The sequence below is a fragment of the Pan paniscus genome, chromosome 8 (assembly GCF_029289425.2).
Source record: "Pan paniscus chromosome 8, NHGRI_mPanPan1-v2.0_pri, whole genome shotgun sequence".
Lineage (NCBI taxonomy): Eukaryota > Metazoa > Chordata > Mammalia > Primates > Hominidae > Pan > Pan paniscus.
The window spans coordinates 127,924,084-128,199,869 of NC_073257.2; the positions used below are offsets into that span (position 1 = coordinate 127,924,084).

General features: G+C 43.3%; 1 protein-coding gene across 10 annotated transcripts; it reads right to left on the reverse strand.

The window, feature by feature from the left end:
- Window positions 1-8,542: 8,542 nt before the first annotated feature.
- Window positions 8,543-226,017, reverse strand: GFRA1 (GDNF family receptor alpha 1). 10 transcript variants are annotated; one of them, XR_010113209.1, is made up of 12 exons: window positions 224,984-225,487; window positions 223,810-224,095; window positions 222,643-222,936; window positions 221,324-221,407; window positions 163,407-163,421; window positions 76,921-77,257; window positions 48,126-48,235; window positions 45,169-45,303; window positions 41,231-41,412; window positions 20,421-20,470; window positions 17,136-17,189; window positions 16,075-16,110 (listed from the first exon to the last, which is right to left on the reverse strand). XR_010113209.1 is itself a non-coding variant. In XM_003825617.5 (11 exons), the coding sequence occupies exons 2-11, from the start codon at window positions 223,847-223,849 to the stop codon at window positions 15,958-15,960; spliced, it is 1,404 nt and encodes a 467-aa protein (XP_003825665.3). In that variant the 5' UTR covers window positions 223,850-224,095; window positions 224,984-225,483; the 3' UTR covers window positions 8,543-15,957. The 10 variants fall into 10 exon arrangements, 9 of the variants coding, with proteins under 9 accessions (XP_003825665.3, XP_008949198.3, XP_034787459.2 ...); XM_003825617.5 differs by lacking the exon at window positions 20,421-20,470 and having other exon boundaries at window positions 8,543-16,110; window positions 224,984-225,483; XM_008950950.5 differs by lacking the exons at window positions 20,421-20,470; window positions 224,984-225,487 and adding an exon at window positions 224,688-224,835 and having other exon boundaries at window positions 8,543-16,110.
- Window positions 226,018-275,786: the final 49,769 nt, after the last annotated feature.

Here is a 275,786-nt window from a genome sequence, read left to right on the forward strand (position 1 = left end):
GATAGGCCTCCAGTGAACTTTCTAATAGAGGAAGGAATGAGCCTGAGGGAAACCCAGTTCATCTATTCTTTCAAGAATAAGTCAGTGGCCAGGCGCAGTAGCTCAGCACTGTAGCTCCTGTAAACCCAGCACTTTGGGAGGTTGAGGCGGGTGGATCGCTTGAGCCCAGGAGTTCAAGACCAGCCTGGCCAACATGGCGAAACCCTGTCTCTACAAAATATACAAAAATTAACTGTGTATGTGGCATGCACTTCTAGTCTCAGCTCAGGAGGCTGAGGCAGGAGGATCGCTTGAGCCTGGGAGGTGGGGATTGCAGTGAGCAGAGATAGTGCCACTGCACTCCAGCCTGGAAGACAGAGTCTCAAAAATGAAAAAGTGCACATTCAGACTCCTACTAAATGCCCTAAATGCCCTCCTGGGTCCCAGCATCACCTTCAGTTTTACTGTTAGCGTCACCATCAGTTTTTGTTGTCATCTTCTTTACAACAGCAGCTGTTACCAACACACTAACTTCACAGCAACTCCCTGAGGCAGGTTCTATTATTTACTCCATTGGACAAAACGGGGGAAACTGAGGCTCAGAGAAGTCAAGCCACTTCATCTCCAGAGTCTGTATATTCAGAGTCTGTGTATTGGGGACACACAGAGAAGTCTGTCTTCTCTTTCCGGGGGTGTCTCTGAGGCAGGGGAATAGGGTCTGGAGGGCAGGGAACCTAAGGCCTATTCATACTGACTTCCTAGAACTAAATTAAAAGGAAAACTCCAACTTTCCACACCCAAGTAACAAAAGGACCAGAGGCTACTCCCTTTGCAACCCCCCTCTTTTTCTGCGGGGCAGATGAAAAATTGAAAGTACCTCTGATTGGTTCCCTCCTGCAACCAGTGAGGTTGGTTGCAGGCCGTCTTCATTTGCATAGGAGTGTAACTTTGTAACTTCACTTTAGCCTCTGATTGGTCGCTTTTCCCAACCAACCAGACTGATTGCATGCCACGACTTCACTTACATAGAGTTCACACCAAGAAACCAATAGGAAACCACCAGAGAGTATTTAAACCCTGGGAAATTCTGTAACTGGGTGCTGGAGCTGCTTGCTCAGGCCTGTTCTCACCCTGTGGAGTGTGTTTTCATTTTCAATAAATCTCTGCTTTTGTTGCTTCATTCTTTCTTTGCTTCGTTTGTGTGTTTTGTCCAATTCTTTGTTCAAAGTGCTGAAAACCTGGACACCCTCCACTAGTAACATTTCCAGCCTTGCTGGGGAGGGGAGGCTCATGTTCACAGAACCACCAGGTCACATGGAGCATAGGAGTGAGCCCATGAGAGTTGGGCTCCCCAAAGATGGAAAACTCGTTGTCAACTGGAGTGACTTGGAAGGCTTCCCAGAGAGGAGCTGAGGGATGGGTTGGTGAGCAGGGGAGACGGATGGATGGGGGCGGCGGAGAAAGTGGTGAGGAGATCTGCTTATTTGGGTGCAAGGAGAAAGTGGGAGTGAAAGTAGAGAGGTAGCTTGGAGTCAGAACCTGGGAAGCCTTGAGAGCCTGGTGACAGTGGACTTTGAGAAAATCAGTGTGGAGAGGAAAGGCCAGATGCGGTCGCAGGGGAGAGCCCACAGGTGGAGGTGCAGGGACAGAAGGGAGGGCGGAGGCTTGCTGGCCAATGGGATACAGGCAGGGAGGCAGAGGAACAAGTCAACCTGAATGATGGAACCTGAAGCTGGTGACTGGGGAGGTCATAGGCATCCTGAACTTAACAAGGCCACCGTGGGATCCTCTCCTCTTGGGATCTGCTGCTCCCTCGGTGTAGCCTTCCCCTGCAAAGGAGCACTTGACTGCTGGAGTCCTGCCTGGGAGTGACTGTTGTTCACTTTTCACCTTCTGGCAGTGGAGCTGAATATGAGACTTACAGGCTGAGTCTGGAGTCAGACTTTTAAAACGTTGTCCATGAAATGACTACTTAAGGAAGTCCTGTTTCACTCTCGGTAAATCCCAAATTAAGAAAAAATCCAAGCACATGCATTGGTTATTCACCATCCTAAAGGATGACCAACGTAACACCTCATGTTTCCTTAAAGATCTTTTCCTTTCGTGGCTTTGAAAATGATGCGATTTGCAGGAAACCTCTTCAGGCTGTCGCAGGATGACACAGAGGTTACAAAGCAGACCCTTGAATCAGGCTGCCTGGATTCAGACCCCATGGTCCTCTCTGATTCGTGGGACTTTGCCAAGTTACTTAACCTCTATTTCCTATTGGCAAAAGAGAGACTGCAGCTCCTGCCTCGTAGGCTCCCCTGAAGACCCATGTAATCATCATGCTTAGAAGAGGAACCACCGATGAAAGGAGGGGGCCCTTTGGAAACAAGTCTTTCACTCCAGATGTGAAGAGAGAGAGACCAAGCAGAGACCCAAACAGAAAAGGACTGTATGGTGGGGAGGCGCGCTGGAGGAGGGCAGGAGCCTGTGAACAGATCTGGAGGTGCCAGTGTCTGAGAAACCTGGGCTTTGCTGGCTTGGTGCTAGTTCTCGGGGTGAAGTGCAACTGGATGCAGGGGCTCCCTGCTCGCACAGGTCATCGGCTCCACTGGGGCCGGTACTGGCAGCCCACCTCATTGCCCTGGCCCTCACACCTGGGTTTGCAACCTTGAGTCATTTAAGTGTCCGGTGAGGAAGACACCACCCCGCCCCTCTGCTCTCTTTGGTGATCCACCAGGGCTGAGGCCCCTGAGCAAGTGAACACCACGCAGTGAGATCTCTGGCAACCCCAGGCTAGGCACATGAAGTTGGCTATTTTCTGAATGATGGCAGGGGTTATTCAAAGAACTCTTAATACCACATAAAAACTGCCTTGAAACGTGAACCCGGGAGGCGGAGCTTGCAGCGAGCCGAGATCGCGTCACTGCACTCCAGCCTGGGCAACAGAGCAAGACTCCGTCTCAAACAAACAAACAAACAAACAAACAAACAAACAAACAAAAAACTGCCTTGAAAAACTCAGTAGAAGAGAAAAATACAGTAGACTGTACAAGCGTGCTCTGCAGAAGCAGATAGTGGTTTAAAATATTTTGCAATTCTGGCATGAGTGGGAAGACGTCAGAAAAGAAGAGAGGGAGCTGGAGGGGAGGCCATGCCACAGGGGAAGGGGGCTGGGAGAAGGACTCCTGGACTGCAGGGTCCCCTCTGCCACTGGTCAGACAGACACATCCTGGAATGGGGATGATCAACCAGCTCCCCACCCACCAGCGGGGGTGTCCAGGGAGAACATGCCTGCCTGTGAAGGAGCTCTGTGGACTCTAAAATGCTCCCAAGTTTGGTGACATCATCTGAGCACCTGAAGCATCCTTCAGTGACAGAAATGTTTGGAAGAAGGAAAACAAACCAGGTTTGTATCAGAGTGTGGCTGCTCTCCTATTCTGATATTGGACCTTCCCAGCTGATGGGGCTGGGGATTCACTTTCCATTATCTGGAAGGGAAGCAAACTTAGACCAGAACAGCACATCCCAAGAGCCACGTTTTTCTTATTGCCTGGTTTAAAATTTCCTCTCAGTTTGGGTCCTATTTTTTGAGGCTCCATTCCGAAAGCTGAATTTCTTGATCTGCTCCCTTCAAAGGGAGATGACCTTGTCCTGAGGTGCTAAGGCAAAGGAAGCTGCTTCTGCCATTCTGTGGTGGACCTCAAGGTTAGGACCGTCAAGCCCAGTGCTTTCTCCCCTGCGGGTTGTCTAGGCGTGGGCAGGAGTGGGAGAGGTCAAGATCTAGAACCAGACAGGGACTAGGGACCAAAAGATTTTCCTGAGCCAGCCACCGTTTCAGGGGTCAGAAACTTAAGCCCTGCCCCCACCACCTCCCCTTGTCTGCTGTCCCCAGACTGAAGACAGAAGAGGCACAGAGGGTGACAGCTGGAGGTGGATTCTGAGGAGGGCAGCTGAGCACCCCCAGCAGTCAGAGCTGGGTCACGCACTTCCTAAGTTGTAGGATACCAGGCCAGCTAGGTTTCTCCAGGCACAGCCTGTGGGTAAATGAGATTTTTTTTTTTTTAATTATACTTTAAGTTGGGTACATGTGCACGACGTGCAGGTTTGTTACATATGTATACATGTGCCATGTTGGTGTGCTGCACCCATTAACTCGTCATTTAACATTAGGTATATCTCCTAATGCTATCCCTCCCCTCTCCCCCTACCCCACAACAGGCCCCATTGTGTGATGTTCCCCTTCCTGTGTCCATGTGTTCTCATTGTTCAATTCCCACCTATGAGTGAGAACATGCAGTGTTTGGTTTTTTGTCCTTGCTACAGTTTGCTGAGAATGATGGTTTCCAGCTTCATCCATGTCCCTACAAAGGACATGAACTCATCATTTTTTATGGCTGCATAGTATTCCATGGTGTATATGTGCCACATTTTCTTAATCCAGTCTATCATTGTTGGACATTTGGGTTGGTTCCAAATCTTTGCTATTGTGAATAGTGCCGCAATAAACATACGTGTGCATGTGTCTTTATAGCAGCATGATTTATAATCCTTTGGGTATATACCCAGTAAAGGGATGTCTGGGTCAAATGGTATTTCTAGTTCTAGATCCCTGAGGAATCGCCACACTGACTTCCACAATGGTTGAACTAGTTTACAGTCCCACCACCAGTGTAAAAGTGTTCCTATTTCTCCACATCCTCTCCAGCACCTGTTGTTTCCTGATTTTTTAATGATTGCCATTCCAACTGGTGTGAGATGGTATCTCATTGTGGTTTTGATTTGCATTTCTCTGATGGCCAGTGATGATGAGCATTTTTTCATGTGTCCTTTGACTGCATAAATGTCTTCTTTTGAGAAGTGTCTGTTCATATCCTTCAGCCACTTGCTGATGGGGTTGTTTTTTCTTGTAAATTTGTTTGAGTTCATTGTAGATTCTGGATATTAGCCCTTTGTCAGATGAGTAGATTGCAAAAATTTTCTCCCATTCTGTAGGTTGCCTGTTCACTCTGATGGTAGTTTCTTTTGCTGTGCAGAAGCTCTTTGGTTTATGAGATTCTTTAAAACACTTAGGCAGGCTTTTGTCACTTGGTGTTAACTGTATACGTTGCCACTACTTTAATTGGTTTCATGTCTGGAATGAGGGACTGAAATGGAAGTGAGTCTCAGGGGAGCAGTCCTGGCACTCAGATGGCTTGTCATATTTCTTTTTTAATCTGCTGTTCTTTTCCTTAAGGCAAGGGAGGTAATCTAATTATCTTTTGAAGACAAACTCATGCGGCATTATGTTGACTTGCGCAGCTCTCACAACATAGCCCCAAGTGTGGATGGAGGGCAATGTGGTGGGGCCGTGGGATGTGGGTGTACCTGCGAGCTTTCCCGCTCAGAATCCAGGAGACTTTCTCCCCATAGGCCTGAGAGCAAAGGAGGATGTCTAAATGGGCCCTGACATCAGAAAACAGAATTCGAGTCCCACCCTGGCTGTGTGACTTTGCATCAGTCATTTGCTCTCTCTGAGCCTGTCTCCTCAGTTGCAAAATGAAATTAACTTTATCTGAGTTGCTGTGAGGACTGAATGAGATCATGTGCACAGAGCCCATCCATCCCCAGGCTTGGTGCATGGTGAGCTCCCACTAACTGACAGCTGTTACTATCATGAGCTTTCTGAGACTACCATCTGCAGGGCGGGGTTCATTCTTGGAAGAGCAGACCCAACCTCCCCTTGGGCTGGGAAGGCCCTGCATGGATATGACTCACCCTTATGTTGTGAACCACAGGGAGAGGAGTTATTTTAAAACCCTCCCATACAACACAATGCACAGCAGGTGCCCCTAAGGTGCCTCTTCTCTAAATCGTGGCAATTAATCTTGCAGGAGGTGCTGGTGGGGGCAGCCACTCACTGCTTCTTGGGCTGTGCAGGGCTTGGCTGGCTGCAGTAGGGAACTCTGCAGAGCCCCGGGAGCGCTCTGAGCCAGGGCTACCTCAACCTCTTTCCTCCAAAGAGCAAGGCTCAGAATCTGAGCTGGGTTCCAGAAGTTGCACAGCTTGTCCTTCCTTTACTTTTTATTCTCTAAAAACAACGGGTACAAATAATATATGGATAGAGTAAAAACTACGTAAAAACTATATCCAGGGAATATTCATGTCTATCTATTATCTTTCTAGCTATCATCTATCTATTTATGATCAATTACCTATCTATAGAAATTTATCATCTATCATCTATTAATATCTCTATCTCTACCTATTTATGTCTGCATCAATTATCTATCCATCATCTATTATTTATCTATAGCTATTTATACCTATCTACCTCTCTATTGTCTACCTGTATCATCTATATATCTATTGATCTATCTACATCTAGCTGTCATCTATTTACCATCTATCAATCTATCTATACCTGTCTACCTATAGCTATACCTGTCTACCTATATGTAGACTGTATCATCCCTCTCTCTGTTAATCGTCTATCTATGATCTTTCTCTATCACCAATATTTGTCTACCATCTATCTTTCTAAACTCTATACAAGTAGGACAATATTTTTGACCATCCTGTACCTTGCCATTTCACTTAATACACTATAGACCCCTTTTGGTTTAGTGGATGTACATCTACTTTTTAAAAATAGTTGCTTAATATTCCCTCATCTAGCTGTGCTATGAATTCTTTAACCAGGTCACTATTGATGGGCATTCAGGTTGTTTCAAGTACTTTGTTATTGCAAATTATCCTGTCGTAAAAATACTACTGCATGCATCTTGACACCCTGTATAAGAATGAAGGGCAAATTCCTTGCAGTGGAATTGTTGGTTCAAAGGAGATGTGGATTTTAAATTCTGATACACATTGTCAAACAGTGTTTGCTTTTTTTCTTAAAGACTGTCCTGATTTATAGAACCACCCAAAGTATTCTCAGGCCAAATGCTCACCTTATCTTTTAAACGTGGTGAATTCTCTGTCTACCAGCCTGGATGGCAGACATCTCCGTGAGGCTAAACCCCATCAGGGCAGCCAGCACTGCCAGTTTATGGGACTTTTATGGACACCCCTGCTCATATTTTCGCATCACTGTGTTCTCGTTTATGTTTTATGTCACCAAACACAAGCAGTCTTGTATCTTGTTTCTGTCACAGATTTTATTCACTTTCTTGGCATTTCTCTCAGGGTTTTATTAGTCATTTCTTGTTCCAGCTCCTAAATTTTCTATCACCTGCATCCCAGGGATTTGGCTGCATTCCGAAGATGATTAGAATATGAACGGACGGTGGTAGGAGGACCCTGCAGGTCCCCAGGGCGCTCGCTGCAGCTCTGTCTCCCACTTCCGCTTGATGATTCTGGGAATGTTCTAGTCCTGCCCCTCCCCACGGGCCCCGCACCATCTGTGCTGACAGCTGGGGTTCATTTCTCCGGGAATGAACTTGGGGATTTCTGCAAAGGCTGTCCTGAGAAGCCCAGAGCCAGGTGAGCTGCTGAAATCTAGGCTTTTGTTATACCTTTAAAACACCAGGCCAAGGTCCAAATGTTCACACAAACTTTTCATCCAAACCAACTTGGGGATTCTGTGGAATCATTCTAAACTTGGTCATTTGAAAGCAGAGCCAGGAAGCAAGACAATAGGAAAGCCCAGCTAAAAGAAAAATCACAAGAGAACAAAAGCGTGTCCTGCAGAATCGCAAGTGAAATACAGGCTTCTGTCTTAGAGCAAGCCAGTTTCTCTTGCTGTTTCAGGGACTGTTAGTTGCATACTGAAGCAAACAACAGTGGCAATATTAATTACTATGTTTTATGTCTTAACATTTTCCCTTAAAAGTTCCTGGCGGTGACAAGGATGCCAGAGATGGTAACTTCCTCAGGGAAATGGGGGAGTCATATTTTGAGCAGCCACCTTCACCATTCTAATTCATGGCCTCATGTGATGTTAAGTGATTCTTCTTGGCCAGGCACTGAGCTAGATGCTGGAAACAAGAACAACCACCTCATTCTAAGTCTTTGTCTTTTATCAAAATACTATTTATAAGTCTATAGAAATCATTCAATACAAATATGATGGTAACTAGGAGTCCACCAACCCTATCCTCTAATTATAACATTGCATTTTGAGAACATAATATAAATGTCAGGTGTGGGGTGAAGCCCAGTGCTGTCTCCTCCGCAGGCTCCTACACTACACCCTGCTGCCTTTTGCTGCTCATAAGTGAGCAAAAGGTTGAGTCTGAAATACTGGCTCTCAAGCAAGGGTGATTTTGCCTAGGCTCGGAGGACCCTTGGCAATGTCTAGAGATAGCTTTGACCACAAAGTGTAGATGGGGGGCTACCAAAGGATGCTACTAAACATCAACAACGTATAAGATCTGACAAGCCCATCCATCCAAAATATAATTATCTGGCCCCGAGTGTCAATAGTACCGAGGTTCGGAAGCCATGGTCTGAAAGTGTTTGTGGCAGCCACACTTAGTCCTTATGATCTGCTGTCAAGAAAACCCAATGTTTTGACACTGGGGATTTCTACGTGTTTGCAGATTTTAGGAGGGTTTTCCGGTGAATGGGATAAAAGAAAAAGACACCACAATGATTTTTTTTAAAAAAGAAAACAATGTTTATTAGGATATTCTGGGGTGAGAGGATGGCCAAAGGGACTATGTACATTCTGTAGTGCTTGAGCAATAGGCTAACAGAAAATTCGAACATCACAAAACCACTTCCAAAGTCCATATTGCAAAACTTGTACTTCTACAGGAGATGTTCTTCCAAGGGTGTTGGCAATAAAGGCTGTTGCAAAACAGCTATGTGAGGAAGCCATGTGGGAGTGACCCCAGGAGAATGCTCCGGTGTCCTCTGGAAAGCAGATACACAGGACGATGAGACAAATGTGTCATCTTCTACCAGTGGGAAGCTCAGTAAACACACAATATAACTTGGAGACCCGCCCGAAGCCTAACTGGAGGCTTCTCAATAAAGCTCAGTCGACCCCTCACCCCTGTTCCGAGGAGACTGGGTGTCTGAACCCCTCACTCAGGAATGAATTCTAAAAATACCCTAAAAATCAGAAGCCTTCTTCTACTCTACCGTGCTATAAACCTGCATGAAACAGAATGAACATAAGCTGAAACATACCCTCGGGTTAAGAGTGAAAAATGCAACACCATCCAAAAGAGTACAAGAAAAAAAACCCCACAACCTAAATCTCACACAGCTTCTCAGCAGGAGTTGGATTAAACTGAGAAAATAATTTCAATATCAAGGGATAATGCACGCAAGATGGGAAAACTTTAAAGCAAACTCTGCAGTGAAAAGTGTTTCCCCCACTCCCTTGGGCGAGGGAAGGGAGAAGAAGATAGATAATGAGGAGAACTATAAGGCCCTGGATTCAGGTTTCTGAAACTGTTTTTTTTTTCAACCCTCGGAGGACAATCAGCTCTTCCTGAATCCAGAAAAGCACATCAGAAATGCCCAATGACAGACCACAGCCAAATATGGCAGGGCAAACTGATTTGGTTCTGCGATTTCCATTCTCCTCTCCACATCCGAGAAATGCCTTCAGCTACAGCTAAAAAATAATAATAATTAAAAAAAATTCCCGGTCAAGCATGCTTGGCACACTAGGAAGCTAATGCTGGATCATATAGCCCTCCAATCATTGTGTGTGTGTGTGTGTGTGTGTGTGTGTGTGTGTGTGTGTGTGTGTGACAGAGAGAGAGAGAGAACCACGCTTTATTGGCGGAGCCTTATGTGCCAGCGAACTGAGAAGGCCCAGGGCACCTTCACCTGCACTGCCACAGTCACCCGGTCTGGCCCCAGGTAATCAACCTTTACTGATTTTCAACGGCCTTGGTTCCCTATACTCAGGACATCCACTGGATTTTCTAATTCTTCTTCCTACTTCACTCTAGTCTTAGGATCTGTGTTATGCTTGCAGGCGTCAGGGGTCAATGTGCACATTCAAAGTTTTGCCCCTTTGAGCACTGCTGACTGTTGGCTTTCCTCAGCTAAAGCAGCTCTGGCATCTCCTATTCCCACTTACATCATGGCCGGTACCTGACAGCTGTGACTTCCCCACCCCTGTGCCTACCTGGCCAAACTCATGGCCCTCTGAGGCCCAGAGGAGTGGCTTCCCAAGTGCTCAGAGGTGGCCTTTTAGGCTCAGGATGAAGGTGGGTGTGTTTGCCTTCTCTATCATGGAAGAGCTGGATTTGCCATTGTTTGCACGTGGCCCAGGACTTACCCCTGGGAGACTGAGTCTAAGTTTCATGAATGATTTGTAAGGAGAATACAGCGTCTCCGAAGGACATGAAATGGAAGGATTCTGCCAATCTGGAAGGGATGGGTGTTTCCCTAAGCTGCTGTCAGAGGGCCCTGTGTTCTCAAGTTCAACTCCAAATGCTGGTTCATTCCGTCAGAGTACTCACTCAGTAAACATGCTGACTTGATAAGCATTTGATGTTGCTTCTCAGGGTACTGATGGAGAAGTTGTCACCCCTGGGATTTGTCTGGGATCGGGGGAGTGGTCTACCTTTCTTGTCAGCATCCTGTGCTTGAGGCAGATTAAAATCTCAGCGGACTAACTGGCGAATTTCCCACAAAGTCTACCCCTGTTTTGGGCTCTGTCCTTTCTGGCGGATGTGAGCCTGTTGGGAGAGATGCTAGTTTCTCGCCTCTCAGCAGGAAATGCCATGGGCAGATTTAAAGTCACTTGGATCCCAATGCTTTTTCAGACCCTTTCTCCCAGGTCACCCTCAAAAACCTCAGGAGGACACATTCAGGGTCAATATAGCCCAATGCCAAGAATACGATGCCAATAGGCCAGTTCTTGCTACCGTATGACAGAATAAAGCCCTTAAATGTCAAGGTTTTTCATTCAACCAGTTTCTGAGTACCTACTATGGGTCATGCTTTGCTGAAGAAGCCTGGGTATGAGCAGCAAGAGATGTTCAAACTAAGTAAGAGTCTAAAGATCTCTGGCCAGTCTCCTGGCGCCCTACAAAAGAAAATTGGGGATTGGTAAGAAAGCCTAGCCTGAGAGGAAGAGAAGAAAATCAGAGAAAACCTTCTATTGATGCCGGTGCTGGGCTTGGCAGCTGCCCTGGAGCAAAAATTAACTCCCCATGGCAGTGGGACAAGATGCTGATATTGGCACCTGCCAGAGGCAGACAGCCGAAGTCGCAGCTGCACTGGTCAAATGAGCCTGGAGACCTTAGGGGGCTGAGACCTCAACGACTATTAGCAGGCTGTGGTTCTCTGCAGGCAGTTTATTGGAATAGGGTTTGTGCGCCTTCTCCACCCCTCTGGGCTGGGTCTCAGCACAATCAGAAGTGCAGGTGGCACATTCTGCTGAAAACCACCCCTGCATTGTCTCTGGGAGGGAGGAGAAGCTCATCAGAGACACTGGGAGCAACAAAGGGATTCCTGGCAAGGATGAGACCATCCCCAATCCCAAAGCTAAGAAGAGGGAGCTCAGAGGAGAGTTAGCTGGAGGAACTTCGTATTTGGGGATTAGCATCATCTTCAGATCATCTGGCTCCTGAGAGAGGCTTCTCTGTCTTAAAATATATCTGTTGGAACAAAAATTAATTTGGGTCAAACTAAATTTAGAGCGATTACGATGAAGAATTGGGGAGGGCAATACTTAGGCAATAAAGAACAAGGTGGTGGAGGGAGGCCTGAATAACAACAATGAAAGAGAGCTGAATCAGCCAATATCCTGATATAAATGAAATGTCCTACCGAATACATCCCAGGATGGAGGGAGTGGAAAAAGCCACAGATTTAAAGCCTCTGCAGTGAGAATCTTTTTCAGAGGTCCAGCCCCCACAAAGAATTCTAGACAACAGACTTAAAACAAATGGTCACTTGAGAAGCAGAGCCGTGTCAAAGCCAAGAGGTGTCAGATATACACTTGAGATATCTATCTTAGGGAGGAGAGAAAAATGTAGCTTCTAAGGGTATCCAACCAAATCCCCACTTGTTTTATTTTAGAATTTCTAATAAGAAATTCCTTCCTCTGTCCTTTGGATATTATCAATAGCTCTGGCTTCCTGTCTCTAAAGAACTTCTGCCTGATTCAAGGAACTCTGGCTATTTTGTTAGAAGGTCCCTGTTCTGATCAGTAAGGAACATCAGCGGACTCTCAGATCCATTCACCCTTGGAACATGGCCCACTGTTGCACCTTGATTTTGCCTTATCTCGCCAACTCTCCAAGCTCAGGTGGGCCTTCTGCTGTCACTGTGCCCAGGCCAGTGGTAATTCACTCCTGCCTGTTGTCATCGCTTTTAGGTCGTTCTTGAAAAGATGGGTGTCACATAGTCTGATGTGCTTTATCAAAGAACAGAGGCAAGAGCAACACAGATCATGGGGGTATGAATCCAGGAGGTCATCAACAGCCTCGAAAGAGAATTAGAACATGTGAATTCATTTAAGCAGCCCTTTTCTGGTCCACAGTTTATTGATTCAAATACATCGTGCATGTCTAACTGCATGAATGAAAACTTATTTTCCAAAAGACAGCTCCTCTGAGGCCACAATTTTGTAAATAATAACAACAGAAATACATTTCTGCTGAATTCTGAGAAAAGAATTCACTAATTATATAAACTCCCACTGCTCTTACGTCTCTTTTCCCAGGCACTTTACATGGACTCCAAAATGCTTTGGCTCTCCCACTCTCCTAGTATAGCAGATGGAGTGCTTGGGAGTGTCTGATTTAGAGACAAGAAGGCAAGAGGGAGACGGGCGGCAGCTAGAAGCGGCCCATCCTCAGAGTGTATGCAAGATAGGAAGTGTCTGAATATGGACCAAATCAAAGGCTGAGGCAGCTCTGGGGGAGCCCTGTCCGGTGTGTGTTTGAGGAACTCGAAGACACAACTTCTAAGACGTTCTTACTACAGCACAAAAGTGAGTTAAAAAAAAAAAAAAAGAAATGGAAACCACACTCCTATCACATTCTAGATCGTTTGCTATACTTCATGAAAAATAACCTACGTTAATCTCAACTTATACTTTTTTTATTACAGACTTGAAAAAAATCAGGTATGGAAAAATAAATATGTAATTGGCATTCTCAATTCCTTCTCTATATTGTGCGCTTCTTCCTTCATGTGCTCTATTAAAAAGATACTCAAGCATGTATCGGTCAAAAATATTCAACATCAAAGTGGAATGAATGTGCTTCTAATCAGTGTGGCAATACTGCCTTTATTCCCCCTCTCTTTCTCTCTGAAATAAGTAGGGCATGGCTAGATGTAATCAGGGAGTCACGGTCTGCATGGACCCTAGTTACTGTTTGGTTTCATCAAAATCAACTGCAATGAGATACTTCCTGCAAGACACCCAAACCTCAGCAGATAACCCCTGTCTTCAGTGGCACCCCAAATGCCTGGACTGAAGGACAGGAAGTAGCGAATCATTTTTGCTTTTAAGCATGCCAAGAAGTGAGACAGGTAAATGATTTAACTTATTGTGCTCCAGTTCTGGGGCAAATGATGGTGTTTTAGGGTCACCGTGTCAAACTAAGATCACACTGAATGGCGGAAACCTTGCTTTGATAAGAATCTCTCTAACGTGTTGTCCCTGAACAAGATGCTTCCCCTATTAATCAGCAACTGATTTTCAAATTGAGGATCTGGTAACTTGAATATGCTTTTATCACTGAAGAAAAATGAGATATTTGTTGGTGACCGATGAGGCTTTTCAAAATTTAATTTATATATTGCCTACCCATGCATTCTTCAATGAAGGCTGCCCTTGTTAGCACTGAAACTCCCATTTCCTCTTTGGTCATCTGAAGCTAATTAGAGCTGCTGTTACTGCAGAAGTAATCAATAGCTTTCTACAGTGGATCACATAGAATCAGATCCCTATGCAATTAGTCCAGTGTAGATACACAGAGAGACCTTAATGAAAACAAAATACACTCTGTAAGAAAGAGATATGCGCTCATAGATAACTGGCATTCCAAATATTTTGACACACTTAATGTGTTTATTCAAAGTAAGAGTCTTTATAGATCTTTTCACTAATTAAATACAGTTGGGTGTCTGCTGAATTTCCCTTGAAAACATTTTGAAGTGAAAAAAGTCAGTACTGTACATTTGTGTTGATTAACATTTGGACACAAATATACTTTGAACACCAATAGAGCTGAAAGACTATGCCTTTATCTGGGATTTCATAGATTTCCCCTTCCCCCCAGTGACTTATCTTACAAGGCAAACAGCAGCAGGCAAAGGGGATCTGTAGAAATGTGCACCCTGGTTTCCTCCTCCATCTCTTCTACCAATGTGGGAGGAAAGCCAATGCTTCCCAGCACTTTCTCAAGGTGGAATCTCCTCCTCTTAATGTTGGAGAAAAGTGGCCACCAGTACTCGATCATTGTAGATTCGGAATCTCCCCATCTAAACCAGACTTCGAAAGTGCACTTTCGGGTCTACTTAGTTAAGAAAGAGAATAATGGAAGATGATATGTGGTTAGCAAAGCCAGATGCCTTATCACCAGGGTCCTGTTCTGCTGATCTGTGCCAACCAACTCATCTCACCAAACCTAATGTCAACCCTCTTGATCCACAAACCTTCCTTCTCTTCTAACATGGTCTGCAGTCTGTCACGGAGGACATGAAACAAGATGCAAGCAGATCCTTAATGACCTTCAGACCAAACTGCTCCAAACAGTGGCCAAGACATTGCAGTCAGGAGTAAACACAATCCTTAGGAAAAGAACTGTGCATCCCAGCATGGATGTGCTTCCAAAGAAAGGACAATCTGCCCATACCTCCACGTCCCAATCAAAGCTGCCTTTGTCAGATAACCTGAAAACCAAGGTACTGGATTGTGTCATGACAAGAGTGTCAAGAGATGCCGCAGAACATTTACAAGCAGCCACCAGTTCCCTCCACAGGTATGCACGCTTGCACTTCGAGCAATGACAAAAGACAATGCTTGTCTGTTCTGTTTCCTCCTGCCTGTCCACAGTCACATGATGCAGAACTTTCTGCTACAGCACGAGGCTTCTCAGAGTCTGCTTTTGACGAGCTGTATTTGTGAAGTTCATATCAGAGCAAACACTACTTATGAGGGGAAACAAGCTCTGTGTATTTTGTATTAAACCATCAGTAAAAAAATGAGACAATATCATTACTTTCAAAATATAGAAAGCCAATAGTTGAAATCATTTAGTAAGTAAAATTTTTTTCTACATATAACCTCATATGTGTAAAGAGTATTAGAGCGACATTTCAGCTATATTGGACTTTTGTTAGGTAAAGGGCTTCTCACTCAGGTAAGGCTTAGGATTAGGAGAGTGTCGTTCAGGGATTGAGGTATTGAATCGGCACACTCATTCCCCACTCTCTATTTTGACTAAAAGATACTATATTTGGATGTGACAGGTGTTTTTTCTTTTGTAAAGAGTGCAGAACTGTTTACAGTACATAAACATCAGCGTGGAAAATGCTAGTACATATATAAAGGTGAACATCAGTACCAGTTGTTTCCACAAAGCCCACTCTTGGTAAGAATCTTCTTTGTGGCAAAAAAGCTTGGCATCAATGTAGGCTGAAATTTATATCATTAGAAATCAATGTTATTAAAGGAGATATGGGAGTTACCTTAGAAATATTAACTCCTTCTCTAGCTAGGAAAGGCCAGAAGTAAAACTGTTAAAATCATCATGATCATGATCATCATCATCGTCATCATCATCATCGAAAACACAGCCCCAGTTTGCTTTACAGCCCAAGTTACAAACTGTCCCTTTAAAATACAGCATATCCCAAAGCCTTCTGAGTTTGGAATGGAGCACTGCATCAGGTTTTTCACAGAAGCCCCGAAGGATCACAAGAAGCTTTCTTAAAAGGAAAAAAAAAAAATGTTCCAGTTGAATGGAACTGTTTCTCAACTGAGCTCCTAAACTGGAATTTCAGCTATACAAGAGAACAGGAAACAGATAACTTGGTTTTTGTCTTTTTACATGTCCATATTGTATTTTTTTAATGCAGCTATGATGTTTCTGTTAAAGATAAAGATAATAGGGTGGACAGAGCGGTTACCACCAGGACCAGCAGTGGGCTCAGACCACAGCTTGGAGGAGCAGCCATTGATTTTGTGGTTATGTGGCTGGAAGCACCGAGCCCTTCTTTTTCATAATTACCCTGTAAGGAAGAATGGTTTCATTATCATCCACTGCATGTCTTCATTCTACCACAGTATACTTTACACACTCTCTCCCCCCGACTCCCCACTGGCTGACCCACTCACCAAAGCTGACCAAGATTTTACCACTGAGACTTACATTCACAGACTTGTAGTTTTATGGGAAGAAACCATGAACCTGGGTTAGAACCAGATACTTTTGATAAAGCGTCTGGCCAATGCTTACTGCTTGCTCTTCCATTAGGAATTATTAAATTCATTTTGGGGGAAGATATCTGAGTTCAGGTACCCCTGTCATTCTTTACCCTTCTCTCCAGGGTTCCATGTTGCACAGGTAACTGACAGCATTGGAGACAGGCAGAGCAGCCTCTCCCTGCATGAGCCAGTTCAATCCCAGATTTTATAGATGAGGAGTTGGAGAGAGCAAGAGCTTGCCTTGCTCGTTGCTGGGAGAACTAAACCAGAACTCTGGCTTCTGGATTCCCAGCCAGCACAGCTGTCCTTCCCCAGGGTAGAGTCCTCCATCCCTGTCACCAGCACCTGCTTAATCCCATAATGCCACCCTCCTACACAAGAAACCAGGGCCCACACACAGCAGAATTATTGGTCTCCTCACCTGTAAACTGGAGAAAGGAATGTATCTGCTCTAATCTACCCATGGGGGCCTGTGGAGGTCAGAGGCACCACAGATAGAGAACATCTGGTAAGCAGTGAGATTTGCTATGTATCGTCTCTGTGCTGGATGATTTTACATGACTGTGATCACAGAGAGGCTCGGGGCCCTGGAACACTTGTATTAATCCTTGGACAAAGATTCCAGGTCCCATGCTTACTTCCAACTTTGTGAACTGGAATTCAAAGTCTTCACCTTGCTCAAAGGGCAGACGGTCATGGAGGGTGGCTTAGATTTCTTGTGGACTGGATACCTTCTTGTCTTTGAATGCTTTATATGATACCCTGCCCCCAGGGGCCCAAAGGCTATGTTTCTATAAATGCACGAAGCCTCCAAAAGAAACATACTTACATTGGAAATACAGAGGTGTGTACTGCCCGACACATTGGATTTCAGCTTCTGTGCCTGGAGAGGGACAAGAAAAAAAATGCTCAAACATAATACAGAAGAGTAATTACTGATGATCCATCAATCAGCTGTCTAGGGCAATGCTCTCTGATAAATATGTGAGACACAGCTGTGAGCTCCATATATAATTGAACATTTTCTAGTAGCCATGTAATAAAGAGATATCAGGTGAAGTTAATTTTAATAATATATATTATTTAACCCAATATATTACCATTTCAAAACGTACTCAATATTAATAAGATACTTTACATTCTTTTTATCCATACTAAGTGTTCAAAATCTGGTGTGTTTGGCATGGCACATCTCAATTCAGACTTACCCCATTTCAAAGCCAAGTGGCTCCTGAAGGAGCAGCCCAGGACTAGGTTACTAAAGAAAACGTTTTGAAGTAACCCCTCATTTCTTAAAGTTAATTTTTGGGAAGTACCTCCTTCTAGGTAAAAACGTTGCAATAAACATCTGCATTTATTAGTGATACAGACAGAGACCTTCCTGGGCTTGTTTGTTTGTTCATTCATTGCTTCAGTCAACAAACCCTTACTGAGCACCTACTGTTTACCAATGCTGGGTATATAGTGATGAACAAAAAAGGACCTGGTCCCTGGGTTCTTGGGGCTCCTCTCTAGTGAGGAAACCACTCACTAGTCACTGTTTAGGATCACATAGAATCCGGGGCTAAGGCACAGGACAGGGACCCTTTCAGATGGGCATCCTCAAAGAATCACACAGAGCAGTACAGATACTCAATCCAGCCATTTGAAAATGGCTTCCCGAGCAGTTGCAAGGGGACTGAGCTGTGAAAGCATTGAACTCCCTGTTTCTCCTCAACTGGAACAACCCTCCACTGGGCTTCTACCTGACAATTTCATTATAGGAAAGGTCCCATTGCTCAAATAATTACAGTGAAAATGCGTGTGAAAACTGACCTGGTACAACCCTCCCATTTTACAAAGGAAAACAGAGCCCAGAGAAGTTAAGTGACTAATTCAAGGTCACACAACAATTTACTTACAGAGTCAGGATGCAGACCCAGTCTCTTCAATTCCTAAATGAAAATGTGCTACCTCCTGCATCACAGTGGTTCTCCCCAAAATCCATACAAAGAACTCCCACAATGCTCCTTCCTCATCCCCAGCAACAGGAGCCGTTTGGCACTGACAGACAGACAGCTTATTTGTCAACGGGCTGAGCCCTGGTTAAGCGTTACACTTGAATCAAGGAGGACCTGGGCAACCAGCTCTGTGTGGATGGCACTGGCAGGCTGCCTGTTGTGACTTCTGCAACTCCTGGAAGACACGCTAAGCTAAAATGACAGCATGTTCACCCAAGGAGTAATTTATTGACCATAATGCTACTTGGGAGGCATCATAATCTTTACCTATATTTGCATATGCCAGCTGTGAATATGAAATAGAAACCTTTAAACAAGCATCAAGAATAAGACACTGTGAAGAATCCCTGGGCTGTTCAAAGGTCACTAAATGTTATGTATAAGAAGATCAGAGGGGAAATTGGAAGAGGAATTGAACCTGATTCAAAAGCCTACTTTTAATCTATATTAATAGCAAATCTGGTCCACTGCATTGTCACCTACAGAGAGTAATGTGTAGTGCTCTACATGTTTTATTTCTGTTCAAGTTTGGAATTGTGCCCAGATACCAAAATGGCCCTAAAACATCACATTCTGCCTTTTCTAGGCCATAATCTACAAAAGACATAAGCCCTTGCTAAGGGCCTTTGCATAACTAACAAATTTACTGAATTGCACAGGGAAGGCAGCGTGATTTCTAGACTGGGATGCATTATGTCCTCAAGTTCTTCCTATGCTCGTGGTCACAGCCAAGTTGCACCTGAGTGTCCTAGACCACAGTAGCTTCTAAGAGTTCCAAGGGCTGGGAAGGCCTCCTTTCTACTTTGTTCAGTATGGTTAGCACTAGCAGACAGTGTTTTATTCATTGTATACTCAATCTGTGACACTCATTAGCTATACTGCAGGAGTATAATCCTACCATTATTAAATGATTAGAAAGGGGTTTTCATCAATGGACTTGAAAAGGCCTCTATCTTAACAGGTTTTCTTAAGTGGACTCTGCCTGCATAGGTAGATTTCTGACCCTCATTAGTCACGGAGGGTTTCACACTACATTCAGAATTTATAAGCTTTCAACCAGGGAGACACGCACAGGTGTAAACTCCAAGGATCTTGTCTTCTACCTGGAAATGGCAGGCATAACTTCAATTTCACAGGAAAATGCATTTAGATCAGCTCCAAGTCTGTGCAGTCGCCAAGTTCTTGTTCCCCCAAAGCGGGTATCCCATTGGCCTCTGTATAAAGGAAAAGCTCAGTTTCTGGCCTTGTCTCCGTGTAGTCCCATTGGCTAAAGCTGGAAGCAGCACCTCTCAAGCTCATCTTGCCTAGGGGACCATTCCGATTGGCATAACTGGAAGAACTGCTGAGTCCAAGTAAGAATACGCAGCCAGATCCCTACAGGGGATGCTCTGAGAAAATGCCTTCTCTCCCTTTAAACATCTTCCCAACCCACAGAGGCACTCAGCACTCCAGAGGCTTAGCAGTCCACACACAGGCCTCTAAAGACACTGCTTACATTGTGTGTTAACAAGCTTCCTACAGAGCGGTCTGGGTGCTCGGGAAAGCCCTACAGCAGCAGAGGTTGAGCAGAGAGGCTCTGGAGTTCCACCTAAACCTGGCACAGGCCACTGTCAGCTCTGTGAGTCTGATTAGCAGAATCAAAGGATTGCATATAGGTTTGAGATCTCTTTAAATCTCACACCAAATGAGATGAGGGCCAGAGTGTGTCAGCTGTTTAGACTGGATGGGGTCAACAACAGACATCATCAGGCTGGGAGTCCAGGACCTCTCACAGCGGGCATGCTGCAGAGAGGGTCAGAGCCTGGGATGTAGACCTGTGAACTTCTGGCTAGTTGCATGCTTATGAGTCCTGTATGCAGTGTGAACTTCCTGTGACTACTGAGGGTCAGAAATCTACCTCTGCAGATCCAGAGTCTACGTAAGAAAATCTGCGTCTTAAAACCCACTTTGGAAGCCTGAGAAACCTGTTATTTCCACATTTTAAAGGCTTTTATCCCAAGCATTTCTGAAAACATCATCAAGCTATCACTGTCTTGCTAGTCAGGTATGATAAATGCAAACAGATAAAATTGCAGGGCGTCTCCCGCTTTCAGCTATCACAAAAAAGTACTTACACACTTTAAATGCTGTCTCAGTTGCTGCAAATTGGGACGTCCCAGGAAAACTAGAAGGAAAAAATAAACCCCAAACTCCTGAGACTTTGTAAGGTATAAGGTAAATTAGAAACTGGAAAAGCACCTTTTATTCCTGAGTTACCAACTGGTAAAACCAAGGGTGCAATAATAGAAGGGCTGGCACAGTGTTCAGGGGCCCTTCAGTGAGCCTCACAGCCCTGATGATTATGAGAAATGCAGAGAGCCGACAAAGAGCTCAGCCAGCCGGTACCTATGCAGACACCATGCCTTACAGTTTGTGGTTTTAAACATGATATGTCTTTTAACAAGAGATGAAGAAGAGAAGATGCGTTTTATTTTTCGAAAAATCAATTCAAACTATTCTTACAGTATGTTGAAAAATGAATTATTTAATCCTTTTTAAGAAAGGGTGTTTCTTAACTCTAATTTATAGCTATAAGGTTTAGGGGAAGCTGCCTGACTCTAAGTTGGGGGAACACCACCACTGAAATATAGTACCTTGAGGTTTTCATCTTGAGAACGGGAAGATGAAAATTATACTAGAGAAGCCTGTCCCCAAACCAAACGCCTTCCCTACATTCTGGAAAACCAGGGAAACCTGTTTTTTAGGCACGTAAAGCTTTGTCTCTCCAGCAGCTGTTGCTCTCATATTATAAAAGTGTCACTGGCGGTAATCCCCAAGTCCAGGCACGTCGCATAAATGAATTTTCAGGGCACTGTAATTGTGGGGGGACAGACCTCGCCAGTCCCTGGCACCAGAGGGTTAATAAATGCATTAGAGGCTGTTAACCTCTGTTACCTGGAGTCAGAGCAGTGCCTCTCCTGCTTTTTACCCCAGTAATTAGCATTTGGAAAGCCTGCCGTGGTGCCAGCAGCTTTCCTGTGCAGAACGTAGAGATGCACACATCATTTATAGCTCTCGGCCCAGTCCCTACGCGGGTTCTGCCCACAGCAGGCTCTCCCCAAGCTCTGGGGACAGGTCAGGCTTGCGAGCAGCATGCTCACTCTGATTATGGAATTGGAGACTTAAAAGTGCACTCGCCCAGAGCCTGGCCTTGCTGCCCCAGGACTCCATTTCTGTAGAGAAGCCAGTATTTAAGCTCCAGATTTTAGGCAGCTGTCAGCCAGCAGGGCATGGAACATTTCTCTCTCCTCCTCCACGCATAAGAAAAGCCAGTTTCTGCTCTACCTCCAGAAAATAAAACCAGGGGAAGTTGCCCAATCCAATAGCAACAGACTGTCCAGTCTGCAGCCAAATAGTCATAATTAATGATGCTCTGGTTCTTTTCTTCCTTGCTTTACTGATTAGAGAGATTTGCTATATTAGGAACCTGTTTGCTTAATGACAGAATACAAGCAATAAACAGAGAAATACACAGACTGTAAAATGCAATCAACTTTGCTCTCCAGCACTCACTAAGTACCTAGCTGCATCTATCACACTTGTCAATACCCGTTTATTAGCATACGAGTCTCTTCTGCAGCACAAACTGGACCTTTGCTAGGGAAAACCACTGTATGAGTTCGTCCCAAAACAGTCCAGAAGCAGAAGTCCAGAACTCAAAACCATTTCTCAGTTTAAATCTACATCTTTTATGTTCCTTTGTAAGACAAGCCATGGGAAGAAGAGTATGTACCTAATTGAGGTTAACTGAGCAGAGGAACCTGCTTCCAAGTAAGCATCATTCACACTGTATTTTAATAGATAGACTCACCTGCTTACAGACTTCAATAGGTAATACTTACTATATAACAATTCTATTGTGTACGTGATACCAATTTGCCCAAATTAATTTCTGTATATAAAAAGAAGACAGAAAAAAGAAGCTCCTTGTTAGTGAATCCAAGCTAAGTAACGGTGGCCCACCTAGAAGTCTGGAGCCTTTTTTTTTTTGGCTTTGGATTTTGCCTATTGACATCTGGGATTGCTGGGAGAAGTTTTATTGCTGGTCTGGTCCCAAGCAGTTGGCCAGCCTTTCGAAAACATCTGCCACTCTCTATTTTGAAACTCACCTTCCTGGAGGTTTGCTTTTCCTACAGACTTGGTAACAATCACTTGCAACCACTGGTCTGAATAATGTCCAGTAAAGTCAGCTGCGTAAAACAAGTGGACACATAAATAAAACCTGCTCTGAGCCTGTGGGCTGGGGTGTTTTTCTTCCAGAGCCTGAGCTCAGCAACGAAGGGATCCATTTCCTCCAAGCTTAATTCTGCCAAGCCCCAGGGACCCTGGCCCAGGCCAGGAAGAAAACCAGGGGCTGTGAGGGCAGCCAGGGTGAGGCTGGGCGAGCGTGCTTCTGAGAAGGGGCTGGAGTAGCCCTGGGTGACTCTTCTACCACTGAGCCTGGGACTGTCTGGTCTCCTCTACCTGCTCCCCCTGAAGACGCTTTGTCTCTGTGTTGCCTGAACCTCAGCCAGAGGCTTTCATTACATTAAACTCTTAGAAGGCCTTGTAAAGGTATTTCACTCAGCACAGGTTTCAGAAAGGCCCAGGGGTGCCAAATTTCATTAGTCTGGGCAGGTCGAGTCACAGGATGAGGGACCTGCAGTCATACTTTCTTATTCGGAGGAGGCATAGCTCAGACAGGTTGGGCTACATTTAGGTGAAGCCTCCAATAATGGGTGCATAGTGAGTTGAAATAAAGCCAGATTCCAGATGTCTGTGTTTGGGTGTGGGGATCCCAGCCTTGAAGCTGACAGACAGGCTCCAGCAGTGAAGGTCTTAGATTCCTGGCACCAATGGGACAGTCAGAGTTGAACTGTGCAATTTAGTTTGAGCTTAGTGCCAAGCCTAGATCGGAAACCCTCTTGTTTGACCTGACTGGGGACTGGGCCCATAGGTGGTCAATTGGGAAATTAAAGAGCAAAATCACTTAGAAATGGTATGTCTATATGAAACTTTACCATCTAAATATCACTCCTTTACTGATTTTTGGATTATGTGACCAGGACCATCTTTATTCTATTTTTTTTTTAAAGAGTCTATTGATTGGAGTTCCCTGGCTTATGTTTTGCATAAGCCACGCCTATAATTCCTGGTCTACAGTTCCTGGTTTCAGTTTCCTAAAAACAGGAGTGACGTTTGACACCCGCAGAAGAATCTCAGTACACAATATTCCTGTGTTTTTATAATTGCACTCGGTCCTTTATAGTCATCTCACCCACACCTAATCCAAAGGCTTTTTTTTTGTTTTCAGGAATTTGCCTTTTCAGATATATTCAACTTAGTTTGCATTGAAGCAATTGTCCTTTTTCTGTGCTCCTATTTCAGTGATTTATGTAATACTTAGCAAATGATGTAAGCAAAAATACCAACTACAACCAGCACAAAATATATTTGATGCCTGTTAAGCCTGCATCCCAACTGGAGAGAGTGAGGGGCACTTGTGGGTAGAAGAAGCGAAGTCCACTAGTGTGGCCCGTGGAGTGGGTCTTGTGCAGTAGCCAGTATGTTTGCAGGGAAAGGGACAGGTTGGCTTCTATGGCGAGCTGGCTAAATGAGTGTCAGTTAAGAGAACTTCTGCTACAATTTAGAACTTGCTCCTGGTACTGGCTTGACTGATATGCTATGGTAAAAACAGCACAGGTTGGCCAGGCACGGTGGCTCACTACTGTAATCCCAGCACTTTGGAAGGCCGAGGCGGGTGGATCATGAGGTCAGGAGTTCGAGACCAGCCTAGCCAGCATGGTGAAAACCCATCTCTCCTAAAAATACAAAAAATTAGCCGGGCATATTGGCGCGCACCTGTAATCCCAGCTACTCAGGAGGCTGAGGCAGGAGAATTGCTTGAACCCGGGAGGGGGAGGTTGCAGTGAGTTGAGATCACACCACTGCACTCCAGCCTGGGTGACAGAGACAGACTCCATCTCAAAACAAAACAAAACAAAAAAATAAAAGAGCACAGGTTACAAGGTTCCTACTCCTAGCTTTCCAACCATCATCCATGATTCCAGTCATTCCTGCCCTACTGTCCAAATCACAGGGTTGTGAAAATCTAATGTGATACTCTAGATGGAAGTCCTTTCAAAATTCAAGTTGCTGTGGACAATCTCTTAGCCTCTCTGTGGTTGATGGTCATTCTTTGATCGACGCATAAGTGGGAAATGCAAAACCTCACGCTAATCGGGCCTGCGAACTTTGTGTTGAAGAGAACTGGCTTGTGATCATCTGTGATTCCTCAGATTTAAAAATGAATGCAATGAAAGAGACACAGTCCAGTAAGATATATCAACAGTCCTCCATTAGCTAAGCATTCCCTCGGGCTTCCTTGTCAGTCTCCAGCGCACCATAAAAGGATGCCTGCAGCTTTGTACTTGTAATTTAACACTAATGGCAAGATGGCAAGGAGTGCTGCGTGCAGACTCTGTCTACAGCATAGAGCTTCACAGGGTGCCCTGGCTGGGCTTACTTCTTTTCATACCTTCACAGGATCACCTTACATCTTTTTTGCTTTTCCCCACGCTGAGGCAGACACAGGTTGCAGAAATACATTAGAGAACTGTTTGTTTTCATTCATGGTTAACTTGCTTGATTAGTAAAATATTCAGACAAGAAGCAATTATGAGCTGTATTTTAGAAAATTATGCGCAATTAACAATAAGATAATGACAAAAATGTGTGAAAGACATTTTGAAGACGTTTTGGTTTGGGGTGAGGGCGGCTGTTTTGTATAGCGAACATTCAGCATTAATGGTATAAAGGCAGCTAGGAGGGACGGCCCTAAAATGAAACATTTGTTTTCTCAGAATGTGCAGTTGGGAATGCAAATGTGCAAGAGCAACAGAAAAGATTCATTGTTGTCCCTGATGAGAAGTGCATGAAGCCTATCTCATCAGACACGCATCCTCATCACCATCAGATAATATTTATTAAGCCTCTCATTCTCCTGTGCATTTATGTGCAGCTGAGTGCAGCCCCGTAATGGCTCTGTGACTTATGGTGGTAACTAAGGTTTGATATAAAACACCACGGTTTGGAGACATAACGGACCAGGGGCTTTTGTTCATCCTCTGGTTCAGAAGACAGAACATGGTTGGTGTTGCAAAAAAACAAGGTAAAAGCAAAAAACCTTTAAAATTTTTTTAGAATACGTGCTTTTAGAGAAAAATATTCTAGAAAGTATAGGAAAACCAAGTAGATGAATAGTGATGATGACTGTGATCATTACTGTCACAAATAGCCTTCACCGATGATGATCCCATCTGCCTTTTACCAAATACACCCATTGCTGAAACTACTTTCTGAGGGGCGTGCTCCCCATTCGTATGGGTCAGGAACAGGGGTTCCGAGAGGTGATGACTTGCTCAGGTTTCCACAGCTTGAAGAGGCTGCGCTGAGATTTGAACCCAGTCACTCTAACTCTAAAAATCAATGCATATTGACTCCATGCTAGACAGGCTGTCCATTATCTCCCATATCTTACATCAACCCTCAGAAACAGCTCATTATCCTGGTGACAGCTAAAGAAGGTTCTGAGAGGTGCAGTCATAAGCCCAGGCTCACACAGCCAGCATGGACAGAGACAGCTCAGGCAGCACAGACTCAACAGTCTGAAAAGGAATACAGAGCCCAAGGGTGTCCTCCCAAGCTTCACCCCAGAAACCAGGAGCAACTTCTACAAATGCAGCTTCTGTAGGAAGTCAGAGGTCAAGCCAGGCCAGGAGGTTTCTGCTCCTCCAAGATGCCAGTGGTGAGTGCCTCTCTGAGGTCCCTGCAGCAGAGGGGCAGGCAGGGGACAGCCACTCTGGGGAAAACTCCCAAAATGTTGACTCAGTGCCCACTGTCTTGAGTTTCCTCTCCAGAGAGTCTCATTTTCTTGGGTTTGAAATATAAGGGGCAGAGAGGAGGGATGCTCTTGGTTGAATTTTACCCAATAAGAGAACCAGGGCTGTTTGCTTCCACATAAGGGAGTTCCATGGTTCAAGAACATGCAGAACCTATTATTCAGGGGAACATGGCTGGCTAGAAGTCCTAAGGATAAAAGGTCAGTAGGGGATATAAGAAATTGGATTTATTTATAGTATGTGATCTAAGTGTGCTCAGAGGTATTCTCACAGGTTACCCAGAACAAGAGAGCATATTTATAGCCAAGATAGTGCAGACGTCCTATTCCTTTTTATTAAGCATGTTTATTACCCAGCAATTGGGTTAAGCAATTGTCCAAGGGCTGAATTACTGTCCTTCTGATGGGCTGGCCTTACTGCCCTCTGGACCACAGGTGCAGGTGGCCTAATGGCTTTTCCCATAATGCACTGAGGAGGACCTTATCTTCCCATCCTCTCTCTAAGTCTTTCTCGTTTTTTGAGAATAGTGGTTTAAAAAAAAAAGTGCTTAGGAGAAGACATCATAAACGGGTGATCAAACAATTGGTCTATTTTTGCAAGGTAGCACACCTATATGATGCTCAAGTTCATTTCTCAGATGAATTTTGGGGTAAAAGTCACCGGATGCCGCCTCGGCACAGGCTCCTCCTATGTCATCATCAGCAAAGACCACCCAGGAGAATAAAATAATGGTATAAATGTTACTGTCCTGGAGGCTGAGTTACTGTGATGAAGGATTTAATTTGTTTAATAATTATAACACTCCTGGGCAGTAGCATTTATCATTCTCATATTTTAGATGATAAATCCAAGGACCAAAGAGATTAAGCTACTCTCCATCTTAGCCTGCAGAGGGTTTGAATTTTATTGTATCAAGAGGCCTGGCCCTTCAGCATCTTCTCCTAAGTATGATAGTCTCCTTTTCTTAAAAAATCAACACTGGAAACTAACCACCCTGCACTTGTTTGCATGATCACTTGTCAGGCATCAGTACAATTGATGCTGTGTTTTGCTTGAGCTCTATTATCTTTTTTTTTTTTTTTTTTTTTTTGAGACGGAGTCTTGCTCTTTCACCCAGGCCAGACTGCAGTGGTGCTATCTCGGCTCACTGCAAGCTCCGCCTCCCGGGTTCACGCCATTCTCCTGCCTCAGCCTCCCAAGTAGCTGGGACTACAGGTGCCCACCACTGCGCCCAGCTAATTTTTTGTATTTTTAGTAGAGACGGGGTTTCACCATGTTAGCCAAGATGGTCTAGATCTCCTGAACTCCTGACCCACCCACCTTGGCCTCCCAAAGTGCTGGGATTACAGGCGTGACCACCGCGCCCTGCCAAGCTCTATTATCTTAAAGTGAGCGTCGGACTGGAGCAAAACAAAGGATGGTATTGCCTCCATTCTCCATGGGACCACAGAATCACTAAGTGCTGTCCACTACATAGTACTAACATAGTACTGGAGTACTATAACATAGTACTGGGGTGTTCTGGGATGAGGAATAAGAGGAGACAACAGCTGAAGCCCAGAGCTAATGCCTGTCTGAAGGCAGCAAGAATGTCTTCCAGCTGTGGCATCTTTGCTGAGATGACTGAAACCTGCCAAAAGATATCCAAATGGCAGGCACGGACAGGCTTACATTGTTCCCAAGGAACACCAAATTTCCACAGAAACACCCTGGAGCCAAGCTGACAAAGATGGGTCAGACGACTAGAGAACTGAATGAGAAACAAAAAAAAGGAAGCCTGTGTCATTTCGGGGTGATAGAAGAAAGGGGTTCTAGGCGCTGCAGGTGACCTCTTCCCAAAGTATTTACCGGGTGGAGAGTTCAAAATCAGCCTGCCCTTTGTTCACATAAAGGTACCACACTGCTTATAGCACAGAGTGGTAATGGGCCGTGAACCCCAGGTCACCAGACTGCACCTCAGAAACAGCCCAGCCACATGGGACTTCCTTTGACCTTTTCTATTTCTGTGTAGCAGAAACATGGCTCTGAGCCAGAGCTGGTTCGCTCAATAATCACACTTGTTTTCAAGGGTCCTGGGACCTAATTCCCCATGGTGTGCTCCCTAAGCTATGTGATAACTGCATTTGTATCCCTGGGCCACCGCTTTTACTGGCTTTTGTTGCCTCAAAACATACCCATGGCAAATTCCAGAAATATAAGTAACATGAGCTATAATTCCAATGACAACGAGATCATGCCTTCTTCCAGATGCTATAATATATGATAACACTTGTATTACTCGTAATAAGAATATATAATTAAATTATCAGGTAGGGCTCCCTTTCTGCCATTCACTTTATAGAATAGTAAACTATGAGTTATTTGGATGTATTCATAAGAGACTTTCTAAGAGTTAGGAGCTGGGGTTCAGGCAGTGTGATCAAGAGGCCATCTGTAAAATGAAAATCTTCTCTGGAGAGAACCAATTTATCGCCTGTTTAAGCTGGAGTTCTCCTGGCCTCACTGGTGTTCACCTAGTGCTTGGAAAATAGGCTTATTCTAGCTATAGGAGATTAGGGATAAAAGAGTTTTTAAAAAGAGAAAAATTATAATTTAGAGATACCGCACTGTATGTGCTTAATTGAGAGGGCATCTGGCTACATTGTTGCTGGGAAAAATAGATCCCATGACCTGCCTTTGTTGAAAAGGTGACATCTGGGTTCATTAAAGGTGTGCAATAGATTTTGATAAAAGCTATTTTTCTAAGTCATTAAATTGGTTTTTAGGAACTTTACACTCTCCTTCATTTGAACAATTATTAAACTATAAAATAGAATTGCACAATTGCTAAAACCGTAATCTGAAATTTTACAGCCAGCTATAAAATGCTGTATTATTAAACTATACTGAAGATGCTCAAGCCCATTACAACTTTTAAAATGAATTGTAAAACCCTTTACTGCTGATAAAATAATCTTAAATTACAGTATTATGTATTCTAACAATATGTTGAACCAAAGTTTGCTACAATGCAAACATGCCAATCACAAAGAAATCATTTTTTGAATTAAGTTTGCAGAAGCTGGCAATATGATAACAGCTGCTTCAGCAAGGCAGCCCAGCACCTGATGTCGGCAGGCTGGGGGGGACAGCTTGTCCTCCACGGCAGCTGCCTTTTGCCAAGTTCCTGCAACCACAGAACTAAGAGTCAGCTTCCTATGTTAAAGTCTGCACAAGCGACACTTAGTAGGGCCCCGGAGATTAAGAAAAGGCTTGCAGGAACAGCACTGTTTTCCCTTAACGTCTCCCCATGAGTGAGATTTTGTAAATGCAAAATGCTTAGTTACGGAATAGCTGCCACTTACATGTATGATACCTAGGATGGAGGGTGCCACACATATGTACCTATCATAAGGCCTGGCCCCCAAGATTAAATTCCTATTTTTTGTACCAGTTATACCCTGCATGTGTCCATTTCCAATCGAGTTGAATACACAATTGAAAATGTAGTTGAGCATGCTGGCTTGTATGGCAGCCTTAACAGGGTAATACCCAATTTTGAGCTCTGAATTCAAGCACTTTCTTGGCTGAAGGGCTTTGAAAATGCTCTATAAGCGGTTATTATAAAAGGTGTTTTTACAACAGCCTCTTTTCTCCCAAGGCTGATGTGGGTGGATTCTGGGATGCAGCTTCCCTCTAAGCTCCTCTGCTGGCACTTGGAGCCAAGAAGATGAAGTCCAAGGAGGTCACTGGTAGCCTGTCCATGCTGGGAGAAGCAGGTTCACCACACAGGGCCTGGAACCACTTGGCAGCCTGGTCCAGAGCTCTGTGATAAAGCTTCCAGGAGGGCCCAGAAGGATGTAGTCTAGGTGAGGGGCCCTGCAGCTTAACAATTCTGCTAAGGGAAGATCCCCCTCCAACAGCTCATTCCTCCTAGAGTGGGGAAATAAACTCAGCCAGAGCAGGAGACCATTACGCAGAGAAAACGCTGGGTATAGCCAAGGTTAGATATAGCCAAGGTTTGGATTTTTTCTATGTGACAAAAATAACAGCGGGTGCTAGAAAACAGTCCGTATCACACAGAGACGATGAAAACGTCACAAAGACCATAAACCAAACACCACAAATAACACGCAGCCCCAAGACCATTCTCTTAGATAAAAGGCCCAGGCAATGGTATCCACGTTGCTACAGTCATTTAGATTCTATGCCTGTGCTATGGGCTCAGCGTTGACATGTCTGGTGCTAGTTTTCTAATCCCATTCAATCCCACCCCTCCTAAAGCTCCTCCGTCCTCAAAGCCATGTGTGAGAAGCCTGACCATGGTTTGGCACAACACTTCCATCCACTATGGTCGTTGGGCAAAAGTCTCCTTTGAGATGTTCTCTGCAGGGTAATCATCCAGCGTGCTGGATGCGTAAAAACACCAGAAGGTGATGGTGTGAGGATGAGACACCAGAGGTCTCTCTCTCCTCCCTATGAGGATACAGTAGGAAGGCGGCCATCTGCCACCTGGAAGAGAGCGCTCACTGGGAACCCAATCTGCCCACACCTTGACCTTGAACTTTCCAGCCTCCAGAGCTATGAGAAATAAATTTCTGTTGCTTAAGCCACCCAGTCTACAGTATTTTGTTATGATAGCCCAAATGGACTAAGACAAGTAGTAACCACAGCTTCCTTTCCTTGTCCCTGCCTGCGCTACCTAGGAAAGATTTGGTCCAATGCACCAGTTTACACTTATATCTCCCTATGCTCCTTGCTACAGAAGGAGGAAGAAACATGAGGATTCTCAAAAGCCCCCATTTTCCTTGTTAGTGTAAAGGAAAAGGGGGTCTCTGAGGCACCCTTCGCTTCGGGCAGTGATTGTCAAGCAGGTGCGCTTCTGCCCCCTGGAGACATTTGGCAATGCTGAAAGGACATTTTTGGCTGTCATAGTTGAGGAAAGGTGCTACTGGTATCCGGACGGTAGAGGCCAGGGATGCTGCTAAACACCCTACAAGGCACAGGACAGCCCCCTGTAACAATGTTGCAGACCAAAATGTCAATAGTGCCAATGTCGAGGAAGCCTGGCCTGGAAGAACCATTCAACTCACAGCCAAGAGGTTACTGGACAATCCTCACTGAAATCGACAGGGTTGGCACAGGGGGGTGTGCAGCCCACCCTCAGCAGAGAATACCAGGGGAAGCAAGTGACTTCTCATGAAGAAGCACCTATCTCCAAACTCCATTTCAAAACCCCCACTCTAACAAGACCTCATCCTTTGTCTTATCCATAACAAGTTCCACTCCACACACTGGAGCTCCACAGGCCACAAAGACCAGAAAGCCTGCTGGAAAAAAAGGCCCCATAAAGCAATGCCTCCTGAGTCCCATAACCCAGCCTGATCCTTCAGGGCACTTCTCTGACACTGAAGGTGGGACGAAGGGGGACAGTGATATCCAATTGCTGGGCCGAAAGCCCCTTGAAACTTACAACTAATAAAAACTTACATAGTACCATTTTTGAGCTGGGCACCATTCTGAGCATGCTTTACACTCACAAGCACATTTAATCCGCAAACATCCCAGGAAGCTCTTCTACTGTCATCTGCATGTTAAAGATGAGGAAATTGAGGCAGAAAAGATAAGTAATTTGCCCAAAGTTTAATGGCTACTAAGTGGTGGAGTGCACAGTTTCAACTCCGGCTTCCTTATGAGAAGTTTCACAGTGCTACAAATTGGGTGCAGTGTATACTGCCTGGGTGATGGGTGCACCAAAAATCTCACAAATCACCATTAAAGTACTTGTGTAACCAAATATGACCTGTTCCCTAGTAACCTATGGAAATAAAACATTTAAAAAATAAAAGAAGTTTCACGGTGCATCTCTAGAATTAAAATTATATTTTAAAACAACCAACTCTGATGAGGCGTTGTTGTATAATTAAGAATTTGACTGGCCTTTGTCCTTGGTTCCTGAGAGATAACCTCTAAATCCTTGGAATTTCTTGAGTGCCTGTTATTCCTGAGTTCTTTGGATCACACCTGAGTGTCCGAGTAATGGGATGACTCAGGATTAGGTCAGGTTACCACAAAGACCAACCATGGGTCACAGGGTTGGGACTTGAGCCACAGTAGGTCAGCCTGACTTCCTGATCCTCATGGTGTGGGGAGGAGGGCTGAAGACAGCCAGTCACGTGGTCAATGATTCAATCGATAGTGCCTACTTAATAAAACTCTAACAAAACTTTGGAGACTGAGCTCCGGGAGCTTCCTGGGCAGCAAATACATTAATGCAGCAAGGGGGCGACATGCCCTAATTCCATGGGGAGAAGGCAGAGAAGCTCTCCATTGGAAACCCCCCCAGACCTTGCCCTAGGCATCTCTTTCTCTAGCTGGTTCTGATCTGTACCCTGATAATAAAGTTGTAATCTTAGGTCTTGCAGCACTTTCCTGATTTCTGTGAATCATTCCAGTGAAATGAACTTGAGGGGGTCATAGGAACCCCTGGATTTGTAACTAGTTGGTCAGAAGTGCAGGTGGCCTGGGAACCCCAAAGTGTGGCTGGCATCTGAAGCAAGGGCCGTCTTGTTGGGGACCACGCCCATAACCTGTGGAGTCTGACACCCTGAGTGTTTAGCTCGGAATTGAGTTGTACTGCGGTCTACCAGTTGGTGTCAGAATAGGCATCATTACTTTTCTTTATGCTCATTTATGAACCAATCTGACACTTCAGTCTGCCAGATGTTCAACAAGAATTTAGGGACTGATTTAATCTATAGCGATGAAAAATGTTACCCAGAAACACAATGTTTAAAGTGCTCTGGTTTTGGTAATACAGTGTAGCCATTTATAATGGGGGCAGGGAGGAACACTGCTTTGCCCTTGCTCCTCTCCTGATCAAGTATCTCTGTGCCTCGGGTCTCTTGTCTGAAAAATGGGAATGATAACAGTACTGACCTTCTGAGGTTACTGTGAGGATTACTCAGGGGAGGCACTGCGTATGCATTTGTTTTATTAATGCCTGGCCATAAAAAGCTAGGGTGACCTAAGTTATCAAAGCAAATTGTTCTGGGATCTGTCATAGAATGAGATGGTTTATAATGTTTTCCAAAGTGGGGCTTGGGGACTACTGGTGGTATACGACATCATTTTAGGTAGCATGCAAACTTTATTATGGTTTTAATTTTAATATTTATATATTGATTTTAATATAGAGAAAGCACATTGAACTCATGCTTTCACATATGTTAGTAACAGCTTCAGATGAGTCTCAAAGGCAGTAGTGTGCATATAAATAAGTATAGCTCATAATTGAATTTAAAGACAAAGATGAAGCAAATAATAGGATCAGTGGAGTGCAGATATGGCAAAGACTGCAAAGTCCTGGGATTTGAGGCTAAGAGGCAGGACTAGTTCTCAAATACCGTCTTTTCTGCAACCAAGAATGTTTCATGTTAACAACTGCATCACCTCTTCCTAATGTCAGCATTGGTTAAAGAGATGTGGCAGGGACCGTGGCAGCTAGTTCCACTCTGGTCACCAGGCTGGACCAAGATCTGACCAGAGTGGCAGCTCCAAGTCACAGCTCCAAGAGGCAGGTAAGTCAGATGAAGCTCCCAGGAGATGTGCGGAGAGATGGAATTTGGATCAGTTCTAATCCCTCAAGACCTAGTCCTTTTATTGCCTTTGGTTTCCCTTCCTTCTTGGCCTGGTGTCCAAAGAACATTCTCCCCCTTCCCCTCCTCCCTGGGACTTTCCACCAAGACCACATCTTAGAACTGGCAGGATATCATTCAGCTCAAACCGCCCCTTGCTTTTGTTTTTTGTTTTTGTTTTTTTTTTTTGAGACGGACTTTTGCTCTTGCTGCCCAGGCTAGAGTGCAAGAGCGTAATGGTGCGATCTTGGCTCACCACAACCTCTGCCTCCCGGATTCAAGTGATTCTCCTGCTTCAGCCTCCTGAGTAGCTGGGATTACAGGCATGTGCCACCATGCTGGCTAATTTTGTATTTTTAGTAGAGATGGGGTTTCTCCATGTTGGTCAGGCAGGTCTCAAACTCCTGACCTCAGGTGATCTGCCGCCTTGGCTTCCCAAAGTGCTGGGATTACAGGTGTGAGCCACCACACCCAGCCTCAAACCCTTCTTATTAATTAAGAAGACACAATACAATCTAAAGAGCTCCATCTTTCTTCCTCTGTGGCCCCCCTGCTCCTGAGAGCAGCTCTTCCTTTCTGGCTCCAGCCTCCTGTGTCAAAATCTCTAATGCATCTCACCAACCATGCCAATAGTGGAGGCCGCTTCCCCCAGTCCAAGGGTCAGCCTGTTGTTGTGCCTGGCTCTTTGCATACTTGCCCTGTTCTTTATCCCTCACAAAAAACCAAGAGCTCAGTGGTGTTTTACAGCAGAGATTCAGGGTAAAAACCAAGCAATAGTCATGGAGCCACAGGAGGCGAGCCAGGATTCTCACTCAGGTCCAACTAACTCCAAAGCTCAAGCTTTTCCCGGAAAACCAACTCTTAGACTGTTAACCATGGGTGAAAAGGAAAGTGCGGAAGAACTGCTCTCAGGGTTACTTCACCCTACTTGGAGGGGTGGGGTAAGTACAGGGGGTGAACCCCCTTCCCGGAGCCAGGAGTCTGGTGTGGAAATAAGCACCTCTCTTTCCTCGCTTCCATCTTCCCAGGCCTCCTCTCCTCCCAGTCTATCATCCTGTGCAAAATCCCAGCACCCTGGACTGGCTCTCAAGCGCCTCTTCTCTGGTGGAAGATTAACGGGCCGCCAAAGCATCCCATTGCTCTGCTAGCATAAATTGCAAGAAAAACATTTAGAATATTGATTAAGTGCTCCGTGCTAGAAGATTGAAATTTACCTCCTGTATTTCCAGGATTAGCTGACATAATGGGGTCAGTCTGCTGGCACAAATGATTTACAGAACACCCATTGGCAGCTTTCCTTTTAAAACTTGACACTTAAAATTTTCACTTGGTCACAGCCAGTGGAGTCCTGGGTATTTGGTAGGCTTGGATAATTGCCTTCCCGCCGCATCTAGACTTTGGGGGTTTGCCCCCACAAAGAAGAGTTTTGAAATCATTTCTGGTCTGGTCTGGCCCCATCTGGAACAAATGGACTTTGGATCTGAGGAGATACTGGGGCCGTGGGGAGAGGGTGGAAGGGACCATCTAAATATAGATTATTTTCAATATTCAAATGCAGAAGATGTAGGAGTTAAACAGATTAGGTCTGCCCTCCATCCCTCCTGCCACTCTGCAGACATTAGGCTGCATCCTACAAGTACCTGTTTTCTAAGCTTGACACGACTCTGGGGAGATAAGGAAATGTATTGAGGCTTTGTTGGGAGGCTGGCAAGGTGTGAACCTAGGCTGAAATCCAGTGAATGTGGCAGGTTCTCTGCTCCAGGCAGATGCCCACCCCAAGGCCTCTGCCCCCACCCCACACAAAGAGGGGCCCACGGTGTCTCTACTGTGAACCCCTTAGGGCTAGCATGGTCTGATGGCCAGAGAAGACCAGGCAGCTACTGGTGGAGTGGTTGGGGGCAGGACGGCTGCCCTCTGCATGGTTGATTTTAACAGGAAGCATGCTTTCGAAGATTATCCACATGGACCCTTCATCTCTTTCATGACTAGGCAAGCTGCTTTGTGGTTTCCTTCTAGAATGCTGTTTTAAAAGTCCCACCAGGATGAGATCCGTCACACTGGTCCTCCATGTCTCACCCACAGATGTGTTTTATGTGACTCACAAAAGTAATCTCTAACTTTGAATGTGGCTTGTGCTGTTTACTGGAGCCTGTGCCAACTGCCCACAGCTATCCTCACCTACCCTGCTCGCCCTGGGGCTGAGCGTGTGCCCCACGGTCTGTCACGCATTTCCAAGGGCAAGGGGCTGAAGGAAGGCAGAGGCAGTGAAACCTTCTCAGGAGGCCTGAGTCCCAAGGCTATAGCTCCCAATCCTTGTTACTCTATTTGACCACAGAAATCAGAGGTCGACAAACACCACATTAAGATGTCTTCACTGTAAGACACCAGAGTTAAGCAGTGTACAGTGATGCAAAATAGAGAATTTTTCTAACGTTCCAAAGATATTTACTTTAAATAAGTAACACACACACACAATCCATTTGGTTTAAATATCCTGAGCTTTTTCCAGCTACCGGACCACTCCAGTGCACGGAAGATGAAGTAATTGATAGGATTATTAATGTTTCTTTGTTTTCCATATGACCATTTCATATAAGTCGAAGGAATAGGCCAACAATAGCACAGCCTGTGCCATGCTTGTCACTAATATGACTGCCAATTAATCCTGAAATGGGAGCTTGGCGGGTAACCCAAAACCCGGTATTTTATCACCTCAGGGGGTTAGCACTTGGACATTTCTGTAACATTTTACACTAATCAATCAACTTTCCTTTTTTAAAGCAAAGCCTTTCATAGGAACCATGCATGCGTCCTATATTCACCAGATCCATAGCCACCTAGTTCCCCAAACAGAACTGCGTTTGGTTTGTTGATAATTACACTTCGGAGCAGACTTTGGAAAATGTTTATTCGTGTTTCTTCCCTTCCAAGGGGGAAATCTATCTCAAATGTTAAGACTGAAACTCAAGTCCCCAAGAGTTTTCTCATATTATTGTATATTTTAAAATATTACAAGAGGGCGCTTCTCAAGGGAAGTGAACTTTAGAGCTGCCAAAGATAGTTGACTTTCTCTGAATCTGTTACCAATGGATCCCAAGCTGGTTAAAGTCAGTTCTATTCTGAGTCATGACACATGTGGCTGGGACAAACGCCATTCTAAGATATTTCTAGGACCCTCACCCTCCTCCCCGGCAAATGATAATTCATCTGGAGACAGCCATGCAGGCAGAGGAGGGTCAGATGGGGAGAATTAGTCTCCCGGGAGCCCTCCGCCCAGGCAAGAATCCTAAATCAGCTGGAGGGACCACATTCTCGGGATGAAGGCCCTTCACTCATCACTCTCTCATCCCCCCCATCCTCTAGCCTCAGATGATCCTTTCAACCATTCTTCATAGAGGTCACCCTAGAAAATCAGCAAGCTGCAAAAATGTTACTGGCAAACTGTCAGTCCTTCCCCTATGTTGTCTCCTGGAATTGAGGCATGAAGAAAGAAACCCAGTCTGAAGTCGGAGCTTTGCCTCTGTCCCCCTTATTTGCATCAGTGAACCTCACAAGGAACTAGGACATGAGGCTCTCTCAAAACCAGCTTCTCCTTTCTTATTCTTTCCTTCTTCCTCACTGTCTATTCTTCATCCAGAGAAAGAATCCCAGCTGTCCAAGGGTCATGGAACAAGGCAAAAGTGCCTTGGCCTCAAAGTTAGAAATCTTAGTCTGCTAGAGAATTACTGTGTGATTCTGGATATGTCACAAGCCTCTCCCTGGCTCAGTTGCTCCATTTGTAAAAGGCAAGGATGTCTGCCACACCTGAGTCATGCGGCTGCTGTGAGGAGTGCAGAGGGCAAAGCACACAGAAGATTTTGAAAAATAAAACTATACACCTGTTAGTGTAACCTCCCACCAATGTTCCCTAGTACACACCCAACACCCCACCCCCAAGGAAGCATAGCACCACCTTCCATCTGTTGTAAAGGAACCAAGTGGCCACTGACTTGGGATCAGACACCAAATTGCATGTGACATTCATAAAGCACCATTCTGGAACGTTTACTCTGCTCCATTTAATCCTCTCAACTCCAGCAGCTAAGCCATATATGTGCTTTGTAGATGAGGAAGCTGAGGCTTAGAGAAGTTAGCATGCTTGCAGAGGCCACCATACTGGTGAGGACAAGAGCAGGGTCTGAAATGGGCTTGGATGCCTCCCCTGCCCTTATCCCTTATTCCCTGCCTCATTTGTGCAAAAAGGGGCTCATGCAGGTCGTCATCTTAGGAGTCAAAGTGAGGTTCCATGGAACCCTAAGGGCTCCCTGGGAGTCAAATGCTGTTTAGCTCCAGGACATGTGGAGACTGTGCATATCACAGGGAAGAGAGGTGTGGCTAGAGCCACCTTTTGTTCCTCCACAGCCCCACGCCTTCATGTCCCCCTCTGCCAAGGAGTTAAACAGCAGCCCAGAGATAAACATCATGCTTTACTTTTTGTTTTCTGTTTTTGTTTTGAGACAGAGTCTTGCTCTGTCACCCAGGCCAGAGTGCAGTGGTGCAATCACGGCTCACTGCAACCTCCGCCTCCAGGGTTCAAGGGATTCTCTTGCCTCAGCCTCCCAAGTAGCTGGGATTACAGGCATGCACCACCACGCCCAGCTAATTTTTGTATTTTTAGTAGAGACAGGATTTTACCATGTTGGCCAGGCGGTCACAAACTCCTAATTTTACTTTTGTCCTTCTGTTTAGAAAGCAGAGTTCCTATCACTAACAGGAAAGGAAAGACATGGTTTCTGGGGAATAGAGCGCCTGTGTTCCCTGATGTTGCCGGGACAACCCTGAGGCAGTACAGATCCTCCTTGCAGGGAAAGGTGTTTGGACAGATCTGTGTTGGGGGCAAAGCCACATACTGCACTGTACCACGGGGAGCCCAAGTCAGGATTTGGGCGGGGGGCGGAGGACAGGGGGCAGTGTGGAAGAGAACACCTCCTGTGGCTGACAGACCCCTCTCCTCTCATGGGGGAAACTCCAATTTCATGGGGTTTCCAGTGATGACTATTCTGAGATGTCACCTATTAACTTCCAAAAATGTTGACAAGTTGCATCTTGCCCAGTATTCTAAGTTTACTGACAAGGTAACTTTTGTTTTTGAATGCCCATCTCCACAAAGTTTCTAAAACAGAGAAGGGACTTAATAAACAGGCTGAACACTGAACGCTGCCTCTGCAGTCACCCTCTGTGCACTGAGACAAGTGCAGAAAAGAAGCTGGTTTTGCTGTAGCCAGAACTTGCCTTTTCTTTCCAGAAACCACCACTGGCTTCCCGTGATCACCTTATGATAATAGGATCCTGCCCCTCACCTGACCACTTGTCTTTACTGACACCAGAATCTGAATGGGCCCAAGAAGCTTGGAAGGCTGACCTAGGAGGAAGCAGGGTGCAGAGCACCCGCTGGAGACGGAAAAAAGACCCTGTTCCCTGCCTGGCTCTAGGCCTGCTTTCAACTCGCTGGAGGACTCTGAACACATCATTTCCCTGCTCTGAAACTCGGCCTCGCTGCAGGATGGAGCAGTTCCATGCCATAGTATTTCCCAGAGCTCCTCCTGGCTCTGGCTTTCTCTGCACAGTGCTTTGGAGAGAGTAAATGCCCGGGAAATGCTTTAGAAGTATGAAGCACATCTGGTTGACCTTGGGCTGTGCCATTTCGTTATCAGCCTCTCCTTAGTGTTTTCTGTGTGTGAGTGTCTCTGAAGACTGTGTGTCTGGGATGGAGAACCAGAAGGACAAAGGACAGAGACACAAGCTCAGATGAATGGCGTGGAGGACACCCAAGATGAAGAGGGGTCTCGAGATACCAAGCAAATCAAAACAAGTTTCTGAAACTTTCTAGGGAATGAAGTGGGTTGTGGGTCAAGCTAGTATTTGGTGAAAGAAGGCATCTTGTGAGAATTCTAGTGAGGCTGACCCTTGATGGGGGCTGGGGGCCTCGATGTGCTCCAGTGATAAGCATGAGGCGACAGCACAGTGCTTGGCACATAGGCCACCAAACATCCCCTTCTCCAGCATAGCGGGAGGCAGAAGCCACCATGTGGTCACCATTTCCCTCAAAATACAGGAAAAATCACAGAAAGAACGAGGCTCCTGGGTTCCCAGTGCTGACTCTGTGACCTATTAGCTCTGCAGACTTGAGCAAGAGTGATCCTTCTCTGAGCCCCCGTGTCCTCAAACGAAAGAAGCTACGATACTATAGTGACAGCATCTCTCCTGCAGGCATCAGGAGGATAACACCCAAAGGGGTAAAGAATGTGAGGGTACCACTGGGCGCGGTGGCACAAGCCTGTAATCCCAGCACTTTGGGAGGCTGAGGCGGGCAGATCACAAGGTCGGGAGATCGAGACCATCCTGGCTAACATGGTGAAACCACGTCTCTACTAAAAAATACAAAAAATTAGCCAGGCGTGGTGGTGGGTGCCTGTAGTCCCAGCTACGCGGGAGGCTGAGGCAGGAGAATGGCGTGAACCCGGGAGGCGGAGCTTGCAGTGAGCCGAGATTGCACCACTGCACTCCAGCCTGGGTGACACAGCGAGACTCTGTCTCAAAAAAAAAAAAAAAAAAAAAAGAATGTGAACATACCCTGTGAACATACAAATAGGAGATGTCTTGCCAAATAGCTGAGTACTTATTACTATGAAAAATCAATAAAAAAGCAGGATAAAGACTCTGCTTTCGACTGAAGACAGGAAATCACCACTTCTATCTTGCTGTGGTTCTGCCCTCGCAGACCTGGATTAACCCCAGAGAATGTTCTTGACCGTTCTCACTGGACTGTATCCACATGCGGGGGTTTGCAGGGCAGCTTGTGCCTCCTCACGGCTCCTCCTACTGCCAAAGAGCACTTGCTTTTGCTTCTGAAGAACCAACCCGTCAAGCAGTCTGCATGGGAATTAACCAGCAACACTGTCTCTGGTTTACCTTTAGAGACAGTTAAATACTCCATGCCATGTGATGATGACAAACTCAAGAGCTCCTTTCCTTTCATTATGCTGCTGCTTTGCAGAGAACACAGAATCAGCATAATAAATATGTAACCAAGCCAACCTGACAACCCCACGCACAAAAAACTTCAGAGATGCATCTCCCCAGAACCCTCATTGTATAGGTAAAGAAGGTAGGGCCAGAAACAAGCCGCACTCCCAGTAAACGACGGAGTCAGTTCCATAGTCGGACTTTCTCTGCACTATATGACAGGTCACAATCTTCACTGGTTGTGTTTAAAATGCAGTTTTGAGACTCAAACCCGAGGAGCATTCGTCATCTCTCTCTGCATACATTTCAGAAAATGAGTCTGCCCGTGTTTCACCCCCCCACCAGGAAGGGAGCCCCAGCAAGGAATCTGGACGCAGTTCTCACCTGTAAATTTGCACACGGTGGCAAAACATGAGTGGGAATTTCATTCTCAGACCCTGCTGGCCCCAGGGGCTTGTTCTTAACCCGGAGGGCAGTGGTGGTAGTGGCAGTGGTGGTCTGTACTGGGAAGGCTGGCTGCCACACGGTCACATCGGAGCCATTGCCAAAGGCTTGAATTGCATTTTCTGCAGTAAAACGGGAGGAAATCCAATTTCAAAGTCGAGCAGCAAATGTAACAGACAGGATATACACAGCCAGAGAGGCACACTAGAAATTCTGATTATAGCATTGGACTTCTCTGAACAAAACGCATCCATCCATTTGCCCTATACATGCTGAGAGCCAGTCTTTGGGGTCAGGTGCTCAAAAATCAATTCAGTCATTAAACCCTGAGCTGGACACTTAGCTATGCTCAGAATGCAACAAATATTTATTGTGTTCCTGTTTACGTGCCAGGTGCTGAGCAAGATCCTTGCCCTAAAATATCCATCAGTCAAACCCTTTGAAACCCAGCCTCAGTACTGTTACTTGGGATCATAACTGTCCCATTTTCCAAGAAAATTCTTGTGCTCTGTCAATATTCTGTATTAAAAGGAAACTAATTAGTGCTTTTTAAAAAAAATCCTAATCATGAGACTGAGGCAATTCCGTGGCATTCACATTAATATGGCAGGCAAAATGGAACCAGTTTCTTAATAAAAAAAAAAAAACTACCCCAAATCTCATCAGTATCTAGTGAAAATTTAAGTAAGATTATTTTTTCTCTTTCTGCTCCAGTCTTCCAAACAAAACCTGCATAATTAGGTAGGAGCAGCCCTGCTTAAATGAAAAGTTTAAAATGTAAAACTTCAAAAGCTTATTACAATTTCATAGGATTAGATTGTTTTTATGGCAAGAGTAAATTGGTTGTGTGTTGTTCCCCTCCCCAAAATGAATAAAAAACAGTTTCTAATCAGGTCTTCGGGGATTTGGCCTGGATTTAGGGTTTTTTTAAATTTCATATTCATTGTATAAAAAACCAAACTCCTCCATTTGGGACCTGAATGTGCAAATTGTTAATATATGACTCTTAGTTGGCATTTTTCTATATACAAGACAGAATAATTTAAGCCTAATCTTCCTCTTAGAAGTGACATTTTGTTCTAAAATTGTTATCCTTTAAGTTCAGTAAATTGGAAGCTTGTTTTCTGCACCTTTACATTTTTGGGGGCTGTAAGAAACAGCTTCAAATTAATATAAAGGCTTTTTATGCTCCCAGCTATGTTCCATGGCTTAACTGGTGAGTGTGAGGCAGAGAAAGAGGCACACAGGGACCAGTTCCCTTAAATGCCCAGAAGAACCACCACTGCTACCCTTGCTTTTGCTTAAAACATGTAGATTCAAGAGACTCACAGTTTCTTGCAACTACCTGTGCTTTTCCCAGTGTGTTTGCCTTGCCACATCAGCGGTTCAGTTGTTCACTTGCTCATTCATTCATTCATTCAAATGTTAATAGAATATCTACTAAGTGCCAGGCACTGAACTATGCATGGGGCACACAGTAGTGAACAACAACATCAACAAAAGATAAAAGTCCATGCCCTCATGGAGGTCACATTCTGGTTTTGCAGGCAAATAAGTGAAATATATAATACACTAGGCAGTGAGAAATGCTTGGAGAAAATGAAGCAAGGGAGCGCCAGAGGCATTGAGTGGGGAGAGGGAGTTGGTACTTAGATAAACGGATCCAGGAAGGCCTCCTGGTGAAGATGCCATCTGAACAAAGACCTGAGTGAAAGCCACTGATATCTAACCTCACCTCCATCCCATTTGTCTCTTCCCCATGCATCTGTCATGCACATGGCTTAAAAACAACTGTTTCCTCCCCCAAACTAGAAATAAACAATTGGCTAGAGTTGTGTTCATGAAAGGAGAATCTGGGAGAGGTTTGGCTTAATCTGAACGGAGCAGAATTAAGTTTCTACATTTGGGCTGGAATCTACAAATTGCAATTCCTTCTAGTTACAAGAGATTGAACTGATGGCCCTGTGTCTTTGGGGCTCTGTGCCCCATCTAGTCATAGTGGAAATGGAATGACTGTGAAAAATTCTGGCTGGCTTTGGCCCCTGATGCAGACAAAATGCATTTATTTTTATTGAAAAGTCATTAACAATGAGACACCAGACTATTCTCTCCTTCACCAAAAAGGTTATAAAGCAGGAACAACTTTAATTTCCCTGTGAGGGAGAAGTTTTCCAGCCAGCATGAGCAAAATCTTTTCTTGCACTGACCTCCATCGTCATTGCTTTATCTTCGTTAAAACTTGCATTCTGCCAGAAGGATGTGAAAAAGAGGAAATATACATACATACACACACACACACACACACACACACACACACATTTTCAGTCAAGACCAAATAAGAGGTCCAAGTTGTGATTCCTTGGTATGCCCCAATGTCGTAGTGAAGGTCTCCTTACTTGACACTACTTTTGTGGGTGTGAATTTCACTTAAGAATCCAAAAGCTTGTTTTATTTTTAAGAGGCCCAAAGCAATTGACTACAGCCACATTATTTGAAGTGTCTAGTAAGCAAATGACTTCAATTTTTCCTATCAACAAAGTAAATGATGAGGAAGTTTTAGAGTAACACACAAAAGCTTTTGTGTGTGTGTGTGTGTGTGTGTGTGTGTGCATAGTAAACTATTAGCTACCAACCAAGCATCATGGAGAAATTGTCACTTGAAGACAGGGCTCTCAGAGGGGTGGGTGGCTGAGCCTTGATTCCTAGAAACTTAGTCCACCCCTCCCACCAGGAAGTCAGACTGACATGGTTCCTGAAGTTCAGGCCTATGTTCTCATCCAACAGGCTCTTCAACATCGGGGTGAACAAAGCTCTTAGGACACAGGGGGCCGCAAAAGGATTCACACTTCAGATCCTAACTCTGGCATGCGAGGCTTATGTGAATTACCAGGCTTTACTCAGCTGTATGGCAGGATAAAACCACCTATGTCTATGAGGACTCTTGTGTAGATTACAGTAAATGAGAATGTATATTTTACACTCGCTATAGAGTGAGTTTGAACACACAGAAGATACCCAATAAATGGCGGCTGCCACAGAGTGGGTTGAAATTTTCAAGTATCTCAGCTGGATCGTCATCTAGGGTGTGCATATCTGGGTGGATATACGTGAGTCCTGGCACTGTGCTTTTGGAGTTTGATGAATGCCCATTGTTCACATCCGTCCATTTCTCTCTATCCCTGTCCCTTTGGGAAACGTGTTTCCAAACTGCCTAAAGGACACTGCAATAAGAACGGATTCTGCTTTCAAGCAGGAGCCCCCTCCCTCCTCCCCAGTGCTTATCTCGCCTCCAGAGATAACGGGCATCCCGAGCCTCCTGCCTGCATCGCCAGTTTATCCCCCTCAAGAATTGTTGCTTCTCCTCTGAGCCAGCCCTGAGCATCCAAGGGGCTATTGATGTTAACATTCTAATTTTTCTCAGAGAGTCCTTGGAGGCCTATCCCCATCTAATTTGTCTGAGCTTCTCACATTGTATATTCCGCCCAGGTTTCAAGAACCTTTGGAACAGACTCTCCGCAGGCTGCCAAGATCAAAATTTGATCTGCGGGTAGAAGCGTTCTTTCCCACATAATGTACCCTTAGTTATTTGAATCTCTTGCTCTCTCAGGCCTTTGGATTCACAGTCTTAGCAGCACCCAGTTCATCATTTGCTGGGTTCCCTGCTGCATTACACGGGGTGGCCCACAAAAGGAGCTGGATTTACCATCAGTGACTAAGCAGAAAGGGAGAAAGACAGACAGAGAGAGGAAGCAGGCACAAGGTACAAGAGGTACAGGCACAAGGTACAAGAGGTACAGGCACAAGGTACAAGAGGTACAGCTGGAGCTCGGAGAAGAAAATGCGTTTGCTCCTTTGTTTCTTATTTTTTACAAACTCACTAAGACATGTATTGTCCTTGAAGAAATTCAAAAATTTCAAGCACTCTTCTAGGTCGTTCCCACTGTTGCTGCAGTCACACCATGGGGCCACACTGAGGCTACTGGAGTCTATGTAGTTGGGGGTCATGACTGTGCCTAAAAGAATAAAAACAAGGCATTTTATTGTTGTATGATGATACTTTTCCATGGCCTAAAAAGAAACCAATATTCCTCTGACGGCGGATGCACCGTGGATAATTACAAACATTGTATTTGCTGAGTGGGAAATTATGTTAAGCAGTGCATTTTCTCGGCAATTTATCTTGAGCACATAAAATAATTTACACATTTACTTTAAAAATTATAACAGAACTGCTTGAGCTGCACTTAGGGTATTCCTTCCTGCACAAATGGTATGGATGTCGTGGAGTAGGAAAGAATTAACTTAGAGAACGCATGAGTTGCCAAATCCCTTGCATTTTCTTGAAAATGTCATTAATCTTCATAAATAGATAGAGCTGGGTTTACGTATCTTAAACAATTTTGTTTAGGACTTTGAATCCACTTCCCCCAGAAGCAAATGGTTTCTTTAGAGTGACATAGGGAAGCTAGAAGCTTCCTAGCGGTTAGCCTGCACCCTGAGTGTATATACATATATATGGGGTCTTCTCAACTGATCTAAATAAAGTCTTCCACGTAGTGAAAGAACTGGAAACAAACAATGGAAATTCTCTAAGTCAACGGCTCCTAGAGTATTGCCTGTGGACTCTCAATGGTGTTCAAAGAAATGCTGGGTGGTCCTTCCTGCCTACATCTTGTCGTGATATTTCTGATGAGTTCTAAACTGGCACAAACACACAAAGTATTTATACTTAATCCAAACCAAATGTCTTCTCCTGGGTGGCTGACACCAGGCAATGCCCGCTGATGACAAGAAGGCTTTTGTTTTTATATATTTTCTGGATGTAAGAAGTAATAGGTGGTCAGTAGTCCGCAGGGTGTATTTGGATCACAAACAGAAAAATAATTTTGTTCTAAACTTCTCTGAGTCAAGGGCATACTGTCTTTGCCCTATATTCTTTACTGACTTGAACTAAATAACATCCCATTATACCTTGGGATGAACATTTTAACCTACTGCATAGAGGGAACTCCTAACTTTGGTTGAGAAAGGAACAGGCACCCTAAACACTAGGGGAGGAGGTTAAGGTCATTGGATATGCCTGGTGCCACAGTGGGCCCCTGGCATACATGGAAGAAGTAGGAATAAGCCTTGTCCAGAAGGAAGTTGGAGAGGAGATCCAGACCCAACAGAGAAAGACATTTTGGTCTATGCAATGCATTGCCTCTGCCATTGGGCCCTCCATTCATCATCCTTAGGTGCGTAAGGGTTTAACGGTTTGCCAAGCCTAGGAATAACTTCATGGAAATGCTGGCAGTACCTGGACTTGGCCCCTCATAAAGAGGTTAAGGAGCAGGTACACCTGGGAAGGGCACTGACTGAAGTGTTAACAGGGACTACATCCATTGACTTAGAGGAGCTTGGAAAAAAAACTGCTTTTCTGTTTGTGAACCAAATACTTGTTGTGGATTACTGACCACCTATTACATCTCACGTCCATAAGATGTAGACACTGTTAGCAGATGCAGCTAGAGTTGAGTTGGAGATACTCAACATTTTCTTCTGTGGGCTTCTCTGTATTTTTAAAACACTTTTTACAATGAGAATGCCTTGACTACTTTTGTTATTTCTGCAATTCCATAGTTGATACATCATCCCTAGTAGAGATTAACTTACTCGGGAAAAGGAGAGAGTGAATGCAAGTTTGGAGTATTGGCTTAAGGAAGGTACACTCATTGGCCCAATCAATAAAAATAGAAAATACTTGGGGATCTGGGGAAAGCTATTACCCACAGCAGGGCAGGTATCCTTCCAAAAAGTGGGAGTAAAGAATGTACCAGGAACCTGTCCATCCCTGCATTAAGTACCATTATTGATTTTCCCAAAGCCTCCTGCTGAAGATGCTCTGGTGACAAAGAATGTAGTCTGTGCTGTCATTCTCCGAGAGAGGTTCTTCCTAGTGGTGACGTGTGTGACCCTGACACAGACAGCCGGCAGGAACACACACCCTGGCTGAGCCATCGTGCTTCTGACAACTGTGATTTTCCTCACCCTTCCACAGCCTTCACTGCATATTCCTTCTCAAATGCCAGTTGAGATGAGCCCTGCCACCAAGGCTTCTGCTGTCCCTGGTACCTGGGACACCTGCCTTTCCCCCTGACAGCCCCTGGTATCCAGGGGTCCAAGTTTGCTTCCCTTCTGACTCTCACGGCAGTCATGTGTAATCACACTGCTCAGAATGCTGAGAACATGGTTCTTCTAAAGCCTTGGGTCTTGAAAGACAGAAAATACGGTTACTGCTATGTCTGTTTTCAGGAAAAAAAATTTAGCCTAAATCACCCACTGCACACTGGGAGTTGAATTACCAAGAACATTAACAGCAAGCAGGGCCCCTGTATTTAAGGTTTTTATTTCCAAAGGGCCATTTCTGGGAAGCAGCCTTTTTGATTTCCCCAGCCTGAATGACTTCCTTTTCTCCAAAGTTCCCTAATTCAATTAACTTTGTTTGACTCGGTTTCTTCTTCCATAACCAAACATTTTTTCTCTCTGCTTTTGTTCTGCGTGGTCAGTTTCCCAACTGAGACGCCTCGCCCGTCTGCGCACTTGCAGCCTCCCCACTCCTTAGTAATCCCCGCTTCCTGCCTCTGCCTTTCACGCATCCATTATCCCATTTTTTTCTTCTTTTTTTTTTCTTTTTTTTTTTTACAGGCATGTCCTCAAGGATTTAACATCCAAACCCCAGCCCAGAGGTTACTGTGAGATTTTCACTTCTGCAGACATCAGCAAGGCGCAATGGGAAGAACGCAGGTATATGCAAACCACACTCTTCTCCCGTCCTGCTTCTCCCAGATCTTACCAATAAGCCCCGAGTAGGCGAGGAGGCAGTCAGCGTAGTTTTCCTTTAGACAGCTGCTGACAGACCTTGACTCTGGCTGGCAGTTGGTAAAAAAATCCGCAAGGCGAGATCTACAATAGGAAAAAAGGGGTGGGGGGTGGAAATGTGCTTTAAAACATCCTAAGCCTCCGGACAGACATGTTTTCTTTATTCCTTTGTTGATATGCCTTTTTCTGCACACGCACACACACACACATACACACAAAATACGTAGAAAACGTGAGCTAAGAAACTTGGCATCCTTTCTCATTCAACCCCCTCATGTCCCTTTCCCCAGCCCTCGCCCACCTGTGTGTCTCTGTTTATTCAGAGAGAAGTCTTCAGGGCCTATAACTGGAGGAATCTAGAGGCTTTGAAGTTTCCATTCAATATTTATTTCTGACTAGACTTATTTGCATCTTTAGGAAATATGCTTCTCCACACACTCACCGGAGATCCACACTGGGAAAATATTTACTTTATACAGAAACGTGTCCCTGGCATCAAAATAGGATCCTACAGCCCATCTGCTCCTGTAATTCCTACTGGCTTTAAGAATGTGTGTGTCTGTCTTGTAAGTCACCTCTCATCCACCAGCCCAGGGGTAGTGATTTATTCCAGCCGAGTGGCACTGGGGAGGAGCCTGCCTTTGGGGAACAGAAGGGGAAGCCAAGAGGGACAGAGAGGCTTGCTCTAGGCGGGTGGGCCTGTGGTCAAGGCTGTGCCTGGAGAGGCTGCTGCAAGATGCGACAGCTGCCTGCAGGTTGGAATCTCTCCAGGGGCTGGCGCAGTCCACCCAGAAGCCCTGGGTGGCAGTGAAGATGCAGCAGCCCAGAAGGGGACAGAAGCCGCAGACACGCTGGTCTGCGGAGAAGAGGGCCCTTTGTGGCCAACTGGCTGTTTTTCCATCTGAAGAGGATACTGTTGGAGAAATCCTGAATGAGAGCTGGGCCACCTCTGAGGTCATCTCGGCAGACAACTGCTCTGTTTCTATTGGAAGAACACAATGGACTTCACAAGAATTTAAATTATCTGGCAATTATGGGAGACAATGGGAGGCTGTCTCAGTTCTCTTCTGTCTTTAGCTCACCCCAGAATTGGCTGTCGACATACCCAGAGCTGTTTTACTTCTTTCCACCTAAGAGACTGTATTTTCTTGGCACACTTTACGATATAAACGAGCTTGGTTTGGTGGAACCAAGACGGATAGGATGTGTGGGGATCACAAAGGTTTCTAAGGAAGCGCATTATGCATCCCTTACCCGCAATTTTAACTAGAAAGGGCATTCAAAGACCTGATGGAATTATCCAAGTCCGCAGTACGCTGCAAAGGCATGTTCGTGTGGGGTTCTCTCCTTGAGCCCTTGTAAACAAGGCTTGCCCAGGCTTCCCTATCTGATCCCATCTTGTGTGCTCTCTATGTTCTGGGGGCCTGACTCCATTGCAGTGAATGCCCGGAGCAGATACTGGAGATCTGCTTTATTTCCTTTGCACAGCACCTGACACTCCTCAGAGAGCTCCTGTATAAGTCTCCCCAGACAGGGCCATGTGCCGAAGCTAAGTGCTTTGGCAAAATCCTGCGAATGTGGCTGGAGTGTGCGCATGTGTACGCACCTGAGTGGCAACCACGGTCCGTGCCTCGCTGGTGTTTCCTGACTTTAATTGAACACACTGAAAGATATAAAACCTGCCTATTTTCTGTAGCCTGGCTAAAGGATTTGTTTTTCAGAGGAAATCCCTAAAGATGGCTTGGGCTTACTCAACTGGCTCCAATGGCATCCAGCTTGGATTGAGTGTTAATTTCAAAAGAATTTTCCTGGTCATGAAAGTTAATGATCTAGTGACACTGGGTTTCTAACTTTGCAAAGGCCAACTGCAAGTTCAGGCAGCTGGGGCTCCGGTTCTGCACACAACCTGGCTGCTGAACAGCTCTCTGACCTGGCAGCCCCACGCTCCTGGCCTGTCCCCCAGAGACAGACAAAAGGTCGCTCCCTCTCCACATCTCCTGTTTCTCACAGTCTCTCCAGCAGACTATTAACTGAACAACACTGTGATGAGGATTACTGTCCTTCAGTGAGAGACTAATGCCACCAGACTCATTTTGCTTAACAACCTCGGAATTGACTCACAATTGGACTCTGGAATGAAAGGCTAATTGAGTCAGTCTGCTGTAGAAAGCATAGCCCCAATTGGGAGGATAAAACAAAATATACTGCTCTGAGCAGAACTCTGGACAGGCTGCTTTTTGAGAGATCATCGGCACATATCCTGGCCCTATGACACACAGCCAGTGGATGGGAAGAGAGTTTTGATGTAAGGGTGAGCACATGAGGCACTGTTAAAACACTAACATTTCCACGTTTTATCACATTTGACCACCTCCCCCTGGCAGCTATACTTGGAGACAGGATGCTCACATTATAGGATTCACATGTTACGGATGGAAACACTGAAGTAAGAAGTTTATACAGCGCTATGCTGGGGCCAGCTCATCACTGGTGAATTGGTACAATTTCAGGAATTTTGCAGGTTGGTTAATAACATTGCAGTGGTAGTTTGAAAGTGGCCATGGTGGGGGGATTTACACCACGGTAACCAGCAAACACTATAAATCAGGGCTTTGTGTTGTTCTTGGAGCACTGGTTGTTAAATATTTACTGGCACGTCTCTATTTAAGAACCAGTATGATGTTAGTAAATCCCACTGATAAAGCATGCATCATGTCTCCAGTTGAGTCCCAACCCTTCTGGGACAGGCTTCCTCTCCCATCCCCAGTCACCCTTGTGCCAAATGAAATGGGGCAATAGCAATTAACCTCTGGTCTTCAGTACTTTCCAAAGAAAGAAAACAGCTCCACTCCCCCATCCCACTAAAACATCCTTCCTTCCCAACATCTCCTTCTCCTACCATCACAATCCTCTAACATCTCCTAAATTAAGCATGCAAATGGTCACATATATTGACACAACAGCTGGATTCCTGTCCATCCCACTGACTGATGTGTCAAGTGCCATGATATAATGATGAAAAAGACCCTGTCCTTGAACTTATATAACCCACAATCTAGGTGCCAAGAAAAACAAGTAAAAAGATTATTATAATACAGTGATTTGTTCTTGATAAAAGGTGAGAATGAATGGCCACTAACAAAAACAATACCTAGCATGAATGAAGTGTTCAGTGCATGTTAGGTATATCTTTACAAACTTTTACTTTGTATGACAGCAAAATAATTGTTATTGTTATTTTATTATCCTAATTCTGTAGACAAGGAAACCAAGGCTTAGTGAGGTTAGACTAGAATAAAAGAGTCAGTAGCAGAACGAGGATTTAAAGTCATACATTCTGACTCTACCACTTAAGGTTTTACTATGACACAGCTGCAGAAGCTGGTTTCCAAGAGGCTGTGATATTGGGACTGAGACTTAAAGGATGGGTAGAATTGGTTAGGTACAGGTAGAGCAGGGTATTCCAGACAGAAGGAAGCAGCAAAGTATAAAGTAATCACACTCACAGTAAGACCTGCATAACAACTACGAAGTATTTGTACATGCCAGGTACTGATTTAACGACTTAACATGTATTCATACATTGGATTCTCACAACAACCTTATTAGGTGATACTTCCAATCAAGCCCATTTTACAGATGAGGAAACCGAGGCACGGAGCCTTTAAGCAACTCCTTCTAGGTTGCAGAGCTCTGTGATGGAGCTAGAACATGACCACATTCAATCTGATGCCAGAGCCGGAGATCATTCTCAACTGCTGCACTTAACAGGTGCATCGCCCAGAACATCACTGGTCACTCACTCAGGATGCCCAGGCCACAAGATCCAAATGAGTAGTGATGGGAAAATATGCTGATGAGGTCTTGAAAGCCTTTGAATGATCCAAGGGTTTAGGTTTTTATCTTAAAAGCAGTGGAAGCCACTGAAGGATTTTAAACCCGAGAAGTAACATGATCAGATTTGCATATTAGGAAGACTCTTCGATCTCACCATTGTTCGGCAAAGATATGCTTCAGACCTACTTTGTGCCCTCACTGTTCCAGCAGCAACGGGAAGAGCAAGAAATTTGCCAGGAGGGGAAGGGATGGTTCCCTAGGAGACCGTGGCCATGAACCAGAGCAAAGAACCGAGGGCCGGAAGAGGAGAAAGAAAGGAGGATGCCCGGAAATGTGGATATCAATAGAATGAAAGTCAAAACTTCGGACTGGAGGGGTGAGAACAGAATCGAGATGAGGACAGCTCAGCAGACAGTGGGACCCTGGTGGGAAAGATGGGGGAGGACAGGTTTACCAGGAAGATAATGAGGCTGGCGGTGGCTGTGTTGAGTTCCTGATGCTGTGGACAGCCAAGATGCTGACATGTTGTTAGAGCTCTGGCTGCTGCTTCTGTCCAGTCACCAACTGCTGCCTGAGCACCTACTGTATGCACAGCTCCAGTGCCCCAGGACAGCTCCTTTTGCACACACTTCCCCCTGCCCACCCTGGGTTCACTGTATCACTGAATCACACTGTAATCAATGTCAATGGCTTCCCTGCCTGGGCTGCTGGGATACAAACAAGAAAGCTTGAATGTCCAGTATGGGATTAACAAAGAAACTCCTCAACTGGATTTCTTCTGGAGACATGAAATCTCCATGACGACAGCAATGATGAGCTCTGATTGTTTTTCTCCGAGAAAATGAAAAGGAAATGAATAGGTACTAATGTAGAAATGTATCGCTCTCAGTAAGAGAAAATCTCCCACCCTTAAAGAAGAGGAAAAGGCAGACGAAATACCAAGATGGCCTTAGGAAATCTGCAGAAACCATGGTTTATGCAGAAAGCATCATATTAAAGGAAGTACACTGCTAATTGGAAATAGAAAAATTATAATAATAATAATATCTAGGAGAATTGTCTCAAACAGCAGATGGTCTTCTGACAGACAGTGGGGAGAAAATTATTTACCTACTTTCTCTGCAACAGTTTTAGGAAAGTAGTGTGATGGAAAACAGGTAAAAACATACCAGTAATGCCCAATTTAACTCATCCTGGATTACCATAATCCTTTAAATATTCTTCCAGAACAAATCCCATACTTGGACATAAGCCATGTGGTTGGTGGAATTGAGCCTTGGACTGAGAATTGTAAGATGTTGAATGGGATCCAGGCTCCGACTCATGAACCAAAGTTCCTGAGTGCATTGCTTCATGTTTAAGCTCCTAGCTTTCCCTTCCACCTCAGAAATACAGTCTATGGAATGCTCAAAGCAATCAGTGTAGAGGGGTGGAAAACCCACTTGTTTTCATAGCATTATTATTCTTACCCATATTCCATCCTACTGTTATGATTTCAGTGTCAAGGGACTTGGTTTTCTTCGAGTCTTGAGAATAAGATTCTTCTAGTGGATCCCTTGTCTCACATACAAGACAGCTGAGGGCCAAAGAGATTAAGCCTTGCTCAGAGTCACATGGCAGGTGGCCACAGATGGCATTCACAGGAACAGGAACTGCCAACCGCCCATAATGGCTCTGGAGGGTAGAAGTGTGGGGGCTGACTTTAATTTCTCTGGGATTTTATTACAGTCATCAAGTGTATACCTGCTTTCCCCTGCCACCATTGACTACATTGTTCTTCCTAATGTTCCACTGGCCTTAGAGACGTGACGGGTACTTTGAATGTATTGCAAGAGCACAGCAGGTGCCAGAGGATGCAGATGGGACAAGAGGGTAGTGAGTCTATCAGTGAATTAGGCCCCCCTTTATAAAGGAGTCTGTTGTACCCCACCAGGGACTGCACAGCACTGCAGGGCTTGACCACTGTATTAGTCCGTTTTTATGCTGCTGAAAAAGACATACCTGAGACTGGATAATCTATAAAGAAAAAGAGGTTTAATGCATTCACAGTTCCACATGGTGCAGAGTTCTCACAATCATGGCAGAAGGTGAAAGGCACATCTTACATGGTGGCAGGCAAGAGAAGAATGAGAACCAAGCAAAAGGGGTTTCCCCTTATAAAACCATCAGATCTCATGAGACTTATTCACTACCATGAGAAGAGTACGGGGGAAACTGCCCCCATGATTCAATTATCTCCCACTGGGTCCTTCCCACAACACATGGGAATTATGGAAGCTACAGTTCAAGATGAGATTTGGGTGGGGACACAGCCAGACCATATCGACCACTCAGGAGAAACCCAGAACTTTGGGACAGGATCTCCTTATCAATCTACTTGTATAAGTCGCTGGAGTTTTTCTCGAAACCCAACATGGACATTAGAGATTCAAAGTCTTGGCTTTCACGTCAAACCATTTAGTTTCTGAAAGCTTTCTCAGTGGGTCAGTTAGAGGAAAGAAAGTATGGTAGATAAGAAGATGCACAGGCTTGGGAGTGACACAATCTTGTGTCTAATCCCAGCTCCACTTTTCACGCAGCCTCTCACATCTTAGCAAATTATTCAACTTCTCCAAGTCTCAGTTTCCTTACCTGGAAAATGGCACCAGTGCTATGGTGCCATGTCAGTTGCTATGTACAGTCACTTTAAATGTCTGCTGTGAGACTTAAATGACAATTATATAAAGCTCCTCACCCAGAACCCAGAATACACCAGTTGCCCCCAAAATTTTTACTTCTATCCCTTCATATGTTCTCCCCAATTCCTGGTTCATTCTAATGTTCAGCCTTTGCTGGAAAAACACACAACAAGCTCAATAAAGAGAAACATACACTGTGTCTTAGTCTATCTTTGGTGGACCTTATATTACATACTTTCAACAGGCTACATCTATGTAACTAAAGGCATCAACTTTGACCAAAACAAATCTGAGAAGTCTGAAGTGAGGAATCTGTGGTGTTACTTAAAGCCTCTCTGTTACATGAACTCATAAAATAAAGGCACTTTAAGAAAAGCTACTTTTTCCCAGGGACTTAGAGCAAAGGGATATGTTTTTAAAAGGACTAAATATCAGCAAGTTTGTTATAACTGCTAATACCTTTTGCAGAATAAAAACAATTAGAAAAACATGCTGCTAATATTAGACCAGGAATGAAAAGGCTAAAACACTGGAAAGGTAATTGTCTGGTATAGTGACACAAAACAGATTTTTCCTCTCTCTGTTTTTAGAAAATTACCTTAGCCCCTATTCTCCCTCAGTCTGCTGTAACACACATCTGGAAAGCATCCTTCAGGAAACCAGGGCCTGTATTAAATACATTTTGCAGGGGGTGTTATTTTGTGTTGCTATTGCTGTCTGTGCTGTGCATCTGGCTTCCTGGAGCAAAGGCCTAGTATTTGCCTAGGAGTAGGCTGCGGAGCTGGGGAGCTGGGGAGCTGAGGAGCTGAGCTGCGATTCTCTCCCCGCCTAGGACTGAGTGTGGAGACGCAAAGGGTCTGAGGAGGTCCACATGCCCCAGGTGCAGATGCGCAAAGCTCTGTGCATCTTGCATTCATCAGCCCCTTAACACAGGTACCCACTGGTAGTGGGATTATTAAAGCCTCGCCAACTGATGTGCATATGGCAGTTTAGCAAGACAGCGGCCACATGTTGGTGAGAAACAATACCATAAGGTCTAAGGAGCCTTCAAGCCTTTCCTAATGCCTTTGTTTCCTGGGACAGAAAGGCCCCTGTGGCCAAGTACAGATCATTTCCTGCTCCCCTCAAATCCCTGCTCAGCCTCATCCTGATACATGGGGCTTCCCCGATCACTGTTGCTCCTCTGGCTCCTTGGCAGCTCTTGGCTGCGAGGGTTCTCCTTGTGGTTTGCCCAGCACATGGGCCATGGAGGCTGCTGTCACTGCACTCTAAGCCTGACTCACAGGGGCTCTGGCAAAGCTTCATGGGCTGAGAATGGAGTTCCGGCGATGCAGATGGAATCCCCCATTATTTCAGTCCCTGCGTCCTGCCTTGGGTATCTCTGCAGGTTGAGGGTTCAGCAAAAGCAGGCTGCAGGGCACAGAGATGATGCTTCCTTAGCCTTTCTGATTGCATCAAACTGCAGTAGTCCCCCGAGGGAAGTCTAGGTTGGCATCTGATCAATTTTGGCATCCCTGCCGAAGCCACCTTGCATGAACATTGACAGCCATCAGTCAACATTGACAGAGCAGTTGACAGGGCTTGACAGGTACTCTCTACCTGGCAAATTTGAAAAGCAAGTCATGGTAGTTGGCAAGAAAATCCATTCCAACTTGGAAGGGGCTTTCAGCAGCCTTAGATCAGATGTCGCTGAACTGCCCTTTTGCCAGGAATCCACTGCCCTCCACCTATTTCTCCCAGTGCGCAAACTGATGGTCATGGTACAAGAAAACTCTAAGTAGTAATGGGAGCACAGAAAGATCTCCAACAACCCTGTGCTGCATCACGAAATCAAATAAAATTGTTTTATATTACCCATACTATGCTATGTCCATTCACGCAGAAAACCTAGCTTTAGCTTTGGTAGTACTTGTTTTTAAGGGAAGAAATTGAAGAAGAAAAGAAATGGAAAGTTTTGTGGATGATGAAAGGATCATAAAGCTCTCAGATATTCAGTGGGATAACTGCAGGTGACAAATATGTTAAAACTCTTTAAGAGTAAACCTTATCCAATAAGTCTTTTATATTTCTGCAGGCAAACTTTAGAAATCAGTTTTGTGGCTTTTGGCCACAAGAAAAAATGGAAATCTAGATGTTCAATGAATCTTTCACCAGCAGAACCACACCTTAAAACTCTAGACCAACACAGTGTGAGCTTGCTTCATGGAGAATTCAGCAGCACCTCCACCTTCGGAAGTAAATGCCTGAAGTTGCCTGGTATTTATTCTGGAAGGCTAAGAGGCTCCATGTCAACTGCTCAGGAATCCTGGGCAGCAAAGGTCACCCACCATGGCTTCATTTAATTATTTACGCACACCCTGTCTTCAGAAGGAATTTTGAAGTGCATTCAGACGTAGCTGTGATGTGGCAGAATAAATATAAAAATTAGTGAGAGAATTGGGGACCACAGAAAGGTAAGATAGAGGCAGTGGTTTAGCTAGTACAAAATGTACACATGCCCCTGGCTGGATGAAAACTACATATTTGGTTCAGAGATTTCCAGCAACCACTGGGAAGGGGGTTAAGATATTCATAACTAATTCCACAACTAGCTCATGATACCCCCAAATTAAAAACAAGATAGATGCTCAGAAGAAAAACTGCTTGTGGCAGGCAGAATGCCTACCTTTGGGTAGGCTCTCAAAGGCATCTGGACCTGAATTCCTAAAACCTGAGACCATTACAGTTCACGGCAAAATGGACTTTGCAGATATAATTATGGTCATGGATCTTGAGGTACGGAGAGTATCCCGGATTTTCCCGGTAGGACCAATAGAATCACAGGAGTCTTTAAAAGTGGAATAGGGAGGCAAGTGAGGGCGTCATCGTGATGTCATGTGAGACTCCACCTGGCCCTTGCTGGTTCTGAAAATGGAGGAAGGGGCCATGAGCCTGCGTGGGGAAAGGCAAAGAAATGGATTCTCCTCTGCAGCCTCCAGAAAGAACTCAGCCCTGCTGACACCTTGATTTCAGCCCAGTGAGACCCAAGTCAGACTTCTGACCCTATAGATCAGTAAGAGAATAAATGTGTGTTGTTTGAAGTTTGTGGTAATTTGTTAACAGCACCAATAGAAAACTAAAAGACTACTAAAAAGCAGTAAACAGTAGGGGGTTTTCATACAGAACTTGAAGATGTACTAGGACTTAAATTTCAGCTCAATCGCTTACTAGCCATGACATTCTGGGCAAGTGTCTTAGCTTCTCTGAAGCCTAGTGATATAGTTTGGATGTGTGTCCCCACCCAAATCTCATGCTGAAACGTGATCCCCAGTGTTGGAGGTAGGGCCTGGTGGGAGGTGATTGGATCCTGGGGGCGGACTTCTCATGAATGGTTTAGCACCATCCTCTTGGGTAGCGAGTTCTTAGCTTCTCTGAAGCCTAGTGATATAGTTTGGATGTGTGTCCCCACCCAAATCTCATGCTGAAACGTGATCCCCAGTGTTGGAGGTGGGGCCTGGTGGGAGGTGATTGGATCCTGGGGGCGGACTTCTCATGAATGGTTTAGCACCATCCTCTTGGGTAGCAAGTAGGTTCTTGTGAGATCTGATCTTTTACAAGTGTGTGGCACCTCCCTCCACTTTCTCTTGGTTCTGCTCCAATCATGTGACATGTCTGCATGAGGAATACTTTCGGACTCTCAAAGGAATTATCTCGTTCCTGTCTTCCATCTTTCACCACTTGATATAGTTTGGACATCCCCTCCAAATCTCATGTTGAGATGGGACTCCCAGTGTTGGAGGTGGGGCCTGGTGGGAGGTGTCTGGGACACAGGGACAGATCCCTCATGGCTTGGTGCTGTCCTTGTGATAGTGTTCTTGGGAGGTCAGTTATTTAAAAGTGTGTGGCACCTCTTCCTTCCTCCACTCTCTCTCTTGCTCTGGCTCTTGCCATGTGAGACACCGGCACTCGCTTTGCCTACTGCCATGATTATAAGGTTCCTGAGGCCTCTGCAGAAGCTGAGCAAATGCCAGCACCATGCTTCCTGTACAGCCTGTAGAACCATGAGCCAATTAAACCCCTTTTCTTTATAAATTACCCAGCCTCAGGTTATCTCTTTATAGCAATGCAAGAATGTCCTAACACACCTAATATACTCAGGCTGAATGATAATAAGTCCCTCAAAATGTTCCTGGTAGGGTTAAATATACCTGGCACCTTAGCACCTGTTGACATCTATTCCTGATTCCTAGAGGAACAGTACCTCATCACAGCTGGTGTCTTCTTTTCTTCTCTGGACCAGCCCAGGGGGTCCACACTGACCCTGAGACCTTATGAAATCCTAGGGAGAGATGACCATGCTGGATGAATTCCCTTAGAATTCATCAAATAACTTGGCATATGAAATGCTTTGTCCTAAGGACAATTGATCCACTTTTTTAAGGTCTGCATGTGTTCAGGAAAGTCATGATGAATATCAGCTTTATTCCTACCATTAAGACCAAAGAGAAATTTCTCCTGTGAGTCTTCAAACATCCTCAAGTTTTTATAGACCAATGAAATCATACTCCCTTTTTTTTTATAGACCAATGAAATCATACTCCCTAAACAGGTCTAAGCAATTCTACAGGCCACTACCTGTGGACCCTCTACTGGTCTGGCAATTGATGCATCAAGCCTGTGTTCATTTAAGAAGGTGCTGTCTGTACCCTCAGAAGGAAGTGTTGAGGTAAGTATCACAGCATCTTGATGTTTATAGTCAGAGGAACTGAACTCTAATGAGCTTAGGAAAAAACACAGGTAAATTATAGAAATTATCCCTAATGCTACCTGGTCTTCCTCAGTCAAACTTTGCTTCTTTGGAGGTTCCCAGAATATGCAGAATTAAAATGGCATGGGTTCTCTTGACTTTAATAATTTGTGAAACCCCCTACTTTCTCCAGTCCCCAAACGACAAGAGCTAAATATCTCTGGGTGCATAAGCCCCAAGTTCCGCTCCTTGGAATATTAATTTACCTTCCACTCATTAAAGGAGCCTAGTTTCTGAGAGCCCTGGGAGGGGGTGGGGAAAGGGGGTGGTGAATGGATTTCTGAATGGCTAACAACCTACACTTGCACAAGTTCGCTTTAAACAGAAACACATGAAAATGAGATTCCCTATTAATCTTTAATAGGCTTGCAGACTTCCTAAGGAAAATTATATTCAATAGTAAATATACACTAGGTCATTTTTCTTTCAGGAAAGTTGTTTTAAGGTCAACAGAGACTTTGAGCTTAGCAAACAACTAGTTCCTAATATCTTCCTTCTTAGATAGGGCATTGAGAATATCACTATTGCTCAGGAGACAGGGAATTGTGGCATTAGATGTCAAATGAATAAATCACTCCATTGTCACCAGATGGCAATTTCCCCTTTTGGGGAAATTCCGTAACTCCTATTAGCAACCCATTCTCACACTCAGCATCCTCTTGTCCACAGCACCTCAGCCCCAACCCCATTTTCTACATTTTAACTAAAGCTCTTAGTGCTGCATTTAATGTTTCTCCTTTTTTTATTTCTTTAGGGCAAAGAAGCTGATTTCCAGGGTCCACATAAGCCATTTTCTAATAAACTGACCCCTCCACATCCCCTCCCAGCCGAGTGATCCCCAAGGCTTCTTTTAACCCATTCGTGGTGATCTCAAAGGTCTCCCAGAGCCCTCCCACCAAGTCCCTCACTGGCTCTGCGCCCCGAGCAGGGTGCCAGCTTCAGCCTTGCTGCCCACACCTCATCTCCGTCACTTTCTATTCTATATCTTCACATTGCTGATGGTCTTGCCTACACCAGGCAGAGAAGGAGAGCACCTAGAATTATGCCTTGCACAGAGCAGGTATTCTTTAAATAACTGTTGAATAAATGAGTTAATGAATGAACGAATCTGACTGCCATAGAGTAAGGCTCCAATCACCTACAGCTCAACACTCATCACGGACACTTGGTGCTGAAGGTTCAGCAACATTAACAGGTGCAGAGGAGGAACAGCAGCAGCCCAACTCTAAATGCTCCAACTACATTCACATAGAACCTGTCACTGTGCCGAGTGCTTTCAAACCTGTGTCATTTTTGTGCAGTAACCGTACTAGCCAGGTTTGCCTTATTTTACAGTTGAGGACACGAGGTCCCAGAGAGGTCCACGACCAGCCCAAAGTCATGGAGCAGGCCAGAGTCAGAGCCAGGTTTTGGAAAGAAGCCGCAGCTTCTTGAGCTCATACGCACCCGCACAGCACTGAAAAAGAATTAATGTTCCCTCTTTTCATTTTAGTTCTTGGACTTTGGCTGCCATTTTAATGTGAAGTATGTGCTGCAGAAGCCCAAATCTGATTTAGGTGGATATGTGATCTTTACTAGGCCCAATAAAAGAATGACAGAATTAGTGGGCATTCTTTTTGGTTAATAGCGCTTGTAGTTTAAAAACATAAAAAAAAAATATCTGTTGTTACTGTTCAGTAGGGCTCAAATGCAGTCCTGCAACACAGCTAGGAGGGGAAATCATCTGGGCCTAGGCCTTGCCTCTCTGGGCACCCCTTCCCCGGGCTGTGTTCCCCCAGAGGGCACCCAGAAGTCAAGAAGTGAGGACACAGAAGTCTTCCCCATACACTGAGAAGTAGGGCTCCCCGGGCCCACGGGGAGAAACCCGCATCCCCAAGCAGCCTTCCTTCACCACAGGGACCACTCCTGAGGCTGGAGACAGAGTGACCCAGTAGGGGCTGGCCTGGCCGGGACGACCATCATGGGGACCTGCCCTGGAAGAGCAGACATATGTGCAGCACCTTCCCAGAGCTGGTGGGCATGAGTGCCAATGTCAGGCCAAATCCCAACTGCCCTGCAGGGGTGTCTGGTCTCTCTGCATCTCAGTCTCCCCCTGTATAAAACACAGACACTTCCAGTATCTCCTCCACAGGCAGGGGTGAGGATTAGAGCCCATATCCCAGTGTCTGGCACAGAGTTCAGTGCTCAGTGAAGTGCTAGCTGTGAATATTGCTGTTACCACACTCAAGGTGCTCCCTGTGCCCGCTGCCTCTCTCCAACCACAGCCCTGAGAGGCAGGGATGCAGCAGGTGTCACCTCCCCAAGAGGGGTCAAGTGCAGAGGAATCAGGCAGACTTTGGAATCCTCAGCCTGGGAAGCTGACCTGGCAGGGGGATGAGACTTCAGCTAAGTTCTGGACGCATCTGAGGTCAGTACCCTCTGCTGCCCATGATGACAAGGGATTTCACTGAGCATTAAACTCTGTGCCAGGCACTGGGCTACGGGCTTTAATCCTCACCACTGCCTGTGGAGGAGGTGCTGGTAGTGTCTGTGTTTTACATGCAGGGAGACTGAGATGCAGACAGAAGAAACACGCCTGCAGGGCAGCTGGGGTTTAGTCTGACATCAGGGTTCCTGCCCACCAGTAGGAGAGGACACTCTCCCTCATGGGTTGGTAATAAAATCCCATGCACAGGCAGTATTTGGTGGCATCTCTTATACACCAGAACACACCCCTTCCGGCTTTCTCTAAGCCTGGGAATACTGGGGAGCCACCTAGAGAGAGTCCTCAGCCCAAGGCTTCCAGGATGGACTCATAAAATACCTCAGCATGCAGGAACCCAGGACAGAGACTGTTCACCTTCAGCTTTGTAGCCTGGCACCTAGCACATGCCTGGCCCAGGGTTCAAAAGGCAACAAACCGTTCAATTACCATGATCACTAAGCACCCACAATGTAAGATGCTGTGTAAAAGGTGGTGGCCGTGGTGGGACACGAACAAAGAAGGAGAAGGTGCAGTCCCTTTAGGATATGGAATCCAACCTCCTACCACCTGCATCTACCACCTGCCCTTGCCTATGACCCATCTGTGGACTGAGGGGTGAGATGTACCATGTACTTGTACAGGCAAGGGTTCATAGCGACCTTGATTCACAGAATCACAGCACTTTTGGATCTTGAACACACATGTGTGTTTGCTTGAGTCATCTGCATCCTAGCTCCACTGCAGGCACTGAGGATAGACCCTGTCCATCCCACGTTCCCTCCTGACAACCAAGGGTGCTTCTACATGCAAAAAGTGACAAGAAGAGTGGAGCAAACATGGCAGCTTCCTTATTCGAATAGCCCAGGCCAAAGACTGCTCCAAAGGCCATTTTAGGAGGAGGATTTAATTACCTTAAAACCCTCTGTTTTGCTTTGCATTTTCAGGTATAACCCAGCCAAACGGATTCCAATCTGAGGCCAAGGTCAACTTATGGACAACAGACTGTCTACTTCTTCATGTGCAGTGAGGGCAAGGTCCCAACTGCAGTGGGGCCAGCCCAGGCAGTGACTAGAGATACCATCAGCTTGTCTCAGTATCCTTTGTGTCTGAAGAACTATCAGCAGGCAATAGAGCCCTTCCAGTGGTCCCCACAGCCTTCCAAATAAAGACCAACCTTAATGCAGCATGGAAGCTTTCCATGTGTTGTCCCTGCCCGCAGCTATGACTTCCTGGGCCGTGATGCGCCCTCTGTGCCCCATATCCGACCTGGGCTGCCAGCCCACACCCAGCCACAGCAGGGGCTCCCTCTCCTGTGTCCTCCCCTAAGCCTACTCCCATCTGGTGCCTATTCCTCATTTTCAGCTTTGCAGACCCAGTTGAGAGGAGGGTGAAGCCATCAGCCTAGATCACCTGGCCAACATTCTCTAAGGCAGCAGGAAATGGTGAGCCCAGACCAGCAGCAGCAGCACTGGGAATGCTTTAGAAATGCAAATTCTCAGGCCTCACCCTAGACCTCATGAATAGAAAACAAATCCCAACACAGGCAAAAGCTGGAGATCCACGGCCCCAGAGCAAAGGTGCCTCTGAGAAGTCCCTGAGCCCACCCTTCCCCACAAGGCAGGGATGGCACAGCACCGGTGACTGTCCCTGCATGTGCGCTCTGTGGGCACAGGCGCCTCCCTCATCTCTGGCCCTCGGGGCCCTACAGAGCACCTGGAAGTCTGGTCCTACTGAACCAGTGAACAAACCAATCTCCAGCAATGACAAAACACCAGCTGGTCCAATAGGAAAAAAGCAAATGTTCTCAAGCCATAATACTGTATTTGTAGCTAAACATGTTTGAGCTTGAATTTTTGAGTGTGAAAGATTTTGTCTTATTTCCATTCGATTTTGTCCATTCGATTTTGCCTTATTTCCACTGAAAGGTTTCCTGGGACAGTGTCAAGCTCCTTTGCTGGAGTGAACGTTCTTGGAGAGGTGGCATTCCCTCTCCAAGCCGTTAGATGAAGCCAGCTAACTCTCCAATAGGAATTCCGACTGCTGGGTGCTTCCTGGGACCTGAAACTTCCAGCTTGCCGGCTTTTCCGATTCTAAGGGTTAGCCCAGGGACACTGTCATTGTCATCATTTAGTTCTCCTTGTGGCAAATGATTACGTATCAGAAAGAGCAGAGGGGGGCTGCCCCTGAGATGGCCCACATCAAGGCACCAGCCAGCATTCTAAGCACCAGAGGTTGACCTGTGGCACTCTCCCCAAGCCCCTACTTGGTAAGAGAAAAGCTCCACTGAACCCTTCTGGACACAAAGGGTTTTTACACAGCAGCCCAGAGTTCTGCCTGACTGAGCTGAATATGACGGTGAAATCCTTTGGCATGCTAGAAAAGAGAGGAACCATCTACAAAGGAGCTGTCAGGAGGGCATCTCTCAGAGCAAGAAACCAAGCTGGGCTCAGTGCTCCAGCCTGCCAAGCAGCCCCGGAGCGACTGCACAGCTGACGGTAGATGCTCCAAGGTTCTCTAATTACTCAACCCATTTCCACCTGGAGGGGCTCCAGCGCTTGACTGGGGCAGACATCCCACAGCCTCAGCATCCTGACCCACTGTGGCTAAACGAGCTGGGCGCAAGGCAGGCGCACACCCCAGACTGTCTTGGTTCAACGAGACCTCAGGAGTGCTGGTGCACACACAAGTCTTCCAGCCAAAGATTACTCTGGTCCATCTAGCACAGCAGTTCTCAAAGCGAGGTCTAGGGATCCTGGCAGTCTCAGGGAACCTCATAGGGGGTCAATGAGACCATAACTATTTTCGTAGTCATACTAAGACCTTAATGACTTCTCTCTCTCTCTCTCTCTCTCTCTCTCTCTCTCTCTCTCCCAGCCACCTTCCAGCCAGATGCTAAATTTGTAAAAATGTAAAAACAATGCCACACTTCTCCCTAATTTTTTTGTTTTGGAAAATATAGTGATTGTTAATAAAAGTATGTTCTGTTATTTATGGTAACATGTAATGAGCTGCTCGATGTTATTTTTAAATGAAGTAATAAATATGTAAACCTCTTTTCACCTGCAATCCAGTGTGGTAAGTACCTATAGATTTAGCCCACATAAACAAAAGCCCATTGAGATCCTCAGTAATTTTCTAAGAGCGTAAAGGAGTCCAGAAACCAAAAAGTCTGGAACCCGCGGTTTTAATGTGTTTAAATGATAAACACATTATCATTTAATGATAAATGAACTATGTTTGCCAAAGAGCACTTAAGCTCTATCTTGACAAGATCCAAAGGTCCCTTACTTTAAAATTTTTGTCTTAACGTAAATAAGAAGTAAAAAGTAAAGTCACTGCCGGTATCCAATTCCACTCTCCCTGGGTGTCTCTGGAAGTTCTGTGGGTGGTTTACAAGACAGGCACATTGTGTACAGAAATGGTCAGTGCGGCATTTGGCAACATGAGCTCCGCAGCCCCACAGACCCTCTGGGTTCCTTGACTATGGAGTGGGACAGCAGAGAGGGGCTGCACCTGCTGCATAATTCATTGCCTTTGGTTCCAGCGGCACCACTTGGGTGATGTGGAAGTTGTTCAAGATCTCACCTCCTCATCCAGTGACAGGGAGGGTAACGACAGCTCCCACTTCCAAGGTTGCTGCAAAGAGCTCAGCCCAGGGCCTGGCACAAAGTAAATGCCAAGTACGTGTTGCTCGCCTCATCATCACCCGCACCACCGTCACCGCCATCCACTCGTTCCTACAACCATGTCCCCGGCTCTGTGCATTCTAAGCTCCCTGAGTCCTATATGATGAGCCACTCTGCCCCCGGGTGTGGCTTTGCTTCCTAAGGGGAAGATGGGGTGATTCACAACATGGAAACATCCAGAGGGAGGGGGCTATGGATTCAGTCTCACTGAGTCAGTGGCTGCCCTTTGCTGGATCCCTCACATCACTGACTCAGACACAAGCACCTCTGAGAGCCCCTTATTCACAGTTACTCCAGGTCACAGAAGAAGCATGTGGCCAAGAGGCTGCCAGAGGGCTCCCACTGCCTATTCAGTCCAGACAATAGTGAATCTCCCCACTCTGTGCCCAGCAGTCTCAGGGCCAGCTCTGCTCACATCTTACTGTGTATCTGTGTGCCAATAATTGTATATTCTGGACAGAAATGTTCTTGAGATGACACATGCTCCAAACACCTCTAGACTCTGCCTCCGCCTCCGCCCCTCCGTTTTCCCTAATGGTACAAAGGCTGAAAGAGGATGACTATCAAGCTTAGCCATGTGGCATTTCCACATGACGTTTAGTGCTGTGGGTGCAGAGAAGTGTAGAGTAATGGGAATCTGCCCCCTCATAAATCCTACTTTAATTTTTATTTTTTATTTTTTTAGAGAGAGGGTCTTGCTGTGTAGTCCAGGCTGGACTTGAACTCCTGGACACAAGTGATCCTCCCACCTCTCAGCTTCCTGAGCAGCTGAGACTACAGGCACATACCACCACACCAGCTCACAAGTTCTACTTCAAAGATCTCTCTCTGTTCTGGGGGGTATCACATTTAAAATCTTAAGCTTTGTCCTCCCTGATAAAAACTGGTTGGAAAAGTGACAGAGAAAGAAGGACATATTTATTGAGAATTTTCTGGGTTAGATGGCAGGCACATGCTGAGGTACTTGCACAAAAATATCTCATTTAGTCCTCACTGCATCCCTGTGAAGATGGAGTCATTATCTCCATTTATGGATGGGAAACTGAGGCCTCCAGTGGCTGGTGTCATAGAACTAACAAAACCATAATGCAAGCCCAGGTCTGCCTAACTCGCAAACGCTTACACTGACAACTACTGGGGAAGGGAAAACAATCCCAAGACTCCAGCATGGTATGGTACTTTTTCACATTGATGGTTCTTTTAAATTCTTGTTTTTCTTGGATGCAAAATTTCCTGCATAATTAATTGCCTTTGGAAATGACGAGCAATTTCCCATTCACTGAGTTGGAAATGCCCTGTAGAAATGTAAATGCCAATGTGACTGCAGGATCCTCACTTGGGGTAATGCCTGGGATGGGTGTGGGGGAGTGTGGAGTCTCCCTGGGTGGAGCAGGACTCTAAGCCTGGCTGTGAGACCCAGGCCCACACTGGCCTGGGAGGTGGGGAGGCCGAGGGAAGAGGTGACTGCCAGAGGACCCTCCTGGCAGCATGGAAGAGGGTCCTGGCAGGTTCCCAGAGTCAGGTTCCTGGGGTGAGATGAGCCCATGCATGGGAGGAGGTTCTCTGATGTCGCACTTCCCTTCCCAGCCCAGCCCAGCCCTGCCCTGCCCTCCAGGGAGCCCTCCTTAAGTCACTGAATGCTAATTAAACACAGGACATGCTCCTCTCCTTAAATACAGCCAGCCTGTAACTAAGGGGACAGATTTCCCCACACGAAGATGAGACTGCTCTGGGTTACAGGCTATTGACGTCTTCCTTCTCCCCATTCTTTTGCACCCCATTTGTTGCTCCGTGGATGAAACACCTTTGAAAACAGAGCTGTAGGAAACAGAAACACTCCCTTCCCTGGGAATTAGAAAAAAAAATGATCATGAAATTTATCCAGTTGGGTTAGTTCAGGCCTGGGCTTGAGGGGCTTGCAGCTGGTGTAGTATGCCTGTGCACTTCATGAGTGCTAGCAGGAGGTGGCTGGTGGACAGAGCAGAAGGGTCCTCTTTGAAGAGAGACAAGCTGCACAGAGCAGTAGAGGAGATCAGCTGAGGTCTCCCTCAGCCACCTGCAGTTGAACAAGGTGGTCTGAAGTCCAGGGACCCATAGACCCCCTTTGAGTACCCCCGCCCACCTCCTCTTCTTCACGTCTGGTAAAGATCCAGAGGTCTTGCTTCCATCACACCTTTCACCAGCACTGTACTCTCTCTCTCTCTTTTTTCTTTTTTGAGATTGAGTTTCGCGCTTGTTGCCCAGGCTGGAGGGCAATGGTGCGATCTCCGCTCACTGCAGCCTCCACCTCCCAGGTTCAAGCGATTCTCCTACCTCAGCCTCTGGAGTAGTTGGGATTACAGGCGCAGCAATGTACTCTCAAGATGCAATCCATAAAATGGAGGGCTTCCTGACGATTAACATAATGGCCACAAGCCAGGGAGAAGGCAGGAAGGTGAAGCACCTGGATGACCCCAAACTGGTGACACCGTGGATTATTTAGAGCTGGTTGTTGCTCTGTGACAGCAAAGAATTCATCTGCTCTGTGAGACACAGCCAGATCCCTGATGTCCACTGCCTTCAGGTAGGTGAGGGTTGAGGACACTGACTGCCAGTGATGGTTCAGCAGGGAGTTAAGGAATCCAAATCAGTTGAGTGTGCATGCCTGGGAGGGGGTGCACCACCCACACATGCAGGACCCTCACTGTCCAGCAGATTGTGCCCAATAAATATGCCTGGACTGAATAATTGAGCTAATAATATTAATAGTAAAGCCAGTGTGGCCTGGAAGGGTATTTTTTTCCTATTTGTAGAAACGACTCTTTTGAAATCAGTAAGCTGTCACAGAGAAACCACTCTATTATAAGCAACGAGTGTTCAAAAGGAAATTAGATAAAGAACTTAATGAGCTTGTATTACCTGAGTAGCTTTTGTTTTATTTTTTAAACGATGCTAAGAGGCTCTTATGGACATGATGTTCTACCTCTCTTTAAAAACTGTCTTTAACACTGATGCTGTCTTAGTTGCTGAGCCATAAAGAGTGTCTGGATTCAGAGGCTGGCCAGAATTATCATTCTGGCTGTCTGGAACTAAAGGTAGTAAAGGCTGAACAGTGTAAGAACATTGTGTTCCTATCATGAAAGACAGTCATCTGGAAATAGTGACAGAAACCAGGTTTCAGAGTTAGGAAGACTGAGCTGATTCCTACGTCCTCTGTGTGGAAGCAGGGTGACCCTTGGGCTGGCCACTCCACTGTTCATCCCCTTGCAGGGTGGCTGGTCTGATGAGAGATCACGTTTGTGTGGGTGTCCCTCAGTAGTGATCATCATCAGCACCCAGTGAATGCGTTGTTGTTGTTTTGTTCTGTTTTTTTACTTCCTATGCCTTCCTCAAACCCACAGTCCTGGGCCTTTGTCTTGTGACTGTCTTCCTTGCCAGTCATTGGCCAGTCCAGCTCAGATGGCAGCTTCTCCAGGAAGCCTTGCTAACAGCCACTCCAAGCTGGCTGTTCTCACCTCCCATAGCACTTTGTCCCTTCCTGCCAGAGACTGCCACACCATGCTGTCATGACTGTGTGTGTGCTTGCCTTCCTCTCGGCACTGTAGGTGAAATATCAGGTTGTTATTCCTGGCACAGTAAGTGCAGGCCAGATGGATGGATGGATGGGTGGGTGGGTGGGTGGGTGGATGGGTGGATGGGTGGATGGATGGATGGATGGATGGTGGATGGATAGATAAATGGATGAGTGGATGGATGAATGGATGGATAGATGGTGGGATGGGGGATGGAAGTAGGGATAGATTGATGGAGAGAGGAACAAAGGTATGAATAGATGGATGATGGACAGATGGATGAATGGAAAACTGAATGGATAAATGGAAGGAGAGAGAAATGGGCAGAGAAACAGATGGAAGGATACACTTCCTATGTACTAAATTGTGTCCCTCTGAGTTCTCCTCTGCTCTCTGAGTGATTGACACCAATGACCATCTCCCTTTTCTTCCTAAGACTCTGTTCCCCTTTGGCTTTTCAAGGCCCTTTGCTGGGTTCTCCAACTCTCCAACTTCTAAGTCCTCTTCAGACACCTCCACCACACACCTGGTGCTCCCAAGATTCAGCCTTTGGTCCATTTCTCTTCTCACCCACTTCCTCTAGAGAACAAATCTTACCAAGCATCTTTAACAACAACCTCTATGTGAATGATTGTAACCCCACCCCTATATCCCAGCCCCTTCTCTGAGATTTAGTCATGTTTTAAATGTATTCATTCAGTAAAGATTTAGTCAGTACCCTCCATGGTGTCCAGCGGGTCTCCCAAATTCCTGTCCTGTTCTTGTGGGACTCTGCGCTCATCACTTCTCATGGGTCAACTGCAAGAGCTTCCTAACTTGATTGCAGCCACTATCTCTACCACTCCAACTCTGCCTCCATGTTGCTCCCACCTGGGAGCTCTCTGATGCTCTCCTAAACCTTTGATGGATAAAATCTAGCACCCCTCTGACAGAGGAGGCCCCAATATCTTGCCTTTCTATGGCACTGAGTTTTCTTCCTCTGATGCCATGACAGTCCCCAAGGCCCCTTCTTCCCACCTCAACCACTGTGTCCCCTCCAAACTAAACTCCCCTTCTTCTGCTTCACTTCCCTGCTCCTTGTCCACCAAGGCCTGATCTGAACATGGCTCCTGAGACCCTCCGCTGTGACACTGCTTCCCCAAAGAAATACAGGCTCTCTGTTTGGGCCTCCTAGGTGGATTCCATTCCATTCCTTTTCCATCCGCATTCACACTCGAAGACGATAAAAGATGGTCTGGTGCCAAGAGTCCATCTGTCCACAATGATCAACACAATATGCAAATGCAAAGACAAGGAGTCCCTGCTTTTTTCTCTCTCTGAGCCAAGAGTGGAAAAAGTGATTGGTAGGACTTGGGCAGGTGAAGAAAGACGTGCTGAGGAAAACGAGGCAGAGACCCTGAGCTTGGGCAGATGCAGGAAGGGGACCGGCTGGAGAGAGGGAGAACAGGGAGTAAAACTAGACAGAGACAGGCTCCAGCAGGGGCAGACAAATGGCTTCACACCCACCTCTGCCAACAGAGAGATAATGAATGAGACAGAAGGCAGGTCATAGCTGGGGAGGTCATAGCTGGCTCCTGCCTGGTCCAGGGCTCAGGTTACCTCTGAGAGCCCGAGCTGATAGAGCTCTGCCGCTGCTGAGTGGAGCTGAAGGGTCACACATGCACATCAGGAGGTGGCGCAGGCAGAAGGGGCACTCTGGAAGAGCCAGCAGGAAGGTGCCCCTCCCCATGGGATGGAGTCAAAGAACACCAGGGTGGGCAGCAGCAGATGTCAGAGAACCTGCTTGCCCTTCTCTCAGGGTCTTGATGAATCTGCTGTAGGCATAAAGGAGTCCAGCGGCCCCCGGAGCAGACAGGGTAGCAGGCAGCTTGTGCAGGTGGGGCATATTAAAAACGAGCCATTCAGCACTCCGAATGCATTGCTAAAGACACCCATGTAATCATTTGAAATGAAAACTGCTCAAATGAACTGGAAAATGTTTTACTTGTATTTTCTCATATTCCCGAAACTTGCTTTCCATGGTTCGAAAGTTTGCATTGTCTAATTGCTGATTTCCATTTGTGAATGAATCAGCGTAAAATAAAATTAAGTGCCAAATTAATCTACCCATCTAGTTTTAGGCATTAATTATCCTCTGAGCCATTTTCTCCTGCGCTTGCTGCATGTCAAGGCAAGCCCGGATATAGTGATGTGGGATCCAGTTTTTGACTCAGGAATTTAAGCCCAAACAGTAGAGGATGTCCTTGATCTCTAAGATCCACAGTTTATTGTGTGAAGGGGGTCTCATTCCAGGCAAATGAAACACATTTCTCACCTTTTAAAGGTGCACTAACACTGTCAGACCAAATAAATTATGGGAGCAGAAATTTGCTGCATGGTTTTATGACACGTTTCCCCAGTTGCCTGATCGACCAACTAACAACATTACATTTCCTCTAAGTGTCACGGGGTCACCCCCAGTGTGGCAAATGTGGGGCTGACAAGGGCAGAATTTTGGAAATTGCATGTGCTGTTCTCCTGGAGCTGTGCCAAGGGAGGCCTTCTTGGTTCTGCTAAAAATCCCCCAGGCCTCCGAGATATAATTATAGGGTCCTTGATCCCTGGGGAATGGTAGAACCATATATGGTGATTTCATCAAAGCCACCACTCTTGGAGACTACGGGGACAGAGAGTTGGACACCAGGAAGAACAAGTGTATCATATCTCCAGCAGGGTCAAGAGAACCTTGGGGACTGAGGACATAGAGCCCCTGACCAATTTCCTTTTGAGGTTCAGCATTATCAGAATCTTTCTAAAAGGAGTGAGATACCCTTGACCCAGCACTGTTGGCAAAGAGGAAAGCAAATGTAACATTCAATTTCCTGCTCTTGGGAGGCTGAGGCAGGAGGATCACTCCAAGCCAGGAGCCCAAGAGCAGCCTGGGCAACATAGCAAGACCCTGTCTCTAAAAATAAATAAATAATTAATTAATTAAAAGAAATGAGCCAGGCATGGTAGCATGCACCTGTAGTCCCAGCTACATGGGAGGCTGAGATGAGGGGATCGCTACAGCCCAGGAGTTAGAGGCTACAGAGAGCCTCAACTGCAACACTGCACTCCAGCCTAGGTAACAGAATGAGACTCTGTCTCTAAAAAATAATAATTAAATAAAAGAAAAAAGAGAAGCATTCAATTCTACCTAGTAACATACTGCCAGAAAACGTAGAGCCCGGACTACTGGTGTTCAAGGTGGAGGGCTGGCTCTGATTGGAACCCCTTAGGATGTAGCCCCCCAGAGCAAAATGTCATGCTTTGGAAACAATGGCTGCATAGGTGAGTATAAACTAGGTGTTGTCACTCAGGCACCCAAGGATGCAGCAGCTCTGCTGCACGTGCTGAATGCCCCAGAAAGGGCAAGGCCACTAAACCACCAAGCACACCCTGAGTTTTTTCTCAACAGCGACCCCATGTGGCAGCAGCTAAAGCTACCGGCAAGCGGGCTGCTTCGCAGGCTTGGGGGTCCCTCTTTGCTTGGCACTGGAAGCAGAAGGCGTTTTGGAGTCTACCTCTGTGGTTCTTCGATGGAAACATGAGGGAGCATGCCCAAGGGGAAGGTGCTGGACCGCCTGGTAATGAAGAATAGCTGAGGTACCTGAGCTGTTAATTAAAACAGTAAAGAGAGAGGAACATATTTGTGGCACCCGAGCCAGTGCTCAGACAGGAGGGAAAGTATAAGTTTAAATTACACAGATTTGCATCAGGCACAAAAGGTTATGCTTCCATTCGGCCCAAACCAGTCCTGACATCCTTCCAGGCACTAAGAAAAGCAACCAGAGGAAACCTGGCAGGGGAGGCACTGCTTCGGGGGAAGACTGTGAGGCTTTGAAATTCCATCACACCCTTCTAATAATACCTCTGCATTTGCTTTTCTGTAGACAAGCTTGGAGGCCCAAACAGTCAGGCTCTGACTCTCCCCAACTACCTCAAGGGGAAAGGAATCTGTCAGCTTCCCTAAAACGGAAAAGGAAAAAGGAAAACAAAGTCAAACAGAAAAGCTAATGTTGCTTCTCATCTGTTAGAAGGCATGAGGCGGAAGAGAGACAGGTTCTGTGCAGAGGCACTGTCGGACCCTGGGGAAGGAAACCTGTAGGCCCTGAGTTGGAAAATATTAAATTCAGGGAGCTTTTAATGAGCTTGAACAGCTCTTTGATGGTTGCTGATGTTAAGATGGAAATGGAGCATTTGAAAGTGTGAGCTTTCCAAGAATATGGTTTTTAGGAAGCAAGTTTCCCTCTTGCCATCCCTTCCCTTTGGGGCTGTTCAAATGAGTCCTCAAGTCATCACATCAGTGGTGAGGTTAGGGTTATAGCAACTGTAATGTGAGACCCAAAGAATCTCCAGTTCCAGCTAGTACCAGCTGCTACTCTGGGTAGAACAACAACGGCCTCACAGAGATGGATTGAGAAGGGATGGGATAAAAGGCATAAAATTAAAGACAAGAGTAATAAAATCTGATGGAAGCAAACACTGCTAGCCAACCTAGCAGCTCAAATTACATTTAGCACCTCTGAGAGGGAGGGGGTAATCATGAGTAATAAATCCAGGCTCTGGAAAGAAATTATGGGCTAAATCACTTGACAATGGGTAACACCAGGGAAGTCATGGATTCACCTTCCCAGGAAAGGCTCAAGACAGTGTATAAAACCCATCAATCACACTGAGACAAATTTCACTGGGTAGGGCCCCAGGACAGTCTAGATCTGGATTCCTAAACAGCCTCTGAGCTTCTCCCAGAGCCAGAAACGTGGCAGCAGCACAGACACGCCACTAGTCCCACCATCCAGCCCAGGGATCCTTCACCCCACTGCATGGTGGCTGCTGTCCACTCCAGGAAGATCGGGCAAAGTCAATACATAGACAAGGGCTGTCTGCTTCCTGTTGTACATTTCTGTGCCGTCAGCTGAGTCCACTCCCTGCTATCAGGGATGTCACAAACAGTTCCTGAAACTTGTTCCTTCCTCAGTCTGAGGCCCTAGACATCACCTAAACCATCCTGTTATCTGCAGGTTCCTCCCATCGCCTCCCCCAGAGCCCTCTAAGTTCTCAACTCCCAGCTATTCTCACTACAGCTTAGCAGGAAAGCAATTTGATCTAATGAATTCTCACCAACCCTCAAAGGATACTCTCTTTTTAGAAGAACAAGCCAGAGAATGCAAATTATCTGCTCAATATGGGCTTTCTCAATATGTGTGGGGGAGGTCTCAGACCTTCTCTGGCCATCTTGTGTAAGATAAACCTGGGAGAACAGGAAGGAAAGGCTCCATCACCACAACCTCTCCCACCTCCCAGCCATCGTTCAATAGATGGAAGACTCATCCACAGCTCCATTTCTACCCCATACAGCTTCCCATCTTGAGGCAGTAACAAAAGCCCAGGTCTCCTGGCTTGGACCCATCAGTGGACAAGATCACATCTTATTATAGAGACAGGGAGGAGCTGTCTGGCATTAAGCCAAGTAAGACCCTAGAAATCCAGTCCTACTCCCAGAATGGGGATCCCTTCTGCTTAGAGACTACAGGGGGCCAGGAATTGGAGTTTCACATCCAGAGATCTTCAGGATCTCTGCTCCATCCCATTGCTGGACCCCGAGCAAAGCTCCCTGCAGCTTCTTGGCTGCATTCATTTTATTCATCTTCAGCAGAGGGTGCTTCGACACCCTAATTGATTGGCTTCCCCAGGTTCCTGGCTTGCTAAGTCTCTGCCTCTTTCTCAGGACCCTTCTGGCACACCCATCCCTGCTCCTAGCCCACAGCTAAGAGGGCCTCAATGAAACAGGGGCTTGGAAGTGAGGAAGGGTCCTTGTATTGCATTGCTGGAACACCTGTTTCTTCCCAAGATGCAAACTCAGTTCATAAGATGCTTGGTCATCCGAGTCCTTCCTCATACAGCAGGTCACTTGCTTCCAACTTTTTTTAGAAAGGAGGAGAAACATTACTCCCAAAAAGTCTTCAGCATGAGAGGGTTATACAGATGACAAGGACTTACAGTTTTCTTTGGTCATTATTACAGCTGGTTTAAGGAAAGAGTGGGTTCCCATTCTACCAGAATAAAACTTAAGTTGAACAGAAACTCAGAATCTTCAACATCACAGACATTTTTTTTTCTGCTCTTGGCTTTTTAGAAACGGGGAACCAATAGGAAACAAGTACATGGTCATAAACCCATCTGCTTGTCCACTGGCTTAGCATATATTGAGGGCTTCTACCTGGGGACTAAGTACAGCTGTTTTTCAATATGATACCCCAAATCTACCTGCTTCGATCAGCAATTGAATTCAACACTAAGTTCTGGAAGGACACACATGAAATGGTTAACAGTGACTGCCTGAAGCTTGGGGGTGAATGGGAGCAGAGTGAAGGGTAACTTTATCTTTTCACTCTACCTACGTCTATATTGCTGTTTGTGGTTTATGTTTGTTGGTTTGTTTGTTTGTTTTGAGACAGGGTCTCACTCACCCAGGCTGTAGGTCAGTGGCATGATCTCTGCTCACTGCAACCTTCACTTCCCAGGTTCAAGCAATTCTCCTGCCTCAGCCTCCTGAGTAGCTGGGACCAAAGGCATGCACTACCACGCCTGGCTATTGTTTGTATTTTTAGTAGAGGCAGGGTTTCACCATGTTGGCCAGGCAGGTCTCGAACTCCCGACCTCAAGCGATCTGCCTGCCTCAGCCTCCCAAAGCGTTGGGATCACAGGCGTGAGCCACCGCGCCAGGCCTGTGGTTTTTCTTTTCTTCTTCTTCTTCTTTTTTTTTTTAAGACAGATTTTCACTCTTGTCGCCCAGGCTGGAATGCAGTGGTGCCATCTCACCTCACTGCAACCTCCACCTCCCAGGTTCAAGCGATTCTCCTGTCTCAGCCTCCCAAGTAGCTGGGATTACAGGCACCTGCCACCATGCCCGGCTAATTTTTTTGTATTTTTACTAGAGATGGGGTTTTGCCATGTTGGCCAGGCTGGTCTCAAACTCCTGACCTCAGGTGATCCACCTGCCTCAGCCTCCCAAAGTGCTGAGATTTCAGGCGTGAGCCACCACACCCGGCCAGTTTTTTCTTTTTTAAACACAGAAAATGTATTCATGGACTCCTTCAGATATCAAAGTAAATTCAGAAATGGCCAAAAAGCAAAAAGAAGTGAATGCTTTCAACAACATCATCCAGGCTCAGCAGGTTTCTGGTGGAGGCTGAGATCTGGGAGATGAGCTAAGTGGGAAGGTGACCTCTTCACAGCAACAGAACAGTCCAGAACAGACCCAGGCATTCAAAGTTCTCCCCAAGGCTGGACACTGCTCAGTCCCTCTCACTGGTCTCTTCCAAGTTTCTGCCCCTGAAGGTCAAAAGCCTCCAAAGCTCCAGCCAGCTCCTCTCGACTTAATCACTGGCAGCCGTCAGGACTTGAGCAGCAGGTGTGTGCCTTAAGGTCACCTCACCCCAGGTGACCGTCTCACCTGAGAGGTATCCAGGAAAGGCAGTGATATTTTACCTCATTCCAGCATCCCTCAAAGCATTCTCAGGTTAAAGATGGGAACTTTCCCCAGCAGGGAGGCCTGAATAGCTTCTGAAGAACGCCGTGGCAGACACAGAGGTCAGATTTTTGCCAATCCATTCAAATGGACTGGGCTCCCCTCCCTCCTCTACCTTGGTAGAAGCACAGAAAAGGGAGCTTGGCAGCCGAAGCAGCCGCCAAGACTTTCCCTGTCACCTCATTAATCACCAGCTGCCAGTGCCCACTTACCTGCAGATGTAATTCGTCTTGCAGGAGTCCTGCAAATTCAAACAGTTGGGCTTCTCTCTCTCTTCATAGGAGCACACAGGCACGATGGTCTGTCGCCTCCGCTCTGTGCAGGCGATGTCCCGGCAGGAGCAGAAGAGCATTCCGTAGCTGTGCTTGGCCGGGACCTTGTCAAAGAACTGCCGGAGGGCCTTGTGACACTTGCGGCGGTTGCAGACATCGTTGGACACGCTGGTGGTGCACGGGGTGATGTACGCCGATCTGTACTTCTTGCAAATGTCGTCGAGGTTGCAGGCCTTCGCTGCATCCAGGCAGTTGTTCCCTTTGGGAATGTGCTCCACTGCAAATGCAGAGAAAGACAGGCATGGTCACAGTGCTGGGCTCTGTGTTCTCACCTACTCTGTTTTAATTGAGATCCTGCCATTTATCTGGCATTGCCAGCGGCTCTAGAACTTAATGAGTTTTGAAGCTAATAACTTAATGACTTCATGACAAGAGAAAGTGCTAGGAGTACAAATACCAGGAGTCTACAGCAGCACAAAAGCCCCTAATATTCCCAAAGATGTAGAATTAGGAGGCGCTAGGTGAGGCCAAAACTCGGGCACCTGCCCCACTACATGCAAATGAGGCAACAGGAGAATAAGCTTCCAGCCCCTGGTTAGTGAACTGAAATTAGGATAAAAGAAAAAAACAACAAATTATATACTTGTTCATGATATGCTGAATGCAATATAATTGCCATACAATCCTCCAAGAATGTAATTATGTAATAAATGCATATAGTACATGCTAATTACTATATGATTACACAGTAATTACATGGTTATTTGAGCCCAGAAGACAAAATATTATGCCAGATTCTCTAAACAGGAAGAAGCCACCACAACGAAGCTGTATTTAAATTTTAGCTCGCAGGGCGTTGGAACAAAACCAGGATAAATCACATAAAAATCTGCAAACCTCTCAATTACCACTTAACTCACCACAGATAACACGTGGGCTCTATGAGTACTGAGGTTCTAGATTAGAAAAATTCAGCTTGTATTTTGAATAGAATTTCAATGGGCTCCAGGAAGCTCACAGAGCATATGCTGCCTTCTGCCCAAGCCCTGTGCACTCACACCACCAGGGAAGCCAGTGCTGTCCACACTGCCTGCTCTGTGCTGTCCACACCGCCTGCCCTCTGCTGTCTGCAGCGAGAGCATGATGGAGGCAGGGCCCATTCGGTGCCTGGGCAGGCAGGCCAAGGCCAAGCCCAACAGCAAGGTTAAAGGATGAATGGACAACAAGAATTCAGCCCCGTCCCCAACAGAGGGATGTTTCTGCAGGGAGAGGGAAGTGATGGAAAAAACCTTCCAGAAACAACATATAAGGTGGTCCACGGAGTAGTGATGATGAGGTGTAGTAGTGATTCTCTGGAGCGGGCAGGGAGGTGTTGGACAAGCACTGCACAGCTGTGGGATGAGACACCCCGGCAAGTTCCTCCTCAGGCCTTAGCCCCTCCATGGATTCTATGACCTCCTTTCATTCTGCTTATGTGCCCCCAGTTGATAGGGGCCAGGAAAGCATTTAGGAAATGACAAAAGGCTAAAGAATTGACAAGAGAGAAGGCACAGTTCGGTTAGGTAGGACTGAAAGATAGGGCAGTGCATTTGCTGCACGTCTAAAGGGCACACGGTATATTATTCAGCCTTAGAAAGAGAAGGAAATCCTACAATGCGTAACAACATGGATAAACCTCGAGGACATTATGCTACGTGAAATAAACCAGTCACAGGAGGACAAATACTGCCTGATTCCACGTATAGGAGGAATCTCAAATAGTCAAACTCGAAGCAGAGAGTGGAATGATGGTTGCCAGGGGCTGGAGAAGAAAATGAAAAAAAAAAATGGAGAGTTGCTCTTCAAAGGGAATAAAGTTTGAGTCATGCAAGATGAATAAGTTCTAGAGATCTGCTCTATAACACTGTGCCGATTGTTATCAATATTCTATTGTACACTTAAAACTTTGTTAAGAGGGTAGATTGCATGCAAAATGTTCTTGCTACGATTAAAAATATTGTACATAAATAGACAAAGGGCACACAAAGCAAGTCCAACATTTTAGGAAAAGAACAATTCTCCCTGTTCTACTGAAGATGCATCTTGCTTTCAGAAAACCCATATGTAACTATCTGAAATCACACCATTATTCCCTGGTGCCATGAGTCATATTTTATTGTGCTCTAGGTTCATGTGTCTTCCTGTGACATCAGAGTCCAAGAAATTTGCTGTAGAAGGCAATAAGCAAGACAGGAGCCCTTCTTGGGTGTGGAGTACAGGAAGTTGGCAGCTGCACATCCATCCCGGCTTTAACAAGCACACCTGGTACTGTTTCTCCATCTCGCTCTTTCTATACCTGTTCCTCTCTAGCTCCTCTACTTCCACACTCAGGCTTCTCAGGACTCAGGAGTGAAATAGTCGCCACGTGCCCTGACAGGGCCACCAGGGCCGTGATTTATATTCTTGAAAGTCAACAGTTCTCTAGATTTCTAAATTATGCATTTTTGATGATAATCTAAAATTAATATGACCATATTCTGGATCAGACTTTTAAGGCTGGGTACTGGTACACAATTTCACTACCTACACTTAACATTTGTATTGATGTTGAATGGCACTTTATAATCTCTCGCTAAAAGGGAAAGAACAGAGACACAGAGCTAGATTAATACTTCAAGGAAGTGGTCAGTGAGATAAGAACAAACAGTTCAAATGGAGAAAAATGCCTGAAGAATCAAGTCAATACATGGCACCCAGTAATACAGGCCTGCCAAACTCAAAAGGACCCATGGAGAAGCCGAGCACTACGTTCAGACTGTAAGCACCAATTTAGTTTCAGCAAAATAATATTATCTCTTACACTCAATTAATGTTATTAGCCTGCATTTCATTGTTTTCAAAGTTCTATTTGTATTTATGTGTGTTGTTTTCATAGTTGTGTAAAAGCCAAGAATAAGAGCTTACAGTTTTATGTTTATAAGTTTCAAATAACATCATAATAAAAATAACGAAAGTCAACACGTAACATCTAGGAAATTTATTTTTCTCTGTAAGGAGTCCACAAGCTTATACACAGGCTTAAAAAAAAATTGGCCTAGTGTGCCAGGTGCGGTGGCTCATGCCTGTAATCCCAGCACTTTGAGAGGCCGAGGTGGACCGATCACAAGGTCAGGAGATCGAGACCACCCTGGCTAACACAGTGAAACCCCGTCTCTATTAAAAATACAAAAACATTAGCCAGGCTTGGTGGCGGGCGCCTGTAGTCCCAGCTACTCGGGAGGCTGAGGCAGGAGAATGGCGTGAACCTGGGAGGCAGAGCTTGCAGTGAGCCAAGATTGCGCCACTGCACTCCAGCCTGGGGGACATGGGGGACAGAGTGAGACTCTGTCTCAAAAAAAAAAAAAAAAAAAAAAAAATTGGCCTAGGTTGTACCTTCTTTGTTATAATAACACATTTTTAAAGTTGTTAAAACTACATATGCTGTTAAGGTTTTCCTCTTAATGTTATTAGAAAAGCAATATTTTTTTTAAAAAGGCTTTGTACAAAGTTGGAACAGGGTGAATCATTTTATGTCTAAACCAATTGCTCAAAGTTTACTTCATATAGCAGTAGGTTTGACTTAGCCTCACTTTCTACTGATTCTATTTTCATCTATATATAACTCTTGCCAGAGCACCATCTCCTTACATTATTTCAGAGCCTGTGACAAATTCTAGAATCCGCAACCTGGAATATTCAAAGGGGAAAAAACTATTAATTCATAGCTCACAGGTGAACATCTGACTTCCTTTTTATTTCAGATTCTCATTCACACAAAATATTTTTATAACCTTTCTGAACTTGACATTTGAGGTCAGCATTACCCAAATACCAGAACTGAACAAAGACAAAAGGAGAAAATAATAGACTGATATTGCTTACGAATACAGATGCAACAATATTCCCCAAACTTTAGTAAACTGTATTTAGCAATATCTCAAAAGGCTAATGCATCGTGACCAACTTGGGTTTATCTCAAGAATGCAGGGTTAGTTTAATATTTAAAAATATATGTAATTCACCACACTAACAGAATACAGTAGGAAAACCATATATTTCATTAAAGAAAAAGCATTCAATAAATTTCAATACTCATCCATGATAGAAAAAATTTCATCAAATTAAGAATAGAAAAGAATCTCCTCAATCTGATACAGAGCAGCTATGAAAAACCTATAACTAAAGTCATATTTCATGGTCAAATACTAAGATCAAGAACAAAGGATTCCCCTTTTACTGCTTATAGTCAATGTTGTATTGGATGTCCTATACATCTCTAAAGAATCTACAAAACAACTACTAGAAATAATAAGTGAGTTTAGCAAAGTCACAGGGTACAAAGTTAATATACAAAAAGTAATTGTACTTTGAAAAATACATACTATTTTTATTGATACATAGTGTTTGTACACATTTATAAGGCATATGTGATTTTTCATTAATACATAAAATGTGTAATGATCAAGTCAGAGTATTTAGGATTTTTTTTTTTTTTTTTTTTTTTTTTTGAGAAGGAGTCTGGCTCTGTCGCCCAGGCTGGAGTGCAGTGGCACAATCTCAGCTCACTGCAAGCTCCGCCTCCCAGGTTCACGCCATTCTCCTGCCTCAGCCCCCGGAGTAGCTGGGACTACAGGTGCCCGCCACTACGCCAGGCTAATTTTTTGTATTTTTAGTAGAGATGGGGTTCCACCGTGTTAGCCAGGGTGGTCTTGGTCTCTGGACCTCGTGATCCACCCGCCTCGGCCTCCCAAAGTGCTGGGATTACAGGCGTGAGCCACCGCGCCCGGCCGTATTTAGGATTTTTTTGAGTCTACAAGCTTCATTTTTAAGAGTTTTATTTGTAATTAGCAAATAATAATTATATATATTATGAAGTAAAATGTGATGCTTTGATATATGTTTAATGTTATGGAATGACTAAATCAAGCTAATTAACATAGCCATCACTTTCATATGTTAGCTGCAAAAAAATTAGAAAATGAAATTTTAAAAAATAATTTTATTTACAGCAGGATCAATGAATTAAAAAAAAAGCACTTAAAAGGAATATAACAAACGACATGCAAGACCTCTACACTGAAAACTAAAAACACTGCTAATAAAAATTGAAGACCTGATAAATGGAAATATATACCATGTTCATGGATCAAAATACTCAATACTTTATGATTATTAAGGCTCAATATTATTAAAACTTAATAGCTTATATAGTTTTAACAACTTTAAAAAGACAACTAATATTATTACAACAAAGAAGGTACATACTAGGCCAATTTTTAAAACTCATATATAAGCTTATAGACAATTATCTCCAAATCATAAAATGTTTTGAAATTGTCAAGCAGATTCTAAAGTTTATATGGAAATGCAAAGGACACAGAATAACTAAAGCAATTGGAACAAGGAAAACAAAGTTGAAGGATTCACACTAACCTTTCTCAAGGTTTACTATAAAGCTTAAGTTATCAAGATAGTGTGGTACAGTATAGGCATAGACAAATTGAACAATGGAAAAGAAGAGAGAACTCATAAATATCCCACACATCTACAGTCATTTGATTTTTTTGAAAGCAACACTGAAGAAATCCAATGGGGGAAGAGAGTCTTTTCAACATATGGTACTAGAATAATTGGATAATAATTTTTCAAAAAGAAAAACCCAAATACAAACAAACAAAAAACCTCAATCCCTACTTCATACCATACACAAAAACTAATGTAATATGGATCACAGACTTAAACATAAAAGCTAAAATCATAAAGCTTTTAGAAGAAACATAAGATAATCTTGGAGTTAGACAAATATTTCTGAGACAGGACCACAGAAAGCAATAACCATAAAAGATAAAAAGTTGGTAAGGTAGAGTTCATCAAAATTAAAAACTTCTGGTCACAAAAGACACTGCTAAGAAAATGAATAGACAAACCACAGACTGGAGAAAATATTCACAAAACATACATCTGACAAAGGACTGGTATCTAAAATATATTAAAAATGCCCAAATCTCAATATAAGAAAACAACCTAATTAAACATGGGCCAAATCTTTGAACAGACACTTCACAGAATAAGATAAATGAATGGCCAAGTAGCATCTGAAATGTGTTCAACATCATTAGTTATCAGAGAAATGCAAAATGAAACCACAATGAGATACACTCTACACTCACCACAATGGTTAAAATTTGACATCAAATGTTGTTTAACAAAATGTGATGTTCCTAGAATTCTCATACATTGTTGGTGGGAATGGAAAATGGTTCAACCACTGTGGAAAAACGTTCGGCAGCTTTTTATAAAACTAAACATACAATTACCCTATGGCCCAGAAATTCTACTTTTAGGTTTTTATCCAAGAGAACTTGAACATATGTCCACAAAAGACTTGGACAAGAATATTATACCAGCATATTGATAATAATTAAAACTGGAGACAGCCCATGTATCCATCAATAGGAAAATGGCTCAACAAACTGTGATCTATCCACAGTTATCCACGTGGACTGCTACTCAGAAATAAGAAGAGATGAACTGTTGATACACAAAATAGCATGGATGAATCTCAAAAAAAAAAAATAAAAGACTACACACAGAAGTACACACAGTATGATTATATATATAGTTCTGGAATAGGCAAAACTAATTTATGATTTTTAAAATATTAAAAGACTGGCTGCTTCCAGGGAATGGGGGTGAGGATTGGCTAGGAAGGAATAAGAGATAACTTTCTGGGGGTGATGGTAATGTTCTCTACCTTGATAACGGCTTGTGTTGCACAGTTTGGGCCAAAACTCAGAGATAGTATGCTTAAGGTTTGTGCCTATGTAAACATTATCTCAAAAGGAAAAAAAAAAAAAAAAAAAAAAAGGCCAGGCACAGTGGCTCATGCTTGTAATCCCAGCACTTTGGGAGGTTGAGGTGGGAGGATTGCTTGAGACCAGAAGATCGAGACCAGCTTGAGCAATATAAGGAGGCACTGTCGCTACAAAAATATTTAAAAATCACCCAGGCATGGTGGCATGTGCCTGTAGTCCTAGCTACTCGGGAGGCTGAGGTGGGAGGATTACTTGAGCCCAGAAGGTCAAGGCTGCAGTGAGCCATGATCCACACCACTGCACTCCAGCCTGGGTGACAAGAGCGAAACTGTCTCAAAGAACAAACAAACAAACAACAACAAAACACAAAAAGAAATAGCCTAAACAAATATTGAACACTGGTTAGTCATATGTGTGCTGAAGCGTTTAGGGGCAGTATATTCATAAATGAATTTTAAAAACTTAGAGGATGGACATACGGGCGCTCATACAGCACATTCAGATGTGAATATGGAATCCAGGTGCTGAGTATATGCATTAACCATATTTTTTTCCCACTGTTCTGTATGTTCGAAAATGTTCATAATAAAATATTGGAAAAAATAAGTTCATGCCTACCTTATTATTATTACTCTTTTCAAAAAGTTTCACATGGGCAATTGCGCACGGCACATGGGAAATCACTCTTGGCCCCTCCCCTCCTTTCGCCCGCTAACTTAGTCCCTCACAAATCCACCTCCAGCTCTCTCCGGGGCCCTGATGCTGCAGATCCTACTGCAATGAAGTTCAAAATAAACACTGCTGAAATCACAGGATATATAAATTAGGGTTGAGTTTTCAGCCGGTAAGAAGATTGATCCTCTATATCTATTGAATGGATCCCCCAGTGCACGAAAATACTATCTCAATGACTTGAGGGCACAGGGAGGAGAGGGGAGAATGATTCAATTTACACCCTTGGAGTCAAAGCCAGCCCTCCATCAGCTCACACACCGCACGGAGGATCAGGAGCCCGCCTGTGTTTTACGGTCTGGGCACAAGCGCCTTCTCGCCTGCGTGGGAAGGCTTCTGAACAGCTTTACCATAACTCTAACTGCCATCCTCTCCACAGCTCATTTTAGAGCTCAGCATTAAAATGTTGCTTTCCCCCCTCCCCTCCCCCTCTAATCTCTCCCTCCATCTGCTGTTATTCATTCTTTAACTTGGTAGAATGTCTGGGACGCTGTCTGAATGGGAAGTATTCTCAGAATGAACGCTGTTTACTAGAAATCCTTTTTTCTTGGGGGAGTGCATATGCGAGTGGGTTGTGCTCAGCTAATGTGCTCCTCTCCAGCCTCGGCTCTGTATTACGGAGAATGCCATTTAACCAGATTTTCACTTCAAATTCCACACAGCCATGTTGTTACTTTGCAGGTTACGTATTGCTTTCTTTACCATCATTCTAAGCCTCTCTGGCTGTGATCACATCTGGTGGTGACTTGTTTCTTGTTTTCTTGGCCATGGGAGGTATAACATTCATGGCAACCCGAGGGTGAGATCCCAAAACCTAGGATAAAAAGGGTCAGGTGCTGCTGAAGGAGCCATGGATTAGGAGTGAGGAGCATCTGGGTTTTAAATGTGGTCCAATTATCTGAGCGTTTTCATACAAGTCAGCTTTCCCCCCATGGGCGTCAGTTTCCCTATTTGTGAGATGATATATCTAAGGTCCCTTCAAGCCTTAAGGCTCTTTGATTTGGTGGTTCTAATATAATTTGCCTTTTCTGACTATAACGTCAAATATTTAGAATAAAATGTGGTGATGAGGGACAGAATGTAAAACCCCAGCCAGAGGGTCTATGCACTTGAAGGCGCTGGCCTCTCCGCGGTCTGCTGCTCCAAAGGAGTACATGGACCAATGATTTCAGCCCTGACCTGCAGGCAGAGCAAATGTAAAAGGTCCCTCCAACACAGCGAGATGTGGAAGTGTCAGGGATGAATTATGTAATGGGAGAAGCTTTCATATTCTAAATTCCTCTGGAGCAAGGAACTGCCTTTATCTCAAATACAATCCTCACACTGTCCCAAGTAAGAGGCTATCACTGTGGCCAGCAGCCCTGATTATTTACACTTAGAAAATGCCACCGTTATTGGCAAACACCAGGGCCAGCTAACCAGTTGAAACGATTCAGGATGAAACACAGATGCAAGCAACTAGAAATCCATTTCTATGGATTATGAGGTAGAATAAAACAGTAAATATATAAAAATCTGCATGGCCTGCAAGAGATATGATTTACGAAGCAAAAATTCACAAGACAATAAAAGAACGTTTGTTTGCACATGCTTGCCAATTTCTGGGTATCTTTCTGCCTTTCTTTTTAAGGCTGCAGAATTGAATTCACAACTTGTTTCCTCTTTTTCTTTCTGACTTGATTAATTACTATGTTAATATAACTACTGTTCTTCTTCTAATAGGCCCCCTCTAATGTGTTTTCCCAGAAAATTAAAAATGGGTAAAAGATGCCAAATCTTCACAGGTGTAGGCAAACTTTTCTGGAAGCTCACAGTGACAGTCTGGGCTTCTGATATCCACACGGATCGTATGGCAAATTTGATCATACAGGTTGTGACCCTTGTAACTGATCCTTCAAGAGCTTGGCTTTTTCCAGCTAGGGTGCTAAAAATTACATTTAAAAAGCACATGTTGGCTGTTTGGAACCCATTTTGTCATTCGTACACTGTTTCAGACATATTGTATTACATGATGATGAAATTCCTCCTAGTTCTGTTTTTTCATACCTTACACAACTACATTAAGCTGCAAGCCATACCCAAGTTTTCTCTGGGGCTCACAGTGACTGAGTTATTTTGAATACCTGTAAGTTTGGAAATAATTCTTTGGTCTGGTAAAGACAGTTCCCCTTGTTAACCACAAGTCATGGGCTAGCCTTATCCATTAGAGCTTCCATTTCCTTAATGCGCATTCTGTCGCTTGCCTGCACCCTCTGCTGTGCAAACCTTTAAAAATTGGATGTCTCCTGTAAGTGGTGTGCAAGTCACATGCTTGCTGCTGTGCAATGATTAATAGTGCTGTCCCAGAAAATGGGATCATTACATTTTTAATTAACCTTTCCAACCTCCTCCACCTTTTCCTTTTGTTATACATTGGATCTCTGAAGTTTTCTACTTGTTTGTGTTCAACTAGCTTTGAAACAAAGGCATGAAAAATGGTTGCAGGTGATACAGGAGTTGATGCTTCAGGTGAGATGCCTGGTAAGGTGTAGTGCCTCATTGTACATCAGATGGAGGGACAGGCGTTTGGAACTTGGTGGCTGGGTTCCCACCTAATTTTTGTTTTGGCAGCTTAGCGTTATTTAATGGTCTTGGCTACCAGGAAACTGGCTTTTTAAAATCTCTTTCAACCTAATTATAATTACGGTGTATAAATCATACAATGATCAATTATAAAAATCTCGGGTTCATAAATATTTAACTTAGCATTTAAATCCACACTGCAGGAGTGCATGAAATTTCTGAGCCTGTCTCTTCGCAAACAACTGCTTTATTACAGTTCCATTGCCAATTACTGAAAACCGAATCAAGTTTGTCTTACCACACACTCAGGCACATATTTGAGCATAATGCCTTTCTGTGTATTAAGATGGCACAATTTAGTTATTTCTAAAATATGCATGTCTCCCATTAAAAAGACATTTTGCAAAGACTTCTATCGCCATCTTTTAATTCCTCAAGTATAGAGAGGCACAATTATAATATTAGACATAAAAACACTCATTAAAATATATTTTATCTAATGTAAGATTGATTCCAAGATAATTGAGGTCAGATTTGTTTGGAAAATGTATTGTGACATGAGCAAATGGTGATGCAAAGAGGAAATGATCTTCTAGGAGGACTCAAGCAAAACAGCTAAATATTTTTCAGCAAAATCATAAAACCATAATTGGATTTCAATTTAGTAATAGTCAGTCTAAGACAGGCCATTTTTAATAATCTAATTATGTGTTCAGGGCCTACCCAGAACTCTACAACGGCTACAGAACTATTAATTGTACTCAATCCTGTTGCATCTTCAACCATGAAATTTGCTATTACATGTAGGACTGGCTCTCAGTTATGGATACTTTTTTCCCCCCAAATCTCAGATAATCTTTATAACATCCCAAAATGCCTATTCGTTTAATTTTCTAAAAGTGAAATCTTTTAATGACTTTCTCTGGACCAGAAAAAATAGCTCAGATTTGTGGTCCTTCTACAGACAAAATTCACAATGAGATCTACAAACATTTCCCCTGTTTTTATGAAGGCACAGAGAGCAGCCCTTGCTTTTGTCTGATTTTCATTAATTAAAGGTATTTAATTGCTAACATCTCATTAGCAGTAAAATTAATGAGCACTTCAACTACAGGAAAAGATCTGCATGATAATATAAACCTAATTCATTTTATGGGGTACAAACTGTAGCTCCACTAATATTTAGCCTGTGCGAGCTCCACTGATATTTAGCTATTTCAACAGTAAAAGGCTAAACATGTCTTTAAAACCGACGCTGCTTCTCCCCAGAGAAAACAACAAATGTGAGCCAGCCGAGTAACAAAGAATCCAAAACCCCCCTCTTCCCCCTCCACTTTCCACCAGTGTATTGCCATGGAGAAGACTAATTGGAAGAGAAATATGGAGTGATTTGTTTTTAACAATTTTCTAAGTTGCTATTAAATAAAAAGGTATCCTTAAAATAATGTGTATGCACTTGTCAACTAGCATACCCAGCTTTCAGATTATCTCTGTGTGTGCCGTGCTGAGTAGCTAGTCAACACTTGTCCCAAAGAGGCTGCCAGTGCTTGGGACATTTCACGGAACTCTTTCCTGGAAGCCTGAGGCATGTTCTTTGGAATCCCTGAGCAACATCCAGTCCCCTGCATTGAGGATGGGACTTTAAAAGCCAAATATCATTTAGCACTAAGTGTGATGAATAAAGGAGGCCATGATGTTGGACAATGCTCAGGAGTAGAAAATAAGGAATGAATATATGTAAGGATTTTTTCCTGTGGGTGACTGAGATGTCAGCTCTGAAAATAATCATTGGCTTTCCCAAAAAGCCATCGCGCCAAAGATGGTCCAGGAATAAGTGTTTCGCTTCTCAAGGTGACTACTTTGAAGGAGAATATTCATTTGAATGTATGTGTTCTTGGTAGGCTCATTATCCATAGTCACACTGTACATTTGCTCTGTTCCTCCCAACAGCTAGAGCAAAAAGATCCCACCAGAAGGCAGGCTACAGGTCCAAATGTCACTTCTACTACACAATCTACAAACATTGTTCTGGCCTCGGTATGCATAGAGAGAAGGAAAAGCATACATTCTAAAGCCAAAGAATCAGCTGAAACAATGAAAAATGAAGAGGCTGAAGATCCTATTAAGTAGCCTAGATGATGCTGAGATAATAATGAATCATTGATGATGTCGGCGGTTGTCAGGGTCCTCACAGTGCGGATTTCAGCAAAGATAAGCTAAATATCAGGTCTTTATTTTTAGTTAAAGAGCATAAAATTCAATGCCTTTCCTCCCACGAGCCTATTTACATACCTGCTGTGCTACCTATTTGCCTTCACCTGCTTCCCAATTAATACCCCATTAAGCCACTCCACCTGCAGTGGCTTTTACCGTCACCACAGCCCTGCAACCATCACTCATCTGCTACAGCTCAATTGTTTCTTCTGGAAAGATAAACAAAAGCTGAATGAATAGTAATTGCAGCGCTTCACATTTACAGGGTTCTTAAAAGACAGTAGCCAAAAGCTTGGCCAGTTTGTGAGAAGAGAGCCAGGAGCTGGGCAGAAAGTCTACAGTAAATGGAGCTGCACTCAAGAGGACCAAGGAAGAAGAAATGTCCATCTTAATAGTCAGATATGTGAATTCTGGGCTCTGTGTATTTATTATTATTTTTGAGATGGAGTCTCGCTCTGTCGCCCAGGCTAGAGTGCAATGGTACGATCTTGGCTCACTGCAACCTCCACTTCCAGGGTTCAAGCAATTCTCCTGCCTCAGCCTCCCCAGTAGCTGGGATTATGGATGCCCAACATTACACCTGGCTAATTTTTTGTATTTTCAGTAGAGATGGAGTTTCTCCACGTTGGTCAGGCTGGTCTTAAACTCGTGATCTCGTGATCTATCCGCCTCAGCCTCCCAAAGTGCTGGGATTACAGGCCTGAGTCACCGCGCCCGGCCTGTATGTATTTTTTAATGGTGTTTTGCTTCATTCATGAAGGTGCTTCCTGTCCCATTGGGTTAATAAAACTTTGCTTGGTTAAGGGCTTTTTGGTCACCTACTAGTACATTATTTCTCGTTCATGGAAACAGGTTTTAAGTGTTCCAAAACCAAAATTTGGTTCCTTCAGTGACCAAGCCTGGCCACCATCTGAAAATGTGTATTTTTACACAACTTCCAGGCACTTCCAATGATCAGACTTGGAATTCACTGACTTTCTGTAGGTTAAACCTTTCTTTTTATACCCACCTGCACTCTTCCTTATTTTCCTACTAAATCCTGGCTTTCTATTTGATTTTCAGGAATGTGGTCCTTAAGAGCTGCCTGCTAGTGGACAGTATATTCCGTCTTCATTCCATGAAGATCTTGTTGACAGGAAGGTTTTCTTTGCCCATGTTTCATGTGTGACTTCATAATTAAGGCTAGACTAGATTTACCAGGGGGCCCTAGAACACATACTTCCAAGGTAGATTAAAACAAAGCAAGATGGTAGGAACCACCGCCCCCCCCAACACACACCTTCACAACTGCCCCACCAACCCACCATGGTCTCTCATGAGCTTGAGACAAAGGAAGAACAAAAGAACTGATGGCTCAGCTGCATGCCTCAGTGAGCCTTCATGTTTTATTTTAATGGAGTGTTGGTGAGTCTTCCTGTTCATTTTGTTTTGAGCTTTAAATTGGTTCCAATACATTCACACGCTTGCTCTTCAAGCCCTGGTATAACTCTTGTTAGATTCCCATTGGAAGGACGACACCAGTTAGCTGAAGAATGAAGTTTAAGCCTCAGAATTTTTACATTAAAATTCCTTAGTCAGGGCCTCCATTGCATCTCTGCAGCTTAATCTGCCACTCTGTCTCCCACAGGAGTTGCGGAGTAAATTCAGCAGTATTCTCGTGGTGTTGGGCACCAAACCACATCTCCACAGGAGGTGCTCTTCCACCTGGCTCCTGTCCATCGACTGTGGCTGAGAGTTTGCTGAGGCAGGTAGAAGCAGGTGAGTAATCCAGCACTCTCAGGTTACTTCTATAGGATGGTGCAAAAGTACTTGTGGTTTTTGCCATTACTTTTGCACCAACCTAATAGAACGTGGCATTCCTGAGCTTTTCACACAAGCATGTTGGTTTTGGGGTTGTTGTGTCCCTGATTACATGAGCACTACATCAAATAAGATCCCAGGGCTAAATGAGAACAAGCCTAGCATCCAGAACTGACATTTCCACCTAGCTATTTGCTCAATAAAAAGTAGGTTTAGGTAAAATGCATGCATTCTACCAAGGACTCCAGGCTTCAAGTGTGCCTTTTCTAATAGAGATTTGGACTTGTACGCTAGCTAGTTTTTGTGAGAAACGCTTGCTTGAATGGTTCCATTTACGCATGTGTGAGGCTGAAGCTGAATGTGAGTGTTGGGGTCAAGATGATTCCCTCCGCTTTGTGCCTGGAGAGATCAGAATCACATTCAGCACAAGTGCCTGGGCTCAGTCCAGCTGCTAATGCTTCCTGCAGCACCCCGGGACATGCCAGAGGGCAAGGGTGCCCCTTTGGCTAGGGCATTCAGAGATGAGAGGAATGAGGACTACTGGCCTCAGAATGGCCAGCCATGCTGCCCTTCAGTGGGGAAGCGATAGAGGGCTGACAGCAGCAGTGGATTCCTGCTCCATCGGAGGACAGCCTGGGTCCCTGCCCTTGCACTAAATGGATGAGGCTCTCTATTGCAGGAGGTCCCATTTTAAGACACACAAAGACTTATAGGAAGGCAGATTTCTGTGATTTAGCATTCTCACCATGATATTGCCAACACAGATACTAATTAGCCTTTTACCCTTTGGCCTTCAAAAAATGAATGATAAATGGGTCCTGAGAATTTCTCCTGGTGTGTCTAGAGCTGCCTCCAGTGCCAGGAAAGATTGGGCAATCTTCTTCCCATGGCATTAGCTAATGAACTGACCCAAGAGAACTGAGAGAGTCCTAAGGTAGGAAATATGGTAGAATAGTTCCTAAGGTAGAAGTGTGAAGGTGGAAGTGGGGACTGGCTTGACTCAGGAAGGAAACCGGCATTTACAAGGACTATAGTGAGCCTTCCGGGAAGTTCTTGAATAAAAACAAAATGGAAGTCCAGTGGCTTTTTGGTGGAGGGCAAGGCTTTCTCAGAGTTTCTGTTTGATCTATTATGTGAAACAGATGATCTCCAGTGGCAGATTTACGAGCTACTAGTTTAACAGAAAGGAAATCCATCCCTTAGAATCTTCTGCAAGCCTTCAAGTACTGCACATGAGAAGTTCTATTTGATAGTATAAGTGGGACCATATTTAGTGATGTTTGGGGATTGAAATGGTAGTGGTTGAAGTGTATGCGGTTCAAAGATTTGGCTTAGAAATACATTTGTAAAAAAATTGAAAATTAAATGTGGCATTAGGAAAGACAGGTGAAATAGCATAATTTCACAGAAAGCCAAATTTCTGGAAATCTAACATATTCTCTGAAATTGGTAATTCATTTCTGGTATGAGGTCTGCATGTCAGAAAGAAAAAAAAAAACAAATGTCTAAATCTATTTCTTGACACCAGCAAGTGGTCCTCTTTGTGTGCTAAAGACTTCTTTAAACTGTCAATAACTCAGGAGTGCTTCCGCATTTGAGAGAGAATAGAAAGGAAATTATAAATGTGATTACAAGCCCTACATGGTCTTCTAAGGAAAGGAATCACAATCACCTGCTGAAGCTGAACACTGCAGAGGGGGAAAAGATATCTACAGGAGATTAGTGTGTCAGTAAATGCATAAAGTTCAGAAGTCCCACATATTTGACATTTGAAGAACAAAGCTATGCATCAATGTCCTGGCACAGATCGATCAAACAGAATGCTACTGCTGAAAACCTAATAGTATGATGGTAATAATGTAGCCATAAAACCTCTAGTCTATAATTGACTGCTTCCACTTGAAGCTAACGTGTCTAAAACAGTGACTAATGTTCACGTAAAGATTTCACTTGTGTTGAATGACAGTTACACCTCACACGATTCAATAAATGGCTTGCGCTGGATAATGGCCCAGGGACAGACACCAAGGTGGAGAGGGAGAGTATATCCCAAAATGAACAATGAAGGTATGTGATGTTTAAATGTGGGTCTCGGGTATGTTTCTTCTTGGCCACCTCCTTTAGATGTGATGAGGCTGCCACTTTCTGACAAAGTAACTCAATTAGAAATGTAAGAGGCTGCAAAGTCCAGTACCATTATAGCAAGCTCCTCAGGGCATCCAGGTCTTAGTTGCGAGCTTTGTTTAGTGAGCCTAGTACTATTAATCACATTCCTGTACCTTGAGAGTATATGCTTTGCCTCCTGGCAATGAGTAACTAGAGGCAGGGAAACCGAGGGGGTTGGGGGAGAGATGGGGAAACAGCATTCACAGATTTTGGACCTCTGTCCTCTTCTTCTTTTTTTGGGGGGAGCGGGGGGCGGGGGGCAGAGTCTTGCTCTGTCACCCAGGCTGGAGTGCAGTGGTGTAATCTCGGCTCACTGCAACCTCCGCCTCCCGGATTCAAGCGAGTCTCCTGCCTCAGCCTCCTGAGTAGCTGGGATTACAGGCACCCGCCACCATGCCTGGCTAGTTTTTGTATTTTTAGTAGAGACGGGGTTTTGCCAAGTTGTCCAGGCTGGTCTCAAACTCCTGACCTCAGGGGACCCACCCGTCTCAGCCTCCCAAATTGCTGGGATTACAGGCATAAGCCACCATGCCCGACCTCTTTTTTTTTAAGCTCTAAGAACATCTGTGAATGCTAGGTGCCAGGCTGGTAAATAAGTTGGTTAGGCAGATCTTCTTAGACAAGAGATGTGTAGCTGGGCTGTTAGCAATGAGAACTGCAGTTTGAAAGGAAAGCTTATTGCTGTTGCTAGATGACCAAACAAAAGATTACTTACCTCTTGGCACAAATTCAGAGCTTTCCATTAGTACAAATGGTTGCTGAATGGACGTGGACCAAGCAGTGCAGGATTATTCATTGTGGGCATTTGTCACAAGTACATTGATCAACAATGCCCCACCATGCAGCAGGAGGGAAAAATGGTTGTGTTTGTTATACACATCTCGGTATTTTGGTGTGTTGTGTTTTAATCTCAAAGGAGGTTTTGCCTGCACTCCTTGAAAGCCACTTCCACTCTGGTCATGTTTAATTTCAAAATATGAGAATTCTCATTTCCCCTTCAACAAATAGGAGAAAAGCCCTGTGCATCTTTCAGTTCACAGTCCTGAGTTGAAGCCCTTTTATAAGTTGGATTCAAGTAAAATAAAGTCATCTGCGGATTTCATTTTCACAAAAATCCCCAAGACCTTTCCGTGCTCCAAAATGTTATTTGCAAATTTCAGCGTTTCGGTTAGCCAGTAATTGTTTATTACCAAAAGTAGAAATGTGTCCCCACACTGTAAGGTTCATTGTAACTAAAAATTTTAATTAATATGTCTGGTAGCTTCTAATGGACTTTGCGTGTACGTCAGATTGCTTTGTGCCCTTTGATATATACTTAAAGGTAATTGGGTAGTCTAACTGATGTATTTTTAAAGAGCAAACTATTGATTAATAATGTTTCAGTATTAATATAACCACTTTGTGTGGATCAAGAAACATCAACAGTAGAAAACCCATATTTATCTACAAATTAACAACTCTATATAGATCTGTTACTTTAAGCTAAATGAGGTGCATCCACTCATTACATTCCAACAGGGACTAGACTCCTCATAATAAAGATTAAAGCTGAAATTGGCCTTATTTTTCCACTGCATGAAATGAATGCTATTCACGACTTCATGCCCTATTGCAGCTGAAGAATAGTTGCAGTAAAGCACAGGTCCACTTCCCACTCTGACGGGCCAGTATTTTTAATGCTTTACTTGATGAAAACACTCCATATTTTGGGAGCTTTAATTGCTGCCAGTGCTGAACAGAATGAAATAAAAAATGATTGTGCCATACAGGATGGAGGTGGGGACGATCCCAGCTTTGTCCCTACTTAAAACCAGTTGTACGGTTCATATACTCCAAGTGTATGTTCATTCAAATTGAATTACTACAAAGAGGGAAAGCTGGAGTATTTCAGAGACTTGTGATGAACCATTTCCTGAGGCTGGGTTTTAGGATACTGGGCACAGCACTTCTCAAACAAACTGGAACTGTCAGTTCAATTTTTTTTTAATTAAAAAAAAAAGGACCTAGAAGGCTTGAAGACTCTACTACAGAGGTGGTTGGTTTAAATAAAAGTCCTTAGTTGTCTTTAGTATAGGATGACAGGTACCCTAACCTCCAGGCAGTCTGTGTAAACAACTGTCTGAGTGCCCAAGACAACCTACAAACAGCAGCAATGGCAGTTGCCCAAGCCAAATTTCTGAAAGGGTCACTTTGCTCTGAGCCGATGACAAAATATCCATACGTTGCAACTGCTACCTGAATGTTATTTAGATTTATGGAGAGAGAAAAAGATACCAGCTGGCAGGGTTCCTTGTCCTAGTTTAATTCATTCTCTCTCTCTCTCTCTCTCTCTCTCTCTCTCCCATGCAATGAACATGGCGAATTTAACTCTAACTCTCTAACAAGCTGGAAGAGCCACAGATGGGAAATTAACATACAGAGAACTAAGAAATTTGCAGGAGGTCACACCATGAAATTATCAGTGACCTTAGAAGGGGGCTGTAATATAAGGCTCAAGTATCCTGGTCCTAGGCCAATGTTCTCTCCACTCTAATGTGTTATGACCTGCAAGTGTTGACGGCTTTGCTAAAAGAGGTGTGCTGGCCTAAATGTTCTTTGTCACTGCTCGGTTTGGTAGAACATCTGAATAGAGGCTCTGAATGACATCCCATTAAACTAGTGATGCTTAAATTTTTTTGAGCATAACAGTCCCCTGGGGAGCTTGCATCTGACTCCCACATAGACTGATTTAGTGAGTTGGTCTGAGGTGAGACCTTGAAATCTGCATTTTAACACACTTTGCACGTGATTCTGCTAGACCACGTTTTAAGAAATATTGTACTGCTAAAAGAAAATGACTTTCTAGAAAGCTAAGTTCATTAATGAGATAGAGATATATTTTCTGTATATAAAAGCACAGGATAACACAATAATAATCTAAGTTATAACAAGTATGTTTCAATAATTCTATCACATTAACTCATTCATTCATTCATAGTGTTTACTAACATGCCAGGCCATATAAATTTTGACCCTATATTCCAAACTACACATTCAAATTCAATTCAAGCTAGTGAATATTAACTAAACAAATGATATGGGATATAAATGCTGTGCTAGTTACCTATGAGGAATACGAGATAATGTCAGCTAAGCAAAACGTACTCCTTTCTTGTTTAAAACTAAAGAAGCCAATACACCCAAGGAATGATATAGATATCATAATATAATATTCATAATCTATATGTATGAATTGACAAATACTATCAGCTGGCAAAGAATGAACTACTTAAAAACAGCCTTGTGACAACTGAGTATTCCCTTGAAAAAAGATAAAATTAGATTCATAAGGTATCCGTACATGAAAATAAATTCTAAATAAATTAACAAATTAAAATGTGAAAAACAAAATGTTAAAACTTTTAGAAGAAAACATAGGAGATTACGATTTTGAGATAGTAAAGCAATTTTTAAACAAGACATATAATATCTCCACACCATAAAGAAAAGACTGATAAATTAATCACATTAAGGTTAAAATTTTGGCCAAGGTTGGTGGCACACACTTGTAATCCCAGCATTTTGGGAGGCTGAGGAGGGCGGATCATCTGAGGTCAGGAGTTCGAGACCAACCTGGTCAACATGACAAAACCCCATCTCTACTAAAAATACAAAAATTAGCCGGTCATGGTGGCACGCACCTGTAGTCCCAGCTACTCAGGAGGCTGAGACAGGAGAATCACTTGAACCCGGGAGGTGGAGGTTGCAGTGAGTTGAGATCGTGCCACTGCACTCCAGCCTGGGCGACAGAACAAGACTCTGTCTCAAAAAAAAAAAAAAGATTAAAAACTTACAACAACAACAACAAAAAATTCTAAAGACAAAGTAAAAAGATAAGCCACAGACTAGGAAAAGACAGATGGACTCACAAAGTGACAAAATAATGATTTCCAGAAATCACATAGAACTCCTATGAATCAATATGAAGGAGAGAAATATGAGGAGGTAATCAATAAAAAAGACTGTCAAGCTTAAAAATATGTTGCACTAAGAGAAAATTCTAAGGACAGGAAAGAATAGAATTTCAATTTCAAAGAACAAAGGGAACTTAATTATTAAGGAAAAACTTAGCAGTGTATTATTTAAATGGATGCTAGTGAGAGTCAAATCATTACACTATTTTCACTGGTTGCATTGAGAAGGGTGATCTTTAGTTTTATCTTTAAATATCTGTATTACAATATCATGCAAATTACATCCTTTCCAACCATATAAACTTATGTTAAAATATTTTATAAGTTAATGTAAAAATGTATGAGAGGAGGCAGCTTTCCAAAATTCTCTTACAGAATACCTGAGCGAAAGAATTTAAAGACAATAGCTATAAAGAACTTCTCACACATATTAGTATGTACAAGATTTTTATTGTACATTGTTTACTTCAAATTAGTCGCTATTATAACCCAAATGCCCAGTGATGGAAGACAAGATAAATAAACTATGGTATATTCACACAATGAAATACTACAAATGGCAATGAAAATGAATGAACAAGAGCTATAGTATGTCAAGATGGATAAATCTCAAAACAATGTTTGGAAATGAGGCAAGTTGTAGAAGTATTTGTACTGAATGGTAACATTTATATAAAGAATAAAAACCTAGAAACAAAGTGTACACACACACACACACCACTCACATTTGTGTATAAATAATATATAGTTACTATATATTTATATATTCACATATTTATATATTTATACACATATGTGAGTATATATGATAATTTTATCTTTTTCATACATACGAAGGTATTAAAACATGCAAGAGAATGATAAACACCAACAAATCAGGAGAGAAACAGAATTCACTATCTGAGCAGATCCCAGGTTTTGTGGGGATAGAAGCATTTACAATTTAGGGGACTCTCTTTAAGAAAAAGAATAGAGAAATTTAAACAGAAAAAAATATGATGTGTTTATAATTGTATATGCTACATCATGAAGTACATTCCTGATAGGAGAACCATATTAGTTTGAGTAACTGTCAATGAGACTAGAATCATTTGCTTATAATTTGACATGTTTAATGATTTGATTTATTTTCCATAGACAAGCTAATGGCTCTATACATTTCAAACTCTGCTTCTCAAGCATCAAGTTTGGGCACCACAGGACACATTCACATCCCTGTATGACCTCTAATCCTGTTCCTCCATGTCATGTTGCTGGTGAGTCAGAACCATAGACAGTGGGAGTATTCCTGGAAGCCATCCACCACTCCACAGGGACATCTAGCAATAACTTAACAATATACGAAAGTAACTGGGAACCCTATAATTCTATCCTGCTAAACCAAAGCCAAATGTATCCCCAACATCAACTGCCCCTTAGCCAGATGCTCACATATCTGAGACCTGTCCAATCCTGCTGGACAGAAGGGAACGTGGAGGGAAGAAAGCTCAGAGTGAAAAGCGACAGTGATCTTCACCAATTGCAGCTAAATCTCTTACTTTTGCAAATTTTACAAATTTTTACAAAAACATATATTCATGTAAATGCACTACAAGGGCCTCTCCTAGGGCTTGTGGAAGGGAGGTGCCACAATCTTAAACTTCATTAGCTTCACAGGAAATACACCCCTGGGGATCATGGGATGAAAAAGGATCTGTAGTGAATTTATTTATTTATTTGTGTGTGTGTGTGTGTGTGTGAGAGAGAGAGAGAGAGAGAGAGAGATCAGATGCAAATATGTCAAAATGCTAACATTTGATAAAGGTGGGCTTGTACATACATTTCTATTATTGTTGTTTACATTTGCTTGCATATTTGAAATGTTCCATTAAGAGGTAGAGATAGAAAAAGAGATAGAAACAGAGACAGAAACAGAGAACACGCTGAGTGCGCTTGTGTCCCAAAATCTCCTGGGGAACAGCTAATGGGAGTTCTGCAGAAATAGCTTTGAGAGAGCCCTTTGGCCCTAGGGGGAGGGGAGTAGTAGGAGGGGCAGCCTGACAGATCCTGTGGCAGCCGTCAGTCACCAAAGGTCAAGCGCATCTGCACAATTGGTTGGAGCTGGTGGTTCACACTGCACCATCTCATCTAAAAACACGCATGATGATGAGTCCTTTTTTTTTTTCTGGAAGACACTAGCTTATGCCCCAGCTCTTGACTCCCCACAGAAAGGGCTACCTGTTTTATCAAGAAAAAAGAAAGTGCTAGCACCTAGTGTGACTCTGTCACCACAAGTCACTTCACGTCAGCTGGCACATGTCAAAGAATGACACAGAAAGCTGCCACCTGACATCCTCACACAGAGCACATCAAACTTCTTTTTGTAAAACACTTCAACAGCAACCAAGAGAAAATTTCCTTTATGAACCACAGAGCCATCTCTGAATGAGAACGGAGGTGAAAGCTCCTTTCCTAGAACTGGAGACAACAGAAGAGGCAGCGACTCTGCAAAAGGTCTCAGGTTAAAAATAGACCTTCCACTATTCTCACTCAAACCTCAGGCACGCTCCTCCCCCAGATATCCGCTTCCTGGGGACCCCAGTGGAGGTGTCAGAAAGCCACAGGTGGCTTTTTTTTGGAATACAAGTTGTAACATTTTCTGCCTAAAATGAAGTACAGTAGGATGTGATAGTTGAGATTCTTTTTACTGTGGTTTTATCTAGTGTGAAGGCAAAGAACGTGTGTGCGCGCATGCATGTGTGCATGCGTGTGTGTGCATGCGTGTGTGCATGCGTGTGTGCGTGCATGCGTGTGTGCATGTGTGTGCATGTGTGTGTATGCATGTGTGCGTGTGTGTGTGTGTGCATGTGTGTGGGGTGGGGGGTAGGGACTGTTGAGAATTTTGCCTTTTGTCTTCCGGTTTCGCCTTACAACACTTTAAAATAGTTACTAAGAATTAAAAACTTCAGGGCCAAATGTGACTTCAGAGAGAATCTAGTCCAATATTCTAATTTAAAGGTGAGGCACAGCAGTTAGCTAGCTAATAGCAGAGTCAGGAGAAGAACCCAGAACTTCTTCCCATAGCTGGAAGCATGTGTGGTGTGCAGTGATTAAGGGTGAAGACTCTCAACAGGACTCCCAGGGCTGTACCCCACTTCTGACCCCTGTGATCATGCAAATGTGAGCAAGTCATTCACCTCTGTGCCTCCATTTCCTCATCTGTGAAGTGGGGATATGATAATAACAGTACAACCCTCAGGGGGTTGTTTTAATGATTAAATGAGATAATATATGCCTAGCACATAGCAGACGCCGATAGTCTTGGCTGTTGTTAGTTTTATCATTCACCAATCACTTGCTTCTTCCACCCTGCCAGGACTCCCACGCTCAAAAGATTTTTCCAGAACGAGCTTTACTAGGGGGTACATATGGACAGCCTCATAAATATAAAATGATCATTTCCGTGTGATGGCTTTTTTGAAGTAATTGGCTTTGATCTTAAGAAGAATAATCATTAAATACAAGAAGAAGCTTATTCCAGGGCATGAAGAAAAGAGAAGAAGGATGAGAGAATAAAGAGCTGGCTGAACTAAAAATGGGACAAGTGAGAAAAATGCAGCTGTATTCTAATGGGATCAATTTTTAACTAGATTCAAATTAAATTTCAAGCGCCTTATTTTTTAAAGAAAAGAAATTGTTTCAATAACAAGAGCACACTGGGTCTAAGGACTGTTGTACACATTCAGAAAAGGGACTGGCTGGACACTGTCACCTCCCATATGCCCCACAAGCCTGTGGCAATGAGCAGTAAGTTCTCCGGATCAACTACCTCCAACATTAGACACATCTTTAAAATATGCTTCCAGGATGCTCCTGGAAAACAGGAGATGTTATAGCCAATTATTGAGGATCTCAACATGCTCGAGAATACTTAGGGTATAACAATGAAGTCATTACTCTTTATCTCCTTCAATTCCAAGAAAGCAAGAAATAGCAGCACAATAAAAAATCCTTCATAACAGTTGATTAGAAAATATGGCCTGCAGAAAATCAAGCTCTTTGCACATTAAAAATCCAAACATGTTAGAGAAACAGGGATTTTTAGCCCCCCACAAAAGCTCACATTAATAAGATACAATTTGGATTTGCATTTTTTAATAAGCTAGGGATCAAAGGGAACACATAGCTGAAGAGGTGTTAAGCTGTGTTCACGAAAACTGCTCACTACACACTGGAGGAAGAAGACACATTCCCCACTGCAGGAAGACACCTATAATTTTAGAAATATAAAACGTATTCTCTCGTTGATACATCATTACTGATGAACAATTTCCAAGCATTTTGAATAAGTTCAGGTAGATTTCACCTGCCTGTCTACCTAATGGACTCAGTCTATCTTAATGATACAGATTCCAACGACTTAATTGAGGACAGCCATGAAGGAATTGATGTAGGACTTTCCCTCCTATGTATATTTTAGTTATATAAAAACAAGTACCAGCCCCTTAATTCCTCAGGCTGGGTAGGATATGAGTGTGGCTTCCTATTATCAAACCATTACGATTAAAAACAAGACCACTATTATTTTAAAGCTTGAAATCAGGGTCCCAAGGGCTGGGAGAGACTCATGCAGAAACGCTCCTTCTTAGTATGTTCCAAGCACTCCACAAAGGATCCCTGGAAGGCAGATGCAGTTATATCCTTCTAGAGCTTAATTATTAATATTTGCTGATGGCTTACTATATGTCCAACATAGTACCAACTCACCACTCTTCATGGATTCTTCTTTTGACACTGTTCCTCCATTTTCAAAGCAAGGAAGTGGAGGCCCAGAAAGGCTAAGTGGTAGGGCTGCGGTTTGAATTCAGGCAGATGAACACCAGCACTAACCTCTGGGTCTGCTGCATTCCTGAAGGCCTAGTTACTCCTCCTCTCCCACTACCACCATCCTCCAAGCCATCCCAATAGTGGTCCTTGGAGTCCAGATGGCGCCTCCTCCTTCCACCTTGATAACCGAGCTTCCTCTAACTAATGTCCTTGCTGTCACATTGCTCTTCCTTAAAGAAAAACTCTGGCCCTACTTCATTTCCATCAGGAACATTCCCAGATCAGGCTGGTCAGCCTTTCCTGCTGCAGTTCCCGGCCAATATGTGATCTCTTAGGAGGGAGTCATGGAAATGCTTCTGAGGGGTCTCACAGGACATGCTCCTCTGGGTGTTTGAACAGCCCATGCCTTTCTAAGAACGGTTTCCCATGTAACTGTTTTCCTGTCTGCCCCAAGAATATTCACCAGCGGCACTTGCGGCTGCAGCATTTACCCTGAGGTAACTTTGCCATGAAATATCTTGCTTTTATTATTATTTTTGCATCACTCTAGTATATTGACTTTGGAAACAAAACACATCATTTTATTTATAGCATTCTGTTTTTAGTAGTGGAATTTCCATTTACAAAATACAGTAGTTCTCAATTGCTGAAAAATGCCAAATCCTAGAAAATGTAGCATCCTTACACGTGATGTTAACATTGTTCCCGAACAGTTGTTGGCCAAAAATTCATTTGATGAGTCTGATTTTTTTCTGAAATAGACGATTCAGATGATTCAGATGTTAGTTCTGTTTAGAAATAACTCCAGGAACAGTTTTTATATTTTATTTTCACATCGAAAATCAGTCAGATTTGCTTCAGCCTCAAAGGGCATGTTTATGTAGGATTAAATGAGCACTGGCATTGAGCTGCACTTTTTTTTTTTTTCTAAACAGGAAAAAGGGTTAAAGAGCATCCCCTGGGAGTCCTTCCCATGAGCCACATCTGACTAAACTGGGCTCACCACCTGGATCAATGGAATACTGTTCTCCCAGAAACCTGGTACTGCTACTCTCTGTGGACTGCTTACTGTTGGAACAGATATCAAGGCAAGCATCTGTACAAGCTCCAGGTATGCTTTCTGCTCCTAGGTTTCCAGAGACATGCCTAGGTTCTTACTCCTCTCTGTGAATGAAGCAAGTTGGGTTGGCCTCTGTTAGCCACAATCAAGAAACCAGTGACTAAGAAACATTCCAAGGGGACACTCTGGCAGTTTATGTTACTGAATTGGTGACGTGAGGAAACCCCTGGCAGAGATGTCAGGAACCCCCACACCTGTTAGAAGGCCAAATGGGGAAGGGGCACCCCACTACATCACAACCACTGACTCTTCTCTTGGGGGGATGTAGCCAATGATCATTAACTAGAGACTAGAGAAGTAACTTTAGTCATTGGATAAAATGGAATTTAAGGAGAGACTTGAATGAAAACATAGATCTGCTGGGGAGTTGAGGGGCTGTAAGCTCCCATGGGAAAATAGAGGGAAGAGGGAGAGCCCATGTGGAATTTGCAAATGACATAGAACGGGGCACCAGGAACTGATGGTTACCAAGGGGAGGAAGCAGGAGGATACGCACCACACAGTGAAGACCTGGCAGACCATTGGCCTTAAGGATAGCCAATGGCCATTCATTTCTTTGTTTATTGAGGATCGACTGTGTTCCTGAAATAAGGCATACAGTTTAGATACTAGTGGAAGAGAGAAGCCAGGCAAACAAGCAAATAAATGAACAAGATTCATTTTATGGAGGGAATAATATGATAAATGAGGAGTTGACTCTTCTACTCCACTTTAGGGAGAGTAATCAGGGAAGAGCTCCCTGAGAGGTGAGTTGAGAGGTGGAGTGAGTTGAGGCAAGCCCTAGGGCAGGGAAAAGCTTGGTGATTTGAAGAAATGAGTAAGGAGACTGCTGTGTCTGGAGCATAGCGTGTGAGTGGACAGTGGTAGGAAACCAGGTGGGAAAGGCTGATGGGGCAAGATTAGACACTGATTCATCTGTGTGGAAAGGAGTTTGGATATGATTCTAAGTGCAGTGGGAAATCATGATTCGATTCATGTTTTAAAGAGATAATTTTAATGGATGGGCATGATGATGTAAGATGGACCAGAGAGGAAGCAGGAGCACCAGTTTGGAGGGTATTGCAATAAGCCAGTACCCCACCACGCTATGGAATCACACATCACCGTCTTCACGACCTTTTAGAAACGTTCACCAGAAAGCACATGCACACTGTATCCATCTGTTCTTGTGTTGCTATAAAGAAGTACCTGAGGCTGGGCTCAGGAAGCTTACAGTCATGGTGGAAGGCAAAGGGGAGCAGGTGGTGTCACATGGTGGGAATAGGGGCAAGAGACCCAGCAGAGGGCAGGGACCAGAATCTTAAGCAACCAGATTTCACGTGTACTGAGTGACAACTCACTCATCACCAAGGGGATGGTGCTAAACCATTCATGAGGGATCTGCCTGCCTGACCCAATCACCTCCCACCAGGCCCCACCTCCAATATTGGAAATCACATTTCAACATGCGATTCAGACGGAACAAACATCCAACCATATCACATGCCCTCAGCAGCAGTTGGGTATGCTCCGATTTAAATATCCAAGGAAGTGTCTTTTGTTTTGATGATGTTTCAAACTCACACACATTTGTGACCATGATCACAAGGCAAAGATGTGCTGTGAACTTCTTAAAAGAATTTGGGTTTCTTTTAGTATCTGCTACATTAGATTTGCTAAGCTGATGACATTTTAGTATTCAGCAAGTAATTACTGTTTATTAGGAAGACAGTAGATGACAAGTGCTTTTATTGAGCACTGAACTGTGTGTCAGAGCTGGACTAAGTGTGTTACAAACCTGATCTTATTTAATGGTTAGAGCAACCAACCATCCATCCATCCATGCATCCATCTATCCATCCATCCATTCATCCATCCAACAAATAAAAACTCCGAGGGGGCCTCCTTATTGTCCCAATTTTACAGATCAAGAAATAGGCTGAGGTAGTTAAGGGATTTGTTTAACACTACAAAGCCTATGAAGTTCTAGAGCCAGGAGACTGGGTTTAGAGGTTGGACACGAAGGTTCTCAAATGTTGCAGGGACAGAATGAGCTACACTCTGACTGATAAACAAAGAATGAAGCATTTCCCAGAGCACCCAGGGTTACCATTTCACCATCCTTCCTCCCTTTATACATCTTTCTGGAATTTCTAGAGCAGGAGTAGGTTTGTGCACGTGAGGACTAGGATACATGTGAAAAGTGATCAACCTCCCATGGTTACCTGGTCAGGGTCAAGCCTTTGCAGAGCAACAGGCTTTGTCAACTACATCCCACTTAAATGACCCCAGAGTTCCTGACAGGTTGAGTGCTGTCTGCTGGTTTAGAAATTAAACCACCACTGCCTTAAAACATTAGTTTTTGGCTAGCTTCCATTTATTTGAGAACCCTTTAAAAAGTAGTGGCTTGACCAAGTGTGGAAATAAACAATATAGCTTCTAAGAAATGAGAAACTATATTAATGACTTGGAGTAAGCAAAAATTTCTTCAGTAAAACGCAAAGAATGCCTAGCATAAGGGAAAACTGATAAATTGGACTGCATTAAGTAAACAAATTTCTGTTCATCAGATGATACCATTTGAAAAGTGAAAGGCAAGCTACCACATAGGAGGAGATATTTGTAATACATTTATCTGACAAAGGACTTATATCCAGATTTTATAAGCACTCTATAAATCAATCAGAAAAAGACAAGCAACCCAATAAAAAGAAATAATAATAAGGAAAGCACTCAAACATGCATTTCAAAAAGAGAACATTTAAATGGGCAAAGAAACATGCAGAAATGTGCTTAACATCATTCGTCACCAGGGAAATGTAAAATAAAACCATAGTGAGATACCACTACACACCCACCAAGATGGCTAAAATGAAGAGACAAAAACAAACATGAGTGTGTCCATCCATCACTCTTACAATCTGCTGGTGGGAGTGCCAATTGGTAGGACCACTTCGGAAGTCTAAACTGCCTGGCAGTACTAAAGCTGAATATAAGCATTCTCTTACGACCTGGCAATTTTACTCAACAGGAATGTGTCTATACGTTCACCAAAAGACACAAATGAGAATTTTCACTGATGCTTGATTTATAGCCCCAAACTGGATACGACCAAATATCCAACTGTAGAAAGGATAAACTGCAATGTAGTCATACGATAGAAAAACATACAGCAATTAAAATTAACAAATTATCGCTATATGCAACAACATGGCTGAGTCCTATGAACCCATGTTGGGCAAAAGAAGCCAGTCTCAAAAAGTATGTATTTTACTATTCCATTTATATAAAGTTCAAACAGGCAAACTTAATCCATGCTGACAGAAGGCAGAATGGTGGCTACCTTTGTGGGGAAAGTGACTAGAAGGAGTTAGGAGGGTGCTTCTGCATCCTGGTCATGCTTTATTTCTCCATTGGCTGGGCTTCAACAGCTGTGTTCACTTTGTAAAACTGCATCTAGCTGTATAGTTATGATTTGTTCACTATTCTGTGAATAGCAACTGAAGTTAACTTTAAAAATAGTGACTCCTAATGCCTTCATCACAAGCCCTTATTGAGCACCTACAGTATACCAGGTCCTAGGCTGGCACAGAGAGGAATGGGTATCTGCCTGTATATTAGACCAGGTCCCGGCCAGAGTGGGCCTTCCAGCTTTGAGGTCTCTGTGCCTCTGTGCCTCTGTGCCTCTGTGCTCTTGGCCACTGCTGACTCATCAGTGGAGATGATTCCATGCACAGGGATCCCCTACTCAAAGGAACCCTGCTAGGGCTTCTTCAGAAAATACAATTGACTGCTTGAGACCTTACCTACTTTCTGGAGGAGGGTATTTATGTGCCACATATATTAATAGTAAAGCAAAAACTCTTGCCATTTTTAGCCCCATTTAAAAATAATGACACTGTGAATAGCTTCCCAGAAGTCTAATGTGTCAAGAACTTTATCTCATTTAATACTCATGACAATCCTATGGTTATGTATTATAATTCCCATATTAAAAATAGGGAAATAGATTTAAAACAGGCAAAATAACTTGCCAAGGTCACAAAGCTGATGACTGGTGGAGCAAAATTACTTCATCCAGTCTCTTGGGCTCTCATAACCTGTTAGCAATTAACAGAGCCATGCCAAACACAGCCACATACCCTCCTTCTAAATCTTTCCCCCTCTAGCAGAGGGAAGGAAGAAGCAAGCAGCTGATGCCACCTGTCACCTGTTTTTCCTCATGGGGTGCTGACAGAAGGTCCCAAGATGAAAATTATTTGCTGCAAGTCACCTGCAAGCAGCTAGAGAAGGCCTCAAGGAAAACAAAGGCTTGTCTCCCACAACCCAGAACAGATACATATTAATGGAATTTTTTTAAATTATAAAAGATGATTGTACATATCACCACAAAATTCACCAATTTTTCTGAGCACATTTTATCCTTAAAGCATGGTCAGGTTCAGCAAAATACGGTAACAAAGGCAAAGCTTGGAAACCAATGCTGAGGAAAATGGGAAGGAGCACAATTATTTTCCTAGTGCCTCATGAAAAATGGAAGGTTTGGCTGTTGGGGTGTAAACAGCCCCTCTCTGTGCCACCAAATCATCATGCTGGACACACGCCGGAGCCACAGGCAGTGCCAGAGACATGGATGTTTATGGGCTTGGTGAAAAATAGATGGTTGTAAAACCAACTCTGCTTTATGAATCTGGCTAGTAAGGGAGGGAGAAGCCCTCTCCCGGAACAGGCTCTCCAGCACACCCACCAAAAGCAAACGCTAGAAAACAAAGAAGGCCACGATCAGTCCCGTGCAGGCCTGAGTGGCCCATGTGAATCAGCCTTACTTGGAGCAGGTACTGAAGGAGACGATATTTCCATTCACAAATGGGCCTCTTTCGCCACTGAAAGGAGGCAACGCAAAGCTCCAATCAAACCAAGCAAAACTGTGTGTTCCTAAAGGCAGGGAACAGAGCCATCACTTTCTGAACTCTTCTTGGTTAGAGATTCTAGCTGGTAGATTGGGAAGGACAACACAAGAGTATTCCTTTGAATGAGAATAATCTATCACCACTACATCAATCTGATTAATGTAATAGGATCATTTCAAAAGGAGGAAATGACAGGTCATTAGGAGGAATTTCAAATGAAGTTATGGGTTTAAACGATTTTCTTCAGTTTTGTGAAGAATTTAAACAGAATTTTATTTTGCATGTTTCATTCAGGGAACAAATGATATTTACATGCTTTTACAAACCTTTCACATACCCCAAACAGTGTGGAGGCCTGAATTCTGGAGTACAACTAGAACTGCTTCAAAAATCTGTTTTGCCCCAACATGGCCCATGCAATGTGTTTCTGGTTCAGCCAAACATGTTATCCATCCCCACTCATTCTTTATTTATCATATTCAGTGATAAAACAAACACCTCAATTCCAGGTTGTTTACAAAATAGTCTGATAATCTGATTCCAATTAAATGGTGAAGATCTACAATAAGAACAAAAATATAAATCATGTTAACCATCTGTTTTTGGCTGACAAAAGCAGCAAATGGAAAGGTTAAGTTGATACTCTGCATTTAATCTGTGCTATTGTGGAAGGAAAACCCAATTAGAGATGATATTTCATTGCAGGCTTTACACTGTTTCTCTTTTGTTCTTTAATTTGAGCTGTACCCATTGTGTTTCCAAACTAGGAGGAGGGTTCATTATCTCCTCCCTCAACACGTTGCAAGGGGGTGCCCTCATTTATAAATTTAACATTGCCAATGCCAGCTAATTATAACTAGCTACTCTCAACTGCCGAAATAACTCCTTTGCAGAGTCTAGCAACAGAGCTGTCTTCAAATGATCAGACAACAATGGACTCAGCTGCAACCCTCATTGCTCTCCCAGATGCAAGGAATAAGGTAAGAACTCCGTGAAAAGGTGCTTTTAAACATTAAGAATTTAAAGGAAAGGTTAATCCAAACATTTCCTCTGGCATTAGCTCTCTGGGCGCCATTTGTGAGTGGACAGTGAAGTCTGGAAGTAGAATATTTGGAAGTCATTTATTGAGGAAATGCTGCTGGCTGACTTGAAATCAAATTGTCTTCAATGTCTATGCCAAAGTAGAATTTTAATGACTTCTTTTAAGGGCCTAATACTCAAAAGCTGCTAGATCTGGGTATCAAATGTCCAGAAGGGGCAGAAACACTGCTGATCGCACCCTGTGGAACCAGCTGCTTGGCAATGCTTGGGCATACCCAGCACACCAGCAGTCTGGTGACTGGCAGCTAAAAGCACCATCCTACCCACCACAATGCCCACGAATCTGTGCCTTCCAGCCCCTCAGAAGGGATAGAGCTCTCTGTTCATTCAAGCCTTCATGTTTCCGCATATGCTGTCCCCATGCCTTGAACATCTCCAAGTAATTTCCTATTCATCCTTGAAGAAAGAAGCATCTCCCGCCTATCCTCACCAATCCACCCTCTCCTCCCATGAGACTCCTCCTCCCCCTCCTCCTGTGCACAACACCATCACATGGTCAGTGGTACTTGTCACAGTATCTGTTCACATGAATTGAATGTGAAACTGGGAGATCCTTGCTATAGAACTACTTTAGTAAGCTTCCTATTTCCAGCACTGTATACGATGAATGACAGCCTGACAGAGGAATAAAGGAATGAACGAATGGACTGCCACTGTCCAATTTTTTGTCCTGAACCTCAGAGCTGGTGATGGGGTGAGAGGAGCATCTCTTAGATGCTCTGATGATCCCCTGGCTTTGCACAAACACTGCAACATGAACACACAAAAGTCCTCCATTCCTTACTCTTTAAGCCTGGTGGGTCAGAAGCCTTCCTTGTAGGAAGGTTCCTGGTCTCTGGGTTAATCTCACTATCTAGTCCTAGTGGTACATGGCTTGTCATTCCTACTTCCTCAGGAATAGTCCCTGAACTGTGTTGATGCAGAACTCCCATCAGATCACTTCCCCTCACCAGCAAAGGAAGTAAGATGTTCTCTGCAAAGAGTAAATGGCCATGCGGCTGGAAAGCAGAATCATTATTCCTGGTTGGTAAGCTGCCCAGAAGGCAATTTAGCGAGAGAGTCACCCCAGGATTGAAGGTTTCCCTGCTGCCAGGATCACCAAGTACATAGAGAAAATATACAACTATAAATAGATTGTAAACTCCATGAGGGCTGGCACTGTGGATGGGCATAGTGCCTAGCTCAAAAGATACTTGTTGAGTGAATGAATGAATGATTCAGGAAAAAACCTTAGGAAAGGGTAGAAAAGGTGGCTTCCCCATTTTATTCATGAGAAAACTCTGCAGGCCCAAAGAGATTGCTCTATGCAACCTAGAATTACACTTCAAGCCTCCGGTGGCAGGTCAGGAGGAGGGGGAAGGCCGTGGAATGTGGAGTAAGGCCAGACCACAGGAAGGGACACCATTATTCCAGAGAAAAAGCCAGCAGTGCTGGGAGGACAGGATCAGCCTGGGGACAGTGATGTCTAGCCACTGCTCAGCAGGATGCTGGAGGCCACCACAAACAAGGAAGTCCGGGAGATTCTCCCCACTGCAAGAGGTACTCACAGTGAGCAAAACAATGAGGTGCTCTGCAGAAAGCTGGAGCCCAGTACCAGAGGGGGTCACCCTGGCTGCAAAGGCAGTGGGTGCCAAGGCAAGCTTACAGGGGCACAGGCACAGCTCTGCCAGCAGCGCTGAGGCCTCAACACAGTCTCAGCCCCTGTGAGCCATGCACATGGTCCTCCCAATCACAGCACACAGACTGGACCCCTGGTTCTCACCAAATGCATGGGCATCCCATCCTCTGCAGCAAAGGCTTTGCATTTGAAGGAAACGGTGCTTTACCATCCTCTAAGTCATCAGGCGTGATACAGCCACATTTTTTTAAAAAAGTGCCAACATGCATCCTGGCTATATTCAACTATGGATAATCCAACTGAGAACCAAAATCAATGAGTAGGGACCAAAACACAAACCAGTTTCTCACCTGACTTCAGAGTTACTAAAGTCAGGATCCCTAGTAGACCACTTTAGTTACCTTCTGACCCTACCTCTCTGAGGAGGGCAGTGTCACCAGGACCCCACACTGGCCCAGCTCGTTCTAGTCTCATCTCTCCCCTAACCCAGCAGTTCCCAAGTGTGTCCCTTGGATCTGAATAAAGAGGTCACTGGGTCATTCTGGTTTCAAGAAAGCTGAGCACTTTTCATCACTGCAGAACTTATCAGAGCCTTTATATGCTACCATGTAGTGGATCCTCGTGCAGGCCACACTATGCAGTCTGCTGTGTTCCCCACTCTTACTTCACAGGACATGTCACAGAACAGGGGAAGTACTGATCTGATGCCACACACAGAGCTTGGTGTCAGGGTGTCCCCACAGCAAGGCCCTCATTTCAAAGTGTAAGGTTCAGTGTTTCCTGGGCCCTGGGTCTGGATGTGAATGTGGAGGGCTGGCTGGAAACGAACACTCTGACCTTGCACTACACCCTGCACTGCTTTTGTTAGGTTCACAGCCCACCATGGACAAGTGAAGTGGGAGACTGTGGCTGCACGGAAGGCTGAGGTCAGAAGCCCTGTGGCGTGTGGGCCACAGGTGGCCACACACAGAGGTTTGAAGGGATAGCACATCCCCCTTGTCTTCCCACCCACCAGAGCTGCTCTTAGGTCAATTCAGAAAACAAAACGTGAAGACCACCTATCATTCCACAGCTTATCAATCATATAAAATGGTCATTAATCCCACCTCCCACTGATAACCGAACCATAAGGATTCCAATATACAGAGGTTCTTTTCTTTACCAAAACAAAATCACGTGAAATTTACTTTTTCTTCACTAACCAGTATATCAGGGACATTTTTCCTGGCCAACATATAAAACTGCCTAATCCCTGCTATCAGCTTCATTCGAATCCATTGTGAGAACTGTCATTTATTCCCCAGTCTCCTATTGCAGGATATAAAAGCCTTTTGGTTTTTATTATTAGTTGTTACAAATAATGTGGCAGGAAACATTCTGGAATTTATGTCTTTATGTGCCACATTTCTGTACACTAAATTTCTAGAAACAGCACTACAGAGTCAAAGGAAAGATATTTTTAATTTCAAAAGATATTGTCAAATTATACTCCAAAACTATTATAACTATTTTACATTCCCACCAACATGACAAAAGAAGGGTGTTTAGCACTTTCCCATAATAGTCATTTCGGTATATGTCTTGTTTCTGCAATCAGTCAGAAAATGCCCTGAAGGCAGCAAACATCACTTATCCATCTCTGTGTATTCACGTCCTTGGTATTTCATCTCACTCACAGTAGATGCTCAAGGAATATTTGCTGAATGAATGTCAGTAAGAAATCATTAGACATCATTCAAGTGCCTGGGATGAAACCATAATCCACAAGCAATAAACTAAGATCCAGTGTTATACAACATGACAAAGGCATACAATTATCTGCAAGAATAACTGTCCTAAATGGGTTGGAGATCAATGACCAATTAATGGGCAATATAAGTTTCACAAAAGGATGTATTGCCTTTAACAAATCATGCATTTAGACAACCCCCAAGTGGCGGGGACCACCAGGCACACAGCCATGAATACATCTGAATATCCACTCACATGCCACATCCAATTCTACGCAAGCCAGTGTGGGTTCCTCAACTACTTAGAAAGGAGAGCACCTGTCAATAACAACAATAAATTCTTAATTCTTGGGTTACACGATCTTAATTTACTGCTCAACTCGTCAAAGGAAATCCATGCAAAAGCAGAAACCAGGACATACTCCTTTCTCAGGAGAATTCTGGGCAAGATGGTCTCCTGCAGCCAGAGAGACCAGATGGCTTTCAACCTGGAGGAGGAGCCTGGGAGGCAGAACTCAGGAGTAGAAAACAGAGTTGGGATGCCAACCGGGAGGTGAGAGGTGAGCCCTGGTGCTGGGCTTCATCTTTCAGGGTGACTGGATAGACAGGAGGGGTAGGACAGGCATCTTGAAGCACAGTCTGGGAAACAGATGCTCCACAATTTTCTGAAACTCTAGACTTTCTCCGTGTGGTCACTGGAAGGTCAGTTCTCCAGCCCAGTGCTTCTGCCCCAACACACAGTATTTGATGTGCTATGTTTTTCCAAGATCCTCACTTTCTAACTCCCAAATATGGAGATTCTCATTTATGATGAGGTCCACCATGTTCTGCAAGAACCAATTTGGAAGCAGCAGCGTTTCCATAATAAAAAGAGCATGGGAAGCTTCTTGCATCAGAAAGGAAGTTGATGCCAACTTTGGCATGAAAATGTATACCCTATTGATATGGTTTGTCTGTGTCCCCACCCAAATTTCACCTTGAATTGTAATAACCCCCAAATGTCAAGGGTGGAGCCAGGTGGAGATAATTGAATCATGGGAGCGGTTTCCCCCATACTGTTCTCTTGGTAGTGAGTAAGTCTCATGAGATATGATGGTTTTATATATGGGAGTTCCCCTGCACAAGTTCTCTTGCTTGCCGCCATGGAAGACATCCCTTTGTTCTTCCTTCCTCTGCCATGATTGTGAGGCTCCCTCAGCCGTGTGGAACTGTGAGCCCATTAAACTTCTTTCCTTTATAAATTACTCAGTCTTGGCTATGTTTTATTAGCAGTGTGAAAACAGACAAATACACCTATATACAATTTTACTGCCATTTGTGCAAAAGAAAAAATTATAGGCCAATGTTCAAATGGGCCACTTGGCCCTGTACAAACAAGAAGCACCATTTACAGCCATTTATAACATTGAGAATTATTTCAGGCTTCAATCTCAGATAATAACCCCCTTGCTGAGAAGAGGATAGTCTTCTAGAGTGTTTTCTATTTGCCAGCTCTTATTCAAGCTCAAGCTTTCTGAACAACATTCTCTTTCCTGACTTTGTTTGCTGGAATTTTCCCAAATGCAGCCCATATCATGTTTCATCAGCTCTCCCAGAATCTAAACGGCACCAAGACTGGGTTCACCAGCAGTAGTTGGACCTGGAGGCAGCCGAGCCAGGCCTGATTTGACCCATATCATAAATCTAAGCAGGCAGTGTCAAGCTGGAGAAGAGTCAGGGACTAGAGTCTAGGGAGAAAGAGACCAGAGATCCGAAAGGACCCACGAGAGCATTAACTAGTCTCAGAGTCCAGGGGATGTATCTCTCCACAGGCCAAAGCCATGTTAATGGTGGTCATGGGGTGGCTGGAGGACTGGGGCCTCCCCGACCACCTCTCCAAGCGGTACTCGCATCCTTGGCAGGACTTCCCACCCTCAACTGGCTCTGGGGTCCCTTCTTGCCAGGCTCTCATGATCAGGCCTCACAGTCCATTCCAAAGAGGTTCGTCTGCGGAGGCTCTGGAGCATGTGAGTGCACAGGGACGTGTGTGCACATATACATGCACTCGGACACTGTACTTAATGGAGGAGCTCACAGCCAAAAATTCGTGTTGAAAACTTTCCACTAACAGGATAGACTTTTTAAAAGACAATTATACATTGTTCCAAAGAACTTTGTGTTGTGATGGTTGCACAACCTTATGAATATACTTAAAAAACACTTTAAAGGGTGGGTTCTATGGTATGTAGATGATATCTCAGTACAAAAGAAAGAAAAAAAAAGGACTATGACTTAGAAAAAAGTCCTTGCAAGAGTTGTGCCTGCCTTTGACAGATGAGAAATATGACTTGAGTCACAAGGACAGATTTGGGCTTCCAGTCGCCTGTCTGAACATATACCTGCATGCAGAACAGGATGGGAAGATGGCACCTCATTCTCTGTAACAGTCACATGTGCTCCTGACCATTTTAATGTCACATGCTGCTGCTGGCAGGCAACCCCTGGTCCATAGTGTGGGAAAGGCCACCTGCCTCACTCTTAATCACCCCAGGCCTGGATGAGGAAAATCGATGTAATGACCCATAAGAGGAACCTGTTCATAAAGAAGGTCACTAAACACCTCTAGTTATTCTCTGGCTCTAAGGAAAGAAAATACCATAAAAATCTATGGGTAGGGCATAACCCCGTGCTCCATTAACACATATGATTTGGGGAGGAAAAAGACTCATGGGAGCTCAGGCCAACATTTTCTTCCTCATTCCTGTCCACACCAAGTGCCCACATGCCAGGCACTTACTCGAGAAACACAAGAAGCCAAAGCATAGCTCGACATTGCAGACAAGCCTTTTTGTTCTCAACCCATTGAAGATGTTGTTGGGAAACAATTTATTCACAGACTCAGATTTCCAGCATCACCGTGGTGCCTTCAAGGCCCATTTCTTCTTGGGCTGTCAGTTGCTAAGTGCAAACTCCAAGCAGCATCTTGAAATTCATGCAAATTCATGAATAAATAAAATTTGCTCATTGGAAGCATGCCTTCACCTTTCCCACAAGGCCACCATCCCCGCGGGCTGTGCTGTGGTCACTCCCCCAGCATGGGGTGGCCTGCAGCAGGCCCACAGACCCAGAGAACACAGTCCCTTCTCGCACGGCCTGGTCTTCAGCTTCCCTTTTCAGAGTGGAACGCACACGGTAAGTTTGTGAGCCACGGAGGGAGGGGATCTGGATGAGCCATAAGGTCACACTCTCCGTCAGTGCTGGCCACATATTTCCTCCCCATTGCTCCACTCATTGAGGGGTTCTAACTTGAGTGAACCTCCAAGGGTCTGTGTCCCCGAGTTTGATCTGTCTGTCCCAGCACCACGGAGATGTTAGACATGGGATGCCACCAGATCTTGCGCAATGTCAGGAAGTCCTTGCTGGACATGCTTCATAAATGGTCCCATCGAACCCCGTGGTGCTTCCTTTGCACTGACACCATTCCCACTCCCGAAGAGGCCTGTGGCAGCAGGAGGTCAGGAGCTCCCTAAGGGAACCAGCAAAGGACGGCCACTCTTCTCAACCCTTCTCCAATGTCGCACAGGCCCTGCTTGCCACAGACGGAATGCTGGCTAACTCAAGCTGACAAGCCCACAGACTAGACTTTACTGGATGGCCTTCATACCCGAACTCCTCATTGCTGGATGTTTGAATGTTCTGTAAGAATTAACTGCAAGACATAACCTGCGGCATCCTACCATTCACCAGGCTTAAAAATTAGCAGTACTTGCCAAGTTCTGCATTTTCCTAAAAAAAAAAAAACCCAATCCAACACTAACCCCCAAAATCTCATATTGTTTTGTTTTTCAGTAGTTTCTGTGTAACCAATTAGTCTCTTTTGTGCTCTTGGTCTTGCTTTGGTTTGGGTAAGAGTGAACAGCATTTGAAATGAAGGCATTGTTTATTCACAAATCAAATAAGCTCCGGGCAGCTGCCCCAGTGGCTTCCTCATTCAGTTAAATTAATGCCCAAGGCCTCAGGGTGAACGGTCTTCTGGAGAGAACGTGGGCATTTATTTTCGGATTCTCATTCTGTGTTGGGTCTTTTAATGCCAGATCCTATTTAATATACTTGTGTTACGTTAAACTGTGTGCAAATTTATTCTATGGACTACTTGACGGAATTCTTACTGTTAAAGTCACACATGATTTGCACTTGAAAAATAAGGTCTTTCCTTCACTTTAGCAACAACCCAGTGTTGCCTTTAGCGGAGTTTGAGCCCTACCAGACCCTGCCATCCCCCTGAAGCCGGCCCTCGTTTTCTTATTTTCTTTCCAGTTGCAGAGGTCACTGCAAAGTATCACAGGCATTTTGTCCTCCACCTGTGAAACCATTTATACGATTTTTAAAACAAGTTTTTCATAATAACTGTTGTTCTTTTTAAGTATGTAACCAGCACTCCTTTCCAATATTGTGCCTTCTCATTCCACCTTGCAAGGGACAGACAGTTCTTAATAACGTGTTATTGAATTTTAAAACTATTCTTCAGACTTTGTATTCTCTGGAAACACGGAGCTTCTGAGAGCTTTGGGTCCTGAAATCTCTGAGTCTGAGGTGAATTTTGAATCAAGCAGAGCCTCAGTGTCTTCAGCAATTCTATCTTAAGTCTCATTCTGCCTTTAACATGTCCTAGTCCCCAAACACAGCTCAGGAATGCTCAAAATAGCAGACACATGGAGACTGTGTGGCGACATTTTGTCTCCATCTCTCAACTATCCTCCCCCTATTGTGGATAATAAGAAGTCACTTCCATATGTTTGAAATGTTGGGTCCATTTCTCTCCTTATAAAACTGAGGCTGTCCCAAGGGAAAAACTCTTATTCAAGCACAGGGCCAGGATATAACTCACATGAAACTTACTTCCTGCTCTCTCACATGATAATGTAGATCAGCTACCCAATCATGGCCATAAACAGCATTTTCCTTGGTCCCTGAAATCACTTCCAATCAGGAATCAACCTGGTGAATTGCTGTTACTCTCCAAGCTCAAGAAACCTTGGCCCTCACTGTGTACTTATGAGGTTTCTAGTTGTTCTGCCTTGGTGTCTCTGTCTCTGTCTCTCTCTTTCATGCGCTCTTTCTCTCTCTCTCTCTCTCTCACACACACACACACACACACACACACTCACAAGAGAGAAACTCACATTCTCTCTCATGAGGGAAAGAGAGAGACAGAGAGAGGGGCTTGAAGGGAGAGGAAAATAGGACCTTGTGGCGATTTATTTTTATTTTATTCTATTTTTTACTTTTAAGTTCAAGGGTACAAGTGCATGTTTGTTACACAGATAAACTTGTGTCATGGGGGTTTGTTGTACAGATTATTTCATCACCCAGGTATTAAGCCTAGTATCCATTGGTTATTTTTTCTGATCTTCTCCCTCTTCTCACCCTCCACCCTCTAAAAGGTCCCATTGTGTGTTGTTCCCCTCTGTGTGTTTATGTGTTCTTTTCATTTAGCTCCCACTTACAAGTGAGAACATGCGGTATTTGGTTTTCTGTTCCTGCATTAGTTTGCTAAGGATAATGGCCTCCAGCTCCATCCATGCCCCTTCAAAGGACATGATCTCAGTCTTGTTTATGGGTGCATAATATTCCATGGTATATGTGTACAACATTTTCTTTATCCAGTCTATCATTGACGGGCATTTGGGTTGATCCCATGTCTTTGCTATTGTGGGTAGTGTTGCAATGAACATACACATGCATGTGTCTTTATGAGAGAATGATTTATATTCCTTTGGGTACATACCCAGTAGTGGGAATGTTGAGTCAAATGGTATTTTTGTCTTCAGTTCTTTGAGGAGTCACCGCACTGTCTTCCACAATGGCTGAACTAATTTACCTTGTGGCTATTTAAATCCACCACACCACTGCTCCTGGGTCTACAACTGTTCCGTGGGACCACTTCACTTCTCTCTTGCATCTTCAACACATCTCTCTCCACAGTTTTCTTCTGGGCATAAACACATTCGGATCTCCTTTTCCCAACAACACCTTCCCCCGGCCGCGCAGCCTCTACTATGTGACCCTGAGCCTCAGTCTTATTGTGAATGCCATCCCACCGCCAAGTGTCTTCTACCACACCCTAGAGACAGGAAGGGAGGAGGCTCCAGTGCACTTCAGTCTCCTTTCCTTCCCTGCCAGTTCCTCCCACTCCTTAAACTCTGATTCCAGCCAAAACATGGAATTTCCTCCCTTGAAGGATAGCAACAATCTTTTTTTTTTTTTTTTTTTTTTTTTGAGACGGAGTCTCGCTCTGTCGCCCAGGCTAGAGTGCAGCGGTGCGATCTCGGCTCACTGCAAGCTCCGCCTCCCGGGTTCACGCCATTCTCCTGCCTCAGCCTCCCGAGTAGCTGGGACTACAGGTGCCCGCCTCCACGCCTGGCTAATTTTTTGTACTTTTAGTAGAGATGGGGTTTCATCGTGTTAGCCAGGATGGTCTCAATCTCCTGACCTCGTGATCCGCCCGTCTCGGCCTCCCAAAGTGCTGGGATTACAGGCGCGAGCCACCGTGCCCGGCCCGCCACAATCTTCTTAATCTCAAATCCAACTGTGTCTTCTCAAGCCATATTTTCTTTAACCTTTAAGTAGCAGAAGAACTTCCTCCCCAACATCAGACTTTCAAGGTTTTCCTAATTTGCCAACGGCTCCAAAAGTCTTTCCCAAATGAATACTTCCCAGGATTCAAACTTATCCTCCCATCACCAATGATTTAAATCCTACCTAGCATTGCAGGTGGGGCTCCATTAGGCCTTCCCTTTGCCCCTCCGTATTTTCTCCTTGGAACAACTCTAACACATGGTCTGGCATAAGCCTCTTACTTTCTCCTTGATGGCGATCCCTAGTTTCATCTCTCTCTGGCCAGATCCTAAGCTTACGGAGGGTGAAGACTGTCTCAATCCTGTTAAAATCCCTGTGGATTGGGCCCAATGCCTGGCATGTAATGTCTGCAGAATGCTGAATGAGTTCATTTTCAAAATTAATTGTAACCAAAGTCCTTTTTTTTTCCTTCCCAGTTTCTGCATTAGACTCATTTGGCACAAGCCTAAGACCAAAGCTCTCAGTTTTAACGTGCAGAACAGTCCAGAGAGCCTGACTTTTAAAATACAGGTCCCCGGGCTCCAACCTTAGATACTCTCAAGTTGCAGGTCTAGAGAGGATCCCAGGAGACAGCATTTTAATCAAGCATTCTAAGTGACCAGGACACAACCTGAGGAATGCTGCTTTACATCCATGATCCTCAAAGCAGCACTGCTATGAAATACTCATGAGTCAGCCTTCATGTCAAGTGCAAAATCCAGTCCTGATTCATGAAATTCTTAAAATGTTAAGAGTCCATATAATGGACTTTGGGGACTTGGTGGGGAAGATTGGGAGGAGGGTGAGGAATATAGACAACATATTGGGTACGGTGTACACTGCTTCCGTGATGACTGCACTAAAATCTCAGAATTCACTGCTATAAAATTCATCAATGCAACCAAAAACCACTTGTATCCTATTAAAATAATAGATAATACATAAATAAGAGTCAGTGGTTCAAACCTTCAAAAACCAGTGAATTTTTTTTTTTTTTTTAGGTCAGACAGACAAGTGTGATTGTCATTCAACAATCATTTATTGAGGACTTGCTAAGTACAAGGCACTGCTCTAGGTTCTTGGAATAGGGCAGTGAATAACACAGACAAAGCAGAAATGTCTGCCTTCCTGGGGTTTGCCTTCTGAAAGAGCTGCCCTCTCCCGCTACCATGTTACCATTAAGATAGGGTTCAAAAGAGGATTGAGCAAGGCAGGGAAAAATCAGCTCCTCAAGTTTCCCATGTGATCAAAACAGAGTTTCCATAGCATGTGTAAACCAGTTCCCATGCTGGGTGGCCCTGGCCCAGAGTCCTTCTGGGTCAGCTATTTCCTTCTGCAACTGTCTACCTACTGTTGTGTCACCCTGCAGGCCTGGGCTCACTCCACTTGCTCATCAGGCCACAGGAGGAAGGGTATCATGCTGGTCTGTTGAATTAAATGCTCAAGTTCCCTTCAGGTGGATCACGGCCAGTGGGGAGGAAGGGCCAACCTCGGGGGGTTAACAAGAAATTCTTTTAGGGCCCCCACAGAGCTTCCCCTTCCCACCGTCTGTCCAGCAGAGGCCATGGGCTCTGCTGAATATTTCATATATATTGTCGGCTGCTATGGTTGTTTTATTCATCATTAGTTTTATTTGATCCAACTGTTTCTTGAAGCCATCCACATCCAGCATGCAGATTATACTCGTATCAGATTTTCTTTCAAATATAAAACCCACAATGAACTCTGCTATGTAAACAATTTCTCAGTACTTCAGATAACTTTAAGAGCTTCTCTTTGAAAACAAAACCCTTAGTGATATTTAGACATGGGTTCCAGACAGGGCAGTTAATTAAGTATACCTTGCCCCTGGGAAGTTTCTCTGCAGCAAGGGCAGTGGGCTGGGCCCCATCCCCTCTGTCACCTCCCACTGATTTCCCTCATCACCCCTGAATGCTGCCTCCAACTCCAGGACACAGGACTAACTCCAGGGTCACTTGCCAAGAGGGACCACTGTCTTTATGGGACAAGAATCTGACAAACTCATCCAGTGCCCCTGAGAACATCAAGATCCCCTGACTTGATGAATAGAGTTCACTTTTTGCCTTCCAAAGGCTATGCTAGATCTTAAATGTTAAAACATAAACGAAAAAGTACCTTCTCCAAAAGCTGATCCTAATCATTTTGATATGGACAGGAGGCAGGGAAATACTAGGTAGAAGATGGTGGGGCCCCTGGCGAGGGCTCCACCCTCAAGCTGGACCTGCGGACCTAAACGAGAACTTCACATCCCTGTTTTCCCGCCCGAATGTTGCCTTTTGGCCTACCATGGCCCATATCCTGTGCTCATAAAAACCCAAAGCTCCACTGGCAGAGGAGCAGAGCGCTGTGGCAGAAAAGGAGAGAAGAGAAGAAGTGTCCAAACGTCAAGAGGAGAAGAGGCAGCTGGATGTCAGAGACTACGGTCATAGAATTTGGCCAAGGTCAGTTGGAGAAGAGTTCAGTCCCCAGCTGAACTCCAGGGAAGATTATCTTCCCACTCCATCCCCTTTCCAGCTCCCCATCCCACTGAAAGCCACTTCCGCCACTCAATAAAATCTCCACATTCACCATCCTTCAAGTCCATGTGACCTCATTCCTCTTGGGCACTAGACAAGGACCCAGGTGCAGGTGCAAGAAGCTGTCACAGTGACCCTCCACTGAGCTGTGTAACACTTAGCCATCCACAGACAGCACCTACTAAAAGAGCACTGATTGTAACACACACCCTCTGGGGCTCCAGAGGTTGCTGGCAACCCCTAGACATTGCTGTGGGCTGGTATGGGGGTTTGTTCCTGCCAGTGCCCAAAGGCACTCGCCCCAGCTCCTGCACCCACTCACATGCAGGCACCACCCACCATAAGGGGTTTGAGCACGTGGAAGCAGCTGAGCAAAGGAGCCACCCCTGCTGCAAGTCCCACCAGAGGGTAAAGGGAACTCTCCTGTCTCAATTGCTAATCAAAGGCCTCCATGAGCAACATGGAAGTGTAGGACAGGAAGAGACTCACCACCACGGTTATCTGCTATGTGATGCTGAGCCTGTCTTGATAGGAATTCCACTAAAAGGACAAATCCAAGGAGAATTCTTAACATGTTTTAAGCATCTACTAGGTGTATGTCATTGAAAAGGAAGTGGGGCAATGAACTCCATTCTCTCTCTGGGTTACACTACTCACAAATGTCTTCTCTTTACTTTCAAGTTCTTTATTGAGATAATTCATGTAAAATGCCTGTAATATGACCAGGTATCATACCTACTCAACAGATGGTGTTTCAATTTGCTCTTCGAAATTTCTGTGTTTTGGACCAAACCAAAGGAAACCTATACCCTATTTGTTACTAAGTAATGGAGCAGAAGTCTCTTTGGACTCCATTTTCCCCTCTAAGCATTTAAAATACAGGCTCCCTACCCCATGACTTTTCATGGAAATTTATTCACATTCATTAAGGCTTTGGGAATTTTGAATTAAAAACTCAGGGAAGCTCAGATTCAATTCTCCAATAAGCCTCCGCTTTTTTCAACCCGGTCTTAATAAATCAAATAAAATAACCCACACTGTTTATGTAAATGTAAACCTATTGGTTCATAAAAGTGGGCTCAGATAAGCAAGAAAACCCCAAGAGTTCAGACCAGACAAAGAACTTCCCCTAAAAGCTTATCTGTTCTCCAGGGGCCTTGATTTCAACAGCTGCTGTAACCTCCTGTCTAAAAATCCTGGTAGAATGCATTTGGAATTTTCAATATTCACAGGACACATCCTTTTGCTAACACATCCCAGCCAGGTCTCCAAAGTCACCCTCACAGTATTTGCAGGCTAATCTTTCTACGTTTACTTATAAAAGCTGTCAATTAGGAAAACCTCTCTCCCTGACAGTCAGGAACTGCATCCTATTTTCATGTACATAGACACACAATGAATCACAGGCTTTACTAATCCTTTAAGAGTGTTAGAGGTCCCAGGGGACTGTTAGAATGAAAGCAAACCCTGCCCTGGATTATGCTATTTCCGACTAATCCTAGGAAAATGAATGTTAATTTATCATGAAAAAGGGTTAATTATGCATTTATTTCCGACGTAGGTACATGAGATCAGGCTCAGAAATAATACGGAGTATAATTCTCTTTTAAATGAGGATTCCATTTTAAGCATTTTTATCAAACAGACGCTAAACTCGGAGCAACTGTACCAAAGAAAAAGAGTAGCTTGGTAATGACAAGACCCAACTATAATTTTAATTAACCTTCTGATCCTGCTTAAATATATTTTGCCTTGTAAAAATCTGTAATAACATCTATTTCAATCTCCTCTGCTATTAGTTATTAAATTGAAAATGGATGCCTAGACTGATTTGGCAAAGATATTCAAGAAATTTTTCTTTATTCTCTCTGGTTTATTAAAGTAATAATTTGTAGCATAAAATTTCTCTGATTAAGTAATTTCGTGTAATTAAATCACCAGATTTATTAGGCTTCCTGAAACAGCACATACACAGCTGGAATGATGGTGACTGTTGGCAGCTGCTGAGACAGAAGCACATCTTGGCAGCGGCTTTCCTTGAATTTTCCTTCTGCTCAGATCAAGGAGTCATCGGTTTCACCTGCCATCTCCCATGGTCTCTGAGGTTCTGAAGGCTACTACACTCCTGCTCACAATTAAAGAGGAGTCCTCATGAGAGGTCACTCTGCTGGTATCAGTGTGGTATCAGCAGAGGGAGGCACAGCAAAGGAACCCTCTTTAGCCCCAATACAATCATTGCATGCCCAGCTTGGTGGTTTTTCTTCTTCCCTGTCCTGTAATCACTCAGATCCCCAAAGCTCCATTCTGAATGCTTCCCTTGTCCCTAGGATACACGTCAAGTCCTTCCACGGTGTTTACCCTCAGCCCTGAGAACTCTTCAGAAGATGAGACCCGGTTAAATGTTCCCAATTCTATCATCTTTACAAAGCCTTTGGAGCTTTGCTGGAGGACGAGCAGGAGCCAGGATTACTTATGAATATTAATAAAATATACAATTCCTAATCCCTCTGCTGTGCCGTTTGCTCAGGACAACTGACACACTAGACATTAGAGGTAAGACAAGGGAGCTGACGTATACCCACCCATCCATCTGCCCACCTACTCAGGAAATATTTACCAAGAGCCTATGATCTGTTCCCCATTGAAGTGGTATGGGAGAGCAATGAAGGCCCAGGAACCCTACTCTCAATAGGGTCAGAGTCCATTAAGGAAGGCAGATATAGAGACTAAAAATTACTGTACAAATAGTAAGGTTGTCAATGAGAGATGAGGAGGAACTCCAGATTCAGTGGGAATAGGGGATGCAAAGGCTTCCAAGAGGAAACGGCACTTGAGTCCCTTCTTGAAGGAAGAATGGGTTGGGGGGCAGAGGGTTCAGAGAAGGAGGGCTAGGCTGAAGGGGATGAATGCAGGAGGCGGCCAGGCAGGGCACGTCTGGGGAATTCTAGTAGCTCCGGCTGGCTGGGGGACGGGCATGTGTAAGGGGAAAGTGGAGGGTCAGCAGGACTCAGCAGATATATGGCTGTGTGTCCAGGCCAAGGTGTGGGGGCCTTATCCTCACTGAGTGGGGCAGTCACCACCTGAGGGTGCCCACGCCCCAGCACCTCACAGTGGGAGCAGACCCGCTGGCTCAGTTTGCACTTTGGAACATCTCTGGCAGTCATGGGGAGGTAGGTCTAAGAAAATGCATAGTCAGAAGCCAAGAGCCCCTTGCGAGACTGCTGCAGACACCCAGAGGTATAAGAATATAAAACTGACATGAAATCATCCTGAATGGGCTTCGAGCGGAGGTCTGCTTTAAAGGAGACAACAGTAATCTGGATACAGAAATTCTCCTCTCATAACACACGCATTTGTGGAATATATTCTATGTGCCTGGTATTGAAAGCAAGTACTTCTTTTTTAAATTGGAAATTGCTGTATGTTAAGTTTCTTACATCAATACACATTTAAAAGCACTTCCACATAGATGATTCCATCTCGTCCTCACCTGAGCAGCCGTGGAGACTGGGCACACCTCAGAACCTGGGGACCAGTGCTGTGGGACCACTGCTTTTCCTGGTGGCTGAGCTCATGCTGTCTGCCGTCCCAGTATGGGAGAGGCTGAATGACAGTCCTAAGGCTGTGTTGATTGGAGGGTTGATGGGGGTATGATGTGGCTTTCATTTGACAGATAAAGACAATGAGGCACGAAGTGTCCAGTGTCACACCTGCCAAGGGGGCTGAGGCAACATGCCCCCTTCTAATTTTCCTAGTTCCGCCATTTCTCCTACACAACATTGCCTCTGGCATATGGTACACTTTATATTTTAACCCATATATGATGAAGAGTATACCTATTGCTTTCACCGTATGCCTTTCCAATAACTATTCATCGTTTTTAAGGGCACAAGATAGGACTATAACTCCCAAGGGATTCAGAAAGTCTCCTCTATTCTAAACGGAGGCCTAGAAACTGATTCAAAACCAAACAGAACAGAACCGCTGCCTTAAATACCAACTCAAACTAGAGAAAGTTTTCTGATATATATCTGTTTAGTTGGGCCGAACAGGTTCTTTTTCCCCAGGTAAAAAAAAGTCAGTTGGCCCGGCGCGGTGGCTTACGCCTGTAATCCCAGCACTTTGAGAGGCCAAGGCGGTCGGATCACCTAAGGTCGGGAGTTCGAGACCAGCCTGACCAACATAGAGAAACCTTGTCTCTACTAAAAATACAAAACTAGCCGGGCATGGTGGTGCATGCCTGTAATCCCAGCTACTTGGGAGGCTGAGGCAGGAGAATCTCTTGAACCCGGGAGGCGGAGGTTGTGGTGAGCCAAGATCGCACCATTGCACTCCAGCCTGGGCAACGAGAGCGAAACTCCATTTCAAAAAAAAAGTCAGTCAGTGGCTAGGTCTGCCAACCCTGGTCTTTTCAACAAACTAGGCCTTCTCAAAAAAAAAAAAAAATTGTTTTGCCCTTTCTCTGCAAGCCTACAAAAAGTGATTGTGTCCTTGTGAGCTAAAATATGATTCCAGTGTATTTTTGGTCTATATAAATTTGCCATGTAACCAAGTAACACTTTTCAGCTTCAGATACGTCTACATTTCAGAAAAGAGTGCTAAGTGGAATCTAGCGGCCAAAATGAGCTAATTTTGTGAATCTTCCAACTAGGCTTTTCCCTGCATTCTTCTCTTTAATAACCTATAAACTTTAGTCACGAGAATCATTCTTCAGCGTCTGGGGCAGTAAAACTCTTGCTAAAAATCAATGGTCTGCCTACTTTTAAGACTTCAATGTGTTGTTAGGCAGCAGAGGCCTTTCTTTATAAAACTCCATAATGACCTAAAACAGATTTGATTCTAGAAATCAGAATTCTCACACTAATAGGCTTCCATTTAAGAAGGCTCTCATAGCTGACAACAGACTACCAAATGGGTTAGATTTTTCAATTTTATACCTTAGCCCATAAGTGCTAATTTCTCAGTGGAACAGTCAGATAATATACTACTAGAGATTACTGAAACCTCTAGCCACAGCTCTGAATTATTAATTTAAAAGGTTATGCACCAGTGCTAATATAAATTATCTTTAAAAACTATATGGGTAACATTTTAATAAGCTTTAAAACATGATTTTTCTCTCTCAACGTTGAAAGCAAAATGTAATATGGAATTGGCTCTGAGTGAGCTATGGATTTATTGTATTTTTTCCAAAAGATTTGCACCACCATTCCTTATAACTGATGAGAAAGGCCCCACCACAGATCCTGCCTGCAAATGCGCTGTCCTAATCAGTTTAAAGGGGCAGGTGCACAGTCCTTGCTCCCTCTATCGTAGGACTCAAAATGAAATCTCACTCAGGCATACCCCGTGTGTTGGGGCTTCTTTCTTCCGCAACCTGTTAGAAACCCTGTACATGGCATTTAAGCTTCACCTGGGCACATCACCAGGAAGATGAAGGATGCAGTCAGGCCCCAAGGGAAGCAAATAAAATACCAACACTGCGGCAGCCGGCAGAAATGTCAGCTTTCCTCCAGGTTAATAGTGTTTGTTCTGTGCCTAGTGTGGAATGCTTTACCCTCAACATGGTGCCATATCCTTGGGAAAGAGGATAACTTGGAGGAAATATGTGACTTCTTAGCTGTCTAACTACGTCCCAGCTCCAAGAGATGGCTTGACATTTATCAGGAAGCCTGAGCAAGCAGGAGCTCAGCAGGCTGCCTTCCGCCAAGGACAGAAGGAGGAGGAAAAAATGCAATGTTAGATTACCATGCATAGATCATTAAAGGGCGAGATTAATGTTAGTTGATTTTATGCTCGTTACAATCCTCGCCTGGGAACCCCATCCAGAATTTCCTTGCTAGCTTTGCTTCGTAAGCTACATTCAAAGCTTCAGAAAAATCGGCAAGGTAGCCAGCCCAGACCTCTACCATCGTCAGGGTCCCTTTGTTTGGCATTGTCCTATCATGGGGAAAGGGTGACCTCCCACCCCTCACCAAGGGACTGCTCCATGACCATAGTTACAAAATGTAAACGTCAATATGGTAATAAAAGGAAACAAAGCATTCAGCAGCACTGCTTTTCAAATTCAGGAGGAAATGAAAGTCTTGGTTATTCTCCTTTTATGTGTATTGCCTTATTTTCCAAAGGGACCTACCCATTTCAACTTTGCAGGACCTAAGCATGAAGTCGAAAAGCAGGCCCGCATGTGAGGTGGAGTTCCCAGCTGGTTACCAAATGATCTGTCTTCAGCTTTTTCCTAAGTGAATTAAAAAAAAAATAGGGGCTACTAATGTCTGATGCAGGCTGATCGTTTCCGCCACAAACAATGCAGCAAATGCAGTATTATTTGGAAAAGACGACAAACAGAATTGTTAATTTATCAGCAGAAAGAGTATCAACCTATGCTTTTATAGCCCAAGGATTTTAAAGCTATAAATGTCACATGTTTGTGAAAAATGTCGATCTGCCAATATTTACTAAGAGCCTACTATGTGTTGGCGCTCTGAAAAAAGTATGTGACATGTTTAGACCTTGGGAAGATGGAACAAAAGTGCCTGCATGAACACTTAAGGACTCTCAAAGGCATCCACTCATTCCTCTCTTCCATCTTTCACTTCTTGACATAGTTTGGACCTCCACTCCAAATCCCATTTTGAGATGTAAACCCCATGCTGGAGGTGCAGCCTGGTGGGAGGTGTTTGGGTCAAGGGGACAGATCCCTGATGGCTCGGTGCTGTCCTTGCAATGGTGTTCTCGGGAGATCTGGTTGTTTAAGAGTGTGTGGCACCTCCCCCCACCACTCTATCTCTTGCCACATCAAATGCTGCTCCCCCTTTACCTTCTGCCATGATTGAAAGCTTCCTGAGGCCTCACAGAAGCCGAGCCTATGCCTAGCACCATGCTTCCTGTACAGCCCCCAGAACCATGTAAATATCTTTTCTTTATAAATTACCCAGCCTCACATATTTCTTTATAGCAACACAAGAATGGCCTAACACACCCCTTTCTCCCTCCCTCCCTCCCTCCCTCCCTCCCTCCTTCCTTCCTTCCTTCCTCACAACCAGCAATGTTGGGCCTACCATGGACAAGGCTTTGGAGTTAAAAAGATAAGACTCTGTGACAGTCCTCAGGAAGTTAACTTCCATGAACAAATAGACAAGCAAGAGATCACCATGCAGTGTGGCAGTGGCAGACGCTGCAGTGGAGCGGTGGTCCAGGCACATGACTTTGCAGAGAAGGAACTTTTAAGCTGGTCTTGAAGAATGAACTGGCCTTCATTAGGTAAACAAGGGAGACAGAGACCAATGGACAATGGGAACAAAAACAGAGAGGCTGTAATTTACCTGGCTTGTTTAGGGCCAGGTAAAAAGTCAAGTGTGTCTAGAACACAGAGGATGGGGCAGAAAGTGAGGCTGAAAAGAAAGGTGGAGGCCTGACTATGATGAATATCACAGGCTCTGATAAGAAATGCAGGCTCCCTACTCAGACAATGAGGAGTCATCCAGGGTCTTCTGACTAGACAATGACAGGAGCACATCTATGAATTAGAAAGGCGACCTGAGTGACGGTGTAGAAGACAGGATGCAGGAGACAGAGAGAAAATGGCCCATTAGGAGGCTTATGCAATGGTCTAGGCAAAATAATGAGGCCCTGGGCTAAGAGAACAGACACAGGAATGGCAGACAAGCTCAGGCCAAGGTGGCATCACTATCTGCAATAGGAAACACAGCAACAGGGCAGGCCTTGGGGTTAGGGGTGCTCATGAGCTTGGGAGGCTCAGAGAGAAGCATTAGAAATAAGGACCTGGAGCTTGGGAGGAGGGTCTTGGCTAGTGTTGGCTGTTGTCATAACACAGGTGGGTAACTGAAACCCTGGGAGCAGATGAGAGTATGAAGAATGGGGAAAGGAGGCACAAATTCTCCACTCCCATTCTCCAAAGGAGCAGGATGTACCATCGAGGAGATGGCAATTAGCTGGGAAAATGAAACACATGCAGAAGAAACATAAACATACTTCCTGAATATCCGAGAAATATCCCTATAACTTAATAATCAACAACTTGCCCACTCCCTGCTATTTCTCCCTACTGACAAAGAAGTGTACGCACTTGCACACTTTGGCCCACTGAGGACAAAGCCAAGTGTCCCAGCACCTGAGCTGGAAAGGGAATGTGCCATGAAAGTGTCCACCAGAGAGCCAGGGCCATGGTACAAACTCAAAGCCAGAAGCAAACCCTCTAGAGACCCCAGGCCCCTGAGCTAATTCTGCCATATCCACTAACGGCAGAGTCCAACAGTTACTCCTTCAGTTGCATTTTCAAAATCTAGACTTTGGTATCTTTCTCTGAGTATGCGCAGTTGACATATAAAATTAGATGTATAAAATGCACACTTTGAAAAGCAGAGGACAGTTCTGCCTGTCGTGTTCCTAAGGTTGAACTACATGCAGATCTTGTTTGGGCTTGGCTTTTTCCCAACTGGGAAACTGGGAGGTTTTCAAATAAAGCTGAATTAGGAACTATTTGTTTTGCATCCCCTAAACACAAGGATGCTGGCTGTGCCAAGAGCCCTTCCCTGGAGCATGTGAGCCCACAAGGGGCCAGGGGGGGCTTTTACGCCCCTCAAACTCCTACAGTACGTCCTGTCTGTACTGTCTTGTACTGTTCATTAACTACGTCTTGAGTTTATTGTTATTTGAATGTCTCTTGGCCAGATGCCAAGCTTGTTGAGAACAGGCTGAGTTACACTTTTCTGTGTGTTACAAAGTAGGTACTCGGCGAGTGTACCACTTCAAAAATCGAATGCAGCAGTTTAGGGATGCAATCTATGCTTTCAAAATTGGGTGCAGAAAACACATTCATATCCAGTGAAAAACTTCACTAAGAGTTCTAGAAGAGGTGAATACCGTGCAGTGGATGCCCAGAAGAGGGCAGAGATGAATCCCCACTCTGATCTGACTGGGGTCACCCACGGTGTGTGTCTTCGCCAGCATCGGCAAATACACTCAAACCAAGGGAGCCCTGAGTGAGGCTGGAGAAACATACTCCAGAAGGAAGAGTGGTACTCTTAACAGAAAAATACCATCTGGTCTCTTCTAAAGACCAAGGGCCTTCTCTCTCATTCTCTTTAGGGTCCTTCTCTGATGGGATCATCTTCTCTGGGGCACTAAGAGAAGAATCTCAGTCGGTCCTCTGAAGGCCCGGTGTGCATCGAAGCACTCTGTCCTGTGGTGGAGAGCACCTGCTTCAGGAGCCTGGAGCTCTCCCCAAGCCAGGTACCTGCTACCTGGTTGGATCCCATCTGCTCCCCCGGTTACCGACTGCTGGTGCGCACGGTGTATGTTCATGCAGAGGAAGTTACACAGCAGAAGCAGAGGCTGGCCAGCCCCTCAGCAATGTATAGTCCAGACGAGAAGACCAAATACAATCCAAAACCCAGCCCATCACAGCCTCAGCACCAAATGGCTACATTCTCTGGATTTTATTTCATACATTAAACCTGCTGTCTGGAAGGCACTGATCTAAGCACCTTGAAAATGGTAACTAATTAAGTCTTCATACAAACCCTACGAGGTAAGTACTTTCATCACTATTTTCATCACCATTGTCAGGGAGCATAGATTCACAAAAGAAAATTTTACATTTGTGAGGACAGTATAAGTATTTGGCTTTTATTTATGTCCTCACCCACTACACAAATAAGTTTTCTGACCAGTGTGCCAGAATTTATGCTGCAAAGTTTTACTACAATAAGAAAACTGAAGTATGGAGATAAAGTGACTAGCCCAAGGTCTCATAGCTGGTAAGTGGTAGTGCCAGGATTTAAACCTGGGTGTTCTCGTTCCAGAATCCATGCTCTTCACCGTCTCAATATACTGCCTTTTGTTTACACAGACACCTGAGCTGGACACTGGAGACAGAAGATATGGTGGGCCTTTTGGGTTGAGTGCTTTGGGACACAGAGATGTGCTTTGGGCATAGAATGATAAATGAGTTTTTGATAGGAAGAGAGGGCTTGGAAAGGACACTCCACACAAAGACAGCACTAGGAAAACCTCTAAATAGTGGCTAGAGGTGAACTGTCCCATTCTTGAAGGTTCTGAAGAATCAGCAGGGCTTTGGAAGCGAGCAGATGCTGTATACAGAGATGCACGTTTTGTGCCTACAGAAAGGCAAGGTGCAAATTCTAGAGTTTCCAGGGTCATTAGCCCAGAGAGGTTGGTCCTGCACACCATCCTCTGGAAATGAAACAGGGATGCTTGGTGTCACCCACCAAGCAAGACCTAGCAAAGGAGATATTTTGTTTCCCACACTGAGAATTTTGTATCTCCGGCAATCCGCAATTTGTCAAATGAATTAGATTCCTTAATAATCATTATTCCAAACCATGCCAGTCAGCAAATATTTCTTTCTGAACAAATATATAATTAATTCAGATACCACCTTTTTGACTCAAAGGTTTTAAAGTGCCTGGCTGAGGTGAACATTCAGAAAAAATAATGGTATTTCCAAAGGAAAATTCATACATAGCTCAATTTACAATATTGTAATAAGACTCTGCAGCATAAATTGTGGCACACTGGACAGAAAACCTATTTGTGTAGCGTGTGAGGACATAAATACAAGCCAAATACTTATACTGTCCTCACAAATATAAAATTTTCTTTTGTGAATCTATGCTCCCTGACACATATTCCAAGAAAGCTGGGTCCCATGATAAATACTGTGCCTTGAAGGTCTTCATCAATATCAACTCTCTTGCTCATTATTCAGTTACTAAATAAAAAGGATGGTAACAGAGTAACAAATAACAGAATGATATGATTAAAGTTATGTATCAACCTTCACTCAATATTCAGTCACTACCAATTCTGTCAGCAACTTCGTAACTTTTCTCTCTACAACTAATTATCCTATCCTCACTTCCTAGATTCTACACCCACCCACGGCCAATCATTGGCCTCTCTGCCTGTTTCTAGGTTCCTTCTATCCCTTTCTTTCATGGTTTCTTTTTAAGTGCTCTGTTTGGGTTTTGAACCTGGGGTTGGAGCTCTTCATTTCATTTGGACGTTCCATCCCCTCTGGGTTTCCACCACCCCTCCACCACCCCTCCAAATAACGTTCTTTCTAGACCCTTCTATAAGCTGTGTCTGCAGTCTCTTTTTCTAGAAAGCAACATTTTCCTGAGATCTTTGTTCTATTTCTGAATACTTTCCACAAGCCTTTTATGGATCCATAATTTTAGCAAGAAAAGGGACTGGGTTCAGAAGCCCAATCTTCTCCATCCTTCTAAATCACCCCACGAAGTTACAGTCCATAAATAATGTTGTTCCTGGTAGAGAGTCAATTTTGATGACGCTCTTGAGGTGGATGACAATAATGAGCTTAAATAAGCCTACTGGACTCCATTTCTGGGAACCCAGGTACAAAGATGTTATTATTCTTATGCCTATAGGTATAACAAGGTGCTTGTGATATTACTTTCTGCTCTGGTGTGTGGAAGGTACTGATATCTCTTGTTGAAAAGCAGACATCAGGAAATGGGGGTAGAAATGCTTGTAGGCAGTCATCTATACAGAATGAGAGAATGGGGCAAGGAGATGCCAAAGGCCCAGGTGCTCAGCCTCTGGCCCAAGAAGTTGAAAAAGATGCACCCACAGGACCACAAAGGCCAGACTCTTACAGACACAAGTCACCACTGCTGGCCTCACAATGGAAAGGACCCTGGGCCAGGAGTCAGGAGGAAGGCCCAGCTCTGCCATCCATCTCAACACGTGTCCTCATGCTGGAGGACTGAGCTTCTTAGTTTAGTTATCTATAAAATGGCCACAATAATATCTCGATGAGCTATTCATTTTTTCTTTTAAGAATTTATCAAAAACCTTCTGAAGCAGAGGCAGTGAGCTAGCTATATACACAAAAATATGAGGTTTTTTTTTTTGTTTTTTTGGTTTTTTTTTTGAGACAGAGTCTCACTGTGTCACCCAGGCTGGAGTACAGTGGCATGATCTCGGCTCACTGCAAGCTTCGCCTCCCAGGTTCACACCATTCTCTTGCCTCTGCCTCCTGAATAGCTGGGACTACAGGCGCCCGCGCCCGCTACTATGCCTGGCTAATTTTTTGTATTTTTAGTAGAGACAGGGTTTCGCTGTGTTAGCCAGGATGGTCTCGATCTCCTGACCTCGTGATCCACCCGCCTCGGCCTCCCAAAGTGCTGGGATTACAGGCGTGAGCCACTGGACCTGGCCAAGTTGATCTTTTTGTTTTGAGTAAAAATGGAAAGAAACTCAGCAAGCTCTGTAGTGAAATATCATTTGCATTTTTTCAAAGATGGGCACATGAGTATCTTGCTTAAGAATGCATATATATTAAAGAACACAGATTTAACATATGTAACTGGGGGCTGGGGGTGGTGGGGAGGGCAGAGATGGGGAGGGCAAAGGTTGGGAGGGCAGAAATGGGGAGTGCAGGGAGAAAAATCCAGATAAACCAATGAAAAGGACTGTCCCTTGTACAGTGCAATGATGATAGTGTTCCATAAACCAAGGGGAATGACTAACTGACCTAATGATAACAATAATAGTAATTAACACAGCAACTAACTTGCTGGAACTATATTTTGTCCAGAAACCATACAAAGAAAACATGTATTGCATATTTAGTTAAGAGCAAATATTTTAAGTGGCAGAGCTTGGACTGAATATTACTCTTTTTGTAATCACTCTCTTCCATACCTCCAGCCCCCAGAAGTCAAAAGCCTAAACAAACACTTGTGAAAGTTGCAGAATGAGCAGATCTGGAGAGCCCTTGATACTGTGGCCAGTAACATTCACCAAACTACATTAAGGAACTCCCTAGATGCTAAGACTGGTTCCAACCAGATCAAGCTGTTCCCATCTTCTAAATCAGAAATGACCCAAAAAGCAGCTCAGTGACACAGGTGTCAACAAACTGCCATCTGCTTCATGTCAGATTTCTAGAAGCGCTAGAAATCCAGCTCATCCCATTCCCAAATATCAGCAAAGGAGATAAACGCAATGAACCTGACTCTCTTTGCCAGTTCCAAGAGATGCCCAGGTCCCTTCTTAGATGGGCAGCAGGAAGTGAGCAAAGCCCAGGTCTGAAAGTTACAGTCACTAAGGTATCAAACAATGACATCCCCTTCAAGTACCAGCCAGAGCTGAGCGCTCCAGGAAGACATCTCCAGATGCTGGTTTCCCCATGCGTCCATCCAGCCAAAGGCAGTCCAGGTGTCTGTGATGACCTGGCACAGTGTAACTGACCTTTTGGAATCAAGGCTACCCAAGGGCCTTCCAAAATGTCTGGCTGGACAGACACATTTTGCCCTCTTCATTTCTCTTTGCCTTATTGCTGTTTCCCAAGTCTTGAGTATTGAAAGGAAACATGCATTCTTTTCCTCAGAGGGAACAAGTACAGCAAGTGTTGATCAATTTCCTTTCCTTTCATCTTTCCTCAGTGCACTCCAGAAGCATGAGGAAAGTTGTTTTACCCGCTGGGCCTGGGGTTCAAAGTTGATTCTCCTCAGTCAGACAAGACTTGGTGAGTAAAGACAGTACCCCACACTGGAAATCAACTCCCATTCAGGGAGCTTACCGCAATGGGTCCAACCCAATTCTAACAGCCTATCCTCACTGAGACTTTAAATGTGTTTGTCAGAGAATCATCTCCACAGCCCCATGAGCTTCCCTCTATTATATCCATTCCATGGGGAATCTCAGGCTCACAGAGGTTCACTTCCTCAAAATCAAGAGCAAGTTATGTGAATGTGAAACCTGGTTGGCCTGAAATCATGGCCCCACTCCCACCCCTGAGTATTTTTAGGCACCAAGAGGGCAGAGCCTGATGGATGAAGACCAAGGCATGGCACAGGGAGGGTAGAGAACAGCACTGCTGGTTCTCCCTTTCCCCAGCCCTCTCCTCTCCAGAAAGGCCCTGGGCTCTGGCAGGTTGGGACACTTGGTCTTCTTTCTTCTTTTGCTTCCTCCTCCTTCTCTGCCTCTTGCTCACTCACCTACTCTTAACACTCAGCACCTTGCTCCCAGGCTCCTCTGTAACAGGGCAGGACAGCATCTCTGCCCACTTACTGATCCCAACTTCCGTCTAAGCTCCTGAAGGCTGAGAGAGTGTTTGGTCCCTCTCATTATCCCCAGGGAAATGCTTCAGTCTCACTATCAGGACCTGGGACAGGTCTCCAGTTCCCCAGATGAATCACTCCACTGCCTGCCTTGGAATTTACTAGGTGAAGGTCACTGACTCGGCCAGCTACCCTGCACAGCACTGCTTTGGAGCACTCCAGGGCACTGGCTGCTCGAAGTGCTTCCCGAGGCTGCATGGAACATTTTCACAAAATGTGGTACCCACTCCCTCTGGAAGTCTTCTAAGAAAGTCATTTGTTTTTGCATCAGCCCAATTGTTCATGAAATGCATAGTAACAGACCCTGTGATTCTCCCTACACTGTAAAGACTGACTCAGACAGGCAGCTTTCCTGACCCTCTAGCAACTGGCTTATGAAATCTCCAGGCATCAGAGGAGCTGCCCACCAAAGCCTCCAGATGGCCTAGGGGAGGCCTCAAATGTTATGGGCTGCCCAGGCCAGTTATCTCCTGGCCAGCTGCCAATGGAGAGGTCCACGCAGCTTGGAGGAGGGCAGGTGACAGCCTTATCCCTGGGCCCACATGCCAGCATCCATCAGTGTCCCATTCCCAGAGATTCCCTCACTCTCCATGCTAATGACGAATGACTGTGCTTCCCCAGTGGAGCAACACATCTTCCTTCATGAGGCCTGGCAGGGACCTGCGGCCCTGGGCACAGCCCCAAACCAACTCGCAGCAGGCCAGGGGTGACGTCTGGCCACCAGAAAAAGCTGCTTTGCTCACCAGGCTCTGACCTCAAGAGGAGGTGGCACTACAGGTGGGCCTCCCGGCCAGCTGCTCAGGCTCTATTTAACATGTCTCATCAGAGGGTCACAGCAGAGATCTGGGGCCTGTCTCAGGGCAATTTCTCTGCCTGGACATAAGGCTAGTTCCAGTTCTTAAGGCAGGAGGTCCTGGGAAAATAGGTCACATTGGTCACCGGTGTTCCTGGCTGTTTAACCAGAGCCCTGGGTAGAGTCTCCCTGGTGGGACAGCTCTCACCAAGGGCCCACATGTCCCCAACAGACACGGTCCATCTGTAGGGCAGTGCAGGACACAGGCCTTTTTTAGGCCCTCATGTAGCTCCAGAGGTGGCATCATCAATCCAGCACCTCTGTGCCTCAAAATACAAGCTTTTTTGTGTGTGTTTTTCCATTGAAAAATATATTTTTTTCCTTGAGGCTTTTAAAGTCTGCAGAGCTTAGCTGTTCTGAATGTAAGGAAAGAATCTTGTTCTAGTGAAGGGCTGTAATTACTGCAATGTAACATACAGCATGGTGGTATGAGAATGCGTCGGCAAGGGAGGCAGACAGAGAGAGACTGAGAGGAGACAGGACCTGGGCTTAAATCCCAGCTCTGCTACTTCCTAACTTTGTGATCTTGGATGCCTTACCTAACCTCTCATAGCCTCAGTTTCCTCACCTGCTTTATGAAATCTCCAGGCTTTGGAGGAGCTGTGTATTTGATGCACAAAGGTGCTCGGCTGATGATCTGTAAGACAGGCTATTAACAGTGCCACCCACATTAATTGTGATGATACATAAGACAGCACCCCATCCCGGCGCACCTCCTTTGAACCCACTCACCAGCTTCCATGCGTGTTGCTGCTCAGAGCCTGCACCTGTGGCCCTCAAAGGAGCACCCCTGGCACCAAGCTGCCCAGCCTGTTTACACCTCCACTCCCCACTGAGGCCAGGTGCCCCATAACCAATGACTGACTAGTGTTGGATTCAGAAGCCCAGCTCTTTGCCTCTGGGCAGGATACATCTCAGGGATTATTTATGCTCTGGAGCCCCTCCTGGGATCAGACCGGGCCTCATTTGAATCTGCTCCCATGCGTGGCTTCTCCCCCTCCCTGTCCTGCTCCCCACCCCAACTCCATTATTAGTTTCTTCAGAGAGCGCTTCCTTAATAAATCATTTGCACAGGAATTCTAATCTCAGAGTCTGTGGAACACTAGCAGGGCAATAAAGCCTAGGTGCCATTATTATTGTCGCTGTTTTAATTATAATTGTGCTGCTCACAATGTCCCACAGGACTGGATTGATATCTAGGCATGGACTCTGCTGCACCCCAAGTGGATATCCAGACATGGAGTCCGGTATACCTCCAGGAAAGCTGCCCTTTTTATCTTTTAAATTTTATTTTACTTTATTATTTTTGGGAGGTTGGGGGGTAGTAGGTGGGAGAGCAAGAACCAAGGGGAATTTCTTCCCAGAGCTTTGGAACACAGGACCAGCCTGCGGCAGCTATTCTATAGCTTGCCCAGACCCTTAGTGCAGGGCCCAGAGTGGCAGCACAGGGAGGAGAGCCCCCAGCGCTCACCGGAGATGGCACCAGGCTTCACTGTACCAGTGACAGTCCTTGGGAAGGAGAGGTGCTTCTGAGGGTTCATGTGATTAACACAGTCCCAGACAACCTTGCCTTTTCCAAACAGGTTTGTGTTTCACCAATGGTGAAATGTAACTCCCCGAAGCAACCTCCCCAAGGAACTAAGTGGCAAGAGAGAAAAGCCACGTTACTTCACACAGAGGTGGTGGCAGCTCCTAACGACTGATGTGCCACTGAGCAAAGTTTTGCCAACAGTCAATTGAGCAGGCACACTTACAAAATGAGGGCATGGAGCAGGCACAACTGATTGGTTTCCACATATGTCTGGGACATTACACAATTCTGAAAGGCCAGTCTCTCTTTATCTGCATAAGGCAGAGGAAAGGCTCTTAAAAAAAAAAAAAAAGGCAAGGTTTAAATGCCATACTGTTTCCCATCCAATTACCTCTGTTTTCTGTCTACACATGGGGGGCGGCGGGAGGTGCTGAATGTTCATTTTAAGTGCCATTTATCATCTGCTTAATTAATCACAAGCAAACTCCTACTGTATTTCAGGTGAACATAACATAAAAGAAATAAGATTCTCTTGACAAATGAGAGTACTATATTTATAAGGACTAGGACTTTCTCCCCAAAGAAATGGAACAATTTTCACTGCAATTCATACCCCGGCCCTTGTGAGCTTGAAAGCAAACTTCAAGTGCTTCTTGCACCTCAGCTCAAGCTAGTGCCCCTCCATGCTGCTATGGTGAAAACTGGAAGGCGACCTGCTCACACAGGGTCACGTCTCGGTCCCTTTTTCAAGAACCACTAAAACTCAATGAAGGAATAACTTGAGGTTTTTCACAGTTATGTTCAGATAACTGTGCTATTTAAATGATCAAAGCATTACATTTGAATGGAAGACAGGGTTTTAAAGGCAACAAAGTAGAAAAAAATGATGAATGCAATACTTGCATCAGTTAATAAAAGCACCAAGTAGTCTAGAAAAAGGCTTAACTCCTCCTGAATGCAAATATTCTGTGAATACTTCATATTTGTCTATTATTTTTTCATTCAAAAATGTCCATTTGAGGTCATGAGGCTGGAGCCCTAAGCTCCAGTGTCTGCTCGGCCAGCATCTCTGCAGGACCCTGTGTGGCCCCTGATGTCACCTGCCTGCAATTTTCTCCTTCATACAGTAAGTTGGACGAAGTGCTCAGTGACATCCCTTCTAAAACTAACAGTCTAAGACATCAGCCTTATTCAAGGAGTTATGTTCTAATTCTCCAGGCTTGAGAACTATCTTATTTTTAATATTAATAAAGCCAAATTAACATAATAATCTAGGAGTTAGTGGCACCGACAATCCAATGAAGGAACTCACCCAAAAGCCATTTTATCTGGCCCAAGAATGCAAGGGTTGACTTTTCTATGCAAGTTTTAGCTTTTAACTGTGTTTTCTTTAGGTTAATATTAAAATTCATTTATCTTCCCTGAGCACCCATCCACAGAAAGGCACAAAGAAAGCAACCAGACCCTTGTCAGGCTATGAAAGGGCAGCAGTTGAAATTTAACTGTTGAAATCTCAACATTGGCCATGGAAAATCTAGATGAAGGCAGTGAGGATTCTAGTAAAAAAGGCAGCAGTAAGTTTGCGTTGACCTCTGAGGCCCCCAGAGCAGAGCCCTGGCCAGGGCTGGAGACAGAGATGCATTCTTCACCCCTCCCCATGCCCTGCAAGTACTTACTGAGCACTGACTGGGTGGTAAGCACTGAGTGTAACTGGCAGATATGAATCTAGACAGTAGACATCCCAGGCCTCTCAGATCTTATAATCTGGTTGCCCAGCCAGCCAATCAGGAGGAAACCATAACCCTATATATAATACATACCGGGACAGAGGAAATGAAAGGGAGCAAGCAGGATGTAGGGACCAGTAGAAGAGGGAAGCGGACTTGTTCAGGTGGAATGGTTGGGGGAGGGACCTCTCTGCAGCAGCAGTATTTAAGCTGAGACCTGTGGGATGGGGGGTCAACCCCATGCAGAGGTGCCCATGGGATCTGAGGGTTCAGAGGAATGAGGACCTGCGTCCCTGCTCTCTGGCATGCAGTCTCTTTATCTGTGATAAATCTGTCTTCAAAAAGGTGGGCAATAGTGGAACAGGCTGGACACAAAAGGACAAATAGTTTATTATTCCACTTAGAAGAGGTATTTAGAACAGTCCAATTCATGGAGCTAGAAAGTAGAACAGTGGTTGCCAGCGTTTGGGTGGAGGGGAGAATGAGGGCTCTCTGTTCAATGGGTATAGAGTTTCAGTTTGGGATGATGAAAAAGTCCTGGAGATGGATGGTGGTGATGGCTGCACAACAATGTGAATATACTTAATGCCACTGAATTGTCCACTCACGAACGTATTAAAATGGTCAATGTTGGGCCGGGCATGGTGGCTCACACCTGTAATCCCAACACTTTGGGAGGCTGAGGCGGGCAGATCATTTGAGGTAAGGAGTTTGAGACCAGCTTGGCCAACATGGTGAAACCCTGCTAAAAATACAAAAAAGTTAGCCGGGCGTGGTGGTGCATGCCTGTAATCCCAGCTACATGGAGGCTGAGGCACGAGAATCACTTGAACCTGGGAGGCAGAGGTTGCCGTGAGCTAAGATAGTGCCACTGCACTCCAGTCTGAGTGACAGAGTGAGACTCTGTTTAAAAAAAAAAAAAAAAAAAAGGTAAATGTTATGTTATCTACAGTATTTATTATCACAATTAAAAAAAAATAAGGGTGGGGGCAGGCATGCTGGCTCATGCCTCTAATCCCAGCACTTTGTGAGGCTGGGGCAGGAGGATTGCTTGAGGCCAGGAATTCCAGGCCATCCTGGCCAACACAGGGAGACCCTGTCTCTTAAAAAAAAAAAAAAAGTAGGCAAGTGATCACAGCATTCTCCCTGGGCCAGATAATGAATTACCTGCAAGCAGAAAAATGGTTATGCCTCTTCATAGACTTAAAGGTGGGATACACCTTCTTCCCCCACGAAGGGCAACTGTTTTGGGGGGCAGATCTTATCAGGTGGCACCTAATGCCACAGTGCCTTTGTTCATCCAAATCATAACTCAAGAAACACTATTTCCAAGGAAATTCCTTGACCAACACATCCTGTTTACCCAAGGAATAACGTCCCCTGAGCCCCAGCATGCTCTTTGGTGTATTCATGTATGTTTCTTTTCCCAAATGTCTTAGAGAAGTGACACTCATCCCTTCTTCCCTCCTTTTTTGATTCCCCCACCACCTTCACTCCAGCTACGCTCCAAACACGTTTCACACTTTGGTGCAACATTTACATTTGTCACTAGATAAATGAACTATCTTAAGTTTAATTCTCTTTAAGTGTCCATCATAGCAGAATTATTACATAAACATGTTCTGAAATTCATTCATTCATTCATTCATTCATTCATTATTATTGAATGAAATCTCTTTTAAGCAATGGAAATAAGAGGAGGTTGAGAACCACTGACTTCCACTATTTTATTTAATGCTTTGAGTTTGATTTTCTATTACAGTTTATATTTCCAGTGTTATCCAGTAAAATGCTTTTTTTCTTAGCCAAAGACAGAATTTTCTTTGAACCATCGATATAGAATAGTTATCTATTTCTCCATTTATAACACTCATCATTATAGAAGGTCAAGGCAAATGCATTAGGCCAGGGTTTTTTTTTTTAAGGTCTCTTTTCCTGATGAAGGTGAAGATGGTCAAAGCTCTCTATGAGAAGACAAATGCTCCCTAGGGAGGTATTTCCGGCCTGATGAGAGCCCCAGGTGAGGCAGAGAGCGGGACCAGAACTCAGGAGAAAACCAAAGCACAGCAACTGGGATGCAGCTGGGGAATGCTTCATGAGCCAAGCCTGCAGCCAACATGGCACTGGACACAACAGCATTCTCCCACCGAATGAGAAGCCATCATTCATTCAACACATTGACTGTACTTCTCTTCAATAAGCCCTGTGCCAACTGCTGGCAATTCCCCTGCACTCACAAAGCCAAACCTTTCAAGTGCTTGGTGCTCAACATGGCACAGAGCAGGTGTACTCAACACTTAGAGGGTGTTTGAAATCCAACTTCTAGAGGTCAGTAGTCACCAGATGGCTCCTCTCACTACCTGGACATGAGAGTGGATCAACGCACTCCACTTGCTGAAATTCACAAAGAGCAATGTGCTCTCAAGAAGTCGGCCTCCATCCCAAGCCAGTGCTCTACAGACAGGAGAAGGAAAGGGAGCCTGGGTACATGGCCTTCCCCAGAGCTCTCCTAAAGGTACAGGCCCAGAAACTAAAGGTCCTGTAGAAGCCTGAAGAATGCTGCCAGGATCCCACCCTCCACTCCATCTCCTCTTTGGGACAACCCCAGGACATTTGCTTCCTTCAAGTTCTTTCCCAGAAGTCTCAACAAATCCTTCCCAAAACCCCAGACTCGTGATCTACCAATCCCCCAAAGCCATTTCAAGAGGTTCTGAAAGTGAAAGAAAGGAAAAGAAGAGAAGGAGAAAGAGAGAAGAAAGCTAGATCTGTCTCTGTCTAAGAGGGGTGGGAAACAAAGCCCTTCCTTTTCTCTTTGTGCACCAATGTGCACCGTTTATTTGGTGACAAAGCTCCAAATGTTAATTGAATGCATTAAAGGCATAATAACACAATCCAGAGAATTATTTTGCTGTATTTTTAAACTTTCAATGTGCTTGGCTACCTACAGCTGAACAAGAACAGGTAAAAGATCTCCCTGAAATAAAAAACAAGAGAATCCGAGGGGAGGGGAGCAGGCACCTACTTGAGAGTTCACCGAGTTCCCATGGAGAAAAGGGCAATTGCCTGGTGCAAGGCAGTTTGGTATCAATGCAATAATTTCTGGATAGCTGCCAATGCTAAGGTTAAAAAGCAATATTACAAGCCTTCTATGATGACAGCCTACTGGGAGACATTTGTTGAAAATTGCTTTGCCTATCATTTAGTCAGCAAAAAAAACCCCACAGTACTAGTTATGCTAGAACTCTGTTGAGTGTGCATCTATAAATGATTCAAATTGTAAGTACATAAAGCCCCCATACAGGTAGATGTAATCACCATAAAAGGCTAGAGCCTTGGCTCTGTTCTTTCACATTGATAGGCCGTATACATTTTCACCATATGTTGCCAAATAAGAAGCATAATTATAAAGAAACTAGATTCTGAGTTTTAAATTCAACTTTTGAAAATGAAATCAGAGTGACTTTTTTGTCACCAGGCAATAAACTTTTCAGCACATTGTGAAAAAATGACGCTCTACACAGCATCACACAGACTGACTTAATTGTAACTCTACCTTTTCTGTCTATAAGAAAGGGCAACTTACAAATTGCCAGGGGAAAAAAAAAGCACAAGCTTTTAACTAGACTGTCTCCTCAAGTCTCCAAATATCCTCAAAACATTTTAAAGCGAGCTAAAGCATGTAAAAGAAAAATAAAGACCTGATTATTCAGGGATCAGGGCAGTGTAAGCAAGTCTGAGTTAGTTTTCAGTTAAAGGTAGATTAGGCGGCTGGGCGCAGTAGCTCACGCCTGTAATCCCAGCACTTTGGGAGGCCGAGGCAGGTGGATCACCTGAGGTCAGGAGTTTGAGACCAGCCTGGCCAACATGGTGAAACCCCATCTCTACTAAAAATACAAAAATTAGCCAGGCGTGGTGGCAGCCACCTGTAATCCCAGCTACTATGGAGGCTGAGACACGAGAATAGCTTGAACCCGGGAGGCAGAGGTTGCAGTGAGCCGAGATCACGCCATTGCACTCCAGCCTCGGGGCAAGAGTGAGACTTCATCTAAAAAATAAAATAAAATAAAAAGGTTAGGAGTTGCCTGGCTAACACTACATAGTCCAAATGAATCATTTCTTTCGTCCTTGTCTGTGACTTAAGAAGTAATTTAATTTCTTAGTGGTTTGGGGCTTTTTGCCTGCTCTGATATCAATGCCCCAGCTTTGAATGGGCACCCCCATCCCCATTCCTTGTCTCTATGAGCCAGGAGTATCTACCTGAATGCACACAAATAAATCTTCATTCCTACCAAAGACTAAGAGTTTAGGTTTGCCCGTTGGGTGTGCACAGGTGTGCACATGAGGCCTTTTGCCTGCAGAAAGGGGGTAGCATAGGCTGCTGGGGAACCTCAGGTGTCAGGGGCATTCCACAGACCTGCCCTCAGCATCACCACCAGCTCCAGAAAACCCATCTGAATGGTTCTCCCCAAAAGGCCCCACTTTCAGGGTCATTCCAAATCACATCAACACGATTCATGGCCTGGTGAAGGGTGAATGAATCGTCCAAGGCAAACACAGAGCTCGCTTTGTTTGGAGGCTGAATCCACAGAGTCAAACTGTAGACTCTGAGAATTGAAAGAGGCTGCCTAGAGCACCTTCGCCCCTGTAGCAACGCCCTATCTCAAAGCTGACCAGCTCCTGCCCATCTGGTGTGACCCTGAGCACATCCTCTTAAAAGCGTGGTTTCAGAAAAGCAAAGACAATTCCATGGGAGTGCGGGGCTGAACCCTCCACAGTGCTGGAAACCCCACCCGGCCAGCCCTGCAAGCAGTTATGGGCACCAAGGACAGAGCAGGAATCAGAGATGATTCCCTTTCGTTTTCAGCCAAGGCTGGGGAAACAGAGGCAGTCCCGGGGGAGTGTTGGAAAGTGCATTTTCTATACTTTATGCTTCCTTTGAAGTGGTCAAAAGAAGGCAGAAACAGCTGCCATCTAGGAATCAAATCCCCACCGGCTTTGTACAACTCCTACCCCCTCCATCTCTCCCAGGCCCCTCCACACACACAGCCAACCCCTCCAACAAACAACCGTTCCTTGGTCAAGCTGGGAAACTGTATTTGTCAGGCTAATTTTCAGAAGTTACTAAAGTGGCCTGGAAAAATGGAAGCCAAGGAGCCTCAAGATTACAAAATAAAAATAGATTTTTTTTATTATTGAGGCATTTTAAGAGCAATTATGTTGCTGCAGTCATAACAGCCATTTCTGCAAACAGCGGGTTTGGAAAATACAAAGGACCCCTGCCACCTCCACACCCACTCCAGGGGCTATTAAAGTTTGGGGAGGGAAAAGAAACAGAAAGCGTTTTTAAGACTTTGGCGTTTTTTGAGTTGATTCTTAAAAATCTATTAACATATCCTTTACCATTCAAAGGGAAATAAAACCAAACACACTTTGGGGAGATGAGGTGAACAAAACCACACTTTGGGAATAAAAGATAAAGGGTTTCATCAAGTCCCAAGTTCACGGAAATGTCACTAATCCCTCACCATCAATCACATCTGTGTTGTATTTTCTGATGTAGCCAGCAGAGAAGAACCGGTCTCCTAAGAGACACAAATCCTGCTTTTGTTGGGGAAATTCTGTGTCCTGTTACCTGAGAAGAGACAGAGAGGGATGCAGACCCTCTCTAACCCAACCTTGAAGGAGGTATTCTTGCATTTAGACCTGCTTCCAGACCAACCTGCCTCCCCAAATTACCTGTGCCAGCCCTGGACCTGAGCCAAGGAGAGTTAACCTTCTATAAAAAGGTGGCTCATGGGCCAGGCGCGGTGGCTCATGCCTGTAATCCCAGCACTTTGGGAGGCCTAGGCGGGTGGATCACGAGATCAGGAGATGGAGACCATCCTGGCTCTCTAAAAATACAAAAAGAAATTAGCTGGGCGTGGTGGAGGGTGCCTGTAGTCCCAGCTACTCCGGAGGCTGAGGCAAGAGAATGGTGTGAACCCGGGAGGCGGAGCTTGCAGTGAGCCGAGATCGCGCCACTGTACTCCAGCCTGGGCCACAGAGGGAGACTCCGTCTTAATAAAAAAAAAAAAAAAAAAAAAAAAGGTAGCTCATGATAAAACCTTAAATGAGGAGCCTCAGGATAGCTGGTGAGTTACTAATACTTTGCAGTCTCTTGACCTGCTGAATATGCAGAAAGTAGTTTCTAAATATCCCCTGAGTTTGTTTTACTATTTACAAATTGAGTCTCTTAGGTAAATCAATGTTGCCAAAGTGGACTGATAAATGAGAACACAATATCTAAAAATAACCCATGAATTCTTCCCCACCAGATAGGCAAGCAAACAAAGCCATTTCCAGTGAATCATTCCTGACCCCCACCCTCACCTTGCTGGGTCAACTATAAACTACCCCTGTCTGCAGATGAACCCAGTAGACACTGTTTTCTAATTTATCCTGAAGAAATCGAAAGGGAGTTTGAAAGGTTAATTAAAATTTCTGGTATAGATTTTGTCGATATGCAACTAAGTACACAATAGTTAGCTAGATCGAGAGCTGGGTTTCTGAATGATTAAGTATTCTGGTTGATATAGAATTACCCTACATCTATGGATTACCAATGTTCAATAATTAGAAAAGAAACAAACCCACTGAGCAACTTTAATTTTTTTTTGATGATTCAACCCTTGGCCTACTGATTCACACATAGCAGGACATCAGTAAGTGTTTGCTACATGCCTGAATTAAGAAGATACATCAGCATTTAGGAGCATCTTTGCGCCATTGGTCAGCTCATTTCATCATCAATATCTTCATCTTAATTCCCCACACAGACTGAGAACCATTTCTGAAATTTCCACTCATTATGACTTCTGATTAAAAACTGCTATCAAGACACAGGAAAGAAGGCAGACAAGGAACAAGAGACATTTCCCTGGCATTTTCTGTAAAGAGCCAGGCAATAAATGTTTTCAGCGTTTATCGTGCAGGCCATACAGTCTTTGTGGAAACCATTCAACTCTGCCACAGTGGTGCAAAAGTAGCCAGAAACAATATGTAAATGAATGGGTGTGGCTGTGTTTCAGTAAAACTTTATTTACAAAAATAGGTGGTCAGCATTTGGGCCATAGTTTGCCAACCCCTGTGCTAAAGTAATGTTTTCTTTTCCTTCATGGCCAAGTATAGAAAAACCTCCCCCATTGAGCTTTCTTTAATACCTTCACAAAGAACTCCCTTTGTTTGAAATTGCCCTGTTAACTTAGCACTATCTTTTTTGTTATGCTTTCACAGCCAGACTGAGACACACAGCATGCCAGACTGCTAATTCTGTGTCCTTCAAACTCACAGCCTTTTAATATCTGCTTAACATTCTTGTAGAGCAGTGGTCACCAACCTTTTTGGCACCAGAGATAGGTTTCGTGGAAGACAACTTTTCCATGCAAGGGGCGGGGGTATTGCTTAAGGATGAAACTATTCCACCTCAGATAATCAGACAATTCTCATAAGGAGTGTGCAACCTAGATTCCTCACATGTGCAGTTCACAATCGGGTTCATGCTCTTATATGAATCTAATGCCACTGCTGATCTGACAGGAGGTGAAGCTCTGGCGGTAATGCTCTTTTGCCGGTCGCTCACCTCCTGCTGCGCAGCCTGGTTTCTAACAGGCCATGGACCAGTACCAGTCCATGGCCCAGTGATCTCCAACTCCTGTTGTAGAGGACAAACTGATTTCTATATCAGGGAAAGGTAAGAGAAATCAGCATTTGGGCACTCAGATTTTCCTGCCTGGTTCCCAGCAATTCAGCTCAGGCCCAAACTTGCAAACCCTATTCAGTGAAACCTAAGAACAGAAAATCTGAGTTTGAATCTTGACTCTGTCCCCGTTTGATTTGGGGTGGGTTACTAAACTTCTCTGAATGTATGTTTCATCAGCCAGAGATGAAGACAACAAATCCTATCTCACAAGGTTAATTATTTTGACAAATATTTATTGAACACTCATAAGGTTCAATACACCTGATTCAATAACACCTGGCCCTGTTCTAGACACTGGGATGTGGGGATGAATATCACAGCCAGGGCCCTGCACTTCTGTAGCTTGTATTCTAGCAAGGAACAAGTAAAAAAAAATGAAAAGTAATTTCAGACAGTGTTGACTACTGTATTTGCTTAATAGGACTATTGCAACAAATCTACAAATTTGATGTCTTAAAAAAAAAAAAAAAACAGCTGGGCATGGTGGCTTACACCTGCAATCCCAGCACTTTGGGAGGCTGAGGTGAGTGGATCACAAGGTCAGGAGCTCGAGACCAACCTGGCCAACATAGTGAAACCTCATCTCTACTAAAAATACAAATAATTTGCCGGACGTGGTGGCAGGTGCCTGTAATCCCAGCTACTAGGGAGGCTGAGGCAGGAGAATTGCTTGAACCTGAGAGGTGGAGGTTGCAGTGAGATGAGACTGTGCCACTGTACTCCAGCCAGGGTGATGGTGCGAGACTCTGTCTCAAAAAATATATAGATATAATATATATTTATAAATTTATATATATTTATAAATTTATGTTTTTATATACACTATATATAATATATATTATATATAGTACCATATATAATATATTATATATAATACTATATAAAATATATAATATATAGTACTATATATAATATATAATTTATAGTATATATTATATATTATATAATACTATATATAATATATAATATATAATACTATATATAATATATAATACATATATAAATATAGAAATATAAAAATACTTATAAATATACATATATATATTTTTCCCCCCCACAGTTCTGGAGTCCAGAAGATCAAAATTAAGGTGTCAGGAGGGCCATGCTGAAGGTTTCTCTGAAGGTTCTAGGAACTCACTCTTCTTTGCTTCTTCCTGCTTCTGCTGGCAGCACATCTCTAGTCTCTGCCTGTGTCTTCATGTGGCCTTCTCTCCATGTCCTCTCCTCTTAGAAGAACAACCAGTCATTGGATTTGTGGCCTATCCTAAATCCTGGATGATTTCCTCTCAAGATCCTTCATTGCTAGGGTCTGAATGTTGGTGTCTCCCTGAAGTTCACATGTTGAAACCTAATCACCGAGGCAATAGTATTAGGAGGTGGGGGCTTTGGGAGGTGATTAATTCATGGAAGCAGAGCCTTCAGGAATGAGATTAGGGCCCTTAGGGCTCCAAAAAGGCACCAGAGACCTGCTTTACTCCTTCCACCACATAAGGACACAGCTAGAAGGTGCCACCTCTGAACCAGGTATTAAGCCCTTACCAAACACGGAATCTGCCAGCACCTTGATCTTAGACCTCCCAGCCTCTAGAACTGTCAGAAATAAAGCTCAGTTGTTTATAAGCTACCCAATTTATGGTATTTTATCGTAGTTTGGAATGTATGTGTGTATATTGTTTATGTATATATATGTGTCTATCATTTATACATGTGTGTGCACGTGCATCTGCATATGTGTGTATATCTGTGTATTTTATATATAATACATGTGCACACACACAGACACACACACAGTTCCAGATGAACTAAGACATTGACTAACCCTATTTCCAAATGAGGTCACGTTCTGAGGTTCCAGGTGGACATGAATTTTGTGGGGGATACAACTAAACCCACTAGAAGTGCTACAAAGAAATTAAACAGGGACATGGGGTAGAGTTTCAGGGCAGTGTGTTGAGGTTATACTTTAGCCACGATGGCTACAGCAAGCATCTCTGAGGATGTGACTGCCTAATGAAGAGTGGCCAGCTACAGGCGGATTATTCCAGAGTGCTGAGGCATGCGTGGGCTTGGACAACAGGTCCCAGGGACCAGATGGAGGCCCGTGGAAGTGAGTGAGCAAGTGAGGGAGTCACATTGCAGGAAGGCCAGTGTGGTGACAGCAGTGGCAGGTCACGGAGCCAGATCCTATAAGCTGATGTGAGAACTAAATGTGGTAAAAGATCCCAAGAACTAGGATGCATTAACTCCTCCTCTGCAAGGGCTAAAAGGGCTGAACTTGTAATCCATCCACCAAAGAGAGTGGGTGGTCCAAGCCTAGGAAGCCCCAAACCACAGCAGGCTTCTGATCGGAGTCTGCATTAATTTATAGACCTCTATCCTCAACGCCCCCACACGATACAGGTGGTTTCCTGATGCAGGATATTAACTTTCAACTGCTGGAGGTCCCAAACCTCCACGCTGGCCTAAAAGGTTTCATCAGGTTTGGATAAGCCTCAGATAAGGAGCTGAACTTTTGCGGGCTTATGAGAACTGCACCTGCAATCCTTCAGAGATTCACTCATCACGAACCTTAATCCATCTCAAATAAAACCTGTGCATACAGACGTGCTTTCCCACCCCTGGCTGTTTAATAAGGAAAAAGAACAGCTTTGTCTGTTCTGTAAAAGCCTCCTCTATTTACACTGTACCCATGGATTTAATTTCCGAGATTTACATTTTAATTCTTTAAGATATGCAGGAGATAAATGGATAGAGAGGCCCAGGTTGAGACACAGCCCTTTCCTGCAAAGCTACTCGCCTTGTTTTCCTCTCTCCCAAGCCCTGGTTTCCTTCTGTTGCCAAACGTAAACTGGTTTCCTTTTCTATCTTCCTCAGGTGTCCTCCCTGTCCACCAGCCCTGGACTCTCTTTCTTGCCCCAGTCCTCCCTTGATGCTTCTCTTTTATTGTGGGCCACCTAGATTGGCTGGTCATCCATCTGTAGTGGTTGAATAATTCTTTCCCAAAATTCTTCTCCCCTGGAACCTCAGAACGTGACCTTATTTGGAAATAGGGTCTTTGCCAAGGTAATTAAGTTAAAATGCGGTCACGATGGATTAGGGTAAGCCCTAAATCCCAAATGACTGGTGTCCTCATAAGAAAAGAAGATATCCAGAGACATACAGAGACAAAGACCATGTGATGATGGAGGCAGAGATGGGAGTGATGCAGCCACAGGCCAGGGAATACTATGGACTGCTGAGAATCCCCAGGAGCTGGAAGCGGCCGGGACAGATCCTCTTCTAGAGCCTTCAGAGAGAGCATGGCCTGCTGACACCTTGATTTCAGACTTCCAATCTCCAGGACAGTGAGGGAATAGATTTCTGTTGCTTTACACCACCTCGTTTGTAATCCTTTATTATAGCATCCTAAGTATCTGCAGCATCCAAGTCCAGAGCCTACTCTGCAGCCATCCCTCAGGCATTTTGGCCCTAAGCCTTCTTCTCACCTGACGCGCTGCAGCCAGACCCCAAACCTGCCTCCTCCTCTGGGGTGGTCCACCTCTGACAGACCTCTGCATTTATCCCTATGGAGGCCACATAAGCTCTCTTTATGTAAAGGACTCCAACTGGGTGGGATCTCTTTTTCCTCAACATTTTATTATAAAGTTTTCAAATATGTAGCAAAGTTGAATTTTACAATGAACAGTCATACTCCTACCCCCAGACTCTACCACTAATGTTGCTTTACCACAAATCTATACTTGCTTTACCACAAATGTATCCATCTATCCACCTCTCTATCCATCCAGCAGTAAATATAAATACATTTTATTTCATATGCATTTCAAAATAAATGGCAGATACCAGTACACTTGTCCCTAAATATTTCAGTGAACACATCACTGACCAGGGTTGGTATTTGTTTCATTTTTTTTTCCTTTTAAAGTGAAATTTACATACAGTGAAATGCACAAATCTTAAGTGTATATTCGCTGAGTTTTGACAAATGTATACACCTGTATAGCCAAAACCCTACTAAGATAGAGAACACTACCATCATCCCAGAAGATTCCCTCTTGCCTTTCAAGTCAATCTCTACTTTCATTTCCCCAGAAGGAAACGATGTTGAGTTCTTTTCCATAATATTTTAGTTTTAAGAATTTCACATAAATGGAACCATATAGAATGTTGTCCTCTTTTGCGAAGGACTGCCTTCACTCAGTGTAATGTTTCTGAAATTCGTCATGTTGTTGTGTGCAAACTTTGTTGCTTTTTATGGTTGAGTAGTGTTCCATTTGATGAGTATCACAGTTTGTCCTTTCTCCTACTGATGGACACCTGGACTATTTCCAGTTTGAGGCTATTATGAATAAAGCTGCTATGAAGATTTGTGTACAAGTCTCCTTCTTAGACACATGCTTTCATTTCTCTGGGGCCTGGGTGAGATCTCTGGCCCGATTATGGCACTGTCTATCTTGATCCAGTGGCAAGCCCCACTCAGTTTACTGTTTCCTTCAAGATGACTATGTAATGTACTCATAAAGAATTCAGACCAATTTCCTGGGTCTGAACTCAGATTCAGTCCTTCACTAGCTGTAAGACCTTCTGCAAAGTTTGACTTCTTAACTTCTACTTATGTTTTGGGGATCTATTTCAGCATCTGAGACCTGGGGATAGAAATGGAGATTAGTGAGTATGTAACTCTTATGGGGTTTCTCTTAGTCAGCCTGATCTGCTATAGCAAAATATCTGAAACCACAAAGATTTATTTAGCGACAAATACTTATTTCTCACAGTTCTGGAGATTGGAAGTCCAAGATCCTGGTGCCAACGGGGTGGGGATCTTGGTGAGGACTCTCTTCCTGGCTTGCAGATGGAGGCTTTCTTCCTGTGTTCTCACATGGCAAAGAGCAGAAAGCTGAAGCTCTCTGGTCTTTTTTTATAAGGGTGCTAATCCCATTCATGAGAGCTCTACCCTATGACCTAATTATCCCCAAAGGCCCCACTTTCTAATGCACACTTTGGGGTTAGGATTTTAACATATGACTTTGGGGGAAACAAAAACATTTAAGTTTATACCAGGATCATTCTGGGGAGAAAGCGAGTTAATGTATGTGGAGCGCTCATTGACATGCCTGGCACACAGTAAGTTAGTTAGTTAGCAGAAACAACCATTATCTTCTGCCACCCCACAAACAATATGGACAGTTTTATGGTGTGCTCACAGTGCATGCTATTTCTCTGCTTAAAGAGCTGCAATGACTTCCTTGGGCTTTCTAGAACAAGTCTAAACTCTGCTGCCTAGGTTTTTAAATAACCAAGAAAATCATTGTTCAAGCTATCTAAAATAACATTTTTTTTCTTCTTAAGGAGGTGGTATTCCATCCACTCGGGGGTATAATATTCATGCTGATTGGGAGTGCTGAGTCACTGACTAGTAGTCCTTGAGTAATGAAAGGAGTAATAAAAATGAGTAATATAAATGGGAAAACTCAATAGCCAATACTATTCACTTGGTAGACAAAAATCTCTTCAATCATACTGAGAGTGTTAGGGGGCAGAAGAAAACAGAGGGTCTTTTGCAGTAAGCACATTGCAAAGGCTCCATAACTGGCTCCATCCAATCTCAACCCAGAGTCTGCCAGGTTTGCTGCCCTCTCAACATCCCATAAAAACAACACCATACTTGTTTTGGTCTCCACCTCCATTCAGACTGTCCTCCTCCCGCCCCTCACTCCCCGGGGTTGCCCTTATCCTGCCCAATTAGACATTCAGTTTCCTTCAAAACCACCTCCCAAACCATTCTTGTAGTAGCCTCTCCTTCAGGGGCACCTATCTGTAAAGCTTCCTCCTGCACTGGAAGAGGACAGCACCCACAGACCAACCAGGCTTGGGTCTCCAGTGAAACTGTTGGTGCTTAGAAAACAGAGGCAGTATCTGCTAAGTCCCCTGGGGTCCCTGACCATGGCTTGTACAAACCTGGGCAAGTAAATACTTGCTGATTCATTCTAAGTCCAAACACTGTCCCCATTCCCCTCACCTCTGCCACCTACTCCAAAGAATGGTAGTGAGGGAACAAAACAGAGAAAGATTTCTGGATCCAAGAATAAGGTAAGATTTGGATTCACTGTCAACATGATCATTGATTACACTACCAGAGTTCTGCCTCAACCTCATAAAAGGACCTAGGCTATCAAATACGAACATACAAGAAGCATGTACATACACTCAACCCACACAAAACACCGATTCCTCCGAGCTTTGTCCTCTTTTCCACTTTCATTCATCAAACATCTATTGAGCCCCTACTATGTGCTCAACACTGCACTGGGTGCCAGGGATTCAAAATAAAAGACAAGCTCCATCCTGTCTAGGAGCTCAATCTGGTGTGGGAAGCCAGATGTGTAGACAGATCATTCTGAGAGCGGGAGAAAAGTGCTAACAGAAGGGTGGGCAGAACTCCCACTTGAGGGGTGGGGGAAGTCAGAGGCAACCTGACTTCCAGCAGAAAGGATTTGGGCTGAGTTTTGAAGAATAAGCAAAAGCAGCAGTATATCTATAAGGAGCATTGGGCGGCACCTTCTCAAAGATTTCAAAGGAAAATGTCACAGTGGCTGTGAATATGGTCATAATAAGACAGTAGAAGACCATGTGGAAATGAGAGTCTGCCTCTCCCCACACACACCAGAGACAAGCACCTTGTATTGGTCCATTCTCACCCTGCTATAAAGAACTAACCGAGACTGGGTAATTCATAAAGAAAAGACTTTCATTGACCCACAGGCTTAACAGGAAGCATGGCTGGGAGGCTTTAGGAAACTTACAATCATGGTGGAAGGGGAAGCAAGCATGTCTTACCATGGTGGAGCAGGAGAGAGAGAGAGCTAAGGGGGACATGCCACACTCTTTTAAACCATTAGATCTCGTGAGAACTTACTCACTATCATGAGAACAGCAATGGGGAAATCCACGCTCATGATCTAATCACCTCCCACCAGGCCCCTCCTCCAATTTGATATGAGATTTGGGATTAAGGGGAGGACACAAATCCAAATCATGTTACATCCCCAGTTGGGCCAGCCCCCTTGATGGCAGACCCTGGCTACTTTTCTGAGGATGGGGTGCTGAAAAGAGGTAAAAGAACTCCAGGTAGAGGAATCAATCCATCCAAAGGCATAGGGGCAGCCGTGGATGAGCATTTTGAAGAACAGGGATCAATCTGGCCAAGCCTTATGGAGATGAATGGGGTGCGATGGGGGAGGGGTGCTAGAAATGAAGGCAGGTATCAGGGCTCGAGGAGGTCTGGCCCGGTATCCCCTAGAAGAAAGCCACTTGTCAATGAGTGGCCACACCCAGCCATCAGCAGAACATATTACCAAACCTACTGTCAAGTGTAAAGAACACATTTCTATGAACTCACAAATTGCATTCCAAAAGATCACTTCAGCTGCTAACAAAAAATTCGTATGAATCAACTACAATTGTTTGTAATTCTCTGTGACTTCCAGCAAGCCAGACTCCAAAAACAATGCGAGTGGGGCTCCCAGACATCAGGGGTTCAAGCAGCCCCCACTCTCTGACTTCTGGGCTGAAGGGAACCAGGTGCATCAGAGGCTGCAGAAAGAATCAGAAAATAGGCTCCACATATCTCCACAGGCACCCGTCAGCTGGCTGATAGATGCAGCCTTCACAGCAGGTCTCCAAATAATAACAGCTCTGGCTGGAGGGGACTGTGCACCAGCACAGGCATCTGGGAAGGGACATCAGAGAGAGACAGCTGGGGGAAGTTGGCACATGGGCACCAGCCCAAACAGACAAACATGCTCAACCATTCATGAACACGACCACCCTCCTGCCCAAGCAGGAGATTCCCAGAAGCCTCATAATCTAGCCCGAGGACAAACTCATAGAGACTTAAAAGATGGCTCTATCCTGGTCCCCAGTGAGCAACAATCTCAATTGGGAAAAAGGTACAGAGGGTTTAAGCACTCAATCAATTAGGGAAGGTACAGAGGGTTTAAGCACTCAACAGCTGGAGTATTGTAAACAGTTCTGTTGTTTTGTCCCTGGCTTGCCTATGCTATGGGAAAAGCACAAATGCCTTTGCATAGAAACAAGACACTATGCAATTGGCCTCTGCTCTAGATAAGGCAAACCCACTGAGAAACTAGCAAAGCTAGAACTGGCTGAGAAGTCCTGAGAACAAGCCTGGGTCTGGCGTAGAAGCAGAAGGGCATGCAATAAACTTGTACTTCTACATCTGAGCAGTCATATCTGGCCTTGGAAAGTGTCAAGGATCTGTGACTCTGTCCCACTGTGGGTAGATGAAAGCCCTTCTCTAGGTGTCAAGAAAGCAGATTGAACCCAGGTAGACTGACCTGAAGTCAAAATCCTGGTCCAGGTGTCTTACCATGGGAGTGGGAATTTACAAATAACCAGTGAGAGGAGGCTAGAATGATCCATGTGGTGATGGGTTAGAGTCGAACACATCAAGAGGAACTCATGCTTAATTTAATATTTATACACCTGGTTATATATATAAATATTTACAGATATGTGCATATGCACAGGTCAGTGTACATGCATATACTTATTTGCTCTGTCAGCTAGGAGGGCCGAAAAGAAAGGACACCCTGGTAGCAATAAGCACACCTAACACCCAGATCTTGGTTTCTCGTATCATTCTTCAATGATCAGAACCAGGACTCCTTGGAGAAGTGATTGTACAATCCTATTGATTGTGGGATTACGGTGGGAAATATAAATGATGAGCCTGGAGCATCTTCTAGTGCCATAAGTATTACAGAAGTGCTCAAAAGGTTACTTTTGTTAAGGAATATGTCAAAGGGGCATAGAAGCCAGCTGAAAGAGCTCCAAGTGGCCAAAATGGGAACAATTTGAGCAACAAAATAAATAAAATAGTAATAGATTAGAACTCAAAGCATAAATACCTATGAGTTCATATTGATGTAAGTTATTGAATAAATACATACATGAGGGATAAGTGCCAAGTCTCCAGTGCAGAAGAATAATTTATGTAGATAGGCGACCCTCAATGAGGTGGAGCATAACTCCCCACTCCTTAAAGGCAGGCTATGCATAGATTTCCTTCCAAAGAGTATAGTATGGAAAGGAGGAGGAAAGTAACCACACCAGTGGAGAAACTTGACACACACTATTTCAGCCAAGTGATCAAGATCAACATCAGCTGTCATAAATCACATTGATAGAATGTGCCCTTGATATGATGTGACACAATGGTAAGAATCTAAGTATATACAAACATAGAAAATGCATTAAAAAATCCAATATTATAATCTTATGGGACCACCATCATTTAATGCTGTCATTGACTGAACCACTGTCATGCAGCACATGACCGTACCTTATAAAGTTTGGGGGCAGATTCAGTGAGGAAATGTGTGCAAAATACTTAGCTCAATGTCTGGAATACAGGGGCACACAAATACTAGCATTATTATTATCCCAATAAAAATTTTAAAAGGGGCCGGGCACGGTGACTCACACCTGTAATCCCAACACTTTAGGAGGCCAAGGTGGGTGGATCACGAGGTCAGGAGATCAAGACCATCTCGCCAACAAGGTGAAACCCCATTTCTAGTAAAAATTAAAAAATTAGCTGGGCGTAGCGGGACGTGCCTGTAATCCCAGATACTCAGGAGGCTGAGGCAGGAGAATTACTTCAACCTGGGAGGCAGAGGTTGCAGTGAGCCGAGAACGCACCACTGCACTCCAGCCTGGCGACAGAGCTAGACTTCATCTCAAAAAAGAAAGGAAAAAAAAAAGATATATATATATATATATATATATATATATATATATATATATTCTTTAAAAGGACAAACTGCTCTTCTTTTATAGCCACGACTTCAACAAAAAAATCTAAAAGTTTCCTTCTTTCCTGATAAGGAATTTTGAAAGACAAGTTAGCGGTGGGAGACCCCCTTTAAAACCTCACCCCAAACTCATGCCCTCAGATGGGAGTGGGCACACAATGAATCTGTGACAAGGAAAGCTCCACCCCAAGGTCACCTGGCAGGGAAGAGGCAGCCTCGCACAGCCCCCGTAGAATGTGATACAACATCTCAGAGAAAGTGATTATTTAAATCTGGTTATCATTTTCCTCATACATCACACACACACACACACACACACACACACACACACACACAAAGTGAATCTACGCAAAATTAAATGGTAATGTTGTTCCGTTTGTGCCGGAAAGATGGATGCATTTTCTACATGACTTCGAATATTTTACTGATTCTACTGAAACATTTGCACAGAGGAGTGTGACTGGGGAGCCAACTAGTTTCCACCATAAAAGTGTTCATGCATTTTTCTCATTTCCTAGTTTGCCATCACATAACAACTTGGAATGTTTACCTGGAAGTGGTAAAAATAGATTTCATTTATTCACTCAAATCCCACACTCATAAAGAAAACAATCTTTCATAATGTAAGACATTATCAGGGGGAGCATAATTCATGGCTAAGGGGTCGCAGCTTTATAATAGATGGGTTTTCAGAAGTGGCTGAGTAAACCTAAGACGAAAGCCGAGCAGTTTGACCATTAAGTTTGAAATACGCAAAAGAGCTCAAGTCAAGCTCCTGATAAATGGCAGTGGGCCCGTCACCACAAGCCCACCCCGACAATTAACAGGCTTGGCTCGGCTGCCAGAAACCAAACTATGATTTATTGTTCTCTTCAAATTAATAAAAGCAATGCCATCCATTGTGGATTCCAGTATTTATCCATATGGGAAAGAGCTGATGTTTCAAAATGGCCATGTGAACAGGTTACACTTCTGAAACCACATTCTTTTTTTTTTTTTTTTTTTTGAGACGGAGTCTCACTCTGTCGCCCAGGCTGGGCTGGAGTGCAGTGGCGCGATCTCGGCTCACTGCAAGCTCCGCCTCCCGGGTTCACGCCATTCTCCTGCCTCAGCCTACCGAGTAGCTGGGACTACAGGCGCCTGCCACGACGCCCGGCTAATTTTTTGTATTTTTAGTAGAGACGGGGTTTCACCATGCTAGCCAGAATGGTCTCGATCTCCTGACCTCGTGATCCACCCGCCTCGGCCTCCCAAAGTGCTGGGATTACAGGCGTGAGCCACTGCACCCGGCCTGAAACCACATTCTTTTAACCTTAATTCACCACCATGAGAGAAGCCTCTGCTTTCACCCAGGTTATCTAGTGCATAGCCAAAACCTGCACAAGGGATATTACTGTACTTTATTAACTCAAGTCCACTTAAAACTTCTCCAGATAGAGCATCTACAGAAAGACAAACAGGGTCAGAGATCTCTCCAATTCTCTCATTTTACAGATGAGAAAACTGAGGCCAGAGGCCAAAGCACCTGGCCAAACTCCCCCTGCAAATGTCGCAACCCTGCTGGAGAAAAACTGAGGTTTCCTAATCACCTGTCACCAATCTGAGATCAGAGGCCATTCTGGCCATAGATGAGTTCAGTTTGTTTGTTTAACCTTTAACTAAAAGCTTAAACATTGTAAGGTCTGGCACACCATTCCAGATTCCTGGCTTCTCTAGAAAATCCTGGCTATGTGGCAATTGTGGGTCCAAATTCCTGCCTGGCCTCACTCTGCAGAGCTGGGGAGTAGCCACCCATGGCAAATGGGCATGTGGTGTCGAAGGAGACACAGTCCTACAAAAACCCCCTTTCTTTGTTGCCAGTGGTCCTGGAGACCTTGGAATTTGGTGTCTTTCCTCTGCATCGTACTCAGCTGAGGCTTAAAAATATATGATTGATATATATATATATCATATGCATGTAATACATATGATACACACATGTATGTATGTATTGCAGAAAAGTGGCTTTTTAAAATCTGAAGACACATATAGGAATATTTTAATAATGTCTTGATGAGCATAATTTGCCAGCCTTAAGGACAGCAGATGTAAGTCATGGGCACAAGACCCTCTTCAGGCAAAGCGAGCAGAAAGTGAGCACTCAGCAGAGGTGAGCTGGCTAGGAATGGGGCTACTCGTTCTCACTGCCCGAGACAGCAGAGACTCTTGAAGCACGGCAGTTAGAGCCTCCCACTCAGCCATCAGCGCTGGTCCTGATCTGCACTTCTCATGTACTGTTCTGTGTGTTTTTGCAGCATCCAGAGTGGTCATTTTTAAATGTGAATAAGACCATGCCATTCTCCTGTTTAAAATTCACCTCTGACTCCCTTTCTCTCAGCTCCCTAGATGCCCTTTTCTCCTTGCTCATTTCACACAACTTTCTCCTTCACTCACGAGCTCCAGACACACCCCAGGCTTTCTTCTGAACCTGGAACATCGGGGTGTTCCTACCTTGTAAATCCTTCTGTCCTCCCCCAGATACTTCAATAACTGGCCCTACTTGTCATTCTCTGGCCACTCCTTCTGCAGTGGCCCTAGTAGCCACTGGCACATCACCCTGAGATATTTTCTTCATTCATCCCTGTTTGAATTCACCTTATTTGTAAACTTGACTACAGAATGCCCCTCAAGCTAGACTATAAGTTCCACGAAAACAGGACCCTTTGCTATCTTTTTCACTTATTCTCAAGGTCTAGAAAGTGCCCTGCGCATATGTACTGGCTGCAGAATAAACATGTCATGCCCTGTGTTTGAGGGGTATGGCAAATTACTGGAGCCAGAAGAAAAATCTCTCCATTAATAAGATCCTGGCTCCAGATAAGAACAAGGGAGGAGGAAAGGTTATACCTCTCTGGGCTCAGAGTCTTCAAGGGACTTCAGTTGACAGCGCAGGGAGAATTAACTAAATGGTGAAATCTTTATACTGCGCCCACTTACGCTTTAAAATGCTCTGCTGAGTGGTATTGTTGTGATTTCCAAGCGGCTTGCTCAGTTTCTGTTCGATTTCAGAATCAAGGTTGAGGCAACGGATGAGCATTCAAAACGTGCTTCAGTAACTTCAAATGAGGCGTGCATGTGTGTTTGTGTGGTCCTGACTTCATCATTAGTAAATGATTGGTATTAAAGTACCCTAAAACTCAAGACCCTAGACACACATGCGCATACAGAATTTTCAATTGCATTTGAAATTGTGAAGAGCAATTCTATGGCACTTCGGAATTCCTGAGAGCTACCCAATGTCTCTGTGGACAACAGGGAATGTAGGTCAATTAAGGCTCCTTGAAAACATGGCCCCGTGGCCCTGGAACTCGTATGTAGAAAGGCCCAGCTGCAAGCCCACTGGTCCTTAACTGTCCTCAGACTCTGTGGTCTAAGCATCACAGCAAGTGGCATTTACAGATGAAAGAACAGAAAGAAGCTATAAAATGACATGAGAGCAGGGTAGACACACACTCTCACGTGCACATGCCACAGACACAGCAGAGAAAAACCCAGCAATAACTGCTGTGCTGTCACCTACTATAATAAGATTGATCTGTAGTGAAATATAAGATAATGCAATCCAGAGGAAATAACTTCTGTTTCCTCTGAGAACGTCTGATGTTGTCAACTGCAAGCCTGCTTCCCTCTTCTGCCTGCCACAATGCACAGCAGCCCAAACAGGCAGGGACTCCACTGGGCAGAGTCCTCCCTCCCTCACTGACAGAAGCACACATTTATCAAGTGGTGTTCCCCCAACTGCCCATGACTTCTTGGCCAAGTCAAAGCAAGCAGGGCCTGGATGCCCATGGCGTGTCCAGGAAGGCAGGGCCACTCAATGTTGCCATTGTATGCGTGGGCCTCAGACAACGCAGTGGCGTCTGTTCACTTGAAGCTAAGTCGTTTTCTGCTTGTTGATTTCTAGCACAATTTATCATCCCCATATTTCAACTTAATGGTACAATTCTGGCCCTGAGTTTTAACCACAGAAGACCTTGTGGAGATCACGGTTTTAGATTCTGTCTGTAAGACACAGAGCTGATGTAACTGTCACCAGTTGAACATTTTACGGAGCAATATTTTCATAAGCAGGATGGCCAGAAACAAAGGTAAGGAGGGGGTACCAGCGGGCGAGTTCTTTGCCATTATTTTAGAGAATGTGTCTCCATACGAAATGGTCCAATATGGCCAGAGCCATGTAAATAATTCACAAAAGCAAGTTCAGTTCCTTCCATTTGAAATCCGAGTAATACCTTATAAGGGAGCGGCCGCCCACTGACACACAGAGCAATGGGTAGCTTGCGGCTTCCATCTCTGGCAGATGTTATTAAGTCTCGATAGCCAGTGATTTGTAGATGATTATAACTTTTGCTCTGCATATCATTGTTACTGACAGGCAAATCCCATCAATCGAATGGCATGACTGATTAAAAAAGAAGGCAAACTTGACAGAGGCAGTCTGGTAAGCCATTTTTTTCTGCCAATTACAACCACCATGAACGCTCACCATTGTGTGTAGAAAAGCCAGATCTGACACCAGCCTCCCCTCTCCCCATTCTCCAGTAACCTCAACACACATGTTCCAGAAAGACTTTCCAAACTCAAATGTTTTGTGTTTCAAGAGGAAAAATGCAATTCAGTGTGGGGTTGCTTACATTCTAGTGCACAGAAAAAAAATGATCTGCCTAGAGTGCCCCACTGACCCCCCAGTTTGTCAAGGAAGAAAACTCACTGCAGCAACAGGCCCTGACAGCAGCACTTTCATTACACGAACAGTCACGACACCTTTTCAATTTTGCTCATCTCTTAGTCTCTAGCCAAATGGAACTTATTACTTATAGCTTGTTGGGATTTATGAATTATTTATAAAAGTAAGTCTATGACTCCAGACTCTTAAAAGACAATACGACAGTACCCTCATTGTTATCCACAACTGCACTTCTATCAGAGAAAGCAGATATTCTCCATAACACACGCTGCATGTTTGGGGTGAAATAACAGTTGTGAAAATACCAAGCCTGTAAGATTATTTGGAAGCTATTTATGGAATGCCTGGGTGTATTTTTAAACCAGTCTCTTTTATTGTAAAGCCAGCCTTAGATTCCAGAAAGACACAGCAGATGTGTGCTACCAACATATTTCCCAGCTTGACTACAAACAGTGATGCCCTGCTACTTTTACCCAGTAGTGTCAAGCTGTGATAAAAAGCCAATTCCCCCTTGACGTATATCCAGAAGGTTCGAGGAGGCCATGACCCATGAGTCTCCTGCTGCACCCCAGAGCACAATTGCTCTGCATCCTAAGTGGGGACTAAAACATGGGCCAATGTGGGGTTAGGATTTCACCTCCAGCTCCTCAGAGCACATGACCTTGCCTGGTAAAACAGATGACACTGCACACCCTCACCTGGGTGACACTATCTCAGTCAGACCCAGCTGGCGAGGCTGAAAAGCATGAAGTGACCAGCCAGCCATGGCCTTGCCACACCTCTACAACAGTGGCATGTTTGCTTGGCAAAGGAATCTCCGCTGGCACTGGTATAAGGAGCAGCAGCTGAGCCGGATGCAGGAGCCCCAACGGACAGTGGCCTTCCCCCAGACTCCCCTCCAGAGTATCAGTCCTCACCAGGCCCACAGGATCCCTCTCTCCTTCCAGGGCCCAGCCACAGACCCCTCTCCAAGCGTCCCTGCCCAGCTGTCCAGTCTACATCTTACCCCCAAGCATGGCTCAGAGGAAGAAGCAGAGGTTGGACAGCAGAGGCCCAGGGAGGCTGATGGCACTTTAAGCCACTGTCCTCATGGTGTCCCTGAGGGCCCAAATGACATGTCCATAGAGAATGGGAAACCCCATAACCCTCTGTACACAGACCATACCCATGTTCCCCAAAGAGCACAGCCAGTGAAAAAGCAGGCAGGAAACAGTGAACTTACCTTGCTGAAAAACATCTGCCAAGAAAGAAGAAAAATAGGGGAGGGGAGAGGGGAGAAAGAGAGGAGAAAAAATATTAATAATAATGTTGAAAAGGACAGTATGATGATGACATATGCTGACTTTGCTAAGCACTCTATGCATATTTCCTTTAACTCAGGAGGCAGTGCTTAAGAGCTCAAGCTCTGGAATGAGGCTGCTTGCATTTCAATCCTGGCCTCACACTTACTAACTCTGTGACTTACAGTTCCCTAAACCACAAAATAGATCTAAGTACGGGAAAAATTAAACAAATGATGTCATACATTTTAAGAGCTTAGACCAGTGCCCAGTACATAGTAAACATAGAAAAATCAGCAGCTATTATTTATATTAATACTACTTTCACAACAATCTTATAAAGTAAGTTTTATTATAGTTCTCATTTTATAGATGGGGAAACTGAGGCTCTAGAAAGTTAAATAACTCATTCAAGGCCACAGAGGAACAAGCATGGTCAAAGTGTGTTAGAAAGGTTAAAAAAATTAATGTATTTTTTCCAACAAACATTGAGAAGCTACTAAATACCCTAAATGCCAATTACACTGACACCAGGAAACACACATCTAGGGCCAGACACGGTGGCTCATGCCTGTAATCTCAGCACTTTGAGAGGCTGAGGCAGGCGGATCACCTGAGGTCAGGAGTTCAAGACCAGCCTGGCTAACATGGTGGAACCCCATCTCTACTAAAAATACAAAAATTAGCCAGACGCAGTGGTGGGTGCCTGTAATCCCAGCTACTCGGGAGGCTGAGGCAGGAGAATCACTTGAACCCAGGAGGAGGAGGTTGCAGTAAGCCGAGATCGCTCCATTGCACTCCAGCCTGGGCAACCAGAGCAAAATTCCGTCTCAAAACACACACACACACACACACACACACACACACACACACACACACACACACATCTAGTTAAAAAAATAAACAAACAAGCAGTCACTAACTACCACCCCCACCAGAAATTCAATGGCCTGGTTTTGAATTTTATGTAAATGGACTGATACAACATGAATCCTTTTCTTGGCTTCTTTTGGAGTCATCCATACTGTAGCACATGGTAGCTCATTCATTCTCACTGCCATGTAGTATTTCACTGTGGGGTTATACTACAGTTTATTTCTCCACTCGAATGTTGCTGGACATTGGGTTGTTCTCCACGTTTGGCAATTAGGAATTGTGATGAACATTTTCATACATATATTTTCACAAACTTATGTACAAATGCCAAGTACTTTTTGACATCTCCCACATGGATTCAGGTTCACCCTGCTTATACCGCCTCCCACTCACTCCAAAAGTACGCTCATTTGCTCATGCTTTCTCACTCAGTAACTTAAAGACAAAAGAACACCAGCAGAGATACAGACAGTACCACTCAGATGTGAGCCAGTTTCTGCTCTGATGGTAGGATTGTAAAAAGGAATGAAACTTCTAGAAGATAGTTTGATGGTATATAAAAAAAGATTAAATATGCATTCCTTGGCCCAACAATACCACTTCTAGGACTCTAATCTAATGAAATAATGAAATGTATAAAAGAAATCTACACGAATGTTCATCATAGCATTGTTTATACTGGCAAAACACTGGATGTTGCCTGATTGTTTGGCAATAAGGAATCAAGCCAAATATAATATATCTCACACAGTGGATTATTGTGCAGCTGTTTTAAATGGCTATATAAAGACCTTGATTATTTTGAATGAAAATATCAGATAGCAAAATGGCACATATAATCCTGAGCCCATTTGTGCCCCCTGTATGAAGACAGAACTGTGACAATGGTCACAGAAATATTGCTTATTTTCAGGAGATGGAATTCAGGGTCACCTTTTTACATTTTATGCAAGCATTTCTGTATTAATTTTTAGCAATGAACACGCCTTACATTTACAACCCAAATTTTAAAACTAAAGTTATTTTCATCTTAAAAACTAAGTAGGAACTATATCATCAACATCTGATTTTGTTCTCTGTCATCACCAGAAACATCAGCTCCTACAAAACCACAAAGAACCAAGGGTCCATCAGTGGTGTGGCTGAGACATGCACCTCATAGGTTAACAGACTGCAAGAAGAGAAGATCTATGGTGGCAGTTTTCACTCCACTTGGGCACACATGACCCCACAGGGAGTCGTTCATACTCCCAAGGGCACACTGAGGCCAGTGGTTGTGGTGCAGGTAAAACAGATTGCAGGCTCATAATTCCCAGGGAATTGGCAAAAACATCACCATTTCTTTTACACTCAGCAAAGCCAACTGGGATGTAAATGGGTCCTATCAGTCCCACTGCAGGAAACCTTGACTCTGCTCTAATTGATACACACTATACAGTAGTCTCTAACCTCAGTAATTCATCATTAGTACAAATTCTGATCCAGCAGTGTATGGGATGCCACTGCCCAGAGACTGTGAGAACCGTGTGCAGCTCCCTAAATATACCACTTTCACATGCGCTTGCTTCCTGGAACCCATAGTCTGCACCAACCACCCTCTGACCAGCTGGCACACCTGGAGGAGCCCTCCTACTCAGCCTTCAAATGTCACAGCCACTGTGAAGTTTATTCCCACAGAGAGGGAATTCACTGTTTCCACTTCTGTGCTCCTGGAGTAATTTGTGCATGTTGCAATTATAGCTCATATTATAATGAGTTATTTATATAGACCATGAGCTCCTGAGGACAAGAGCAGTGTCTCTTAATCACCTTTGTGGGTCCTACCTGCCTGGCCATGGCAAGCTCCTACCTACGAGGGAGGGAAAGAGGGCTGGTCTGTCCTAGCACTCATCTGATCCAACCCCCTCATTTTACAGGTGAGGAAACTGAGTCCCAGACAGTTCAGAGATTTTTCTCAAGATCACACATGGAGTTAAAGGCTGAGCCAGGACCACAAGAGATTCATTTAACCTTAATGAAGCACAAAAGCTCATCACTATTATTAGCAAAGTACAAACTAGAGATTTATCATTCCCCTCTAATGAATACAGACAAAAATTTCCAACCCTGAAAACATTAGTGAAATAAGATTAGTCTTTGAAATACGGATTCAGTCTCGACATCCGTCCAGAATCCTCAACCTCCTCTGCGTGGTTTTGACAAGGAGCACTTCCTTCAAAATTCAGTACTGATTTGAATCACTCAAAAGTATCAGTGGACAGGGAGGATGGAAATTCGGGCAGGGATTTAGTGACCTTATTCTGTCCACTTCCATTGTATATTTCACGCTTTAGCAGACAAATATACATGGAGTAACTATTTGTATCTTCGATTCCAAAAACTCACAGTAGCTATTTTAGATTTTTCCAAAAACTCTTTTTCAGCTTCGTTTACATTTTGCACCGTTTTATTCAAATGTAAATTTTAATAAATACTAGTACAAATATTGCAACAATTTTGCACATGAATTATCTTGGAATACTCGAAGTTTATGTCTTTTGTGGTCTGAGGTATATAAATCATTCCATTCTTACTATTATTTATCTTTTTGGTGTAATAATGGTTTGGGTACCTTCTTTAAAATTTCACTTTTCCAGAATGAAACAGTGATCATAGCTCAGGCACAAATGATTCATGGACAGACAAACGGGAAATAAAGGAGAAGAAGGCGGTTTCTGTTCTGTTGGCTACATTTTAACTTCCTCTCCCAAATTGTGGATGTCAAAGGATATTAGCCATTGAAATATTCCTACCATTCGCTACCCTGGTGTTCCTGTCCACCACCTCCATCTCCTAAACTATAGGGAGTAGTCATTTACACAAATCAAAAGGCCTCGAATTTGAGTGTAATATTCTCCTTTCAATCTAACCAACCACAAAGTCAGGAGTCAATCTATTACACCTGCTGAGCTTGAGTTTCCTTGTTGAAAACCCAGGCATATTCTAATACCCCTGTCACGGGGCTGAGAAGGTAAAATTAGATGATTTATACAAATGTTTTCCCATTCCATCGGTTGCTGTGGGGAATTACTCTGAGAATAATACTCGGGGCCATCTTTTCTGCTCTTGCAGGAATTGGAAATCATGCCAGTATGGAGTGGGGAATTGCCAGTGGCCGCTCTAGCCACAATCAGGTTGAGCCCAAAGGGCACCAGAGACACTTGTAAAGAGGAAATGAACTCCTTCAGACAAAGCTCTGCTCATACTCACTTCCCAAGGGAGAAAACCCCAACCCCAATCATTCACATGGACAAAGGAAAGCCTGTTCTCCTGCCCACCCCCCGCTCCCTCTCCCCACCAGCCCCTGGAGCCATTCTGGTCCTATAGATAGATGAAAGGGCGTGTATAAGTTGGTGATTCAGATGTGGGAGGAAGAAAATAAGAAAGAAGGAACTCAGATTGCCTTTCTTAGCCCTGCTGTCCAATTTCTTCAGTTAGGAATGAGCATCGAGGATATTTGCCCCTTCCCCCACAGCTACTAAGAGATTCACACCCTAGAGATCTTTAATGCACTGAGTCCTCCAGAGACAGGGGCCATAAAAAGACTCGATTATTTATTATTATTAATAAGTTATGGCAATTAGGCTGGGTGATTCCTAAATGTTGCTGATTAAACTTTCTTGAGTGCTACTCATCCACATGACTAGTGTTTACCTCGATTAAAAATGACTTAACTACACTCTGGGTGAACCCCTCTCTTGCGCCTGGGTTCGTAATTAGCAGTGCACAGAGCCACGCAGGTTAAGTGAGTTGGCTCTGCTTTATTTATCTATTGCTTTGTTTTATGAGGAGAACTGGATGGCAGTCTTATTGCCCATTCAGTCTGCTAGGAATAATTTACTATTTCAATCCATAGTCCATAACTATGGTTAGAGAAACCCTCACTATTATTACAATATCACACTTAGCCCACACCCCACAGTATTAAAGGTATGGCAAACAGTGAAACTGTGCATGACTTCCATAAAACTGGGGGAGGTAAAGTTATTAGTTCTCAAACAATGTAATCATACTACTCTCTCAAGTTTGCTTTCTTTTCTAGGTTAAATTATATATGAGGGGAGTTTAGTTTCTTGAAATGCATGCACTTAACTCCCATTTAAGAAGTCTCACCTGGGGAGACAGCTGTCTTGCGAGTCCTCCTGTGGTTTGAGCTGCAGAAAGAAAATTCTCTTTCAAGTACAAGTGCTTTTACAGTAAAGCACTGCAAATTTTACTGGGACCTAACTAACCAGGGACAAGGAAGGGAACAGCTGGAATGAATGTGGTTTTCTTGAATGGAGTCAGTTCACCATTAACCAAAGTCAATTTCACAATCAGCTGAGCTGCCCCCTCACCAAGGTTAAAAAACCAGCAAGCTCTGTACAGACATGAAGAGTAACAAGAATTCAGTCAGTACATTTCTTCTGCAAATCTCTGTGAATGGAGTGAATTTTTTCTTTTTATGTTGAAAAGTGGGGCCCATCAATGCCTCCCTACTTGTTGAGTACCCGCGGCACTCCAGGGCAGTTCTGTTTTCAGTTGACAAAGCCCAGGTCCAGACCTGCAGGTGGGCTCTCCAAAGGTGACAGGATGCGTCCTTATATGATCCAGTGCTGTGGCACCAAAGGATTATGGCCACCGGATCTCAATGACCTGGGATCAAGTCCCAACCCCTTACCAAGTGGACACCCAGAGTAATCACTCAACATATTGTAGCTTACATTCCTATCTATAAAATGGTAACAGTAGGGATAAGCTTTTTCCCTACCATAGGAATATCATGAGGATCAAGTAGGATAATTTAATCAGCACAGGCCACAAGTACTTTGTAGTCAAATAATATTTGTTCAATCCTGGCAAAGGCCAGCATCCTAGCCATACTGGACTAGCTATTTAAACTCTATGAGTCTTCATTTCCTCACTTGTAAAATGAGGATAATAAAATTTATCTTGCAGAATGCCTAGGAGGACAGTCAAAAGCATATATGTAAAGCACTTAGCACATGGTGGCTGGTTTATGCTGCATGTTCAATAGGTGAAAGTCAATGGTATAATAATAAGCAATAGAAACAGGGTCATAAAAACTCAGGTTCTGAAGTCAGAGCTGGTCCTATGTCTGCCTGTGTGATCTTGGGCAAATTATTTTATCTCCCCAAGCCTTGATTTTCTCATCAGCAACATGCCAGTAACAATAGGTAATTTTTGCGGACACAAAATTTGCTATGGAGACTGAATGAGAGATTGCCTATAAGAGAACACGATAACTGGTACCCAGAAAGTCTTCTATAAATTATAGTATTATTATTCAAAAAACATTTATTGATTGTCTACTATTTGAAAAACCTCTGCGACTTGCATAGGACTGTAAAGGAATCATGAGAGGAAAATTGATGAAAATAAAATGATCCTTCTAATTCCTTCTTGTCATCCTGTAGCTATATGCCATTCAGAAGCCCCAAATCAATTTTCAGATATTACCTATGAATGAATTATTTTTAAGCCTTGACATCAGTGATCCAATGATATCCTACCTTCAAACACCAGCGATCTAAGAGGTTGTGGTTAGAACCCATAGGTGCCAGAAACCCAAGGCCTGACCTTTGTTTCGGGTACCACTCATTCCTTTAACACTGCCCGTCTCCTCTGGACCTGCCTTCGTTTCTCAAGACCACCATTTAGGGGGCTCAGCTAGCCCTGTCCTGGGCTTTGATCAGCATCTCAAGCCACACTCCCTTGTAGGTAAGGGTCAAAAGAGGTAGGAACTGTATGGGGACAGCTGAATTGGCAGCACTGCAAAGAGAGCTGTTCTGTTCTCTATAGCGGGGTTCTATGGAGAATTTGCCTGAGAAAAGGGTTCCATTGCTTTATTAAATAAAGTTTGAGCACAACAAACCACTGAAGCAGAGCCCCTTCCTGCCCAGGTGCAGGTCTGTCTCTCCCGGAGCATGGCCAGAGTCCAGAGCTCCTCCAGAGTCCCCGCTCAGCCTCAGTGGCACCACATAGGGACTGTGATTAGTTTTCTGTGTCTCCAAAGCCAGACAGCTCAGGCAACCGTGTAGCCACACGGCCAATATTCATGACCCTCCTGCTTCCTCCAGGCACAATAAGGTTGCTCAAACTGAACAGAGCCCCGGTGAGCCTTGGTAATAGCTTTAAGGACTAACCGGAAGGCCTCACTCCGCATCTCCAGCCTTCTAAGCCAAAAATGACAACCGCTCTTTAATGCTGCAAGATCTTTTATCTCACTCTGCCTTTTCTTCTCTACCTGGGTTTGGATGTAGGCCGGAGAAAGTTCTCTCGTTTTCATTGCTGCTGGCCTCCCTTCACCTTTTATCACATTAGAAATGAAGACCAATACTTTGCCTGTCACTGTTGTACCTCTGAAGGCACACAGTGCTCAGTAAATGTCTTTTATTTGTGGATAAGAAAAAAAAAAAAAAGCCTCGAAGAATCTTCCTGCTACATTTACTAGGGAATGTGCTACCAACATCAATCTTGGGCTGTGTGCTTATAACCCATCGGCCTGCGCTGACTTGGAAAAGCAATGCAAGAGACATGAGCTGGTGAGCCCCTATCATTTTTACGACATCCTATCCCTAGTATATCTCATTCCCAGCACAGAGGGATAAAGCTCTTAACTACTGAAAGAACATAAAAAAATAGATTTAGGAATAATACTTTTTATGATTGCATTCTGTATACTATGAAAGTTATGTCCGAGTCTGCTAGTACTTTATAGAGCTGATAAAGTAGAACAGTATGGCTTCCCAGCTCACAGTGTATTTTATATCCATTTAAAATGTTTTCTCTTACATTGAATTACTTTTTGAGTAATTATAATAAGACTAATCGGGGCTTAATGAATTCATGTACAAATATTTTAGACTGCATTATTAAAATCTCTATGATATGAAACTATATTAAAATCGATCCCTCTAGCAACCAGTGTTTTCCTTTGAAAAGAGCCGCATACATGACCTTCTCTGAATTCTTTTGAATCAGCTGAGAAATCAGAAGAAGCCACATTAAGAGCCTAAACAAAAGAAGCTGACAAGTTACATTGCTTTAATTTTCCTAAACTTCTATCATTGGATATTAATTGGAGTATTAATTAGGAGTCACAAAAAGTATTTGTATTAAGCATCCATATATGCAAAGGGCTGAAGAGATGGTCCATCTTCCAGAAAAAATTACGTTATAGCTGTGATTAGCAATGACGTAACACTACTACTGGTAAAATACTAAAAGTGAGCCCCTGGATATCAAGCTTTACATTTTAAAAAGTCTCCAAACACAGTTGTCTAAACATCTGGATTCTAGTTTGCAGTGCAGGCAAAGCCATTCACCTTCCCTGGGATTCCATTCTTCCATTTGCAAAATGATTTCTACTAGATGATCTCTAAGGTCCCTTCCAGTTCTAAAGCATGATGTTTTTAAGTTTAAAATTACACACATTGTATCAAATGGAATCTTACTGCACATAGCTTATTTGTAATCTTATGCATGCTAAATTACATTCACAAAAAAATTTCATTCTTTGCAATTCACATACATCCACAAACACATCCATAATACAGCCTGTGATTTCAAATTTATTCCAAGATATTATCTCAGTTTTAAAGTATTTTTCCCATTACAGATAAATTATAAGCCATCTGAAATCTTTAAGTTTCTATTACCTTTTTGAATCAAGTTTTAATCCCCCAACCCACCCACCCAACATACACTTCCTGAAAGATGCTTTTTCATCTCCATTTCCAAGTCAAATGATACATTTTATCACACATGTATTCCTCAGCCAGCTCTGTGTGATCCAGGTTTTAATCAGGTTGGTTACCCAGTTTCCAAAATTCAAACTGGATGTTTACAAATGTCCAGCAGAATAAATCTCTCTCTTTACCAGGTGATCATTATCAGGATGGACAACTTTAAAGTAAACAGAAGACAATGATAATGATCATTACTTGATGCTTGCCACAAATAACCATCAGGACAGCTCCCAGGAGTCAGAGACAATTCAAGCTTGAATTCTAAGAAGCTGTTCTAAAATCAAGCATTGTTTATCATCATGAAATGGGCCCAAGGCTTCTAGGAGGAGCTTTGATGATGTAATACACCCTAGCTTGACCTCAGTTTTAGGAGGTACAGGTTCTGGCCTGGCTCTGCTATAAATCACCTGAAGGAACTTAAACAAATCATTTAAGCACTTTGGGTTTCAAAGGAGCGACTGACAAGAAAATAGCTGCAATCTTTTCCAGTTCTAAAACTATAATGAACACTACCAGGACCTTTCATTAGAACTCCCTGCTATATGCTCCCAAATCAACTGTACATCTCCTTGGTGCCCTAACATACACCTGTTATTTTCTTTCTCTCTCTTTCTCTCTAACTAAGCTGAAAGGACCATGATGTCAGGGACATTCTGTCCGCTGTAGTCCCAAAGCCCAGGGCAGAATATTAGAGCATAAAACATACTTATTAATATTAATAATAACTAATATGCTTTCAGAGTTTTCTGTACATCAGGCACTATTTTAAATACTTTACATAGACTGCCTGAATCCTCTCAGTCACCCTAAAAGGTAGCTATTCTCATTATCCTCATTTTACAGATAAAGAAACACAGGCCCACAAAGGTTAACTAAAGCTGCCAAAGGTCAAAGGGAAGCAAGTGAGCTGGAATTCAACCCAAGCAGTCTGGCTTCAGAATCCAAACTCTTAACCACTTTGCTACATTGTCTCTCAATGAATACACCATTGATAGACGTGTGGAAGGAAGAAGGAACAAATAAATATGCCTCGTCCCTTCTAAGACACCCCAGAGAGAGAAGAGAATTCACGTTCATAATACCTTTTTTTAAAGACAGAGTCTCACTCTGTTGCCTAGGCTGGAGTGCAGGGGTGCGATCTCGGCTCACTGCAACCTCTCTCTCCCAGGTTCAAGCAATTCTCATGTCTCAGCCTCCCAAGTAGCTGGCATTACAGGCAGATGCCACCATGCCCAGCTAATTTTTGTGATTTTAGCAGAGATGTGGTTTCACTGTGTTGGCCAGGCTGGTCTCAAACTCCTGACCTCAGGTGATCTGCCCACCCTGGCCTCTCAAAGTGCTGGGATTACAGGCGTGAATCACCGCACCTGGTCTGTGTTCATGATACTTTTAATATAATAATCCCCATGTTTCTAGATCCCCAGCCACATTTTTTTCTATAACTTTTCTATCTGTGGATTTTGGGTCCAATTGCAGAGACTGCCTAGATACACATTAACTTTTTTAAAACTTTACAAATTCTCTTTCTAAAATATTGCAACTGTTTCAATAGGTTTATGGCAATTGTTAAGGCAAGGTAAGGACATGGGGAAAGGACGTTCTGCTGGATTAAAAAATGAGAATTCCAAGAAGAGAGTAAGGAAGGGGAGAACAATACAATACAAGGAAATATGACCGAGCTGCAAAGATCTATGCAGCTGCCCTGATCCAGGGCCATCCTACTTGGGTTTATGAAAAGGATGGTATGAGAGGCGGTAGAAGGGGAAAGAGCCAGGTGGGAGGTAATGCAGTGCAGGCAATGCACATATGGGTGCAGCAGCCAGAGGGCTTTCTTTTCTTCTTCTTTATTTATTTATTTATTTATTTATTTATTTTGGAGATAAAGTCTTGCCCTGTCGCCCAGGCTGGAGTGCAGCGGCGTGATCTCGGCTCACTGCAACCTCCGTCTTCTAGGTTCAAGCTATTCTCCTGCCTCAGCCTCCAGAGTAGCTGAGATTACAGGTGCCCGCCACCACACCTGGCTAATTTTTGTATTTTTAGTAGAGAGGGGATTTTGCCATGTTGGCCAGGCTGGTCACGAACTCCTGACCTCAGGTGATCCGCCCCCTTCAGGCTCCCAAAGTGCTGGGATTACAGGCGTGAACCACCGTTCCCAGTCATGGATTGCATTTTGATCCTGGCTCTGCCACTGGGAAAGCAATCTTTCTGCTCTAAGCCTCAACATCTCCGTTTGATTGAGTGGGGCAACAGTGATATGGGGCTGTTGTGAAGATTACAGGAAATCAAGCTAATAAAGACTTCACACAGCGCCTGACACATAGAAGGCACTTCACAGAAGCAGGCAATTAGACAGAGATTTATAAGAAATCAAGTTGCAGGATATCATCAAGATCAACCAAATTCTTTGGCATGCCGGCAACTGTGCTTTTGTCCTGATGAATAAAATATACAGTCAGACCTCCATATCCACAAGTTTTGCATCCACAGATTCAACCAACCACGGATTGAAAATATTTGAAAAAATAAAAAGTAAAATTAATAATACCGTAATAAAAATAATAAACTAAAAACAATAAAGTATAACAACATTTACATAGTATTTACACTGTATCATGTATTATAGGTAACCTATAGATTATTTAAATTAACTGTATACAGAAGGACGTGCATATGCAAGTAATTAAATGCAAATCCCACACCATTTTATATAAGGGGTCCTGGAATCAATAGCCCGTGGATACCAAGGAATGACTATACTTGCCTGGATTCTAAAACTCAAAAATAAAAAATCAGAAGTGTGCAGCAAAATATCACAGCCCACTCCCTCTACCCACCAGCCCCCCAGAACGGAATGACATCATCCAGGAAAAAAATGTGAGAGAACATCTCTAGCAATAGAACATTCATATTCTCCTAGTCATATTTGTTTCTCTGGAAGTAGGATCAATGTTTACCATGTGAACAAATACTAAAACTAGACATATTATCCTACACTCTATATCACATAAATGCTAGTATTTTCAGAGGTAATTGGAAGCAAGTAATTAAATGTGAACTATAGGTATTTCATCAATCTTTCAGAGCACAGGCCTTTCTGCCAGAAGGTAGTACATTTTCTAGAGTCACCCACTTACAGGCTTAGATAGCCTATGTGGCTCCTCTCTCTCCATCGTCCCATGTCATGGCTGTGCATGGCAGGATCGCACACTGGGCTGGGCTCCTCTACATCGAAGCCAAGCATTTCAGAAATGGAGAGTAACCAGAGAGCTGAGAACACCTTGCAAAAACCTTGGCGGCTGTACACAGGGAGGACCATCAGCAAAAATGTTTCCCTCCTTGTGAAGAACAGTCAGCAAGCAGTAAATGTGATTACCACAGTTCATACCCCACTGAGTGCCTTTGCAAAATAGAAGGGAAAGTTCATCTGGCAGTTTAAGATTCTTTTAAATCTGTATGATATCATTCACTGACTCAACACAATCATGAAATGTAAATGTCATTTTCATGAAGAATTTAGGTGGCAGGCTTGCCAGGAGTTCCCTGAAAAAAAGGGATTCCAGCATCTTACAGAGCTTAAAAAATGTTAATTGTCCTTTATATATATATATTTCTTCAAGCATCACAGTTGACACAGCATTCCTTCCCTCAGGAGAATATGGCAATAAGGGGTGCCATCTTGGAAACAGAGCATCGCTCACTAGGCAATCGAACCTGCTGGCTCCTCAATCTTGAACCTCTCAGCCTCCAGAACTGTGAGAAAATAAGTCTCTGTTCTTTGTAAATTACCCAGCCTTGGGTATTTTGTTATAGCAGCACAAACAAAGAGAGATGGCTATACTCAAAAAGATAATGACAAGTGCTGGTGATTATGTAGAGAAACTGGAAGCACATACACTGCTGATGGGACTGTCAAATGGTATAGCCACTTTGGAAAACAGTCTAGCAGGTCCTCAAATAGTTACGTATAGAGTTTATCATATGATCCAGCAATTCCACTCCTGGGTATATACCCGAGAGAAATGAAAACATGTCCATGCAAAAATCTGTACACAAGAGTTCATAGAAGCATTAGTCATAATAACCAAAAAGTGGAAATAATACAAATGTCCATCAACTGACGAATGGATAAAAAAATGTAGCACATCCACACAATGAAATATTATTTGGCAATAGGAAGACATGAAGTACTGATACATGCTACAACATGGATGAACCTTGAAAGCATGATCCTAAGTGAAAGAAGCCAGACACAAAGACCACGTATTGTGTGGTTCTAGTTATATGAAATATCCAGAATTGGTAAATCAAGAGACAGAAAATAGAGTAATGGTTGCCTAGAGGTGAAGGGGATGAGGGGGTGACAGCTAAGGATGTGGCAGATTTTTAAGGAGGTAATGAAAACACTCCAAAATTGACTGTATGATGAATAGAAAACTCTGAATATACTAAAATCCATTTAACTGTACACTTTAAATGGGTGAATTGTACAGTGTGTGAAGTCCTGGGTTGTGAATACATTTCAAATGACTAGGAATGACAACCCCTGCCTCTCTGAGCCACAGCTAGGCAAGCCAATCTCACAAATGCACCCAGCTGTTTATCCTATGAACACATCTGAAGAACACACTCAAATGCTAGACACTATAGCTAGAGAAAACTATGCTCAGATGAAAGACAGCATCTCTTCTCCTCAGGGGGTCACAGCCTGGTGCCTCTATGGACATCTGTGCTGTTCAATACAGTAGCCCCCAGCCACATGTACCCACTCAGCCCTTGAAAAGTGGTGAGTGGGAATTGTAATATGACCTAAGTAAAACTCAGACACCAGATTACAAAAACTTAGGTCACCAAAAAAGGTAAAATTGCTTGTTCATAATTTTTTATATTAAATTACATGCTAAAATGATATTTTGGGGCCAGGCGTGGTGGCTCACACCTGTAATCCCAGCACTTTGGGAAGCCGAGGCAGGCGGATCACGAGGTCATGAGATCGAGACCATCCTGGCCAACAAGGTGAAACACTGTCTCTACTAAAAACACAAAAATTAGCTGGGTGTGGTGGCACGCACTTATAGTCCCTGCTACTCGGGAGGCTGAGGCAGGAGAACTGCTTGAACCTGGGAGGGTGAGGTTGCAGAGAGCCAAGATCATGCCACTGCACTCCAGCCTGGCGACAGAGCAAGAGTCTGTCTCCAAAAAAAAAAAAAAAAAAAAAGTAAAATGATATTTTGAATGAGCTGTGTGAAACTAATTTTTTTTTTTGAGACGGAGTCTTGCTCTATTGTCCAGGCTGGAATGCAGTGGTGTGATCTCGGCTCATAGCAGCCTCTGCCTCCCAAGTTCAAGCAATTCTCCTGCCTCAGCTCCCCAAGTAGCTGGGATTACAGGCGCCCACCACCACACCCAGCTAATTTTATATTTTTAGTAGATATGGGGTTTCACCACGTTGGCCAGCCTGGTCTCAAACTCCTGGCTTCAAGTGATCCATCTGCCTCAGCCTCCCAAAATGCTGGGATTACAGGCTTGAGTCACTGCACCCGACTGAAATTAAATATTATCATTAAAATTAATTTCACCTGTGCTGTTGCTATATTTTGAACGTGGTACTGGAAAATGTCCAATTACAGATGTGGCTCATATTATGTTTCTATTGGACAGTGCTGGTCTAGTACTGATCTTTAAAGTACTTTCAGATCTAGTACTGATCTTTAAAAATAAATAAATGAAATGTTCTTGATCCCCAAGGTTTTGGAGGGGTACTTTATTCAGACTTCTCAATGGTAATTAACTTTGAAGTCCACTCAACAGTTATAAAATGCCCTCTGCTCTGTGATTACGGAGGCACAAACAGTCCCTTGTTTGCTGCCCTCTGCCAACTGGATCCTTGAACTAGGGTAGAAGATGGTCGGCATGGCCTTTTAAATACTGGCATGTCCCAAGTCCTTACAAAGCACAAATGTTTCCCAAATAAGCCAGGCCCAGAAAACGATGACTGCACCCTCGAAGAGTCACGATCAAAGGGCTGCCTTTTGAAAATGATGAAAGATGAGGCTGAGATGATAGACCACTATTCACAGAAAGGAAAGTTCTTCTAAAAGGGATTTCATCGACAAGCGGCTTTGCATGTCATCCGTGAGGGCATCCCCCTTTAGCTCCGCATTTGTGAGCTCTGTATGGTTCAGAGGGGCTTTTGCTTCTCCTTCTCTAGATCAGCAGTCCCCAGCCTTTTTGGCACCAGGGACTGGTTTCATGGAAGACAATTTTTCCACAGGCAGAGGGGGTGTATGTGAGTGGGGGGATGGTTCTGGGTGATAAAGTGCATTACATTTATTGTGCACTTTATTTCTATATTACCACACTGTAATATATAATGAAATAATTATACAACTCACCATAATGTATTATAGAAGCAGTGGGAGCCCTGACCTTGTTTTCCTGCAACTAGAGGGTCGTACCTGGGAGTGATGGGAGACAGTGACAGATCATCAGGTATCAGATTCTCATAAGGAGCACGCAACATAGATCCCTCTCATGTGCAGTTCACAAAAGTGTTCGCGCTCCTATGAGAATCTAATGCTGCCTCTAATCTGACAGGTGGCGGAGCTCAGGCGGTAACGTGAGCAATGGGGAGCGGCTGTAAATACAGATGAAGCTTCACTCACTTGCCTGCTACTCACCTCCTGCTCTGCAGCCCAGTTCCTACTGTCCAGGGTTGGGAACTCCTGCTCTAAATTACTCTTTGAGCCACATGTCCAGGGCAAGGCAAACAGGGCCTATAGGACAGCAGCAAGCTCTAAACCTCTGGCCCAGCTGGAACTTTATAAAGAATCCACAGGTATGTCTGTACCCAAAGAGAGGAAACAGAAATGGACCTTAGATGTGGCAGGCTCTAGGGATCAAACTGTTATCATTAAGTAGCTGGGCCAAGAACCCCTACCAAACTGTCAGGTTGCTTCTGTAGCCAGCCAATGCCCAGGGAACTATGTTTACTGCCTTTTTCAAACTTATTCTTTGGAGCTAAGAAAGAAGTGGAGATGAAGTAATGTGGCCAGCGTCATGGTGCTGGCAAGTGGCACAGCCATGATTCAAACTTGGATTTGCCTGATCCCAAAGCTAATGCCTTTAATAAGCACAGAGCTATATTGTCATTATTTCCTTCTACAAACATTATTCCCTGCTGGGTGCTGTGGGAATAGAAGATTAGAGCGATTTATATCAACTAGCATCCTGCCTTCTCAAATGAGACACTCTTAAATTCCTGTATCTACTTTGGTTCAGCATCTCCAGTAAACTGAAGTAGAAGGCAGTGTCATTGGCTCATCTCTGTTCTGTGTATTATGGAAACACAGACAATATATCTAAGAGTTCTTAATCTCTTCTGGACACACAGTGGGTGCAGGTGGGAAACAGAGCTTAATTCCATCTCCTGTCATGTCAGATCCATTTTCTCCACATGCTCATAAATGAGAGAGTGTACCAAGTATCATGCTTGTTATGGCACTTAGAATGGGCCATGCAACCTGCTCAGTACTGGGCATATCCAAAGATGATATACCACAATCTCTGCCCTCTGGAATGTTCCTCAGTTAGAGGCTATCAAGTTATTTTAAAGTGCCTATGTTTTGGACAAAGTGTGCTGTAAAGAACAAAGCTCATTTCTGGAGCCAGTTTGTGGCTTGAGGCATCTTCAAATTATAGCAGTTGTTACAAAATGTACCTGACTTCGCGTTTCAAAAGAACTGGCTGGAACATGGCTATTTCTAGATGGACTTGTTCAGGGCTTGGGTAATCAAAGCCCTCATTTTCCATTCTCCTCCCACCACCCCATTATCTCCCGGGCCTGGTAGTCAGTAAGCAGTTGGCTGGCTTTGCATGCCAGCATGGTGTGATTTGGAAAGTTAAGGGAATTATGATGAAAATGTCACTGCAAACCACCAAAAGTCTGGAGGCTTCTGATAAAGAAGTTTAAAGGTGTCTTCATCATCTTCCAGCTGGAGATGCCTAAGAAGACAGCCAGGATTGCTCCAAAAGATGGCCAGGAAGTCTAACCCACTCTCTATTTCTGGCTATGGTGGGCAGACCAATGCCCCCTGCCCAAGATGCCCATGTTCTAATCCCTGGAATCTGTGAAGAGGTTACTTTACATGGCAAATGAGACTTTGCAGATATGATTAAATTAAGGATCTGGAGATGAGGATGTTTTCCTGTATTACTTAGGTGGGCCCAGCCTAATCAAATGAATCCCTGAAGTTGGATAATCTTCCCCCAGAGAGTTATAATGGTGAAAAAACAGTCAGAGAGATGCTGTGTTGCTGACTTTGAAGATGGGGAGGGAAGCCACAAGTCAAGAAAGGCAGGTGGGGCCGGGCACGGTGGCTCACGCCTGAAATCCTAGCACTTTGGGAGGCCAAGGCGGGCAGATCATGAGGTCAGGAGTTCAAGACCAGCCTGGCCAAGATGGTGAAACCCCATCTCTACTAAAAATACAAAAAATTAGCCAGGAGTGGTGGTGGGCATCTGTAATCCCAGCTACTCAAGAGGCTGAGGCAGAGAATTGCTTGAACCCGGGAGATGCAGGTTGCAGTGAGCCAAGATTGCGCCACTGCACTCCAGACTTGATGACAGACCAAGACTCCATCTCAAAAAAAAAAAAAAAAAAAGAAAGGCAGGTGGCCTCTAGAAAACGGAAAAGGCAAGGAGACAGATTCTCCACCAGGGCCTCCAGAAGGAACACAGTCCTGCCGACTCCTCGAGTTTAGTCTAGTGAGACCCATGTTGGACCTCTGGCCTACAGAACTATACACTAATAAATTTGTGTTGGTTAAGCCACTACATTTAGGGTAATTTGTTGCAGAAGCAGTAGGAAATTAATACACTGGTTATACACAACCAAACAGTGGGGTGGTGAGGCAATGAGGGCAAGTGACAAGGAAAGTGATTACACAGAAAAACAGCCAGCTTAACTAACTAGTCAATTTTATCCAAAAGAAAACTCAAGTATTTCTATAGAATGACCCAGTCTAAGATGAGACTGCAAGTACAAATTGCATCAAAGCACTGGGCCACTGAAATTCTGTTTGTTCTTGTAGGCCCTACAGAATCCTCAGTCCTCCTTCATCTGGGGCTCAACCAATACCAACAATAGCATCAGCAAGAACTCTTCTCAGGTGGAAGGAGATAAGGGAAATGAAGGGTGATGTTCCCAGAATCTTATTCCTAAGAGTGCAACCCTTCCCACCCCTCCTTAGGAGCTGCATGATGTTCTATGAAGAACAGGTATTTGGAGCACATGAAGGTGAGGAGGTGGCTCCCCTGCTAGGTTAAAACAGACCTATGATGCTTCCATGTGGACAGTCAGCTGTAGGGCTGCCCTTCCCCTAATACATCCACATTTTAAGGAAATATGTTACACTGTTGGGACTCAGTCAATGATGGAAGGCTGGGTGGTGGGAGGGATGGCTGGGCCTCCTTCTCCTTCCTTTTACTGACAGATGAGAAAATAGTTTATTTTAACCAGCTCTCACTTGGTACAGGCAGTCGTGTTGGAAAGGAGACTGCCCTGTGGTGTCATGTATTCCTACCAGGCACCCCTTGGGGAGCTGCCTTCTCCATGGGTTTCCCTGGGTTGTTACCTGAGCAAATCCCTGCTGTGTCTTTGATTCAAGCTTCCCAAAGAGCTTCTTGTTACCCTTTTCTATTTTACCATAGCATCCATCCAAGAGCGTAATCACCCACCCATTTGACCACTTTCTGAAGGTCTCAGCAGTGTTTAATCTCATCAACCCAAAGGGCATCATCAAAAAGGAAACAGGGTATCTGAGGACTTGGAAATCTGTCCAAAGTATGGTTCCTAACCAAAAGGATACCTGATACATCGTGATGGTCTTAGTGGCTCCTCTATTCCAAGCACCTCCCGTGCATTTTTCTGATGTAATTCTTATGCTATCCCTGAAAGATGAGTACTGTTATCTCATTTTAGAGCTGAGGAAACTGACGCTGACAACTTGTTCAAGATCACAGTGATAGCAAATGAAGGAGCTGGATTCCAAATCAGTCTCTCATGCCAAAGGCCAAGCTCTTCTCACTATGTTGAGTGGCTTTCCAAGATGGAAATTATCTGTTCCTTGTAAGTTCCTGGAAACGTGCTACAGTGAAGACACACACATATATAGATATAAAGGCTGTTACAAGTCGATTCTCAGTAGAAATCTAGCTTTTGCAGCTAGTGTAGGGAAGAGTTCTCGATGATATAAACAAGACTGGTTTCAACTCTGAAAGTATTTATTGAGCAACTGTTAGACAGATGCCATACGTACAAACAGGCCAGTGCCCCCTTCTATTAAAGAAACTAGGCACATGTGGACAGACATACACACACACACAGACAATTTAACACAAGAAAAACAATAAGTGCTTTATCAAAGCTATCAGTGAGTAAACTGTTATGGAAATAAGTAGCAACCATGGCAATTATTTCAATAAGTTCCAGAGAGGAGGAACACTCAAAGTAGAAGCAGAAGGAAAATATGGGGCTGTGGAAAGACAGAACATCTCTGGATGGGTGGAGCATCCCAGTGTTCTTAGGAGAGAAGAGAATGAGGAGGAATCTGGAAAGGTGGGTAGGACAGGGCTAGCTTACTGATGGGGAAAAGGGCTTTGAATATCATGTTAAGGAAAGTTGAGACCTTATTTTCTATTTAAAAAACATTACTACATATTTTGAATTCATGTCATGAGGGGTCATGAACACTTCTTAGCAGAGAAGTGAAATGTTCACAGCTGGGCTTTAAGCCGATGCCTGAAAAAGATGCAGGGATTGGCAGGGGCAGATGGGTCCATGAGAAGACGACCAACCAGGCACAAGACCTGTCCTAATGACTTTGTCCCAGGAGTCAGCCAGGTCTGACAGACGACCTAGGTTTCTAGGCTGGCTCTGTGTCATGAATTCAGTTATATGAATTTCCTGAGCCTCAGTTTCTTCATGTCTTACATGATAAGGTTAAACTAAATAGTGGCTCAAATCATGTCTTCCTCCAAAATGTTATAATTAAAAGTCATAAATTTATACACAAGACAGAAAAATGACCTCATATAAGGCATGGGGATAAGTATTCCTAAAATTACTTGAATCTCATTTTGAATTCAAATTATATAATCGATACAAAGCATTTTTTAAAGTGTGCCTATGTTAGGTAAATACAAGGTAAAGCTTTTTTTCTGAATTCTACATTAGATTTAGATTAAACAATGCTTTCTATTCTTAAAAAGCATTCTCCTTTTCCTTTTCCCAAATTCTAGACCTTTGTCTTTTAACTAAAAACAGCTGCCAGCCTTTTCCGGATTCACCTGCTTAGTGAAGGAAAATAATCTGTTGTAATACACCATAAATTTAAATTCTAACTACAATATAAAAGCTAATGCTCTGTGACAGGCATTACTTCACATTTCCACAACACCTAAATCAAGACCTGGGCACACAAGCTTATTTAAAACGAATTCAAGCAAGTTGTGAATCAACTGCACTTCCTTCGGCAGGTAGGACTATTGCAGAAGAATCTCCTTAAAATATGGCCCTGTCTAGAGTTGAACAAGTAGATCTTATTCCTGGGATCAAATTAAGAGCGCAGTATGGAGAGGGCAGAGGAGAGAAAGAAAGGAGAAGCAAACTGATCATCTTCTTCTTCCTCAATGGCTTACATTCTCTTCTCTCCAACAAAAAATCTGATAATTCAGACTGGTGAGAGTTTCAGGTAAGAGTGCCGCCCTTTTATGTCAAACCATCCGTACTTGGATAGTCGGACTCTGCAACCTACTAAAACAAACATGTTAAAAATTAAACATATTCCATACTATTCAGAATTAATGTGAGCAAAAACACCAGTGATTTCATCCTCCCAAGGAATATGCCTTACAGGGTGTAATTTGGCATCCCTCAAGAATCTTGTCTCAGAGATAGCAGTTGGGTGATCTTAAAAGATGAGTATTTTAGTGCCTCGACTTCTCTTTAAATACACACCATTTGAATGAATCCATTTATTGTAAATATCAAGGCATTGTGTTTGCATTTATACCTAAAAAAAGTTCTCGGCCATTTTTCTTTGAACCTTTTAAGATACTTGAATGTTTCCTCATACAAAAAAAAAATACTAATCCTGGTGTTTAATGATGATAAAGGGCTTGTCTAATTTTGTAACAAATCACCAGAACAAAAAACTATTATGGAGTAATTAAACACCACATTCGGCATAGATAGAGAGAAAAGGAGAATTGCAAATTACTTTTTACAGCTTGTTCTGAAGTTTTCTGAAGTAGAACATATTTTAATCATTAAACTCCTCAGAGGTGTTAAAAAGCAATCAGAATTGTTATGTGATAACCTCCAATTCCAGGGCTCCAAAACCTCAGATCTTGCCAGGGTCTCCAGCTAAGCACTGTTGCCAGGCTGAGGCCCCGTCTTTGATAAGCCCATTCAGAGATAACTGCAGGGAAGCCCACTTCTCATGTGTTTTTCTGCTTTGGGAACACTTAATGGGGGGCACAGAGATCTCTGACCTTTAATTAAATATAGATTGCTAGTTCAGGCCAAAGAACAAGTTATTTTAAGTGCAGGCCTAAATCAGGATTCTAACAAGCCACCTTTACTTCTTTCTTGTTATTTAAAAGGTATGTTTGGGCCAGGAGCAGTGGCTCACATCTGTAATTCCAGCACTGTAGGAGGCCGAGGCAGGCAGATCACTTGCGGTCAGGAGTTCGAGACCAACCTGGTCAACATGGCAAAACCCTGTCTCTACTTAAAATACAAAAAATTAGCTGGGAATGGTGGCGCACACCTGTAATCCCAGCTACTCAGGAGGCTGAGGCAGGAGCATCCCTTGAACCTGGGAGGCAGATGTTGTAGTGAGCCAAGATTGCACCATGGCACACCAGCCTGGGCGACAGAGTGAGACTCCATCTCAAAAAAAAAAAAAAAAAATTTTTTTTAATTGAGTTAATCAGCTTTTGGAGTACACTTGGAAATGTGTAAGCATATTAAAATATAAGGATTCCCTGCCTTAGGGAGTTCTCAGGATTAATTCCCAGCATCTCAGAGCAATCAAGTTTATGATTTCCTGCACAGACACCCTAGGCAGATACTATTGCAGCCTGGCCTGGTCCAGCCTGGATGCAAGGCCTCTTGTTTTGAGCACCCACAGCCCATGGCCCCCTCCCCAGCACGCTCCTTGTGGCCAGGTAGACTAGAAGCTCCCTGGAGGCAGAGCCTGCCTACTTCCCTCAGTCAGCTGTCCCAGCTCCCCGCAATGCTGTGACTCATCAGGTGCTCCCCATCTATCAGGATCTTCCTCTTTCAAGGTCATCTGTTCTGCTCAACTGGCTTATTCTTTCAAAACTGGGCGATGTAAATACTTTGCCTGATTCCTTTTAACAAACACACTTGATGTTTCCCCCCAATACAAATTATGTCTAAAGGCCCATCTTACATAAAAGGGAAAAAAACAAATGATTTTCCTTAGACTCCACTGAATATGGCTTTGGGAAAGACTCTGTCATTTACTATAATTGATGCTTCTTGCCAGGGATATCGGGAACAGGCAGCTGCAAATCGATTCACTTTTGGATATGGTTCCTTTTTTCTCTTTCCTCAGCCCCTGGGTTGAATGAGCATTTCAAATTCTCTCTATTCTTTGGGAGACGGCTGAACTGTACTTATGTTTACAACCCTGATAAATGCAGGTTTTTTGTGCTAAATCAGAACAGAGCTCAGCTATTCAACTGTCTTTGTTGTTGTTGTTGTTGTTGTTGTTACCTTTTTAAGGAAAATACCTATAAAAGTTTGCCTTTTTTTCCCCTTCAGTGAAACTTTTAAAGTCCCTGGAAAAACTAGATATGGAAACCTGTTGAATTCTCATCTGGCTTGGGTCTAACCTACTCTTAACTGGACAGCATCTTGGGGATCCAGTGAAATGAAGGGACAAGTGTAAAGAAGAAACCAGGTGAGGGGAAACAGGGCCTAGAATCCTAAAATGCAGCCAGTGTTTTTCACCTGGAACAGGTGTTTTTGAATCCATAGAATATAGCTTCAACTTAGGATACACAGCAAGAGAGACCTCACTCAAAGAAGGTCCATTCATTTGGATCCAATTTAGCCAACTCATCACAGACGTGGGACTGTAAACCTAGTCATGGCCCTCTGATGGATCACTCCGTGGCCTTGGGCAGCACATTTGGCTTCTTAATGTTTCTCTAGTATATACGAACATTCTATAATGTAAATTACATTACATATATACAAAAAATGTACTACTCAGGGCTACTGGACAGAGCTCTGGGGTGGAACATAGACCTGTGCCACTAATCTGGAGTAGAACTGGGACACTCTCAATATGTGAGCACCTGATATGGTTTGGCTGTGTCCCTACCCAAATCTCAGCTTGAATTGTAGTTCCCATAATCCCCACATTTCATGGGAGGGACCCGATGGGAGGTAATTTATTCATGGGTGGGGGGGTTCCCTCATGCTATTCTCATGATAGTGAGTGAGTTCTCATAAGATCTGATGGTTTTATAAGAGGCTTTTTCCCCTTTTGTTAGGCACTTCTTGCTGTTGCCATGTGAAGAAGAACGTATTTGCTTCCCCTTCTGTCATGATTGTAAGTTTCCTGAGGCCTCCCCAGCCATGCCGAACTGTGAGTCAATTAAATCTTTCCTTTATAAATTACCCAGTCGCAGGTATGTTTTTATTAGCACTGTGAGAATGGACTAATGCGGCACCAGATCGACTGAGTCAGGAATATCTGTGCCTCTCTCAGCGAGCAACCAAACCCAGGGATATCCCTGAAACTGGTTTGCCAAGGCCAGACAGAGGGAAGACACATGTGGCTGAAATGGCCACTGTGGCTTGCCCAAAACTTATGGTTAGCTAGAGTATTTTTAGGCTGTTGAAGTTTGGTTTTCTGACCTATGCATTTCCTTTCACAGGAAACGAATCTTGAGGTGCCTATTCCCTCTTTGCTTAACAATGAATAAAACGGTATTGACAATATCTGATTGGATATCCAAATCCCTTGCTAAAGTCCTGCACCAAAGCTTCTGCCACTCTAAGCACCAAGAAATCACCCATCATCACCACCCACCACCATCACCCACCCCCAACCCCTGGAAGATTCTGTCTGTGACTGCCCCACATTGGGTTGAGACTGTGGGGGGTGGTCCACCATAATTCAGCTCCAGCAAATGCCCCTCCCTAAAGCTGACAAATCCCCATCCCTCCTGTCACAGACTGGAGGTCTGTGTTCCCCCTTTTAAGTTATATGTTGAAGCCCTAACCCCAATGTGATGGTATTTGGAAGTGTAGCCTTTCGGCAGTAATTAGAGTTAGATGGGGTCATAAGGGTGTGGCCGTCAAGATTGGATAAGAGAGAGCTTGACTTATCTCTCATTTTCTGAGTCCACATGAAGAAGAGGTCATGTGAGCACACAGCAAGATGGTGGCCGCCATCTTGTAGGAAAGGCCTCAGAATGAAATTCGCCTTGCTGGCACACTGATCTTGGACTTCCAGCCTCCAAAACTATGAGAAATAATTTTCCATTGTTTTAGCCACCCAGTTTATGGTACTTTGTTATGGCAGCCTGCACAGACTAAGACACAGCCTATCTCTGTGAGCCTTGTCACTACCCTCAGCACAATGACAGAAGAATTCAAGGAGGAGAACAAAGGTGCCACCTCTGTTCTGACTAAAATTCACCCTTGCTTTGGCGATTGCTACAAGCACATAACCAACTGGCCCTGAACATGGACAACCCCTAGTGCCCTCTGAGGATAACAACCCCAGCCCGTGGTGCCCAAGGGGGACCTGCACTCCCTTCCATGCCTTGCCAGCTTTGCTCTGCCCAAATCACTTCCTATAGGCCCTGAAGACACTGCCTCTGCCAGGAACCACAGAACTGGAAACAACAACCGCCTTTCAGCAGAGAAAGGTGCCTGAGGTGGAAAATTTCCCCTCCATGCTCAAAAAGGTTACCAGGACTTTCTCAGATGCAAAAGGAGAAAAGTTCTATATTTATAAAAATCACCCACAAAGAACAAAACACTGTGAATAAGAACTAAATTAATATGGTCCCTGCCTCCCAGGAAGCAGGCGATCTGAGAAAAAACAGACCCAGAAAAAAGAGAAAAAGATTAGAAGCAGGCAACTGATGAAAAATATTGAATAAACCCCTAATGTATATACAGATTAAACATACACCATGTGTCTCTCATATGAGGGAAGGGGTAACCGTTAGGATTAAAGAACATATTTATCTAACCAAGAATGGAGTTGAAGAAGGAGAATGGAAATTCACCACCTCACAGAAAGATTTCCTGTCTTCCCCCCAAAAGCTGGGGTACAACCTCATCTGGGCTCCCCCAGCATTTTGTCCCTTCCTCTGCAACCGCCTTGGTGAGATCCTGTGATTATCTGTCTTCTCCACTAAACAGGAAAAGGTTACTTCTTATATGCAACTTTGTTTCAATACTACCAGGACAACAATAATAGCAAAAATGTAACCCGCATGCTTATTTTTGAGCCAGGCCTTCAAATAAGAACTTAAAGTGCATTATCTCATTGAATAGTCACAACAAACTTGCAAAACTGTGCTATTATTATAAGAAGTAATATATGTATATGCACTACATGTAATATATGTACTATACATATGCCAGGTTCCCACACTGCCTTCACATACAATTACTATTATTATTAGTGTCTTATGAATCCATCCATAGTTTCTTTGTATATACATAAGCGTCTTTTTTATTTACAAAAGGTAGCAAGCTATACAAACTGCTCTGCACTTTGAAATGTTCACTTATCTTGAAGGTCTTTACATAGACAGCTATCTCATACCTTTATACAGCTGTGTAGCATTCAGCTCTGTGGTTGAACCATAAAACATTTAACCACACCTCTTGATGATGAACACATGAGTTCTTCTGTTACTGTAATTTACAGATGAGAAAAATGAGGCTCAGAGAGGTTAAGTGTCTTGTGCAAAGTCACACAGCTGCTATGTGGCAGAGGAAGGATTGAGGCTGAAGTGGGTTAGATTCCAGCCAAAGCTCTTAAGCAATTTGCTATATTTACTGCCTGGCATGATGCCTGTTATGCAGCAGACACTGAGTACATACTCGAATAGATTAATGAACCAATAAACTAAAGGCAAAAAAAAAAAAAAAAAAAAGCAAGAAGAACGACTCTGCTCTCTTTCTTCGATACTTCCTGTTCTTCTTCTCTAGATAGCTACATCCATAGGCACCCACCCCCCGTGGTGCCTGTCAAAGCAGTAGAACAAAGTTTTCAGCCATTTGTCATCCTGCAAAGACCTGGGTCCTACTGATTCTCCATACTTATTTAATCCCAACTAAGCCCTGGATAAAGGACATCCTAGAATGTACGCAAGCTTTGCCTTTGCTGGCCAAAAGCACCAAAGCTCTGCACAAAAAGGTCACAAGGAAGTGGGGAAAAGGGTTCCTAGGGGCAAACAACACCTGTGCTTCCACCTCCAGGCATCACAGGGACACATCCAAGCTGAGCATCAGCGCTGATTAGACAGCCAACTTTCACTCCTTTCTTGGGGGCTTGCAGTACAGCTCTTCCTCGACCAAGCAGACATTCTGAAAACCCTCAACTGCTTCCAAATGCGCCGTAAAGCTGACACACGGAGCCTCGTTTTTACTCTGTGTTTTACATTACGCTCAGTCTTCCAATAAATTTAACACCGGAATTATATACAACTTTAAGTGCACGCAAACCCAGCTGATTTCTTCACAGGCTCTTTTGTGCGCAGCTGCCGGGAAGGTGCAGCGTTTGACAACAGGAAAGCCGTGTCTTTCAATGTGGCAGGCCCTGGGGAACGCCGCCTGCCAGGTAACCTCCCAGTGACCTCGCAAGGTATCAGAAAGGTTTACTTCATCTGACTTCTAAGTGTTAGAAGAACATTGCAAACTTTACCATCTGCATTCAGCCTCCAAGACCCTCAAAAGACATGGAAGGCCTGCCTTCCGAAGGGCCAGACTTAAAACAACTCAGAATGTGCACGTCACATATATTTACACATGCAATATACACCATTCCCTGTCCACATTGTCTGTGAATGTTCCATATATATGGAATTTCTAGAGAACAAGGGACTGATCGGAAAATGCACACCCATCTTTCCTCTGATGTTTTGCTGTCTTGATGGATAATAAGCAATATTTATTTAACAAGGCCTCAGAATTACGACTTAATTGGTTGTAATCCGCTCAGTGAAGGAATAATGTCCTCTGCAATTATTCCAATCTAATCCATTTAATCTAAAATCTATGGGATATTACAGATTTCTCCAAGAGAGAATATTTAAATCTCTTCTTCCGTGTTTAACTTTCAACTATTGACATGCAAAACAAATGGTCATTTTTTTAAAATGCCACAATGCCAAAAAAAATCTAATTTTTGCCCACGTTGAAGGCTGGCTTATTAGCTATAGGATTAGCATAGCATTTGCAATTCCCCTAAAGTGAGAAAATTTTAAAGCTTGTATGTTTATTTTTCAGTTCCCTCGACTGGGTTCACACTGAAATATGTGAAATAGAAATCTCAAAGCAAGAGTATCATCAGCCATGTCCAGCTATATTGGAAGCAAATAGGAACATGCATTTTTCCCAAGGTGACCAGAGACAGAGAAGAAGACATCAGCTAGCCAATTAACGAACAAAAATCTCATCTTCATTTGTGAGTTTTCATTTAAAATGTTTATATTTTTGGTTCTTCCTAACACATTGATGAATTCTGTTCAAAGCGGGTGTCTAAACACTGTTAGGCATTGCATGACTTGTATTTCTCATATATAGTCAAAATACAGATCATGATGGAACAATTCCTTGACATTTTTGTTTTATAATTATTATTATAACAGTGAAATTCCAGCGGGGCTTTGCCGGATATATATCAGAAGTAAAAATCTTTTTAAAGTAAATCATTATAAAATCCCTTTCCTTTATACCATGCTGGAAGTGCAGTGTCTAAAGGTCTTTTGGGAAAATAAATAATGGAAATTTTGTTATTGATCTCACGCAGAGGCAGTGAATCTAATGAGTTATTGTTATTCTACCCACAGCAAATATTATGAGGTCCAAAATAATAACATTCAATTAAATAAAGAAAGCCAGATAAAATGGAAGATAAGAATGTAACTTAACAATGAATTCCTTTCAGTACTTCCTAAACACTAATTTTGTCTGTCATACATTTAGAATGAAATTCTTTTTAAAAAGTAGTTTCCCATGCCACAGTAATAATTAAAATTATTATTTATCTTGTGATAGACACGTATCATCTTCAACAAAAGGAGGCTGCTGATCTTCATTAAAAGATAATTTATACTTGGGTTTTTAAAAAATTTAACAACAAAAGCCTTAAGCTGATAACTGAGTCTCCTAGGATTTACCAAAATTTTTGAGAGTTAAATTTGAGCAAAACTATCAAAGCAATTTTGAACATGTTCACAATAGCGCCCTGTTAACACAGCTCCTTGTTACACCAGTGGAGGTTCATCAGACTGAAAGGTTACAACGTGTCCCTCAGAACTTAACTGGATCCAGGAAATCACAGCAATTCACAGAGGGAGAAAGGATATCTACAAGCAGGTGTTCGTCGATTTCTCTATGATGTATTATTAAAAAAACGGAAATCATTGCATTTTCAAATTTCATATCTGGTTCATCAAGCCACCAAGAAAATTCAAGTGACTGTTGAGCTTTAGGTAGCAGCTGGTATAATCTTAAATCCTCAGGACAAAGCCCCCACTGTTGTTCCACAGGCTGACCTAAGGCACCAGCCTCCTACTCCCATTATGGTGACCCAACTACTCCACGGCTTGAGTTCTTGCTGGAAGAGAAGACCTCTCAACGCCGTGCTCCATGGCTGAACTTCATCCTAGCATCACCCTTCCTGTAGCTCAGCTGGCGCTCCACCCATCTCCCTATGCAGTGAAAATTAAGACCAAATACTTGGCACCCACTGACTAGTTTCTTTCTCATAAGCTGTAACAAAATCACATTCGCAAAGAAGTATTTTCTAGAGATGGATTTCTTTTGAAGGGTGTGAGTCCTACCATTTCTCAAAAAACAAAGCATCTAAAGAGAAAATGAATCATTTTGAACTTTTTACTTGAGCGGAGTGAAACGAAGGCCCTTAAATATGTGGGAAATGACTAGAAAGGATTATGTCTTAAGAACTGCGGCATGATCTGCCCTCCAACATGGCATCACAGTTAACTCTCTAACCCATTCACCCGCCCCTCAACTGCCTGATGAAGGAGGGAAACTAAACCGTACGCATCTTAGCCACCTGGCATTCCACACAGTGCTTGGCATAGAGTGGGCTGTCTCGACAAACATCTGCAGACTGAAAGGAATAAACGAATGAATAGCAGCTAACACACAGGGTGCACACTCTTTGTGAGGGATGATACTAAGAATTTTAATCTTCAAAACAATCCTAACAGGTAGCTGTAGTTATGATCATCCCATTTTACAGAGAATGAAACTGAGGCTTGCGCGGTTACCCAGCTAAGACTTGCAGAGTTGACATCTGAAACCAAATCATCTGCTCCAGACCTTAAGCTCTCAACCAATGTACTAAAGTGCATAATAGATGAATCTCAATCCTCAAAAACAAGCCCTTAGTTAAGATTCATGTATTTTCACATAGTGGATAATTTAGAATTTCGTAATACATTAGATTTCTAAAACATGTGTGTTTTTGCAAGCCAGTAATAGTGATAGTGTGTTTTGCCAGAACTTAAAGAACTTTTAAAACCAACAACATGGGGAGAAAACCAATTCACACATGTCCAAGAACCTGTCACCAAGAGGTTCATGGTCCCCATACTTTCGTCCAACTATCTTGCAAGCATTTCAAATTTCCTGGAAGAAGCCGAGAAAACAGAGAGGCTTTGGAGAACCGAATCTGTCAAAACAAATCTCAACCACACAACTTCACAGTTCGTGTGCTGCTTCGTTCATCCTGACATAAAAATGCGTGGTCTCAGAAGCCTCTCAGCTGACTGTCTCTGCAATGTCTTCCTTCCCAGCATGAGCATCCTCACCTGATCCAAGTGGTAGCTCCATGAGCATTAATACGTATTGCCACATGATGCAGATGAGTTTGGGAATGGAAATAAAATGCACTGGCTGAAGTTCCACTTTGGCAGGAAACAGAGGTTCATCTGGAACTGATAGGATGGTCAAATTGGATATTTTTCTAAACATGGAAGCATTTGCCATGCTACTTGTGATTTTCAGACACAGGTGGAGACGGACGCTTTTGTTGTTATGTACAGGATTGGGCTGCACTGGCTGGACTACTGATGTATTTGTTCTGCAGGCTAGCTAGAAATATCACTAGATGCAGAAGGAAGTTTCAACACTAAGAATAGGAGAATCAACTTGCTACCCAGCCATTCTTACTGGAAGGCAGCACATAGTAGCCAAGGATCCTGAAAGTGAGCTGCCAAACCCTAAGCAAGAGTTGTGGTCTTGAAAAAATGGTCATTTCCAAAAGGCAGCTATTAAAAAAAAGTTGTCAATCATAAAACAGCTGTGTTTACACATACAAAATGAAGTAGAAAACTCAGGCAGTTACCCAGATGATTTTAATCAAAACATCCCCTCAACTGAAATACCCAGAAAATTGAAGATATAATATGGGGGCATTCTTATTTTTCGGCTGGAATTATTCAGATAACTGCTTCATCTCTCCACTATTCTTGTTTAGACACAGTCTGAAACCCTGTGCGTTGGCAATTGAAAGCACAATTATTTGCAGATGCGCATATTTAGGGAGACAAGTGTCTCTGGTTACAATTATGTGCAGATGTAACTCAGCAGAGACTGGCTTCAAGTTTAAAGTTTTGGAAGCCTGTTTTGAAAATGTGACCATAAGCAGAGATACTTCTTTTTAAATGCAACATTCTATAAAAAGTCACATAAGCAGGTAACGATAATTTGTTCCCAAAAAGCTAAACAATATACACTAAATCATTTCCTTAAAACTGTCCTATTTTGATTTTGAGAAGAGAAGGTATCCATAAAAACATTTTTTTTTTTTTTTTTTTTGAGACAGAATCGTGGTGTGTCGCCCAGGCTGGAGTGCAGTGGTGCGGTCTTGGCTCACTGCAACCTCTGACTCCCGGATTCAAGCAATTCTTCTGCCTCAGCCTCCCAAGTAGCTGAGACTACAGGCGCCCGCCTCCACGCCTAGCTAATTTTTGTACTTTTAGTAGAGATGGGGTTTCACTATGTTGGCCAGGCTGGTCTTGAACTCCTGACCTCAGGTGATCCGCCTGCCTCAGCCTCCCAAAGTGCCGGGATTACAGGCATAAGGCACTGCGCCTGGCCAAAAACAGAATGTTTAATAACAGAGTCCTTACCCAAATTGGCCCCTTTTGGCTTCAGAAACCACATTTCCATCAAATATGTTTTCTTTCTTTTTTATATTTAAGGTGTACAACATGATGTTTTGATATGCATAAACATAGTGAAATTCCTACAACAGTCAAGCAAATTAATATATCCATCTGTTTTCTCAAATCAGCTAGAAAAACTACCTCCCTTCCAAATATCACTTCTTTTCAGCTTCACTTTTGAATGATCTACTTTATCCCCACCAAGGAAAATATTTACGTCATTTCTTATATTGCATTTAAAATCTTACTACATTTATGCGTCTCAAATTTAACTTATTTTTGAATATATTCTCCAGCTATAGAATATATTCAAATATTTGTATCACAAAGGAGAAGCAGAGAATGCCACTAACTCCAATGCAGCCCCAAACTATAAATTCATTTTAATTAAAGATATTTGATAAGCACCCATGCTGAAAGAAATGAAGTGGGGAGGGAGGATGCCAAAAAAAAGAGTTATCTTTTACAGAGAAATTAAAAATCACGGGAAGTATTCAATAACCCAAGAAGGCATGTAGAAACCTTCCATTTGAATCCTTTTATCTAAGCATGCTGGTTAGAATTTGGTACTTCTCATTTCTTCTGGTCAGTATGGTAACCGGAAATGATACAGGTATATAGACAATCTTCCCCCAACCCTGCCCCCCAAAAAAGAGAAAAAGAAAAGAAAAAATAGAGAATAGTAAATGTGATATAACAAAAAGGGTTTGTTTTTTTTTTTAAGAAAAGAAAAACACAGGGAAACTGGGCACGTGTCTATAAGGCAATAATTTTCAACCTGGGCTGCACATTTAGAATCACCTAGGAGCTTTAAAAAATATATATCTGGGAGTGGGGTCCAGGTATCAGGGCACTGGAGCTTCCATTTGATTCCAGTGTACAGCCTGTCCTGAGAACCACTGTGACAAGGCCTTGAGAGAGTAGCCACTATGGCCACAGGCCCTGGTCAAGGAAACTCTCACAGAGCTCCCTGCATAAAACCAGCAGCCCAGAAGACACATATCTTGAAAATAGGCTCAGAGTATCTCTGCTCACTGGCCTTGGGACAAGAAACAAAAAGAAACATGAAGCTTGTAAGAGTGGGGTCCCAAAGATATTCCTCCATGGAGTGAGGAATTAACTTAAAAATGGCCCAGCATCCATGAAAGGCCCAGCAAAGAAAATATAGATGACTGCATAAGGTTGCCTTAAAGACCCTATGTAGGAATACTAGAGAAAATCACTGTTACTAAAGATGAACCTATTGTTGAAATAATAAAACACACAAGAAAAAAACAGTCATGAAAGAGCCTACATGAACAAGATATGGGAGAATCTTTCAGATTGATCTATTACAGATCTATTGATCTATTACAGATTTATTACAGATCAATCTGAAAAACTGCCTTATAGTAAATATTTTCAGTGAGATAAAGGAATAGAAACTATAGAAACTTATCTCATCAAAAAGAAGAAAAATTATAATATATAATATATAATTTTAATAATTAAAATTTAATTTTATTTCATTTAATTTTAATAATTAAAATTTAATTTTATTTCATTTAATTTTAATAATTAAAATTTAATTTTATTTCATTTAATTTTAATAATTAAAATTTAATTTCATTTAATTTTAATATATAATAAATTTTAATAACAATTTAATATATAATCCTATATATAAAAATATATTAAGTTCCTATAAAAATATATAGGAATTCTAAAACTAAAATATACAGGCGTTAAAATTTTAAAAATTCAATATATGGGTTCAACAAAACATAGAAGGAGAGAGGATTAGTGACTAGGAGGACAGACCTGAACACCTGACCCCAAATGTATGTCAGAGAAATAAGGAAATTGAAAATAGGATTCCAAAGTTGAGGGAAATAGAGGAAAGAGGAAGAAGCTTTGTCTGATAGAAGTTCAAAAGGAAGAGAAGTGAAAGAATAGAGAAGTATTAGAAGAGGGTAATTGCAAAATTTTCCAGAAGTAAACAAAAATACACATATTCACATAGGAAAAATAAAATCATACCTAATGCCAAAACTGAGGAATGTTTTTAAAAATCACACCTAAATACCAGTGAAATCAGTAAACATAAGCCAACAGGGAAACCCTAAAGTATGAGAAAGAAAGCTAAAAAGAGAGCTTAAAGAAACAATAGTTAGACATTCTAGACTCTATCAGCAACTACAGATGCCAGCTGGCAGTTGAATAATATTGTAAAAATGCTAAAAGAAAATAATTGCCAAACTAGAATATTACACGCAAGTAAATAATTATTCAAGAATGAAGACCAAATGGAGACATTTTCAAACTGAAAAGACCCAGTGAAATATGTATCTGAAAATGAGTTTGTATCCAAAATATACAAAGAACTCTTAAAATGTGACATTAAGAAAACGACTCAATTTTTAAAATGAGTAAGAGTTCTGAACAGACATCTCACCAAAGAAGATACACAGATGGCAAATAAGCATATGAAAAGATGTTTCACACCATATGCCATGAGGGACTTACAAAGTAAAATAAAAACAACCATGAGATACCCCTACACACCTATTAGAATGGCTAAAATCCAAAAGCCTGACAACACCAAATGCTGATGAGGGCACAGAGCACCAGGGACTTTCCCTTAAGGCTAGTGGGAATGCAAAATGGTACAGCTGCTTTGCAAGACAGTTTGGACAGTTTTTACAAACCTAAACATAGACTTTAAATAAGATCCAGCAATCACACTCTTAGGTACTTACCCAACTGAGTTGAAAAGTTAGGTCCACACAAAAAACGAAACACAAATGTTTATAGCTTTATTCATAATAAAACGGACAACAGCCAAAACTGGAAAGAAGACATCCTTCAGTAAGTGAATGGATAAACAAAGTGTGGTCCATCCATACAATGGAACACAATTATTCAGCAGTTGAAAAAAGTGAACTATCAAGCCACAAAAAGACAGAGAAACCTTAAGTGCATATTATTAGATGAAAGAAACCAGTCTGTAGGGTTCTATGATTCCAGCCATATCACATTCTGGAAAAAGAAAACTATGAAGACAGTAAAAAGATCAGTGGCTGCCAGAGCCTTAGGAGAAGAGGAGGGATAAACAGGGGAAGCCCAGGAGGTTTTAGGGCAGTGACACTCTTCTGTGTGATACTGTGATGGTGGATACATGGCACTGTACATTTGTCAAAACTCACAGAACTGTTTAACATAAAGAGGGAACACTACTGTAAACTATGAACTTTGGTTAATGATAATTCATCAATGACTCATTAATTGTAACAAATGCACCACACTAAAGAGACATGTTAATAATAGGAGGAACTGGGCATGTTGGTTCATGCCTGTAATCCCAGCACTTTGGGAGGCCGATCACCTGAGGTCAGGAGTTCGAGACCAGCCTGGCCAACACAGTGAAATCCTGTCTCTACTAAAAATACAAAAAACTAGCCAGGCATGGTGGTGGGCACCTGTAATCCCAGGTACTCAGGAGACTGAGGCAGGAGAATCGCTTGAACCCGGGAGGCAGAGGTTGCAGTGAGACGAGGTTGCGCCATTGCACTCCAGCCTGGGCAACAAGAGCAAGACTCCATCTCTAAATAAATAAATGGAGAAACTCTTGGGTCAGACAGTATATGAGAACACTGAGTACTACCTGCTCAATTTTTCTGTTGATTTAAAACTGTTCTATACAACATAGGCTAGTAATTAGAAAAAAACGAAAAGGAAAAGAAAAAAGACAGTGATTACTGTCCCTAGACACTGAACGGACTATTAAAAGATATGCGTCAGCAAAAAGGACACTCAACACGGAGGCATAAGCAAAGAAACAGGTTATTAAAATAGTAAATTAAAAGCAAAATAGCAATTAGTAAATTAAAAGATGACTACTTAATAGCAAAAGTGAATTTTGAAGGATTTCAAAACAAGGTGAAAATGCATATCCCCTTATATGGTATGTGAATTATATCTCTATAAAGCTGTTACCAAAAAAAATAAAATGTGCATGCCTCATAACCCAGTAGTCCTATTTCTAATTATCAATTTCCTCGATATGCACAGAGAAACCAGAATAAAAACAGCAGTATTATTTGTAATTTCAAAAACAAAGAATGCCCATCAAGAGTGGAATATTGTTCGTGGAAGTGTACATGGTAAAAGATAAAATGAGGATAGCATGAACAACAGCTCTGCCGAGGCAAAGATGTTCAGATTTACAAAAAGTATTTCAATGTGTCCAAAATGGAACTCTAAGTCTACACCCCTGTATGCAAAAATAGTTCTTGTCCCCGACCCCTGCCCCATCTCAGAAAATGGCACTGTCATTCACCCAGGTAAATGACAACATCAAAATTCCTAGAAGCCATCCCTGGTTTCTCTCCTTCTCTCACTCCATGTCCTCAATTCATCAGTATGACCTGTGGGTCCCTTGAATCTAACTGCTTCTCATCACTAACCCAAGTGTAAGCCCCTATCAGTTCTGGAGCTGATGTTACAACAAACTTCTTTTGCTATTTCTCCTCTTGCCTATTTACAGTTAAGAGATTCTTCTAAAACATAAGTGAGATCATGACATTGTCTTCTTCAAAACCCCCAGTCCTTCAAAGAGCTTCTCATTAGTTTTGGAACAAACCCCAGAGTCCTTATCCCGTGGTCTCTAAGGCCCTGTGGCCATGTGCTGGGGCCCCTGGCTGGCTCTCCCAGCCCTGACTTACTGGGGTGCATTTCCACTGCTCAGCTTGCTCCTTGGACTCACCAGCCTCTTCCCACCTCTGAGGCTGGGCACTGACTGGTCTCTCCATCTCAAAGCCTCTTTCTGAGACTTCACAAGCTTGGGAACTTCATTTCACTGTGTCAAATGTCTCAGCAGAGAAGACTTCCTCTATCTAAAATAGTACCCACTCCTATCACTCTCTGCCCCCTACCCTCCTCCTATTTACCTTCATTATATATTCATGTATCATCTGCCCTGCTCTAGACAGAATGCAGCCTCCTTGAGGGTGAAGGCTTTTAATGGCTGGTTCCCCATTGTATCTCCAATATACTCAGCCCACAGAAGGCACTCTGAAAATACTTGTAGAATGAATCACTTATGCCATGATACTTTAAGTAGACTTCAGCTTTCCCTGTAATAGTTTCTGTTTTAAAATGATATGGTTTTAAAAGGCAAATGGTTACATTGGTTCATTCTGGGTGGTGGGTACACAGGGGTTTGCTGTCCTCTTGACTTTCTGGGTATTTGACATGAGACCAAAATTCCCTGCCAACTGGGGAGCCGACTGTGTGTTCCGCAGGCTGAATCCGACCAGATCTGTGGCCCTGAACTTCTTGCAGAATGTGGCCTGGGTGTGGCAAGGGCAAAAGGTGAGAGCAAGGGAGCAGCCTCAGAGCTGGAGATCACAGGCTCGTGGGGCTTTGCCTGCCACTTGCTATGAGGCTGAGCCAAGTCTTATAGAGGCCTGCACCCACTAGACCTGAGCTGCACCTCCACCATGCCAGGCTCAATGCAATCAGGCGGGAAAGGGAGTGCTGTTCCTTTCCCTGGAGCCTTACAGGGCATGAAGGGGATGCTCAGGGAGGAGAAACAGCTGATCTCCAGACAACTTCAAATCTCCAACAGGCCCCACAATGAGTCACAACTCGCCTTCTGCACTTTCACTAGAAGGTCCCTCAGGCTTCTTCCAGTTTCAAAGTGCTAGGGCTCATTGTTTCTAATTATCTTGAATTCATTCTCTTCCCACAGTTGAAGGAAAATCAAAACAACCGAAAGTGACTTGCTTTAGAACTGTGGAGTTTGCAAAGCACTTTGTTATGTGTCAACTCCTGTAGGCCTGCAACAAGTCCATAACCCCAGTTCACAGTTGAGAAAACTGAGGCTGGTCGGAGCAGTTAAAGGGCTGGCCTAAGAGCATGGGGTCTGTTTGAAAAGCAGTGAATTAAATCTCTAGCATACCAGCACTAATGCTCCAAGGGCCTCTTTTCCCCAGATGGGTGTAGTTGATCCTTCTCAAATGTGACAATGACGACAGTGGGCTAAGAAAACCATGCACACCCTGCAATTCCTGCCACGGTGAATTCCAAGATTTAGGCATCCAGGCTGAGTCTGCAGGCCAGCTCCAGGCCTGCCACATGGCCCCACTCCTTCCCCCAGTTCCTAACCAGCTAAAGATGACATGTCCGGTCTCATCTCACACTGACCACTCTGGCCCACCCCTTTGCCCCACACAACCTTGGCCTTTCCTTTGCTGGAACATTCTTCCCACCCTAAGCCTCATCACCGGTGCTCAGAGCATCATCTGCTTCTCTTTGGGACCACTTTTTACACTTGGATTTTCTATGTATTTGTGTCTCTCACCTCTGCTAGACTATAAGCTCCATGGGGGAGGGGCCAGTCTGACTTTGGTCACCATTCTACAGCCAAGTACTCAGTCCAGGATGGTGTATATGAGGCTGTGAGGCCTGCAATTGCTTGGGTCCATTACTGAACACAAGAGACGAGCGTGGCGCTGTTGGGAGGTCCCACCCTGTTGTCACTGCGGATGTCGCCCCCAACACAAACAGCACATCCAAGAACTGGAGGTCCAGGAGGCATGGTCCTGGTAACAGCAATTTGCCAGAATCCTGTCCTCCTTCTGGCCTTCTGATACGTCCTAAGTGCTGACAAATTTTCTTTATCATCCAAGTCTGCTTGAGATGAGTTTTCTGTCCTTCATGAAAGAAAGACTCCTGACAGATGTACCTCCCTGGCAAGACCGTAGGCTCCCTCATGTCATGACCTGTACACCTCTGCCCTGCTTCAACTAAGTGCTGGGCACCAAATAGCTATTTAGTAAGCATCTTCTACCTACCTAGCTCTCACTTACTATGCATTTGTTCATTCATTCAACAAATATCTACTCAGCACCTACTACATAGTTTTCTTGGGAAAACTACCCAAGTGCAGAGAATTGAACAAGCCAGATGGGGTCCTTGCTTGTACGCAACCTAACATTAGAGAAACAGACACACAACACAAGTAAATCTACAAAATAGCTGATGACAGTGGTAGGGTCTGTGCAGATAACGAAACAGGAAATGTAATAAAGAATGAACGAGGAGGGAGTGATATTTAGCGAAGTGGTCTCCTTTTTATGGAAGACCTCTGGTTGAAAATGACAAAGAGGAGCCAGCTAAGTTAAGATCATAGAGGACATTCCAGATGACGGGGGAAGGCAAGGGCAAAGGCTTTGAGGCAGAACAAGAGAGATGTGTGTGCTAGGGAGGAGAAAGGCAGAGTGTCTTCAGATCTATGACCCATCATGGGAAATGGGGCTCGATGAGGCCAGAAAAGTGGGCAAGGACCTGATTCTTTAAGAATTTCTCTGACAATAGTACAGATGTGTTCAGGGGTTGAACCTTCATCTCCTGGGGCATCGCCATTCTTCGGGCCTGCCCTACGTGGACACTACGTATGTCAACTAAGGAGAGAGGACCCAGGGCGCTAAGTCCCCACTCTAGCCCCATTTTGTCTCCTAACACAGGCCTCAACCATTCTGGTCTTTAGTTCTGTTATCCATCCATCAAGTAAGGACTTGATGATGAACTTGGTGATCACAAAAGAATCTTTCAACATCAGGATTCTATAATTATCTTCCTTTTTTAAAAGAATGAGATAAATCAATACAAAACATGAGCCTAGCACTAGAGGAGTACTATCATTTAAGGATTACATTTTCAAAGCGTACATCTGAAGTGCAACAGGGCAAAGCTGGCCCCTCCAAGTCACACTCAAGCACAAAGTCTCTGGTCCAGACGGCTGTTTTGCTCATGTCTCAGAATTCTAGGAGAGTGAAACGCAGCCAGATACTTTTCTGGGTACAGTTCATGAGTCCCACCACCCAAAAAGCAGGTGCCATGGATTTGAAGCTTCCTGGTGTCCTCAGGACCCCTGGCCATAGCTCCCTCCTGAGCCCTGGTGGTGGCCTGGTCCCATTGCTGGCCCCCTGCACAGGGCAGCAGAAGGAGATAATCACTGGTAAAAAGGGACCAGGCTCCCACCTTACTAGCTCCACTGTTTCTGGGGAATGCACCAGGCTTGGCCCGCCTGGGGTCCTTGGAGTTCTGCCACAATGCTCTTCAGCAGGTGCTCAGAATGGCCAGTTCCCCCTTGTCATTTAGGTCCCAGCTCAAAGTCACCTCCTCAGAGAGGCGCATTCTGACTTCCACATGTAAAAGGGTCCCCTTCTCCCCTCTGTTCCCTTCTGTATCATATTGGTCAGTTTTCTTCTTCAGAGTACTGACTGCTATCAAAACACGTGCATTTTAATTCATATGCCTCCTGTACTAGACTATAAGTTTCATGAGTTCATCCTGTCCATGCCAATGTCCCTAGGACCCTAGCACAATGTCCAGTCCACAAAAGTTGGCTCAGTAGACATTTGTTGATGGACCGAAGGAAGAAGTCATCCAAAGAATCTTGACAAAGCTCCGAAGAGCACATAGCAGGTCAGAGCCAGAAAGTTCCTGGGGAAATCATCCACCATAGCACAGCAGTTTTCACCCAAGACAGCACATCTGGCGTAAGAGTGGGGGTGGATGTATCAGAATATCATACACCTCCCCCACGAGACACTGATGCACAAAATGTGTGAGGTTGCCAGGTTAGAACCACTGGTATGGTCCAAACACTCTGCTTTACCAGAGAGGAACAGAAAGGTCTAGCAAAAAACGTATAATGGGACATTCAGAGACTCTAACTCAGGTGTCTGATGCATACAAAGAATATCTCAAGTCCAATGCCAGCCTTCCAGGAGTTTAAACACTTCAGCCAGTAGAGTTCCTTTACTCCTGGGAGCTGCTGGGGAGGCAAATCTGTCAATTCCAGCATCCCAGGCTCAGTTTCAAGAGGAGAAGCAGGTGAAATGGTGCCAGGCCCAGAGTCAGGGCTTACCAAGCAAAAAACGCCACAGTCACCTGGATGGGCGGAGGAGGTACACGTCTGAAAAGGGGCTGGGAATGCAGTCATGAGGCTGAGTAAGGGCAGAGGAGCAGAAATGGGCAGGAGGGAGGGCAAAGGAGGCTTTGTCGTCATTCCATGTTGTAAAAGCCAGCTTAGAGGACACAGACAACAATAGCCCTCTTTTTTTTTTTTTTTTTTTTTTTACAATTACCAAATATAAAACCATGAGTAAAAATTTTCTATTTTAGGGTGTTCTAAACAACATTTGACTTTGTGAGTGTTTTACATCTAGGGTAAATATTTGCCGGGCATTTCCAGCCCACGTCAGAGTGCTTATCTAAAAACCTGTTTTGTTCTGCTCTTAATAGGAAAATTCTACATTCAACGCAGGGTACTCACTCTGCCTAGGAACTCACAAGTACTCACCTTCCCTCAGTCTCCAAGGCTCGCCCACAATACGAGCAGCAAGCCGGATCCGCATGAGAGCCATTTCTGAGAGGCTGTTTCTATCTACCTCGACTGCACTTTCTCTTAATGAAGCTACCCTTCACGTGGTAGGAACAGGTAGGAACTTAATGAAGTTACCCTTCAGGTGGTAGGAACAGGGCACGTGGAGGAACAGGTCAATTGCCTCCCTCACACTCAGGTGCATCTGCCTCAGCTCCGCCAGGCTGCGAGAAAGTGTGGGAAAATGTAGTAACCCTAAGGCAAGGCTGCAGGTGATACCAAGTGAGGTATACAGCTGGTGCCTACTGCATGGTGGGGCTGCTTTGTCTTACAGGCAAACCAGGCTATCAATGGTCATGCATCTCAGGGTGGCATGTGCAAATATACTGAGCAGTCTCCAGAGAGCAGCCACGAAGTCAGAAACGCACCCTCACCACTTCCGCCCTGGAAAGCTGGAAGGACCAGCACACGGACTACCTGCCCTTCCCAGGTGCAGTGCAATGTCTCGAGGCCAGTAAACAGATTCTCGTCTTTAACTAAGAACTTCTATCACTGTGACTGGGGGATAGGCTTCAACATGCTGTCTCATAACACAGATCCAGTCCTTACAATGACACGGCACAGCAGATACTGTCTACATTTGACAAATCAGGAAACTGAGGCTTAAAGGTATTAAACAACCTGCCTAAGTTATGAAAGGATGAAGTCAGGATGCAAACTTAGTCTGACTCCAAATCTACATCCTTTCTACTATAGCACTGCACCCCCCGGCCAATATAAAAATATCTCCCTAAGGTTCTAATGTGCCTCTTCCTCAGTCCACAAGATTAAAAGAGAAGGCAAGTTCAATACAGACCATGTTTGAGTTATGGCCAGGATATCTAGATGGGACTACCCAGCATGCAGCTGGATGGACCTATTCTAAAGGAGGGCTTCGCAAAAATCAGAGTTCATCCACCAATTCCCCAGGGGCCTTTGCCACATAGGAAATACCAGAGCAAGAGATGCCACAGAAACTGCAGAACTGGAGGTCATGGACACCTAAGTGGAAGCACAGAGCGCCAGGATACCTGGAGGGCTCTGCAGTGAGTCCAGTCAGCCAGGGCAGGCACCGGACAGAAACCAGGGTCAAGACCAGTTGCGGTGGCTCATGCCTGTAAACCCAGCACTTTAGGAAGCCAAGATGGGTGAATCATTTGAAGTCAGGAGTTCAAAACCAGCCTGACCAACATGGTGAAATCCCATCTCTACTAAAAATAAAAAAATTAGCCAGGTGTTGGGGTGCATGCCTGTAGTCCCAGCTACTCGGGAGGCTGAGGCAGGAGAATCGTGTGAACCTGGGAGGCTGAGGTTGCAGTGAGCCAAGATCGCACCACTGCACTGCAGCCTGGGTGAGAGAGTGAGACTCTCTCTCACAGGAGAAAAAAAAAAAAAAAAAAGAAAGAAACCAGGGTCAAGGACAGGGAGGCATCCAGGAAAACTTCTGGCCAAGTCCAGGGCCTTCTTCCTAAGCCTCTCTAAAATAAAAAGCATGTAATTTTTTTTCTGTTCAAATACAAAGGGTGCTTAGTCCAGAGGTAGCTGAGGATCCATCTTGCATCTAGCTACTTTTGTTCTTGACAATCAAAAAGGCAATAAGCAGGGGTAGCATGCAAAGGGCTAGGCCTTCGCAGCTGGACAAACTTGGCTTGAATTCAGGATTTGCCACCAACTAGCTATGTGGCCTTAGGCAGGTCACTGGACTTCTGTGAGTTTTGGTTTCCTCTTATGCAAAATGTGAATAATGCCCCTCACGCATACTCAAGGCTAACACTCAGGCTTTTATGAAGATTAAATGAAATAGCCTATGAGACCGGGTGCAATGGCTCATGCCTGTAATCCCAGTACTTTGGGAGGCCGAGGCAGGCAGATCACCTGAGGTCAGGAGTTTGAGACCAGCCTGGCCAAAATGGTGAAACCCCGTCTCTACTAAAAATAAAAAAAATTAGCTAGGTGTGGTGGCAGGTGCCTGTAATCCCAGCTACTCAGGAGGCTGAGGCAGGATAATTTCGTGAACCTGGGAGGCAGAGGCTGCAGTGAGCCAAGATCGTGCCACCGCATTCCAGCCTGAGCAACAAAGAGAGCCTCTGTCAAAAAAAAAAAAAAAAAGAAAGAAAGAAAGAAAAGAAAAGAAAAAAGAAATAGCCTATGAAAGCATCTCCTGGTTAGACATGGTGGCTTATGCCTATAATCCCAACACTTTGAGAGGCCAAGGCAGGAGGATTGCTTGAAACAGAAGTTCGAGACCATCCTAAGCAGCATAGTGAGACCCTGACTCTATTAAAAAAAGAAGAAGAAGAAGAAAAAAAGAAAGAAAGCATCTCCTGCCCTACTGATGGGAGGCCAGCAGACATTTCACAATTAATGTTCTTTGACAACTGCCCTTTGGCAACCAGAGCCAGCTTTCACTCTGACCTCAGGGCTGGGACTTAAGTCAGAGGCATCCCAAAAAATGCTCCTGGGAACCAGTATAGCTAAATCTTCAAGACTAAAGTGGACGTCCACGGACATCTTGATCCTTGCTGGCAATGCCTATTTTCCTAAAGAGAAACCTTGTCACAGGAAGAATATCTCAGGGCCAGATCCTCAGAAAACCGCCACATGACCAACCAGCCAGTATTCAAAAAAACAGCTGCCACCAAACCCCAAAGGAAGTCATTTCCAGGCGATGCCCTTCCACAAGAGGATTCTAGACAGATCTCAAACCCAGACAAAGAAGACTGAGATAAATGTGTGGTGCTCAAGAATTCTGACCCTCACCTGACCCCACGCACAAGGCAGTTGCAGTAAGTTCACTTTCTCTACAGACTGACAAAGCCACCAACAGCTGTGGAATGTCAAAAACAAGGCTGCCTGGGTCTAAAGTTACCCCCCTCCACCATGAGAGGAAAGAAAACACATTTCTGGGCTTCGACTTCTTTATATTTTGCTTATGAGGAACAAATGTCGACAAGATATAGGATATGCTGCTCTGTTTGCCACCAAAATGCATGGAACATAATTTTATGTGAAGCTGCACCCGCTTAATTGTGATGCATTAAGTATATGTTCATTGTTTCTGAAACTGAGTAGAAATGAATAATTTATTTCAGACAAAGGAAACTCTTGAATATGAAATGCCTCATCTTTTAAAATTACAATTTGGAAAGCAAGAAGGAAAAAATACCCATAGCCAGTGAACCTTATGCTGCTAATAGAAAACAATGCTTCAACTGTTTCTACTTTGTTTGCAAACATTGCATTTTTTAAAACATTCCTGAGAATCATCAGGAAAAAAAAACAAAAAAAAACCACTAGGTTTCCACCATGTTCACATCCACTCAACACAGGACTAGCATATTCAGTATTAATTTTCTCTGCTGGCTGGGTACACGCCCTTTCCTTTTCCACTGATGTGTTAGCTCACCTGGAATCCACTCCCCACATCCCCACATTCCGGTCTCTGCCATCCCCTTCCAGAACTTTCCTTCCTGCATCCTAATTCTCTTCCTCTCTCTTTCTCCCCTTCTTTACATGGCATTGCACTCTGCACTTTCTGGCTCACCACCATCTCCCCAGCAGCTAGCACATTCCCTGGCACACAGTAAGTTCGCAAAAAACCTGAGCTACTGCTTAAGTGTAGAGTAGAAAATCAGTGTTTTGGACTGACCGGTAATTGGAATTTCGGGTATGGCTATTGTTGTTTTTCTTTTCAGAGCAGAAGAGATCTGCATGCACTCAAATCATCTACTATTCCTGTTTCATGCTAATATATTGAGGGAGGAGGAGAAAGGGAGTGAGAATGCATAGGAAAGGAAGGCGCTGGCAGTCATCCACCTACCCACCCCTGTTTCCTGCACAGCTCAGGAGGGCGAAAAACAAATGAAACATTCCCTAAGTGTTACTTCTAGCAACCTTATGAACTGGATACTATTATTAGCCCCATTTACACATACAGGACCTAGAACGTTGCAAGTAACTATTTACCTGTGGTCTCACAGCTACTAAGTGCTGGAACATGGAATTCAAACCCAAGTGTGCTCAACTCCAAGGCTTTTGCTCCTTGCCACCGTGCTACTCTGCAGCACATATATTTTTTGGGATCACCATGACCTCATCCCCTGCCCCTCCCCATTGCCAGCCCTATCTCTGGGATGAATACAGAGGGTCCACCCGGTAGGTCCTGCCCTGGGAACATGTTGCCCTTCCTCCCAGGGATCACCAGCAGCTAAAAAGGGCAGCACCACCTCTTCCCACCCCAGCCCCATTGATGTCATAAAAACAATGTCATAACATAGCATGGGTGCAGGGTAGGACACACAGAGAGGGTTCAATAGCTTCTTAGGAGCCAGCTCTGTGAGCTGCATAGGCACTCCCAGCCCTCCCTCCCTTCCTCCCCATCCTCTCCCCTCAAGCAGGTGCTCCCTGGGGTGAGTGGGCACTGCTTTCAATTAACACAACTTCCTTCATTTAGAACACTTGAGTTTTCATTGAGACATTCTCTTACGAAATGTTCTGAATCGAGTTGAGAATTTGGCACAGAAAACAGCTAGGCGAGGCAGAAGACTGGGGAGTCAGAGGAAGAAAACAGTAAATACAAAATAAATGAATAAACAAGCCCATACCTCAAGTCCTCCAAACGGGTGCTACCCAGCACGGTTCCAGAGGTCCGAGAAAGGCTGGACAGCACCATCCCTCCCAGGCAGGAGGACAACACTGCCTAGGGAGCCAGGCACCCACACCTGAGCCACTGCTCCCAAGCGAGAGAGCAGAAGTCCACCCTGAGCCCAGGACAAAAGGCAGTGCTGGGGTTGGGGCTGGGACTCTGCAGAAAAGTAGATGGGAGCCATCCTCTCAGGGACCCATGCTGTGCACATCCCCACTGTCCACCAGGGGAGGCCTCCTAACACCAGCCATGCCACTCAGCATCCACAGGGTCCCAATGAACCGTTGTCAGAGACCACCTTTCTCCTACCACAAGCCAAAATGCCTCCTAGCAGCCGAGGCCCTTCAGGATGACCCAGCTTCCTGGGTTGATTCCTGCTGGTCCCTGTCTGCTCTGCTGTCTTTCTGCTTACCTGTACCCCCCCACCCCGCCCCCACCACACCTTCCCAGGACCACCCAGGGAGATGCAGCCAGCCTGCCTCAGACACTCCTGCCCCTCTATCCTCCCTGCCCTCGGCACCTAAATGCTGGGCTCTGTGCACTTGGCCTTTGCCTTCCGAGCTTGTGCATGCTTTCTCCTCAAGAAGGTGCAACCGGAAGGGAGGAGCTTGAACTTGACCCACACTTGCTCTTGCTCCATTTCCACCTGGAGCTGAAGCTAATAGCACAGTGCTCCTGGCCTCATTTTTTGTTTTCCCAGAAGGTGCCTTCTATGATGAGGGGTTACTCACCCACAGCAGGTCTTATGTCCTTCTCTGGTCGAGAAGCATCCAGAGCCCCTGTGTGTGCTTTTATGACACAAAACTATATTAAGTTGAACTGTCTGAAATTGTTGCTATTCTACCATGTTGACCTACTAAAATGGCAATTTCATGCGATTCAATCTAAAAATTTCAGCAATGCTGAGATAAATTAGCCATCTTCCTTTCCCATCTTCGATGACAAAGGCCAAGCCCCTGAGTGTGACAAACCTGCCTCTCTGCTCAGTTCTTCTCACACCACTCCTCATACCTGCTGCTCCAGCCACGGCAAACCCTGGACACACTGTGCCTTTGCCCAGGCTGTTGCCTCTGCCTGGAATGCTCTCCCCAGTCAGCTCTACTCACCAAACTCCTATCCATTCCACAAAAGCCAGCTTAAAAGTCCCCTTTTGCAAGCCTTCTCTGACCCGCAACACCATCCAGTCCGTTATTCCCACCATAGGGCCGTATGTGAGCTTTCTATGGGTTCTACTCATTCATCATAATTTATCTTGTTTATATGTATCTCTAAAGCAAAAAAGGGAATTCTTAGAGGACAATTCCTATTTACCTCTGAATCATCTGGGCCTCCCACTGTGCTCATAGTAAGTTCTTAATAAATATCCGATGAATGAATTTGGCAGAAATGGAATTCTATCATACTGAAAAACTGAAAACTGATAGAGACTATAAAAACTTACCTCTTCTTCTCTTCATTCTAAAATAAGTATAAATGTAACATATATAATATATAATAATAAAATAATATATAATATATTATATTAATTAATAAAATAATATATATTATATTAATTAATAAAATAAATATAAAATTAATAAAATAATATATAATATATAATGTATATATGTAATATATATGTAACATATATAATGTAATATGTTATATATATTATATGCATCATATATCCACATATGTATCACTCAGTAAAAAATATCTAATAATCCTTTATGCAGTTCGTGCACTTCACTTTCATGGGATATTTTCATGGGCTATTTCTCCCATGCATGTTATATACATGCAAATGGGTGCTACTGCATGAGTTCTGAAGCCAGCCCTCCTGGATGAGAATGCTGACTCTACCACTTATTAAGTATGTGCCCTCAAGCCAAGTTTCTCACTTGAGCCCCAGTTCCCTTATCCACCAACCAAATGGGGCTAAGAGTACCTCTACTGAACAAGGCTTAAGCAAGTTATGACATATAAAACACCTAGCTCGCTGCAACTCACAGCTGCTGTAATTATTATTTTTACTTCTCTTTAAGTATCATGGGGAATGCAACCATTTCGAATTGAGAGTATGTTCAGCCTGATCACTTCTTTTGCCATTCAAATGCCACTTGCCATTCCCAAGCTTAGAAGAATATATATAGTGGTTCCATTGAGAACCTTCTGGAATTCAGGGATCTCCTGGTATCTTCCTCATCAAGTGTTTTGTTCAAAACACGTAGTAACAGAAATCAATGAAACATTTCATAAACATGCGCTTTAAGAAACCTGCTGGCCTTCTCCTACAAAGAATGCAATCAATACTTATTTTCATACATTATTAACTGTACACAAAACCATCATGTGCAAAGGACAACAGAAATCACAGTTGGCATGGTGCTCCTTACACAGTTCACAGGGACCTAGAGGAAAGTGGCACCAGCATGGTGGAAGGCAAATGAATAGCACATTAGGTCACCTTAAAGTGGGACTAAACTATGTATTCCTTTTTTTTTAACACTGTGTAATGCTATTTATACGACAACATGACAAAAAATGGCCCTAGGCATTCTGCTCCACTTTAGAAGCCTTCCATCTCACACTGAAATGAAAAAAGATACAATCCAGAAATTGCTTCTTTGGTTAATATTTCTGCAGTTCCGCAGGAATGGTTTTAATAGCACGCGTGTTCTGGATTTTGGTTGTCAATTAAGAACCCATCAGACTGCAGGCCCAAATATTAAAATAATAGGTAGTGGTGTATATTGCAACTTTAAAGGCCTTTTGTCAAACAGTGTTTTAGGGTGGAAGAACAAGGAGAAAGCTGGGAATTAAAGAGGGAGAAAAGGGAGTAGATAGCTCCTTCTAAATAAAGGATCCTGGTCTGTGCTTAAAATTTCATCACTAACAGTAGAAAGAACACAGGTTTTGGAGTCACAGGAACAAGAAGTGAATCTGAGCTCTTCCAGGTATCAGCTGTGTGGCCTTAAGAAAGTTACTCAACCTCTCTGATCCCAGCTTTTCTCCTCAGAAATGAGAGGGCGCAATACGTACCTTTTAGCATGGTGGGGGACCAGAAGAACGTAAGTCTGTGAAAAGGCAGCTTAGTGCAGGACACACGGCAGGGGAAGGGGACACAAGGTAGGGGCTTCCCCAGCGGGACTCCTCTTTGCTCACTCACCTCCCCTTTAAAGAGACTGAGGATTCAATGAGGAGAATACACAGTTCTGGGATAGGCAGAGTTCCAAAGGGAACTGCAGTTTGACCAAAAATAGGCCACTTGACCAAATTATTAAAAGTCTGTCATATGCTAATGCGTGGATGGGGCGGACCCTTGGCTAATTTAGTAGGAGTAAATTGCAATTGATTTTCGAAGAAATTGCTTGGTCTCTTGCCTTTCCTCAGCTGTGTCACACTCGCACACACAGCTGCCTTTGTCACAGCCAGGACCAACTGAAACACGTGTCAAGGAAGATCTTTTTGAGGCAAAATATTTTATCATATTCACACTTAACACACTCTATAAAAATATGCACATGTGAGCAGGCAGATATACAAATGTATGTATGCCTATGTGTCTGTATACGTGTTTATAAAGATGTTTTTGAGAGCTTGTATTTGGAAACAATTCTGCCACCATGGCTGCGTATTTCTATATGTTTTGAAAATCCTCCTGTGGCTGGAGAGCTATCCTGAGTCATTTTTATTTTTACACCAGCCTACTATTTGAAGTAGGCTGAGTAAAAGAGTATACCTCTAAAATCTCTCCATATACCCCACAGCCCTGTCTATGTAAATCCTGGATATGAAAAGAAAATGGTTAAAAGATTACAGAAGACAAAAAATCATAATAATAAAGGTTAACAATAGCTGCTTTCACCCCTAATTTCTGATATGGCGATAGACCCTCTTAGAACATTAATTAGAATGGAAAGAGAGATGAAAGAAATGCCCAGGAGACATAATAAATTAGCCTCTTATGCAAATTACTCATTCATTTTCATCACTGACCCAGCTAGTTGAGTCTCTAAATTACAGGACGTGGTTAGCTCCTTTAACAAAAAACTCTGAATGAAAGATTATCTTTAAAAAAAATCTGAGGGCTTAACGCAACAAATAATTTCTCACTTTTCCTTACAGACAACCCTGAAGGGTGCCAAGAAATATGAAAATTAACATTCCAGCCACTAGTTCTTGTTGCCAGAGACCTATTAATTAACCCTTGTTCCAAAACAATGAACAACTACCTCCTTAACTAAAGTCAATGGCTGTGGCTCTCATGCTAAAAGAAACAAAGAAAATAAAGTGTAGTATCCTAAGGGGGGAGCACAGATTTGAACAGGTGAAAGACAACTGAACTGAGATGGGGAAATGCCAAGATATGGAGAGTTTCAAATACCCATTTACAAGCAAACACCTAATTTTACTTGTCATCACTGTCCTAGACAATTAATGTTGCATTGTCCTATCAATTTATGGAATTCTGCTTTCTTATCAGTCAAATACGGGGACGGGACTAGAATGACCTCCAAACATCCTACTGCATCTACAAATCCAGTGGTTTTATTTATCCCTTCGTGAAACAAATGCTGCACTTCCGATTATTTAATTTATTGAAATATAATCTTGTAGCATGTATTTGTCTACTGAGCTCACTCCTGGCTTCATTTTCTCTTTCCTACTCTCATTTTCTCTTTTCTCCTGTTTTCTGCATTTACTTATTTTCTTTTGTACTTTATCTTCTTCCATGTATTCAAATAAGATGCCTTAAATACATTCTAGTTCAAAGTAAGGTATACATTGAATAAATCATACTTTATAAAGGTTATGAACATGAAAGACATATGCCAAGATCACAAGTTTCCTTGGCATGAATAAAATGCTAGAAAGAAAAATAGTTGCTGAATAACTATGTAAGATTCAATATACGGGCCCTTCAAAAAGGAAGGAAAATATTAAAAGTCATGGTAAAAACAGCAATTACTTTTGCACCAACCTAATATGTTAAAGATCACTCTAGGCCACTGCCCTCAAATTACAAAAGGAGCAGATGACTCTCAGGACCTGCAGACACTGGCCCAAGGTCACCCAGCTAGTTAGGGGTAAACGATGCTAGAAGCAGAACACAGATCTCCTGACTCCTGGATCCATACTCTTTTACCAAACAAGCCCCAATTTGATACCTCCTCTTGAGAATTTGCTACTGTGTCCCAGAGAACAAAAAACAAAAAGGACATCCCTTGGAAAGAACAAGCTTCGACAGCAGAAAAATCAAGAGATGGCAAAAAGAAATACTTCAGAGGACTAAGAAGAAGGAATGAGGACAGACATATTGGCTATAAATAATTTGCACCTTGTAACAATCTTCAGTTCATGCAATTACCTGTCACTCACTGATGTTTTATCTCCCTTCTTCTGGTAACAGGACCTACAGTAACTCTATGCAAAATATTTAACTGTCTGTACCTTCACAGCCTTCACTGGAACATTTGGGTCTTTGCCACAAGTGTACAGATACTAGCATGTCCTGTATTCATGGACCTTCTTGAGGTTGACATTTAATCTAAATAATAAAATCTTGCCTTTAGGAAGTGGTCAGTGAGACAGAAAGACATAGGTTTTTCAGATCATCAAGGAGGTAATCAGAGAATAGATGTAGATTATGACACCATTTTTGTAAAAAAAAATATGTATACATGTATGTACATACACATCTATGCATATTTACATATATAGGAAAAATTGGAAAAGGCTCCTATTAGCATGTTTACAGCAGTTATTTTGGGGTGGTAGGACGCTGGGTGATTGAAATTTCTTTTCCTTTTTTACCTGTTTGCAATTTCCTATTGTTCTACAATAAAAATGGATTGCTGAAGGGCAGGACAGGGAGAGAATAAAAACCAAAAGTAGTGGTCTGTGAAAGTGAAATGTAAGTGTACTTAGCAAAGCCTTTGCAGACGGAAGCATCTCCTAGGTTTAAGGCATGCCCTTCTCAGGGAGCAGTAATTCTTGCCGCTATGAGGGGTACTGGAAAGATTTATGGGGAGAGGTTAGAGGAATAGGAATCAGCCAAGCTTGGAAGGGAAGGCTGATCACAAGAATCCTTAAGCACAGGAAAAGCTCCCACCCCAGGTGATCACCAGCTGCAACCAACTCACTTCCGACCACAGAGCATAAGGACAGGGGTCCAAGGGAAAAGGAGAGACTCAGTGCAGGAATAAGGAAGACCTTCCCCACAGGGTAGCTAAGCCTCAGGCCGGGTGATTAAGAGACAGGACTTTGCTCTCGGGCCTTTTGGATAGAGGATAGATTTTTCATTGCTTGTCCAAGGTAGTTTATAAGCAGCCTTCCTGAAGGCTCAGGTTTGCTACCCTTTGCAAGACATAGAATCATCATTCTCGGATGGGGCAATGTGGTCTGCTGAGAAGAGTCCCAGTCTTGAGTCAGGAGCAAGCCAACATCACCTTAGTGTAGCTTTAAAAAGGACTGAGATTTATTGAGGACCAAGTATGTTTCAGGCACTATACTGGATATTTTACATATAACATCTTTAATCCAAAAGAACCTATACAGTAGGCATTATCATCATCCCATTTTACACCCATGGAACCTGAGGCACAGTGAGCTCAAGATAAGGTGAATGGCAGAGCTGGGATTCATTCACCCAGGTTGGTGGAACTCCAGAGCATGTGTTCTTTCTCCTAGCACCAGCAGGTGCAAAGGTATGGAGGGATGAAGCTGCCCAGAGTGCTGGTAGAACGGCAGCTGCCCAACCTGTCTTGTCTATGATACATGGTGGCTGGGGCGAGATCAAAAGCCAGTTAGTAAAAGAGTGAAGGAAGACTGAAGCCAGAGTGTTCCTGGAAGTCACCAAGGTGCACAAGACCTGGGAATGAGGAGGTCAGGTTGGACTGTGAGAAGCTAGGGAAGTCAGCTGGAAAGCCCATGCAGAGTTCAAGTGAGAGATAAGACAGTTACATCCATGATGTGGAAAGAGGGGAGCATTCAAAAGACAGCAGGTAATTTCAGCAGGACTTGGTGATGGGTCAGGCTGAAGGGGTTGAAGACAATGGAAGGGACGGAGATGACTCCACAGCTTATAGTGCAGATCACTAGGAAGACAATAATGCTATTAAATAAAACTGGAGATCCAGGAAGAGAGAGGGTAAGGAGCAAAGGAGAGATGATGAGATCCATTCTGGACATGCTAAGTTTGAGTTAACTGAGACACCGCCAGATGGAGTCGTCCAGGACTCAGCTGGAAATGCTGGTTTAGCGCTCAAGAGAGGCTGCAGTAGGAAGGAAGGCTCTGAGTCATCAATGTAAGTGGTGGCTGAGGTCTCCAGAATGAATGAGGCTGGTCCAGAGAGTATGCAGACAGAAAGGGACCAACACTGGCTCCCCCTACACCAGTGCCATGACCTGGCAAAGGTCCCCAAGCCCACCCTCAAGCACTGCGACTCTGTCCAATCCCCTCCCCTCTCTGAGCTTCAAGTCTATAAAAACAGAGTACTGGACTAGATCTCTAGGGACCCTTCTTCTCTAACATTCAACCACTCGTGATTGACAGAATGCCGGCTCAGGATCAAGAAAGATGCTTGGTGCTGAGTTGACACCTGGCATAACAAGCAAGTCTCCGACTTTCCAGCGGGAAAAACAGACACATAAATAAGTCCTCTCGATATGCTGTGATTAATAGCTACCATAAAGGCAAGAGCACGATGGAGCATGAGGGAGCCCTGAGTAGAATTGCCTGTTTGGGGAGAGTCCAGCAAAGGCCTTCAGACGTGAAATTTGATCTTGGTCTTAAAGAACTGATAGAAGATTTCTAAGTAAAGGCAAGGCCCTGTGCAAAGGCACAGGAAAGTGAATGCACATGAAATACTTGGGGAATTGTTTGGCTCAGTGAGCTTGAGTGGAGAGGGGGTGTGGGGCTTCAAGATGGAGAGCAGGGCCTTCACTGGCCCACTAAGGAGTTTACCATATGCCAGAGTAAATAACAGGAAACAAATGGGGGTTCTCAAATATAGGAACACCAGGATTAGAGAGCTGAGTGCAAGAAAAGGACCACCACGATCCCTAATAGCTGGTATTTACAAGGCTTTCTCTCGTCATGACCTGACAAGAAAGCAGGTGATGTTACAAGGCTCTTCTCCAACATGTAGACTTTGTGATAACTTTTTAAAAAATAATGACTTAAATATGATGGTGCATTTGAACAGAAATGCTAAACATGTCTAATTATTCACAGAATCACTCAGAAAAAAAGAGGCAAGACTCAAAAGAGAGTTTAGGTGCATCTCATCCTGGAGCAAACCACTTCCAATTACTTGGGAACGAATCTGGAGATCCTGAGGCTTCCCGGAAAGGTCAAAGCCACTCCTAGCCCTTGGTAGGAAAATGATGAGCGCCAGAAGCTGGGACTTTTCCTTCTAGCAAGTCAGGATGTTCAAAACCTAACATTACTCTTTCCCTACCATCCATCCACTTGATTCTTGCATGCAATATCATCAACTGTGATTGTATTTTAAGGAAGGCCTGGCATCTCCTGACTTCTCTACAAAAATCCAGTCTCCCAATCAATAGTTTTAAACCTTGCTGCCAAAGAGGTGCTTCTGTCCTCCCTCTGTTCCCCATCCTCAGGCTTTTCTTAGCACTCACTGTATTTTCAAAATTTCTCACTGCTTTGCTCTCCCACTCCAGAGAGTCCAAAAAAAATTGCCAACAGGTTCATCATCCTTTCAAATCCCTATTTACTTCTGTGTCTTGAACTTTTCTGAGGAAGAAAAGCAGGGGCAGAACAGAGGTGCAAGAGCAGAGATCTTGGCCGGGAGAGATGCAGATGCTAAACAGTGCATTGTGCATGGTGGCTTCTGCCTCTGAGCCTCTGAGCGCCCACACAGCTCTGCCCTCTGGGATCCTAGGACACTTCTGTGTTCCTGCCTCTCCTCCGACATCCTCTTGCACCGGCTCACTTTTTCCTGTGTGTCCTCCCGCTCACTTCATGTTCCAGGCCCCTAAAACCCACACTAGCCTCACCCCACAGGAAACACACCTCCTCAAGCCCTTAATTGTGCCCCAGGGGCCAAAGGCTTCCGCTCTCAGGTTTCTGGAAAGCAGCCCTCCACCCTCCCTCTGCAGTTCTCTCCTGACTTGGCTACTTGGTTTCCCTTCTGCATTTCAAGCTTGAAAACAGGACGGTTTTTAGATTCCACCTTATTTTTGTTCTCCTTCTTGTTCCCAACGGGCCACTGATAATACCTCAGCAAGGCCTTTTATGTGGTTAGCAAGCAAACAATGGCTAAAATGAATGTGGGTTTGAGGAATCCAAGGAAAATGGAAACACAAGAACGTCAAACATGTCTTGTTCCTTGCGAGGATTCAGCTCACCCTTAGTGTATGTGGATAAACATGCTCTTCATGTTGGGCAGAGAAATCCAAATATGGAAACTCTGATTGCTACCATATCTGTGAAAAGCAGAGACACTGTTGTCTTGGCTTCCTCAGATAAATTTTCAAGACAGAAGAGATGTTCTAGAAAGCTCAGATTCAAACCATGAAAAGCAACATTTATCATCCTGTTCCTCCATCCTTTTCCATCCTGCAAAGGCCAAACTGGATAATATGCATTATTCAATGACTTAAAGCCTCTCAAGTCTCCATTTGGCTTTACTATCCCACTTAAGGAACACAGTCACTGTCAGAGGTCAAATCTCATTAGTGCTGGAACCTAAAGCCAATGCCCTTGAGATAGAAAATGGAGCTCTAGACAAGGCCTTTCTGGCTCTGGCTAATTCATTATGATTTCTGGGTTCTAGACAGGACAGGGCTCACAAACTCCAGATCATACTTGCTGTGAAAAGAAAGCTGGCCTGCGAATGGGATCCAAGGAATGCATAAGTGAAACTTGGCCCATGCAGAAGAATGTCCAATACTCATAAATTCAGACAAACCAGTGGTATCTGAGAATGACCATGCCTCCTTAACAGTTGAAATGATTGCAAGGGTAGAGAAGGTGATGTAAGAGAACCGTGGAAGAATTCTAGAGATGAGCCCAACCTTTTCTCAGATCCATGGACTGTAACGATTAGAGATTATTTACTCCAATTGCCTCATTATACAAATGAAAGAGCAACTCTGAGAGGGAAAATGAGTGTAAAAAAACTCCATTGCTAGCCAGTGTAGTGGCACACCTGTAGTCCCAGCTACTCAGGAGACTAAGATAGGAGGATCGCTTGAGCCCAGGAGTTTGGGGCAACAGTGACCTGTGATCAGGCCACTGCACTCTAGCCTAGGCGACAGATCAAGACCCTGTCTCTAAAAATAAAAGTTTTTAAAAAAATAATAAAAACTCCATTGCGGCCAGGCATGGTGGCTCACACCTGTAATCCCAGCAGTTTGGGAGGCCGAGGCAGGCGGATCTCTTGAGATCAAGTGTTCAAGAACAGCCTGGCCAACATGGTGACATGTATTTCTCTACTAAACATACAAAAATTATCCAGGCGTGGTGGCAGGTGCATGTAATCCCAGCTACTCGGGAGGCTGAGGCAGGAGAATCACTTGAACACGGGAGGCAAAGGTAGCATTGCGCCAAGATCATGCCACTGCACTCCAGCCTTGGCCCTGGGTGGCAGAACAAGACTTCGTCTCAAACAAACAAACAAACAAAAACCATTGCTCATAGAAATTCTGAAATGAAAACCCAATGGCCCTTCTTCCTTGCCTGCTTTCTCACTATCAATGACCATGGAGAGGTTCCTACCCTTCCAGGCATCAGTACAAAGGAGGAGTCCACAGGGCAGACAGTAGGTAACAGGCATTGTCCCTCAAAAGCAGGATGAAGGTCAGGTTTGCCTCTGGCACCTAGCACTCCACTGGCAACACCCCATCCCAGTTTCTACAGATCCACTCCCAGGAGAGCTTAGGTGGTCACACACGTTTGTCTGTACATCTCCTCTCCACTGCTTAAACCATTGTCCTGGCTGGATCAAAGGGACAGAAAGCACTAGAAGTGACATGGAGTGGAAATTATTGGCATTACTCAGAGAAACATTTGAATTCCTCTTATACTAAACTCGTATCCTTATATCTCATGCCAAAACAGACTGACAGACTAACACGCACACACACACACACACACACACACACACACACTTTTTCTCTAAAGGAAAAGACAGAATAATGTAGAGAAATGCTTCTCAAGCTTCATGTACATATGAAGCACCCAGCCCAGGGATCTTGTTAAAATGTGTATTCTGATTCAGTAGTTCAAATGAGATCCTGTATTTCTAATGAATTCCCTGGCAATGTCAATGATGCCGGTATAAGAACCACACTCTGAGTAGCAAAGGGTAGATGTTACAAAAGCTTAGAATCAAACAAATTTGAGTTTCAATTCTGGTTCTACCATTTAAGACTTTTGTGATTTGGGGCTGTTTCCCTAACTTCACTATGCCTCAATTTAATCATCTATAAAATGGAAATAATAATACCTAAGAAGCACTTGATGATTACCTAAGTTAATGATGTAACACTGTTAACACATTGCTTGGCAAATAATAAGACTTAATAAATGTCAGTTCCTGGCTATCTCTAAGATTCATGAAGGCAAGGTGATGACTGGCTCACTGCCCAAACCGCAATAGCTAGAACACAGTAGGTGCTCAATGGATGTTTGGTGAATGGATGAATACATGTATGACACACCCAAATAAAATATCAGTATTTATACACTCCCTTGATTCTGTGGCTTTTCTGCAAAAAAACACAAAACATTTAGAACACCAAGACACTCTCACCAGTTACAAACCATAATCTCATAGAATCAAATTCAACATTACCCATCACGTTTAACCACTGAGAGACATATAATTTGTGGTGGCTATATATACTTGAGAAAATGTCTAAACTGTAAATAAATAAAGACAACATCAGTCTGGAATCTGTATGTCATAAAGATAAATTACTGCCTTGCTTATTTATGGGCTGTCTGAATGCAGATGTTACAAAACACTTAATTCTAAAACTAAGTTCATTTCCAAACCACACATAGAACTGCAAAGAGAGACAAAACAAACCATGGGAAGCGAGACTACATTTAAAAGGGCCATTGAGGCAGGAGTACATTCTCTCATAAATGCACACACTTGCTCAGGAAAAAACAGAAGCAAAAGAATTGTTAACAAATGGCAGAGCTTAATCTTTTAAATCAAAGGCAGACAAGTGAATTCATCCCAAATTTTTCAACAATCTAAGATTATCTTTGGGCGTCTTGTAAAGTAAGTGGCATAATCTGAACAGATCCCATTTCCAGGGAGGCACTATGTAAGGTATGCAGCGAGAAGAGAATACGATTGCCACCTACAGACAGAAGTGGCACTCCCTTTGCAAGAGATGGCCAATCATATTTTAATGTGAAAAAAAAAAAAAAACCCAACCAAGTCACCTCCCTGGAACCTCTTCCAAACCACCACACCACATTACTTCATTTAGAATTACTTTCAAGTCATACAATCATCTCTAGGCATTATGCCTCTTCATTATCATCATCCTATTTCTAATTTCCCAGAAACACTGTGCCATTCAACTATCTACTTATACGCTCTTTGAGAGCCAAAGAGAATGCAAGCCAACGAATTCAAGCACACAAAGGCATCAGCATGGAAGTATAAATCTGCTTACCTGATATGAATGGGACCACCCGGAATATATCTGACAATCTGCTGTTAACTGGTTCATATGGGGAATCCTCCAGCAGATCATTTCCTAAAAACAACAGAAAGATTGGGTTCAGATCAGAAAAACATATATTTCAAGCAGGTTTTTGCTGCTGAATCTGAATTCTAATTATGTTATGATTGTGTAACAAAAAGACGCTGAAACTTTGAAAGATTTCAAATGCATCTCTTTCACTATGGTTATTTCTTTTCATTCCCTCTGCCTTTGTTGTTCTTGTTCTCCCCAGAGTGCCATGAAAATATTGGAGAACAACCCAGCCCGATCTTGCCAGAAAACTCTCCCACTCTTTGCAAAGGAATAGAAATCAGAGAGGAAAGAGCTGGTGACGTCACGAGCCCTGCTTGCCTCCAGGAGCCAATGGAAGAAAGGTGACCCAGGAAAGACCCTTATTTCAGCTTGCTCCCAAAACCTGGCATACAGTTGGAAAGCAGCTACCATGGCTATTAAACAGCCCACCTCTGAAACAGGTTTTCATTAATAGACTCTGGAGGAAGTGACCGCTGACAGGTCAAATCTGTATAATACAAATCTCCAGTGTGAGTCTCAGTCGAGAATGAACACACAAGATGTTTGTGTTAGGTTTACAAACATGAGCCCCCTCTGGCTTACGAGGACCAAAACACTCCCATTGGACTGGATGGTTGTGACCAGTGGATCTTTCTCTCCCTGAGCTACTTCTGTGATAACCAAGGTTGAACCACACCAGCTGGTTCAAGGCTCAGCTAATCTAAGATGACAAATGGATTTTCACACATCTGCCTTTGATCACGTTAGGTGGGGAGGGTAAAGATAGACTGGATTCTCCCGGACCTTTTACAATACTTCATCTTACATCAGAGCAGGTTAAAGGGAACAAGACAGGGGGAGTCCAGACCAGATGCAGGGCAAGCCTTCCTATTATTATTGAGAGGCCAGCGAAAGCCCCAGGCTGGCTCTCCTTGGAAAGAAGTTGTGGGTTCCTTGGGGCCCTTTAATGGGATCCTCCTCCCATGCTCCGACCAGGTTTCAGAGAGGTCAGCGGGGTCCCGGGGGTGGCCCTACCCCCAGCCCCCGACCTACTCATGGGTTTTCCAACAACAGGCCCAACAATGCTGGTCAGCCCAGCAAACACCAGCTGCCGTTGTCCCTGGGGGCCAATGAAAGGTCCTCACTCTGCAGCTGGGGAGAAGTGAGTGGAGGATGAGATCAGCTGGCCCCGGGACGAAAGGCCCGCCTGCCTTCGGGGAGGGACACGGGGTGGGGTGGGGAGGTTCCACGCGTACCCTGCAGGCTCTGGTACATGCTCCAGTAAATGCGCAGGCAGTTCTTCTCCTTCTTCATACCCCGCTTGCAGCGGCAGTTGTAGAGCGACTTCTGCTTCAGGGCCTCCATGGCGCTGCGGCACTCATCCTTGGCCTCCAGGCCGGATGCCAGGCTGAAGTTGGTCTCCTTGCCCGCCACGCACTGCCTTAGCGTGCGGTACTTGGTGCTGCAGCTCTGCTCCTTCAGGCACTGATCACTGGCTTTCACGCAATCCAGGCGGTCTCCGCCGCTCACTTCGGCCGACAGGAGCAAGTCTGCGGGGCAGAGGGGAGGGAGCCTGAGTGCGGCGGGCGGGGACCCCGGCCGCCCCTGCTCCGGGCGAGGGCACGCGCCCGGGTCAGGGATGCTTGACCAGCCTTCGGGGGCGCCCTGCTCTGGGAGCGGGTCCACCTCTCGACCATCCGGGAGTCCATTTTCCCGCCCCCTGGAACTCCAGCTCCTCTCTCCTCCTCCCGGGCCAGCAAGGAAGGGTGGCGCAGGCCAGCCCGCGGGCTTCAAGGGTTTGCTCCACAGCCTGCGCTGCCCACCGCGCACGTCGGCCCTCCGCCCCGGGGCATCCTGGCCTGAGCAACGACCCGGGCTCCCGGGCCACCCCCGGCTCCAGCCACCCGCTCCGCCCGGCTGAAACTCAGGCGCTTTCCGAGGAGAAGTGCAGCGGCGGACTGGGCACCGGGCGCGCGCTGGGCGCGGGGCAGGCCGGCCGTGGTCAGCGGTCCGCCGGGCGGAGAGCGCCCAGAAGCTACTCGGGAAAAACTTTTCTCTTCCAAGTTTGCTCTCCCGGCCCCAATGCTCCCCAACTCCACCTGCCCGCCGCGGCTCCGCGAGCTCCCAGAGACTCTCTGGGGGTGCAGGGCCCTCGGCTGGAGGGCTTCTTAGTCCCCCGCCAAGTTGGGTCATTAAAAACCACAGGAAATCAAAACCAAGCCCGAAAAGCTTCAGGCAGCGCCGCGCCGCCACCGCCTCCCTAACCCGGGGATTCGCGATCCCATTCCCCAAAACGAAACTTCTTTCTTCCACATCCACCACACCCGCGCCCCAATTTTGGTGCGGAGGGCGGGGTGGGCTGCTGCAAGCGACCCTAGGAAAGACTCAGCGGGTAAGAAAGCCCGCGGCGGGCCTCGACTTACCCAAGAGCGGCAGCGCGAAGTACAGGGTCGCCAGGAACATGGTGCCGGCGCGGGGCTGGTCCCGCCCCCCCCAAAAAAATCCCGATCCGCCGCTGGGTCTTGCCGAGGGAGCTCAGCATGCAGCGATCCCCGGACAGCTGTGCTGCTCTGGCCGCCCAAAGTTCAGCTCCATCCAGTGAAAGAGGAAACTCCGGGTCTGGCAGCCGCCACCGCCGCCGGCGACTCAGCTCCGGGATGGCGAGGGCGGGAGGCGGTTCCGCTTTTAGGGGTTCAGGTCCGACCCAACCTGGAAGGGAGGGCGCGCTTTGAGATGAGAGCGGAGAGCGCCGGAGACTCCCCCCACAGAACCCTCTCCCCTCCCCCGTTCCCGCCTTTGGGGAATTTCCAACGCCCGGGTGAGGACCCACCCCCACCCAGGTCAGGGTGCATGTGCGTGTATTCCAGGGGCCGCTGACACGGGGATGGGGGTGAGGGCTGGAGAGGTCTGAAGAGGGTTCCTAAAGTCCAAGGGGGTGTCTGTTGGGTTCAACCCGAGACGCTGAACGCAAGCAAATAAATAAATAAACGGTACTTTCCGAGCGTCGCGAGCGGAGCCTGCAGCTGCCTGGAGTCCGAGCCCTCGGTGGCGGCGGCGGCAGCTCCCTAGCCAGCCCTGGCGCCGAAAGAGCCCCTTCTCCCGAGAAGTTGGCCTCCCCCTCCTCGCGTCAGCCAGCGAGCTCGCTCAGCCGCCGGCCCTCCCCACTCGGATCGCCAATCCCTAGCCCCAGTCGCCGCCCTCCCTCTCCCCGGGACTCGTCTTCCTCCAGAGGCCGCCAAGCCAGGGGGAACCGATGTCCCGACTGGGGCTGAAACCCGGTTCCTGCGCCCCTACCCCCTACCCGCCGCGCGTCCTCGGCTCCCTCCTGGGCGTCCGCTCCTCTCACACCCTCGCCCGGTGCCCAGGACTCGGGCGCTTCCGCACCCCAGCCCAGGGCGAGCGCGCCGGCCCGCAGTCCCGGCGCGCCCCGGCAGGTGCAGCCCGGCGCCACGAGCGCCCCCCGGGCCCTAAAGTTGGGAGACGCCAGCAAAAAGGAAAGGGGTGGCCGGAGGAGGGGGGAAGAAGGAGTGGGGAAGAGGGACGGGAAGCGGCAATGGGTTCCCAAACAGAACGAAAAAAACTCCAAATGCCACCAACCTGGACTCAACCGACCGCGTCCAGCTGCGGCGAGGAGCCAGTTTATTTACTTATTTATTCTTTCGGGGGAATGGTGTCCCCGCCCCCTCCTTCCCTTTCCGGGCTTACTTTATCTGCGCTAGGAAAAGAAAAAAAAGAAAAAAAAAATAGATGCGGTAATCTTCGAGAGCTCGAAGGGCCGAGTTGGGCCAGGACGATTTCCGAGCAGAGCCCTCGGCTCGGATGCTCGTTAGGGACGTTAGTGGTTATTGGAAGCGGCGCGGAGAATGGCGTTTTCCGAGGCCAGATTTCTTCTGGCCAGAGGACCCTCGGCCTGCTCCTGTTCCCGCCGCCCCGCAGCTCCAGCTCCCTCCTAAGCTCGCCCGCCAGGCAGCCGCAGCTGCACACGCCCGCTTGCGGTGGGACCCGCGGCCGGACCCGCACGCGCGCACAGGACACGCAGTGTTCTGCAGCCGGCCGCGGGTGCTGCCAGACACACACTCTCTCTCTCTCTCTCTCTGTCTCTCTCTCTCTCTCACACACACACACACACACACACGGGCACAAGGGCTCTTTCTTCTTAGGGCAATCGAGCCAGACCCTTCTTCGGAACACAAAGTTTTCCCCCACGTCACTAGTGGCTGTGATTCAAGACTTGGTGCGTTCAAGACACACTCAGACCCAGGACGCCGGAGCGGCGATCCTGGGATGCGCCCACCCGTTCGTCCACGCCAGCGCGTGCACACTCACACTCACACGCACACATGCACACGCAGTCTCTACCTCTCTCCTGGAGCTCCGACAAGGAGACAAAAGCGGAGTCCCCAGCCCACTGCATTTAAACCCGGCCAGACCTGGCTTTAGGAAATTTATAAGCTGACCTCCATCTTGGCTGTTTCGAGAGTAAATTAACAACAACAACAAAAAGCCTAACATGTACACAGCCCTTCGCCCCAACCCCTGGGACCGCTGGTTCCCAGTCCTGCTGCTCACCCCCCGCCCCCCAACCCTGACACACGCTCCCCTTCCCGCACGCCGGGGGGCGCCCGGGGCACCGAAGTCTACACTGGGTCCGGAGACCGGTCTAGGAGCCAGCCGGCAGTGCTCAGGATCTTTGCTGATGTCCAAGTTCATCTCTCGGGGAGACCGAGTTTGAATCAAATCTGTGTGCGCCCAGCTGTCAAATCTGCAAACCTATCACGCCAGACAATGGGCCGCCGCGGAGGACAGAAAAGAATGGCTCATTTTGATCGAGGGGGGTAAATTGAAAAGGGCACGGGCTTTGGTTGAAGTTTGAGGCCCGGGTGTCAGGGCGGGGAGAAGAAGAGGAGGAAGGAGGAGGGTTGGGCCGCTCTCCATTCAACCACACATCAGCCAGGCGCGCCCCTCGGCTGCAGCGGCTGCTTGCAGGCGGGCTGCACATTGTGTGGAGTCGCCAAAGAGGGTCTGCGCCTCGGGGCGCGCCTCAAACCCGGGGGACATCCTACGGATCCGCACTTCTCTTGTGCTGTACGCGTGTTCCTCCGGGGTAAGTATGAGGAGATGGACGCCCTCATCAGACACCCCTCCTCCAACACACACACACCCATAGCCACACCATTCAGGGATCCTCTAGTTCAGTGTATCAGTTTACACTTGGTTGTTGAGTAAACAAAGCAAACATATGTCACATTTTCGCGACAGATGGTTCAAACCAAGGGCTACTTAAATTCTCTCTCTCTAACAGTCTAAGTTACAGGCTGAACTAAGCAGAAATGTAATTAAGTCAACTGATCAGTTTCTTCGACTTAAAATGTTTTCCCATATTTTCACAAACAAACCAGATAAATCCTGGGGATGTGGTTTCAGGGAAAGGAGGGCTGAATATGAACTAAGACTTTGTGTGAAGACTCCGTTTCTACCCGGTCACCCCAAACAGAAAATCCTCTTTCATTGTTCCATTTCGTAAGTGGAAGAGAATGTCTTCTTTTGGAAAATCAGTAATTGGAATTTCAATTTTCAATAGAGGGACTAGTGCTTACCGGTGCTGATTACTTGGGATAGTTGGATTACAATGAGGTTTAAGACATCATCCACATCTTTTGTAAATGTTCTCTGTTTAGAAATGACTTCGTGTTACCCTATATATTCCACGGAATTCTTTTGAATCAAATTTTAACAGGGTGGGGGAAGGGTGAACTAAAAGCTCTCACAGTGTAGAATATGGGACTTCTTTTTAAAATACAGATGATCTCCAACTTATGATGCTTCTACTTATATTTTTAGACTTTACCATGGTGCAAAAGCCATATACATTCAGTAGAAACTGTATTTTGACTATGGACCATACAATCATTCTGTTTTTCACTGTCAGGTTAGTATTGAATAAGTTTCATGAGATAGTCAACACTTTACTATAAAATAGCTTTGTGTTAGATAATTTTCCCCAACTGCCGGCTAATGTAAGTGTTTTGAGCATGTTTAAGGTAGGCTAGGCTAGGCTGTGATGCTTGGTAGTTTAAGTGTATTAAATGCATTTTCAACCTATGATGTTTTCAACTTTTGATGAGTTTATCAGAGCATAAGCCTCATTGGAAGTCAAGGATCATCTGTATTTTTAGCTTCAATAATGTATTTCTGAACCATTCACTCACACTTGTCCTTATTAAGTTTATGCTGCTGATGAATACAGAGCTTTGTTTTTAAAAAGTAACAATAAACCCCCAGAGGCTGTAACTGTGTTGTCCAATACAATAGTCACTAGCCATGTGGCTATGTCAATGAAATTAATTAAAATTAAATAAAAGAAAAATGCAGTTCCTCAGTAGCATTAACCATATTTCAAGTGCTCAATAGCTACATGTGGCTGGTGGCTACCATATTGGACAACACAGATATAGAACATTTCCATCATTGCAGCAAGCTCTACTGGACAGCACTACCCTATAATGTTGGTGTGGAATTAGTTAATGTGGTATATACACATATATAAAGTTTTTAAAATAGTAGAATAGTGCATAGAGTGCTTACTTCATAAGCAGCAGCAGTACTGGGGGTTGTAGTTGGAAGGATAATGATAACGATGATGATGATGATGTTGATAAAGATGATGATGCCTTGTTAGTCTCTTGTAGAAGTCAAAGAATCGATGAAGACACAGCCCACTTCTGGTATGTCAGGATGAGATCAGCAGGCAAAGAAGCCAGGGAGTAGGAGAATCTATATGTCAAAAGCTGATCTTCCAAGGAAAGCTGTGAACAGAAAGATGTGGCCCATACTGTAGCCTAAGACTTCCCATAGTAGGAGCTAATAAAAATAATAATTAAAAAAATCACTGTTTTACAACTACATCCATTAACTTTTTTTTTCTTTTTTTCTTCTTTTTTTTGAGACAGAGTCTCGAGCTGTCGCCTGGGCTGGAGTGCAGTGGCATGATCTCAGCTCACTGCAACCTCTGCCTCCTGGGTTCAAGCAATTCTCCTGTCTCAGCCTCCTAAGTAGCTGGGATTACAGGCACCCACCACCACAACCAACTAATTTTTTTGTATTTTTAGTAGAGACGGGATTTCAGTATGTTGGCCAGGCTGGTCTCAAACTCCTAACCTTGTGATCCACCCACCTCAGCCTCCCAAAGTGCTGGGATTACAGGCGTGAGCCACCGCGCCCAGCCTACATCCACTAACTTCTAAAGGTGAGGGAAACACACGGCCAGAAAGCCCTTGGAATATCGAAGACAGAAAAGCATTGTGACTTAATGTATTAATATCATCTCTGTTTCCTTGGAGCTTATCTGTTCCTGTGTGTATGGGACTGATCTCAGGATGAAAGGTGACATCAAAGTATCAAATATTATTAATAATTATAAAGGTTCATGTAATCCTCTGTGACATGTTTGCTCAGCAGAAAATTGGTTTTAATGCCACAAAATTAGGTTCAATCTACCCATAAGCACGTGAAGTGAGCAATTTTCTGGCATTTCTTGATGTAAGTGTATTTTCATAAGTTAACAGATGAGTCAGGATGAGAATGACAGTTTTATTCCATGCAGCATTTTGTCTGTTTCTCTCATTGCCTTCCTTGGCCCTTCATTTTGTAAAATTCTACTGCTTAAAAAGCATTCAGATTTTTTTAACTCATTCTAGTCCATGAAAGTTCAACATTTGACGTCAGACAGCTTGACAGATTTACCGCGGTAGTTACAAAAAAAAAAAACTATTCACCAGCCTCTAAGTGTGCCATGACGTTTTTGACTGCTTTGCCCATTCATTTCCACCTGCCTAATGCGTGCTTCATCCTGATATTTCAAGGTTCGGCTCAGCTCAAACAGGACACTATGATAATATGGACCTCTTTGGTCAGAATTCATAGTTCCCTGTAGTATACTCCACGGCCTCACTGAAGTCTCCGCCATGTCTATTGTAACATTGCATTGTAGTTAGTTGCTATATCTGTCTCCTCATGTGGAATGTGTGCTCCTTGAAGGCAGGAAGCTGTCCTAGTCTTTTTTTTCATCCCCAGCATTTAGACTGATAACCAACACACAGTCACCCCCAATAAATGTATATTGATTGCATGAATAATGAGTGATGCTATTCCTCATTTTCCTCTGACACAATAATTTTACTGAAAGGTTTACATAAAATCCCTTTACTGGATGAACAATGCAAAATATAAGTACCTCATACAATTACTGGTATTGCTGTTCTAATAATAGTATCAAATATGTATTATTCCTTTGGGGATTTGACATTTGAATTTTTTTAAACAAAACCCATTATTGTAATAGAGTGCTCTTTTTCTGGTTCACTTTAATAGTAACATATGACATATTTCATTTCTGGGAAATGATAGCTTGCCTTAGGTCATATTTTAAGGCATAAAGCCAGAAGCAGAGTAACGTTCCCACCTGAAGTTCTCTAATCATCTAGAAATGTGCCTCTTTCTGGCTGGGAGGCAGGGATTTAGAAGGGCTAGATTATGACTACCCTGGAGCATTCATTCACAAAGGCAAATTTTTAAAAGGCAAATTGGCCCCAAAGTGTTAAAAATTCTTTTATAAACACACAATTCCTCTTGCAATCTTTTAGGAGAAATGAGAAAATAGGAATCGTCTACACCCAGAAAGTTGGTGTAAGGGTCTATATGCTGACACAGATCTCACCTTCTAATGCTGTACTTTGACATTTGCCCTTTGGCAATACAAGAAGAACCAGTTGCTCTCAGATTTCAGAGCCCTTTTCCAGGCTGACTACATTAAGAAGTGTCTTTTGAACATTATTTGCAAATGGAAGATTCTTATTGGCAATCTGGGTGCCTGACCCCCAGGAACCTATCTTAGGAAATCTTTCTTCCTCCTTAGTTTTCAAGTAATTTTTATTTCTTATACTAATAAGCCAGTGCAATGATTTTAATGCCTTTGTGGAAGGATATTGCATTTTGTGAGAGTTGAAGTCATTTGTACTTTGGCCTTATGCCACAAAATGCATTCAAGGTGTGTAGCCCTGATGAAATAAAGTGCCTGTCATGTCTTATTGCCTGAATATATGGCAAAAGATACCCCATCTTCGGGGGACTTGCAAGGGTTTTCTCGTGATTGCCAAAGGTGTTGGATTAAAAGCCCTGTACATTTCAGTCTTCTTCATCCAGGAAGGATGGGGAACGCCTGCATGGAGAAAACATCTTTTCTCTCCACCACTCTCCTAATAAGCCCTAAACCCTGTTCCAATGGGATTGTTCCTTCATAAGGGCAAGAGGGAAGCTTAATCCCCAGCTTTGTCCAGTAATTAGCCTCTCTCTCTCTGGAGGCAGCAAACACAGATGCCAATCCGGATGAGCTTTGGGACGTGGAATGAAAACAAGACTGAAAACACTGACTCACTTCTTCAGAAGCCTTTTAGCAGCCTCCAAGACAGCAACAACCTCTGATTTCCATTGATGCACGTTTGGTCTAAGTGGTGGGATGGGGCCTCTCCCACCGCTGATGAAGCAAGAGAAGAAGCAGAGATCACCAAAGACGTGGGGATAAGTGACCCCTAGGCCCCTCTGCAACAATGAAGGCTCTGTAACACAGCACTGTTCTTGTCATGCCACTTACCCCGGCATCTTTCAAGAAATGCCATGGAAATGCACTGTTTACCGAAACCAAAACCTCTGGAAGCGCTATAGTATGAGCCCGCTAACACAATTAACTTGCAGTTAATGACGATGCCCCCGCCAGAACTAATTAAGCCAGTGGTGCTTGTAGCACAAAAGATTGGGGCCTGTTTTAAAGCATCAATTGTGACATCATTTAGAAGTCATTTCAAACTCCTCCAAACTCCAAAACTATTCCTCTGAAAACAAATGCAGTATAATGTTCTTAGAGTTGTTGGTTTTATTTTCTGCTGCCAAAAATCTGACAAAAGTCAGTTGAAACTGTCAAGGAAAAACATCACACCATATGAGATTTTCCTCAAATTTGAAGTCTATAGAAGGAATGACAAATCTGTTTTATAGATTTTTCTAGCACAAAAGCGAATTAGGAAAGTCTAGGAGACACACTATCACAATACATACATGAGGTTGCGCTTGACGCAGTTCGTAAATTTGAGGCCATGACAAAGAATTAAAATTAGATCAATTTGGTTTTGATCTGAATTATCTGTTCAGCTTAAAGTACAGAAGGATCAATGGGATGGATGTTTTTGTGCGTATTTTTTCTACACACAACTCACATTAAGAGACAAGGAGAATTTCTTCTGCTCACATCCCTAGAGGATCTCTTTGTAAAGGCCCCTCTGGCCTTCATTTTTTTTTTTTTTTTTTTGGTCTGAACTATCAGTAAAGACTCCACCTCTGCTGGGTAATATTTCGTTGATTGTTTGATTTATGGACTGATTGCTTTGGTTAACTGTTTTCTTGTATCTGTCCAGTGTCTAACACTGTGATGTGCACTGCAAGGAATTTAGGTAAATTATCTTCCCTATGCTCAAGTACTTCCTTCTCCACGGTAGAGACCCCTAGTTACTCTCTCGATTTCTTCTTTCATCCTTCTGTAGTAGCGCCTTTCAAATTGCAGGCATCCCCCATTTGTTGGTCACAAACAACATTTATTTTATAAACTATAAAAATATTAAATGTTGGCCAAGCATGATGGCCCATGCCTGTAATCCCAGCATTTTGGGAGGTCAAGGTGGGCAGATCACTTGAGGCCAGGAGTTTGAGACCAGCCTGTCCGACATGATGAAACCCCGTCTCTATTAAAAATACAAAAATTAACAGGGCATGGTGGCAGGCACCTGTAATCCCAGCTACTCAAAAGGCTGAGGCACGAGAATCACTTGAACCCAGGAAGTAGAGGTTGCAATGAGCCAAGATGGTGCCACTGCACTCCAGCCTGCAATAAAGAGAGACCCTGTCTCAAATAAATAAATTAATTAATAATAAAAATATTAAATGCATCACTCAAAGTAGTGGTAAGTATTGTTTTATAAAAGTTTTCTATGTGTTCATGGTGCCTGTATTGAGTCATTAGGTAAAATATATTTATTATTATGAATCATGGTTTTAAAATTTTGAAAGCTACTGCATTTTTTAATGGTACTCTGATTTTTTATTTAAACATTTGCCACTCAATATTAAGGCTACATTTCCCATCCTCCACTGCAGCCAGTTATGGTCATGTGGCCAGATCTGATGAATCAGATGTGGCAGAAAGGATGCGAAGAAGCTCTGAGGAGGTGCCCTCCCTCTACATGTTCCCACCATCCTGCATCCTTGTGCTGCGCCAGACCAGGCATGCAAGAACAACACACCAAGGATGGCGGAGCAACAAGATAGAAGAGGCCTGAGTCCCAGGATGACTGCCTGGAGCACAGCTGTCTGCCTGCTCAGGGCCTTGTGTCACATACTATAATGTGAGAGACAAATAAACCTGTCATATTTAAGCCAGTATTATGTTGGGTCTTCGATACATGCAAACAGTCTTTGTAGAACTCATGCACCCAAATTATAATGAAAGAGAAGTAAAGGAAAATAAATTCAAGAAACAATTGTTTATTGAATATCTATCATGGACCAGCCCTCTGTTAGGCTGCTATGGGAAATACAGAAGAATATTGACTCTGAAGGAAAGTGTAATTTCACTGGGGAGATGAGCTGCATATCTGAAATAATCAAACCATATTGTAAAGAAGTGTAGGAATAATTGTCAACATGAGTGGAAATAAAAATAACAGTCAGAGGAGATAGGAAGAAAGGTAGAAAATGAAATGGAGTCATGCCATTGAGAGAAGCGGAAAAGAGAGAGTAATAGAGTAGGAGGAACATTCCTGACAGCTAAACAAAATTGAAGGCCTCCAAAATAGAAGGGGTACATCGCTTTATCCCAGGTCTCCCCTTTCCAGCCCTAAACAGTACTCAACCGAGGTGATCAGCAGGAGTCCATGCTATGGCAAAGCTGCAATCTATAGGCGTGCTCTTCACCTAGACATGGACTCATGCTCACTTGTCAAAAACCCTGTCACCACCACGACAGACCAAAGTCCCAAGCCTCCTTCGTCAGAATCTTATGCAGAAGAGGATGATCTCTCTGTGGGAAGTCACTCTGGATTTGGTGAGAATGGCTTCCTCATGGGGTCATACTCGTCTACCCAGACACACCTCTGCTTGAGGATGCACTGGTCTTTGCCCTTTTCTACAAGACTTTGGTGAGGCTTCTAATATTTCTCTAAATAATTTGAGCTGCTAATGATGTGGATATTCTGGAATTCAGTTTTCTGCATACCAGCTAAAAGCCATTTGACACGCGGGCCTCCCTCCTTGGAAGATGCATGACTCGGAGATGCCTTGCTGGCAAGGCTCAGGTATGTTAAAAGGAAAAGTGTTATTTCAGCAGACTTGCCACAGAGGTATGTGTTAATTAAGTTAATTGTGCCATCAGTGATCCAGACGATGACAGTAACTGCTCCCCATAATGGGGCTGGGTTATTGCCATCATTTATTAAATGTGCTGGTTTTCTTAAATGCAGTTTTCCCTTATTCTTTAAGCATGCACACACCCCCACACCCACCCACCCACCCATACACACACACAGACGACGTATAGTTTATCAACCACTTTCATATGAATCCAGTTACATTATTGATCTTTATACCTACTCTGTGATGAAGGACAGGTTACTTTCTTCATTGAGCAGATGAGGAAACTGAAGCCCAGAGTTGTCTACTTACTTGCCCAAGGCCACCCAGCTTCTTAGTCAAGGAGCCAAATTCCAAGTCCAGGGTCCCTTTCTGTGTACCACACTGTATGTCCAGGAGTCTAAATATCCTGAAAAGCAAAAGCCAAGTTTGTATATTCCATATCCCCTAGCTAGCACATTGGATTAATAAATGTTAAATAAATAATAATTTATCTTTGGAAAAATTATTGGTGAATTCTCTTAATTGCTGTCTTCATGAAAGTCTAAGGTAGGAACCTTTTACGTATGGTTTGATCAAAACCAAACATAATCTATATAAATAGAAATCTGGATAATTTAAAGAGTTATCACAGACCCTTTCCCTCCTGCCTCTCCAAAATATTGGTAGATATTTGACTTAACCTGAGTTATTCTTACTGTAATTACAGTGAAGACTAAGACATAATTTAGTATGTCAAATCAATTACAGCCTTTCAATGAACTTAACTAAGACTTCTGTTGAGTGGTTCCGGTTCCACAGTGAATGTCCGTTGAGGGGCTGACCCAATGATTGTCCTACCAAAATGACTCCCTACCTTGCAATCTGAGGGTCTATCTTTAAAGCGTTGGTATAATTAGTGTCACCTGCCAAAACATAATCATCCTTGGGACGATTAATGCAGAAGCATTTTTGGTTATTAGAACTTTAGCATGAACGAGCTTCTAGCCTCTTTGTTGGAAGGAGAAAGGGCTACAGCACCATCATACATGATGCTCTAGAGTGGATGAGCTCTGAGCTCCCTGAAAGAGACTCATTTCTGGAAACTGGTGGTCAGGCTTGGGTTGGTGTGCAAGAGCCACGTCTCACAGCACCCATATGCTCCAAGTAGCACTTCTAATAAAGGTACATTGAACACTCACTTCCACTTCATGCCAAAGTATATTCTAGAAGCAGAGATAGAAAGGTTTCTTTGCCAAATAATTGAAATGCCATTGTGTATCATCTTTTACAAGCCTTCTAGAAGAATCACCTTAAACTGTTGAACAGAAGAAATCTGAATTGATTGAGTGCATCCACTGAGCCTGAGCAGGAGAAAGTGTCAGAGAAGCTGTTTTGTGCCTGAACTGGCTATTTCTTGTTAGTGTAAACACTGAGGAGCACAATTCGAATTCTGGCACATGCCAGGCACAGGGTGACTCTGTGACCAGCCACCAGTAGAAAGCCTGAACACTGAATCCCTAATGAGTGTCCTCGGTAGATAACATTTTACATGTTGTCAAAACTCCTTGCTGGGGGAATTAAGCACGCTCTGTGCGACTCGTCTTGGAAGCGTGCGCCTGGTTTCCCCTGGACCTTGCTCCATGAACCCTTTCCTCTGCGGAGCTTGCTTTGCTCCTTTCCCTATAATAAATCATAGCCATCAATACAACTATACACCAACTCCTGTGAGTCCTCCCAGAGAATCATCAAATCTCGGGGTGGTCTTGGGACACACAATGCAGAAATATTCTTAATATAGTTCATAAAATAAACAGTGGTGTACGATTGTAAAGGATTATGTTGGACTGACCAGGGTGTAGCTGGCGTTATACACGTGAGACCTGTGCAGTCACACAGCATCCCACGCTTAGAAGGTCCCTGAGCTTGGTTTCATGCCCTGCTGTCACCATTTTGAAATCCTTAATAAGCTATGAAGAAAGGGTCCTGCATTTTCACTTTGCACTGGGTCTTGCAAATTATAAAACTGATGCCCAGTCATGGTGATACTTAGAGATAAAAGAGTGGAACGTCTTACTGCCTCAGATGCTAACACTGTCTTTGCTGGGAATTCTTCACTCACCTTTCCACAGGGCCTAAAATCTACCCATTATAGATCCGCTTTGTAGAGGAGAATGTCCCAGGAAGGTTAAATGGCTGTCACTTATTCACAACTTCGGGTGAACCTGTTTACTCATTCCCTCCCTGCATATTCTAGTCCTTAACCCTTAGCTGAGTTCAGAATCCTGGGTCAGTACTTCCCAAAGTCTGTTCTTTAGAATAATAATCCTTGTGAGATGCAAGTGGGGAGGGGATGTTGTTGTCAAGCAGGCTTGGGATGCTCTGTCCCGTCTTGGAGATTTAGGGCACATGAGCTTAGTACACACTCTGAAAAGTCTTGCACTGAAATAAGGTGTTTAACTTTGTATTCGTTTCCCAGGGCTGCCACAGCAAAGTGCCATAAACTAGGTGGTTTAAACAACAGAAATTTACTGTTCCAGTTCTGGAGGCCAGTGTTGGCAGGGTTGGTTTCTCCTGAGGGCTGTGAGGGAGAATCTGTTCCATGCCTCTCTCCTGGCGGATTGCTGGCAATCTTTGGTGTTCTTGGTTTGTAGATGATTGCTCTGATCTGTGCCTTCATGTTTACCTGGGCTTTTCTGTGTGTGTGTGTGTGTGTGTGTGTGTGTGTGTGTGTGTGTGTGTGTGTCGGTGTCCCACTTTTCCTTTTTATAAGAACACCAGTGGCATTGGACCTGGGCCCACCCTAATGACCTCATTTTAACTTGATGACCTCTGTAAAGACCCATTTCTGAATAAGGTCACATTCTGAGCTACTGGGGGTTAAGATTTCAACATATACATTAGGGGTGACACAATTCAACTTTATTATATTTTCCCAACACATTTGACTATGGGGGGTTGGCCTAACTACCATTAATATCTCATGCAACCAACGTTTCACAGCATAGAACCAGACATCCTCCATCAGATGAAGCGAGGAAAGTCCATGTGGCTGGGGGGGCTGCAGTACAGGGTTGGGGAGGTGGGGAAAGGTGGAGAGAGGAGGGGTGGGAGGTAGGCCACTGAGGTTGGTTTGGGCCAGAAACTACTCCAGATTCTGTACTCCGGGCAAAGCAGATTCATCAGAGGTTCACACAGGACTTCTCAGGAATTTCTAAGAGGGAAGTGGCATTATGAAATGAGGCACACAGCTTGGAGATTGGAGAGGTGAGAGACTGGAGGCAGGAAGACTGAGAGGCCATTTCAACATCTGGCGGAGGGAAGAAAAGGAAGCCTGAGCCAAAGTAATGGCCATGGCGAGGAAGGAGGGCTCAGCCTGAAAGGTAGAAAATGCAAAAGATGCGCACACACGTTCATAGCCACATATTAGCTTAGCTTGGTGCACAATTAACTGAGGTTTAATTACTTTTGCACCAACCTAAGATATGCATCTATGCATAGATATGTATATATAATAAAGATCTATCTCTATATCCCCATATAATTCAAAGAATCTCAGAGGAGGAGACTGCTTTGCCTTGCTGGTGATTTGGGGATGTACATTAACATAGTACAGACTCTGTGTTTGGGTGAAATGCTCACGGAGGGCTAGTCTGGAGGTGTGTCAGGCTAGGAAGATCCTGTTTTGTCCCTGTTAGTGGCCTTGAGTGTGCTATGAATTCTAAGAGGCAGATGGGCAAACAGGGTCTTGCATCGTCTTCCCCAGCCTCATCCTGCACCCCTCCATGCTCACTTTCTTAAGCTCCAGCCCTATAGACCTTCTTTGTGTTCCACCCCAGAGCTTTGCACCTGCTGTTTCCTTGGTCTCGCTTTTGACATGGTCCCCGTTTTGCTTGGGTGAGGATTGCTGCATGCGAGATGCTTCCTTTGGAAAGCCTTCTCTATTATCCTGGCATTCTCTCATCAGATGTGCAAACCCTTGTTCAACCTCTTTCTTCTCTGCTGGACTCAATGTGCCATGAAGGCAGGGAGCATGTCTACCATGTTCTTGTTGTATCCCCAGAACCTAGCACAGCCTGGGACAGATAGGCATTTGTATCTGTTGAATGAATGAATGATTTACTATATAAAAAGGACTTGAAAGAATGTAATAAAGGAAATGATAAAAATAGATGAGGGGCTAGATAACATGATACATTTAGAAGTGAGTTTAGAACCCACCCTTACTGAAATGAGTTTTTTTTAATTTTATTAATTTATGTATTTATTTATTTATTTTTGAGACAGAGTCTCTCTCTGTCTCCAGGCTGGAGTGCAGTGGCACGATCTTGGCTCACTGCAACCTCCGCCTCCTAGGTTCAAATGATCCTCCTACCTCAGCCTCCCAAGTTAGCTGGGACTACAGGCACGCACCACCAAGCCAGCTAATTTTTTATAGTTTTAGTAGAGATGGGGCTTCACCATGTTGGCTAGGATGATCTCAATCTCTTGACCTCGTGATCCTTCCATCTGGGCCTCCCAAAGTGCTGGGATTATAGGCGTGACCCACTGCGCCCGGCCATGATTTTTTAATTTAAAGACAAAGTCAGATTTTAAGAGATTCATATTAACTTAATCTTATCCAAAGAAACTTCTTTCTTAGAGAAAAATGGGGGGATAACCAAGATTTATTTTAAAAGCTTTGTAGACATCAAATCACTTTCATTAAAAAAAAACAAACTTTAGATATTTGCGTAGAAATGATCAGAAACATGTGGATTGCATTTCCCTTGAACTCTCTTGGGTTTGCAAATTGGAAAAAAGGGTTTGGAATAAAATCCCTTTTCTATTTTCCTGAAGTCAGTATACTTGGGAAACGGTGATGTTTGAGATATTCAAGAAACTGAAAATACGGGCGGGTACTTGTTTAAGTAACGTTATTTCCAATCCTACACCAAAGTGGCTGATAAGAAACCGGAAGTGGGCATTTAGCAGATGAAAAGAACCAATTCAACAACAACACAATTTTTTTTTTTTTTTTTGGTGTAGCTTTGACACAAGAGAAATCTCCCTCCCTCTGCCTCTCCCCTTGACCACAATCAATACTTTTAAGAGATGAAGGCGTGAGGAGGAAAGAGTTTATTCAGTCTTTTGTATGCGACTGAGCTGTGAAAACAGGATGAAGATTTTGCTAAATCTGTCCATTAAGTTCCTCTAAGTGCTTTCAAAACATGTCCTAGAGCAGAATGCAGGGCACAAGAAAGAGAAACTGGGAAGTAAAGCGAAATTATTACTTTTAAATGTCTTGACAGTGGAAATGTCAGAAAAAATAGCAGGCGTAGCAAGCAGATACAACTTCAGATGCTCCACTTAAACCTTCTGTTGAGCATCCCAAAAAGCTGAAACATTGTTCTGGTTTTTAAGTGGTCAAATTATATAATTTTTATGGAGCGAGAATTTATTTTGCTAGTTATCATATTAGTATCAATGAACAGTTTTTCCCTAGATGTGCTAGATAAATATTGGGTTAAACTATATCAACCTAGCTGGGCGTGGTGGCTTATGCCTTTAATTCTAGCACTTTGGGAGGCCAAGGCACATTTGAGGTCAGGAGTTCAAGACCAGCCTGGCTAACATGGTGAAACCCCGTCTCTACTAAAAATACAAAAATAGGCCAGTTGTGGTGGCAGGTGCCTCTAATCCCAGTTACTCGGGAGGCTGAGGCAGGAGAATCCCTTGAGCCTAGGAGGTGGAATATATCTATCTATCTATCTATCTATCTATCTATCTATCTCAACCTAAATGCTTAGTATCATTACCAGGCATGTCAATAATTTCCCCCATGAGTAGAAATTTACTTTCTAATTTAGATTTTTAGAACACTTTGAACATAAAATCAAGAAGCTTAATTTTATATGGAAAAGAACTTTTAATGAAAAGGAGAAAAAAGGTGAAATAAAGAGAATAATTTTTGACCAAGAATAGCAGTAATTTTGCATATGAATTTTAAAAATGTTTAGATTATATTAATCTAGTAATATTTAGAGATAACTATGAAAAGAGTCATTCATATTTAGACTTGCAAATTCTAGCAAATTTGTGTCTGAAAGATGGACTGCTAGAGCCCCCTAGCTGCTGGAAAGAATTCTGTCCTCCTAGGTATAGATAAATAACCTAATTGCAAAGGCAGTAAGTAGCACACCAAGAAATCTAGTGGAACACAATTAAACAAGAGCATACAACATGATCCTCCGCTACTGTCCCACCTTTCAGGCTAGTGGCAATGTCAGCGCAGCTGTGAGCATCCACAGACATCTGTCCTGGGCCCCCACCCCCACCACCCTGAGCTTCTTGACAGATCAATTGTAAGGACACAATTATCACCCTATTGTTTTGATTGGTTTGAACTAGATGGTCTCTCAAACTCAGAAGTGCAATGAGTTCAATCAAGGTAGACATTTCAATTCCATTTTTGGTAGAAGGAGAGTCTATCCCAGGAACCTGGAAAGTTCTGAGCCTTGGGATGAATGAGAGGCTACAAACTCTCAGCCCATGGACAAATGTGTTTTGTTTGGTTTGCACAGAGCTTTTAAAACCTTTAAATAGCTTACATAGTTCTCTTTAAAGGCAATTTACATACACTGGAAATTTTTTGATGAAAATTCATATTTCCAGCTTCTCTTGAAAAATCAAAAGATCTGGTAACTCGGGACCCGAGTACTCATATAGTACTGATAGGCTAAGTAGTGGTGATCGACTTTATATGATGAATAAAAGTTTAGTCTACCACAGTTCCCACCACTTCATATTGGATAATATAAAACCAGCATGCTGAATGCAATTACATAACCTGCTTGGAGCCTGTAGGCAACTATGTCTGTAACTCCTAGTCTAAACTGTGAATAATTTTATTCCTCCTCCTACTACTAATAATAGTCAAGCTTCTAGTGATTAAACACTTACTATGAGTCAGGCACAGTGGAAGGTCTTTTGTGTGCAGTGTCTCAAGTCTTCATATCAAGCATTCAAGACAATTATTTATTTTGTAAACAAAAATATGAGATTTATGTTCAAATTAAATAATTCAAAAAATATATAAAAAGCACCACCCTGGCTGGGCGCGGTGGCTCACGCCTGTAATCCCAGCACTTTGGGAGGCCGAGGCAGGCGGCTCACGAGGTCAGGAGATCGAGAGCATCCTGGCTAACACGGTGAAACCCCGTCTCTACTAAAAAAATACAAAAAATTAGCCGGGCGCGGTGGCGGGCGCCTGTTAGTCCCAGCTACTCGGGAGGCTGAGGCAGGAAAATGGCGTGAACCCGGGAGGCGGAGCTTGCAGTGAGCCCAGATAGCGCCACTGCACTCAGGCCTGGGCGAAAGAGCGAGATTCTGTCTCAAAAAAAAAAAAAAAAAAAAAAGCACCACCCTGACCCAGATATTGTACTAAACATTGGGTATGAAATGCTGAACAAGGCAGCCAGAGCCCCTGCCCTCATGGAATTTACAGTTGAATTACAAGCATGGTTACAAAGTAAACGTATAGATTGCTGTGAAGGTATAAAGCAGTGGGGATCTAATGTGGTATGTATCAATGTCCTCACATTTTTATATTAGAGTCATTCGGAGAGCTTGCAGGTTCCAGCTGCATCCCTACCTGTTCCATTTCTCTGTCTCTCTCTCCCTTCCTCCTTCCTTCTCTCTCTCCCTCTCTCCCTTCCTCCTTCCTTCTTTTTCTCCCTCTCTCTCCCTTCCTCCTTCCTTCTCTGTCTCCCTCTCTCTCTTCCTCCTTTCTTCTCTCTCCCTCTGCCTTCCTCCTTCCTTCTCTCTCTCCCTCTCTCTCCCTTCCTCCTTCCTTCTCTGTCTCCCTCTCCCTTCCTCCTCCCCACTCTCTGTCCCTCCCTCTCTCTCTCCCTCCCTCCCTTCCTTTTCTCTCTCCTGCCTTCTGCCCTCTCTGCCTCTCCCTTCCTGCTTCCCTGTCTCCTTCTCTCTCTTTCTCTCTCTCTCTCTCTCTGTTTTCTGATTACCTAGGCTTGGGTGGCCAGGAATCTGTACTTTTCAAAATTATGGTAAAGTATAGATAACAAAAAATTTACCCTGTAGACATTTTAAGTGTGCAATTCAACAGCATTAAGTACACTCACATTGTTGTGCAGCCATCAGCACCAACCGTCTCTAGAACCTTCTTCTAGATCTTCTGAAACTTCTTCTGAATCTGAAACACCATAAAACTCCCCATTTCCACGCCTGCCAGCAGCATAATGTCTCAACGTTCATGCAGCTCTGGAACCTTTTTCTAGATCTTCTGAAACTTCTTCGGAATCTGAAACACCATAAAACTCCCCATTTCCATGCCTGCCAGCAGCATAATGTCTCAATGTTCATCCATCTCTAGAACCTTTTTCTAGATCTTCTGAAATTTCTTCTGAATCTGAAACACTATAAAACTCCCCATTTTCATGCCTGCTAGCAGCATAATGTCTCAAGGTTCATCCAGGTTGTAGCAAGTATCAGGATTTCCTTCCTTTTTAAGGCTGGATAATATTCAATTGTATGTATATGCCAAGTTTTATCCATTCATCTCTTGATGTGCACTGCTGTGAATAATGTTGCTATGAACATGGGTGTAGAAATACCAGTTCAAGTAGGAATCTACACTTTGTTTTTCTTTTTTAGGAATTTCTTTAATTTTATTTTAAGTTCTGGGTTACATGTGCAGGATGTGCAGGTTTGTTGCATAGATAAACGTGTGCCATGGTGGTTTGTGGCACCTATCAACCCATCACTTAGGTATTAAGCCTACTATGCATTAGCTATTTATCCTGATGCTTTCCCTACCCCCGCAACCCCACTCCTCAGGCCCCAGTGTGTGTTGTTCCCCTCTTTGTGTCCGTATGTTCTCATCATTTAGCTCCCACTTATAAGTGAGAACATGCGGCATTTGGTTTTCTGTTCCTGTGTTAATTTGCAGGATAATGGCCTCCAGCTCCATCCATGTCCCTGCAAAGGGCATGATCTCATTCTTTTTTATGGCTGCATAGTATTTCATGGTGTATATGTACCACATTTTCTTTATCCAGTCTATCATTGATGGGCATTTAGGTTCATTCTATGTCTTTGCTATTGTGAATAGTGTTGCAATAAACATATGCATGCATGTGTCTTTATGGTAGGATGATTTATATTCCTTTGGGTATATACCCAGTAATGGAATTGCTGGGTCAAATGGTGTTTCTGGTTCTAGGTCTTTGAGGAATGAACCACACTGTCTTCTACAATGGTTGAACTAATTTACATTCCCACCAACAGTGTAAAAGTGTTCCTATTTCTCCACAGCCTCGCCAGCATCTGTTGTTTCTTGACTTTTTATAATTGCCATTCTGACAGGTGTGAGATGGTATCTCATTGTGGTTTTGATTTACATTTCTCTAATGATCAGTGATGTTGAGTTTTTGTTCATATGTTTGTTGGGTGTATAAATGTCTTCTTTCAAGAAGTGCCTGTTCATGTTCTTTCCCCACTTTTTAATGGGGTTGTTTGTTTGTTTTTCTTGTAAATTTGTTTAAGTTCCTTGTAGATTCTGGATATCAGACTTTTTCTTTTTCTTTTTTTTGAGATGGAGTCTGGCTCTGTCACCCAGGCTGGAGTGCAGTGGCATGACCTTGGCTCACTGCAAACTCCGCCTCCCGGGTTCACGCCATTCTCCTGCCTCAGCCCCCCGAGTACTTGGGACTACCGGCGTCTGCCACCACGCCCAGCTAACATTTTGTATTTTTAGAGAGACAAGATTTCACCATGTTAGCCAAGATGGTCTCAATCTCCTGACCTTGTGATCCACCTGCCTCGGCCTCCCAAAGTGCTGGGATTACAAGCATGAGCCACTGCACCCGTCCATCAGACCTTTGTCAGATTGATACATTGCAAATATTTTCTCCCATTCTGTAGGTTGTCTGTTCACTCTGATGTCAGTTTCTTTTGCTGAGGAATCTGCACTTTTACCAATAACCCAGGTGAATCTTATACAGGTGGGTCATGAGCCAGACTTTGATAAATGATGATCTAAGAGTCAGGGAAAGTCTCTCTGAGAAGTTGACCTTGAAACTGAGTCTCAAATCATGTATAGGAGTTGCCCAATTTAGGGGAGGTAACAGCACGGATCCTGGAAACCTGAAAATGTAGATTTTGAACTTTTCCTGAAATACTGAGATATTGGAATTGCCACAGGAACATTCATCAGCACCGAGGTTTGCAAACGTGTGTCATAACTTAGTTGAATAACTAAAACAAGTGTCCCTAATCAATTACTCTTAATAATTATGTGCTAAGTGTCTCCTATATGTCAGGCACCTTGTTAGGTATAAGAAATATCATGTATCCATTTATCCATTTACTTACAGTGAGCCAGGTGATGTGCTAGGTGTTGAAAACTTACAGGAATTGTTGTACTATATAATTTTGTTAATTGTTTTACAAAATCCACATATATCACTTGTCAATAATTTTTCTCTGTGCTGATCCCTAAGAACATCAAATAATTAATACTTACACGCTTATCTGTAGGCTCCTGAACTGATGGCATGAGAATTCTTTTTCCTCCGCTCTAAGTGATGGAATTTACCACTGGCGATCATTGCTGAGTTTTTAAGGCATTCTTTATTTCAACTGTTATCTATCTTTTTGCTACCATTGATTTCTGGGTTTCCATGTTTAAGGATGACTTGCATATTTACCAAAGTTCATCAAAGCTGTAAGAGTTATCTTGACACATTGATAGAAAGCTGTGGTTCTTTGAGAGGGAAGATAGAGGAAGTCATTTATGACTAAATTACTTTTTAAAAGCCTGATACTATGAAAAGAACGTCTAATGATACATAATTTTAAAGTGCAATTCAAAGATAAAAGGTTTAGACTGCAGAGGTCTCAAAGAAATTCAGGAGAACACTTTTCTGAATATTTACATCACTTAACGTAGCTGATATCATAGTCTACCTTGTATTAAAATTATTATTTTACCTTATCAGAGTACAAGTTTCTTGAAGGTAGGAACCATTTCTTAATCTTTATCTTTGAATACCTCTCAGCATTAGCGCTGAGTAACCTCCAGCATTGAATAACTCACAGTATATCATGTACCGAACACTACATAGTAAAATAGATACCCAATAAACATTCAATGATTGGAAAAATAAATGAACATGATTCATGGAAGAGCAATTTGGAAAGAAGCAAACTTGAGTTACCATTTGCTTAAAATAAACACACTTCTGTGTCAGAGCAAGTAGGTGGCAAAATGATGATTTAATATAAAAACAAAATACTGCAAATAAAACATTTACTTTATTTTCAAAGGAAAGGAGTTTCAAAAATCTTTGAGAAGCTTGTCATTCATTCTTCAGAAAAAGCCCTTCTCAGAAGTGTGAGTACTCCGATCTGGAAGGGCAAACCAGATTAAATATCAGGCAGAGAGAAGTTGAATACCCTGTGCTGCTTGGGAAAAAGAGACTGCTTGGTGTGGGCTATGGAATCCAAGAAGACTAGTAGACATTTTTTGTAGTTTGTGCGTTGACAAGCCCAGTGACTCAGATTGACACCTAATGAGTGCTTTCTTCAGGGGTAGGTAAGGAGAGAGGAAGAGGGTAGAAAACAAGGGATGCAGAGGAAAAGGAAGGAGGAAGTTTTAACTTAAATTTGAAAGGCTCTTTCTTTCCCTTCTCTTCCAGAGAAAGAGCGTGACTTAAACAAAGCAGTCACTAAAAAAAAGATGAGCCTTAAACTATTATTTTCAATGACTTTGAAACATCTTCTTCTGGAATAACCTTTTTGAAAATAATTTCATATTTGGTCATTTTGGGGAGAAAATTCTTGCAACCAAAGTTGTTTATGTTGAAGCTCACATATACCTGCTTATCTCCCATCTACCATTTCTGAGAGCTAAATCATGTCCCAGTTACTTGCTTCACTGGCTTTCATGGGAAGGAATTCAAGAAAAATTTTGAATCTGTTTATTTCTATAGATTCTTGGGAACTGACTTCCTGGGAGTGCGATGATATTATGCAGATTATTGTATGACACATAATGGCCCAGTGATTCCCAGTTTTTTGGCCTACATTTAACTGGAACACTTACTTTTAGAGAAACTTCAGTTGAAGTCAAATTCTTTGTAAACTAGGGGAAGCAGAAATAGCAAAGTGAAGGGAGAGGCTAAGAAGTCAAGAGAGAAGACTTGGAAAGACAGAGAAAAGAGTTTGCAAAGTCCTGTGATTCTCCCCAAATGCAAAAATGAAATTTGGCTGATGTACTGTAACTTAAACCATATTGTTTCTGGTGAGTATAATGCTATATAAATTTTTAAATCCTGTCATTTTATGGGGCTGACTCGAGAAGCCTGGACAGAATGGGTTTACAGTGTATGTCAGAAAATCAAAATCAAGTGCAAAGGCTTCATTTCAGCTTGTTCTGGGCTGCGTCTTATGGAACCAGGACTAAAGCCAGCAGTGCAACAACTTCCCTCCACTGTCTGATGCTACCTCATATATCACTCCTGGTATGTCACTGGCTCTGCTAAAAAATGAATTTTTTTAAAAATCTGGGAATTATCAACATAAGAAAATGATCATGTGCAGCAATCTACTTCCAGTGATTTCTTGTTTCTAAAAGGACACAACCTGAGGTGCGGATTCAGTCACCAGAGCACTCTGCTCTGAAGCAAGTCCATGCTGTGGCAGGCATCTGGGCTCTTATTCATCTCTCCATACCTGGCACAATAGGGAAGCTTCATAACTGTTTGTGGAATGGAGTGCGATGATATTATGCAGATTATTGTATGACACATAATTAGGGAGAGCCTTCTAATTTGTGAAGCAAGCAATTGCCCATGTGAAGTGATTACCCAATATAACAATTGTTAATTACCCAGCTCTTTGGATTAATTCAATGTTGCCAAGAACATATTGTTTTGATTAATTTGAACCACATGAAATTGCCAACACTTGACCATTTTTGATCTCCCAAATTGCAGTTTCATATGGTTCAATCTAATATTCTAATTATCATATTAGTTGTAAGTTGAACCTTATGCAGTTGCTATTTGTATAGGACAAACACTGTTAACTACCAAAAACATCAGAGAGTTCAACTATCTACCCATTTAGATATTATATAATTATTCATCATTACATGGTAAAAACAGCTACCACTATCTATTGAGTGTGTACTGTGTCCACATACTTTGCTAAGTAGTTTCTATACTTTACTTTATTCAATCTTATGAGGTAGGTTCTAATATTATCCCTCAACTTATGCTGAAAGAGACCTTAGTGATCAACAGGTCCAATCTTTGTTTATTTATTTATTTATTCTTTTTTTTCTGAGACAGAGTCTCACTCTGTCACCCGGGCTGGAGTGCAGTGGTGTGATCTCGGCTCACTGCAACCTCTGCCTCCGGGGTTCAAGTGATTCTCCTGCCTCAGCCTCCCGAGTAGCTGGGACTACAGGGGCGCGTGACCATGCCCGGCTAATTTTTGTATTTTTATTTATTTATTTATTTTGAGAGGGAGTCTTGCTCTTTCGCCCAGGCCGGAGTGCAGTGGCACTATCTTGGCTCACTGCAGGCTGTGCCTCCGGGGTTCACGCTATTCTCCTGCCTCAGCCTCCCGAGTAGCTGGGACTACTGGCGCCCGCCACCACGCCCGGCTAACTTTTTGTATTTTTAGTAGACACGGGGTTTCACCGTGTTAGCCAGGATGGTCTCCATCTCCTGACCTCGTGATCCGCCTGCCTTGGCCTCCCAAAGTGCTGGGATCACAGGCGTGAGCCACTGTGCCCGGCCTAATTTTTGTACTTTTAGTAGAGACGGGGTTTAGCCATATTGGCCATGCTGGTCTCAAACTCCTGACCTCAGGTGATCTGCCCACCTTGGCCTCCTAAAGTGCTAGGGTTACAGGCATGAGCTACCGCACCCAGCCAGTGACAGGTCCAATCTTTACATTTGACAGGAGGCAGAGACTCAAAAAAGGTTACATTACAGCTGGCCAACAGCTGGGTTCTGGGCTGCCCTTAGCTCAAACTGAGAAGTAGGTAAAGCTATTCCCTGTCCTCCCACCTCCCTTTCCCAGGCCTGTCCTCTTTTTCTGTATTATTTATAAGAACATTAATAGCAGTGACATTTATGGAGCTTTTTCTTAGAGACATGGCATAGTGTAATGTTTAAAGACTTTGGAGCCAGAGAGCCTGGACTAAAATCTTGGCCCCTCTACCTCCTCGTGTTTTATTCTCCGAGTCCTGATCATTACATAGCATTTCTCTGGCACTCCCTAGCCTTTCAAAGTACTTCTTTTTTATTTTCTTGTTTCCGTCCTGGTTCAGCTTCCTGTGTGCTCAACCTCTGTCCTCCCTCCATATGGTTTTTCCTTGATGATCTCATCCATTTTGACGGCTTCAACTCTCACCTCCTCGTCTTTGACTCCCAGATCTTTATCTTCTCTCCGTCTTCTCTTCCAAGGTCCAGGTCTAAATTTTCAGCTGTCTGCCAGACTCTTGTAAATGTCACACCAGAAACTTTAAGTCATGATATCCAGAATCGAATTCATTGCCTCCGGCCATCCTCTTATTACCCAGGCTCAGCCCTCTTGTGTCTACTGCATCCCCGACTCAGGCAGCTGCTGAGCCTGACAGTTTCACTTCTGCCACTCCTCCTTTATTGCTCCCCTTCTTTTCGTTCCACCTGCCCACTCCAATCATGCCCTCACTCCCTTCCTCCTGGCCTTTTCCCTCCAGTTGGCCCCTACCCTCATTGTGGGGATGATCTTCCTAGACTCGAACTAGGATTCTGGCTCTCCTACCAGAGAACATTCAGTGGCTTCTGGTTGTCTGTAGAGGAAAGTTCAAATTCTGTTTGGCTCCAACTTTTCCAGTCCTAACTTCAACTTCTCTACTCCATATATCTGATATGCCACATGTACTGGACTACTCACTCCACTGCTTCCTGTATATCTATCTATGTTTCTACCTTTTGTCTATGTTATTCCCTTTGCTTCACGTTCTTTTCTCCATCTGTCTTACCCATCTTTCAAGATCCAACTCAAATGCCCCTTTCACATGTCTATCACACCATCATACACTAGGTCCTCAATTAAAATGTGAACACTAAATTGCTCAATGTGATTTTTAAAAATGATGTCTGCAAAGTAAAGTAATTGAACTGTACTTTCGAGTCAGTGAAAGAACAGACTCCAGACTACTTTTCTGTCTCCCAAAGTGTAGTCATCCTTTTAGAAGGGTATTCCTCTCTTTCAGGCAGCAATTATTACAGACAAGCTGGCCTGTCCAGCCTAAATCCTGTATCCTCTTGAAAAGCCTGAGAACATCTCATCCCTCATGAAGAGTCTAAGGTCTTCCTTCCTTTCTTTGCAGAAGCTCCCAGGATTCTTGGGTGGCAACACTTTGACCTTCTTTTTCCCTTGGGCATGCTAAACTCAGCTGTCCTTTGTAAGGATTCATTACTCAGAGTACTCAGTTATTTCAAACCCCAAACCTGTAGGGAAGAAGGTTTTTTTAAAAAAAAATACTATCCCTGTGTGTTTGTGGAGAGGACGGTATATTTGATGAGGGCAGAGAAAGGTTTTGAAAGTAATCATAGGCTGCTCTTATGATTACCAACTGAAAACACTGGTGATACTTAGAAATGGCTAAAGATAACTTTCCACACTATATTTATATTTGGGCTAAGATCAAACACGAGAAATGAGTTAGAGAGACAAGTAAATATGAGCTGATCATGAAAGGTCATTCATTCTTCATCTAACAGCTAAGAGGCAACATTGAAAAAAGATGCACTTCCTACTGAAGTTTGTCCTTGAACTAACAACCGATTACAGAATTTTAATTTAATATTACAGCATATGTTGTCTTTCTGAATTTAAAAAGCCATGAAGATGCCAAATCTTTTCAAGTTCTGCAGAAGAATAGTGTCACCAAAATAAGGTCATCAGTGGTAGTATTTATAATAAATTTACAATTTCTGAAAAAATGAAATCAATATATACAATTAATATTGCAAATAAATGTCAAAATGATATACATCCTGCCATATAAATGAACTCTGTTTCACACATAAATGTGTTTTGTGGCAATAGTTCAAAATTCTTTTTCTTCAACAGTAAGCAGATTGAATGAAATAAAAAATGATGTGCCAGGACTTAAAGGTACAAATGGTACAAATTTCAAATTATTGATTGCTGACTGTGCTTACAGACATCAAACAATACTTTTTCAGGCAGCTATAATAGTCCACTTCAACAGAGACAGGATCTATTATAGGAAAATTGAAAATATGGGGACTATTTGACTGGTCAATGGTCATTTTAAATTACTAAGGTTTGGGGGTGGGTTTTTTTAGGTTATAGAAAATACAATGCAAACTAAATGAAATCTCATTAACTTCAAACCTTTTTTTACCAAGCACCTTTGTTGTAGTTTGAAAAGTACCAAGATGTTCAGCCAGAATATAAACTCACTTTGCATTAGAAGAAGTGCACATTTGGGCAAAATCAATAGTCAATGACATCCCTTAATGGAAATCCTAGCAGGCCAGAGCAATCACTCTTGAGAGACCAAGACTGTATTTCTGCAGGCAAGAATTTTTCTCGGGGACTAACTTCTGATGTATAGGTGAGACTTGTTCTCTAACAGAGTGTGAGTCTGAGCTCTCTCAACCGGCCCACTCCTTCAAAATCGTTCTTAGGTAACATCTTCCCACAAGTAAGAGTTGAGTGCAGCATCAAAATTAAGTCAGCAATCCTGCATCATTGCACTTGAACTGCTCCTTCCAACACCAGGAAATAAGAAGCAGATTTGTGTATTAGAAAAGATCTATTGGTCAGAACTTTTCTAGTTGCAAGCGACAGAAACCAAACTCAAACCAGCTCAGGCCAAAAAGACAATTTATTGTAGCAGCTTATCAGAAAGTGCAAATTAGGCTGGATCTAGGGGTTCAGATGATGTCCTCAGGAATGTGTCTGTTTCTTCCCATCTCTCAGCTGTGCTTCCTCTGTAATGGATTCATTCCCAAACTGGCTGTAGCCAGTGGAGAACACTTAACAGGTAGGGCTGCTGAGAGCTGGTGCAGATCTGGAGGAAAGTTTTGACTTCAGGCATTTCCAGCAAGGGTTAACTGGTTTAAAACAATCTTTACAACTGACTTTATGTTGGTCTATACACTGGAGTCCAGAACACTCCTTTGGACTCTGTCTCCCAGTAACAGGTACTATCTTCCTATCCCCTTCTTCCTCCCAACACACATGCTCCCAACTCCATCCCCTCCTTGGCCTAGCTCATAGGCTTGCATGGTCCTGCACTTATGATTTCACTAGGCAACTGTCTCTGTCTCTGTCTCTGTCTGTCTGTCTCTTTCCCATGCCTCTCCCAATTTATATCAAATTTCAAGGCATTATACCCACTGACCCTGACTGGGTATCCCTAACTCTGGCCAATCACTATGCCTGGCAAGGTGGAATATTCTAGTAGGCCTAGGACATGCTCATCTCCATGGGAAGTAGAGTCTTCTTTGATACAGCCTCACCAATTACACACACAATTAGGGTAAGGGGAGCAATGCTCAAAAAGAAGTGTTCTACCTTACACAAACAAGAAACAAACTCCACCTCAACTACTGAAACCATTGGGAAGAATCAGGACTTGCTGTTTTATGTGATTTTCCCTGAGTCTAGATTTCTGGCCTAGCTGAGAGCCATAAAATCAGTTGAAATGAGTCGAATCTGAAAACCCTTGCTAGGAGCTAAATGGGGAAAAGAAGGCTTGTTTCTTCCTCATGCTGTGGCATTAGATCCAACCTCACCGGTAATATGTTGCTCAAACTTGCATGTGTACCTAGGCTTCAACATGTGGACAGGGCACCCAGCTTTAGGGTAGTGAAGCCGGTGGTTACGGCAGGACAAGAGAGGAGGCTTCAGCATGGGGAGAATTCTCTTACCTTGGAATCCAGCTAAGGTAGTGACTATGGCAATTCTGGTACAAACCTCGTCAAATAAAGATGCACTGAGCATCTCTATGTATCAGGCAATGTGGGGACATAGTCATGAATTTTTAAAAAAAAATTCCCGGCCAGGCGCGGTGGCTCACGCCTGTAATCCTAACACTTTGGGAGGCTGAGGTGGGTGGATCACGAGGTCAGGAGGTCGAGACCATCCTGGCCAACATGGTGAAACCCTGTCTCTACTAAAAATACAAAAATTAGCCGGGCATGGAGGTGTGTGCCTGTAATCCCAGCTACTCGGGAGGCTGAGGCAGGAGAATCGCTTGAACCTGGGAGGTGGAGGTTGCAGTGAGCCAAGATCATACCACTGCACTCCAGCCTGGGAGACAGAGCAAGATTCCATCTCAAAAAAAAAAAAAAAAAAAATTCCCTGCCTTCAGGAAATTCACCAATGTAGGGGATCACAGAAAAGCAAATTGCTAACTACAACACAATGTGATTAGTGCTATGAGAATGGTCTAACAAAGTGTTAAAGGAGCAGAGAGAGGAGTGATTCATTTTTCCAGGGGTGGAGGGAATTAACACCATCAGGACAGTGGGATTGCGGTGCACCAGTGGAAGTTCCCAGAGGAGGTGGCATATGACCTGAAGCATGAGAAGGAGTGTGAAAACTTAGAAGCAGGAGAACAGCATTTCAGGCAGAGGAAACAGTAACAAAAAGGAGGGGTGAAAATCAATCCCACATCTTTTTAGTAGTTGCTGGCCAAGTTTCCAAGACCAGGGGGAGGATTGAAGCAATTATTGAGAAAACTGTCTCAATCTTCCCTTTTCTCCTGGCTGTGGAAATTTGGCCACTGCTGCACTTTTGTAAGAGAAAGAGTCTTGATTCCAGAGACCACACAATATTAAGTGATAGAAAAATTATTTTTTAGACAGAATGGAGAAAAACCACAGCACCTGAATTCAACTGGGAAAACTAGATTTTGTGAGAAAGGAAAACAAAAAGCTTTCTCATCTTTCTCTGTCTTTGTCTCTCTCTCAATTCATTCTTCCCTTTTCCTTTTTTTTTTATGTTAGGGGGGAGTTTGACTTGAGATAGCAAGTTCATTGAGCAAGAACCATATGTATATATGCATTTTCTGCCTTGCAAAAGCTTAGTAAATACTTGTAGTAGGATGATGTAATTATTCAAATATTTTTTCAAGAATATACTAGCATGGGCCAGGTGTGGTGGCTCATGCCTGTAATCCCAGCACTTTGGGAGGCCAAGGCAGGTGGATCACCTGATGTCAGGAGTTCGAGACCAGCCTGGCAAACATGGTGAAACCCCATCTCTATTAAAAATACAAAAATTAGCCAGGTGTGGTGGTATGCACCTGTAGTCCCAGCTACTCAGGAGGCTGAGGCAGGCAAATCGCTTGAATACGGGAGGTGGAGGTTGCAGTGACTTGAGATCAGCGCCAGTGCATTCCAGCCTGGGTGACAAAGTGAGGCTCCATCTCAAAAAAAAAAAAAAATGTACACACACACACACATCAAAATCAAAATCAAAATGAAGAGCAACTCCAGGAATTGTTCCCCATACTCTCTTCTCCATTATCCTATCTCCCCAAATGTCTGGGAAGCTTGTTAGCATGCAATAAGATTTGAATAAGATTTGAAGATTAAATAACATTAAATGTTTGTCTTGCAAGAAAGAGACTATAAATTTATATGAAACAAGACATTGGTAGAAAGGCATGTAGAAACATGACGGAGGGAGAAATTCCAGCTTAAAATCCACAAAATGCATTGCAAATGCAGAGATACCAAATGGAACTCAGTTTGAGTTTCAGCCCTATGATTTCTGAACTGTTTAACTTTGGACAGTCGCTTCACCTCTTTAAATCTCAGTTTTAAAATGGGGATAATGACAGTGCCTACAGCATAGGGTTGTTTTGAGGATTGAAGGGAATAATCATGCAAAAATGATTCACACAGTTCCCGGCCCACAATTTTATCTTAAAATCAGCAGAGCAATGGCATGCACGCATACATCTGAGATATTGCAGATTCTGTTCCAGACCACCACAATAAAGCAAGTTACATTAATTTTTTTTGGTTTCCCAATGCATATAAAAGTTATGTTTAGCGGGTGGATCACCTGAGGTCAGGAGTTGAAGACCAGCCTGGCCAACACGGTGAAACCCCATCTCTACTAAAAATACAAAAATTAGCCAGGCATGGTGGCGCTTGCCTATAGTCCCAGCTACCTGGAAGACTGAGGCAGGAGAATAGCTTGAACCCGGGAGGCGGAGGTTGCAGTGAGCCGAGATTGCGCCACTGTACTCCAGCCTGGGTGAGAGAGTGAGACTCCGTCTCAAAAAAAAAAAAAAAAAAGTTATGTTTATACCATTCTGTAGTATATTAAGTGTGCAATAGCGTTATGTCTAAAACATGTAAGTACCTTAATTTAAAAATACTTTATTGCTAAAAAATGCTAACAATTATCTGAGCCTTCAGTGAGTCAAAATCTTTTTCCTGATTGGTCTTTCTCTAACGTTGATGGCTGCTGAATGATCAGGGTGGTAGCTGCTGAAGGTTGGGGTGGCTGTGACAATTTCTTAAAATATGACAGCAATGAACTTTGCTGCATCAATTGACTCTTCCTTTCAGGAAAGATTTCTCTGTAGCGTGTTGTACTGTTTGGTAGCATTTTACCTACAGTAGAACTTTTTCCAAAATTGGAATCAATCCTCTCAAACTCTACCTCTGCTTGATCAACTAAATTTATGGAATATTCTACTACATCTTTTGCTGCCATTTCAACAATGTTCATGGCATTTTTACCAGGAGTAGACTTCATTTCAAGAAACCAGTTTCTTTACTCATGCATACGAAGCAACCCTCATCCGTTCAAGTTTTCTCATAAGATTGCAGCAATTCAGTCCCATCTTCAGGCTTCATTTCTAATTCTACTTCTTTTGCTTTTCCCACAATATCCATAGTAACTCCCTCCACTAAAGTCTTGAACCCCTTCAAGTCATCCATGAATGTTGGAATCAACTTCTTCTAAACTCCTGTTACTGTTGATATTTTGACTTCTCCCATGAATCACAAATGTCCTCAGTGGCATCTAGAATGGTGAATCCTTTCCAGAAGGTTTTCTTTTTCTTTTTTATTATTATTATTATACTTTAAGTTCTAGGGTACATGTGCACAATGTGCAGGTTTGTTACATATGTATACATGTGCCATGTTGGTGTGCTGCACCCATTAACTCGTCATTTACATTAGGTATTTCTCTTAATGCTATCCCTGCCCCTCCCCCAACCCCACGACAGGCCCCGGTGTGTGATGTTCCCTGCCCTGTGTCCAAGTGTTCTCATTGTTCAATTCCCACCTATGAGTGAGAATATGCGGTGTTTGGTTTTCTGTCCTTGTAATAGTTTGCTCAGAATGATGGTTTCCAGCTTCATCCATGTTCCTACAAAGGACATGAACTCATCCTTTTTTAAGGCTGCATAGTATTCCATGGTGTATATGTGCCACATTTTCTTAATCCAGTCTATCATGGACACCAAAAGCAGTGGCAACAAAAGCCAAAATAGACAAATGGGATCTAATTAAACTAAAGAGCTTCTGCACAGCAAAAGAAACTACCATCAGAGTGAACAGGCAACCTATAGAATGGGAGAAAATTTTTGCAATCTACTCATCTGACAAAGGGCTAATATCCAGAATCTACAAAGAACTTAAACAAATTTACAAGAAAAAAAAATCAAACAACCCCATCAAAAAGTGGGCGAAGGAGATGAACAGACACTTCTCAAAAGAAGACATTTATGCAGCCAACAGACACATAAAAAAATGCTCATCACCACTGGCCATCAGAGAAATGCAAATCAAAACCACAATGAGATACAATCTCACACCAGTTAGAATGGCGATCATTAAAAAGTCAGGAAACAACAGGTGCTGGAGAGGATGTGGAGAAATACGAACACTTTTACACTGTTGGTGGGACTGTAAACTACTTCAACCACTGTGGAAGACAGTGTGGCGATTCCTCAAGGATCTAGAACTAGAAATACCATTTGACCCAGTGATCCCATTACTGGGTATATACCCAAAGGATTATAAATCATTCTGCTATAAAGACACATGCACATGTATGTTTATTGTGGCACTATTCACAATAGCAAAGACTTGAAACCAATCCAGAAGGTTTTCAATTTACTTTGCCCAGATCCATCAGAGGAATCACTCTCTATGGCAGCTATAACTTTATAAAATGTATCTCTCAAGCAGTTAAGCCTTGAGAGTCAAAATTACTCCTTGATCTGTGGACTACAGAATAGATGTTTTGTTATCAGGCATGAAAACAACATTCATCTCCTTGTACATCTCCATCAAGGCTCTTGGGTAATAAGGTGCATTGAAAATGAGCAGTAATACTTTGAAAAGAATTTTTTTTTTCTGAGGAGTAGATTTCAACATTGGGCTTAAAATATTCTGTAAACCATATTATAAACAGATATGCCGTCATCTAGGCTTTGTTTTTCCACTTTAAAAGCATAAGCAGAGTAACTTTAACATAATTCTTAAGGGGCCAAGAATTTTTGGAAAGTAACTAAGCATTGGCTTGAACTTAAAGTGGCCAGCTGCATTAACAAGAATCAGCCTGTCCTTTGAAGTCTTGAAGTCAGGTATTGACTTTTCCTCCATAGCTATGTAAGTTCTAGATGGCATCTGCTTCCCATATAAGACTGTTTTGTCTACATTGAAAATCAGTTGATTAATGTTGCCACTTTCATCAATTATCTTAGCTAGATCTTCTGGATAACTTGCTTCAGCCTCTCCATCAGCACTTCACCTTGCGCTTTTATTTTACAGAGATGACTTCTTCCTAAAACTTCATGAACCAAACTCTGCTAGCTTCAAACTATCCTCCTGTAGCTTTCTCACCTGTCTTAGCCTTCACAGAATTGGAGAGAGTTAGGGCCTTGCCCTGGATTAGACTTTGGCTTAAGAGAATGTTGTGGCTGGTTTGATCTTCTATCCAGACCACTAAAGCTTTCTCTACGTCAGCAAAAAAGGCTTTTTTTGGGTTTTTTTTTCTTCATTCTTATCATTCAAGTGTTCACTGGAGTAGCATTTTTAACTTCCTTCAAGAACTTTTCCTTTGCATTCACAACTTAGCTAACTGTTTGGTGCAAGAGATCTGGCTTTTGGCTTAACTTTTGGTATGCCTTTCTTAAAAATCTTAATCATTTCTAGCTTTGTATTTAAAGTGGGAGATGTGAGATTCTTCCTTTCACTTGAACACTTAGAAGCCATTGTATGGTTATTAATTGGCCTAATGTTAATATTATTGTGTCTCAAGCAATAGGGAGGCCTGAGGAGAGGAAGAGAGACGGGACTAGTTGGTGGTTGGAGCAGTCGGAACATACACAATATTGATAGCTTAAGTTCACTGTTTTATATAGGAATTAGTCATGGTGCTCACAAACAATTACAATAATAACACCAAAAATTACTGGTCACAGATCACCATCACAGATATAATAATTTGAAAGTTTGATATATTGCAAGAATTACCAAAATATGACACAGAGGCATGAAGTGAGCCTGTGGTGTTGGAAAAATGACACCAGTAGAATTGCTTAATTCAGGGTTGCCACAAACCTTCATTTTGTAAAAAGCACAATATCTGGGAAACCCAGTAAAGTGAAGTGCAGTAAAACAACATATGCCTGTACAAAAAATTGTTCCAGCATTGGTACTAACCACAGAGCAGACGTTATCTCAAGATTGTAATCGGATACCACTGATCCCATCTTCACCATTTTTGTTCCTTCACCAAAATGTTGATATTAACATGATTTGGAGACTGTTATTATGACATTGATCCATGTTGGATACCATCCAAGGTCCAAGGAATGACTGCCAGTGCTTTTGACCCTCCTGTTATTTACAGAGAATAAAAGCGGGGGAGGCATTGGTCTCCCTTCCCTGAAAACCTTGGCCATTTGGCAGTACAAGAGTTTGATTGTTAAGAGAAAAGGAAGGAGTCCTAATATGATGTTAACACTTGGTCCAAAAGGCCATGATACAGACCTTTTCCCTACCCCATGGCAAAACTTCTGGTATCTGAAAATATACCTCAGATATAACACATCATCTTATGGGCATTAAGTTTGAGAATTAGCTAATGTTTAACATTGGCCTTGAGTTTTGTATTCTCTTTATAAGTAGAAGGAAGTCTAAGCTTCCTGCTGAACTGTAGTGTGGGTAACAGTGGTGGTGTCTACAGTTCAAAAATAAGTATGAACATTCCCTTTATGTTGTACATAAGAAGTAAGTACATAATTCAGTGTTGCATGTCCTTAAACTATATTTGCCCATTGGGCTTTTGACTTGGAATTTATTTATTACAAATGAGCTAACATATGAATTTAGGTAGAAACAGGAGTCATGACAATTTTCCGTAAGCTGCCTAGTAAATAAACCTTCTTGTACCTTATTTTTATAGCAAATTCTTCCAAAATATTCATAATTTATCTCATTTACTATACAAGGAATAAGGTATGCATGATTAGAGATATAAAATTAAAATAAATACTTGGAAGGAAGCACTTAGGACTGTATACACTGTGGGCAGAATTCCCCATGACTTTGTTCACATACCTGCCATTTAAATGCACTCTTTGCTGGATATGTACACTAAAGGGATGTGTTGACTATGAGTTACTGAAACATCTGAATGGTTGCAAAATATGGATCCTTCTATTTATCTATCATTCCAAATGAACATTAAGCATAAAGGAAGTTATAGTTTAGAAAAAGAGCAGCATGAAGTTGGAATAATAGAATGAGTCACATTATGATTTGTATTCACAATGAAATTTGAGGAAAAATATTTGACTGGAAAATCATAAAAGATATGTTCAATTTTACAAAATCAAGTAAGGATGACTATGCACAACGGGTAAAACCCGTGATTTCTATTCATAGTTAAATACTGGTTTCTTAGGTCAATTTTCCATGTGACATTACAATAGTCTTTGGCTATGATTACACTGAGTTCTCATCTTCCTTAAAATCGTGAAATTGAGGGAATTTTTCTAAATGGACAAAGATGCTATATATTTTTAGGCTTCTCAGTTCAGAAAAGGCCTATTATAAAGTGGGGGCTATTGAGTCTAGAGCCAGTTCTGTCACTTCTGCGTTTGAGCAAATTAGAACTTCAGTTTCCTGATCCGTAAAATAGTGACACGCACTCATGGTCTGTCCCTATGATGGCCAACAGTTTAGCAGAATGCTAACCTAGACCTGAATCCCACATTTTGGAACTTTTGGCCAGAGGGAAGCTAAATGGCCTGTGACCAAGGCCTCAGTAGCAGCCTAAACAGAAATCCAGACCAGGGTTTGAAGAACAAATCGTATTTTGCAGAACATCATTGATCCAAACATGGTTAAGGATGCTTCATGAAATAAAGGGCTTTGTGGCCAAATAAATTTGGGAAGATCGTATTAAATGGAATGAATCAGGTTTCTTTATTGCAGGATGTCTCAGAACCTTTAATAAACCAATGTCCATTGCAAGTCCCCAGGGGGACTAAAGAATGCAGTTTCCCAACTTGTTTTCACACGGAATCATTGTTTTTGTTTTTAAAGAAAATAGGAAAATCTTGAGGAATATTAGGCGTTCTTTAAGCCACATCTAGGAAAATCTTTCTTTATGTAATTTTTCTCAAGTTCAGATATTTTAGCCTGGCACATTTTTCATAACAGGATGGTAAAGAACCACAGTTATTCAATAAAATACTCTTTGGGAAGGGGATTTCTTAGAATTTTACATCCTTCACTGGAAGATCGTGGGGTTGTCTTCATTGATAACGAGTTAATTATGGCTTGTCAGTGATTTAACATTTTCCAAGCCGTAGAGATTGCTGTAGACATAGAACAACATGGAACGTGGAAATTGGACTTAAGTGTGATCTTTTGGGAACCCAGCTGCACAATTTAGAGGTGATAAGAATTTCTCTTTTATGAATTAAAACAAAATTGTTAACTGCAGAGCAGAAGTCAGGTCAGACAGATCTACTGCTCCTGAGAATGTGCTGATTGTGGTTTGTATTTTATGGTAGCTGAAGAGTTTGAGTTGCTTGCTAATGACATCAAGCAACATTACATATATTACTAGTATCTTCAGATGCTGCAGTTCTATTTTGAAACATCTTTATGCTACATTTGTTCAAAGCATTGTCTTTCTGTGAAAAGACTTCACCTGTGAATTAATTTTTCATTATAAATAAACTATTGATAGTCTTAAAAAGTATTTCTACATATCTCTTTGTTGGAATTTGGAAGATATGCATTTTCTTTGAGTTCTATTTCTTCTGAAAACTAGTTGTTGACAAATACAACTGTCACAGTGATTGTAGGACTGAATGATCCTGTTGATTTCCTAATTTGTTGTTTGAATTGTAATGCCTCAAAATAAGAGCAGCCTCTTTATAATATTTTGTTATCTTATACTGTTTGGAAGATAAATTGTCTTAAGTGGAGTGGTTGCTGAAATTCTTTGTAGAACTGAAGTTTTAAATTCAAGGTCTATATTTGAGAAAATGTAGGTGGCAGGAATTTCTCTTTTTGAGGGAGGTGTTTCTAATCCAGGTAGCATAAAATTCTGGAGTTAAGTCTGATGTAAAAAAGATAAGATAAAGGAGATGAATTTCCAAGTCAAAAAGAGAGCTGGAATGCATATTAAAAAGAGTACAAGGAGTGCAAGTATCTCTGGAAGATACTGATCTCATTTCCTTTGGATATATACCCAGAAGTGGAATTGCTGGATCATATGGTAGTCCTATTTTTAATTTTTTGAGGATCCATCCATGCTGTTTTCCATAATGTCTGTACCGATTTACAATATGTTCTTTGCAGTATTATTCACAATATTCAAGAGATGAAAACAACCTAAGTGTCCATCAACGGATGAATGGGTAAAGAATATACACAAATGGAATATTATTCAGTCTTAAAAAGGAGGAAATCTTACCATTTGTGTCAATATGCACGAATCTGAAGGACATTATGTTAAGTGAAATAAGCCAAAGGTAGAAAAACAAATACCACATGATCTTACTTATATATGGAATCTAAAAAAGTCAAAATCATAAAAACACAGTAGAATGGTAGTTGCCAGTTGGCTGGGCATTTCAGAAATGGAAGATGATAGTCAAAGGGTACAAAATTTCAGTTGTGCAGGATGAATAAATTCGGGAGATCTAATGTGCAGCATAGTGACTATAGTTAATAACACTGTATTACATACTTAATATTTGCTTTGAGGGTAGATCTTAAGTGTTCAGACCACACATATGCAAAAGGTGCCTATGGAAAGCGATGGATATGTCAATAAGCTTGATTGTGGTAATCACATCACATTATCAAATGTGAACACAATTATCAGGTTGTTCACCTTAAATATATACAATTTTTATTTGTCTAATATATGCCAATAAAGCTGGGGAAAAAGAGTGAAGGATTTAGGTTCAGATTCACCATGAAGCCTTGGGGAAATCAGGCAGACAGCTGTCCAGGTGTCAATTTCTTCATTTATAAAATGAAGAAAATAGACATCAGTAAACTGTGAGATAAAACATTTTTCATTAGAAATGTGGTATAGAAGGAAAGAACAAAAAGAAAAAATATGGACTCTAGCAACTATAGAATTCTTTCCACATGCTAAATGTGAAAAATCAGTAATACTGCTAGGACTCATATTTTCTTTATTCTTTGGTTACCATTTCACATGTAGATTAGCAATGGCTATTGCTTTGGGGGCAGAAAGCATCTGCAAATTTGACTCAATTTTCCACCTAGAATTTTGTATGTTGTTATATGCCTAGAATATGGGTATTTTTTTTTTGCCATTTCTCATTTGAAAGGCTTTCACTTACTATGCCTATAAGCTATGATATTAAAGCTCAATGCCAGTAAAGTTTCAGGGAAAAGAGTGAGAAAATTATTTAAAAGGACTACTTTTGGTAAATGGCAGTGTTTTGACAGTTTTTGACAGGCAGTTTGGAATAATGCAACCTCTTGGATTACAGCCAACCTCTAAAATGGGCTGTAATTTAGGATGATGGCAGCTTCTATGACCTCTGTATTAGAGAGTCACTGGGATTAAAACAGAAAAAATTCTCCAAACAGTTGAGGTCGATATTTGAAAACCTGGTTTAAATGTTCTGATACGTAGCCATTTTATTTAATGAAAGAATTTTCTTGTCCTATGTACAACTCCACGTGCTTTTCCTAAAGCTGGGGAAGCTTTTCTGCCTTTTTGTGTGTGGTGAAACTCTTCTCTGATGAGCTGGTTATGGGCATGTTTGCCCCTTCTCGTCACTCGATGAAATTAGACACTTAGGCATAGGTAACTGTATCTTGTCAGCCCACAGAGGATGGAAGTCCCAGGCTGCTGCAGCTCCAACTTTCTTTTTCACACAAACATGCTGCCTCAGGTCTGAGTCAGGTCCTTAAGCCTTCTTTGAAAAATAAGATTTTATTACTCCCCCATTTCTGAGAGTTAAATGCTTTTTAAAGAGTTGTATAATTTAAATATGAGCTGGGTGTGTGGTGTAGGATTTTTAACTGAACTGCAATTCTCCAAACATACCAATATTCCAAAATTGCCAGTTGCAGGTCATAAAATATTTACATTACAGAGTAAATAATGTATGTTTAGTAAGAAATGATAAAATATTTACAGTTTTTCTAAAGATACTGTATGGATTTTTTTCCTCTGCCACAGCCATTTTTCTTGAAGTAGGCAAAATAGGCAACTTCAAGGGCTCTGAGAGCGACGGGGAACCATCTACGAAGGAGAAGAATGGTCCAAGGCAGTATATGGAAAAGTCTCCATGAGGAAAAGAAATGCCAGCTGATCCCAGCTATCAAGATGCATATTTCATATGGTTGAAGGTCTAGGGAGGCATTAGCAAACAATTTTGGTATCCTTACCATTAAATTGAAGGGTTGCTAGGCTCAGTTCACGTGACGCAGTCATTTGCCAAAGCTATTCTGTGGGAGTGTTGTAAACCTCAGAGGATGACGGTATGACCTTCCAAGCTTCTAAATAAATGCCTTTTCAAAACCTCCCCTACACATTCACTGACCCTGAACATGATACACAGAACAAAATCACAGTGTCACTAAATCATCACTGCACCTGTTTGGGAAGGAGCCTGAAAAAGCTCTTAACAAAGGTTTTCAACAGAATCTCCTGGGAGAGTCTTAAACAGAGATTCCCAGGTCCCCCATCCTCCTAAGAAATTCTGATAGGACGCATCTAGTGCAGGGCTGGGTAATCTATTTTTGAAAAGCTTTCCAAGTGGTGATCATCCAAGTTTGGGAACTGTTGTAGGTTGAACAATGGTCTCCAAAGTTACCTGTGTTCTAAATCCTGGAACCTGTGAATGGCAAAATACCTTACATGGCAAAAAGGAGGTTGCAGATGTGATTACACGAAGAATCTTGCGATGGAGGGGTTATCCTGGATTATCTGGGTGGGCCCTAAATGTAATCAAAGTGTACAAGAGGGAGGCAGAGAAAGATTTGACTGTGGAAGAAGAAGGCAAAGTGATGATAGATGCAGGATGCTGTGAAGTTGACTTTGAAGATGGAGGAAGAGCCCATGAGCCAATGGATATAGGTAGACTTTAAAGTGTGAAAATGCAAGGAAAAAGATTCTCTTCCAGAGCCTCCAGAAGGAAGCAGCCCTGCTAATACCTTGACGTCAGCCCAGTGGAACTGATTTTGAACTTCTGACCCCTTTAGAACTGTAAGAGAATACATGTGTCTTGTTTTAAGCCCCTAAGTGTGTAGCAGTTTGTGACAGCAACAACAGGAAACTAAGACAAGAACCATTGCCAAAAACCATGTGAATTTTAATATCCCTTTATTGCTAAACACAATTCTTCAAGCCAGAACATTAAGGCCCTAGAATTTAACCTGTTCCCAACTGTGGAGGGACACAAAAGCAGCCTTCCCTGCTGGAAATTTTGCTGCCCCTCTTGCCATTTGTGTTGAGCACTTCTCCTGGTGTTACACTCCCTTGGGAATGCCACTGCTACCGGAAGAGGCAAGGCAGCAGTGTGGGACCATGGCCAATAACTGCATCCCTCAAGTTTGAACATCAAGCCACAGAATTCATCATACCCCTCCTGTGTGATCAGCATTCTGCTAGCCACTGTGGGGAATTCAGAGAATCAGAAGAGGCCATTCCCCTCTCTCCTGCTGAGTACTGACATTGCACAGTGATTGCAAACACTTAGATTGCATTTCCAGCAATGCCAAAGCTGAGGCTTCCCTGGTTACAAAGGATATTGTCTCGTCTTGGGACAGGACAAATACATCATTGCAGTTTAAGGGAAGAAGATGATGTCAAAGCATGGGCTTACCCGTTACACTCTGACTAAAAGACCTGGAAATCAAATCATTTTACTATAGTTTTAGGCTCTCAATAAGCTGAGGGATGTACTAATGGTGCCTGTATTCCAAGGCGGGTGGGATGTATGAGTGGCGGGGGCTTGGGGGCTGGGAATCTCTATATTTTATCAGCATTTGCTCCTATCAGAACTCCTCATGGTGAAAAAAAGAAAAAAAAAAAGATGGCAGCTGCGTAGAGTTGGGATAGCATCTCGTTTCTATGACAACAGTGTCTGCTCTGTTTCCAAGCTCCATCTGGTATTTTCAGGCCTAACAACCAGGTAGCATGTAAATGCCTAATAGAAGAAAAAGGCAACAGTACTGATTCTTTGGATCAGGTACAAATGAACACAGCAACACCATGCCTTTCCTAGGAAAAATAGTGAATTACTTTGACAGCAACAGGGTATTATGAAGAGAGACCACAAAGTACATAGAACGTGCTCAACTCTTATTTTACGGACTAAGCTAGCACAACATGCACATACAATTAAAGTAGCTGTTGGGGCTGACAAGGTTTTTTTTGTTTTTTTCCTACAGGCAATCTAACGCTACTCTCATGGGATGATTCTTGCCTTCCACCCTTGCTCGCTTTTCCAGTCCTGTTTCGTGGAGTTTTGTGTGTTTTAGGTAATATGGATGCAGCAGCTCTTACCTGCCTCACTGACCTTCCCTTCAGATTTTATCCTTGCTGATTACTGTTCCCTGGTAGCTCTGCAGAATTTATGAGAAGCTAAATTTCAGTTCCTACTCCATGGGCCCTGGCTCACAGAAAAGCATGCTTTTAAAACAGCACAATACAACACAGCAGGTCTCCACCATCTCATACCCTGACCTTGAACACAAGCTAGTGAAAGCACCTTTTTTATCTTCCTTAAGAATGCCATCATTACAAAGCTAGTATCTTTACAAAATTATAATTTATCTAAAATACAATACAATATGACATTATAGATAGGTTGCCATGTAGTATTTGGGAGAAACTTACACTAAAAAATTATTCATTGTATACCTGATGTTCAAATTCAACTGGAAATTATATATTTTTATTTGCTGAATCTTGGAAATCCTATTTACAGACAGGAATATAGGCTTTTAAATTCTTTGGATCACTTAGGATTTGATACAGTATATCAAAATGCCAATACACTGAATTCAGTATTGGTTTCTAGCATTTTCTAGTTATTAAAATGAACACTTAAATGTTCATTGTTTAGACCAAAAACTATTGTTCATGCCAACCCTTGCATACATTCATTTTCCTTTATTCATTCATCCTACACAGAGTCATTGGGAAATTGCTATTTCCCTGATACTGTTCTAGGGGCTGGGAATCAGTGGTGTGCCCAAGACCACCTCATGAAGCTACCATTTGCTTGTGGCTCCTGGATTTTATTTCAGGATATTTACTCCCATTACATACACACCACTGTTTGATATACAAAGAACCATCAAATATGAGTCTCAGCAGAGAACTCACTGCCCTCCAAGAGCTAATAAACTATGTTAGATTAGCTATCTCCACACTTCATCAAATCAATCCCATGGGCATTTAATTGCAGAGGACATTCAAATTGTCATTAATTCCTTTGATCATTTTTTTTTCACATTCTTTTCCTTTAACATTCTAGATTAGGAGACAATTGACTCTGGAAGGTTTAGTGATTACCTAATACAAACTCACTATCAGTTTCTGGAGTGTTTTCTTGTCCTCCCTGGGATCATTTGGATAGATTCTGGAATCTCTTCTTGTCCTTGCCAGGATCTATATCCTCTATCCTCTTCTCTGGAGTACTGACAGAAGATTGGGACTTACAAGTGATACTTCCATTTTCTTCCTCTTTTCTGTCTTGCCCCAACTCTTTTCTCTTTTGAACTATTTCATCCATTTGGTACTGGTAACTACTAAAGTAGAGGAGGGAATTAAAGGTCTATAGTGTTCCAGAAAGTTCTTGAGACATGGACCTATTTTTAATGTTTTTTCTATATGACTCAGATTCTTTCCTTTCATATTTCACCTTTTGACTGTGACACACTTTTATGAGAATTCTATGTGGTTTATTGTATATACTCAGATACAATATTTAAAGTATGTAACCACTGTGGTAGACAGAATAATGGTCCCCAAAGATATCTGCATCTTAATCCCTGGAACCTGTGAATATGTCACCTTACTTGGCAAGAGGAACTTTGAAGATGTGATTAAATTAAGGATTTTGAGATGGCGAGATTATCCTGGATTATCTGGGTGGGCCCAGTGGGATCATTAGGGTCTTTCTAAGAGGGAAGTGGGAGTGTCAGAGCAGCAGAGAGATTTGAGGATGCTACATTACTGGCTTAAAGAAGAAGGAAGAGGCCAGGAGCTAAGGGATTGGGCAGCTTTTACAATCTGGAAAAGGCAAGGAAAAGAATTGCCTTTCAGAGCCTCCAGAAAGACTAGCAGCAGCTTGATTTTAGCTTACGAAGACCTATTTCAGACTTCTGACCTGCATAACTGTGAGATCACACATTTGTATTATTTTAAGTTGGTGATTTGTTACAGCAGCCATAAGACGCTAATACATCTATAGACCTAGGCACTGAGCATTCAAAACTGACACTGAGCAGAGGCCTTTGGTTAAGCCAGGCATTAGCCAGTTAGATGCCAGACTGTGGGTAGTTCTGCCTGGTGGTGGAGGTAGAACAGCCAGAGTGATAAGGGTTGGTCTTGGAGGACTGGGAAGCAATTATTTGCCAATCTGTGTGGGAGCATTTCAATATATTTACAGGTAGAATGGGTGTACAGTGAATTTCTACTGTGTACACACTTATATACGATGAAATCTGAAAGATATAGAGAGAATTCTGGCAGAAATCTTGAATTTTTCTTCCCTAAGACCCTGATATTGATTCTTAGCCGAAGGCAATGATCCTCATACATTTCTAGATTCTTTTCTATGTGTCCTGTCTGGGGCTTTTCCAGAGAGTGAAGTGAGACAACTCCTTGCTTAAAGGATTTTATTACTAAATTTTTAGTTTTGGGTTTTTTTTTTTTTCTAATTTACTATCTGAAATTTCCATCTGTAAGTATTGTTTTTATTTTTTTTCTTTCCTCTCTCCTATTTACTCCCTTTCTTTTACTCTACCTCTCCTATCCCCATTTGAAAACAAGTAAAATAAGGGAGAAAGAGAGTCAATGACTTGTTCTAGGTCACATAGCTAGTTATCAGCCAAATGAGCCCTGGACCCAGGTGGACACACTCAATCCAGTCCACTGTGATGTGTAGCCACTCTTCCACCAAGGATGAGCCCCAGACCCAGGTGGACACACTCCAGCCAGTCCATTGAGATGTGCAGCCACTCTTCCACCAAGGGAGCAGTGCACAGTTTTCATCTTATTCTTAAGAAGAAGCAACCCTTTTAGGGCCCTCCACTACATTTGGATAAAATCCAAACTCCTTCTTTTGCCTTCAAGGCCCTGCTGGATCTGACCCCTTTGACGACCCCATCTGTGCCCCAATTCCACTGGCTTCCTCTCTGCTCTGCAGATGCCAAGTTCTTCCAGCCTGAGAGACTGTGAAGCGTAAGTGTGTTGTTAACATCATTCACAGCAGGTCTCCGTTCTATGCTGTTATATTCATACCTACACTTACTCCATTTGTATTGAATTAATGAGTGTGAATTAATGAATGTGAGGACATGAGATTTGGGAGGTGCCAGGGGCAGAATGATGTGGTTTGGCTGTGTCCCCACCCAAATATCATCTTGAATTATAGTTCCCACAATCCCCATGTGTCATGGGAGGGACCAGGTAGAGATTATTGAATCATGGGGGCGGTTACTCTCATGTTATTCTCGTGATAGTAAGTTGAGTTCTCAGCAGATCTGACAGTTTTACAAGGGGCTTTCCCCTAGGCTGGTCACTCATTCTTCTCCCTGCCACTACATGAAGAAGGATGTGTTTGCTTTCCCTTCCACCACGATTGTAAGTTTCCTGAGGCCTTTCTAGTCATGCTGAACTGTGAGTTACTTAAACCTTGTTCCTTTATCTATTACCCAGTCTCAGATATGTCTTTATTAACAGCATGAGAATGAACTAATAAGCCTCGTTTCCTGTTGCCCCTGCAGGCTCTTTGAGTCCTGAGAGCTCATTTATCTTGTTCATTGTTGTGGCACAGGAGCTGGCACAAGTAGATCTTCAATGAACACTAAATGATGTTTGTGGTCACTCCTCACAGACTCACCCTCAAGCCCTAACACAACTGTCAAAGCATGGAATTCCTAATCCATCTTATAAACCACTGAGACAGGCTGCCAATCAGATGCTGAAACTGAAAAAAAGGAAGAAAGGGTGTCTGGTTGGTTACATTAAACATCACAGCTGGCACTTAAAGGAAGTGGAAACTAGCTTTCTGACCTGTGTGGTAATCAGCTTACACGGTGAAGCAGGAGATTTGAATCCCCTTATCTACTCCTAGATGAGAATATTGTGTCTCATTTACAGTTACAGCCTTCTGGACCAAAATATCATATTTTATGAGTAATAATAACTGTAAGTAAGATGAAAGCCATCGCAAAAGAAAATGAAAGCATTTAAAATACAACAATTACTGAAATAAAATCATCTTTAGGACATTTTTCTGACAAGTTCTCTTAGGTTTTATTAATTTCTTCTAAGAATAACACCATGAATCTTTTTTATGAGTGTTTGGATCCTTCATGCACAATCTTTGCATTTATTCACTTAAGGCTATGGTACAAAACAGTGTGGGATCTCAGCCCATTTCCTGCTTTTTTTTTTTCTGTGTTAACATCTTGAAAAAGGAAATGGTAAAGGGTAGATTGTCTAATGGTATAAGAAACCTGTGCATGTACACATTTTGTAAGCAAAATAATGAAACATAACAAGCACAAAATTATAAGACGGTCAAATTTCAAATGATGACATATACATTTATTCAGTAATTCTAGAATTTTGCAATATTTCCTTATATGTCTTCAGATAATTTCGAGTCCTTCCACTTTCTATTCATTCCATTTAATTCTTTTCCAGAACTGCTTACTATTACCTATGAAATAATCAGCTTATTTTCTGTTTAAAATGTTTCTTAGTGAACTCTTTTATCTAAATGCTAATTAATTATTTCCTTTAAGCTTCTTAAGGGGTTTTCTACATTCTATTAACAGCACACCTGCAATGTCAAATAAAAGATAAGGTTTATGAGCCATGTAAACTATGAGAAAGCATTTTGAACTGTCTATGACATCCTGGCGGGAAAATAATGGCAGTGTCTGGTTTTTATAACGCAATACTATTGTATTAAGGCCACTAAAATCATTTCAAACATTGACAGCATAAAGTAGTTTTATCCTGATAAATGAGCAATTTAGCAAAGTGTTTTAAGAAACAGAATTATGGTTCACTTTATCTACGCACATATGTGTATATGTACATTAAACTTTTTTTCAAACTTTTCAGTCACTGTAAATAATTCATAGAACATAATAGAAATATTGCAATTTTCCCAAATTTCCAAATAGTTGGTATGACTAATTCACTTAAATTAATAGAAAACTTCATTCATAGAAATTGTGATACACGATTAGACAGAGTAGAATATGTTAACTGTTGGTTTAAGTTTAGACCAACTCAACAACTATGAGTCAATAATTTAGTGGGTAAGTAATCATGTATTAATTAGGTAGACAAATAATGATTAAGTGTCATTACTTATTTAATGACTAGAATAAGTAACGGTAAGAAAACAAACTGTCTTAAAATTATCTTTTAATTATTCTTATATAATAATCTCAAACCACTTCATTGTCATGTAAACTACAACTTGATAACAACTAGATTTTAAGCCCCTTGTCTTATTCATCTTTGTAATGCCAAATTCTTACTTGCTGTACATATAGTATAGACCCAATAAATATTTATTGAATACATAAATGAATTATACATGGTAGAGAATTTTGTTTTCCAAGTTTTGTTTTATTTTTGTTTTCTGGGGCTGACAATCTACTCTCTTGGCTACAGTACCTGAGATAGCCTTCCTGGCCCCCGTGCTGGGCTCTGAACTCTGACAATGTAAAAATCCAAGTTCACCAGGTACACTGCAGAGTTTTCTTCCAAATATTTTGATATTTAATGATTCCTAAAGTGAATGGCATTTCTTCATGCCATGTATTTCATGACCAAAAAAAAATTGCATTTCTTAATCAGTGATTAAGAATTGACCATTTAAAAATGAAGATTTTTATGTAGAAGCATAATACTGAAGATAAAATGGATGCTTTTAAGCATTTATATCTATATATATCATTTTATCATACATGTTTATATGTATCTATGTATGTATATGTATATGTGTATGCATGCATGTGTGTTTCTCAATCTCTCTATCTATCTGTCTGTCTAGTAATATTATCATCTCTCTAATCTCCTTAATGGGGAAGGGACCCTGCAGAGGATGAATTGCTCCAGGCCAGCCCTTTACCCTGGTTATTATACCATTTCTTCAATCTCTTATAAGAAAGTTCACTATAGAAAACAGACTAAAGAGGAGTTACTTTAATTGAAGTGGTTCAAAGCCACTGGTGAACAAAAAATATCTTTCATTGGAACAGAAAAATTTTAGGTGGCGGTTCTAGACCTAGCTCTGATATAAACTGCATGTACAACACTGGGGAAATTTATCAACCTCCCTGGCCTTATGTTAACACCTATAAAAGAAAAGAATTGTGCAAGATGTTTTCTACAGTCCCTTAAATCACTAAAAATGCTTTGACCATAACAGAAATAAATCAGTCTTGCTTAAAATTTTGTTTTAAATCATAGCTATTTCCTGCAACTTATCTTTTCAGGTTGGTTATGGATTGACTTATGTTCCCCCAAAAGATATGTTGAAGTCCTGACTTGAACAGTCCCAGTACATCCCAAATGACCATGTTTGGAAATAGGGTCATTTTCAGATATAATTAATTAACATGAGGTCATGCTGGATTAGTGTAGGCCCTTTATCCAATATGACTGGGGTCCTTATAAAGAGAGGAGAAGAGGCCAGGTGTGGTGGCTCATGCCTGTAATCCCAGCACTTTGGGAGGCCGAGGCGGGCAGATCACGAGGTCAGGAGATCGAGACCATCCTGGCTAACATGGTGAAATCCCATCTCTACTAAAAATGCAAAAAATTAGCAGGGCGTGGTGGCGGGCGCCTGTAGTCCCAGCTACTCAGGAGGCTGAGGCAGGAGAATGGCATGAACCCAGGAGGCAGAGTTTGCAGTGAGCTGAGATAATGCCACTGCACTCCAACCTGGGCGATAGAGCAAGACTCCATCTCAAAAAAAAAAAAAAAAAAAGAGAGAAAGAGACAGAGACACACAGGGAGAATTCCAAATGACAACAGACGCTGAGATAGGAGTGACTGTCTATAAGCCAAAGAATGCTAGGGTTGACCAGTAAGCACCAGAAGCTGGGGAGAGGCAAGGAATAGATTCTCCTCAAGAGCACCCACAGGGAACCAACTGAGCTGACACCTTGATTTTAGACTTTCAGTCTCCAGAGCTGTGAGAGAATAAATTTCTGTTCTAAAACACTCAGTTGTGGTACTTTGTTATAGCAGCCTCAGGAAACAAATATAAATATTAGGAAACAAATATAATATTTTGCATATAAATTGCATTTTTAGCTTTATGTATTAAATATATGGTTGGTGAAATAAGCATTTATAACAAGACATAACCCAGTTTCAATTATTTTTCCTTAAATCACATCTTATTTTAATTCATTACAAATACACTGCATTACTAATCCAAATTCTAGAAGTCTGAAATTTCTTTAGAAAAAATATTAATTTGCTGGTAATAAGCATTTTTTTGAAAATGTCTCTACCTTGAAACAAAACACAGCTACTTAAATAGTCTTATTTTTTCCTGCCTCTAGTTTTTAGAGGCAGTAAAGGGAAGTGGTTAAGATCTTTGCCTTAAGAGACCATCAGGATTCAAGTTCTGATTCTGCTGCCTCCTAGCTACTGTATGGGACCTTAGACAAGTTACTTGGCTATGGTGTCTCAGTCTCCGAAATAATAAAAGCATTAATCTCTTATGGTTGTTGGGTCAATTAAAAGAATTAATACATGTCAAAGTCTCAGATGGTTATTGTCTCATAGCAAGGGCTATAGCCTGAATGTTTGTGTCACCCCCACATCAAATTCATATGCTGAAATCCTAACTCTTAAGGTGATGGTATTCGGGGGTGAGGCTTTTGGAAGGTGATTAGGTTGTGAGGGCAGGGACCTCATGATTAGGATTGGTGTCCTTATAAAAGAGACAGCAAAATGCTAGCTAGCTCCTCCCACCATGTGAAGACACAGTAAGACCCTTTCTATGGACAAGGAAATGGGCCCTCACCAGACACTGAATTCGCTGGCACCTTGATCTTGGACTTCATAGACCCCCAGAACTATGAATAATACATTTCCATTGTTTTTAAGCTAGCTAGTTTATGGCATTTTGTTATAGAACCCTGAATGGACTTTGCCAGTGAGCTATTCAACACATGCTACATATTAGTCTCTCTCTCTTTTTTTAATTTTTTAAATTACACTCGAAGTTCTGGGATACATGTGCAGAATGTGCAGGTTTGTTACATTGGTATATACGTGCCATGGTGGTTTGCTGCACCCATTGACCCGTTAGTCTCTTTCTTTTTACTACTTGTAACTTCCTGCCATGAATAGACTGCATAAAACAACTCTGACCCATGACTTACCCGATCACAAACATTATGTAGTCCTCCAACACATATATAAACATGTTAAACATCATCCAACTGTTGACCCCATCCAACATTCTGCTGTTTTTCTCCATTACTTTATATTTGTTGAAGTACCACCCTCCTTTAAAACCCAGCTCATATTTTATATCCTACTGATAGTCTTCCTAGATCACCCACGTATGACTTCTTCTCACTCCCTCTCCTATATTCCCATAGCACAAGGGTGAAGCTCTTAAACACAGCATGCCTTGGAGTTATTTGTGCATACTATGTCCCATTTGGTAGACTATCACCTCCAGGAGAGTAGGGTCTGTACCTTTTGTATCCCCCATAGTACCCAGCAGAGAATTTTACACTTAGTAGAGCCTCAATAAATGATTGTTAAACTTGGTTGAACCCACATATTTTTTTTTCTTTGTGGCAGATGCCCTAAGACAAAACATAAAATAAATGAATTACTTTTCTTATTTCCATTGCAATATATATGCCCTGGGCTAGTGGGTATTTGCAAGCCTGGTTTAGAACTTAGGGAAGTCATCAATCTAGGAAAGGAGAGGAAATACATTTTAAATCACAAAAGCAATATAGCCTTATATAAGGCCTTCTAGCAAAGCAATTATCAATGGCTCAATAACCCAGGTGCTAGTGTTATTATGAACAAAAGTCTGAGGCTGAGAGACAATGAGTGATCTTAACTTTTATATTCCATAGGTATGCAACTCAATGGAACATGTACAGATGGAAGGTTTAGATCTGAGAATCATATCTGTGTATTATAATGCAAATAACTGGCCGTCCTTCTAAAGAACATCTGTTGAAACATCTGAAAGCAGTTGTTTATACGGCTGCCAAAATGCTAAAAAATATAATAATTCTCCAGTGAGGTTAGAAATATCCAGGGGAAGAAAAATACTTTTTTGTGTAGTTCTGCTTTATTAAATCTTGTTGTTTTTTCTCTAATATAGCACATAGGAGATGCTCAATAATATCTGTTGAATGAATAGCAGAAACTCATTAAACAGTTGTTGAATGAATCATCTCTGTTTTTTTAGACTTATAAGGCACATTTTCAGAAAACTGTATGCCCAAGTTTTACCACATTGTATACCATTTTTATTTGGCATAAATTTAAGTAATGCTGCTCTTGCCCTGAACATTATAAGATGTAATGAGCACGGATATCTATAAGAAAAACTATCTTTTAACACTACGGAAAATGTATAAATAAACCTAGATATACAATAGCAGTATTTTTAATTATCTTAATATGTCACTTTTATTATTATGGGACACTTAAACTTTGAGTTGTGAGCTCATATGAATCATATTTGCTTCAAAAAACAAAATAAAATTTAAAATTCCTGCTAACGTGTATAGTTATGATACCTCTGAGAAGATTGTAACTTTGGATTTAAAAGCACCAAAATATTCTGGTATGTGAAGAAGATGACTGCAGAAGATGAAGAAGCCATTTCTCCCCATACCCCCTTTCTTGAATTTCCAGCAGCCCTTTCTTCCATACTCCTGTGTAAGTGAGGCAACTGCACTCCCCAAAGACTGCCCAAATTTTACTCTGCCAGGTTTCAGCACAGAAAGAGCATGTTAAATAATACATGTGAATTTGAGTGTAACTAATAAAATTGGAACGTTAAATAGCAGCATGCTTTTGAAAACCAGCCTCCTTGTGACGACGTTCCTTGTGCAAGTCCATGGGAAATAATTCTGAAGGGAGTGTTATTAATTAGTAATGTAATTTATCTTCTGGAAGCCCTTTCCTTTGATGGCCGCTGTGGTACAGTTTATAAGCCTCCAAACAAGTGCTCAAAGAAAACTGTTCAAACCACAATTTCAGCTTTGTTTTCACCCTTGAACAGATAAGAGTAAAACTTATTTTGGTATATCTAAATTTTACACATGCCTCTCTATGGTGGAGGATTATGAAGTTATAAATATATATTTTTGAAGAGTTTTTAGTGAAATGGTAAAATGTCTGGGATGTAATAAGAGGATAAAATAGTAGACTCCAAAATTAAACTCATGGCTTCTGATTCCAGATTTCTTGGTTTCAGTTCTCACCACCCTATATGAGGTACGCAACTATGGCAATATACTTAATTGTTCCGTGCCTCAGTTTCCTCAACTACGCTATGAAGGTGATAGCAAAAATTATCTCAAAAGGATATAGAGTGTTCAAAATAGTGCCTGGCAAATAATAACAAATTATTATTGTTACTGATTCACAATAATTTCAAATTTATAAAGGAAAAATGAAGAGTGAGGAGGGTTACCTTGAAGGGAATTGGTAAAATGTTAATATGTACTTCTAAATGACATGATTATGGGCAGTTCTTTTCTGCTTTGTATACTTTTCAGTATTTATTCTTTTAAAATAAACTCAAAGAATTAAGTTTTATGCATCAACGGCTTGATGGAAATTAAGGCGGAAATTTGGAATAGGTTAAAATGTATAACTGATTAGACTGCAGCACTAATGAAATATTAATTAAGCCTATTGTGATGTGACAGAATTAACATTTACCTTATTTTACTTAATTTTAAATACATTCTGACAAATTACTTTTTAAAGTTCAACCAATGTCAATTTTACATTCATAAATAAAGTCAAATGTTTATTTTACTTAATTTTAAATACATTCTAACAACAAATTACTTTTAAAGTTCAACCAATGCCAATTTTACATTCAGAAATAAAGTCAAATGTTTATTATAATGTCAATATTTCAACCTACTAAAACTAAAAATATTTT

Bases quoted from the DNA above. Each gene is read 5' to 3' on its own strand.
- GFRA1 (XM_003825617.5), bottom strand. From the start codon at position 223,849: ATGTTCCTGGCGACCCTGTACTTCGCGCTGCCGCTCTTGG. The intron at 222,937-223,809 runs GTAAGTCGAGGC...TCTGCCCCGCAG, and splicing joins CTTCGCGCTGCCGCTCTTGG to ACTTGCTCCTGTCGGCCGAA. The intron at 221,408-222,642 runs GTACGCGTGGAA...TGTTGTTTTTAG, and splicing joins CATGTACCAGAGCCTGCAGG to GAAATGATCTGCTGGAGGAT.